At 35.9% G+C, this 288,358-nt stretch overlaps 2 protein-coding genes across 9 annotated transcripts in view; one reads left to right on the top strand and one right to left on the bottom strand.

Annotated features, from left to right (window-relative positions):
* Positions 1-2,028: 2,028 nt before the first annotated feature.
* LOC6042529 (receptor-type guanylate cyclase Gyc76C) lies at positions 2,029-154,989 on the top strand. Of its 3 annotated transcripts, none has more exons than XM_038258300.1 (14): positions 2,029-3,035; positions 50,024-50,955; positions 129,337-130,016; positions 130,088-130,156; positions 133,936-134,145; positions 134,506-134,660; positions 140,071-140,287; positions 140,702-140,879; positions 141,015-141,238; positions 145,536-145,829; positions 148,990-149,322; positions 149,383-149,548; positions 149,604-149,913; positions 149,977-154,989. In XM_038258300.1, the coding sequence occupies exons 3-14, from the start codon at positions 129,387-129,389 to the stop codon at positions 151,793-151,795; spliced, it is 4,605 nt and encodes a 1,534-aa protein (XP_038114228.1). In that variant the 5' UTR covers positions 2,029-3,035; positions 50,024-50,955; positions 129,337-129,386; the 3' UTR covers positions 151,796-154,989. The 3 variants fall into 3 exon arrangements, with proteins under 3 accessions (XP_038114228.1, XP_038114229.1, XP_038114230.1); XM_038258301.1 differs by having other exon boundaries at positions 2,029-2,186; positions 50,579-50,955; positions 149,977-151,795; XM_038258302.1 differs by having other exon boundaries at positions 2,029-2,169; positions 50,579-50,955; positions 149,977-151,795.
* Positions 154,990-169,471: 14,482 nt separating this feature from the next.
* The window catches only part of LOC6042530 (fat-like cadherin-related tumor suppressor homolog), a 660,890-nt gene continuing 542,003 nt past the window's right edge, over positions 169,472-288,358 (bottom strand). For 2 of the 6 annotated variants that reach the window (XM_038257355.1, XM_038257352.1), the window contains 12 exons: positions 240,637-242,406; positions 239,247-240,230; positions 229,671-229,854; positions 214,999-215,022; positions 202,130-202,366; positions 197,228-197,829; positions 183,709-184,162; positions 178,099-183,645; positions 177,856-178,041; positions 177,746-177,766; positions 177,404-177,670; positions 169,472-170,264 (listed from right to left, as the gene is read on the bottom strand). In XM_038257355.1, the coding sequence (XP_038113283.1) occupies positions 169,948-170,264; positions 177,404-177,670; positions 177,746-177,766; positions 177,856-178,041; positions 178,099-183,645; positions 183,709-184,162; positions 197,228-197,829; positions 202,130-202,366; positions 214,999-215,022; positions 229,671-229,854; positions 239,247-240,230; positions 240,637-242,406 (10,593 nt within the window). In that variant the 3' untranslated portion in view covers positions 169,472-169,947. The remainder of the gene's footprint in view (positions 170,265-177,403; positions 177,671-177,745; positions 177,767-177,855; positions 178,042-178,098; positions 183,646-183,708; positions 184,163-197,227; positions 197,830-202,129; positions 202,367-214,998; positions 215,023-229,670; positions 229,855-239,246; positions 240,231-240,636; positions 242,407-288,358) is intronic. The other 4 variants (XM_038257356.1, XM_038257354.1, XM_038257353.1 and 1 more) reach the window with 3 other exon arrangements.

Genomic DNA, 288,358 nt, shown 5'->3' on the forward strand with positions numbered 1-288,358 from the left:
TTTTATTTTGTGTTCCTTTATCTAGGTGAAATTTTTACCATGCATTTCCTTTGTCAAAAGAAACATTTTGCATCATCATTTTTTTTCCATACAAGGCTCCATACAATTTTGCAGGCTGGTCATGACATGACCAGCATGACGTGACATTTTGCATGAATACAAAATGGGCATGTCATAATTCAAAAGTCTGAATCTTGAGAAGGGATTTTCTTATCGATTTGGTGTAGGATATTTGACCCTATTTTGGGTCTACCAAACTTAATTCAATGAAATTGAGCATTTCACCAAAACTGGCAGAAATCTGCCACTTAATAATGATTCGTGCAATCATTATCTTCATTTTGGTGGGCTAGAATAATTTACTTTTTTCTCCTAAATTAGAAATAAAGCAATAAAAGTAGCACTCTTCCCTTTTTTCTTGGCAAATCGCTAGTTGCCCATTAGTTCGAAAATTTTCACCACTTTTGCTTACCGCTTGTTGACGCTCAGCGTCACGGCTTTCATCGCTCAGCAGGTGGGTTGCACAGTCCCGTTGCAAAAACAATTACTGAACTGCCACCTGTGGCAGGGATGCCACTTGGTTTTTGAAAATGTCTGTAAAAAAGTCTGTGTATGTCTGTGCATTTGTCTAAAATTCAAATATATCAATTCACGGTCATTTAAATCCATCAGAAACTGCGTTTTTAAGCATTTGAAGTCTAACGAAATAAGTTTCGACAAAAAAGATTACAAAATATTAATTTAATGAAGTTTTTTAAAAGTCTTATACCTCAAAAAATGTCTGACACAAGCTCAAAAGTCTGTGAAACACAGACAAATCTGTGTATCTGGCATCCCTGACCTGTGGGATATATTGTTATTATTTAACTATATATCCCACACCACCAAATCAATAAAATAACTGATTAAAGTTACTTCGTCCATTTCGGAGAGAATGGCTCTATATTCAGTCCATTTGACACTTCTACAAATTGTGACAGTGTGTGTGCGCTTTTCACAAGTGACAGTCTTTCTTGCATATTACGGGCTTGTTGTTTTGTTAAAAACAAAATGTTTAATTATGTTCAAAACTCGTAAAGAATGATATAAAAATCATGTCCAAGCTAATTATGCACGTAATGCAATCGTTCTAATGTTGATTTGTGGCTTAAAACAGCACAATGATTGAGCATGTTTAACGACAGAATTTGTGCGGCTGTACTGTTCGAGCTGGGGCTGAACCGTACGTCAAAAAAGTTCGCCACGTGCTTCGAGATTTCAACCAATCAGAAGGTAGGCCGACAATATGCACAAAGAAGGTCGCAATATCCCCAAAATAGGGACAATAAATGTTTTAGTTTCTTGGGCTTATACAGAAATATAAAGTATTTTCGTAAAAAATGTGATTAAGTAAGAGCATTAGCATTAAAAAACCAACTTATTCATGTAATACATGCAAGGCTGCCTATAGCAGCCTTTGAGAACACATCAAATTAAAAGTGCGCTCGACTTAGTAGGCCCAAAATAGGAACAAATACCCTATTTGACAAAGTAATAGTTATAACTATTATATAATGACTTTTCAGAAAAAATAAAAATAATGAAAATATTTTTTTCTCGATTTTTATTTGGCTTTTAGTTGAAAATGATCGTATAGTGTCATTTAATTTTTGAAATTTGTTGATATTTATTAGGGGACTAGGCATTTTTTGCGCTTGAGTTTAGGATTGAGCAATATCTGGCACTTGAGTTAGGCATTTTCAATGAACGAATTTTTTTTTGAAATCGAAAATATTGTGTAAATAATATTTCAAAAATCATATTGGATATAAAATGTTGAGGCTTGTAGCTTGACAACGATTAACGAATTTTACAAATGTTACTGATTTGAACGAAAACACTGAGTCTGGCAACTCTTCTCACTCAGTGGCGTATCCGATCATCATCGTCATAACCATCATCAACGCTGACTGTTGGTGAGAGTATTGTACATTCAGCACACACACCATCATTAACCAACATCAGCCCAGAACAGCCAACTCGGAGTTCGCGTTGGTCAGCCGTCGTCAGTCTGGATCGACACTCGGTACGAGGCGAACGCGTTTTCTAGGAAGCAGCAGCCACAGCAGCCGGAGCCGGAGCAGCAGTTGGATCCCTCTCTCTCCTCCCCCCGGAAGTGTGTGCGTGTGGGTGCGTGTACTGATTTGGTTGGTTGTTCCTTCTTGGTGGATTGTTCATTGTGGGTTGGCGAGGATCTTCTCCGTCTCTCTCTCGCTCCCATACCTTGCCGTGTTAGTGTTCTTTTTGTGGATGTTAGTGGATTTTTTTTGGGATTGGAACAGTGCTCTAAGAGCAAGAGAGTGCGATCAGTCAGTAGTTGGGCAGAGTTGGAGCCAGAAGTTGCCAGAAGAACAACCGTGTAGACAAGAGGATTTTTTTTGGGGAGGACGAAGCCATAGTGAACTTGGCGAAGACGACGACGACAGAGAAGAGAACAACGAGAAGTGTTCGTGAATCAGGAGTTTAAGTTATCAGTAGTGTACATCAGTAGCAGCGCCGTTGCAGCTATCGAAGACAAGGAAGACGACGGTGCAGTAGTCGAAGAAACGAGAGCAGTGAGAGTGTTTGAACAAGTGTGGTGATCGTGGCTGTTAATTTGTTGAGCAAACAATATTATGCATTTAAGAGTAATACACGCAAATTAATACTGAAAAACGTGCCAGTTACGAAAGTGTTTGGCGACGTGAAGAACCTGTGCAGCAGCAACAGCAAGTGCAAAACAAGTCAAAAAAATTCTACAGGAAAATTATTAAAAAAAAAAAAAAACAAGTGCGATAATCGACACTGCTGATCAAACAGAATCAAAGTCAAAGTCCGGATCAATGAACCACCTCAAAACGGCCTCAACTTTGCTGGACCCTGAGTCTAATCAACTTTGAGCAGCAGCAGCAGCGACCTAATCAACTTTTGAAGGTTCTACAAATCATCGTCGAGATTCATGCAAAACGGCACCACGAAAATACACAGAGAGCGATATTCCACGCACCACCAGCAGGGTTAGTACTTATTTTGACCAAATCTTCGTCCGAACCCCGTCGTCTGTATTGGTGAGCTAGCCCCAGCAGTCAAAACGTGTCGTTCGCATGTGATCGCCGCCTCTGTATGTGATCGTGATCGACCCCCGCACCCTCTCTCTCACTCTGGCCACTTGTCAGCAATTTCTCCGATTTGCATGATCGTCAACGCCGAGAGCTTTCGAAATAGGTTGCCCAAAAAGATCCGAGTCAGGTCACATATTCTGACCACCATCGGCCGATCCGCCAAGATTGTGGCAACTCACACTTTGAAGCGAGATCGCGATCGCACCACTACACCCGTGATCTCTTTCCCTCTCAGATTTGGAGGAGAGCGCACCCACAGTGAAGAGAGAGTGTGATCTTTGGTCAGAGTTGCCAGCGCGCGTGCGGTGGGTGAATGAAATGTTTCTCTTCCTGAATCATTGGGCCAGAGGCAGGTTGATTTGGAGGGATCGGACACGATCGTGGTTGTTGAGGATCTTCGTGCGTCATCGGAATCGTGCTAATGGGATTGAATTATGGTTTTGGGTTTGGGGTTTGCTGCACAAGACGTTGCAGATCAAAAGCAAGTTTCCAATAAGTTCCTCGTTCAGTTTTTCGAAGCGAAGTTTCGAAGCGTTTTCAATTTGTGTCTTATCTAGTTTGCTTGTTTGTGATAGGCTAATACGTCCTTAATTTTTTTTGAAAACTAATTGCAATTGATTGCAATATATTGCATCTTCCATGCCTTTTGCAATGAAATGTTGGAATTTTGGCATGTTATTTATTTTTTTATATTTTTCTGCCCCTCTTCGCCGAGATAAAGAGTCAAAAACTTTGAAAAATATTTAAATCGGCCTACAGTGATTTCTGTAAAATGGACGAAAAATACCCCTAAAATATAGTTTTAAAACCTTTCTCGTTCCAAAACTGTAAATCCATAAAAACATGTTCATTCTTCGGCCACTAACAAAATGAGTTTGGCGAGTGGTTTTCAAATGATGGAAGCTACAAATTCCAAAAAGTTGGCGTAGACATCTCCCAAGTACTTTGGCAAAATAGCATTGAAAAAAAGAACGCATCAAAACATACAAAAATGTTATTTTAAGACGATTCCTAACCCGTGCACGTAAAGCGTTTTCCAAAAAGTAAATTTAAAAGTTCTTTCATTTGTAAAAAAGGTTTAACAAAATATTCGATGTGCTTATAAGATTTCCTACAGTTTTTTGTTTGGATTGTGAAAATCGGAGCAATACTCTGAGACTTCTAAAAACGGTTAATAAAGTATTTTTGATTTAACCAAACATTTGTTCAAACTTATTTGGCAGCGTTGACAATTTTTTGAAAGAAAGTAAAAACATAAATACAGGAAAATTGTACAAACCTAAGATCTTTTAGCACCCTTCGACAAAGTTATAGGGAATTTACTTTCCTACAAGGAGCTCAAAATTGGTACACATAATTTTGCATTTTTTAATTTGGCTCAAACTTTGTGGGGGCCTTCCCTATGACTAATGAAGCTATTTTGTGTCATACAAGTCATCATACAATTTCGGCTGTTGTCCATACAAAAATGGTACGTAGATATTCAAACAGCTGTTACTTAAAAAAAGTGAGTGAATTTTTTGATCAAGGACTATTGAGAAAAAATAAGTTCACGAAATACTGCCGTTTTTTATTAATTTTTTTTTTACAACAACTTTCTTTCCCAAAGTATGTGTTTTTTGATTTTCGATATTTTTTGATATATTTTAGAGAACAAAACCCCTAAACTTTTGAGCCAGAGAGATGTATGGTCATAAAATCTGCCGTAGAGTTATATTTTTTTTAAAAAATAGTGATTTTTGGAAAAAAAAAATCGAAATTTAATGCAAAAACACAAAAAAATCATGTAAAATAGAATTTGCAATCTAAAAGTACTTTACAAATTTTCAATGTTAAAGCATGAAACATTTGTGAAATTTTCTGATCTTCTCGGAAGCAATTTATTGTTTTTTTTATCAAGACTAACATTTCAAAAGGGCGTAATATTGAATGTTTGGCGCTTTGAAAATGTTAGTCTTGATTCAAATTCTTTTAAAGTATTGTTTTCGAAAAGATCGAAAAATTTCACGAATGTTTCATGTTTAAACATTAAAAATCGGACCATTAGCTGCTGAGATATCGACATTAGAAAATGGTGGGTTGTTTGGGTGAGACTTAGAAAACTTCAATTTTCCTGTTTCTTTTTCTTTAAGCCACTGTATCTCAGGAACCAGAGGTCCAATCTTCAATGTGTATTAGACAATTTTATAGATTTTTTTTTAACTTTTCAAAAATAAATTTCAGAGATGGTAACTCATGGTCACTCTTTTTAAAAATCGATAAATTGCAAAATTTCGCTGAAATCAAACTTCCAGTGGATATATCTTGAAGTCGGAGCCCATTATCAAAAAATCTGTAAAGTACTTTTCGATTGCAAATTCAATTTTACATAGAGGTGGGCAAAAAAAAGAGCGAGCCGCTCAAAGAGCCGGTTCACTAAAAAGAGCAAACGAACCGTGGCTCAGAAAAAAGAACCGCGGTTCTTTTTAAATTTCGGTCTTTAGAAAGAACCGTTTCAATATGGCATGACTTTTGTTATAAATATAATTTATTGAATTTCCAATGAAAATATTTTTAATTTTTTTTTGAGAATTGAAAATGAAATTTCAATATTTCAATGCTGCTAATAAAATTTATCTCAAAAGAAAATGATTGTCTAAACAAAATGAAAAAAAAAAATCATTGTACATCTGATTGTACACTAAAGTTTTACCAGAATACGAAACTTTGAAAAAGAGCGAAAGAGCCGTTCAAAAGAGCGGTTCTTTTTAATGAGCGAACGGAACTGAGCGGCTCCTAAAGAAGAGCGGTTTTGCCCAACTCTAATTTTACATCAAAAATTGGCATCTATTTTTTCTCAATAGTATAAGCATGAGCATGAGTATGAGCATGAGAGACAATTTTTTCTCAATAGTATAAAAACACAAAATAGCTTCTTTGGTCATAGGGAAGGCCCCCACAAAGTTTGAACCAATTCAAAAATACAAATAAAATCCATTTCCGGTTTTGGTAGAAATTTGCTCAGTAATCAAATCTGGAGTTTTTTTTAAAAGGTCCAATAAACCAAATTTTAAATTTTTGCTTTTTGGTTGTTTTTTATCACCCCTGACTCAAGGCGGTTTCAAAAACACACAAAAAGCAAAAACTCGAAATTTGGTTTATTGGACCTTTAAAAAAAAAACTCCAGAAATGGTATTTTCAGGATGGTAAAAAAGGTATTCACCTTATATTTTTCAGCACTTGTCGTTTTAATCCAACTCTGTTGTCCAACGCGACAACGAATGTTGCTCAAAATAAGAATAAAACTTTTTCTATTTTTAGAGGATAATTGCTCAAAAATTGTAAAAAATATGCGCCCCATTTTAAATATATTCGCACAGGAAGCACACAAAGTGTACAGCTTTATTTGGGTTTTCAGAATTCGATCAAACAAGCAAAACCTGGCTGTTGAAACCGGCACCGACTCCAAATCAAAGCAGGTTGATTCTCTTTTTTCAGCCGGGTAATCTCTTAATTTGTTTTAAAATGCTCAATTGCTCGAAAACGAATTTATCGAATCGCAATTGCGTTAATTTTCAGGGGATTTCTCTTCTCATTGCTATGAATAATGCATTTCCGTTCGATTAAAATCCCGACTTTACGTTGTTAAGTTCAACAGTGGAAACGCATGGTTGCAAAAAATGTTTACCATCGAATGTCCGTCCATAATTTCCCGGAATTCTCCGTTTCAATCACGCTGCTCATTTTTCCAGGAAATTTCGCAGGTAGTTCCACGGCACTTTCGACGAGCTTCAGACTAGTTCGTGTAGTTTGCTGTGCGAGATGTTTCTGGGCCCGATGCAGCGCGCTGATAACACCACTTCGGCTTCAGAATACACACCATCTTATCTGGCAACTTCGGGTGTTTGTACGTCGCGGAGTCTTCTCTTGCGTTGACTAAGGTTCCCCCCGCTGAGTTCAGTCTGAGCTGTGGTTGTTGTATTGGTGTTGATGTTTGAAACTATTGTTGATTTGGAATGTTTTTTTTTTCTAAATTAGAACAAGAATTATTTTTAGATCAATATTCCACTTGTTTCATAAAACAGTCTAATGTTTCTCATTTTCAACAAATTAAACTGTAATTTTGCCTGATAATGACACCGCGATGATGATCGCCGTCGGTCGTGCAATCATGAGTTTTATCGAGCACATTTACACACACATAAATGCAGTGCAATATGGCACGGAGAGTTTTGTTTGGATTCCCGATTAGCAGGTCTTTTTTTTGCTTCTCAATGTTGATTTTATTGTTGTCGTACACATGTGCGGTCGATCGCGCGCTCTCTCTCTCTCGCTGTTTTTTTAGCGTGTGGCCATGAATGTCGGGGGTGGTGTGAGTGTATGTGTTTGTTTGTGGTGGCATTTTCGGGCTCAGATTTGGCCGTTTTTCGTCGGTTATTCTTGTTAAATGGATTTAAATTATACGTGGATAATCGTGCTTTGTTTGGTTAAGGTTAAAATTCTGTGGGAATTGAACGGATGTTCTTATTTTGAATCAATTTGAATATTATTTCATTAGTTCATGCTTTTAAAAGGAAAAATGCTGGATAATGTTCAGTCTAACAAGATAAAGACAGTTTTAAGTCATTACCAAGCATTAAACGTCTCCATCAGACAGAGTTCAACATAATTCAATTTTGAGCACCAAATTGTGCACCTCAAAATTGAATATTTATAGCATTGCTTATCCATGGATAAAACGATGCAAATGTTTGTGCTTCCCCAACTTTGTAAGGCAAAACTCGTTAAAATATTCTTGCAGAAATTGAAATGGCTCCCGCATCAAAGTTGTCAGAACTCACCAGCTGTTTGTTTGATTTGCAAACTTGCCGTCGGGAAATAATAGCCAGAAAATGAAAAAGCTGTGTAACCTCAATACCAAGCTCAGTTGTTTTTGCATCGAGAAAAGCGACCAATAAATACAATGGTTTGGTTAGAATACAAAAGACATTTTTTATGCGCTGGATTAAAAAAAATACAAAGAAATAATTAAAAGTGTTTTTGTTAACTAGTTTGATGAATGTTATATTTTTTTAACTTTAAAGTAAATACTTAAAATATGAAAAAAAAATCAAATCAAATTATTCGCTATACAGCATTGCCTTGGCGTTCTCGATTAGAGCAATTCTCTAAAATTTCGGTCATTCGATTTTTTTTTGTATTTTTCAATCCGGCTGGCAGCTGTGCATACAAAAATGGTGTATGAAAATTCTGTATCTTTTGAAGGAATTTTTTGATCGATTTGGTGTTTTCGGCAAATTTGTAGGTATGGATATGGACTACAATGAAAAAAATTATACGCGAAAAAAAATTTGTGATTTTTAATTTCACTTTTTGTCATTTAAACTTGATTTGCAAAAAAACACAATCTTATTTTTTTATTTTATTTTTTACATGTTTTAGAGGACATCAAATGCCAACTTTTCAGAAATTTACAGGTTGTGCAAAAAATCTTTTTTTTATTTTTTCAAAAAATCGAAATATTTGTCCAAAAATTTTTCAACTTCATTTTTCGATGTAAAATTGAATTTGCAATGCCATGCAAAAATCCACTACAGTATTTTTTATTGCAAATTCAATTTTACATCGAAAACTGGAGTTGAAAAATTTTCGCGACCAATATTTTGATTTTTTGAAAAATAAATCTGAATTGATTCACCAAATCATAACTCGGTCAAAGATTTTATGCCCATTCTGGAAATTTCTGAAAAGTTGGCATTTGATGTTCTCTAAAACGTATCAAAAAAAAAAAAAAAATTAAAATAGTGTTTTTTTTTTTTGCAAATCAAGATCAAGTGACAAAAAATGATATTGAAAATCACCCATTTTTTACCGTGTATCATTTTTTTCAGTGGCAAAATTTGAAAAAGTGAAATTTAATAAAAACTGATGAAAATTTCACCAGATCCTGATGTAAAATTACTTTTTTTAAGCGCATGATCCACTCCCATTTTTTTCTGTGTAAACAAAAAAAATATTGCTTATCAATTTACTTTACTGCAAAAACTATTTCTTTTTCTACTTTTCTTTTTTTTTCGTTGACAAGTTCATGCCTGTCATATTCCGTTTAAGGACGGAATTTTATTTCAATCATCATCATGCTCTGCATTTCTTTGAGTAATAATTGTCAAAAGCTATTTAAGGAGTCATCTATAAACTATGATACTATTTTTGAAACCATTTCTAATTTTAAATGAAACAATACTTCAATTATGAAAGAATTTAATTGAATTGTTAACTGTTATTGCTATACAGATATCTCATGATTTTAGAACAGTGACGGATCCGATGTTTAAAACATCTTGGAAAACGGAAAATTTGAACAAAATGATTCACTTTGACTAGGGCGTTCAAATTTCCCGGGTTTTGAATTTCCCGGGAAACAGGAAAAATATTTTTGAAATCCCGGGAATTCCCGAGATCCCGGGAAATTTTTGAAGCAGTCATAAAATCTATGTTTTCATAATATTTGATACGTTTATTGACGACAGTCTACACTTCAATCTAAACAAGGACGACAGTTTTTAAATAAAAGTTGTTTTTTTTTGTGCTGTGCTTTGGATTAAAAAAAAACTACAAATTTCAATTTTAATGTGATTCAAATTAAATAACTGTTTTATAAATATATTTCATTTAGTTATTTTTTATATGCCATTACTAGAAAAGCTTGATTTTTTTTTTAAACGTAAAAAACGAGAAGCGACAACAAAACCAGAGTTTTTTTTTTAAAAAAAAGGTCCTATAAGTTTTTTTATATGTATTTACTGTTCCTGATCGCATAAATGTCCCATATGCATTTTCATCGTTTTTGAGTTATTGATGCAGTTTTGCTCAGAATCGCGAGATCTTTCAGAAAAGCCTATCCAGTACTTTGTTCTAGAAATCAGGAGGAAATCCAGTTTTTTAGTGAAAACTTAACACGTTACCTTATGTGTGGGACAAACTTCAAATGCGTTTTTCTCTGCTTGCTTTTTTGCATATGGGACATTTATGCGAACATGGGCAGTATAGGACCTTTTAAAACAAAAACTCTAGAAATAAAATGATACCAGTCAATGTAAAATTTCAAATATGTTTGATTGTCTTATTTTACATAAAACATATTTTACTAATAATCTTTAAGTTACTACCGCCAACTTGGAAAAATCAGGACTACAGGCTGAAAAGGTACAAGTGATTCCAAAGCAATAAACTTGGAAATCGGACTTAAATAGCTGTCTTAATTCGTTAAATTTTTCGTGATTTGCCTCAGATTCCGGTGTTTGATGAAAAATAATTTAAGATGATATTTTTTTTCAAATTTAAAATCCTAAATAAAAATATAATACCCAGTCTTAAAAAAAAACATAAAATTAAATAGAAAATATTAAAAGCGCCAGGCATTTTGGGGAACTGTGAAATAAAAATAATGCAATTTTCCCTAATAAGCCAAATCAATGCTGATATATGCCGAAAACGAATTTTAATGCTTTAAAATTCGTATCGATTACTATGTATTCAACTGTTCATCTATTTCTACAACCAAATCTGAATTTCCAGACGATAATTAGATTTTTTTTCAATTTCGGGGATTCCCGGGACAAATTATGAAAATTCCCGGGATTCAGGAATTCCCGGTTTTGGAAAAATCCCGGGATTTTTGTCCCGGGAATTCCCGGGATAGACGCACTAACATAAACCATCTTTTAGGATCTTTTCTGGCATGGTTGAAAATAAATCTGTTCCAGCGAATAAAGGCCCTCCTCTCCGTTGTTCCGAATTTTATGAGATGATTGTAATCTTGCGTTACCTGAATACTGACAGTAGAACTTTTTTTGCACTGTTAAAATAATTAAATGTGTAGCATTTTATAAAGATGCTTAAAAAACAAGCTTTAAATTATATTAGTTTCAAATTGAAAAGCGTAGTGTAAACTATTCGAAAAATATACATTAAAAACAAAACTGTTAAACCATTTACTGAGCAATGATTGCTTTGAATACTTAAATGTCGTAAATAAGAACCAGGCAAAAAAAGCAAATTGGAATCATCAATTTATCTCAAAATTCCAAGGTAGGATTGCAGAAGTTTTTCTTTTACTAACATAAGTCAAATTTTATGTATTTTTGGCTTTACATTTGTTGAATTTTATGCATATTTTTTATCTCAATGTTCATTTTATGATTTTAAAGTTTTTCAATCAAACCTTTTTTAAGTGAAAATCTTGCTAAACTCATTTTAAATAAATTTATTTTTTTTATCGAATAAAAATCCTGGTAAAAGTTACTTTTAGTAAATACAAAAACCTTGGTTGGAAGAAGCAATTAGGAGATAGAATAAAATTGTATGGGATAATTCTCTACCAACTCACACGAAATCGGGAAAAGTTGCCCCGACTCCTCTTCGATTTGCGGTAGTCTAACTTGTACGTGCGTCAAACGCGTTCTGACCTGAAATCCCTTTGGCCAGTTGTCGCACTTACATAAATTTTTGGAGAGTTACAAGATAGCACGACAAGATTTAAACTACTTTCATATGTTAAGTAACAAAAATGCACGTAGTTTTTTCGGATTTCGTTGAATATCTCAGGGGACCATCCACAAACCACGTAGACACTTTTTTTGGAAATGTCAAACCCCCATTGTGGACAATTTCCATACAAATAAAATCTTTTTGTATGGAGCGTGGACAATGGCCAACCCCACCCCCACTCCCAAGCTGTCCACGTGGTTTATGGATGGTCCCCAGGATTTAAATCGATTTTTTGGGATCTGTGAAGGTCAAAAGGTGAGGCATGGTGAGCTGCACAAAATGGCGTTTTTAACTAAATTTGGAAAAAAATGCACGTACGACAAGTTAGCACGACGGCGACGATTTGCAAACGCATGGTACGTTCATGTGTTCAAGTGTTCAAGTGTTAGGTAGCAAACAACGAATGCAAAACAGAGAGAGCAAAAGAAGAAGCAAAAACAGCTTAAACTGTAAAATTGCTGTGAAATAACGTCCGCGTGAACGTAAATCTGGTTTTTCCATCGAGCAGCGCGCGTCCATTCGAACTTGTTGTTTTTCTCGAGAGTGAGAGAGAGGCTAAATGTGGTCAAAAGCTGCTCGAATGTGTAAACAACAATAATAAAGTGTACGAAAAACGTGCTCGAAAAATGTTCCCATCGCCGTCGGGGTTTGTCCTTCTTGTGTTGGGTTTTTGCCAAAAATAAAACTTTCGCTCAAAATTTGGCGGAAACTACTGCTACAGAGTCATGAAAACAATCAACGAGAGAGAAAGAGAGAAAACTTGCACAGAATCACATTCGAAATGCATACAAAGTGCACACATGAGTGTTTTAAAAACGCCCACGCACACGCTCGAATCTAAAAGTGTGTGTGTCTTCTTGAGAGTGTTTGAATTTTTGCGAGACGAAGATGATTAGCGCCGGCGGCCACCGCCAAAACCGGATGCGTGCCTGCCGACGACGACGACGCCGACGAATGACGAATGACGAACGATGTCAAATATTTTGGCACTTGCACGAAGGTTGACGACCATTTAGTGGCGATTCGATTTGTTTGTTTGGTTTCAGTTTGCTCACGTTCGGTATTTGACTACATGGTGTAGGATTTGTTTTTTTAGTTTTAATTTTGTTTGTTCGGGCAATAGGGTCCCAAATCCCAATGTTTATATTTATGTATAATGCTAAACAATGGTTTTAAACTATTTCTGATCACTTTTTTTTTCTTCATTTTAATGCAAAATTGACAAAACGCCATTAAATGTTAAATTATTTTTCGCTGTAAATTAAAAAAAAAAACTTTTTGTCAAGAAGCTATCACCAACTCACACAGCAGTTGTCCCGACCCCTCTTCGATTTGCGTCAAACTTAGTTCTATGGGGTAACTTTTTTTCATGATCACGAATCCGAAGTCCGTTTTGTGAAATCTTGTGACGGAGGGGCGGTACGACCCCTTCCATTTTTGAACATGCGAAAAAAGAGGTGTTTTTCAATAATTTGCAGCCTGAAACGGCGATGAGATAGAAATTTGGTGTCAAAGGGTCTTTTATGTAAAATTAGACGCCCGGTTTGATGGCGTACTCAGAATTCCGAAAAAAAACGTATTTTTAATCGAAAAAAAGTTTTTTTTTGGAACATGTCATTTTAAGGGAAATTTAATGTTCCTTCATTTAGAACAAAAATTTTCATTTTGAAATTTCGTATTATTCTTACTTTGCAGGGTTATTTTTTTAGAGTGTAACAATGTTCTACAAAGTTGTACAGCAGACAATAACAAAAAAAATGATATCGAAACATAAGGGGTTTGCTCGTAACCATCACGAGTTATCGCGATTTTACGAAACAAAGTTTTGAAAAAGTTATTTTTTGCTTATAAAATCACGACAACTAGTTAACACATAATTTTATTTGTTATTGTCTGTCCTACAACATTGCAGAACATTATTACACTCTTAAAAATAACCCTGCAAAGTTAGGAAAAAAAGGAAATTTTAAAATGATAAAATTTGTTCTAAATGAAAAAAAATGAAAAAAAAAACATTTAATTTGGCTATCAAAAATGTATATTTTTAGACAGAATTTTCAATATTTTGGAAAAAAATATACCTCTTAAAATTAATTTTTACGTACTTTTTACCTTCCACACTGAGGAAAGGCTATAAAATTACTCGGTTAATGAAATTTTTAATTTGACCTCCTAGACCCACCATCATTTATACTTATCGACTCAGAATCAAATTTTGAAACATGGCTGTGCGTGTGCGAGGATGTTGATCAAAAATATGCACTTGATTTTCTCGGCTTGGGCTGAATAAATTGTGTACGGATGTGGTCCATTCGGTTCACTGAAAATTGTACAGTTTCATTTAGTCGTTTAAAAGTTATGATAAAAAGCTATTTAGACGACTATAATCAACAAGACAAATTTTTATCACTCTCAAAAAAAAAAAAAAAAAAAGATAAAAAAAAATCTTTAGTAAGTATTTTACCTACTCAAATTGTATCAATCTGAAATTGATTCTCAACTCAACTCAAATGCGACAACGATTAGCTCCTCATGACAAATTCACCGATCATCATAGTCATCAACACACATCCAAAGTGGCGCCACCAACCACAGAAAGTGTGTTTGTGCGAGCTCCGATTTGGCATGCAAAAACAAAAATCACATAAAAGTTGTTGGAAAATCGGCAGTGAAACCAATTTCAACCGTGCTTCACACAAACAGACACACACACCACTTCAATTAGAATTAATTTGCACCTCTCCGGCGAATCAAAACAAACTGTGGGGGGGAGGGGATGAAAATAATAAAATAAGTTAAATTTCCACAGCAAAAGAAACAGTGTGTCAAGCAACAATCAATCCGCGGCACGGTTTTACGACTTGCTACCAAATCGGTTGATCCTCAAATGGAGAGGACATTTTTAATTTCGTTGGTGTTGTACGAATTTTGCACAATTTGTTCATATTTTTGATTGCTTATTTTTTCCAAAGAAACGCAAAGGCGTACGATCACGACGAACAGATAATAAAAAATATTTTAAATACAAAGAGAGGAGTTGTTCCTTTTAATTCCACTTTATATGTTGATATCTTGACTCTACTACTTCGACGCCGTCGTGCTATAATGTTGTACGTCGCTTTTAAAAGTTCCAGGAAAAACGCGTTTTAATGCTTGATGTTGAATAGACAAAAACGAGAGCACACAATATAAACAATAACAAACACGTTTTGTTTGGTTGGCCATTCTGTGCGTTTCCCTGAAGTTTGGCTGAATTTGGTTGGTGGAGTCCCGAGTTATAATTGAAAATGTTTACGGTAGTCGAGCTCGTATTTGTGTCAAACGCGTTCTAACCTGAAATCCCTTTGGCCAATTGTCGCACTAACTTCAATTTTCAGGCATAGATTGCAAGATAGCACGACCAGATTGAAACTTCTTTCATATGAAAAGTGACAAAAATGCACGGATTTTTTTCGGTTTTTATGGAATATCTCAGGATTGAACTCGAATTTTGGGGATCCGTGAAGGTCAAACTCTTAACTCAATTTGGCCCAAAATGCACGTACGACGAGTTAGCACGACGGCGACGACTTGTAGACTTCATTAGTGTTCTGTTCTCGACTATCTGTCGAGATATTAAAATATATAGCGGAATTAAAAGAAACAAATCGTCTCTTCGTATTCATAGTAATGCATTCTGCTAAAACGCTCAACCAAACCACAATAAAATAATTGTCTACTGGAACATTTACTGCATAAGATATCCATATTTTCGCTGGAAATGGATGAAACTTTTGTCGTTTGCATATTTTAAGAGAAGGTTAGAAGTAAATTCTTTAGAATTTCAAAGCCGCACCCTTTGCAGATTCATGGAAACCTTCAAACAGTTGCATCGTAGAATTTCGAGAATGAACTTCACCTTAATTTTATGTTGAACACATCCGAGCTGTATGGCACGTATGGCACTTTTTCACTTGAGCTAAACAAAACGTGAACAAAACGGACATGCTTGCCCCAATGAAAGACGATTAAACTTGCTCCGTATACCGCAAGAAAAGCCCTTAAGCTATCCGGATTTTTTTGTTCCTTAACTTTTCTAAGTAAAATGGCAAACATAATTCTCTCGTAGGCAACATTCTTCAACTTTACACTTTATTACAACCTCAGATCTTAGCCTTTTGTTCGGAAGGTCGTTGGGTTGTTCAAAGGACGCTGTCACTGTTTCTTGTAAGTCAGTTTTGGATAGCACGTGGGTTTACTGGTAGTATAAAGCTCGTGTGGCCACCGGTGCTTCCACGAAGACGATGGGAAACTATTTCAATATTGCTGCTGGCTTGCCCACAGTTATGGCTGAGGATTATTATCACTTCACCCCGATTTGAGCCTGCGTACAAATTTTGTTATCAGACTATTTACAAAACTAAAATTTGACCTTGGATTTTGATTATTTTAGTGCTTGTAGTCATTATTTTGTTGGAAATATGCACTTCTGGAGATAACCAAAGTTTGTTTACATCTGTAAAAAACAGGATTTGTGGATTGATTAGTGCGCTGACCACAGGGACGCGCTGTCTTGTTTTTGTATGCTTATTTTCATTTCTTTTGTGTCGCTGTTTGTGTGCTTGGGTGAGTGGTTATTATAATTAAATAATGGCATCATAAGTGCAGTGCTTCTGGGAACGCGCAGTCCTGTTTTTTCGCGAAAATTTTTGTCGTAAATGATCGTAATAATTTATTCCAATTGGCAGTTTTAGTATTAACTCATCAAACTATCGATTTTATGAAGAGTAAAGCGTCATTTATTTACTATTTTTGAAATTTGCTCGCGTTATCTAAATTGTTAAAAAAGCAAAAATATACTGATAAGTCCAGCCCATAGCAATACCGCTTGGTTGGCACGCGTTCGATAAAAAAAAACTTTTTAAATAATCAATTATCTATCTTTCCGCAGCCGGCTGCCTAAGATTTAAAATTTTCAACCGATAAACAAAATGCTCATGGTCACATCACTGCCACTCGTGAATCCTGACCTCATACCCATCTACTAACCCCCTCAAAACTCATGTGATACTTTGTCGGAGATGCAGTCGATTGGGCGGTCTCTGTCACTCAAGTATCGGACTAGCTTTCCCATCCACTTCCCCGTGACCCTACCACTGGTCGTGGCCGGCGCCGGTATTGATCAGCATGATAGGGGCCTTTGAGAAGTTGCGAAGCGAGGAAAGATAGCACCCACTTATCTTCCACGGCTCGTGGATCTAACTTCTGGAGGTCCTGGTCAATAACGGAGTAGCAACTGCGGGTGGGCACCTATGCTTATGCTTATGCTTGTGCTTATCTGTAAAACAACAGGATTTGTGGATTTCATGGTTCAAAATATTTGAAAAAGATTTTTACATTAAACATTTACAATTGCCTTAAAATTGAGGAAATTTCCTCAAACTTTCCCTGAGTATGGTGCTACTTGCACCTGTCAAAATATACAGCGTGAACAATACTGTGCACCATTTTTTTAATTCTTATCAAGCCTTTGAACATAGTTTTCACATTAAAATTCCTCAAATTTCGAAAATATTTTGAATTATTTCACTCGGCTGTTAGAAAAACGAATATTCGGAAGCTGATGTTAAAATCAACGCAAAAATCGCAATTTTTTATCTGAGCAATTCTTTACCAAAACCGGAAATGGATTTTATTTGTATTTTTTTTATTTGACTCAAACTTTGTGGGGGCCTTACCTATGACCAAATAAGCTATTTTGTGTCATTGGTTCACCCATACCAGTCTCCATACATTTTTGGCTGCTGTCCATACAAAAATGGTATGTAAATATTCAAACAGCTTTAGCTTTTGACTGAATTTTCTGATCAATTTGGTGTCTTCCGCAAAGTTGTAGGTATTGTTGAGGACCATTGAGAAAAAAATGGTACACGGAAAAAAATGGTTTTTAATCAACCTTTTTTTTCACAAAAACTCAATTTCCCAAAATATGTATTTTTTGATTTTCGATATTTTTTGATATGTTTTAGGGGACAAAAACTCGCAACTTTTGAGATAAAAAGAAGTATGGTCAAAAAATCTGCCACCAAGCCATGATTTTTTTGAAAAAATAGTGATTTTTGTAAAAAAAATCGAAATTTCATGCAAAAACAAACTTGTCTTAATTTTTTTAATGTAAAATTGAATTTTCAATCAAAAAGTTCTTTACAATTTTTTTGATAAAGGGCTCCGTTTTCAAGATATAGCCACTGAAAGTTTGATTTTAGCGAAATATTTGCAATTTTCGATTTTAAAAAATAGCGACCATGAGTGACTATTTCCAAAAACATATTTTTGAAAAGTTCAGAAAATTTGCTATAAAATTGTCTAAAAGACATTGAAGATTGGACCTCTGATTGCTAAGATACAGCCGCTTTGAAAAAAACGAAAATTGAAATTTTCTAAGTCTTATCAAAACAACCCACCATTTTCTAAAATCGATATCTCAGCAACTTATGGTCCGATTTTCGGGTCTAGCTCATTTTCCCGAATGACATTTCCCCGAATGCCATTTTCCCGAAAATCATTTCCCCTAATTGGCCACATCCCCGAATACCACTTCCCCTCATCAGCCACATCCCCGAATGCCATTTCTCCGAATATCATTTCCCCTAATCGGCTTTATCCCCGAATGCCATTTCCCCTAATCGGCCATTTCCCCGAATGACATTTCCCCGATGTGACACTTACGCTAATTGCCGTTTATTTAAATTTTCCCGAATTTCATATTCCCTAATCTTTATTTTCGCTAAAGCCTTTTTCCATGACTAACAGTTATTTTCTCTCTCAATTTTACCGAACAAACAGCTTTTTCGGGTATTCTGTTGATAAAATGTTGTAAATTGGGTAGTAAAGCCCTTCGTAAATTTTGTTGAGCAACGGTAAGAAACAGGAACAGGATGTCTGCCTGTGTGGATCAATCGGACCGCGCACTGGACTCACAATCCAGAGGTCGCTGGTTCGAATCCCGAGGCGGACGCAAAAATTCTAAGTGTAAATATAGGTATTCGGTGCCCTCTCCCCGTGCCATACTTTCACACTTAGGAGACCCGGGAGGCGGAGTCTTGTCGCAAAAAGAACGATACACACCTGTGGAACCGTTGACGAAACCGCAAGGTTTAAGAGGGGCACATTATAAGGTGTTACGTCGATTCCGTTCCAAGAAACAGGATTAAAAATCATTTCTGAAGACGTTTTTTTATTTATGCAAAAAAAAAAAGTTATTAACAAGACAACATTTTTTCGATGGATCAACTATGGTCCCCTTGGAACGATCTGTCAAGCAGGAGCTTTTCTGCCAAGAAGGGCCGGGAAGTGAATTTTTAAAAATTGAATTAAAAATCCATGTTAAATCTTTTGTGGTCGTTAAAAGGGTCATTGTTCTTTAAAAATAAGCTTTATCATTGTGAACAGTAATATCAGCTTAATTTTAGGACCCAATTACAGTCCAGACTCGATTATCCGAAGCCTCGATTATCCGAAGTTTCGATTATCCGAAGTTCGATTATCCGAAGTGAAATTTTTCCGAGGCCTTCGGATAATCGAGTTGTTGTGTGTTCAAGAACCCAAAAATCTAACAAATAGGTTCAGGCTGGTACAAATTTTATTTAATGTTTTTGTTGATTATACTTTTCGCCAAATCCAAAACTAGCAATGTGAATAAAATGATCAGTGTGAACGGGGTTCTGTACTACGGAAATCGCACGTTATGTTTTCTGAATCATAAAAAATAACAAAACTTCTATTGCATTATTATTATCATGTCTATAAGTAAAAAGTATTTGGTTTGAGAATATATAACAAAAAGTCTGTAACAATATTCATTGTATATGAATGAATAGTACCAATCCTTTCAACACTCTTTCCCCCCTAAAATGCTACGTCTGTTCTGAGTGAATTCAAAAAGAAAGTTGATCATTCAAGGCCAATACGAACCTTTCAAGAAATATTGTATGTGGTTTGATGTGATAAAAATTGTTATCATTTTTTTTCTTATAATATGCTATTTCCCCGAACGCGGTCAAGCGGAAATGCCCGGTGCCCAGGAGCGCGCGCGCTCCAGGGCACCGGGCATTTCCGCTTGACCGCGTTCGGGGAAATGGCATTCAGAAATGGCATTCAGGAAATGACTATTCAGGGATATGACTAATCGGGTAAGTGGCATTCGGGATTGTGGCCTATTCGGGAAAATGACTTTCGGGGATGTGGACGATTAGGGGAAATGGGAAATTCGGGTAAATGGAATTCGGGGAAATGACTATTAGGGGAAGTGTCTTTTCGGGGAAGTGGCATTCGGGGAAATGTCCCTTCGGTAATATGGGTTTCGGGGAAATGTCATAGATTCCCGATTTTCAATGTTAAAACATGAAACATTCGTAAAATTTTCCGATCTCTTCGAAAAAAATATTTTGAAAAAAAAATAAATCAAGACTACCATTTTAAATGCGCGTACTGTTCAATGTTTTTTATGTTATTTTTCAAATTTGTTGAATTTACCTTTTTTATATCATTGAAAAATGAATATAAAATTTTATAATACATAGAATAATACAAACAAATATAAAAATCAAGTTTATTTGCAGAATCATGAAGCGAAAATAACCTAAATTGGCTTTTAAATTTTAATTTATAAAAAGTTTGTTTTGATCAAAATCAGAATTCATTATTTTTAATCTTCAGAAATTCAATGGAATCTGATTTGCAATAACCTGAAAACTATGTAAAATTCATTCTACCGCGTTGTTATTTACTTTGAACATTGAATCAATTAAAAATATTTTGATTTTTTGGGAAAGTTCGTTGTATAGTACTGTAAAAAAATCATTTTACAAAACTAATGACTTTAAATCAACTGTTCTGGTATATAATGCATTAAACAACACTTTTTTCATTGAAATGTTAAAACCATGAAAAGTAATTCAATGTTATCTTTGTTTCCCCCTTGACGTTTTTGTTTTGAGAAATATTTAAATTTGTTCTCATTTTTCAAATCTCGGAAACTATTTGTTGTATTTTCAAAATATAACCATGAAACTTTTGTAAAATTTTCTACTCTTTTGAGCATGAGCATGAGCATGAGCATGGTTGACTGCCAATGAGCTGCTATTCCGTTATTGACAGATCAGCTGAAGTTAAACAATGAATGAAAAATGATCAGTGGGAGCCAACCATCCGTTCACTGTTTAACCTCTGAAGATCCCTACTTTATTAGTCAATACCGGCGCCCTCCCAAGAAGCCTGCAGTTCAACGAAAGGGAGGAATGTTAGTCCGATAGTTGAAGTTGCAGACTCATCAAGCACACAGTTTTTCGCTATATACTTGTTGATACCGCTTGAGACCGTTGAATCCACAGCTTCTCCTTCAAGCATCACGTGATTATTATTTTTTTGGGTTAGTAGGATAAGGTATTGGCTTTTCGATGCCTCCTGAGCTACGATGCTATGGGGAGGACTTTCATAACAGACCCGTCGGCGAGCCTTCCGAGCAACGATGCTATGGGAAGGTCTTTTTGGTTAACACACAAAGTCACTCACACACAATTATTTCACTCCACTATAAATTAATCCAAAATGTCAGTGCGTCTTTCGATCATTATATAGAAATGGCTTTTTCACCATTAAAAATAAAACCTTATTCAAAACATTATACACAATTTACCCGCCGCCGTGCCTTCCGATCAACAATGATATAGGAAGGGCTTTTAAAATCACAAAACAGTTAATTAGAATCTCAAAAAAATCACAAAAAAATCACAAAAAACACCAGTTACTCAACGAAAATTACGCTCAAGACACAAATAATTCAGTAAGTCATGCTATTATTCGATCACCACAATCACTCACCCCTAACGAACAGCGACACAAAAGCACACAAAAAAAAAAAATAACCTGCATAATCACGATTTCGCGTCCCCACTTCCAGTGCACCAATGATGCTATTATTCGATTACCACAATCACTCACTCCATACGAATCACAGCGACACAAAAGAAATGAAAATGAGCATGCAAAAACAAGACAACGCGTCCCCGTGGTCAGCGCACTAATCTTTTGTAAAATTTTCTACTCTTTTGACTAGAAAAACAAACCATTTCAATTTAAATATTTGCCCAATAATAAATACTGTCAGCCCGTCTTTAGATTTCTTGTGATTTTTTATAATTTTATTCCCAAATGAGATATCAGGTGAGCAATTTTAAAATAATTTCAGTGTTGCAATTTGCAATTTATTTACTTTAATTTTTTTTACTGAAGTGAAAAGAAATTTAAGTTATTAATCTTTTTGACCCAGTAATTTAAGTAATAAACTGGCAGACTGGCAAGTAATACATGCTTCTAGAAACCCTTGGCTATTGTTTTGATTGAAAAACTAAGTTTAAAATAAAAAACTACAAAAATAAAAATACAGAAAAGTAGATTTTCTCATAATATTGCAGAACAAAATTAACCAATATCATTTAAACGCTCATATCTACAGACAGAGTTGCCAGGTCTTCAAACTTTTAGGCTCGTTGAAAAGCCTTCTAATAACCTTCCGGACATAGTTTTTATATAGATAAGTGTGATCTGGCTTCAAAAAATGTACATAAATATCACTTAAGTGGTCATAACTTGAGACAGGGTTGCCAGATCTTCAAAATTTTAGACTAATTAGAAAGGAATTTTGATAAAGTAATTCAAGAAGAGTCAAATAGTGGATTTGGATCTTATTTTCATCGTGCTTTTTTGCTAAATTGAGTTAAGTCAATTTGTGCAGCCCCTAATGCCTCTCATTCTGACCAAGGGTCCTGATTGCTCCAAAACGACTCATTCACTCGCGACCACAAATGGAGCACCCGCAGTCGAGCAGTTTTTGACAGTTCGCTCCATAAGAAATACATTGTAGAAAAAAGCTAAAACTGCTCGAATTGAAGTGCTCCATTGAAAGTGGCAAAGAACTGCTCTGACCGTTTCCTACCGTTTGTCACTTCTACACCAATCGTTACAAAATACTCTCTCTTTGCTCTCCCTCTCACTTCAATCAGGTAGTACAGCGAATGGTTCAGAGAGACCGATTGCGTTTTGTTACTCAGTCGCTGAGTCGAAATAGTTTGCGATCGGCTTTGTTTACTCAGTAATTAAACTGCTTAAAATCCATGTTATCAATTTTTTTTTTTGCGATTTTGTGGATAACACGACATCAAAGACACATTTACAAGCATTTCCATCATGTCAAATACATAATTATTTTCGGCAAACTGTGGACGGAGTGGGCAAATAAATTCACAAAGTATTTGTGTCAGTGTCTTGCGAACCTTCGTGGTGAACGGACACTAGAGCTGCGGTATTTTTTACTACCTAAGCTCAGAGTTATTTCAAAACAAAATTCACAGTCTTTTTAAAGACTACCTGAGTTATTTTCCAAAATTCTAAACAGTCTTTTCAAGACTAACCCCACTACGTCGGTGAAGCGTTTGAACGCTAAACCGGCTAACGGAAACAGAAAAAGAAAACAGCCTCTTCTGAGGTCTGATTCTGATTCTGAATGTGAGGTAAATCCTCCAATTCCATTGACAAACAGTTTCGGTGTTTTATCCGAAACTGATGACAAGGAACCTTCTCCTCGTACTGAGCCTTCTGCCGTCGAGAAACGAGTAAAGGCTCCGCCAATTGTTGTGACTTCCGTCTCCGATTTGGCCAGCTTTCGAACGCAACTGAAGAATTGCAAGGAAACTTGCAATTTGAAGGTTTCGTTCCAGCTTGGTCGAAGAGGAGAATGTCGCTTGTTGACGGAATCTTTACAAGATCACCAAACTTTTGTTGGTTATTTGAAAAGCCACAAACACAATTTCTACACGTATGAGACCAAGAATGCTCGGCCATTCAAGGCGGTCTTGAAAGGTCTCTCCAACGACTTGTCGGTGGATGAGATCAAAAACGAACTTAAGGTGTTGCTTGGCTTTGCCCCATCCCAAGTAATACCAATGAAGAAAAAATCAAACGGGAATATTTCTCGCTTTGGTTTGACTTCACAATTTTATCTGATTCATTTCAACAGAAATGAAATCAACAATTTGAAACTTTTGGACAAAGTTCAGTTTTTGTTCTATGTACGGGTAAAGTGGGAGCATTTTAAGAAACATGGCGGCAATGGCCAGAATCTGACCCAGTGCCGGCGTTGCCAGGCATTCGGTCACGGTACTGATCATTGCGCCATGGTTCCAAAATGCATGGTTTGCGGGGATTCTTCTCACGACAAGGAAAATTGTCCCGTGAAAGAAGTCACCCAATTTAAATGTGCAAATTGTGGTGGAAATCACAAATCAAATTTCTGGGATTGCCCCATCAGAAAAAAGGTTTTGGATTCTCGTGCTAAGCATCAGCCGAAATCCAAACCGAAATTTTCTCAAAGTCAGGTTGTACCTGCATCTTTAAATCAAACGTTCGTGCTGTCTCACTCGAACAATTCTAGAAATACCCCTACCTTGGAAAAGTTAGGTAACAACAATGGCATTTCTTATGCTAACGTCGTTTCGGGTTCATCCACGAATTTTAAATCCTCTACCAATCTTTCTGAAATTGGGCAGGTACCTCAAATCTCATTTGAAAATTTTTCTGCTGGCAACCTTTGGGATCTTCTGATCTCGGCGATGTTACGTTTGAAAAATGACTTTTTGCAAAACTCACTGTTTGGTTTGATTCAAACAATGAGTAATGCTACATCCATGATGGAAGCAATCCAGATTGGATTAAAATTTGCGAATGATGTTGTTCTTACCCTGAAGTTTAATCATGGATCTAAGTAATTCCATCAATATTATGAATTTTAATGCTCGCTCTTTAAAAGCGAAAGAAAATGAATTTTTCAACTTTTACGAGTTCATAACGTGCATGTTGCTGTTATAACCGAAACATTTTTAAAAACTGGCACTTATTTGAAAAGTGATCCAGATTATAAAGTTATAACTAATAACCGAATGAATCGAAATGGCGGTGGAGTTGCAATAGTTATCCACCGTAGTATGACTTATAGCACGTTACGTGACTTTAAGTTAAAAGTTATTGAAAGTTTGGGCATTGAACTTGAAACTTCTTTTGGGAAAATTATGATTGCAGCTGCATATTTGCCATTCCAATGCACTGGGGAAAATAAAAATTATTTCAAAGGGGATTTGAATAAACTAACTCGGCATAGATCTCGATTTTTGATCATCGGTGATTTTAATGCCAAACACCAATCTTGGAATAATTCAAAAGTAAATTCCAACGGTAAAATTCTATTCAGAGATTGCACTTCTGGTCTTTATTCGGTTTTATACCCGAATGGGCCAACTTGCTTTTCTTCTGTTAGAAATCCATCAACAATTGATTTGGTGTTGACAAATCAAAGTCAGTATTGTGGTCCTTTAGTGACTCATGCTGATTTTGATTCTGATCATCTTCCAGTAACTTTTTCACTTTCTCATGAAGCAGTTACCAGACCCAATAGTTCTGTGTTTAATTACCACAAAGCTAATTGGGACAGGTATCAGCATCATATTGAGAATAATTTAAATCATGATTTTGTTTTAGAAACCAAAGCTGATATTGATTCAGCCTTGGAATCTTTAACTAATGCAATTTTGGATGCTAGGAATATTTCTATTCCTAAAGTCCAAGTCAAATTTGATTCTCCCATTATTGATGACGATCTTCAGCTTCTGATTCGTCTGAAAAATGTTCGCCGAAGACAGTATCAACGTTCTCGTGATCCTGCACTGAAGCGAATTCAAAAAGATTTGCAAAAGGTTATTGACCACAGATTCACTCTCCTGCGAAATGAAAAGTTTGCAAGAGATGTCGAACAAATTAAACCTTATTCCAAACCTTTTTGGAAACTTTCAAAGGTTCTTAAGAAACCTCAAAAACCCATCCCTTCTTTAAAAGATGGTGATAATATTCTATTAACTAATGGGGAAAAAGCTCAAAAACTTGCTCAGCAGTTTGAGAGTGCTCATAATTTCAACTTGAATGTTTTGAGTCCTATTGAAAATCAAATTTCAATAGAATTTCAGAATATTGTTGAACAAGAATTTTCATCAGATGAAGTTTTTAATACGGATCTGAATGAAATAAAATCTATTATCAAAAATTTAAAAATATGAAAGCCCCTGGTGAGGATGGCATTTTTACATTTTAATTAAAAATTACCAGAAGCAACTTTAAGTTGCTTGGTCAAAATTTTCAACAAATGTTTTGATTTGGCATATTTTCCCAGTAGTTGGAAAAATGCCAAAGTAATTCCGATTTTGAAACCGGATAAAAATCCTGCTGAAGCCTCAAGCTATCGGCCCATTAGTTTGCTTTCATCTATTAGTAAATTATTCGAAAGAATAATTCTTAATAGAATGATGACGCACATTAATGAAAATTCAATTTTCGCTGATGAGCAGTTTGGATTTCGCCTTGGGCATTCAACTACTCATCAGTTGTTGAGAGTTTCAAATTTAATTCGAAGCAACAAATCTGAGGGCTATTCTACTGGCGCTGCTCTTCTAGACATAGAAAAAGCATTTGACAGTGTTTGGCATAAAGGTTTGATTGCGAAATTGAAAAGGTTTAATTTTCCGATTTATATCGTGAAAATTATTCAAAATTATTTGACGGATCGTACTCTGCAGGTATGTTATCAGAATAGCAAATCTGATCAACTACCTGTACGTGCTGGCGTCCCTCAAGGAAGCATTTTGGGTCCAATTTTATACAATATTTTTACTTCTGACTTGCCTGATTTGCCCCAGGATGTCAGAAATCACTTTTGCTGATGACACAAGCATCTCCGCCAAAGGCAGAAGCCTTCGTGTCATCACAAGAAGATTACAAAAGCTTGGATATTTTCAATTCTTATTTGAAAGAATGGAAAATTACTCCAAATGCTGCAAAACTCAACTTATTATTTTCCCTCACAAACCAAGGGCTGATTTTCTTAAACCAAAAAGTCATCACATTATAAAGATGAATGAGGTAAATTTAAAGTGGGAGGATCAAGTGAAATATCTTGGACTTGGTTTTGACAAAACCTTACTTACAAGGATCACATTGAAAGTATCCAGGTTAAATGTAACAAATATATTAAATGTTTGTATCCACTTATAAACAGGAATTCTAGACTTTGTCTCAAGAATAAACTGTTAATTTATAAACAAATTTTCAGACCTGCCATGCTTTATGCTGTGCCGATCTGGACAAGCTGTTGCTTAACCAGGAAGAAAAAACTTCAGAGGATTCAGAACAAAATTCTGAAAATGATTCTGAAACTTCCTCCTGGTTCAGCACCAGTGAACTTCATCAATTAGCCGAAGTTGACACTTTGGATGTTATGTCCAATAAGATAATTGATGCATTTCGACAAAAATCATTGCAGTCTTCAGCTGCATTGATCCGCTCTTTATATAGTTTATAAGTTAGTTTTAAGGTATCCCTTTTCCCTTTTGTACATGTAGGACCTCCTACATTTGAAATCACTGAATAGCGAAAGCTACAATATTTCATGAATAAATGAAAGTTGCTAGTATTTAAAATTGAGGTGAAAAGTCATCGTTTGTGATTGGACACTCAATAATATTTTAACTGAATGAATGTACATGGAAAAGAAATTTGAATAAATATAAATTAAAAAAAAAAAAAGTATTTGTGTCGCTGGGAGAAGCGATTGAGCAAGTCGCTGGCAGCCTGAGTGTAGTGTTCGCTAGCGACTGGTTGCGAGCTCCAGTTGGTATAGAATCGCTCGGCAAAGGGTGAGTGGTTATTGATCTTTGAACCGAAAATCAGGACCCTTGCTTCTGACCTTCACAGATGCCAAATTCCGTGCATTTTTGCCATTCTTTATATGAAAGAAGTTTCAATCTTGTCGTGCTTTCTTGACCCAGAAAATTAGTGTAAGGCGACAACTAGCCAAAGGGATTTCAGGTTAGAACGCGTTTGACACACGTACATGCCCGAAAACATTTGTAAATATAACTCGGGACATCGGCAACCAAACTTAACCCAACTTCGGGACAATACACAGAATGGTAAGCCAAATGTAACGTGTTTGTTATTGTTAACATTGCGTCCTCTAGTTTTTGTTTATTCATGGTCAAACATTTAAACGCGTTTTTCTCGGAACGTCAAAAAGTGACGTGCGACATGTTAGCAGCATTCATGTTTTGCAATTAAACAGAAAAATTCTAATTGTTATCGAAGTATTTGAAATTAACAAAACTGTTAAAAATTAATTCGATTGATTTTTAAACAATCATATAATATATTACAACTATTGTTTATCCTTATTTTTAATATTTCTCTGCAAAAATCTGAAAGTGTTATTCCTTAGACAAGCTATTTTGCTATATTTGCAAAATATCGTTGTTGCTAATTTCAAGATCATAAAAAAATGAAAAGAACATATTGTTGTTAGAACAATTTTCCATTTTTTAGTTCTTAAATCGGCTAGAGTTACACTATTCCGGTACCAGATTTTGCAACACCCTTTAATCGTATCCTAATGTATTTTGAGATTTTATTTACGCTGGAATTTATGTCTTCATCAGGGTTGTTAAAATATCAAAATATCAGCTCTCAACAACTACAATTATCCCGCCTGAATATTCATGCCTCAAATACAACTGCTCTTCTCTCTTCATTGAAACTCTCAGCGCCGAACATCGCCGAACACGTTTTCGTGTTTACCCACTCGCGATTGACATTTTCCTTTTCTCTCTCATTCCCGCTTCCACGATCATCCTACCGCAACAGCGTTTAACCACAAAAGCCGCCACAAAACCAATTTCGCGAACGCAGTTTGACGGGACGTCATGCGTGGTCGGCTCCTAATCGCCATCCCGCGTTCTCTCATTGGAGTTTTTGGAGAAATTGAGAGACTCAGCGGTGAGAGCGCATAGTCAAGGAAAAGGGGAAGAGTGATAGAGAGAGAATGACATCGCTGGGAATCACGAGACACAAGAAGAGATCTCACAAGTTATAGTAACGGCCACTATACTCTCGGATATTTTTGGTGCAGAGATAATCTATTGATAGCTTTTTTATCACTCATTTGCAACACTGGTCTTCATATACCTTATTCAAATATTTCAAATATCAACTACTGATTACTTCGAATCCTGTTCTTCTATTAATTCACAGTACTGATAGTGCATGGGTGGGCACAAATTAAATAGAATATTCGCAGAAAACCACCACCACTCGTTCATTGACAATACTCCACTCTCATGTGTGTGTGTGTTTGTGTGTGGGCGGACATTGAATGCGCGAGGGACAGCCCAATGAAGCCAATTCGAACGGTTAGTGAATCAAATTGGGATCCTTCGCTCAACGAAACACTAGACCGCTTGGCAGAGTATCCCCATCTATTGGAGAGCGCAACCGGTAAATGGACACATTCATGTTCTGGTCCAGTCGACGAGGTCGGTCAAATGAAATTGATGGACAGCAAGAGGAAAAGCTCGGCCAAAATTGAATTTAAAGCTCCAGTCAAGCACTCTATTGAGGGAAAGCCTTAAAAGGGGGAGGGGGGACCCATTTTGCGGGGATCAGTGCCGTAGCTGGAATTTCAGGTCCCACAGAGAGTGGGACGCAAAAAGGACTCTGAGATATTTTTACTCAAAATTCCTGAAAGCGGAGAGTAGCTAATCTTCGTTGCAAGCTATCCTTTTCTTTGCTGCACTGCTGTTCGACGTTGTTTCCTTGAAATGAGCTGAGTAAAAATTTCAAAATGATAAAAGACATCGACTTCAATTGGATTCCTGGCTAATCTGAGCTCGGAGAAGAAAGGGTTAAGTTTTTTGAAAAGGATTTTGGAAATTGCTAACAATTTAACTCAAACCAGGTTTTGTTGTATTAAAAGACAAAAAATTTCTAAGTGTTGATGACTAGCTTTGTACAACATCATATCATCAAATCAATCATAGCTTCAGTTTCGTCAAGGTATGATACATTTGTGGGCTTCCTGAACACGCACCAATCGACAGAATTGAATATTAGTGGATTGCCTCCTTCTTCTTCTTCTTTACGAATAAGCATCAGGGCGAATAAAATTAAAATTTTATTTTTTGGCAGGGAATTTACTAAACTTCAATTCTGCCCATTCGAAATCAAAGCATTTACTGACATCATCTTCAAACATTTCGAGTTGCGTAGTTCACCCCTGATAACATCAATGGCTACGGTAATTTCACCCACCAGAGCGTTGACATTGACATGGATGCTGGCTCAATTTGCTTGAATAACCTTCCCCTGAGAGGGTTGCTAATGAATCGAAATTTCTGCCTCGACACCTCCACACGTGACATTGGTGTGTGCTGGATGTCTCCTTATAATTGCACTGTTGTGTTATCTTGTCTCATTTAAAAAAAAAGAGTAAATGTGGCATTGCAGCATCACATCAACGATCAAGATATTTTAGAAAATGAAAATGTATTTTTTACCCCAAAAATCATCGTCAATTCATCGCAACCTTGTGTTCGTACAAATACCTCGCTCTAGAATGCCAGATTCCTCCGAAACGTCACCCCGGAGCGCGTGAGCCATTCCCATTAGCATAGATTAGTACTGGTGTGCGAAATGGTTGGATTTTTCCAATAAATCAAACTGCGCTGCTTGGAGCTATTTTTGGACCGTTTCACACCTTTAATGCATCCACCTCCCCTTGAATGGTGGCGTTTCCGTTAAGTGTTATTCGACTTGCCAGTTTTGCAGGATCTGGAGAGAAGGATAATCTCGCTGGTGTAACTTGGTTTAATCTTGTTTTCAAATTTTCATAACTTTATCCACTTGTTCCGATTGACAAATAGTGCCGATGCTGTTGCACTTCGCGATGCAACCCTCCACGCTTTGAACATTGTTTCAAGATGAACTGTTGGGTTCCAACTTGACATCAAAGGATGTGCACATTGCATTGCCATGTTTTATGGGAGGAAGGCACGTCCCCTCCGTAGGGTAGCTGGATCCGGTTTCGACTCTTGACCTTGATATGTACCATTTCTCAAAAGTTGGATACAGTGTCTGTCGAAACCTTTGCTCTTGTTGAAATTGATATTGTTGAACATTGCCAGCATCAACTGAAACAAGGTGATGTTGCATGAAACTCAATAGATTCTTGTGAGTCGCAAAACAAAAATCCAGAAATGCGACTATTGCTCGATTTGATTTCTCGACAAACAGAAGACGAAGTCATTTTTACGAACTATTCCAGCTGCTCTGATGTTGAACTTCCTCTCAACCTTGGGCAACCAGCATCGTTTGTCCTTTACCCGTTTTCCTGTTACCCTGAGATGTAACTTCCGGATACGGAACGTCATCGGGGGAAAGTTTTCCCATTTCGGGCTCATCCTCTGGCGAGTGTCACAACTTGTGGAGTGTACAGAAATAGAATTCATTGACACGTTTTTGAAGCCTTTTGAACTGCGTGGGATTTTACAAATACGAATCCTAAATGGATTGATTGCGCGGAATAAAATTAGTTCTGGCGCCTAAAAATAATTCGGAGAATCGGTGATCAAAGAGCGCGCCACTGCAACTGACTTTATTTAATCAGTTTCGTTGAATTTCATCGGAAATCATGCTGCGAATTTGTTTGCAATGTTCATGCTACTAAACGGTATGCTAATGAATGTTCCAGTGCAGAAAATACGTAGAAATTGTGTAAGTTTGATTTCGGTAGAATTTGGGTTCACTAAATCCAACAAAATGCAACATTTGACCTTAATCTATGAGCCTTCATGGAAAATAATGCTTCGAAATGTTGAAAGCACTTCAGTTGTAGAACATTATATAATATAGGAGTAATTCTCCACCAACGGACACAGCAGTTGCCTCGACCTCTTTTGATTTGCGTGAAGCTTTGTCCTAAGGATTACATTCAGGATTGCATCCGACCTTGAGTGGGTTATTACAAACATTATGAGCAAGTTAGCCGGGAACCGTGGTGTAGGGGTAAGCGTGATTGCCTCTCACCCAGTCGGCCTGGGTTCGATCCCAGAAGGTCCCGGTGGCATTTTTCGAGACGAGATTTGTCTGATCACGCCTTCCGTCGGACAGGGAAGTAAATGTTGGCCCCGGTCTAACCTAGAGGTTAGGTCGATAGCTCAGTCCAGGTGTAGGAGTCGTCTCCCTGGGTCCTGTCTCGGTGGAGTCGTTGGTAGGCAGTTGGACTAACAATCCAAAGGTAGTCAGTTCGAATCCCGGGGGATGATGGAAGCTTAGGTGTCAAAAGAGGTTTGCAATTGCCTCAACAATCAAGCCTTCGAACACCTAGTTTCGAGTAGGAAGGAGTAGGAGTCTCGTAAGCGAGAGTGCCAAGGCAATGCTGTAGGCAGTGTAGAGCGAATAATTTGATTTTTTTGATGAGCAAGTTAAGTTGTTAATGATTGAATTTGATTTATTATAATGAACAAATCTCTACGAAATCGGCAGATTTCGAACATTTTTATTTTTTGTATTTTTTTATTTTGCTCATACTTTGTGGGGCCTTCCCTATGACCAAAGAAGCTATTTTGTGTCATTGCTTCTACCATACAAGTCTCGATACAATTTTGGTGGCTATCCAAACAAAAAATGCAAAAAATCATACAAATATTCAAACAGCTGCAGCTTTTGAGTGAATTTTCTAATCAATTTTTTGTCTTCGGTAAAGTTGAGGACCATTGAGAAAAAGTAGATACACGGAAAAAAATTCAGATTTTTAATTAGCTTAAAAAAATCTCAATTTCCCAACGTATTTCTGAGTGACCATTTCTGAAAATATTTTTTTTGAAAAGTTCAGAAAATTTTATATGAAATTGTCTAAGAGACATTGAAGATTGAACCTCGGGTTGCTGAGATAAAGCCGCTTTAAGAAAAAGATCACGAAAATTGAAGTTAAGTCTCACCAAAACAACCCACAATTTTCTAATGTCGATATCTCAGCAACCAATGGTCCGATTTTCAATGTTAAAATATGAAACATTCGTAAAATTTTCCGATCTTTTCGAAAAAAATATTTTGAAAAAAAAAATTAAATCCAGAATAGCATTTTAAATGGACGTAATATTCAATGTTTGGCCTCTTTAAAATGTTAGTCTCGACTTAAAAATTTTCAAAATATTTTTTTCAAAAAGATCGGAAAATTTCACGAATGTTTCATTTTTTAACATTGAAAATCGGACCATTAGTTGCTGAGATATCGACATTAGAAAATGGTGAGTTGCTTGGGTGAGACTTAGAAAATTTAAATTTTCGTGTTTCTTTTTCTTAAAGCGGCTGTATCTCAGCAACCCGAGGTCCAATCTTCAATGTCTCTTAGACAATTTTATAGCAAATTTTCTGAACTTCTAAAAAAAAAATATTTTCAGAAATGGTCACTCATGGTCACTATTTTTAAAAATCAAAAAACTGCAAATATTTCGCTAAACTGAAACTTTCAGTGGCTATATCTTGAAAACGGAGCACTTTATCAAAAAATCTGTAAAGTAGTTTTCGGAGTGGTGCGGTGCCTGTGTGGACGCTCAGTCCTGTTTTTTCGTGTTATTTTCCGTCTCTTTTGTGTCGCTGTTCGAGTGCATGGGGTGATTGGTCATTATAATTAAATAATGGCATCAGTGGTGCGGTGCCTGTGTGGACGCGCAGTCCTGTTTTTTCGTGTTATTTTCCGTCTCTTTTGTGTCGCTGTTCGAGTGCATGGGGTGATTGGTCATTATAATTAAATAATGGCATCAGTGGTGCGGTGCCTGTGTGGACGCTCAGTCCTGTTTTTTCGTGTTATTTTCCGTCTCTTTTGTGTCGCTGTTCGAGTGCATGGGGTGATTGGTCATTATAATTAAATAATGGCATCAGTGGTGCGGTGCCTGTGTGGACGCGCAGTCCTGTTTTTTCGTGTTATTTTCCGTCTCTTTTGTGTCGCTGTTCGAGTGCATGGGGTGATTGGTCATTATAATTAAATAATGGCATCAGTGGTGCGGTGCCTGTGTGGACGCGCAGTCCTGTTTTTTCGTGTTATTTTCCGTCTCTTTTGTGTCGCTGTTCGAGTGCATGGGGTGATTGGTCATTATAATTAAATAATGGCATCAGTGGTGCGGTGCCTGTGTGGACGCTCAGTCCTGTTTTTTCGTGTTATTTTCCGTCTCTTTTGTGTCGCTGTTCGAGTGCATGGGGTGATTGGTCATTATAATTAAATAATGGCATCAGTGGTGCGGTGCCTGTGTGGACGCTCAGTCCTGTTTTTTCGTGTTATTTTCCGTCTCTTTTGTGTCGCTGTTCGAGTGCATGGGGTGATTGGTCATTATAATTAAATAATGGCATCAGTGGTGCGGTGCCTGTGTGGACGCTCAGTCCTGTTTTTTCGTGTTATTTTCCGTCTCTTTTGTGTCGCTGTTCGAGTGCATGGGGTGATTGGTCATTATAATTAAATAATGGCATCAGTGGTGCGGTGCCTGTGTGGACGCTCAGTCCTGTTTTTCGTGTTATTTTCCGTCTCTTTTGTGTCGCTGTTCGAGTGCATGGGGTGATTGGTCATTATAATTAAATAATGGCATCAGTGGTGCGGTGCCTGTGTGGACGCGCAGTCCTGTTTTTCGTGTTATTTTCCGTCTCTTTTGTGTCGCTGTTCGAGTGCATGGGGTGATTGGTCATTATAATTAAATAATGGCATCAGTAGTGCGGTGCCTGTGTGGACGCGCAGTCCTGTTTTTCGTGTTATTTTCCGTCTCTTTTGTGTCGCTGTTCGAGTGCATGGGGTGATTGGTCATTATAATTAAATAATGGCATCAGTGGTGCGGTGCCTGTGTGGACGCGCAGTCCTGTTTTTCGTGTTATTTTCCGTCTCTTTTGTGTCGCTGTTCGAGTGCATGGGGTGATTGGTCATTATAATTAAATAATGGCATCAGTGGTGCGGTGCCTGTGTGGACGCGCAGTCCTGTTTTTTCGTGTTATTTTCCGTCTCTTTTGTGTCGCTGTTCGAGTGCATGGGGTGATTGGTCATTATAATTAAATAATGGCATCAGTAGTGCGGTGCCTGTGTGGACGCGCAGTCCTGTTTTTTCGTGCTATTTTCCGTCTCTTTTGTGTCGCTGTTCGAGTGCATGGGGTGATTGGTCATTATAATTAAATAATGGCATCAGTAGTGCGGTGCCTGTGTGGACGCGCAGTCCTGTTTTTTCGTGCTATTTTCCGTCTCTTTTGTGTCGCTGTTCGAGTGCATGGGGTGATTGGTCATTATAATTAAATAATGGCATCAGTGGTGCGGTGCCTGTGTGGACGCGCAGTCCTGTTTTTTCGTGTTATTTTCCGTCTCTTTTGTGTCGCTGTTCGAGTGCATGGGGTGATTGGTCATTATAATTAAATAATGGCATCAGTGGTGCGGTGCCTGTGTGGACGCTCAGTCCTGTTTTTTCGTGTTATTTTCCGTCTTTTGTGTCGCTGTTCGAGTGCATGGGGTGATTGGTCATTATAATTAAATAATGGCATCAGTGGTGCGGTGCCTGTGTGGACGCTCAGTCCTGTTTTTTCGTGTTATTTTCCGTCTCTTTTGTGTCGCTGTTCGAGTGCATGGGGTGATTGGTCATTATAATTAAATAATGGCATCAGTGGTGCGGTGCCTGTGTGGACGCGCAGTCCTGTTTTTTTTCGCGTTATTTTCCATCTCTTTGTGTCGCTATTTGTGTACTTGGGGTGATTGGATTTCTTCTTCTTCTTTTTCATTTATTTTTTGTTCGCGCGTTCGTTGGCCGATGAATTTTATTTTTGTTCTCTTTTATAGTTTTCGATAGAAACGATCCGATTTTGTTTTTTGAGACAAGCAAGTCGTATTGCTGGATTAAGTCCTTTCCATATCATCGAGGATCGGAAGGCACGTCGACGGATATGTTTTAAGGCTTATGATATAAAATAATTTTAATGAATGAAGCCCTTCCTACATCACCGTTGATCGGAAGGCACGCCGACGGAGAATTTCTGGAGAATCGCGGTCGAATTAATACTATATTTAAATCTCTAGATAGGTATCTTTCCGCAGCCGGCTGCCTAAGATTTTTAAAATTTCAACCGATAAACAAATTGCTCATGGTCGCATCACCTACCACAGTGAATCCTGACCTCATACCCATCTTACTAACCCTCAAAACTCATGTGATACTTTGTCGGAGACGCAGTCGATTTGGCGGTCCCATCACTCAAGTATCGGCTAACATTCCCATCCACTTCCCGTGTCTTACCACTGGTCGTGGCCGGCGTCGGTATTGATCAGCACGATAGGGACCTTTGAAAATTGCGAAGGGGTGATGATTGGTTCCTACTTTTCATCTGTGGTCCACGGAGCAATGTTTGGGGGTCCTGGTCAATAACGAAGTAGCAGCTACGGGTAGACACCAATGCTATGCTATGCTATGCTAAATCTGTAAAGTAGTTTTCGATTGCAAATTCAATTTTGCATTAAAAAATATCGTCAAGTTTTTCCAAAAATCACTATTTTTTCAAAAATTCATAACTCGGTGGCAGATTTTTTGACCATGTTTCTCTATGCTCCAAAGTTGCGGATTTTTGTCCCCTAAAACATATCAAAAAATCTCGGAAATCAAAAAATACGTATTTTGGGAAATTGAGATTTAGTGAAAAAAAAAGCTGATAAAAAAATCTGCAAAAAAAAATTCCGTGTACTTATTTTTTTTCAATAGTCCTACAACTTTGCCGAAGACACCAAATTGATCAGAAAATCCACTCAAAAGTTACAACTGTTTGAATATTTACATACCATTTTTGTATGGACAGTAGCCAAAATTGTATGGAGACTTGTATGGGTGAACTAATGACACAAAATAGCTTATTTGGTCATAGGGAAGGTCCCCACAAAGTTTGAGCGAAATCAAAAAATACAAATAAAATCCATTTCCGGTTTTGGTAGAGAATTGCTCAGCTGCCAAATTTGTATGGAAAATTATATGGGCAAACTAATAAATTGCATTAATGCAAATTGGCTTCTTTGGGTAAACCGAAGGCACCAAAAAAGTTTCAGAGAGATTAAAAAATATAAAAAGTCGAATGACCGAAATCTTAGATAATTGTTTTAGTGTTATTTGATATTTTTGAGTACAATTATCTAAAAATGTTGAAAATAATTCAATAAAAAAGTTAGTAACACAAAACAAAAAGATTCACTAATTTGTTATTTAAAACGTTACTTAATCCACCTTTAGGTGGTTGGTGCCTTCCACGCATTCATAAAGTGAATACACTACACAGCCTCATAAAAGTGTATAAATATCACTTATTGTTATCAAAATATCTCAAAAAATTGTATTAAAAACACTAAAGTACTTATAACTGTTAACAGATCTTCAATCTATTGGGCTCGTTGGAAAGGTCTTTAAATAACCTACCTCACGATGGGTCGCATTACAGATCCAAACAAATTTTTCATCAAAATATTTGAGATCCGGCCTAAAAAAAGTGCATAAATAACACTTAAGTGCTCATAACTTTTGATGGGGTTGACATATGTTCAATCTTTGGAACGCGTTGGAAAGGTCTTTCAAATACCTTTCTAACAATATATAGCATGACGGGTTTTCTTACAAAAACCCCCCTTTTTACAATCTTCCGAAGTTAAGCTAAAATCGTTTTTTAGCATAACTTATGAAGTACTTTTCTAAACTTAATAATATTAACTAGGGTCTTGTGGGACTCCAAGACGGATCGAATGAGGCCAGAACGGTCCAATTCGGTTCAGCCAGTCCGGAGATAATCGTGTGCATATTTTTCGGTGCACGGACTTACAGACATACACACGCACAGACATTTGTTCAGAATTTGATTCTAAGTCGATAGGTATACGTGTAGGTGGGTGTACGAGGTCGAATAAAGAAGTTCATTTTTCAAGTGATTTTATAGTTATGTTCAAAAATATGTTTTTCAATAAAATAAATTGTGTTTCAATTACAATCTATTTTTAAATTTAATGCAATTCATTTTTCAACATTGTTCTTGTATTCTTATCTTTGGTAAAATAAGTATGAAAAGATAAACTTGGTACAGCAAAAATCTTAAACTGGATGAAAAATTCGTCTAGTTGTCAGATAAAAATCAACAGTTTAATTTTTACAATTTTTTAATATTGCATTTTTTTTTAAGATTGCTGATGTAATTAATTTTTTTCTTATTCTCTCGGGACCATCTATAAACCACGTGGACACTTTTTTAAATCTTATACCACCCCTCCCCTCCTCGAGGACAATTTCCATACAAAACTTTTTTTTGTATGGAGCATGGACAATCGCTGAAACCCCCCCCCCTCTCAAAGTGTCCACGTAAATTATGGATGGTCCCCTCACTGATGACTCGATAAAAATGAAACTGGACTAATTCATATACGGAACAAAATGTTCTCCTTAATAAGAAACCAATCCTCTTGCACCCTTAAACAAAGTTGTAGAAAATTGAATTTCCTACAAGAATCTCACACTTCTGGAGTTTTTTTTTTAAAAGGTCCAAAAAACCAAATTTCCAGTTTTTGCGTTTTGGGTGTTTTTGAAACCGCCTTGAGTCAGGGGTATTTAAAACACCCAAAAAGCAAAAAACTAAATATTTGGTTTATTGGACCTTTTCGAATCGAAAAGGTACGCATGGATATTAGTTTTCATCACTTTGTTTAAAATTTTCAATGAAATAAAAATGTTTTTATTTTTTTGTGAAATATTTGTTTTTTTTTTTATGATTTTTATGATTACAAAACTATCAATCCAAATCTAAATTTTACTTTATGCCTCAGTCTGGAATGGAAAATTTGCACAATTTTGATCACACGAGTTGTCCAGGAAATTAATGCAATCAATTTTCTGCAACTGCAATTGAACGTACCCCACAAATGTCGATCATCCATTGAATGGGAAATACGCGTGAATAAAATCACCGTTCGCTTGAAAACTTTTCTGCCATTGTGTGAATGAAATTTTCTCCCGCTAAAACAAGTTAATTGCTGTCAGTTCGTAGCCCAACCGCAAACAAAAACAGCCAGCTGTTAAAAATCGTATTACCTGTTTCGTAATATCAGTTTTCGGTAAAAACCCACATTTTTCGTATGCTTGCTCCTGTTCTCGAGTGTGTGCTTGTGTGTGGTTATTTGCAGTTCACTTCTCGTTAGCTCTGACACTCCAAGTGGGAATCAATTGACAGGTGAAATTGGGTTAAAATGGGGTTACGGGAACTGCGTACATAACTTTAATAATTGAATTGTTCATAAGGACCTTCAAACTTGTCCGAAATGTAAAGAGAAGCATTAATTCTATAGGCTCAAAATAGGAACATTCCCTCTATAACTACTGTTGGTAATTAAAACTTTGCAAAGTGTTTAAAAGTTTCACCAAATTCAAACACACAGTTTGCCGCTCTTGGCCAGGCCCCGGGGGTAACTTTACGACGATGGTCAGATTAGAGTGAACGGTATATTTGAGCAGAGGTTTTGCTGGGGACAAAACTGTAGTATTGTTCAGTTCACACACAATTTCTGTAGTGACGCGCGTATGCAAACTAGTTGAAGGCCACTTTATCGCTAGTCGCATCACGTTATCCTATGTGTATACCTTTAAGTTCAAAGCGGTTAAGATATTCGAAAGCAGATTGACGGGGCAAAACACTTTGTTGTTTTGTTTGTTTGCTGATCGCTTTTCCAGGAAGCAGTTTGGTGGGGCTTGGAAATAGTTGTAGTAAAACGGCTAAATTCCCACATTTTTCTGAAACCATTTTTATTGCTTTAAATTGTACGTAAATGAATCTATTTGGAAGAAATTTATGGTGAAGACTAACCGGGACCCGCGGTGTAGGGGTAAGCGTGGTTGCCTCTCACCCAGTCGGCCTGGGTTCGATCCTAGAAGGTCCCGGTGGCATTTTTCGAGACGAGATTTGTCTGATCACGCCTTCCGTCGGACGAGGAAGTAAATGTTGGCCCCGGTCTAACCTAAAGGGTTAGGTTGTTAGCTCAATCCAGGTGTAGGAGTCGTCTCCCTGGGTCTTGTCTCGGTGGAGTCGCTGGTAGGCAGTTGGACTCACAATCCAAAAGGTCGTCAGTTCAAATCCCGGGGTGGATAAACACTTAAGTGTAAAAAGAGGTTTGCAATTGCCTCAGCAATCAATCTTTCGGACACTTAGGGGAAATATACCCTTTCTTATCAAACACCTATCTGTGAAGAGTTTGATTCTCGATTAAAGCTCCAAAAATACTATTTAGGCTACACAGCTAAAAAAGTAGTAATCCAGCTGCGTGTAAAAGGCCTGGGTGTAAAATATATTTTGCATTATTTTATGCAATTTTATGTGATTGTACACCCTGAAATATGTAGCCCATCAGTATGGGAAACCTACTTGACCGAAATGTCAAGCTCATATATGCGTTTATCCTTAGAGCTATTTATCGGTCTGATGGCCGAGTGGGCTAAGGTGCCAGTAATTACTGTTGGTGCTGGGTTTGAATCCTGTTGGTTGCAACTTTTTTTTTGTGTTTGCAAAAAATGTACATGCAGTGTGTAATATTAAGTGTTTATTTTGACGAAGGTGATGTGCATGCTTTTGCATGCGATTTTACCATCGGATTTTTTGCTGTGTATAAACTTATCAGCAACAGCACCGCTTCAAGTAAGCACGCAAATTTATGCCATTTACTGGCCAAAAAAATCAAATTGAATGCACTTTTGATCATAATTTATATTTAGCGCTACCATTTCTCATCATTTTGGTGGCACACATCCACACGCAAGATGAGAGGTTAACTACTTAACGAAAGTCGCCATCAATATCTTTCACTTGCGCTAACGATTTCAAAGCGCTTAAGATATAAAATTGCTTCCAACTACCGGCAACATGTTCTTTTGCACATTAGTTTGTCACTCACTTGAAAAATAATCCCGAAACGTGCAAATAATTAGCAAGCGGCAGTGTTGAAAATCTGGCGACTATGAATAATTTTGCGATTAATCGCTGCCCACGAATAAGACTGCTGAGAATAGTCTTTATTCTCAAATTGCCACGACTAGCTGTCATTCGTCAAGAGTGCTGTCGATGATTGTAACAACCCATGACTGCTGGCAGTAAAGGGGCAAGATTGGATCTTGATCGCAGCAAGTTGATGACTAAACCCAATCATTCAAATTTTTATTCGTCTCTGCCACACCCAGCGATCAAGTGGCAGTCAGGAAAAACGAGATCAAAGCATATTCAGAGGGCCTTTCTTCAGGCAATCATTATTCGCTCGAAGAGATTTTTTTTCAACCTTGGCAAGCGCCATTAAAAAAACAAACGCCCAGTCATTTGACGTTTGACGGTTCTCGACCCATTCCAATCGAAGGTTGAAGAAAACCGAGCGAAAAGCGAAGGCAAATAAAGAACAAAGGGTGGCCACCAACACCACCAGCAACGCCTGTTGGAGTGAGCCAGTGATGCCAGCAAACTTTCTCTATAAATGCTACTTTTCGTGAGTGTTCGCTTAAAATTTCATCAATTTTCGTAGCATTTCAAGCAAAATACGCTTGAATTTAGGCGTATTTCGCTTGAATTTGCAGTTCGCGGAAAATTGTTCAGCACTCATATTTACAGTTGGGATTTGATAGCTTCCTAGAACCTCGCTAATTTATGATGTGGTCGAATTAAATCAGTATCACACACGGTCCAGAATTCACAGTTTTTGGTGCACATTGGTAAACATTATACCATCCAGTGCAGTGGCTCAGTTAGTGCCGTCAGTTTCGTTCTGAGCTATTCGAGACTTGCTGATAGCATGTGCGTAATAAATCTTCCCGACTGCTACCGATTTCAGTACGGACTGCCTGTCCGCTTATCTATCGCGGGTGGTGTCCATTATAATTAGTGATTAAATTGCAATTAAGAATCATCCATCGGAGAGGTCCAGTCGTCAGACGAATCGTTGGCAATTTGATAGGTTAGTTCCGTGTCAAGTTTGCCGCACACGTTTATATCAGAGATAAGCCATCTCTCACCTATTAACTCGTTGACCAAATTAGTGACTTCGATTTGGCCTATAGTCTCTCCAGCACCTATCAAAAGGCGACAGCTATGGTGATAAAACTCGCGCTGCAGAGTTCGTACGGCACGTTGATCAATCGCTAATTGAAATGTGAGAGCAACCGCACAGCTCGTGAGTCGTCATTCGCGGAGCCCATTTGTTGTTGATTCAGCGAGCTGTTGAACGCGGCTTAGCGAGGAGAAGCGTTTTCTTCCCCTTATCAGCCCCATAAACTGACATTGGTGGAATAAATAAGCAGCCGGAGGAGTCTATTTTTAGCCGCCGGGCAACCGCCATAGCAGGAGGAGAAAAAAAAAACACCGCAGAACACTCACAGAATGTGGTGGTGGTGTTCCGCAACAGTTTACACATTTGAATGCTAACTAGCCTCGGACAAGTCACATCGCGCTGTCGTAAATTTGAAAAGCAACTAAATTTAGTGGCAACGGTTAGGCGGAGATCGTCGTGTGGAGCTTTACTGGAGCTGCTGGAGCACGTATAGTTTTTCTTTTCGGGTATTGACGTCTTTGACCTGGACAGGGTTTGAATACGCTAGTTTGGATACCTGGTTCAAGATCCCGGCTGGGCCGTGTCCAGGCGATATTTGTGAATTAGGAAATGGCGTTGCTTTTACATTTTAGTGGCTAACCACAGAAATGGTCTACCTGAAAGTTCATATCTCGATTTGTTAACAGGTCGAATATAGTTTTTGTTAGCTTTTAAGATTTTTTGGGTAGGGGCGTTTTAAAAAAACCGCAAGGTTTAAGAGGGCCACATTATAATGTGTTACGTCGATTCCGTTTTTTTTTCCACGTTTTCAAAAACTCCCAAAATTTCACAAAACTTCGATTTTATAGAATTTTAAGTCGAACCAATAGTTTCCGAAATATCGGAGTTGTAAAATATGGGCTGATAAGTTGACATTTAGGAATACAAATTTCTCACAAAATTTTGACTTTTATCTTTGAAAAGCCTTCGAAAGATGAACTTTGAACCAGGGCTGTGGAGTCGGGTCATATTTCAAACGACTCTGACTCTGACTCCGACTCTGGCCTACCAACTCTAGCCGACTCCGGTTCCGACTTCAGCTTTCAACTAATTGTTGGCTCCAACTCCACATATTTTTAATTGCGACTTGAAAACAAATAAAAACATAAGAAGTTTTGTGAATTACCCTGCATCAGAACAAGGATCTGGTACATTTCGGCGAATTTCGTTTCGCCGACGGTCATTTCGCCGAATGTTGTTTCGTCGGATTGTAAGAATTAAAAAACTCACAGAAATAATACATATGAAACGAAGTTGAAATAATACATATAATTTGCTTAAAAAATAAAGAACGCAAAAACTAACTCAATCCAAATGATTTGTTCAACATTAAAAGAACTGCTCTGGTTTGGAAGTATGTTAAAACTCACAGAAACAAAAGAAATTATTTACTTAAAAACGAATGCAAAAACTCACAGAAACTATTCTGAACTGCGCATGTTTCAAAGAATGCATAAAAATACAGAAATAATTCAAACAATATTCATGAAAAAACATAGAATGTAAAAACAAACAGAAATAATCAAAATTATAAGCAGAAAATAAAAAGAACTGCTCATGTTTGAAAGAATGCAAAAAATCACAGAAATAATTGAAAAAATATGCTCAAAAAACAAAAAATGCAAAAACTATGTGATATTAATCAAAATTAAAACTCAAAGAAATGATTTTAAATTGTATGCAGAAATTAAATAAGTGCTTATGTGCGAAAGAATGCAAAAACTCACAAAATTGTTTTTAACTCGATTATTTTTTAAACAATTGTTTATACATGTAATAATGTATAAACTAATAAAAATAACAAACTTACAAACAAAAACTTACAAATTTTTAAAAATAATTAAAAAACTCCCTAAAAGGTTTATACATTATATTTTTTACAAAATAATTTGAATATAATTTGTGTCCTTTTTATGTAGTTTTTTTACGATTTTTTTTCAATTCGGCGAAACGACTTTCTGCGAAATGTCTTGCACCCTATAACAAATACAGAACAAGAAAAAAATATTTTTTGTTAAAATTTAGATAATTCCGACTCCGACTCCGGGTTATCAAAAATATTCGGATCCGACTCCGACTCCAACTCCAGCTCATAAAATTTAGCCGACTCCAACTCCGACTCCGGTAGCAGGCTCGGCCGAATGTTTTTTTTTGACTCCGACACCGACTCCAGTTGTTCGAGTTTTGACGACTCTGACTCCGACTCCAGGTCCCCAAAAAGACTCGACTCCACCAACTCCAGCTCCGATTCCACAGCCCTTCTTTAAACATATTAGAAAATAATAGGTTTGGTGAAAAAAAAATAATAGGAAAATGGTTTCTAAAATTCTGCCATATTTCGTCACTTGACTGACGACCGATGATTTTGTTTTGAACATGTTATTTCATGGAAAATTTTGTGTAATTTTCAAAATTGAAATATCCCAGAAATGCATTTTTTTCTTTTAGAACATATTTTTTTTTATTTTGCGTTTTTCCAACTTTGCAGGGTCATTTTTTAGAGTGTGACAATTTTTTACCCAATTTTCAGAGCAGACAATTACAAAAATTTTGATGAGCAAACATAAGGGGGTTGCTTGTAACCATCACGAGTTATTGCGATTTAACGAATAAAAAAAAAGTTTTTAAATAGTAACTTTCATTTCAAGCGAAACAATGCCAAAGGGCCGTTGTGGGTTTGTAAACAAAGAGTGTGTCCTGTTCATGCTAAAGGATGTTTACATCTGGCATGAAAGGGATACACTCTTTGTTTACAAACCCACAACGGCCCTTTGGCATTGTTTTGCTAGATTTTTTCTATTTGTTTCGTGATCAGGGACAAAAAGTACTAATTAGTACAAAGTTTCACGGAAATCGAATTGAGTTTTGAGCAACTTTTCTGAATTCATAATTCCCATAATTAAATGTATGGATAACATTCTTTACATCAGTAAGTCTATCCTTTTTTTTTGCTGGAAATCACTACCAAGAATTTGCCAAACAATTTTCATCATGAATCCTTACAAATACAAAACAAAATTAATTCACATTTTGCCCACACTCTCTCGTGCTCGGCAAACAGTGTACAAATTGCGACGATAAAGCGCCGTGAAAAATAAACAAATTTAAATTTCCCAAATCATCAACCCAAATCGTCTCAAGAGAGCAGTTCGGCTGAGTGTGTGTGTGTTTTGTGTTTGCTTACGGCGCTACGCGAACAAGTGAATTCAACTCGTGGGCAAAGGCTTTTCTCGTCGTTTTTATTATATTCCTACTTTATTTCTTGTGTTTGCACGGTGAGCTAAAGCTAAAACGAAAGAAGAAAAAAAAAACCAAGGCGACCGCGCTTAACATTGACCTTAGGCAGAATGCTGCCGAAATGCCGAAACGCCACTCCTCCTCCTCCTCGTCTGTGCGAGCAGAGGCCGAAGATCACACTCCCAGATGTGGATGAAAAGTGCAAAGACAATAGTCCCGCAACGACTCCCGGAGTATCTCTCGCTCTCTCTCTCTCTGTAGCTGAGAGATGTGTATGGGTTGGGCAAATAAGTCAAAACGCGCAAACGAGTTGATCACGACATTGGTCGGATCAGCCAGCGAACGTTGCGAACGGTTAGTCGAAACTTGAAAATTTGGACACTACACAGGAAGAGGCGTTTTTTTTTGGTTGATTAGCGAACGAGACGGGACATGGGGCTGAAGTTTCGGCGGATCATTAGGGATTTGGAGCGAAGTTGGGATCGCAATTTCTGAAGAACAAAACTTGGTTCTTTTTAAATTTCAAGATTCGTTTGCCTTTTTATTTGCTTTATACTTTATTTTTCAAAATAGCAGCTTACCATTCCACAACAAAACTAACTATCCGTTTGAAAAGAAAAGTCGTAAAATTCGCATAAAATAGTTTGTTTGGTTTCATGTGAGTTTACATCGCCGTCATCGCGTTATCTTGTCGCTCGAGCATTTTGGGCCAAATTTAGTTAGGAACGCCATTTTGAGCAGCCTTCACAGGTCCCCAAAATTCGATTTCAATCCTGAGATATTCAATAAAAACCGAAAAGAAGCCTCCGTCTGTTGTTGTCACTCTAAATTTGAAACAAGTTTCGATCTGACCGTGCTTTCTTGACACACTCTGCTGTAAGTGTGACAAATGGCCAAAGGGAATTAAGTCAGAAGCAGTTTGACAAACGTACTTGCCTGACTACTGTCATTTTATGGAAAATTTAATGTTCTTTTCAAATCTTCATTGGGTCATTTTTTTCATTTAGAACAAAATATTTAATTTTAAAATTTCATGTTTTTTCTAACTTTGCAGTGTTATTTTTTAGATTGTAACAATGTTCTACAAAGTTGTAGAGCAATTACAACAATTACAAAAATTTTGATGTACAAACATAAGGGGTTTGCTCAAAAACATCACGAGTTATACGCCATCAAATCGGGCGTCTAAAGGTGTATTCACATTATACCGCATCCGCAGCCGCAGCCGCATCCGTATAAAATTTGACAGTACGGACGCACAGTGCAGAAGCGATTCCTCCAATGCATTTCAAATGTTCCCATTCACACTGTTTCGCATCCGTATACGGATCCGTACTGCGGATACGGATGCGGAACAGTGTGAATAGCTGCATATGAAATGCATTGGAGAAATCGCGTCCGCACTGTGCGTCCGTACTGTCAAATTTTGTGCGGATGCGGCTGCGGATGCGGTATAATGTGAATACACCTTAATTTTACATAAAAATCCCTTTGACACCAAATTTCTATCTCATCACCGTTTCAGGCTTCAAATTATTGAAAAACACCTCTTTTTTCGCATGCACAAAAATGAAAGGGGTCGTATCGCCCCTCCGTCACGAGATATCAATAAACGGACCTCGGATTCGTGAACAGGGACAAAAGTTACCCCTTAGGACAAAGTTTCACTTAAATCGAAGAGGGGTCGGGACAACTTTTTCCGATTTCGTGTGAGTTGGTAGAGAATTACCCAAATATACTCTAAGTTTGGCGTTGATTCCGTAATTCTTCATACAATTTTGGCTTTTGTTCATACAAAAATGCTATGAAAATATTCAAAAATATGTTTCTTGAGTACAGATTTTCTGATCAATTTGCTGTCTTCGGCAAACTTGAAGATATTGCTTAGGCTTTCGAGAAAAAAATACGTTGCACTCTGAAAAATTACCCGTTTTTATTTAATTCGACTTTTTACACCAAAACTTTAACTGCACAATATAAGCTTTTTTTGCTTCACAACTTATTTTTATTAGGTCGTTTTAGATGCTGCGATTAGGTTTGGACCGAGGATATAAACAATTTAAAAAAATCTATTTTTTGTAAATGGCACGCTTTTAGCTATGGCATAAGTTGGTGAAAATCAATTTGGCCGTGCATTTTTTTTTAAATCTTTGGTTTTGAAAAAACATAATTTTTTTTTTAGAAGTCCTTTTTTTAAATTTGATATCGTGCACCATTTTCATGTTGCAGCCACCTATTATTCATTTTTTGATTTAAACTTTTTTTTTCCTGTCAGTAAAAGTCATTTGGTAGGTTGAAGATTACCTATTTTTCTGAGTAATATTACATAAAAAAATGTGTAAAAATGTGAACCTGATGAAAATTCATCAAAAACTGATGAAAATTCATCATTTTCTGGGGTAAAATTAATATTTTTTTTGCCACAAAATCTGTCACCATTTCCTGATGAATATTACCATCATTTTATTCTGTGCAGTTGAAAAAAAATGTTCTCGAAAAGATCACCAAATTTTCTACAAATTTGCTTCAAAGACATTGAAGATTACACAGCGGTTGCTTATATACAGCCTCTGATCGAAATATGTGTTTTAGAGCCTTTGCAGAACAATTTCTGGTTTATTTCTGCAAATTTGAAACAAAAAACTTGGCTTGATACACAGAAAAAAAAAATTATTGTAATATTCATCAGGAAATGGTGACAGATTTGGTGGCAAAAAAATGAATAATTTCACCCCAGAAAATGATGAATTTTCATCAGTTTTTGATCAGATTCACAGTTTTACACATTTTTTATGTAATATTACTCAAAAAAGAGGTAATATTCAACCTACCAAATTTTCAACATTCCTAAATTCAACTTTTTTTCTGTATGGGTACACTAATATTACATTATTTTTGACACAAATTCTGTCACAATTTCCTGATAAATATTACCATCTTTTTTTCTGTGAGGAATATCTTATGAACGAATTTCCTCTGTTTGTTTTTAAAAAGTTTTTTTTTCTCTCTGTATGTTTGAAAAAGAATGTAAATAACCATTATCTGATAAAATTTATGATTTTTCAAATCCCATTTTTGTAAAATAATTTAGTCGCTTGCAATTTTTCTTTAATATATTTTTTCATCAATTGTTAATATACAGCGACGGAACAATCGCAAAGTTTATTTTTTGTTTGTTAACTGTCGAAACATTGTGGATCGTGAAATATATAAAATATTTTCGGGGCAAAGAAGGAAATTAAAAAAAGACATTTCAAACAGTTTTTCGCATTCAAGACTTAAACATCTCCAAAATATGTTTTTCGAGGAGATCAGAAAATTTCAAATATTTAATTTGTTGACCACTAAAAATTGGAGCATTAGTTGCTGAGGTTTTTGCAAAAGTCAGCAAATTTATTTTCTTGTGTATTTTGCCTTCCTCACTGAGGTAAGGCTATAATCCTGCTCTAAAAATGAACTTTGTATAAAAACATCGTAGACCCACCTTCATGTATACATATCGACTCAGAATCGAAAACTGAACAAATGTCTGTGTGTATGTGTGTGTGTGTATGTGTGTGTGTGTATGTGTGTGTGTATGTGTGTGTGTATGTGTGTGTGTATGTGTGTGTGTATGTATGTATGTGACCAACAAACTAGCTCATGTTTCTCGGCACTGGCTGAACCGATTTGACCCGAACTTGTTGCATTCGACTTGGTTTAGGGTCCCATAGATCGAGTTTTATACAGATTGAAGTTTCAATAAGTAGTTCAAAAGTTATGTATAAAAATGTGTTTTCATATATATCCGGATCTCACTAAAATGTATTTAAACTATGTCCGGATCCAATATCCGACCCATCGTTGGTTAGGTTATCAAAAGACCTTTCCAACGAGTCCAAAACATTGAAGATCTGGCAACCCTGACTCGTGATATGGCCATTAAGTGATATTTATGTACTTTTTTGAAGCCGGATCTCACTTAAATGTATGTAAACTATGTCCGGATCCACCATCCGACCCATTGTTGGTTAGGTTATCAAAAGACATTTCCAACGAGTCCAAAACATTGAAGATCTGGCAATCCTGACTCGAGATATGGCCACTTAAGTGTTATTTATGTACTTTTTTGAAGTCGGATCTCACTTAAATGTATGTAAACTATGTCCGGATCCACCATCCGACCCATTGTTGGTTAGGTTATCAAAAGACCTTTCCAACGAGTCCAAAACATTGAAGATCTGGCAATCCTGACTCGAGATATGGCCACTTAAGTGATATTTATGTACTTTTTTGAAGCCGGATCTCACTTAAATGTATGTAAACTATGTCCGGATCCACCATCCGACCCATTGTTGGTTAGGTTATCAAAAGACCTTTCCAACGAGTCTAAAACATTGAAGATCTGGCAATCCTGACTCGAGATATGGCCACTTAAGTGATATTTATGTTCTTTTTTAATCCAGATCTAAAAAATAGATGAAATTTGTGTACAGCCATTGATGGTAATGAGTGAGGAAGGCTTCAACCACATAGGTGGATTAAGTTAGTTTTTTTTTAAATAGTCCTATTCAAAACCTTTAATTTTCCTGTTTTCCATTTTTTGAACTAATATTTACAAAAATGGACACTCAGGGACACTGAGTTTAATTAGTTGAAACAATCCTATCTTTAATATGGCACACTTTACTAATACATCTTAGTTCTTTTTAATTGCAAATTTAATTTTATTATTATTATATTATTTTATTATACAGTAGTAATTTGACCTATGATGTTTATAATCAATTTTGAACCAAAAAAAGGTACAGTTTGCTTTTAACTGTAGTTTTCCAGAACATCTTCCAAAACATGTACAACAAATCAGTTCCTCCACTCCATTCCTGCAAAATCTGACCTCAACTGGTGGCTAGGCACTTCCCAACTCTTTTATCTGAAGCAAATAAATTTTCATATAAAATATGCGTGCATGCAGCAAGAAATCCCCGTCCACTTCATTCGTTTGCTCTCTGTCTCGAACCGCACCGTATTTCTTCCTTCTCATATCTCTGTTTATTTTTTTTTCCTTTTTTTTCAGCGATTTATTTTTAGCGCTCTTCCCCAAGCAGTCCTAAGCCGCAGTTTGCGGCAGTTGCGGTTATACGAACCTGACCGTTTCGAGTCGCTAGAACCGATCCTCCGAGCTCCGTCTGATCCTGTGCTGGAAGAGCGCGAGGCCTGAGCGTTATGCAACCGGCCGGATAGATGAGAGAGGTGAAGTTCGTCGCGTCTCAAGCCGTCGAAGAAGACACTCGTGAACGCTGCGTGATATCGCGACGGCAACACCGGTAATTCCAGTCCTGCTGCTGTGGGTTCCGGACTGGTTTCCAGACAAACCGTACGGGGTGCGATTGCCGGGCGGTTCGTGTGTTTGATTTCGAGGAAGATTACGTTGAGGGAAGGAAGAAAGAAAGAAGAAGAAGTGTAATCCGTTTGAGGGGGTGAGGTTTGGCTGAATGAAATTGAATAACCCTGTCCCGACGAAGTGACGAACAGTCCGCACTTGTCTCAGGGGCAAGTGTTTTGTGAGTGTGTGTTTGTTTTCTTAAAATACTTGTTTTATTTTGATGACGTGCTGGGGGAAAATAAACAGCTTGTTTAAAATAGTGCCGATCTCCGTGGTGGGTGCATGTCGTGAATAAGAGTCGGTCGAGGTGTATTTTGCATAGTCGTCAGCCGAAGGGGGGAAGCAAATCAATCAAAAGTGAGCAAGGTGAAAGAATCGTTGAATGATTGAATGAGTGTTCAAGCGTGAGCGTTTTTCAAGCTAAACGAAGAAAACGAAGAAGCAGATGTGCAACTAGGCTTGAAAGCTGAAGAAGTCAAGGAGGTTGCAAAGTTTGCCACTTTTCCGGGCCGGGAAAAGTTTTGATTTTCCTGCTACTACTCTGCTGGATGGAGACATCAGAACCGATGCAGTGAGACAGCGAACGGTGCCACCACTTCCCACGGAAGGTCTTGAAGCACATGGTGAGTGGAACACGACGCGGGAAATTGAAAGAGCCTCGAGCTGTGTGTGATGCTGTGGGTGGGTGGCAAACTGAATAGCTCAGACTGCCGCTGTCGAAGGTCAATCATTGCAGAACGGCTCGACGGCGCAAAGGTCGACCCATCAATGAATGGGCAATGAATGAAACGCACGGTGCGCGTTCCAATTTTCTCATGTTAATGGGACGTGATGGTCCGGGTAACATTTGAAAGGTCAGGCAAATATTAATTGGGGCTTGGCAATGACATCAAAAGATTTTTTGGGATAATTCATTTTGGGCCAAAATTTAAGAAATATCATTACTTTTCAGGGACCTTTAGCTCAAATCGTTTTTTTAGCATAACGTTTTAAAAGTGTGAACTAAACATCACAATTTTCTAAATCGACTAACGTCATGATTCGAATTCCCGGACGCTTCGAAACCCGGACACTTCAACTTGTTTTATCATTTATTTGGATATAAGTTCGCATTATGAATGTCAAAACTGTGTTATTTGATGAATTCTAACATCAACTTTCATTTAAAATTTGTTTGAACGATGTAGTTAATGCCAAAAAAATAAAATAAAATAAAATTATAAGTTTACCAAAAATGTGAAACATTTCAACGGAAATATTTCATAGGCGTCCGAAGCACCGGGAAGGCAAAGCAGAAATTTATGTTTTTGATTTCCTTAAATTCTAGCAAATTTTTATATAAACTATCGATTGTTTTGATGTTAACAGCTTATTTGTGACCTAAAGAATGCCATTCACTAACATTTCAGTCCAAATTTGTGAGATTCATAAACAAAATCGAGTGTCCGGAATTCGGAGCAAAAGTGTCCGGATTTCGAATCAGCTTTTAACAGTGTCCGGGATTCGAAGCACAACAAGTCATTTTAATTTTCAAATTCTAATGAAAAATTGCTAGAAAAGACATATTTTGCATGCATTCTCTTAAAACTGACTGTTTATACTAAATTCTGATGATATTTCTACATTTCCAATTCATTACCTGATTTTTTGCCAGCTATAACAAAAATATTATGGTACTAAGTGTCCGGATTTCGAATCATGACGTTAGTGGGACCCCAAGACGGATCAAATACGACCAAAAAGGACAAAATCGAAAAGAATGTGGCTCTTGCAAAAAAGAGAAGAATATTTTCAAACAAAAAATTACGCCTTTTTTAAGTTGGACAGTTATTATTGATTATAAAAATAAAAGTTTATGTTTGGCCCGAAAACCAGGGAGTTGTTTTTTTTTCAAAAATATTTTATATGTCAATGGATTACAACTTGCAATAATCAGAAACCTTTATAAAACTTACTTTACTATGAAACTATTGGTGAACTTTTGTGTAATTTTCTGCTCTTTTTCAATGAAAATAATAGTTGAAATTCACGATCCATATTTGCATAACAAAATTAAGCTTACACAATTTAAAACTAAGAACTAAAATTAATAACTTCAGTCCTTCTTTTGATATTCAGTGATTTTTTTTAAATGTTTTGTTCATAGTTTAATCTTGACCAATTCTCTACGAAAACAATATTTTTTAAGTTTTGATATTAAGCATGCAATATTACGCCCTTTTGAAATGTTAGTTTTGATTTCAAAAATATAGTTTTTAAAATTATCGAAAAGTTTTACATTTCAAATTTCAGCATTGAAAATCGGACCAGTAGTTGCTGAGATATCGACATTAGAAAATGGCGGGTTGTTTGGGTGAGACTTGGCAAACATCAATATTCCTGTTTTCAAATTTGTGCATGGCAATATCTCAGCAACTAATGATCGTATCAATAAAGTTCAAAAAAGCAAAATATAGAGAATTTACTCAGATTTTCAAAAAAAAAATTCTGAAGTGAGTAAACATGGGCACTTAATTTAAACAATGAATAACTGCGACTATTTTCAAAAAAGTTACCTAAAATGGCTATAACTTGAAAATATCGTACTTTTTCAAAATTTCACTGTAGAACTTTTTTATTGCAAGTTTGATTTTATATCGAAAAAAGAAGTTGAACATTTTTGAGAACAATATTTCGATTTTTTTGAGTAATTCGGTATTGATTAAAAAATTCATAACTCGGTCAAAGATTTTGTGCCTATTCAGAACATTTCTGAAAAGTTGACATTTAGTTCCCACTAAAACACATCAGAAAATAAAAAATAAATAAAAAAAAAATTATCAAATTTTTTCAGTAAAGCCCTTATCCATAACTACAACTTTGTCCAAGGCACGAAATAAATGGCTGAAAGCTATAAAGTCAACCTCGTTTTTTGGATCTTTCAATGGATAAATATATTTAGTAAGGGATGTCTTAAAGAACAATTCTAGACTGTTTTTTAAAAGGTCCTATTAACATATGAAAAAAATAATAAAATAAATAATCAATTTTGAATTGAGAAAAACCCGGAAAACTCTCCCTGTTTAAATCAAACTCACAGTTAAATTAAAATGTCTTATTATCAAAAGCTTTGAAAAAATCAAAAAAACAGTTCAATGTTCAAAAATTGTTAAAATTCCATACAAATCCGTATTATGCGTGAAATTCCCTACACAAATTCCGGCCTGTTAAAAATCCGCGAAGTGGGTCGAAAATCCGTATGGTAAGAAAAAAATTAGTTGGTAGCCTTATTAAGAGATGTGGATGACAGTATAGTTTGATTGGCTTTTTCTTACTCAATTTTTTTTAGTGTTATCAATTGTATATGCACAGCAAACACAAAAAAAAAAGTTGCAACCGACGGGATTCAAACCTAGCACCAACAGTAAGGACTGGCGCCTTAGCCCACTCGGCTATCAGACAGATGGAAAGCTGAGAGGATAAACGCGTATATAGACTTTTCATTTCGATCAAGTAGGTGTCCCATACTGATGGGCTACATATTTCAGGGTGTAAAATCACATAAATTTGCATAAAATAATGCAAAATATATTTTACACCCAGGCCTTTTACACGCAGCTGGATTACTACTTTTTTAGCTGCACAGCAAAAAATCCGATGGTAAAATCGCATGCAAAAGCATGCACATCGCCTTCGTCAAAATAAACACTTTAAACACACTGCATGTACAATTTTTGCAATCACAAAAAAAAAGTTGCAACCGACGGGATTCAAACCCAGCACCAACGGTAAGGACTGGCGCCTTAGCCCACTCGGCCATCAGACCGATGAAAAGCTGTAAGGATAATCGCATATATGAGCTTGACATTTCGGTCAAGTAGGTTTTCCATACTGATGGGCTACATATTTCATGGTGTAAAATCACATAAAATTGCATAAAATAATGCAATATTTATTTTACACCCAGGTCTTTTACACGCAGCTGGATTACTACTTTTTTAGCTGTGTGTGTGAGAGCTTTCAATATTTTGAATCATTGCTTATTGGCCATAGTCAATTAGTTAATATAACTTTAATAGTAGTTTATGCAACACGGTGCAAAAATATTATTTTTTCAGCACGAGTCGTACATTTATGATGAAAAAAACAAGTTTTGCAACGATTTCCATACAACGTTTTTTTTGCAATTCCGATAAACACCCTTTGATCAGAATTCTAAGACAAATGCCTATGCAGTCAATGAATCGTTTAAATCAAAAAATGGTGAAAAGTATAACTTTTCCTAACAAGTGCTGAAAAGTTTAACTTTTCAGCATCCATTTCAGTGCTGAAAAGTAGAACTTTTCAGCATTTGTTTTAAAAAGGGTCACTATTCGATTCAGTGATTTTTGGTACAGAAAAGTAGGCTATTTCGTCGTTCAAGAATTACAGGAAAAGGAATTAGTTTCACGACGGAATTGTAAAACATAATTTTATATAGCTTGAAAATATGTAAAACTCCGCTACTGCTGTTGAAAAATTAACAATTTATGATCTGACAATTTTATCATGATTTATCGTACCACAAAAGGGACATTTCAGACCTAATGTGAATGAAATGGGAAGTCTTTTGAAAGATCTTGAATATTGAAGATCTTGCAACCTGGTACTGAGATATCGCTTTTTGGCAGGATTTAAGAAATTGCAGACCTCTTGTCGTGAATTTTGATTAATGTGACGGAGGCAATACCCGAATAGAGCTGTAGGTTACTAGATAATAATGCACTGTTATTTGGAATTTCTCTATTTTAATTAATTTTAATTGAAACTCGTCATGCAACGAGTCAACTTTGATTTAGAAGGACACAGGTTGCTCAGAAAAACAATCTTCATTGCAGTAAAGTTGAGGCAATGATAGTAATTAATTCCTTTGAAAGTGAATCCAAATGAACTATGTCTATTTCCAAGAGATAAATCCTCTAATGACAACTCACCTGGCACTACCTTTCTACATAATTTCCCTGTCACGTTTCGTTAGATAGTTCAAAGGGAAATTTGAGACGGGAAGTATCCACCTCTAGTGCGTTGTTAAGTTGTTGTCTCAGAGGTTGAACACAGATAATCAGAAGCTGCTCGCAATTTCAGTTTTCATGAAAACGATTTCACTAAAATTAATCTAAATCAGAATCTTCAGAAATTTTCCATCCGTTCTAGCAACTAATCTTTGACGATAATATCTGCATCTAGATTTCACAAAGTGCTTCATAAACCATACCCACCGCTTCTGTGGGATCGGTTGTAAGTTTGTTTGCATGCAAGTGTCACATTTCTCCTTTCACTTGGAATATGTCCTAGCAAAGGGAGAGGGAGATGGGAGTTGGGAATGCGTCCACAAAGCACATTCCGTCCGTGCAGATCCCAGCAAAAAAAAGTCAAAAGAACAATGAGCGCGAACGGACACCCGCACTTTGAGCTCCGTCATCATGGCCAAGAAGCTTTCAAGCGCGTGCTCTTTTGTGCCTTCCAGCTGATGTTGGCAGCACTGGAAAAAAAGCTCTTCTGGTTGCGATTAGGAAGTTGAGGGAACAATGGAAACCGTTTTCTGCAGCGGAAGGTCACGACGACGATTTGCTCACTCCAAGGGGAATTAACATGTTGTTAGCTTTATGGCTTGCCCAGGTGATTCTAAGGGAAAACGTCCCTTGCATTTTCCGGATGAATGTAAAACATAACTGTAACTTGCGTGCTCAAGTGCTGATGTTTAAAAAGCATCAACGACTGTTCAAATGATTCTTTGTGCGAAACGCTGTACACCGGGTTATGCAGATCTATTGGTTTTCAATGATTTTCAATGATTTTTAATAGAGTTTTACTTTGACTATGATTATAATTTTTTTTCCTTTAATTTTTGAGCAGTTATCTTCACCAACTTAACCCAAATATGGCTTATTTGAACTAAGATTCGGAGTTAAACTTCCCCAAAACAGCTCCCACTGTGCGTAACCGGAGATTAAAAGTTGAATTTTGCCGCATACTACTGCTGAAGCCAGACTTTCCAGGCTTGTGCCACCCGCATAAAATTATATGATGATTTGCACTGTTAAAATCATGCAGTTACAATAGATGTTATAATATCTATGGTAAGTTTATTGTTGACTTTTTCGAACTTTATTGGAATGACGATAGAGCTACCTTAAAATTCATGGTTACAGCAAATATTATGGTTCTGTTATTGGAAATCTCATAATGCATTTTTTCCAATTTTTTTTTACAGTAAGTTTCATTGTAATGTTATAGTTACGTAGTGTAACTTTTTTTAATATTGCGAATCTTGTAAATAAAGTATTGAAAACCGAGTTATATTTTGAATACAAAACATTACAAACGATTTTGACAAGCTCAAATCAAATAAAATCAAATTATTAAAATATTAAAGTGCTTAAATATTAAAATTTTAAACTATTTTCATATGAAAAGTATTGAAATACTAGAAAAATAAACTATTTTCTTATAAAATATATTGAAAAATTAAGATGTTAAAATATTAAAACATTGAAATATTAAAAAAAAAATATTAAAATATCAAAAGAGTCGAAAATAGAAATATTTCAGTAATAAAATATTCGTAAAATAATACTAAATATATGTCAACATAAAAAATATTAGATTTTTTCGAAATTTTTACATTTAAGAATTAAATGTTGTTTGATTGCTGATACTCTGAACTTTATATTGCTGATACTCTGAAACTTTATATTTTTTGATTTTATTACACTCAAACTCCGACGGTTTGATACCAACTGTTGTCAAACCAATGGGGTCACTTTTTAGTTTGACACCCCTTTTACATGGAGTTCACATACACTACCAAACATTCGTTTTGATAGTGTGCGTGAGCGTCGTGTAAAAAGTGACAATTTATCACTTTTTAGTTTGTTTTTTTTTTTCAAACGAAAAAGTGACCAACCACCGGGGGTTGAGTGTATTGAAACATTCAAACATTTGAACATTTAAACATTTAAACATTTAAACATTTAAACATTTAAACATTTAAACATTTAAACATTTAAACATTTAAACATTTAAACATTTAAACATTTAAACATTTAAACATTTAATCATTTAAACATTTAAACATTTAAACATTTAAACATTTAAACATTTAAACATTTAAACATTTAAACATTTAAACATTTAAACATTTAAACATTTAAACATTTAAACATTTAAACATTTAAATATTTAAACATTTAAACATTTAAACATTTAAACATTTAAACATTTAAACATTTAAACATTTAAACATTTAAAAATTTAAACTTTTTTTCGAAAAATAAATAATAAGGATCAACAAACGAACCTAACATGACACTTAATCTGTGCAGCCGACGCTCTTGCAACGGACACACCATTACACTGAACCCGTGCGACGCTCCTGAAACGAACGCACCATAGTTGAGCTGTCAAAGTTTTTCAATCGCGCGTGCTCGATCCTGTCAGATCCTGTCTAGTGTCTGTATTCGGTCGCAGTGTTAACCGAAATTTTCAACGGTAAATCGCGTGTGCTCGTGAAAAAGGAACATCCAGCGGTTGGCCTCAGGATTCTGAATGCGTTCCTGGTGTTGGACACATCCGCCGGGTGTTTGCTGTAAAACAACGAAAGTTTCAGGTGCGTTATATTTGCGGAGGGCGGAATCCCGTCCAACGGCATACATTTTCCTTTGCCTGCTTGAGCTGCTTGGATATTGGCTGATGCATGGAGTGATTTGTTCATCTTTTTGCGCACTCAGCAAACGTCAAATAAATTGCTGCCGGATCTTTCCGGGAGAGATCGGAAAAAGATCCGGCAGCAATTTTACTGATTTGACATTTGCTGAGGATGCCGAAAAGATTTTTTGTGTTACTCTCGCAAATACAATTAGGTTTCACAGCTTGACATCACGAGCGCACACGCACACACATTTTTAATGACACACGTGTAAAAAATGAAAACAGTACAGGCAAGCTGTCAAATTTCTAACCTAAAACTCGAGTCGGCGTAAAACCTAATTGGCTGATGCAAGAAGTGATTTGCCTTCATTTTTCGACTCTCCCAACCAACGTAAACCACACAAAATTGCTGTCGGATCTTTTCCGGAAGAGATCCGGCAGCATGTTTGTACTGATTTACGTTTGCTGAGGGTGCCGAAAAGTTTGGTTATGTTGCTGTATGCAAAAACAATACGATCATTTTGTGTTTCTATTCAACAGGGAACATTTTGCCTAAGGGGTGAACTTCACGCTCGATTTGGACGAGGAAAGCCGCAACAGAATCACTCGACAAGATCGCCAAGAAGTTGGCTTTTCTACATGGACGATCGTGGATGGCGTGTGGCCCAATTTGTCCTGCCGGGGAGTACCAGTCCGGCCGCAATCATCAGATAATAGAGGAACATCATCGCACATGGGTCAGATGATCACCAAGGGAACATTCCCAACACAACCGGGTAAGCAGGAACGAAAAAGAACAGATCGTGAAGTACAAAAAAATCGTGTAGTACCTATTTATCAATGTTTTTGTTGAATAAATTAAACAATTTGAATGCAATTGAAAATAACAAACGTTTCAGTAATGTTGTAATTAATGTTGTGTTTCATTTGTTTTTTTTTTGCACATTGTTTTATTGCAATTAAGAAATTAATAAATTAAGAAATTAAGAAATTAAGAAATTAAGAAATTAAGAAATTAAGAAATTAAGAAATTAAGAAATTAAGAAATTAAGAAAATAAGAAATTAAGAAATTAAGAAATTAAGAAATTAAGAAATTAAGAAATTAAGAAATTAAGAAATTAACAAATTAACAAATTAACAAATTAACAAATTAACAAATTAACAAATTAAGAAATTAAGAAATTAAGAAATTAAGAAATTAAGAAATTAAGAAATTAAGAAATTAAGAAATTAAGAAATTTAGAAATTTAGAAATTTAGAAATTTAGAAATTTAGAAATTTAGAAATTTAGAAATTTAGAAATTTAGAAATTTAGAAATTTAGAAATTAAGAAATTAAGAAATTTAGAAATTAATAAATCATGAAATTATGAAATTATGAAATTATGAAATTATGAAATTATGAAATTATGAAATTATGAAATTATGAAATTATGAAATTATGAAATTATGAAATTAATAAATTAAGAAATTAAGAAATTAAGAAATTAAGAAATTACGAAATTAAGAAATTATGAAATTATGAAATTATGAAATTATGAAATTATGAAATTATGAAATTATGAAATTATGAAATTATGAAATTATGAAATTATGAAATTATGAAATTATGAAATTATGAAATTAATAAATTAAGAAACTAAGAAATTAAGAAATTAAGAATTTAAGAAATTAAGAAATTAAGAAATTAAGAAATTAAGAAATTCAGAAATTAAGAAATTAGGAAATTAAGAAATTAAGAAATTAAGAAATTAAGAAATTTAGAAATTTAGAAATTAAGAAATTTAGAAATTTAGAAATTTAGAAATTTAGAAATTAAAAAATTTAGAAATTTAGAAATTTAGAAATTTAAAAATTTAGAAATTTTGAAATTTTGAAATTTTGAAATTAGGAAATTTAGAAATTTAGAAATATAGAAATTTAGAAATTTAGAAATTTAGAAATTTAGAAATTTTGAAATTTTGTAATTTAGAAATTTAGAAATTTAGAAATTTAGAAATTTAGAAATTTAGAAATTTAGAACTTTAGAATTTTTGAATTTTTGAATTTTTGAATTTTTGAATTTTAGAATTTTAGAATTTTAGAATTTTAGAATTTTAGAATTTTAGAATTTTAGAATTTTAGAATTTTAGAATTTTAGAATTTTAGAATTTTAGAATTTTAGAATTTTAGAATTTTAGAATTTTAGAATTTTAGAATTTTAGAATTTTAGAATTTTAGAATTTTAGAATTTTAGAATTTAGAATTTTAGAATTTAGAATTTTAGAATTTAGAATTTTAGAATTTTAGAATTTTAGAATTTTAGAATTTTAGAACTTAGAACTTAGAATTTAGAATCTTAGAATTTTAGAATTTTAGAATTTAGAATTTTAGAATTTTAGAACCTTAGAATTTTAGAATTTTAGAATTTTAGAATTTTAGAATCTTAGAATTTTAGAATTTTAGAATTTTAGAATTTTAGAATTTTAGAATTTTAGAATTTTAGAATTTTAGAATTTTAGAATTTTAGAATTTTAGAATTTTAGAATTTTAGAATTTTAGAATTTTAGAATTTTAGAATTTTAGAATTTTAGAATTTTAGAAATTTTGAATTTTAGAATTTTAGAATTTTAGAATTTTAGAATTTTAGAATTTTAGAATTTTAGAATTTTAGAATTTTAGAATTTTAGAATTTTAGAATTTTAGAATTTTAGAATTTTAGAATTTTAGAATTTTAGAATTTTAGAATTTTAGAATTTTAGAATTTTAGAATTTTAGAATTTTAGAATTTTAGAATTTTAGAATTTTAGAATTTTAGAATTTTAGAATTTAAGAATTTAAGATTTAAGAATTAATTAATTAATTAATCTTAGAAAAATAATTTGGAAATTCAGATTTTTTTAAAATGTCTTGAATTAATTATAATTTTTTAATATAATAATATTGGAATCTAATAACTTAATTATTTTTAGAATTTAAGAATCAAATAACACCGACCTACGAAGTTTTTGTGCAGGTTCAACTCGAGCGGGAGCATAAAACTTGCGCAACTTTTTTTTACCGCGTTCGTTCTGAGCTTTGTACAGTCATCCCACATATTCGGAACGGTTTCCAGATCGGCCAATGTTCAAAAAATCATAGCAAATCGATAATTGAACTTAATGACTCGCTTTTACCTTCATTTGAAAGCTTTTCTTGCGATCTTTCGAATGCTGTATCGAACATCTGCAAATTTAAAATTTTATATGAAGTTTTTGAAGAATTACTTTGACCCTTGAAATCCACAAATTCGGAACACTTTTTTCTTACGAATGTAAACAAACTTTGGATCTCTCCAGGAGTACATATTTATTACCAAATAATGACTTCACACATTGAAACCAATGAAACTCAAGCTTGGTGATGTATTATACGTGGTTTGATAACTTTTTTTGTGAAAATATCAGTTAAATGCAGGTGTTCCACAATTGTGGGAGGCACAATAACATCCCACAATTATGAAACAGGCCATTTGAAGGCAGTGTTTTGCTGCTCTGAACAAAATAGTCTTGGAATGAAGTTTTTGTTCAAAAAGTACTACTTTTACTTGTGAAATAGCAAGATAATGTCCAAATGAAGGTTCTAAAAATAGTAAGGTCGACAGAAAAGCTACTTTAGGCATGCTATTGACAAATTATCATAAAAGTGTTCCGAATTTGTGGGTGTTCCGAATATGTGGGATGACTGTACTCAGCATTATGAAAAATGTTTGATTTTATCCTTTACTTAATTGTCTTCTCATTTTAAGCACTAACGAAACCAGCAAATCAATCCGGAGTCTCCAGTCGACAAAAAGGAACCGGTGGTCAGTTTAAACGCACCATGACATCATCCATCCGAGTAGAAACAAGAATCGGTCGCGATCGAGATCGAAAGCGAAAGAAAGCGGCTTCGTGTTGGTGTTTGCTAAACTCTGGAGGAGACATTATCAGTTAACAATTGAAAAAAAAACCAAAGTGATTCAATGTTGAATGTAAATAAATTACAATGTATATTATAAAAGTACTTTAAACATACTGTATTTACTTTTTATTTTAATGTCCGAATATTGTTGTCACAGTACAATTTAGTAGGGAACAAACCATGAAAAACAATAATTTTACTGTGTAATTCATTGTAATGCTTATTAGTTTTATTGTCCGCATATAGTTTCTACCGCATCATTTAGTAGATAAAAAACCATGAAGAACTGTAAATTGACTGTGCAATGCATTGTAATGCTTGCTGTTTTTATTATTAATGTATGATGTTTTCTATAGTCAGGACGAGTTTTTGGATGAAAATGCAACATTAGATTAACAGTAAAATGCGTCGTATTTGGAAAAATGTATGGAAAAATTTCGAAATTTTTATGGTACCGGTGCATAACAACCCCCCTTTTTTATGGTAAAATCCCAAAATACGACGCAAATTATCTTAAAAAACGATGCTGTCTACTGTTAAAACACTGTCAAAATGACAATATATTTTATCGTTTTGTAACGTTAAAATTTACTGTAAGTTCATCAGAGCGAAAACCCACATCCTCACCCATGTTCGTACCGTGCCCCGTATCTGCTCGGAAAATATCGAGCTTGCTTTCGCGCGACGGGAGAAAATTTAATTTCGCGCGTGTAAACAAACTTTGCGCGAATCCCCACACGCCTCGATCTCTGGGGCGTTGTGCGATCAAAGAGCGAAATAAGCCGAGGCGAACTGGATGATGATGGGTAGTTAAATGACTTCCCACGCGCAATATTTGCGGCGTTTTTCGACTGCTGATGACGGTGTCGGGAGCGATGCGTGTTGTTATGGAAATAATGTAATTATTGTGACTTGCGGTGGACTCGGTGGAGTTGCATTCGCAGGAGTTATATTTCTTTATATTATATTTCTTTAAGCAGTCCGACAACAAAACCAAAGCATGTACTTCCTGGTGGATGAGTGGTAAGGATGGGCCAGAGAAAAACGTCAAGACCACCTTCCCAATAAACCACCCAACTACAAGCGAAACTTTCTTGAGGACACGGTAGAGATTTTCCCTCATCCTGTTAAAAAACAAGTCAAGCATCAACAATTTACGTCTTCCAAATTCCTTATCCTTTGGCGGTTGTCATGGTGTTAGTTCTGGATCAGGCTGGAGTTGAGTTTTTAGAATGTTTTTTTCGCTCAATTTCAATTGAAATGATATCGCAGAGAGATGAAAAACAGTAAATCATGAACTATTCGTACGTTCCGGATCCTGAATCGGTAGATAACCTGGTCCTTACATAAGTATTTGTGGAAAAAGTAGGGGATAGTGGGAGACTTGAGTCCCGGGGACACCTAATCCCTAGCCATCAATATCAACAGTTTAAACGATGAAGATTTTTTTTCTTATTTTTCTAAAAGAAATTCAGAGTTTTTAATTTTAAGGGGTGGAGATCATTGATTCTTATGTAAAATCGCCCGGGGAACACGATGGTGATAAAATAAAATAAATATTAGACTGGCTCGTAGATACATGACAAAATAATAAAAATGATTGAATCAAATTAGAACAAACTGTTTTTGATACCTTTTTGGCCTCAAAACAACCCCCTGAAATTTGGGAGCGATTGGTTGCGTCCATACTTTACACATTGCATTTCAATTTGTATGGGAATTAGTATGGAAAACCCTCTTTTTTACATTTAGATTTTTATCAATAACAATATGGTTCAAAGTTATAAAATTCTCTAAAACTTTCTCGAAGAAAGTACAGCGTGCTCAAAACTAGTCTAAAATGTGTTTTTTGCTCGGAAATCACGTTTTAGACCAGGTTTGAGCACGCTGTATCTTTTGAAAGGAGCAAGATAGCACAATGCTTTCTTCGGGAAAGTTTTAGAGAATTTTCTCAATTTTAACGCTGTTGTGCTGGTTTAAAAAATTAGTGGAAAAAATGATAAAAATTAAAATGTAAACAGATGGTTTCTTTTCCATTCTAGGCTATTTGTCCCTATTTTGGGCCTACTAAGCCGAGCGCACTTTTAATTTGATGTATTCTCAAAGGCTGCTATAGGCAGCCTTGCTTGTATTACATGAATAAGTTGGTTTTTTATGCTAATGCTATTAAACACATTTTTGACGAAAATACCTAATATTTCTGTATAAGCCCGAGAAACTAAAACATTTTTTGTCCCTATTTTGGGGATATTGCTTCTAGCATACGACCTTCTTTGTGCATATTTTCGGCCAACCTTCTGTTTGGTTGAAATCTCGAAGCACGTGGCGAACTTTTTTGACGTACGGTTCAGCCCCAGCTCGTACAGTACAGCCGTACAAATTCGGTCGACAAAAATGCTAAATCATTGTGATGTTTTAAGCCACAAATCAACATTAGAATGATTGATTCCACTTGCATTTGGCTTGTACATGATGTAAATAATTTTTAACGAGTTTTAAACATAATTAAACATTTGTTGCGTAGCCAAACAACAAGCCCGTAATATGCAAGAAAGACTGTAACTTGTGAAAAGCGCACCCACACTGTCACAATTTGTAGAAGTGTCAAATGGACTGAATATAGAGTAATTCTCTACGAAATGGGCGAAGTAACTTTAATCAGTTATTTTATTGATTTGGTGGCAGTTTAGTGATTGTTTTTGCAACGGGATTGTGCAAACCACCAAAAAATCATATTGCCGGTGGTTGGAGATTCGGGGAACGGCTCTCATTCGTGTGCTGAGCGATGAAAGCCGTGACGCTGAGCGTCAACAAGCGGTAAGAAAAAGTGGTGAAAGTTTTCGAACTGATGGGCAACTAGCGATTCGCCAAGAAAAAAGTGAAGAGTGCTATTTTTATTGCTTTATATCTAATTTAGGAGGAAAAAGTGAATTATTCTTGTCCACCAAAATGAAGATAATGACTGCAAGTAACATTCTCAAGTGGCAGATTCCTGCCAGATTTGGTGAAATGCTCAATTTCGCTGAATTAAGCAAAATAGGTACTAGGCCCAAAATAGGGACAAATACCCTAAATCCCATACAAAATTGAAATGCAATGCGCAAAGTGTGGACGCAACCAATCGCTCCCAGATTTCGGGGAGTTGTTTAGGAGCCTAAAAGTAATCAAAAAAACAAGCTCTGAAAAATCGAACATCTCGAACCATCCTAATATATAAATATAAGGAATGGGTGAAAATCACGTTAATCCATAAAATGTAAAGAAACAATATTGGAAGGCATTTTATTATTTATATTTTGGGTTGATATTTTATTTTAATGAATTCCATGGACATTTTCCTGTAAAATACAATCAAAAGAAAATCTTTCGGTGTAGTAGTTAGAAAGTTAATATAAAAAGTTTTTTAGAAAATCGTCAAAAAAGAGGGCGGTGCCAAAACAAGAGGGATGGTCCAATCAGTACCAAACTTGGGATTTCTGTTAACTTTCAATAGATGAACGTTCCCTCCAAGTTTAATCCAAATCGGTGAAGGTCAAATCCAAAAGTGTACAGTGTTAACACGGAATGACCAATTGGTGAAGTCAGGGATAATCAAAATTAGTTATGAAAACTTTAATATTCGTTTTTATTGGTGATGACTGATCACCAATCAAAATCCCTCAGAAAATTCCTTAGATTGATCAAATATTCAGATTCACAAATTAATGTTGATCAATAGCTTTAAAAATTGTAAGAAAAATGCTATCGATGAGTATTATAACGTTTGAAATCGTTAAAAAGCTCAAAAGTTTAAAATTCATACAATTCAATTCATTAAAATTAATAAAACAATTCAATTCATGTTTATTTTTTGCACTAAGCAACTAGAACCTTTCATCTATCGCTTTTTCAGAAATCATTGGATTACATAATTTTGTCACACAAGTTGGGATTTGACGAGAGCAGAAAAAAACAATAAAAAACTGCTAAAATTGATATCAGGTGAAAAGAGAGAAGAGAAAAAAATGCATATATAAACGTTAAAAAGTATTCTTAACCGTTTTCAACCGACTTTATTAGTGTTTTTGAAGGAAATATTAAATTTTGAGCATTTTCTAAGCCGTGAACTAAACAATTTACCCAAAAAAATGAGAGTAAAAAGAAAAACTTATTCATAACAGAACTTGCACTGAAAAAATAACAAACTCTCTCGTTTTATTATTAACTCCTTGGTGCAGAATAGTGGTTTGGAAAGCGGCCACAAATCGGAACATTCAAGGCGGAACCAATCTACTGTTCGCAAAATGATACCAAGAAGTGGCAAGTATTGTTATCGATCTATATGTAATATTTTGTTAGGAATAAAAAAGTCGATGGCGTCGAGCTTTTGATGTAATCGAAGTCAACAAATCTTAAGAAGAGGGTTGAAATCAGGGATGCCACAATGTATGCACAATGCCACACAATGCATTGCCACATGTCTGTAAAAAAGTCTGAATATGTCTGTGCATTTGTTTAACGTTCAAATATATTTATTTTAAATAAATATATTTGAACGTTAAACAAATGCACAGACATACTCAGACTTTTTTACAGACATGTGGCAATGCATTGTGTGGCATTGTGCATACATTGTGGCATCCCTGATTTCAACCCAATAAAATGCTAACCAACGTAGAATCAACAACACCTTTCTCCGCCTTCTTCTCCTTTACTTTTCCAGAGAGTCAAAAATGCAGTCATGCAAATTGATCACAAATTGCGTTTTTAAGCATTTGAGGTTTAGCGAAATAAGTCTCGGTTAATATTTTTTTCAACATATTATTTTAATGGTACACCTAAAGGAAAAATATATCTCAAAATCTGCAACATTGGATTTGCTGCAGAAAATGACATATTTTATAACATTTTTTGCAGCAAGCCCGTAGATCATTTTTGCCCGCGTGTAAAAAATTCAGCGATCTGCAGTTCTCACCAACACATATAAAGCTGGCCCGTCCCCGAGCAACACTCCAAAGAGAAGCATATGTTGGTACTCTTTCACTCACTTTTCAGCAAGCGTCCATGGCGCGGTGGTAGCGTGTCGGATCAATAACCAAGAAGTTGGTGGTTCAATCCTCGTTCTGCTAAGTGTTTTTTTATGTGAAATACAACCAAAAATCCGTCGGTAATGTCGATAATTGTCGGTAACGGGCAAAAATGTCATACTCCTATATCGCAAAAAATGCATGAGGACAGATTTCATGCAGATTCTGATATACTTTCATGCCGCCATGCATCACAATCATGCGACTGCCAGTTGGGTGAAGCGGAACCAAAATGTTTCAAAACAAGTTACTTCAGCGACAAAAAAATTGTCATGCTTGAGCTTGAATCTTCTTTTTGTGTATGTTTACAAATGTAGTGCAGTTGTAGTTGTGGTAAATCACGTTACGCATTCTGTTTTTTCAGCACTCGAGCTAACACTAAGCAGTGCACTACAAAAAAGTCCCGTTTCAATCATAAGGATCACTTTTAAGTTACTGGAAATGAATACTGGAACCACAGATTGCAAATGACTCGAAGACCCACCTTCATATATACATATCGACTCAGAATCGAAAACTGAACAAATGTCTGTGTGTGTGTGTATGTGTGTGTGTGTGTATGTATGTATGTGTTCAAAAATCTTGCCAAGTTTTCTCAGCACTGGCTGAACCGATTTTGATCGAACTAGTTGCATTCGACTTGGTTTAGGGTCCCATACATCGCTATTGAATTGTTTGAAGTTTCGATAAGTAGTTCAAAAGTTATGTATAAAAATGTGTTTTCACATATATCCGGATCTCAATTATATGCATGTAAACGATGTCCGGATCCATCATACGATCCATCGTTGGTTAGGTAATCAAGAGACCTTTCCAACGAGTCCACAACATCGAAGATCTGGCAACCCTGTCTCGAGTTATGACCACTTAAGTGATATTTATGTACTTTTTTGAAGCCGGATCTCACTTAAATGTATGTAAACGATGTCCGGATCCATTACCCGTTCCATCGTTGGTTAGGTAATCAAGAGACTTTTCCAACGAGTCCACAACATCGAAGATCTGGCAACCCTGTCTCGAGTTATGACCACTTATGTGATATTTATATACTTTTTTGAAGCCGGATCTCACTTAAATGTATGTAAACGATGTCCGGAACCATCATCCGACCCATCGTTGGTTAGGTAATCAAGAGACCTTTCCAACGAGTCCACATAATAGAAAATCTGGCAACCCTGTCTCGAGTTATGACAACTTAAGTTATATCTGTGTACTTATTTTTCTGGACCTAAAAAAATAGCTGAAATATGTGTCCAAACCACTCATATTACCCATGTTTGGTAAAAAGTGAGGAAGGCAGGAAGGATTTAGTTAGTTTTTTTTTGTAAATTCGTATATTTTGTTGCAAATTCATTCGATTTTAAAGCATTAAGTTGATTATGTTCGAAAGTTAGTCACTCAAACAATTCCAAAAATTTGGCAATTTATTGGTTTTATGGCTTTCTCAATCAAATAAATAATTACATAATTATTTAATAAATAAGATGATAATTTTAAAACAACTTTTTTCAAAATGATATTGAGTAAAACTTTTTATAAATTTAAAATTTGATTTAGGATGCCTGTTTTTTTTCAATTTGAAAGTAAAAATTAATTAAAAAATATATTGCAATGATAGCACCTCAAAAAAGTGTACCCAAAACAACTCCAGCCCTTTGGCGAAGCCACCTTTTGACAACCGGCATCAGGCAGTTCATATCCGTTGCGTCGAAGGACACTTTCGCGCTCCAACAACCCGATTCAGTTCGCGGAAGACCGCCAGCCCTGGAGAACAGGCTACCACCACTAAGCAGTGCCAATGCTGTGGTCAACCTGGATTAGGGTGGTTCATGTTGGCGTGAAAACCGTTTTTTCTGAATTTAAATTGGAGTTTAGATCATCAATGAGAACTAGTTTACGACCTTGCAAAAGTTATTGTACTACAATTGATCAAAAACCAAAACAAAACGTTTCAAACGTACCACCCTAGCCGTGGATGCGCCAATGAACATTCAGCCCAACGACCAACCCGGTGTCGATTCCCGGTGGGACATTTCTTGACATAGGCTTGGCCCTAGAGCACACACCATAACTGTCAATTTGTGGCGTCATAAATTACGGCTAATTACCATGTAGACTAGCTCTATCTCGGGAGGAGCAGGAGGAGCTGTTTGCACTTCTGTAGTCAACCCTTGGAGTCTTGCCAGCGCAGAAGAAGAAGACGAACAAGAGCAAGAACAAGTCAGGACGGAACGGAAGACACTTCAACCGGTGGCGGCAACCTGTTCCAAACAGGACTCATATCCTGTCCGTGCTAGGGCGCCTTGGGGGAGAGTTCTACGCCGACGGTGGAAAACAGGTTCAGCACCACTCGAAGGCCTCGGTGTCGAACCATTTACGAGCTAATGTGATAATTTGTATTTTGCACGGGCTTTACCTTTAATTTTGCTCCGGTGGTAGTTTTCTTGATGTTTTTTTTTTGCATGAAAGGAACAATCCTGTCCAAGGCCGCCCACCAAACTTGGGGCTGGTAACATTGACGGGATAATAACACAACTCGACATTTTTGAAGTTGATGTCAGTTTCGAAAAGTTCGATGTTTTTCTGCATACATTTTTGCGATTTTCCTTATATAAACTTCAACGATAAAAAACGATTTAGCTCAAAATTGGCACAGATACTTTTGCCTAAGGAATCGAGTCAAAGGGTATTCCTGATGTCGATTTTTTTATTGTCACCCTAATAGCCAAACAATAAATACCGGTCCTAGTTAAAAAATTAAAAAGATAAAACCAAGCTTTAGTTAGAAAAAGAAAAAAAAATCATTTCAAGCCCATTTGCAAATAGCTTCTTCGGATATAAGAAATCCATGAGCAAAATTAGGATCCAGTTGAAAATAACTCAACATTTCAATATCGAAAGAATGTTCTGCAACAAGCTGACGGCGTACAAACTTGCAGTTCACAATAGTGACCCATTTCAGTGGAGTATTTCCATCGGAAAGAAATACTGGCCATATTGTCACGCCGGGGGAAGTGCAAACATTTGCCACGTTCATCACCAGATATGGTTCAATATTTGCCCACAACTAGTGCGCATTTCCAGACGCGCCAAACAAAATTGTTGTTGAACAGGAAAATAACTCGCCGATCAATTCAGCTATCGTGATGTGTTAAAGCTTTTTTTTTATAAATTTTAATCTTGTTTGTTTTTCAGCAAATAAAGAAAAATTATTTGATCATTTAGATTAGAAAACAAAAAATCTTAAAATGTTGTAGATTTTGACGACACTTCAGATAACCATTCAACCTACAAGTGTCCCATTATCGTGACAGAAGCGGGCAGATCCCGGACGGATGCCCGCTGTTGACAGGTTCAATTTGCGAGGGAGGATGAAATTGCAAATTCTCACCGGATCCAGTCTTCGATATGAGCTCTGGTGGTGGTTGCAATCAGCAATCAGCTCGTTCCTTGTTGCCGCTATTTGTATTCACCAGCAGGAGAAAAAATCGTTGCCGGCTTATCGATAAGAGGATGAGAGATGGGGAAAAGATTTTTGCTAAGGTCAACTGGTTTTTGTGATAGGTTGAACAATGGCCAGAAAAAATATTACAATTTTTAGATCACTTTTTTTGCTTATAAAATCAAATGATCTGTTTTATCTTTATTTGATTTTCTTGTCAGTATTTTATAGCACTATACTATTATTACTGTCTTCTTTACATATTTTCTTCTAATCTCTCTCTTCTGAAATCACGTTTTAAATCACAAAAAAAATCAAACACCTCCAAGAGAAAAAGGTTCCTTGAACTCCTTTCTTCCCCCAGCCAACAAAAAGGTGGGAAACTACCTGGTGGCTCTGGCAAATGATCTCACCCCGGGTTGGGATTTTAAAAATAGACCCGGTGACTAACCGTCCATCGGAGTCCTCTCACTCTTCCCTAGTGGTGCGTGTGGAGAGGTCCCAAGGCAGGAAAAAAAAAAGTGCCAATTGACTGCGGTTGACGCGGAATGGTGTAACCGGTTCCAGCCATGGGCGGCGGCGGCTTCACGATGAATTGAGTCATTAAGATATGTTGGGGCTGATTTGAGGTTGTCTATCGTGAGTTTAGGCTGTTGTTAAATAACATTTAAATTTGTTTTATTTCTTCCGATTTGATTACAATCCAGATTTGAAGCTGATCATTTTTGGATCTCAATTTTCTTTTTGAACATTGTTGATTTAGCCTTTACTTTTAAAGGCTTAACGCTGTCGTGCTAACTTGTCGCACGTAGCTTTTTGACGATCCGAGAAAAATGCATTTTAATGTTTGACCTTGAATGAACAAAAACTAGAGCACACAATGTAAACAATAACAAACACGTTTTGTTTGGTTGACCCTTCTGTGCATTGTCCTGAAGTTTGGTTGAATTTGGTTGCTGGAGTCTCGAAATATAATTGAAAATGTTTACGGTAATCGAGTTCGTACTTGTGTCAAACGCGTTCTGACCTGAATTCCCTTTGGCCAGTTGTCGCAATTACATCTTTTTTCAGGATGTGTCAAGATAGCACGACAAGATTGAAACTTCTTTCATATGAAAAACGACAACAATGCACGGAGTTTTTTTTGGTTTTTATTGAATATCTCAGGGTTGAAATCGAATATTGGGGATCTGTGAAGGTTAAATGGTGAGGCATCGAGAGCTGCTCAAAATGGCGATCTTAACTCAATTTGGCCCAAAATGCACGTACGACAAATTTGCGCGAGAGCAACGATATGGCTTTTTAAAGAATGAAAAATGAAGCATATGACACATTCTGCCGTAACGTAATGGTTTGAAGATCCTTTTCAAGTTTCTTTTTTTTGCTGTAACTAGAAAATTTCGTAGAATACTCATCAATATATTTTTAACAGAATATCAACGTAATTCAGTTTGCCATAAAAATCAACTTCGGGTTTTGGATTTGACATTTTGGTTTCTGTTTTATTAGCGAATGTATAGCGTTGCGTTGCAACGGTGGAGATTTTTTTTTATTTTTTTTTCAAAGGGCTATGGCTCTGTAAATCAACATAAATTGGACTTTGAATGTTTTTTTACTTTAAATTTTTCTGCTGAATCGAATGCCATAATTTTTTATTATAGATGTTTTTCTGATAGAGTTGTTTGAAGCATGATGTATCGTTTTTTTTAAGTTATTGCTCCACTTGCGTTAAAATGGAGTTTATATTTTTTTTAATCTGTAAAAGTTGGTTTTAGAAGTGTTTAACTATATGAAATCCAATTACAGCAGGGTTGTTAGAATATCAAAATATCAGCTCTCAGCAACTACAATCTTCTCACCTTATTGAAACACTCAGTGCCGAAAATAACCGAACGTGTTTTCGTGTTAACACACTCGCGATTGACATTTTCCTTTTCTCTCTCATTCTCACTTCCACGATCATCCTACCGCAACAGCGTTTAACCACAAAAGCCGCCACAACACCAATTTCGCATACGCAGTTTAAAGGGACGTCATGCGTGGTCGGCTCCTAAGCGCTATCTCGCTTTCTTTCATTGCAGTTTTCGGAGAAGTTGAGAGACTCAGCGGTGAGAGCGCATAGTTGAGGAAAAGGGGAGGAGTGATAGAGAGAGAATGTCATCGCTGGGAATCACGAGACACAAGAAGAGATCTAACAAGCTCTAAAGGTTTTTGGTAATTTGATTTGGTTATCCGCGGTGGATTTTCTTGAAATAATTCGAACTGTCAAAAATCCACCAAAGCATCTACCACATTGATCGCACAAAAATCTGTGGTAGAAAAGTATCCACCGGTAGATGCTTTGATGGATTTTTGACAGTTCGAATTATTTCAAGAAAATGCGCCGCAGTTAACCAAATCAAATTAACAAAAGCCCTCTAGTGACGGCCGCTATACTCTCTGATGGTTTTGGTACAGAGATAATCAAAAGATAGTTTTTCTATCATTTTTTCATTTGTATTCATTTTGCGATTAATTTAAGTCCAAAAATTTGCGTTCCAGTATAACAGCCTGGATAATGCGTCACATACATAAACATATATTTTTTAATTACTGCCCTATTATCTCTTATTTTTGAATTGACGATATCTTAGCATTAAAAAAAATGAACCGTTAAGAAAATTTAACAACTCTCTTAAAAAATCTATCAAAATTGAATGATAAAAAATAGAAAAATTTGCATTTTTTTTGTATTTTTTTCTGAAAACTCTGAATTATAATTATAATTTTGCGAATGTATCAAATCGATCACAAACTATTTTCTGAAGAAACACTTAAACCCCCGTTTACACGCATGCGTTACGCTTTTTTTAGATTAATTACTTGAATATAGTGCAATGTTTTTACATTCTTTTGATAACGATGTGTAGATCTGCACGAAACTTATAAATTGCTTTAAAAAGATAACAAAAATGTTGCGTCGTTCCAGAGAACTCGACGAAATACAAAGCATGAGAGCAACCCTCTACGAAATCAGCCGATTTCTACCATTTTTATGTTTTGTATTTGACTCAAACTTTGTGGGAGCCTTCCATATGACCAAATAAGCTATTTTGCGTTATTGATTCACCCATACAAGTCACCATACAATTTTGGCTGCTGACCATACAAAAATGGTACGTAAATATTCAAACAGCTGTAACTTTTGAGTGAATTTTCTGATCAATTTGGTATCTTCGGCAAAGTTGTAGGTATTGTTGAGGACTTTTGAGAAAAAAATAGGTACACGGAAAAAAGTTGCAGATTTTTTTATCAACTTTTTTTTCACTAAAACTCAATTTCACAAAATACGTATTTTTTGATTTTCGAGATTTTTTGATATGTTTTAGGGGACAAAAATCCGCCACTTTTGAGCTATAGAGAAACATGGTCAAAAAATCTGCTTCCGAGTTAAACATTTTGGAAAAAAACAGTGATTTTTGGAAACAATCGAAATTTTATACCAAAAAAAATGACTTTAATTTTATTTGCAGTTTTTTTATTTTAAATAATAGTGACCATTTCTAAAAATATTTTGTGAAAGGTTCAGAAAATTTGTTCTTAAGAGTGAGTTTTTCACCAATGTGTAACAGGTCGTATCGAGGTGCTCCGATTTGGATGAAACTTTCAGCGTTTGTTTGTCTATACATGAGATGAACTCATGCCAAATATGAGCCCTCTACGACAACGGGAAGTGGGGTAAAACGGGCTTTGAAGTTTGAGGTCGAAAAAACATAAAAAATCTTAAAATTGCTCGCATTTCCGCAAAAAATCATCAATTCCAACTCTCTTAGATGCATTCAAAAGGTCTTTTGAAGCACTTCTAAATGTGCCATAGACATCCAGGATTGGTTGGACTTTTTCTCTTAGCTTTTGCAAATTGCTGTCAAAAATGGATTTTTTTAAAACCTTAATATCTTTTTCCAACAGCCTCAAGCACCCATACTCTTATAGGTCAAAAGATAGGTAATTTCATGGACTATAAGCCTACGGTATTAACTTTTTGGCCAATTGCAGTTTTTCTCATAGTTTTTTGATTTTTCTATAACAAATATTTTACAACGTTAGTTTTTCCCCTGTAGGTCGCCATAGCGTCATTTTTTGGTCTCAATTTTGTCATATTCGGAATCCGCGGACAATTTTACGTAAATTAGAAGTATTGGAGTTGTAAATTTGATTGGAAAAATTGCCATTTAGAATGAATTTAAATATTTTTAACAATTTGTTAGATAAGGGGTAAAACAGGGTTTCGCCTACTTGATACAGCATTTGACGTATTGACCACATAGTATATAAGATCTATTTCTTTTTTCAAAAATGTTTTATTTAATTATTTTTTAAATCAAAATTACAACTCCAATACTTCTAACTTACGTGAAATTGTCCGAGGATTCCGAATATGATAAAATTGAGACCAAAAAGTGCCGCTATGGAAGCCTACAAGGCAAAAACTAACGTTGTAAATTGTTTGTTCTAGAAAAATTGAAAAACTATGAGAAAAACTGCGATTGGCCAAAAAGTTAATACCAAAGGGTTATAGTGCATGAAATTACCTATCTTTTGACCTGTGGGAGTATGGGTGTTGGAGGCTGTTGGAAAAAGATATTAAGGTTTTAAAAAAATCAATTTTTGACAGTAATTTGCAAAAGCTAAGAGAAAAAGTCAAACCAATCCTGGATGTCTAAGGCACATTTTGAAGTGCTTCAAAAGACCTTTCGAATGCATCTAAGAGAAGTGGAATTGATGAAGTTTTACGGAAATGCGAGCAATTTTAAGATTTTTTTAGGTTTTTTCGACCTCAAAATTCGAAGCCCGTTTTACCCCACTTCCCTTTGTCGTAGAGGGCTCATATTTGGCATGAGTTCATCTCATGCATAGACAAACAAACGCTGAAAGTTTCATCCAAATCGGAGCACCTCGATACGACCTCTAGAACAAACCGAGCAATATTTACAAATACTGCCTCTTAAATTATCAAGGAGACATTGAAGATTGCACCTCTGGTTGCTGGGAAAAAAAGAAAAGAAACATGTTTTAATGTTAAAGCATGAAACATTCGTGAAATTTTTCGATCTTTTCGAAAAAAATATTTTGATTTTTTTTAATTAGGACAAGCATTTTAAATGGGCGTAATATTCAATGTTTGACTGTTTTAAAATGTTAGTCTTGATTAATTTTTTTGCATGAAATTTTGTGTTCCAAAAATCACTATTTTTCAAAAAATCATAACTCGGTGGCAGATTTTTTGACCGTGTTTCTTTATAGCTCAAAAGTTGCGGATTTTTGTCCCCTAAAACATATCATAAAACCTCTAAAATCAAAAAAATACGTAGGTATTTTGGGAAATTGAGGTTTTGTGAAAAAAATTGATTAAAAAATCAGCATTTTTTTCCGTGTACCTATTTTTTCTCAGTACTCAACAATACCTACAACTTTGCCGAAGACACCAAATTGATCAGAAAATTCACTCAAAAGTTACAGCTGTTTGAATATTTCCGTACCATTTTTGTATGGACAGCAGCCAAAATTGTATGGAGACTTGTATGGGTGAACCAATGACACAAAATAGCTTTTTTGGTCATAGGGAAGGCCCCCACAAAGTTTGAGCCAAATCAAAAAATACAAATAAAATCCATTTCCGGTTTTGATAGGGAATTGCTCATGAGCGTAATCGAGAGTTTTAGTGTACAAATTTTGCAACGTTTGCATTACACTCAGATCCCGATGGTTTGACACCAACTGCTGTCAAACGAACGGGGTCACGTTTTAGTTTGACACCCCTTTTACACGGAGTTCACACACACTACCAAACTTTTGTTTTGATAGTATGCGTGAGCGCCGTGTAAAAAGTGACAGTTCGTCACTTTTTAGTTTGACTTTGACCAACCAACGGGGTACAAACTAAAAAAAAGTGTCAAACGAAAATGTGACCAACCTCCGGGGGTTGAGTGATCACACTTAGTCTTATTTTTAGCATATTCAGTACCGTCATCTGGGGTGAATCGGGACTACAGTCTGAATAGGGACAGTAGTGTTTAGAGCACTTAAAGGTTTTAAATTTAGAAATGGATGTACAAATTTTGTTGGTCTGAGTCTGTTCTATCCGAAATCAACCAGAAAAATTAAAATATTATGCTTTAACATGGTTAAAACTGCTGTCCCAATTCGTCCCATGCGTCCCAATTCGCCCCAGTTGACGGTAGGTAATTTTTACCTAATTTTATGAAATGTTTTTCTAGTTCTAATTTGGATTTATCTTGTTTTTTTTTTCGATCGGATAATCTTTTGTCAATTTGTGTTTTCATGTTTGTCTATTTATGCATTGTTTCACATAGCTAGAAAACTTAAGAATAAGGTTCTAACACTGACGAACTGACGTGCCACGAGCAAACCACTTTTGACCGCAGTTGTCTTCGCCTTGTTCAGCGTTTTTGCTTCTAGCGAACAATCTGTCAACCGATTTTCCTCTCTTCCCTCTCTTCACTGGCTCTCTTCTCTTGTTTCGCGCCAATGTTTACATGCAATGTATTGTTGAAGTCAGCCTAAACTGAAACACGCATTCAGCGAATCGATTAGTGCGCTCCAAAATCGTTCTGAGCACAGATTCTATTGAAATGACGCAGATTAAAAATTGAAGCACATTCGCTGGATCGAAAACACGTGCGGTCAGAAATAAACTACAATTTTACAAACATAAACAAAATCACAAAATATACAAGTCTATACTAAAAACTTTCATTTTTTTAAAACAAGGTCAACTTTGCAAAATAATGTCCAGTGATTCACTGCTAGACGAAAGCGATTTTCGCGTTACCCATCCTTGAAAAGTTGGATCAATCGGTCTTAAGTGATAAAAATTTCTCTACAGAGCTGCCAAAATTTTCAATGCATATGATTTGTCGAATGGTTCTTCCAAATACTTATCCATCAACGGACCCTAAATCAGTTTCAGAACGAATTTTTCTCATGGTGTTCGAAGCGGACTGTATTTTTACTTCAAACTTCCGGCGGACTTGGGGAACCAGCTTGGGAGGGTCGGAATTATCGCAGGCAAACAGAAAACACTAGAATTTCTTTGCACTAATTCTATTTAACTAAATTTACTTTAGCGATTAGTTTGTGTTTCCTTCCGACGATCGCGACGCGCTCGACTTGACGTCCGACCGGTTCGTCTGCTTGCGATGAACTTAAATCTTCACTTGTTCCGACGCACAGGCTCGTCCTCGTCGTCCTCTTTCGTTGCGCGCCAAAACTCCTCCACGAACATCTTCGTGCGCCGTTCGTTCTCCCTTTCTCTCTCTCGCTCAGGCCGTCGTCAACGGCGCGTTTTTGCCGCGCACGTCGTTTCGCGCGATCCCTTCACGGCGTCGTCGTCGACGCGCTGTTGCCAGCTCTGTCTCGCTTGCTGCCGAGCACACGTCGTTGCGCGCGTCTTTTCGCTGTTGACAACGACGCAGGCTGGGTTGCCACCTTCGTGGCAGCCCTGTTTGAAAAATGTCGCACGTCGTACGAGTTGTCGCACGGTTGTGATTTTACCGTTTTGATATCGATTGGTCGAAAGGACGACAAACGGACGACAAACACTCGACATGCTCGACATGGTTTTTTCAATCGATTTACCTTCAATTCGACGTCGATTATCGTCGACGCAAACAGTTTGACAGTTCTCTTCTGTTGATCTTGTTCGGACTTGATTGCAACCGAGTCGAACCAGTTGTTGTTGCTTTTAGGCTTTTGGAGGATTTTGGACAGTTAATAGGTAAGTTGTTTACTAGGTTCAATTACTTTTTCTGCCGGAAAGTTCCGGCTGGAGTGGGCGAGCGACCGAATCAAAGTGTCTTGTATTCCAGATTTCGGTCTTCGTGGCGGAGGAGGAGGAGGACGGGAAATATGGTTTACTCGGCGGGCCATTCCGGAAGACGGGACGGGAAGGAACCAGTTTGCGATCGTGGAAGCGGTTGGTGTTTGGTGTTTAGTGTTTTACCTTCCGCGGGAGGTTGCGACGCATACCTTATGGAACTGGTGAGTCATGTTTGAGAAACGATGGAAGTGTGCTGGAAGTGCGATTGGACAATCGAAATTAAAAATAGGATGAATGGAACATAACAAATTCTCAACTTTTCAATCCAATAATTCCAAACTGAAAAATAAAAATCAAAAATACTAAAATTTTTAAAAACTTAAACGCTGAAATTGTAAAGTTGTAAAATTCTAGCATTTTAGAACATAAAAATGTAAGAATTCGAAAATTCTAAATTTATTTAATTTCTTGATATTGTGCAAATTGTTAGTATTCTTTTCTTAAATTCAAGAATTTTTCTTCAAATTCTCAAAGTCTTCAAATATTTTTGAAAAAATTGAAATTCAAAAATAAGAAAAAAAATTAATTGACGAAAACTTAAACACTAAAATTCCTTAATTCTTAAGTACTAAAATTCATCAATTTATAAATACAAAAAATCTAACATTATAAAGTTCTTAAATTCCCAAAACGTTGGACGCACGAGTTGGAATTTTGAATTCTAATATTCTAAAAATTATTGAGTATTCTAAAATTGAAATAATTTATATTTTTGAATTCTAAAATTTCAAAGATTATAATTTTTTAATTTTACGCATTTGAAAACTTAATAAGTTTCTTAAAATTTTAAAAATAAAAAAAAACTGATTTTTTAGATCATTTTTTTTAATTTTTAATAAAATACAAATTTAAAAAAATTTAACAAACTAAAATTTAAAAAAATATATTACAAAATTAAAAAAAAATACAAATTCAAGTTTTGTTTTAAGTTTAAAAAATTGTTTTTTTTTATATTTAAAAGTTTTAAAAATTCAAAAAAAAATTCGACAAATTCTTAAATTTTTAAATAGTAAGAAAATCTATTAACTTTTGAAAATATTCAAGGATTTTACAAGGTCAAAATTTTAAAAATATCACGAATTGAAATAAATGATTTTGGTATTGAGGCACCCTAAAATTCAAAAATTTTATAATTCAGTAAATTTTCATTTTTAAAAATTTCTAATTTCCGAACTTAAATTTTTTCAGAATTTTCGAATTTTAGAATTTTAGAACTTTAGAATTTTAGAATTTTAGAATTTTAGAATTTTAGAATCTTAGAATCTTAGAATTTTAGAATTTTAGAATTTTAGAATTTTAGAATTTTAGAATTTTAGAATTTTAGAATTTTAGAATTTTAGAATTTTAGAATTTTAGAATTTTAGAATTTTAGAATTTTAAATTTTAGAATTTTAAATTTTAGAATTTTAGAATTTTAGAATTTTAGAATTTTAAATTTTAGAATTTTAGAATTTTAAATTTTAAATTTTAAATTTTAGAATTTTAGAATTTTAAATTTTAGAATTTTAGAATTTTAAATTTTAGAATTTTAGAATTTTAGAATTTTAGAATTTTAGAATTTTAAATTTTAGAATTTTAGAATTTTAGAATTTTAGAATTTTAAATTTTAGAATTTTAGAATTTTAGAATTTTAGAATTTTAGAATTTTAGAATTTTAGAATTTTAAATTTTAGAATTTTAGAATTTTAGAATTTTAGAATTTTAGAATTTTAGAATTTTAAATTTTAGAATTTTAGAATTTTAAATTTTAGAATTTTAGAATTTTAAATTTTAAATTTTAGAATTTTAGAATTTTAGAATTTTAAAATTTTAAATTTTAGAATTTTAGAATTTTAGAATTTTAGAATTTTAGAATTTTAGAATTTTAGAATTTTAGAATTTTAGAATTTTAGAATTTTAGAATTTTAGAATTTTAGAATTTTAGAATTTTAGAATTTTAGAATTTTAGAATTTTAGAATTTTAAATTTTAGAATTTTAGAATTTTAGAATTTTAGAATTTTAGAATTTTAGAATTTTAGAATTTTAGAATTTTAGAATTTTAAATTTTAGAATTTTAAATTTTAAATTTTAGAATTTTAGAATTTTAGAATTTTAGAATTTTAGAATTTTAAATTTTAGAATTTTAGAATTTTAAATTTTAAATTTTAGAATTTTAAATTTTAAATTTTAGAATTTTAAATTTTAGAATTTTAAATTTTAAATTTTAAATTTTAGAATTTTAGAATTTTAGAATTTTAGAATTTTAAATTTTAAATTTTAGAATTTTAAATTTTAGAATTTTAGAATTTTAGAATTTTAGAATTTTAGAATTTTAGAATTTTAGAATTTTAAATTTTAAATTTTAGAATTTTAGAATTTTAGAATTTTAGAATTTTAGAATTTTAAATTTTAGAATTTTAGAATTTTAAATTTTAAATTTTAGAATTTTAGAATTTTAGAATTTTAGAATTTTAGAATTTTAGAATTTTAGAATTTTAGAATTTTAGAATTTTAAATTTTAGAATTTTAAATTTTAAATTTTAAATTTTAGAATTTTAAATTTTAGAATTTTAAATTTTAGAATTTTAGAATTTTAAATTTTAGAATTTTAGAATTTTAAATTTTAGAATTTTAAATTTTAAATTTTAGAATTTTAGAATTTTAGAATTTTAGAATTTTAGAATTTTAGAATTTTAGAATTTTAGAATTTTAGAATTTTAGAATTTTAAATTTTAGAATTTTAGAATTTTAGAATTTTAGAATTTTAGAATTTTAGAATTTTAGAATTTTAGAATTTTAGAATTTGAATTTTAGAATTTTAGAATTTTAGAATTTTAGAATTTTAAATTTTAGAATTTTAAATTTTAGAATTTTAAATTTTAGAATTTTAGAATTTTAGAATTTTAAATTTTAGAATTTTAAATTTTAGAATTTTAGAATTTTAGAATTTTAGAATTTGAATTTTAGAATTTTAAATTTTAGAATTTTAAATTTTAGAATTTTAGAATTTTAAATTTTAGAATTTTAGAATTTTAGAATTTTAGAATTTTAGAATTTTAGAATTTTAAATTTTAGAATTTTAGAATTTTAGAATTTTAGAATTTTAGAATTTTAAATTTTAAATTTTAGAATTTTAGAATTTTAGAATTTTAAATTTTAGAATTTTAGAATTTTAGAATTTTAGAATTTTAGAATTTTAGAATTTTAGAATTTTAGAATTTTAGAATTTTAGAATTTTAGAATTTTAGAATTTTAGAATTTTAAATTTTAGAAAATTTTAGAATTTTAGAATTTTAGAATTTTAGAATTTTAGAATTTTAGAATTTTAAATTTTAGAATTTTAAATTTTAGAATTTTAAATTTTAGAATTTTAGAATTTTAGAATTTTAGAATTTTAGAATTTTAGAATTTTAGAATTTTAAATTTTAAGAATTTTAGAATTTTAGAATTTTAGAATTTTAGAATTTAGAATTTTAGAATTTTAAATTTTAAATTTTAGAATTTTAGAATTTTAGAATTTTAGAATTTTAGAATTTTAAATTTTAGAATTTTAAATTTTAGAATTTTAGAATTTTAGAATTTTAGAATTTTAGAATTTTAGAATTTTAGAATTTTAGAATTTTAGAATTTTAGAATTTTAAATTTTAAATTTTAGAATTTTAGAATTTTAGAATTTTAGAATTTTAGAATTTTAGAATTTTAGAATTTTAGAATTTTAGAATTTTAGAATTTTAAATTTTAGAATTTTAAATTTTAGAATTTTAGAATTTTAGAATTTTAAATTTTAAATTTTAGAATTTTAGAATTTTAGAATTTTAAATTTTAGAATTTTAGAATTTTAAATTTTAGAATTTTAGAATTTTAAATTTTAAATTTTAAATTTTAGAATTTTAGAATTTTAGAATTTTAAATTTTAGAATTTTAGAATTTTAGAATTTTAGAATTTTAAATTTTAGAATTTTAAATTTTAAATTTTAAATTTTAAATTTTAGAATTTTAAATTTTAAATTTTAGAATTTTAGAATTTTAGAATTTTAGAATTTTAGAATTTTAGAATTTTAGAATTTTAAATTTTAGAATTTTAGAATTTTAGAATTTTAGAATTTTAGAATTTTAGAATTTTAAATTTTAGAATTTTAGAATTTTAAATTTTAGAATTTTAAATTTTAGAATTTTAAATTTTAAATTTTAAATTTTAGAATTTTAAATTTTAGAATTTTAGAATTTTAGAATTTTAGAATTTTAGAATTTTAAATTTTAGAATTTTAGAATTTTAAATTTTAGAATTTTAGAATTTTAGAATTTTAAATTTTAGAATTTTAGAATTTTAGAATTTTAGAATTTTAGAATTTTAAATTTTAAATTTTAGAATTTTAAATTTTAGAATTTTAAATTTTAAATTTTAGAATTTTAGAATTTTAGAATTTTAAATTTTAAATTTTAAATTTTAGAATTTTAAATTTTAGAATTTTAAATTTTAAATTTTAGAATTTTAGAATTTTAAATTTTAGAATTTTAAATTTTAGAATTTTAAATTTTAAATTTTAGAATTTTAGAATTTTAGAATTTTAAATTTTAGAATTTTAGAATTTTAGAATTTTAGAATTTTAAATTTTAGAATTTTAGAATTTTAGAATTTTAGAATTTTAGAATTTTAAATTTTAGAATTTTAGAATTTTAGAATTTTAGAATTTTAGAATTTTAGAATTTTAGAATTTTAGAATTTTAGAATTTTAGAATTTTAGAATTTTAGAATTTTAGAATTTTAGAATTTTAAAATTTTAGAATTTTAGAATTTTAGAATTTTAGAATTTTAGAATTTTAGAATTTTAGAATTTTAGAATTTTAGAATTTTAGAATTTTAGAATTTTAGAATTTTAGAATTTTAGAATTTTAGAATTTTAGAATTTTAGAATTTTAGAATTTTAGAATTTTAGAATTTTAGAATTTTAAATTTTAGAATTTTAGAATTTTAGAATTTTAAAATTTTAGAATTTTAGAATTTTAGAATTTTAGAATTTTAGAATTTTAGAATTTTAGAATTTTAAATTTTAGAATTTTAGAATTTTAGAATTTTAAATTTTAGAATTTTAGAATTTTAGAATTTTAAATTTTAAATTTTAGAATTTTAGAATTTTAGAATTTTAGAATTTTAGAATTTTAGAATTTTAGAATTTTAGAATTTTAGAATTTTAGAATTTTAGAATTTTAGAATTTTAAATTTTAGAATTTTAAATTTTAGAATTTTAGAATTTTAGAATTTTAGAATTTTAGAATTTTAAATTTTAGAATTTTAGAATTTTAAATTTTAGAATTTTAGAATTTTAGAATTTTAGAATTTTAGAATTTTAGAATTTTAGAATTTTAGAATTTTAGAATTTTAGAATTTTAGAATTTTAGAATTTTAGAATTTTAGAATTTTAGAATTTTAGAATTTTAGAATTTTAAGATTTTAGAATTTTAGAATTTTAGAATTTTAGAATTTTAGAATTTTAGAATTTTAGAATTTTAGAATTTTAGAATTTTAGAATTTTAGAATTTTAGAATTTTAGAATTTTAGAATTTTAGAATTTTAGAATTTTAGAATTTTAGAATTTTAGAATTTTAGAATTTTAGAATTTTAAATTTTAGAATTTTAAATTTTAAATTTTAGAATTTTAGAATTTTAGAATTTTAAATTTTAGAATTTTAAATTTTAGAATTTTAGAATTTTAGAATTTTGAATTTTAGAATTTTAGAATTTTAAATTTTAGAATTTTGAATTTTAGAATTTTAAATTTTAGAATTTTAGAATTTTAGAATTTTAGAATTTTAGAATTTTAGAATTTTAGAATTTTAATTTTTTAGAATTTTAAATTTTAGAATTTTAGAATTTTAGAATTTTAGAATTTTAGAATTTTAGAATTTTAGAATTTTAGAATTTTAGAATTTTAGAATTTTAGAATTTTAGAATTTTAGAATTTTAGAATTTTAGAATTTTAGAATTTTAGAATTTTAGAATTTTAAATTTTAGAATTTTAGAATTTTAGAATTTTAGAATTTTAGAATTTTAGAATTTTAGAATTTTAGAATTTTAGAATTTTAGAATTTTAGAATTTTAGAATTTTAGAATTTTAGTATTTTAGAATTTTTAATTTTAGAATTTTAGAATTTTAGAATTTTAGAATTTTAGAATTTTAGGATTTTAGAATTTCAGAATTTTAGAATTTTAGAATTTTAGAATTTTAGAATTTTAGAATTTTAGAATTTTAGAATTTTAGAATTTTAGAATTTTAGAATTTTAGAATTTTAGAATTTTAGAATTTTAGAATTTTAGAATTTTAGAATTTTAGAATTTTAGAATTTTAGAATTTTAGAATTTTAGAATTTTAGAATTTCAGAATTTTAGAATTTTAGAATTTTAGAATTTGAGATTTTTTTAGCATTCTTAAATCAGGTACAATTTTCAAATAATAATATTCTCGGATTTCAAAACTAATTGCAATAATTTTAAATTTAAATCTATCATCTATCTAGACATCTATTATTTATAATTATTTTTTAAATGTTTAAATTTTGAAAGTTCACAACATATTTGAAATTTTATTGAATTGAAATTTTTATAATTATTATTATTATTGAAATCTGAATTTAATTTATAAATTCTTGCCAATTGTTGATTGATGATATATTTTTTTCAGGCAACAAACATATTCTAATCTGAATCTGCCGGAAACCGGAATGCGTTCCCGTGTGGTCACTCGTGGCTTCCGTAGAATCCACGGAAGCAGCCCCGTTTTTTTCGTACTCGTACTCCACAAAACCCACGTTTCCTCGTACTCCGGTAAACATCAATCCGTCGGAGATCCAAGATCGTCGCCAAGGCGTCGCATCCGGGTTTTGATCAGCCCGTCGAGGAACAAAAGTCCAACACGACCAAGATGCTGCCACGGCCGCCTCAGAAGAACACCAACACCCAAGCCGGAAGCTGCGGTCAAGGCAAATCCAGAAGGAACCCAAGTTGGGGAAGAATCGGCGATACGCAAGTGAAATTAAGTGTACAATAAATATTTTTGTGAAATTTTGACAGCTGGAATAAAAAAAAAATCAATAAAAACAAAACAACAGTTTTTTCAACTGCAACATAACCCAAAAATCTAAAATGACAGCACACGACAATAGCACGACATTCTAAATAACAAAACCGTGCGACGTCGGTCGAATGTCGTACGACAATGTCGTACAATTTCGATTATCGATCGCACGACAAATACGACATTTTGGTGCAAAAACGTTTGACATTCGTGCGATAGTCGTGCGACATTGTCATGCGACGTCGTACGATTGCACGGACGACAAACGACGGACGTCCGACGGACTTTTCAGTCAGGGAGTTGTCATCACAGCAAGCGCAGTGCTGCCAAAACCAAACCAACATTTTCTTCGAGCTGACAGGTTCAGGCTCGAACATCCTCCACCCGCGAAGAACTGCAAGTGACCTCCATGCAATCCAGAGGTCACACTTCCGCCTTCTAGTCATTCCAGCTCCCGTCTGTTGTCCAAAAGTATCAGGCAAGTCTTTAGTTGTTTCTTCGGGGGGCTTCTTTGGCTTCGACCAGCTGCGAACTTGTATCATCCCGTTGCTTAACTTCGTGTAGTACTTACAGGTCGTGTTGTTTCGTACAGGCGCAGGTGACAATCGCAGGGGCTGCCAAAAGGACTGGACGACTTGAAGGATGAACTTCAGTGCTTCCTGTTGCTTGCCGATTGTCGGAAACCGGCATCTTGTTTCGCTTCCACTTGGACCATCTCCAGTGTTCCCAGTTGTCCTCTTCGTCAGTGGGTCGGCGCACACCGACCGCTGGTGTGGGTGGGTTCTTCCAGAGCCACTCTTTGTCTTCTTCATAATCACTGGTGCTGCAGTTGCTCGATGCTTTGAACGCTCATCAAACCTCAGCTGTGTGCCAACTGCAGCAGCCTTGTGCGGCGTACTTGTACGAGCCGCCGTCAAGAGCGTTGATTGCAGCCGGGCGCTGCACCTTGTCTCTCCTCCTTGGAAACGCTCGGCTTGGAAAGCCAGCGTTGTCTTCGATGTGTGTAGCATCGCCTGGAACAGCAGGTAAAACCTTCCTTGTGCTGTTTGATCACTCACTAAACTTGTTTCCTTGTAGGTTTCACCAACTTCTCGTGCGCAGGCTTCGGTGTGCTGCTCCAAGTTGGGTCGATCCTCAAACTCCGTGCCTTGAATCAGGACCGCTTCTTCGTGTGCTGCGCCACTTCCAATCGTGCCGTCCAAGACCTGGCTGAAGCTCGTCTCGCGCAGAGCCAGACGAGTTGAACTCCAGCAGGAATCGCCAAGGTGTTGGAACGTGACTGCTCTTCGATGTCAGCCAACTCGTTCGCGTGGTGTCTGTCCAGTTCATGTTGTGTAGTTATTAATAAACAACTGCAGGGGTGTGGGCTGCAGGGTTTATTCCGAGAGTCCGCGACGGCTGACAGCGCGTCGGGCGCTAGTTGTCCTTGTCCAGAGGAGCTGGCTTCTGGCGTCACTGGACTCGTGTCGGCTTGTTGTGGAGCAACAGGTTGCTCCACCTTCGTTTGTTTTGTCGGTTGCTTTGGGTTTCTCCGGTACTCGGCGTGCAGCAGGGTGTGGTGCCACTCCTCGCACGTCGCGCACGCTCCGGTGGACACACACTGCGCCGAGGTATGTCCCGTCCGGAGGCAATTGAAGCAGAGCTTCTCCTTTGTCTTGATCAGCCACTGGGGGGCTGTCATCGCTAGGAACTGCGGACACTTCCAGCTCTTGTGCTGGCCTAGTCCGCACACGTCGCACGTCTGTGCCGGCTCTCTTCCGGCGGTCATGGCCATTTGCTGCTGACCCGGGTTGTCCGTTACGGTTTGTCCGGGTGGCTCCTTGGCAGGTTGTGACGTGTCCTCCACGTCAGCTATCTTGTTCGTCTCGATGACCTTGGGCTGCTCAGCCTTGGCGTTCTCGGACCGTTCACCATGCTGGATGGTAAACTCCGGTTGATCACTGTCCAGCAGCTCTTCCAGCTGCTTCCAGGAACTCTTCGGGGTTTCGTCGATGGCCATCACGTTGGTGCATCTTACGATCTTTGTGGTTGTTAGGTTCGTTTTCTCGTCCAGTCGTTGTGTTACACCAAGCGTGTACGCGTTTCTCCTTCGTGTGGACTGGCTCACTTCAAGCAACCCTGCTTCGATGACCGTTAGGACCTCCGTGTGCAGGTCATCGAAGGCGTCGTAAAGCTCATCATGCTCGTCCCGTGAGGTTGACGGAACCATGCCAAGGATTTGCCCGTACGCCGTGTGGTACGCGTCGTACGCGGCTTCTACCTTCTTCTGGTACGTCTTCAACGCTGCCCATGTGAGCGTCGTGGCATCTCTCAAGCTGTCAAGAATAGATACGAGCTTACCTTGAGCCAGCTCACGCTGGTGGACGATCTCGCTGAACCGCTCCATCTTCTTCGCAAATGCTGCTCCGCTGGGGATCACGCAGTGCTCGTTGTTACCGGACTTGCCGCCGGTCTTCTACGATGTGGCCGCCTCCTCCGATTTCACCAGCCTCTCCGGTGGCTTCTTCGGGCAAAGCGCTTTGGCCACCGATGCTACAGTGGCAGGGCACTGAGCTCGGAACGGCTGCTGGAACCGTTCACTTTGTCACTTTGGGGTTCTTCTTCCCGCTTCACTCGTACTTTGCGCAGAACTTCCAGAACCAGTTTCCAGAACGTTCTGCGCACCTTTTCCGGAACCACTTTCGCGGAAGTCTTTTAGCGTTCACTGTCGGGACCAGTTCCCGAAAGCGTCTTCTCTCACTTTTTGAGCTTCTTCGCTTCTGGACCACTTCGCGGAAGGTTTCTGCTCCTCTTCTTTGGAGTTCACTTCAAGGACCACTTCCCGAAAGCTTCTTCCGACTCTGCCTGCTACCTCCGCTTCTTCTTCTCTGGAGTCGACGCGTCCTTACTCAGCGCCGCTCCCGGGAGTTGTTGCAGGCGCCTTAGGGCAGTTTCCGGCACAAGAGGGACACCAACGATCGGACCCAGTGTCCGAACCAAGCACGGAAAACAGCCAAGTCTGTAATCGCGGTACTTGGGGGAACTTTGTGTCCTCTTGGCCGGAACTTCACTTCACTTGAACCTTCTTTCCGGAACCTTTTTCCGGCTTCAGAAGGTTCTGGACGCATCCAAGATGGCGTCGCTTAGCACTTTTTACACTTGCTCTTCGGACGCATTCTGGTCGATTCCAAAATGGCGTCGCCTTTTTCACTCTGAGCACTTTTTTCCAGTCACCACGCTTTAGCCAAGATGGCGTCCGTTTTCACTCTTCTTCGCGGCGACTTTTTCCACGTTGTGGGCCTTGTGCCCACTTGCCGCGATAGAATCGACCCTCCGCCTTTTCTCCTCCACTTTCCCCGCAAATCCCGGCACTTCTAGTTCAATTTATCCGGGTCGTTCGGACCATGTTCGAAGCGGACTGTATTTTTACTTCAAACTTCCGGCGGACTTGGGGAACCAGCTTGGGAGGGTCGGAATTATCGCAGGCAAACAGAAAACACTAGAATTTCTTTGCACTAATTCTATTTAACTAAATTTACTTTAGCGATTAGTTTGTGTTTCCTTCCGACGATCGCGACGCGCTCGACTTGACGTCCGACCGGTTCGTCTGCTTGCGATGAACTTAAATCTTCACTTGTTCCGACGCACAGGCTCGTCCTCGTCGTCCTCTTTCGTTGCGCGCCAAAACTCCTCCACGAACATCTTCGTGCGCCGTTCGTTCTCCCTTTCTCTCTCGCTCAGGCCGTCGTCAACGGCGCGTTTTTGCCGCGCACGTCGTTTCGCGCGATCCCTTCACGGCGTCGTCGTCGACGCGCTGTTGCCAGCTCTGTCTCGCTTGCTGCCGAGCACACGTCGTTGCGCGCGTCTTTTCGCTGTTGACAACGACGCAGGCTGGGTTGCCACCTTCGTGGCAGTTGTCATCACAGCAAGCGCAGTGCTGCCAAAACCAAACCAACATTTTCTTCGAGCTGACAGGTTCAGGCTCGAACACATGGTTTTATGTTTTGCAAAAGTGGCAGCACTGTTGAATGTTTCAGGCACTTGTAGTGGATTTTTAGAACAGTTCAAAGCAAGATCACGATAATTTTGACAAAAATAATTTCTTGAACCAACTTTCATAACACCGTTAGACTGGTTACGACTTTTGACTAGTTTGACGATCTGGTATCACCGTGTGATATCAATAACTCAGAATAATCATTAAATTAGAAAAGGATTTAATCTTCTAATCATTAGATTACAAAAGTATACTCTACTCATACTGTAGAAACGCCACTGAAAAGTCAGTGGGAAATAAACCCCGGGATAAAGGATGCAATCTGCATGATGGAACCGCAGCTGGAACTACTTACATCTGGCCACCGCCATCGGCAACCGGTTACCCCTGAGCTCGTGGTCAGCCGCAACCCGTTCGCGGGGACATTTTCTTATATTAATTACAATTATGATAAAATTTATAGCTCCAGTTGCGCTGCGTTGCTTTTCTAAAAAAAATGTTTTTTTTTGTCTTTTTATTTACACCATAATTTATGGCGCTGGGAAGCGCGACTTTTCTGCGGTCGGACCTTCGTGGTTGACTCTACTGCTCTGGTCTGTTAATATAAAATGTTTAAAAATAGAAAAAAAGCAAAAAAAAAGTGATAAGCTTTTATATTTATGCGCGCAACACCACCGCCGACTGATCGCAAGTAAAACTGCGCGCCAAGTCCGGTTCTTCTGCCTACTCTGCGAGATGGCCCAGGAGCGCAACCCCGGGAAGAAGTTGACGAGGCTGTGGTTGAGTCCATGACCACTTGCAGGTAGAGTACAACGGGCGCGGACGTTTTACGCGCAAAATTTATCCACTTTAATAATTTATTTTATTTTTATTTATATTATCCTAGGCCCCAATTAACATTAATATTCAGCGTGAATGTGTGAAACACAGCCGCACGCAATCTGCTCCGGTTTGTTAAGAGTATGTGAGTCTGTCTTTGAATGAACTTAAGGTACACCACCTTGATACCATGATTTCTTGATGCAATAGATTTCTGTCCTGGAAACGTCACTTAATCATTCTTTCTAAAACTTATTTTAAATTGTTACGAAAACCATGCTGCAGTGTTGCCAAAGCATCAAACTTTGTAGTGAACTTCAAATAACAATACAATTATATTTAAAAAAAAGTTTTGGAATTCAGTTTCTTGAAATTTTGCAAAACAATGCAATAGCTGATTTTTTTTTAAATCGACAAATAATGTTAACATCTTCCTCTAGCTTATTTGTTAAATAATGGTGGATGTGGACTCAAAAGAAGGTTAATTGTATAGTATTTAGGCATTCTCATAATTTGCACAAAAAGATGGATATTTGTATTTTTTTTTGCAAAGAAATCAAACCTACTTTTCTTCAAAATTGTTTTCTGACACAATTTAAAAGTCAGGATTTTAATTTAAATATTGTGTAAAGAGTATCACACTTTATTCATCAAACAGGGTATGCTCAATCAATTTCAACCGCTTGAATCGATTATCTTTTTGAAACAAATCGTTCAACCGACAGCAGCAGTGACCAATGCCAAGTGAAGCCACCAGCCTGCCGGCAAATTGAGCATGGTGTCAATTCCTTTGCAAAAATTTTATTTTTATTTTTTTAGAGTCATCGTTTATTTGAATTTTAATTGATAAATCTAGCAAAACCATCATACAAATATTTTCTTCACAAGGTTTCTGATTTGTACAAGTCCCCACCATCAACTATCCCCCAGATGCAACATTGTATCGAACCTGCCAGCGAGAGATAAATTATCCGACTGTTGCGCGGCCCATCGACGGCGGCGATCGACCGCATAAACTGTGTCGGTCGGTTGGGTGTCCTCTCCTGGGGAAAGCAGCTCCCCCTGTCACGTTGATTGGAAGCAACGCCGATGTTAATCGGACGAGAGTGTTCCGCCGTAATTTCTTTTTTCCTGATACACTTAGCGCCCGTTTTGTCCCGTGAAACTGGTTTGGTGGTTGACGCATTGGGAAAATAATCGGAATATTTAATTTTATTGTTGATGAGAAGTGAAGAAGATTTTTGATTTTTTTTTTCCTGAAACTTGAACATTTCGAATCTTTGAAAGTTTCAGAAAAATGCGATTTTTAAATAATTTCATAAAATAATCATTGGACAAATCTTAACATTTTTTAAATTACAAATCTCATTTTTACAAATCTTTCAGAAATTACTGTTCGAATTTAATTTAGATTTTAAACTTTCGCGCAAGGCTATTAAAAACCGTCGAGAGTAGTTTACGTGGGTGGGAGCAATTGTTTTGGGATTTCTCCAAAACATTCTTCAATGTTAAAAAACAGCCAGCAAATCCAAGCATAACGGGATAGTTGTTGTTGTTGTTGTTGTTGTTGTTAAGTACTTTAGAATGTGTACTTTCTGATGCTTCCAAGCGCGAGGACCAACTTGATCACCTTAGACTAGATTTTGGAAACTTCTTATCACCTTTCATTTCGACGTCGTCGTGCTATCTTGTCGCACCCGCCATTTTGACGTTCCGAGAAAAACGCGTTTTAATGTTTGACCTTGAATATTCAAAAACGAGAGCACGCAATTTAAACAATAACAAACACGTTTTGTTTGGCTCACCATTCTGTGCATTGTCCCAAAGTTTGGTTGAAGTTGGTTGCTGGAGTCCCGAGTTATAATTACAAATGTTTACGGTAGTCTAGCTTGTACGTGCGACAAACGCATCCTGACTTTCCTGGCCTGAAATCCCTTTGGCCTTTTGTCGCACTTACATCAATTTTCATCGAGTGACAAGATAGCACGACAAGATTGAAACTACTTTCATATGTAAAGTGACAAAAATGCACGGAGTTTTTTCGGTTTTTGTTGAATATCTCAGGATTGAAATCGAATTTTGGGGATCTGTGAAGGTCAAAAGGTGAGGCATTGTGAGCTGCACAAAATGGCGTTCTTAACTCAATTTGGCCCAAAATGCACGTACGACAAGTTAGCACGATGGCGACGATTTGTGTATAAGACAGCTAAAATCGGTTGAAATGTCGGGGAGTTATGATTTTTTTAAAAACTGTGGTTTTTGCGAAAATCGACGAAAATGGAAAATCTTCGGACCACCCTAACACGGCGTAGGTCACCCTAAAGACCAAACAAAAAAATACGGGTCTTTTGTTTTTTTCCATGCTGTTTTCGTGGGGAATTTCTGTATTATAAAATGTTGAACAGTTCTCTACGGAATCGGTCTTTTTTCTTTAATTTTAATTTTTGTATTTTTTAATCTTGCTGAAACTTTTTTGGTGCCTTCGGTATGCCCAAAGAAGCCAATTTGCATCATTAGTTTGTCCATATAATTTTCCATACAAATTTGGCAGCTGTCCATACAAAAATGATATGTGAAAATTCAAAAATCTGTATCTTTTGAAGGAATTTTTTGATCGAGTTGGTGTCTTCGACAAAGTTGTAGGTATGGATATGGACTACACTGAAAAAAATGATAGACGGTAAAAACAATTTTGGTGATTTTTTATTTAACTTTTTGTCACTAAAACTTGATTTGCTAAAAAACACTATTTTTAATTTTTTTTATTTTTTGATATGTTTTAGAGGACATAAAATGCCAACTTTTCAGAAATTTCCAGAATGGGCAAAAAATCTTTGACCGAGTTATGATTTTTTGAATCAATACTGATTTTTTCAAAAAATCGAAATATCGGTCGCAAAAATTTTTCAACTTTATTTTTCGATGTAAAATCGAATTTGCAATCAAAAAGTACTTTAGTGAATTTTTGATAAAGTGCACCGTTTTCAAGTTATAGCTATTTTTAGGTAACTTTTTTGAAAATAGTCGCAGTTTTTCATTATCATTTTTGTATGGACAGCTGCCAAATTTGTATGGAAAATTATATGGACAAACTAATGATGCAAATTGGCTTCTTTGGGCATACCGAAGGCACCAAAAAAGTTTCAGCCGGATTAAAAAATACAAAAAAAAATAGAATGACCGAAAACTCAGAGAATTGCTCTGTTACTTTTCGATAGTAGTGCTGAAAAGTCCAACTTTTCACAAAAAAAATTATAGAATACAATATATTTAACAATATATCTTTGTGTTACTACGCCACTTGGGGAAAATAGAGAATACAGTCTGAATAGGTAAGCAGATTTTAGAGCAATATATTTGGAAATTTGCGTAGGGTAGAGTAGTCATTAATGAGACATGGGAAAAGTAAATTATGGACAAAAATAACTTTTTCGCTCGTAGGCTGCCACTGACACCAAAACTAACTTTTCTTCAAATTTTTTTCGACGTTCCGTTGGGAATGAGTTGGGCTACAATGTCCTTTCATTAGGTTTGACCAAACTTAGGAATATATCCAGGCTGTCTCATTGTTCCCCACTCTTTTCAGCCCATGGGTAACAATGAGACACTTTGATTTTTGATTTGAACTTTTCAAAATCTATGAAAATGTTTCAAAACATGAATTGAATGTTATTTTTGGCATATTCATTGAGTTTTAACTCTATTTAACCAAAAATATAACGCAATTTAGTATAAATAAATGGTTTTGACAAAATTGAAATACTTTTTAGGATAACTTTTGTTAATTTAAGTTTCAAGTTGACAAAATTGCTTTAAAATGTTCAAGACAAGTTACCTGCAATGGAACAATGCAAAAACATGATGTTTCATTAGAAAAGTATTGATTTTCATAGAGTGTCTAATTGTTCCCCAGCTGTCTCATTGTTCCTGCCAAGTGCGTCTACAATGAGACAGTTGGAAAACTCGGGCTGTAGACGCCAGATCAATCTCATATTTTAGTCATTGTTAGAACATATTAAATGAAAGAAAATACAACAAATACTCATTGAAATATGCTGATGAAAAAATACATAAATCGCAGAAAGTTGAAAACCAAAAGTGTCTCATTGATGACTACCCTACCCTACTAATGGTTTTGTTCTCTTGGTTTAAATCGTGAATTCCCGGGACAAATTATAAAAAATCCCGGTATTCGGGAATTCCCGGTTTTGTAAAAATTTTGGGAATTTTGTCCTGGAAATTCCCGGGGTGGATGAACTGTTCATTTCTAATGAAAGAATTTATGGTCAGATTACGCCTCAAATTCTTTCTTGTCATTATTAACGATTACAGAACTTTTAAGAACTCCCCAAATGAAAAAAAAAACTAGATAAGCTATGACAGGAGGTGGTTAAACAAGCCTAATAGGGGGAGAGGGGGTAATATGCACCCCCTAAGGGGAAACTGTGATTTCTTAACAATTACAGCATTACTGTGGAAGAATGTTGTTCGATGTTCTAAAACAACTATTATTCTTCTTCATCCATGTAAAAAAATTCTTTCAAAATCTCATAATTGTTCGAAAATATCAAATTTCTAAAAACATTTTTGATTCATTTCAAACAACCTTGCGGGGCAATATGCACCGCAACATTGGGGCAAAATGCACTACAACAACGGGGCAAAATGCACCGGGTAAAACCAGTTTTCACTAGTCACCACTAGATCACACCGCTGTTTTTACAAAGGAGCTTCACAGCTGTGCATTTTGCCCCGACCACGATTTTTGCAGAAAATTTAATAAAAAATGCATTTTTTTGATGTTTTTGGACTTATCTATCTACAGAATAATAAAGATTAGGGCAAAAACTATTTACCTCAACACTTACAATAACAATAAATGCTTTTTATATTGTCAAAAAATCATAATGAAAGTTCAATGAAAGTTAGATGAAAACACAACATTTTAAAGTTTCGCAAATAACTTAACCTGTTTTTATACCACGATGCTCAAATTTTCCCAGCATGGTTTAGCAATGTTAAGCTTCCAATTTTTTTAATTTTTTCCCCGGAAAATTCTTCCAAATACCGAGTAAAGCAGGGGGTACATATTACCCCTCTCCCCCTACTATCAAAAACAAACATAAACTAAACATGATAAATGCAAAAAATACTAAAAATGAAACAAGAAAAACTAAAAACAAGAGAAGTAATGTTTTTCGTAGAACAAAATGACCTAGGAGGAACACAGGAAAACACAGGAAAAATAAAATTTATAGGAAAACATTTGGTCAGTAGAGGATTATTTTTTTTAGTAACCAAATGCATTTCTTCAATACAGGAGAAAATCATGACGTCAGAAATGAACTCAAATCACTCAAAGTTCATTTTGTGAGTGACTTTAACAGCTTGGCCTAGTTTGACAGCTACATTGTCCGCAGTTTTCTGTGGGAGAGAAAAGGAGGCGAATACTTTATGAAAATCATACCTGTCAAAATTCCTAGCCTCAAAATTTTGTCTCGAGTTGCTTTTCTCCTCTTATAGGTATGTACTTTATCGAAGCATTCTTGGATCCAATTTTTTTAATCACTTTGAATCAGTTTAGGGGCCATACTTAATATTAAAAGTCAAAAATATGGCATAGAAAAAAATTGTGATCCGTTTATCCGAAGATTCGACTATACGAAGTGATTTTTTTCCAAGATGAAAAATGATTCCCGATACAGATTTCTGTATCTTTTATTTGTATTTTGGATCTTGTAGAATACTAGAATATAGGATTATATTGAAATTCTTTCCAGACATTAAAATCAATTTGTTCCTGTTAAATCTTTGACATTTTCAATACAAATTCTTTTAACCAGGATTATCAGAATACGCCACTACCGGATTTTCATTTTATTTTAGAATTCCTACTCTTACAAATTTTTGAAACTAATCCGAGTAGTTCAAATAGTTTTTGCCTTCCTCACTGAGGTAAGGCTATAATCCTGCTCTAAAAATGAACTTTCTATTAAAAGCTCCTAGACCCACCTTCATGTATACATATCTACTCAGAATCGAAAACTGAACAAATGTCTGTGTGTGTGTATGTGTGTGTATGTATGTATGTGACCAAAATTGTCACTGAGTTTTCTCAGCACTGGCTGAACCGATTCTGATCGAACCAGTTGCATTCGACTTGGTTTAGGGTCCCATACATCGCTATTGAATTGTTTGAAGTTTCGATAAGTAGTTCAAAAGTTATGCATAAAAATGTGTTTTCACAAATACCCGGATCTCAATTATATGCATGTAAACGATGTCCGGATCCATCATCCGACCCATCGTTGATTAGGTAATTGAAAGGCCTTTCCAATGAGTCCAAGACATTGAAGATCTGGCAACCCTGTCTCGAGTTATGACCACTTAAGTGATATTTATGTACTTTTTTGAAGCCGGATCTCACTTAAATGTATGTAAACTATGTCCGGATCCATCATCCGACCCATCATTGGTAAGATAATTGAAAGGCCTTTCCAATGAGTCTAAAACATTGAAGATCTGGCAACCCTGTCTCGAGTTATGATCACTTAAGTGATATTTATGTACTTTTTTGAAGCCGGATCTCACTTAAATGTATGTAAACTATGTCCGGATCCATCATCCGACCCATCGTTGGTTAGGTAATTGAAAGGCCTTTCCAATGAGTCCAAAACAGTGAAGATCTGGCAACCCTGTCTCGAGTTATGACCACTTAAGTGATATTTATGTACTTTTTTGAAGCCGGATCTCACTTAAATGTATGTAAACTATGTCCGGATCCATCATCCGACCCATCGTTGGTTAGGTAATTGAAAGGCCTTTCCAATGAGTCCAAAACATTGAAGATCTGGCAACCCTGCCTCGAGTTATGACCACTTAAGTGATATTTATGTACTTTTTTGAAGCCGGATCTCACTTAAATGTATGTAAACTATGTCCGGATCCATCATCCGACCCATCGTTGGTTAGGTAATTGAAAGGCCTTTCCAATGAGTCCAAAACATTGAAGATTTGGGAACCCTGTCTCGAGTTATGACCACTTAAGTGATATTTATGTACTTTTTTGAAGCCGGATCTCACTTAAATGTATGTAAACTATGTCCGGATCCATCATCCAACCCATCGTTGGTTAGGTAATTGAAAGGCCTTTCCAATGAGTCAAAAAAATTGAAGTTCTGGGAACCCTGTCTCGAGTTATGACCACTTAAGTGATATTTATGTACTTTTTTGAAGCCGGATCTCACTTAAATGTATGTAAACTATGTCCGGATCCATCATCCGACCCATCGTTGGTTAGGTAATTAAAAGGCCTTTCCAATGAGTCCAAAACAGTGAAGATCTGGCAACCCTGTCTCGAGTTATGACCACTTAAGTGATATTTATGTACTTTTTTGAAGCCGGATCTCACTTGAATGTATGTAAACTATGTCCGGATCCATCATCCGACCCATCGTTGGTTAGGTAATTGAAAGTCCTTTCCAATGAGTCCAAAACATTGAAGTTCTGGCAACCCTGCCTCGAGTTATGACCACTTAAGTGATATTTATGTACTTTTTTGAAGCCGGATCTCACTTAAATGTATGTAAACTATGTCCGGATCCATCATCCGACCCATCGTTGGTTAGGTAATTGAAAGGCCTTTCCAATGAGTCCAAAACATTGAAGTTCTGGCAACCCTGCCTCGATTTATGACCACTTAAGTGATATTTATGTACTTTTTTGAAGCCGGATCTCACTTAAATGTATGTAAACTATGTCCGGATCCATCATCCGACCCATCGTTGGTTAGGTAATTGAAAGGCCTTTCCAATGAGTCCAAAACATTGAAGATTTGGGAACCCTGCCTCGAGTTATGACCACTTAAGTGATATTTATGTACTTTTTTGAAGCCGGATCTCACTTAAATGTATGTAAACTATGTCCGGATCCATCATCCAACCCATCGTTGGTTAGGTAATTGAAAGGCCTTTCCAATGAGTCAAAAAAATTGAAGTTCTGGGAACCCTGTCTCGAGTTATGACCACTTAAGTGATATTTATGTACTTTTTTGAAGCCGGATCTCACTTAAATGTATGTAAACTATGTCCGGATCCATCATCCGACCCATCGTTGGTTAGGTAATTAAAAGGACTTTCCAATGAGTCCAAAACATTGAAGATCTGGCAACCCTGTCTCGAGTTATGACCACTTAAGTGATATTTATGTACTTTTTTGAAGCCGAATCTCACTTAAATGTATGTAAACTATGTCTGGATCCATCATCCGACCCATCGTTGGTTAGGTAATTGAAAGGCCTTTCCAAAGAGTTCAAAACATTGAATATCTGGCAACCCTGTCTCGAGTTATGACCACTTAAGTGATATTTATGTGCTTTTTTGAAGCCGGATCTCACTTAAATGTATGTAAACTATGTCCGGATCCATCATCCGACCCATCGTTGGTTAGGTAATTGAAAGAACTTTCCAATGAGTCCAAAACATTGAAGATCTGGCCACCCTGTCTCGAGTTATGACCACATAAGTTATACACTGTGTTCTTTTTTACTGGATCTAAAAAAATGATGAAACCACTCATATACCCATTTTTGGTAAAAAGTGAGGAAGGCATCAACCACATAGGTGGATTAAGTTAGTTTTTTTAATCTGTTTGATATTAGAATTTAACTAGATATGGACAACCTTTGAAATGCTTAATTCATACAATAGTGGCAAAAAATAATCGATTCCATGAAAAAAACTGCAAAATATGTAACGATTTCTGGTTTGTGTAATCTTTAAAACCATACAAATCCACCATACGTTCCAAACCTTAAAATAAACTTCAATTTAAACACAGAGCTCGAATGCTATTTTTTACCAAATGACACTATCAATGGCCAACACGTGGCCCATCAACCTTGTCGGGTGCGAACCTAGCCACCCCACCGGAGCTCTGCGCCGTAATCACCATTCCCGGCGTCGGCTCACTTAATCGGCGTCGTTAGTGGTTAGATAAATTTAATTAGGAACTACTGTTATCATCCAGTTATCTCTACCCCACAGGGAGCGATATACAGGGTGAGTGAGGGTCTAGTGCCCTCCACACGTAACGATACAGTTTGGACGGTGCAAATTTGGCTGAAAATATCTGCCAACCCCCCTGCCAGGAATCCCGTTGACGACGACGACCAACCCGCGTGTCAGTGTCAATCAGGGTTAAGCTTCCGCGTAGTAGACTCGAGGTCTGGCTGGAGCGCTAGGCGTTCATATGGGACGCGTGTGTGACACATTTCCCTCCCCCTCAATTATACCGTTGAAAGCTCCGGCCGCGCGAGTTCGCTAATTAAGAGACATTGGCTGCTCCTCCTCCAGGTCGCTATCTCTGCACTGAACTGTAATTGGAATCGATTGAACCATAGATCGGCGCAGTTGAAGTCGCTGATTGATTTATTGATTTTCAATTGGCGCCAATATCGCCTTGCCTTGCGCGCGGTTCAATTCCAGTTAAAGTGAGCTGTTGATATTGTTGATTGATGCGAATCGCATATCTCAGTCAATTTGTTTAATTTTGTTTGTCTACTTTCATTTATAGATGTGCGCTTATGACTAATAGAGTTTTCTCTCTCTCTCTTCTTTTTTCAGGTGAGAAATTGTTGTTTTGGGATTCACTGTAAGTACGGCTACAGCAACAACACGCGAATGCAACAATTCAAATCAAATTTGATCAACAGAGGCAGCACTTGTTGCAACCTAGTTATTGATATTCATATTTTGAGCAGCGGAACATCATGAATCCCTCGTCTCCACTTTTGCATATGAATCTATTAGTTTTATGTTTTGTTGACGTTCCACGTCAAAGTCTTGCCACCCAACTGGCTGCTCTCACGTATGCTGATTTATGCTAATAACAGCGCATCATAGATGTGATGTCGAGCGCCCCCCCTCTGGTTTTCGAATAGTTGCAAAGCTGAGACTAACTTTTCGGTTCGCACTATAAATTATCATCTGAATTTTGAGGCAGCTGGTTTACCGGTTTGTGTTCGCTTTGTTAGCTAAATATAGATTTCAAGTTTACCATTTGCGGACCGCTCGGAGGTTCCAGTTTTCGGTGGGTGTTTTCATGGTTGGAAAACTATTTTTGTAGCGATAATAAATCAAATAAAGTTTGCATAGAACATGTTTTCGTTGCGCATGTAACTTGGTGATACCTTCTGATGTTGCTATCATTATTCTAAATGATATGTAATTAAAGGATTGTTCGGGCACTTTTCTAAGTTATATGTTTTTGATGTCTTTTATACTAAAGAAATGTGTTGATGAGAGTTCTACCCTGTGAGAATTCTTATTCATTTAATGTTTATTTTCAACTATTTTTCAATTGCATTCTAAACCAGTTGAAAAGATGTAACTCAAATCTTTTCACAAAAGCAAATTAGCACTGTATTTTCCTCGGGTAAGTTTGAAAACATAGATTATATTTAGAACTGATGCTCATGTTCAGATTCTACAAATCTGATTTAAAAAAAAAAGTTTTTTTTAAGGTAGATGCAAATAGCAAAAATAAATAGTAATTGGAATGATAAACTTACAAAATGTCTTAAGTAAAATTAAAATTCGACAAAATTCTAGTAAAAACATTAATTTTGATTTATTTTTCTCATCGAGATTCTTATAACTCAAATTTAAAAAATTATTAAAGCTGTGTTTGACACTGCGTAATAAACTCAAGCTACTGGGCTTTGGTTTTTGGTGGCGTTTTGTTTAATTTTTATATAAATATGTAATGAAATGCCAGTTTTCCCTTCAAAAATGCGTATTGTTCAATAGAGCAACTCTCTACAAAATCGGCCAATTTCGATCATTTTAATTTTTTGTATTTTTTGATTTGGCTCATCTATGACCAAAGAAGCTTTTTGTGTCATTGGTTCACCCATACAAGTCTCCGTACAATTTTGGCTGCTGTCCATACAAAAATGGTACGTAAATATTCAAACAACCGTAACTTTTGAGTGAATTTTCTGATCAATTTGGTGTCTTCGGCAAAGTTGTAGGTATTGTTGAGGACTATTGAGAAAAATAGGGACATACACGGGGTAAAAAAAATGCAGATTTTTTAATCAACTTTTTTCCACAAAAACTCAATTTCCCAAAATACGTATTTTTTGCGCACGCAAAAGGATCAGATTGTAGATTTGTATCAGTTCACTTAGATCTAGTACCACAGAATAATTCAAAGCATCTTCAAATGAGTTCTTGACATTGTTATAGAATTTCCCGCTAGAACTACTAGCTTTGGTCACAAGAATATTCTCTAGAAGTGGCCATTGCTCCGCGAGACACAGTACAGAACAGAACCGCCATGTTCTGAAATATAGCTCAAGATGTAGAAAGCTACAGTTTTCTTGTCTAATTATCGTCTAGTACAGTTTAATAAACCTACAAAAACCAGGAGCAATAAAGTTTCTGTTTGCAATTACAATGCATTAGTTAAACCCGCGAGTTTCAGTTCTGTCCAGATCCGAGTATGCCACGAACGAAGCAACAGACGCACTTATGTGCGTTTGATATGTTTTAGGGGACAAAAACCCGCAACTTTTGAGCCACAGAGAAACATAGTCAAAAAATCTGTCGTTGAGTTATGAATTTTTGAAAAAGTAGTGATTTTTGGAAAAATCAAATTTTCATGCAAAAACAAATTTGACGTTTTTTAAATGTAAAATTGAATTTCCAATCGAAAAGTACTTTACAGATTTTTTGATAAAGGGCTCTGTTTGCAAGATATAGCCACATAGCCACATTTGCAGTTTTTCGAGTTTAAAAAATAGTGACCTTGAGCGACCATTTCTAAAAATATTTTTTTTTGAAGTTCAGAAAATTTTCTATCAAATTGTCTAAGAGATATTGAAGATTGAACCTCGGGTTGCTGAGATACAGCCGCTTTAAAAAAAAGAAACAAAGAAATGAAAGAAATTTTTAATGTTAAAAAGGCTTGTAAAATTGATTGGAATACCGTCATCAGGGGTGACAATGGGTCTGGGGGTGAGATTGGGTCACACAAAACTTATCCCCCAGACCCAATGTCATCCTTTAATCCTTTTAATCCGTTTTGGAATGTCAGGATCGATTTTTTTTTAAATTTCGCCTTTTAATAACGAAAATTTTGGTATCTAATTATTAGGGCTAGTGATTTTACGTGGCGTTGTGTTGTCATCACTTTCTCTCTCTAGCAAGCTCTCATAACAAAAAGAGGGACGGGTTGCTGAGACCGCGTAAAATCAATAGCCCTACTAATTATGTAGAGGTCATTGCTTAAATTTCAAGCTTATCGCAGCTTTAGTGAAAAAGTATTTTTTGATTTTTAAAAAAAAAAGTGGTTTTTGCAAAAATCGACGAAAATTGCAATTTTTCGAACCACCTTAACACGGCGTAGGTCACCCTAATGGCCAAAAAAAAAAACTACGGGTCTAATTATTTCGGCCAGGGAACCCCCAGAATTTATTTTAACCCGATAGGAAAACTTTGTTTTCGAATCATGCTGTTTTCATGGGGAACTGCTCTGCCCATGTTCGCATAAATGTCCCATATGCAAAAACAGCAAGCTGAGAAAAACGCATTTGAAGTTTGTCCCACACATAAGGCTACGTGTGAAATTTTCACAAAAAAGCTGGATTTCCTCCTGATTTCTAGGACAAAGTACTGGATATTATAGGCTTTTCTGAAAGATCACACGATTTAAAACAAAACTGCATCAATAACTCAAAAACGATGAAAATGCATATGAGCAACTCTCTACGAAATCGGCCAATTTCGGCCATTTTAATTTTTTGTATTTTTTGATTTGACTTAAACTTTGTGGGGGCCTTCCGTATGACCAAATAAGCTATTTTGCGTCATTGGTTCACCCATACAAGTCTCCATACAATTTTGGCTGCTGTCCATACAAAAACGGTATGTAAATATTCAAACAGCTGTAACTTTTGAGTGAATTTTCTGATCAATTTGGTGTCTTCGGCAAAGTTGTAGGTATTGTTGAGAACTTTTGAGAAAAAAATAGGTACACGGAAAAAAAATTGCAGATTTTTTTTATCATTTTTTTTTCACTAAAACTCAATTTCCCAAAATACGTATTTTTTTATTTTCGAGATTTTTTGATATGTTTTAGGGGACAAAAATCTACAACTTTTGAGCCATAGAGAAACATGGTCAAAAAATCTGCCGCTGAATTATAATTTTTTGATATAGTGATTTTTGATATTTTTTATAATAGTGTTTTTTGGAAAAAATCGAAGTTTCATGCAAAAACAAGTTTGACATTATTTTTTAATGCAAAATTGAATTTGCAATCGATAAGTACTTGATAGATTTTTTGATAAAGGGCTCCGTTTTCAAGATATAGCCACCGAAAGTTTGATTTTAGCGAAATATTTGCAGTTTTTCAATTTTTAAAAATAGTGACCATAAGTGTTTTTTTTTCCGTGTACCTATTTTTTCTCAAAAGTCCTCAACAATACCTACAACTTTGCCGAAGACACCAAATTGATCAGAAAATTCACTCAAAAGTTACAGCTGTTTGAATATTTACATACCATTTTTGTATGGACAGCAGCCAAAATTGTATGGAGACTTGTATGGGTGAACCAATGACGCGAAATAGCTTATTTGGTCATAGGGAAGGCCCCCACAAAGTTTGAGCCAAATCAAAAAATACAAAAAAAAACCATTTCCGGTTTTGGTAGAGAATTGCTCATATGGGACATTTATGCGATCAGGGGCAGTGCTGTAGCTTTGCAGAATGTCCCTAACTGTTCACAAGAGGTGATAACGTCATGATTCGAAATCCGGACACTTAGTACCATATTATTTTTGTTATAGCTGGCAAAAAATCATGTAATAAGTTGGAAATGTAGAAATATCATCAGGATTTAGTATAAACAGTCAGTTTTAAGAGAATGCATGCAAAATATGACTTTTCTAACAATTTTTCATCAGAATTTGAAAATTAAAATGACTTGTTGTGCTTCGAATCCCGGACACTGTTAAAAGCTGATTCGAAATCCGGACACTTTTGCTTCGAATTCCGGACACTCGATTTTGCTTATGAATCGCACAAATTTGGACTGAAATGTTAGTGAATGGCATTCTTTAGGTCTTAAATAAGCTGTTAACATTAAAACAATCGATAGTTTATATAAAAATTTGCCTGAATTTAAGGAAATCAAAAACGTAAATTTCTGCTTTGTCTTCCCGGTGCTTCGGACGCCTATGAAATATTTCCGTTGAAATGTTTCGTATTTTTGGTAAACTCATAATTTTATTTTATTTAATTGTTTTGGCATTAACTACAGCGTTCAAACAAACTTTAAATGAAAGTTGATGTTAGAATTCATCTAATAACACAGTTTTGACATTCATAATGCGAACTTATTTCCAAACAATTGATAAAACAAGTTGAAGTGTCCGGGTTTCGAAGCGTCCGGGAATTCGAATCATGACGTTATGAGTGACGCATGGTCATTCTGAAAACAAAAACCAGTCCCGTTATCGAATTAATACGCCAAACCAAACAAAGTTGAGTCGCTTATGAATAAATCAAATGAAGCACAATCCATTCAGACAAAACGAGGCAGAAGAAACACAAAACTGCTTGAACCTTGTACCCTCGCTTGACCGGCATCATCATCCATCACACACAGCGCATCGCACCGCGTTCGATCTTCCTCAACCCGAATCGAATTAGTGTCAAGCACTGCTCCAGCTCGGACTCCCCACCCCCGACGTCAATTTGGCCGTACGCAACCTCAAAAATGTATGTCTTTAACCAAACGCGTGTGAACAACACACAATAAGTAAATAAATATCAGTTCAGTTCAGGTTCTAAAAATAGCCTCATCCTCATCTTCTGCAAGAGAAAGAAGGAGAAGATCGCTACAATAACGGCCCGATTGAGTGAGCGAGTGAGTGAGTGAGTGGCTGAACCGGTTCAAGTGTAGACCCAGACAGGCAGTATTGTATGGGGAGATGAATTCTTTGCGAAATCGACATTTCTATCAAAATTTATTGGTTTCATTGATCAATTTGATGTTTTAATGTTCAGAATAGGTAGTTAGATTTTAAGATTATTTACCAAAAACTTCAGCTTAGTTTGTTGAAATGAAATATTTTAATGACAATCGATCTGAGCAATTCTCTACCAAAACCGGAAATGGATTTTAATTGTATTTTTTTATATGACTCAAACTTTGTGGGGACCTTTCCTATGACCAAATAAGCTATTTTGCGTCATTGGTTCACCCATACAAGTCTCCATACAATTTTGGCTGCTGTCCATACAAAAATGGTATGTAAATATTCAAACAGCTGTAACTTTTGAGTTAATTTTCTGATCAATTTGGTGTCTTCGGCAAAGTTGTAGGTATTGTTGAGGACACGGAATAAAATTTGCAGAATTTTTAATCGACTTTTTTCAGTAAAACTCAATTTCCCAAAATAAGTATTTTTTAATTTTCGAGATTTTTTGACATGTTTTTCGTTTTTTAAAAATAGTAACAATGAGTGAATATTTTTTTCGAAAAAATCGGAAATTTCACGAATGTTTCATGTATTAACATTGAAAATCGGACCATTAGCTGCTGAGATATCGTCATTAGAAAATGGTGGGTTGTTTTGGTGAGATTTAAAAAAAATCAATTTTCGTGTTTCTTATTCTTAAAGCGGTTCTATCACAGCAACCCGAGGTTCAATCTAAAATGTCTCTTAGACATTTGTTTAGCAAATTTTATGAACTTTGGTCACTTATAGTCACTATTTTTAAAAATCGAAAAACTGAAAAAATTTCGCTAAAATCAAACTTTTGGTGGTTATATCTTGAAAGCGGAACCCTTTATCAAAAAATCTGTAAAGTACTTTTCAATTGCAAATTCAATTTTGCATTAAATAATAATGTCAAACTTGTTTTTGCATAAAACTTCGAATTTCCAAAAAATCACTATTTTAAAAAAAAAAATCATAACTCGGCGGCAGATTTTTTGACCATGTTTCTCTATGGCTCAAAAGTTGCGGATTTTTGTGCCCTGAAACATATGAGCAATTCTCTACGAAATCGGTCTTTTTTCTTCAATTTTAATTTTTGTATTTTTTAATCCGGCTGAAACTTTTTTGGTGCCTTCGGTATGCCCAAAGAAGCCATTTTGCATCATTAGTTTGTCCATATAATTTTCCATACAAATTCGGCGGCTGTCCATACAAAAATGATGTATGAAAATTCAAAATCTGTATCTTTTGAAGGAATTTTTGATCGATTTGGTGTCTTCGGCAAAGTTGTAGGTATGGATACGGACTACACTGGAAAAAATAATACGGTAAAAAAATTTGGTGATTTTTTATTTAACTTTTATCACTAAAACTTGATTTACAAAAAACACTATTTTTTTTTTTTTTTTTGATATGTTTTAGAAGACATAAAATGCCAACTTTTCAGAAATTTCCAGGTTGTGCAAAAATCACTGACCGAGTTATGAATTTTTAATCAATACTGATTTTTCAAAAATCGAAATTTTGGTCGTAAAATTTTTCAACTTCATTTTTCGATGTAAAATCAAATTTGCAATCAAAAAGTACTTTACTAAAATTTTGATAAAGTGCACCTTTTTCAAGTTATAGCCATATTTAAGTGACTTTTTTGAAAATAGTCGCAGTTTTTCATTTTTTTAAATTAGTGCACATGTTTGCCCAGTTTTGAAAAAAATATTTTTGAAAAGCTGAGAAAATTCTCTATATTTTGCTTATTCGGACTATGTTGATACGACCTTTAGTTGCTGAGATATTGCAATGCAAAGGTTTAAAAACAGGAAAATTGATGTTTTCTAAGTTTCACCCAAACAACCCACCATTTTCTATCGTCAATATCTCAGCAACTAATGGTCCGATTTTCAATGTTAATATATGAAACAATTGTGAAATTTTCCGATCTTTTCGAAAAAAATATTTTTGGAATTTTCAAATCAAGACAAACATTTTAAAAGGGCGTAATATTGAATGTTTGGCCTTTGTGAAATGTTAGATATAGAGAATTTTCTCAGCTTTTCAAAAATATTTTTTTCAAAACTGGGCAAACATGTGCACTAATTTAAAAAAATGAAAAACTGCGACTATTTTCAAAAAAGACACTTAAATATGGCTATAACTTGAAAACGGTGCACTTTATCAAAATTTCAGTAAAGTACTTTTTGATTGCAAATTTGATTTTACATTGAAAAATGAAGTTGAAAAATTTTTACGACCAAAATTTCGATTTTTTGAAAAATCAGTATTGATTAAAAATTCATAACTCGGTCAGTGATTTTTGCACAACCTGAAATTTCTGAAAAGTTGGCATTTTATGTCCTCTAAAACATATCAAAAAATAAAAAAAAAAATAAAAATAGTGTTTTTTGCAAATCAAATTTTAGTGATAAAAAGTTAAAAAAAAATCACCAATTTTTTTTTACCGTGTATTATTTTTTCCAGTGTAGTCCGTATCCATACCTACAACTTTGCCGAAGACACCAAATCGATCAAAAAATTCCTTCAAAAGATACAGATTTTTGAATTTTCATACATCATTTTTGTATGGACAGCTGCCGAATTTGTATGGAAAATTATATGGACAAACTAATGATGCAAAATGGCTTCTTTGGGCATACCGAAGGCACCAAAAAAGTTTCAGTCGGATTAAAAAATACAAAAAAAAATCGAATGACCGAAATCCTAGAGAACTGCTCATATCAAAAAATCTCGAGAATCAAAAAAATATGTATTTTGGGAAATTGAGTTTTAGTGAAAAAAAAGTCGATTAAAAAATCTGCAAAAAAAAATTCCGTGTACCTATTTTTTCTCAAAAGTCCTCAACAATACCTAAAACTTTGCCGAAGACACCAAATTGATCAGAAAATTAATTCAAAAGTTACAGATATTCGACTATTTACGTACCTTTTTTGTATGGACAGCTGTCAAAATTGTATGGAGACTTGTATGGGTGAACCAATGACACAAAATAGCCTCTTTGGTCATAGAGAAGGACCCCATAAAGTTTGAGTCAAATTAAAAAAAAAAACACAAAAAATAAAAATGGTCAAAATCGGCCGATTTCGTAGAGAGTTGCTCATCTTTAACACATTATAGAATATTTAACACATTATAGAATATTTAATTTAATGTTATCATCTTCAAAAAATAAGAAGGAAAAGAATTCTTTAATTTTTCAAAATAATTTATTCTAGTTTCTGTAATATGTGTGGGAATTTTTCAATTCTCTCAAACATGATTAAAAGGTTGAATTCTATCAATTTTCAAACAGTTTAAAAAATAAATATCGTGATTCATTTTTTTTGTTTTTGAATCCTTAAACGTAGAGTTTTTTTTATAAATGCTAATTTTAGATTTTTTATTCTTATAAACATATTTTTAGAACTTTTTTGTTCTTGTTTCTAGTTCATTTTTGCATCAGATTTTTTGTGTCTTTTTCCATTCTTTGAACGTAAATAGAATAGTTGTTTGTATAGATTTTTGTGGTTTTTTAATTCAATTTGTGAATTTTTATCTTTTTACAATCGAGAATAGTCCTTTCAAAAAATATATGAGCAAAAGTCTGAATTATAACATACTTGAAGAGTTGTTTGTTCTTTAAAATTAATGTATTCTTGTTTTTTATGTTTATGCAAGAAATTATGATGATATGATTCAAGCATGAACATTAGGGTGGGTACGTTTTTCGAAAAGTTCTCGGATCAAGTTTTAGTATGGTTCCCCGTGGTAGCTGCCTGACGTATGGCGTCGCGGTGTTCATCAAGCTTTCATAGCATGCTAAGGAAAATTTGATGCTTTTTGAGGGAAAACCGTTGATTCCGGAGACATTGTATTGTTTGCCGATGCGCCAGGTCTAGGGATGACGAATCCATATGCTCTCTTCGGGAAAAGTGTTCTCCAGACCATTTCCCATAGGCCTGACCATACCAGAAGTTGGCGCGTGATTTTCCCAGACCTGTAGGAGCGTTTGAACAAAAAGTTCCAATTTCCCATAATAATTCCCATGTAAACTTTAACCCTGATGCGCGCAGCCAGTTTACAACCAAATGAGCTGATATTTGGCATGAAAGTCCCTATGGGCATACCCTACTAACGGAACCATACTAAAACTTGATCTGAGAACTTTTTGAAAAACGTACCCACCCTAATGAACATTTATTTAAATTGTTTTTTTTTAGGTTTTATTTGATTGAAAAATATATTTTTTTCAATACGCATTTTCTTTTACACTTTTTGGTGCGTTTTTGGATGAATCTTCAAAAAGGTTCAAATAAACAGAAATAATCAAATTACTGATGTAATTTTTTTCATTCTTGCAAATCGATTTTTTCTTGACTCAGTTTTTATGTTTTTTTTTCATTTAAGAATACAGTTCTAAAATAATGTATTAGAAAGAATCTGAACCAAAACGCTGTTTTAAGAATTGGTGTTTTTTTTTCTCTAAATAATTTTTGCTTGTTTTGTAATATTTTTGACAGTTTTTCATTGTATCAAAGATTAAATTCGGGACGAGACTTTCTGCGTCGAATTTTATGAAATTTTTATTAAACTTTAAACTTTTCGCAGAGAACCACCAACCGCATTGTGCGTCCAAAACTTTATCAAACGTTGGACCAAGGCGGGGTAGGAACCGCTCAAAAGTTCTGCCGGGCCGCCGCGTGCCTCGGGGCCTGGTCAATACGTCTTCGTGGCAGCAGCCGAGACTTAACTCTGGTTAACCATCAAACGGCCCCAAGTCAAACGGTTCTCGACTGACTTAAGCCGGCCCAAGTTAAAAAAGAGCGAAAAGAAGAACAAGAAGGCAAAAGTAGATAATTTATTATAAGTGAGTCTATTTTTAGAACCGTGCTATCGTATAAATAACTGGCCTTGGCCGGGGCACGCGGAGGAATGTCCGGAGGTTGGATTGGGTTCGGTTCAAAGATAAGTGGAAGGGGGGGTGTGGGGCCACCACATATGCTAGAGAGAGAAAGAGGGAGAGAGAGCGCGTGCGGTGAGGTGCATGCATAAATGTAAGTCGTCTGTGTGTGTCACTTTCGAGAGTTTATTCATTTCTACATTCTTGTCCATTCCGCGGCGCGACCGTGTGTGTGTGTGTGTGTGTGTGTCCCGGCGTGCATTTCCAGCAGGGTGCCGCCGTGCCATGCATTTTGTGGTCACCCGATGCCGCGGCGGCAAGAAATTCTGTGCTTGAGAACGCTCGCTGGAGTGTCGTTGCTGTTGTCGTAGACTAGGGTGGTTCCAAGGTTGGTAACGTGGTACTCATATTTTAATATAGGAAAAAAATCAAAGTACACGTGTTTCTGAGGACCCCAAATTTCATTTATCAAAGGCACATGCAGATTTTTTTTGGTGCTAAAATTCGGATAATTCGAGTCTTGAATGTTTTATTTAATTGTACTTATTTACTACAGTGAACATGGTGTATATTTTTTTATTATTATTTTAAGCTGACAAATCGGCCCACGGTGAATTCAAGTACGCATAAAAAGACTCCAAATTACACATTTTGTTAATATTTGAACAGCAAAGTTCCCCTAGTTCCCTGAACCAAAATTTGTAGTTTTTTTTTACTAAAAACACGGTTAACCCCACTTCTGATCACTTTTTTATCCCAATGAAAAAAAAAAAAATAAAAGACAACATTTTTTGATGGATTAACTATGGTCCCCACGAAGGGCCACGAAGCTAAATTTTAAAAATGGGTTAAAAACTCTTTTTAAATTGTTTGTGGTGGTACAAAGGAAAAATACTCAAAAAAATAAGCTTAATCGTTGTGTACAATAATATCACCAATTTAAGCTTAATGTTAGGACCCAATTCACCGTTGATATCAATGTTACTATTACAAGTGCTGAAAAGTCCAATTGAAAAGTCGATTTATTAGCTCAGATTCGAAAAGTATAACTTTTTGATTCTGATACTTTTGGTGAAGAAAAATAGGCCTGTCGTCTTTCCAAAGATTTTTTCAATACGTTACCACAGCACTGCACTGCGATCTGGACGGAAAATTAGGCGGAAAATGAACGTTCCAATAAAATGTGTTGATTTGGTTTTGTTAAAATAAGGGAGATTCACGTTGGGGATGATTTTCAAAATCTTACTTTTCAACAGTTTTTTTTGGGATTTTTTGTTTCTAGACAGTTGCAAGGTAAATTTTAAGCGTTAGGTTGCATTCAAAAGAGGAAAACTTGTTCTACAAATGTTGAAAAAATCTCAGCGTTGTTTTTCTTTGAACTTGAGATATCTTCACTGAAAATGTCTAACTTCAAGGGAAAAGTGTATGAGACCACTCTACTGAGATTTTTCCATGTATTTTTGCTCGCTGAATCTGAATCAGCCCTCAGATCGATTGTTGGCCATATTTTGGGGTTCTATGTACATTGATGTAAAAATGATAAAAAGTGTTAAATTTTGTTAGCTTTATAAAACTGTAGTGAAGTCTCAGTTGGTTAACCTTGGAGGGTTTCACCTTCTTAAAATATAGTACAAATAAAAGGAGAACAGGAGCTTACAGATATAAGCTAATTACATTGTAGTATAGTAACCTGGATAGTAAATTATCTTATATCTGTAAGCCCATACATCCAATTGAAATGTGGTCAAAGACAAACTTATGGGAAACTGAATGAGCTTTCCGGTAAAAATATTTTCGAGAGTGAAAAATCAAGTTTGTCATATAGAAATTGCCAAAAACCATAAAAAAAACCTATTTTTTCAACTTTTTTATTTTTAAAACCGCTGTAACTTTACAAGGATTGGACTCAGGACAGTAGTCAATATGGAGACTTTTATGTAAAATTGTCTGGAGAATCGATTCCCTTATTCGGGTTTTGAAAATTTTGACGTTTAGAGCACTTAAAAAAAAACAGTTTCAGTAAATGATTTTTGTATTTTTTTAGGTGAGTTGCTCCATCCTGCATTTTTCGTGAGTCTTTTTGTAACATCTTAGGCTATCTTCACAAAAATTTTGAACGAAAAAAAAAATCGTGGTCTCCCCCTCAAATTTGGCTTTTAAACTTTAAAATTTAAAAAAATCATTAAAGTTGATTGTTTTTTTCTTTCAGTGTATTTTTATCGAAAAGCCCGTCAAATTTCCTACAAGTTTGTCTTCGAACACTTTTTGATACGATGCAACGGCTTCGAATTACAGAAATATTTAAATTCCGAATTACAAAAATATTTAAAATACTTACGCCTTTCTCAAATGTCATTATCGAGTGGAACTGGCTCCATATACACAAAAATGGCTTATATAAGCGTAGGATAACATGTCTATAAAGTTTCATTGAAATCGGAGTGGGTCGGGTACAACCGATTCCCTATTTGGCATTAAATTGCTCTCAAGTGGAATGAAACATGCACTGCACATGTACCTGGTGCATTCTTGAGAACATATTTTTCCCTTCTTTCCTGTTTCCGTCACCTTTTGTTTTCTGTTCCACTACGTCTTCCCAGAAAAAAAAATCCAGGTTAAATGAGAGAAAGAATTTCCTTTCAGTTTCTTTCAGACTCTACTCCATCATTCTGCCACCGACCAGTTCCCAATCCTTTTGAAGATGAAAATCCTCGTAGAATTCTAGCTCATTATGCAGTGCAATGATTATTAGCTGAGTGGCTTTCTTTCAAGCTGCGTTGGTTACTCCTGATGAAGGGAACGCTACAAAGCTTTCATGCTTTGATTTCTTTGATTTCATCAGTTTGAAAACCTTTTGTTTAAAATTTTTACCAAAACCGTGTTCTCTAATAAACAAATAATTGAAAATGGTCAGGACCACCCCACCTCAAAAATGCATTGTGAGAACCGGCTTTGGCCGACTTCATTCAGATTGGCTAAGATTCAGAGAAAGACAGACAGAGAGAGAGAACTAGAATACTCACTGGTCAGCGGTTCGTGAGAGACTGATTAAGTGAATTTGAAATTGATGTAATTGTGCAAATTGCTCCGATCGTTTAGAACAATCTTGATAGTGATCCCCCTCGCGCGTCAGTGATCACCACTCTGTTCAAGGGGTTGTACTACACGATGTAGCAGTTAGTGCTAGCACGTTTTGTGCTGTCATAGCAGGGGGTGATGTGCTCGATATGAATTAGCTGGACAAAAATAGACTATTTATCAGACTCATTTGCATGTGGCAATCCATGCTTCCTCTTTTGGGACTTTTTCCCAAGGGATTTTTTTTAACATTAAACTGAGTTTACCTAAAGAAAAACAAATTTGGTCTATCGAATCAATTGGCACTTAGCTGTCAAATAATTGTTCTTCAATTTTCAAACACAAACAGACAGTTCATCAAGTGTAAATTGACACACAACACTTCATCAATTTCGTAATCAGAAGCTCATTGAAACCATTCTTTCATTTCCAGCCGGCGGAGCATTTCGATTAGCCCGATCACTGGAGCAAATTTAATGAACAAGCACAGATGACTCAATCTGTTACTTATTGACAACTCAAAGCTTCCTCTATTCACCAAACGTTTCCTGTGCCCACTGGGGCACATGGATAATAAATTCAAACACATGCCAATCTCTGGGGACTGCTCAGAGATTGCCCCCGGAGAAGGATATTTATTTCCCAGTCCCTGCCGCAGAAGCAGCCGGCACTGTTGATACCGGAAGCTACACAACGATACTATGACACAGAGATGACCTATCCGTAGAGATGGGTGTGGGAGGGGGGGGTCTGCACTTGTTGACCGACAGCTGGCCGGCATCACACTTCGGGTCATAAAATTTTATTGGCGACTTTTATTGGACGGAAGATGTATCACACAACACCTCAGTTCACATCACTGACAATCGAGTTGCTCGATGTGGATACGGTTCGAGCGAGATTGACAGCAGTGAACAGTAAAGCTGTTTTGTAGCTCTTGGTTCCGGTGATTTTGGCACACATCTATATTTTATTGGTGGAAATTAGAAGCGTGTGAAATTACAGTAAAGGTAAACATAATCAAACCTGAGCAATTTTAGCATTTTACGCAAAATGATTTTTCTTTGTTTCTATTTGAAAGAAATTTTGTCCATCGATCATTTATGTCTTAGTCGCCATATAAATATGAGAGAGAAGTCCATACAAAATTTCTATGAAATTATTTAAAATTTTAATGGATTTGGTGTCCTCCGCAAAGAAGGTTTAATGAGAACTCTACAAAAAAATTAAAAAAGACTTCTAGATTCAATTTTCAAAAGGTCCTATCTGCCCTATGCCATGTCGGATAGTTTGCTTTGAACATTAAATCTAGAATTACTCAAATTCCACTTTTTTTCAATGTGGGTATCAAATGTTAAAGAAAATCTCATAAATTCACTACAAATCATCTATCAAAAAAACAATCCCCTTTATTGAAAATAGGTCCAAAAAATCATTTTTTTTATGAAATAACACATGGGTAATTCTCTACCAACTCACACGAAATCGGGAAAAGTTGCCCCGACCCCTCTTCGATTTGCGTGAAACTTTGTCCTAAGGGGTAACTTTTGTCCCTGATCACGAATCTGAGATCCGTTTTTTGATACCTCGTGACGTTTTAAAAACTCTGCCATTTTCCGTTAATCGACTGTTAATTTTTTTGGAACATGTCATTTTATGGGAAATTTAATGTAATTTTCGAATCTACATTAACCCAGAAGGGAGGGGTAATTTTTTTCATTTAGAACAATTTTTTTCATTTTACAATTTCGTGTTTTTTCTAACATTGCAGGGTTACTTTTTAGAGTATAACAATGTTCTACAAAGTTGTAGAACAGACAATAACAAAAGTGTTGATATATAAACATAAGGGGTTTACTTATAAACATCACGAGTTATCACGATTTTACAAAATAAAAGTTTTGAAAAAAATAATTTTTGAGATTTTCTTTGTTTCGTCGTCCGTGTCTGTCGCGGATGGCGATGAACGGCCTTGATCAATGACGACCCACTTTTTCAAAACTTTTTTTTCGTAAAACCGCGTTAATTTGTATATAGTTGATAGAAACAGTATTCCTGATTCGAAACATAGTTCACCAAGCCGTAATGGCCTAGTGGTTAGCATTTTTGCTTACCGATCCAAAGGACGGGGGATCGAACCCCGACTCGAGCGACTTCGATTTTTCATTCATGTTCAGTGTTTTCAAGATTTATATTTCCTATACTTTCTCGTTGGTAGCAGATGGGAATCGAACCCAGGACAATTCGCTTACATAGCGAACGCCGTAACCAGTCGGCCACGGCCACTCCCGGATAATTAAGTTATTATTTTTTGACCGAAAATTATGAATTATAAGGGGGTCTAAGTTAAATTTGGGTGTTTGAATGCCTGTAACACAACATTTCACCATATATGCTTGGGGTCATAACCCACGACCTAAAATGAGACAAAAATTTTTTTTCGATATTCGATATTTTGAAGTGATTTTTTTTAAGGACTTTGGATAATCGAGTCTGCTTATAGGGGGATGGCGTCGCTATTTTTAGACCACATATTCCACTTTTTCTCATCGAAACCGACTTCTTTATCGACTTCATTTTGCTGGGCGAGATAGGACGCCGTCTATTTTTAGACGATGACTCAGCACTTTTACACTCTTGCGCTTAAAAAAACCAGGTGGCAGCACGATGTAACGCCACGTCCCTATTGCTTATTGCATTAGTCGAGGTGTAGGAGTCGTCTCCCTGGGTCTTGTCCTGGTGGAGTCGCTGGTAGGCAATCCAAAGTTCGTCAGTTCGAATCCCGGGGTGGATGGAAGCTTAGGTGTATAAAAAGAGGTTTGCAATTGCCTCAACAATCAAGCCTTCGGACACCTAGTTTCGAGTAGGAATCTCGCAATCGAGAACGCCAGGGCAATGCTGTAGAGCGAATAATTAGTTTTTTTTTGGGTGAGAGTGAGAAAACATCAATTTTCCTACTTTGTAAGCCTTTGCATGGTAATATCTCAGCAAATAAAGGTCATACAAACAAATGTTAAAAAAAGCAGAATATAGAGAATTTTCTCAGCTCTTCAAAATTTTTTTTTTCAAATGTGGGCAAACATGTGCACTTGTTTTAAAAAAAATGGAAAACTGCGACTATTTTTAAAAAAGTTACAAACAAAGGGCTTGAAAACGGTGCACTTTATGAAAATTTCACTACAGTACTTTTTGATTGAAAATTTGATTTTACATCGAAAAATTAAATTGACAAATTTTTGTGACCAACATTTTGATTTTTTGAAAAAAGTCAGTATTGATGAAAACATTCATATCTCGGTCAAAGATTTTTGGTACAACCTGGAAATTTATGAAAAGTTATTTAATGTCCCCTAAAACATATCAAAAAAATAAAATAGGTTTTTTTTTGAAAATCAAGTTTTAATGACAAAAAAAACTTTTCGTGGTACTGTACATTGGTATTCCATGACAATTTAAAATGTTTTCAAAGGAGTTCAAATATGCTGAATATGATATTTTAAACGCGGGAAAATGCATTTTCACTGGTTTTCTGTTGTTTAAACTTTAATTTTCATTAAAATTTTGAAGTTTTTCGAAAAAATATATTTTTTGCCCCCTGATTATTCAGGCCAACTATGAAGAGGGGGGGGGGGTACATAAACTTTGAAATATTTTTGCAACGGACTTAATTAAAAATCACCAAATTTTTGTATCATTTTTTTTCAGTGTTGTCCTTATCCATATTTAGAACTTTGCTGAAGACACCAAATCGATAAAAGGTTCCATAAAAAAAAGATACAGATTATTGATTTTTCACATATCCTTTTTGTATGGAAAATTGCCAAATTTTTATGAAAATTTATATGGACAAACTAATGATGCAAAATGGCTTCTTTGGGCATACCAAAGGCACCAAAAAAGTTTCAGTCGAATTAAAAAATACAAAAAAAAATCGAATGACCGAAATCTGAGAGAATTGCTCAAATCAAGTTTTAGTGGCGAAATGTGAAATTAAAAATCACCACATTTTTTGTTACCGTGTACCATGTTTTTCAGTGTAGTTCTTATCCATACCTACATTTTTGTCGAAAACTCCAAATCGATCAGAATATTCCTTCAAAAGATTTAGATTTTTGAATTTTCATGTATCATTTTTGTATGGACAATTGCCAAATTTGTATGGAAAATTATATGAACGAATTAATGATGCAAAATGGCTTCTTTGGGCATACCGAAGGCACCAAAAAAGTTTCAGCCGGATTAAAGAATACAAAAATTAAAATTAAAAAAAGATATTTCGTAGAGAATGGCTCTTTTGTATAAAAGGCTCGAAGCTGAATTCTTAAATTCACGACTCATAGGTTGTTTTGAAAATTTCTTGTGGCATTAATGTTATACATGTCTTTAAAAAATATTATAGTTTCAAGCATCACTTTTGTTTAGAGATTCTATAGACTCAGCTATTGATGGCTTAGCGATTTGTGTTTATTTTCCAATCATAAAATTTATGAATCAACTCCATACTTCCTGCAAAAACTTCATAAATTTCCAACGGTTCCAAATATATTTGTTCCAGTTCAAGCAGACTACTTCCAGCCAATGACGTCAATGAACGGTTTACGCAAAGATGATGACTCTTAAAATAAGAGTGCCCTGTTCATGTCTGAAGATTAGCCCCTTGACGTTCGTTAGGAGTGATCGTCCAGACGGTTTTTTTTTATTTTTTGCTAAGTTGTTGATGATCCATACCGATGGCGTGATAACCGATTAACTTCGCTAATAGTTGAAGCAAAACAGAAAATTTATCCGGTTGAAACTGATATGATCCTGTTTAGCTTTAGACCAAATTGAAATTGCTCCAATCAATTCGCGTATCTAATCGGTAAAAACCTTCCATTTTCCCCGGTATAATTTGATATAATTGAACAAGAGAGATGAAATCGTCGTGATCGTGCTATCTTTTCGCAAGTCGACTTTGACCCAAATTGAGATAGGAACGCTATTTTGTGCTGTTTTCGTTCAGACATCCCCAAAACTCGATTTCCGTGCAATTAACGATGCAATATAAAACGAGACTATGGCAACCAAATTCAACCAACGCGTTTTTCTCTTAACGTCAAGATCACGCCGAAATAAAATGTTTCATTTGCTGTTCAAAGACATTAAAAATTTTAATTTTATTTTTCCCAAGACTTGTCCCTCCTCCGGCCACATTAATCCTGCAAAAACACTCAATTTTCGGTTTTGTTTGAGCAGCTTCCACCAGATCAACTCTCTTTCGCTAGCTGCACTGTCGAAGAAAAACAAAGCTCGCCCCATGCAATAACAATGAAAATTCTTGTTCTAACCTGGGTTTGCTTTTCCACCGCCCGGCGATCGTCAGTGCCGTTGGCCACGATGGTTGCGATTGGCGCTGATGCTGGTGTGAGTGAGGGAGAGAAAGTGAGAGAGTGCGATGGAGCTGATAAAGAGCAATCAACTTGTTAGCAGTGTGCATAAAAAAAGAAAATAAAAAGGAAAAATGCGCGCGCGGATTCTATTTTTATAATTCCGGTTCTTTTCTTCTTTCTCCCGAAGTGAGTTTGTTTACTTTTTGGTCTGTCTGTGTTTTCGTTCTGGAGCCGTTTCTTCTCTGTTTTTAACCCGTATCGCTCTTTTGATTGTGATTTTGTGATCAAGTGTGTGTGTGTGATTAGTTATTTGTCGTTTGTGATTTTTTGCTTCTTTTTGTCCTTTTTGATCCGAATTATTTTTTGTTCCTATGTTAGTGGGAAACTATTCCGCATCTTATAAATTTTGCACTCTCATTCATGCGACTGGGACTGCTTTTGATAGCTTTATAGATTTGTCGATGCTGGGATGACGGCTTAGGGTGTCTCTAAAAAATAAATTCATAAGGATGAAAGAATTGATCATTTTAAAGTTTAAATATTGGAAATTTCCTCAATAAGTAGAAGCGAGAGATATAAAGGGAGAGACAATCACTCGCTTCTCTCTAACCAAATTTTAGTTAAAACGAAATTGTCAATCCCTCCCACAGGGCAATCTGGCCCAATCACAAATCTTAAAATTTTTTTTACTGAGTTCGGTAAATTTTACTGATTTTCCAACTGCTGAATATTTCGATAAACTGAAAAATACTGAATTTTGTAAATAATGGCAGTTTTTGTGTCAAAAAAAAAAAATGATGAATTTTCATCAGTTTTTGATGAATATTCATCAGGTTCACATTTTTACACATTTTTTATGTAATATTACTCAAAAAAAGGAGGTAATATTCAACCTAACAAATTTTCATCATCACAAAATTCAACTTTTTTTTCTGTGAAAGTACATAACAATTGATTAAAAACAATAAAAATAAATGTTCATACAACATATAGTGACGTTATGAATAATATTTTATTTATATGAATTTTTCATATTAAAGATTTTTGAAAAAAGGTACTGAGCAATTCCATGCCAAATAGGGAATCGGTTGTACCCGACCCTCTCCGATTTCAATGAAACTTTATAGACATGTTATCCTACGCTTATATAAGCCATTTTTGTGTATATGGAGCCAGTTCCACTCGATAATGACATTTGAGAAGGGCGTAAGTGTTTTAAATATTTTTGTAATTCGGAATTTAAATATTTCTGTATTTCGAAGCCGTTGCATCGTATCAAAAAGTGGTCAAAGACAAACTTTTAGGAAATTTGACGGGCTTTTCGATAAAAATACACTGAAAGAAAAAAACACTCAACTTTTATAAGATTTTTTGATTTTTAAGTTTAAAAGTCAAATCTGAGGGGGAGCCCACGATTTTTTTTCGTTCAAAATTTTTGTGAACCTAAGATGTTACAAAAAGACTCACGAAAAATGCAGGATGGAGCAACTCACCTAAAAAAATACAAAAATCATTTACTGAAACTGTTTTTTCGTAAAGTGCTCTAAACGTCAAAATTTTCAAAAGCCGAATACGGGAATCGATTCTCCAGACAATTTTACATAAAAGTCTCCATATTGACTACTGTCCTGAGTCCAATCCTTGTGAAGTTACAGCGGTTTTAAAAATAAAAATGTTGAAAAAATAGGTTTTTTTATGGTTTTTGGCAATTTCTATATGACAGACTTGATTTTTCAGTCTCGTAAATATTTTTACCGAAAAGCTCGTCCAATTTCCCATAAGTTTGTCTTTGACCACATTTCAATTGGATGTATGGGCTTACAGATATAAGCTAATTTACTATCCAGGTTACACTGAAAAAATATTATGTTTTCAGTTATGAGCAATGTAATTTGCTTATATGTATCTGTACTGAAAACTCAATTTAAGCGAAAATATGTACAGATCACCATTCCCATTTTAGAAACTATAAAATTTTGAGTATTTCAGAAAAATAGTGTTTTTGTTAAACGTTGAGTATTTTTACGTTATTTGCTGCCTCTAAATTTATTGTTGTTTTAAGCACGACATTTTGTGCAAATTTGAGTTTATTTCACCAAAAAATCAAATGAGTTAAAATCATAATTAAACGTAATTTGATACACACCTGACAAATAACTTTATCTTAAATATCTTAAAATCAAGCCGAATTTTGTAATAATTAAAGTATTTTTAAATAAAAACTCTGGTGCAGTGATAATCCGTTTTATTTATTTTTTTTTGATGTTTGATACCCATTTTACAGCGTTTATAAAAGTATGGTATTTTGTAAAAATCTGAATATTTTACACTGAAAACTCAAATGCACACCAATATATATTAAAAAAAGAAGCTTTGAGTTATTTTTTAAATACGGAATATTTTGGATTTTCACGTCATGTGATACCCATTGGAAAATTATGATATTTGGAGTATTTTCAAAAATACTGTATTTTGTGAAAATTTAAGTAATTGGAACGAAAATCGAAAAAATACAGTATTTTGTGAAAATATTATTGTTAAACACTTAAAACTCAAATTTAGTGAAATCTGCACAGAAAATTTGGTACCCTGAAAAAAAAACAACACTCAATATTAAACTTTAAAGAGAATCAAAACGGAATTTCGCGTTATTTGCAAACCAAGCCACCGCAAAAAAATCCCCCTTCAATTTTTTTTCAAAAATCAGTAGTAAAAAAAATATTTTTGACTGATAATGACGACCAACTTGTTTAAAACATTTTTTTTCGTGAAATCGCGCTAACGGGTTTTGGTTAGAAGCAAATTTATTATGTTTTCAATCATTTTTTTGTCATTTTCTGCTTCACAATTTTGTAGAACATTGTTACACTGTGAAAAATAAACCTGCAAAGTTACAAAAAAACGAAACTTTAAAATAAAAATTTTTGTTCCAAGCGAAAAACTGATCCTTCTGAGTTGTTGCAGATTCTGAAAGAACGTAAAGTTTCCTATAAAATGACGTGTCCCATAAAATGTTACAGTCAAATAACGAAAATTGGAAGATTTTATGTAACTATTTTTTAGTTTTTCGATGAATAATATGTTTTTTTTTATTTTGAGTACGCAATCCAATCGGGCGTCCAATTTACATAACAGTTGACACCAAATTATCATATCCATTTCTATTGCAGGCTGCAAATTATATTGAAAAAATGCGAATGATTTTTCGAATGATCAAATATTTAATTCGTACAGCTCCTCCGTCACGAGATACCGTACAATGAAACTCAGATTCGTGATCAGGGACAAAAGTTACTTCTTTGGGTAAAGTTTTACGCAAATCGAAGAGGGGTCGGGACAGTGGGAAATCCCTCATAATAAATCAAAATTTCTCGAAGAGTATGAAAAAAAATCTAAAAACAAGAAATAAACATCAATCAAAGCACCACCCCACCCGCGATCCGCGATCGACCTGCAAATATAAATCAAGTTCAAAAATAACTCGTTTTACATTAATACCTACCGCACGACGCAGATCTCGGACTTCGGTGGCGGCGTCCTGTGCCAGAAATAGTGGGATGTTCCGTGACGGCGTGGCCAGCAACACACACAAAAAAAAACTTGTTTCTTGTTCTTAGTTAGTCACTCTCCGCCGCGGTAGATGAGGTTCGCTTAATTTAGCAAGTTTTTTTCTTTCTTTTTGGTTTATTTTTAGGGGCGTTCGACAGCGGAAGAAAGGGACAGACGATCAGAAGTTGATGATCGTCGATCGGGTGGTTTGTTCGTTTTGAGGTTAATTTTCGTTTCGGTTCGTGTTATTTTTTTTAGATTGGCGGCGTCGTTTTGTTTGTTTATTTACGTACCTCGCGCCGTGTGAGAGGTGAAGGTTATGTTTGTTGTTTCGCGATTTTGGGGTAGCCGGTGAAACGATTTGTCTGTTTTGTTGAGTTTTAGATTGTTTTTATTGGAATCCTTCACAATTTTCACATTAGTTTTTATACTGTTGATTTTTACTCAAAAGATTTTGAGAGCCTATTTTGAATTAAATTTATATTTATCCAGACTTTATCTTATTATTTTGTCGCCTGTCGCTGTTTGACGTTGTAAAATGTAAATAATTTAACTTTTGTTTATATAAAAATAATTGAAACACGAAAAAACATGAAACTTTAAAATTAAAATTTTTGTTCTGGAATGACCGGTTTGGGTTAATGTAGATTCGTAAAGTACATAAAATTAACCTTAAAATGACAAGTTACAATTTAAGAAACACAACTATGGTAGAGTTTAAAAAATTGTGTTTTTTCGATTTATAAAAATACTTTTTTTAAAGGAATTTTGAGCACGCCACGCTGTCACATGTGCAAATTGCAGAGGGGTTGGGGCATTTTTTCCGATTTCGGGTGAGTTGGTAAAGAATTATCCAATAGAGAATGCCAAGGAAATGCTGTAGAGCGAACAATTTGATTTTAAATTTAGGGTTATTCACAATCTATTCCAAGCTTTTTCGAAATCATTTCGTTGTTATTTTTATCGTGGTATACATAAAAAGCTGAAATAACAAATCGCTTGAAAAAGCCGAATTTTTAACTTCGGTTTACATTCATACTTATAGGGAATCGAGGATTACCAAAAATTTTATTTTTTTGGAAAATACTATTTGAGTTCTGAAAGTACTTTCTGTTTCTATGGAGTTTAGGAAAAAATAGAAATCGAAGAAAATCAGTATTTTTTTTAATCTTTTAGTTTTATTTTAACACTATATTGCCTATCCAATGAAAGAAAGGTACTAGGAAGAATGCTGAGCCTAGTTAAACGATGTTGTTTCTTGAAAAAAAAGAGAAAATATAAAAACTTAGCAAAGCGATTTTAAATATAACTACATAAGAGCTGACCAAATTTGTTCCTGAACGAGGCAAAAGAGTTTGTTTAAATTGCAACCTAGAATAAAGAAAAAGTTCCAACAGAAAGCATAATCATCATGTCACGTGTTTCACGTCGTGTTCAGTGCCAAGTCTCAGGAAGGTAAAAAAAATACATCAGAATTAAATCGTTGGCAACCTTCCTGCCTAGTTGTCTGGCAACGCTCCAGATGAATCCAGGCCGACGACGTAAGTTTGTACACGCGGCAATTACTCGCGTGTCACGAAGCGTGCTGCTCAAGGTGTGATCCACGTAACGAGGCACGTGTCGTGCTAGAGTAACATCTGAACAAGTGGATTTAAAGGCGTGATAAGCTCGCATAAAGAGTTGAATAACTGAAATTGAGCAAATTTCCGAAAAGTTATACATGATAAATTTTCAAATTTTACAAAATGAAACAAATGTTGCCATCCTTACTCTACATTATCCATAATCTAATGAGATGTTCACCACGCAGAATTTGAAACTCGCACCTTCCCGGACGGGAAAGTGGCCACGTGCTCGTCGAGCAATTATCCCCCTTCGTTCACATCTCGGCGGCGCGCAACTTGTTCCTGCGGGCCACGGCCACCTGTCTCTCGTCCCATTTGGCAAGTTGGTCGGCGGCTGTGGCGGTTCACTTGTCAGGTTGGAAAGTCCAATTTGTAAAGTGACTACAGCAGACACGATGGCACCGTCCCACTGACTCTGGCTCAGTCCTGCACGCGCTTGGAACTGCAGTAATTTCAGGTGGGAAAATCCAATTCGGAGCGCAGAATCTGCAGTTGTTTGGGTGCAAAACTTTTGAGACAGTTTTGAAATAAGTTTCCCAATTTGATAAATGAAAAAATGTACCAGGGTACATAAGTGCTTAAGAAGGGTTTTATATTTAACGAAGATTCAAATTTCCTGCGTTATTGAGGTCTTTTGAAGACTTCCCCTTTTGTTTGGTGGTTTGGTGTGCTGTAATTTTGTAATAATTCATTTGGAATCGATCGTGGGAAGTATGGCCGCGCGGATGCTGCACAGGATTATTTGTGTTTCGATATTATTTTGTTGAGTGATCAGTATAAATTATGTTCCTGCAATGATCAGTGAGTTCAATTTGCACAGTAGGCAGCGAGCGGTTGATGATCAACATTGTGTGTAAAAAGAAAAAAAATTGAAGGGACTTTTTCATTAATTTGGTGTCCTCTCAGTGTAAGGTAGGTAAGGACAAGGACTACACTGAAAAAAAGGATGATACACAGTTAAAAACATCTTTGGTGATTTTTAAATTCACTTTTTGTCACTAAAACTTGATTTGCAAAAATCACAATTTTTATATTTTTTCATTTTCTGATATTTTTTAGGGAACATCAAATATCAACTTTTCAATACTATATTTTTTCAAATACAATCCAGACTTGATTATCCAAAGCCTCCATTATCTTAAGTTTCACTATCACAAGTTTCGATTATCCAAAGTGAAATGTTGCCAAGGCCTTCGGATAATCGAGTCTGGACTGCACTGAAAATTTTCGCAAAACTACGTATTTTCGAAAAAAAAAATACTAAAATTTTCACTTTTTTTACAATATGGGTATCAAATGATCCGAAACATTTCGAATGTAAAATATTGTAGCTTTCGAAATTTATTAAAATATTTCGATCATTTGATACCCATATTGTAAAAATCTTATCTTGCGAGCATTTTTTTTTTTTCAAAAATACGCAGTTTTATGAAAAATATGAGTATTTTCAAAAAAAATGTGTAACAACTTTCGAAATGTATGGAAAATCCCAGTTGTTTGATATCCATATTGTAAAAATCTGAAATTTTGAGAGTTTTTGTTTCGAAAAAATGTAGTTTCGTAAAAAATTTTAGTATTTAAAAAATTGATACTGTATGCAAAATGTATGAAAAAATCCCAATCATATGATACCCATATTGAAAAAAAACTTAAACTTTGAGTATTTTTTCTAAAATACGTAGTTTTGTGATTTTTTTTGTATTTTCAAAAAAAAAAGTTATTACCTTCGAAATGTATAAAAATTCCGATAATTTGATACCAATATTGAGAAAAAAAAACAAATTTTGATGTAGTTTTTTTTTTCAAAAATACGTAGTTTTGTGAAAAAATAGTATTTCCAAAATGTTGTGCTATAACTTGCGAAATGTATGAAGAAATCCCGATCGTTTGATACCCATATTGTAAAAAACTAAAATTTGAGTACTTTTTAAAAAAAATACGTAGTTTTGAAATGTTTTAGTATTTTCACAAAAAAATATCCTTGAGGCAGCTGAACGAATCAAAACCGTGGCAGTTTAAAACCGAGGCTTGCAAAACCGGGGCATGACTGTATACCCCTGATATGCTTTCAAGTATATAAGCAAATTTCTATTAATCGCATTGCTACACACTAAGAAAAAAACGTGTAAATTTACGTTTTATTTGATGCACATAACTGGAGCGTCAAATAAAACGTATAGTTACATCTAATTACACGCGTAATATTACACGCTTATTTTGGAATTGGTCGTGTAATATTACACGATTTGTTTTGGGAACGTGCGCTCATTGTGACTGGGAAATCTTATTGGATTATTCGGTTTTCTCATTGTGCACAAAGAAAGGATCTTGTTTACGATAATGATGATAATGAGTATCATTAGACACAGATAAATTCCACCAAGCTTGCCTTGTTTATCCGTTTATAATTACTTTGGTCGCCAGATTTGGCGAAAAATCCGGGTTTAACCGGGCCGTGGTACGGTAAATTTTCGAAAAAAAACTTCTCAAGAACAATTTTCTACACGTTGTTTAATATGGCGCACGGTGCTCAAAATACCGTTATTATGAAAAAAAATATGCACTCCGAGATTTTGGGGTCTATCGATTCCTTACACCATAGCGCATCTCTGTGCAAAAAATAAAAACATTCGCTGATGTAGTTTTCGAGATACAGCCCTTTTAATATGTTACATCCGATTTTTAATAAGAAAACCAAAACAATCAATACAATTTCAGCACTTTAAAGAATATGCATTTCGAGATAAAGGTGTGTTTTGCTTCATATGATTGTCAAGTATCTCTGGGCCAAGTTTCAGAATGTTTGCTGATGTAGTTCTGGAGATACAGCCATTTTAAAATGTTATTTCCGATTTTTTCAAAGAAAATCCATAAAATCAATACAATTTCAGCATTTTAAAGAATATGCATTTCGAGATAATGATGTTTTTTGCTTCATATGACTGTCAAGTATCTCTGGGCCAAGTTTCAGAAGGTTTGCTGATGCAGTTCTCGAGATACAGCCATTTTAAAATGTTATTTCCGATTTTTTCAAAGAAAATCCATGAAATCAATTTAATTTCAGCATTTTAAAGAATATGCATTTCGAGATAATGATGTTTTTTGCTTCATATGACTGTCAAGTAACTCTGGGCCAAGTTTCAGAAGGTTTGCTGATGTAGTTCTCGAGATACAGCCATTTTAAAATGTTATTTCCGATTTTTTCAAAGAAAATCCATAAAATCAATACAATTTCAGCATTTTAAAGAATATGCATTTCGAGATAATGATGTTTTTTGCTTCATATGACTGTCAAGTATCTCTGGGCCAAGTTTCAGAAGGTTTGCTGATGCAGTTCTCGAGATACAGCCATTTTAAAATGCTACTTCCGATTTTTTCAAAGAAAATCCATAAAATCAATACAATTTCAGCATTTTAAAGAATATGCATTTCGAGATAATGATGTTTTTTGCTTCATATGACTGTCAAGTATCTCTGGGCCAAGTTTCAGAAGGTTTGCTGATGTAGTTCTCGAGATACAGCCATTTGAAAATGTTATTTCCGATTTTTTCAAAGAAAATCCATAAAATCAAAACAATTTCAGCATTTTAAAGAATATGCATTTCGAGATAATGATGTTTTTTGCTTCATATGACTGTCAAGTAACGCTGGGCCAAGTTTCAGAAGGTTTGCTGATGTAGTTCTCGAGATACAGCCATTTTAAAATGTTATTTAACGACCGGGGATCAAATCCCGGCTCGGACCAACACAACTGGTGATCTTTTCCCTTCTGGAATCGATTACTTGGTTAAGGGAAGGTAGTGTATCGTCACAAACTGGACCTTATCACGACACCTTAGGGAGGCGACCTATGGAATGTTAACATTAACCCTAACATGTTAACATTAAGTTGAGAATGAAACTGCCACTGAATCCGCTTTGTAAATGCCGGCCCCGATACTCTTCAAGGGTGTTCCCCTCAGGAACTGGGAAAGATTTACTTTTACTTACTAATGATATTTACTCTTTTTTAAGTACAAATAAATAGAATGCATAAAAATGAGCAACCTAGTACAAAAAAATCGGTCATCGCTTTTCTAGACATTTGAACCTAAACCAGTAAGTCCACATTAAATAAAAAAATTAAGGGTTTGTATTGGAGTGCTCTAAAAAACACTTTTTTTCTCAAACCTAACTCTGAAATGCTACCTTAAAAAAAAGCTGTTTGAGGGTTTGCTCTGATACTATTGGTAAACTTGGTCGTTGAGAAAGAAAATATCATAAATTGGTCCTTTTTTTTAAAAGGACCAATAAATCATTTTTTCAGTTTTTGCTTTTTGGGTGTTTTTGAAACCGCCTTGAGTCAGGGGTATTAAAAACACCCAAAAAGCAAAAACTGAAAATTTGGTTTATTGGACCTTTTCAAAAAAAAAAAAACTCCAGAAATATTCCAAGGGTAAGATTTTTTGAAACCCTTCAATTGTTAATCACCCTAATTTTCAGCCAAGCTCAAATTTGTCTATTTCCATTTTAGAATTTTACAATTTTACGATCTGGACCACTGTGGACATTGTGTCCAACTAAACACTCATTCACAATTAAAGTACTGATAGAATCAGATGCAAATTTGTTACGGCCATTATTTAATTAGCGGGCGCGATTAAGTTGCATCGGTGCGCATCAAAAGTGCCAACCCACAATTGATTAACCGGTGGCTGGTGATACGGCTGGTGGAACGACAAGCCACAGCCACTTTTCACCGGAAACCGCAATTATCACATCGGATGACGGTGCCGGACAACTGACAGTGGTTTTGATACTTTTTAATCGTTCGTTACGTTTTGCCAGTTGATTTAAAGCCACTTGAAATTTCATAACAAGTAATTTAAAATAAATTATGTTTCCCATTAAAAATTCTAGGAAATATTATTGTGTCGAGACTCTGTTTGGCGATTCTGTATATGTGATAAATATTATTGTTGTTGTTCAATTATGATATTTAATTTGATCAATTACGATGCATCTGCTGAACCTATTACCGACACGACGAGAGAAAGCAAAGTGCTCTGTAAATAAAGTAACTTTCCATTCTAAATATACAAACACTGCCAGTAAAGGCCGTCAACGGCAGTGGAATTAGAATGCCCGGTTGTCTCTAACTGTGATTTCAATTTACATTCCGTTGACGGTTTGTGGTGAGATATAATAAACATATCGGATGGAGAAATTCTCTGGGACTTGGAACATTAGATTTATGTTTTTTTTTGTATTTTAAAATTTATCGTGATTTATTCTTTTTATTTTTCTAGAGGTTCAAAATCATCACAGATATTTTTTCAAAGATTGAAATTCAGAAATTAAAATTTCAAATTTCTAGAGATTTCACATTGGAACCGTGTTCATGACTCTTGATAGAGTTATCCTTCTCTTCACAATTAATCCATAATTGAGTTGTTTAATTCTAATCCTTGCAATTATGTAATTATATGCGGTCGCATGAACTAGTTATGCAGTTGTTTACGTGCAAACTACATTGACATTGATTATTGATACGTTTTGATAAATCGAGGAAAGTGCAATATCTTTGGTACTATATTTGACAGAAAGTTAATAATCTACCCCCTGCAACCGATGCGAAACTAAATTCCACATTTCCCTTCTCGTCCCTTTTTCCGCAGGTGTCTTCCATCGCCTGGAGTCGCGCCGATCGGCCCCGCTCAAAGGGGCCATGACGCGTTGGCCCGTTCTATTGCTCGCACTGCTGTTGCTGCTGCCCTCGGCAGTGTTCGCCAGCATCCCGACGACGATCGACGATGGAACGTCCGCCCAGCCGTCACAGTCCACCGGGGCGTCCAGCTTGTCGTCCCTATCGCTGCCTTCGGGGTTCTCCTCCCTGGGGGCAGCAGCAGCAGCAGCAGGTCAGTCAACTCTACTCAGCAACAACCCGTCGATGGGCGGAACTCAAGCTCTGGCACAGCCCCAGTTCTCGTACGCCTCGGGGGCGACCTACGTGCCAAAGCTAGCGCCGAACGCGACCGGCCAAAAGTTCAAGAACAACCGGACGCAGCTCACGCTAGGCTACCTGACGGCCCTGAAGGGCAACATGAAGGACAAGCAGGGTCTCACCATCTCCGGTGCGTTGACGATCGCCCTCGAGGAGATCAACAATGATCCGGACCTGCTGCCGAACGTGACGCTGGCCCTGCGGTGGTACGACACCCGCGGCGAAACGGTGACCGCCACCCGGCACATCACCGAGATGATCTGCGACGGCGTTTCGGCCATCTTTGGGCCCGAGGGAACGTGCAAGACGGAGGCAATCGTGTCGCAGAGCCGGGACATCCCGATGATCTCATACGTAAGTGGGAGTCGTTTAGGGGCATGTGAAGATGAGAGAGGATTAATCGGATTTTTTTTCTTCTTTCGCAGAGATGTTCCGAACTTCATCGCAACACACCGATTCCAACGTTTGCCAGAACGGAACCTCCGGACACACAGGTAAAGTCACAATTATAATATGACTATCATTTGAGAAGGGCGTAAGTGTTTTAAATATGTTTGTATTTCGTAATTTAAATATTGCTGTATCTCGAAGCCGTTGCATCGTATCAAAAAGTGGTCAGAGACAAACTTGTAGGAAATCTGACGAGCTTTCCGAAAAAAATGCACTGAAAGAAAAAAATACTCCACTTTTATGAGATTTTGTGATTTTCAAGTTAAAAAGTCAAATTTGGAGGTAAGCCCACGGTTTTTTTCGTTCAATATTTTTATGAAAATAGCCTAAGATATTACAAAAAGACTCACAAAGAATGCAAGATGCAGCAACTCACCTAAAAAAGAAACAAAAATCATTCAGTTTTTAAAAATTTTGATGTTTACAGCACTTTTGAAAAAAAAGATTCAGTAAATGATTTTTATATTTTTTTAAGATGAGTTGCTCCATCCTGCATTTTTCATGAGTCTTTTTGAAAAATCTTAGGCTATTTCTACAAAAAATTTTAACAAAAAAAAAAATCGTGGGCTCACTTTCAAATTTGACTTTTAAATTCAAAAATATCATAAAAGTGGAGTGTTTTTTCTTTCAGTGTATTTTTTTGTAAATCCCGGAGTAGTGCGGTCCCGGTTTCGTGTTATTTTCCGTCTCTTTTGTGTCGCTGTTCGAGTGTATGGGGTGATTGGTTATAATAATTAAATAATGGCATCAGTAGTGCGGTGCCTGTGGGGACGCGAAGTCCTGTTTTTTCGTGTTATTTTCCATCTCTTTTGTGTCGCTGTTCGAGTGCAGAGTGCATAATTGGCAAAGGGAGCGCGTGGTCGTAAAAAATATGCGGAGTGAAAAGTGATTTCTTTTGTGATTTTCAAAGCCCTTCCTATGTCATCGTTGATCGGAAGGCACGGCGTCGGGTGGATTGTGTTTAAATTTTTCGAATAAGGTTTAATTTTTTTGCGGTGAAAAATTCAATTCTATATAATGAACGAAAGACGCACTGACAATTTGGATCGTTGAGTTAATAGTGGAGCAAAATAACTGTGTGTGAGTGATTTTGTGTGTTAACCAGAAAGACCTTCCCATAGCATCGTTGCTCGGAAGGCTCGCCGACGGGTCTGTTATGAAAGTCCTCCCCATAGCGTCGTAGCTCGGGAGGCATCGAAAAGCCAATACCTTATCCCACTAACCCAAAAAAAAAAATTATCGAGTAAAACTGGCTTCATATACACAAAAATGGCTTATATAAACGTAGGATAACATTTCTACAAAGTTTTATAGAAATCGAAGAGGGTCGGGTTCAACCGATTCTCTATTTGACATGGAATTGCTCATAAACCGAACAAAAAGTTCTCCGATCGGGCTCAACGTTTTACCATAACGACCATAACTGTCTTGGACACAAATAAAAGGTGATTACTTTGCCTTTCGAGGAAAAATATATTGAAATCCGAAAACCCAGGCCAAAACTTTGAAAAAGTCGTATGAAAACTTAAAATGGTATTTGACCGTGTCTGGGCCAAAAAGCCTATCTCGGAAAATATTTTTATCGGATTCCTCGGAAAATTTCACAGAAAACATACAAAATTTGTTCTCGAGACATGATGTTTTTTAAACTAAGTTTTTGGACACGCCACGCGAAAAGAAGGAGAAATTACGAAAATGAGGAAAAACTATTTTTTTAAGCTAAAACTGCCTTTTATTAGGATTAATGTGACTTTTTGAAAAAATGAGTTTCACCGGCCTCAGGAAATAAAATTGATTTGTGAACCACAGAAAATATCGGACATCATTTCTCAAGAAAGAGCAAACGGCAATGTAAATTGATTCAATTGCACACAATCTTACAAAAAAAAGTGAGAAACGCAGTCCTAAATCACCCATCCTCACCTGCCCAGCAGAACGAACACCTTCTGCTGAGTCCAGCCCACATCGTTAAAAACGTCAACCCAGGCAAAAATGGGCACGTGGTTGACCAAACCGGACACCCAGGGCTGCGGCAGCAAAAACTGTCCACCCTTCCGGCTAAATGTCAACAGATGGCATCAAATTGCATTTCAATCGTCAGCGGTTTTTTTTTTCGTTCGCAAATTCGAAGATTTTCCCTTCCGGTGTGTGGACGGAAATGGAATGTTTGAGGCGTTGAGTTTATTTTTATTTTTATTTTCGTGTTACTCAGCAAAAACAGACCTGTGCGATGACGTGATTCAGTTAAAAGTCAGTATCACATTGCTTAGATTTTCATTTTAATGATGTTCTTTTGATAAATTTGGTTTTGGTCGGGCTTGATTTGGGGTAACGGAACGAAAAGTTATAAGTTGAACCCACTTGTTAAAAGTTTTTAACCTTTCAATGGAACTTTTTAGGAATGTTTGCCTCTGCCCGAAAATAACTAAGAAACTTGAACAGGCTTGCATTTCTAAGCAGATATATACAAGCGGGTATGAAGTATTTTATCAGATGTAAAGTAAAGATAGACATAAAATAATCAATTAAAATCTTTGGAAGATATAGAAGAACTCTAGACCACTTTTTCAAAACAACCAATGCGCCAAAAGTTTCCTATGTAGGTAAAACCTTTCGAAAAAGTAAGCAAGAATTCTACCCTGCAGAGTTCAAAGTGCTGTGGTGACGGCGCTTCCAACAAGTTTTCTTTTCCTCATTTTCCAGCTACTGTCCAATGCAATGATGGTCGTATAACCACTTGGTTGAACATCGAAAAAAAAACGCTGACCGGAAGCAACAAGTAGAATGAAATTTAATTAATAGCGATATAAAAGTTCCTCTGAAGGGCTTCTTTTTTCTGACAGATAATGCGATAAATTCTGTAGTAAAACAAATAATTATATTACTTTTGATACAGATATCCTACCAATTCAAATTAGTTAAATATTATACAATAATATAAAAATACAAAAATACAAAAATACAAAAATACAAAAAATACAAAAATACAAAAAAATACAAAAATACAAAAATACAAAAATACAAAAATGCAAAAATACAAAAATACAAAAATACAAAAATACAAAAATACAAAAATACAAAAATACAAAAATACAAAAATACAAAAATACAAAAATACAAAAATACAAAAATACAAAAATGCAAAAATACAAAAATACAAAAATACAAAAATACAAAATACAAAAATACAAAATACAAAAATACAAAAATACAAAAATACAAAAATACAAAAATACAAAATACAAAAATACAAAAATACAAAATACAAAAATACAAAAATACAAAAATACAAAAATACAAAAATACAAAAATACAAAAATACAAAAATACAAAAATACAAAAATACAAAAATACAAAAATACAAAAATACAAAAATACAAAAATACAAAAATACAAAAATACAAAAATACAAAAATACAAAAATACAAAAATACAAAAATACAAAAATACAATAATACAAAAATACAAAAATACAAAAATACAAAAATACAAAAATACAAAAATACAAAAATACAAAAATACAAAAATACAAAAATACAAAAATACAAAAATACAAAAATACAAAATACAAAAATACAAAAATACAAAATACAAAATACAAAAATACAAAAATACAAAAATACAAAAATACAAAAATACAAAAATACAAAAATACAAAAATACAAAAATACAAAAATACAAAAATACAAAAATACAAAAATACAAAAATACAAAAATACAAAAAAAAAACAAAAATTCAAAAATACAAACCAAAGTTTCAATCAAGCTAAAATCTTCATTAAACATTCCTAATTATTATTTTCATCTTCTTGCTTTTTTCCAGGTCACCAAATCCATCATCTCACTCCTAATGTACTACGGCTGGAAGAAGTTCACGATCGTGCACGAGGAGCAGTGGAAGAACGTGGCCGTCTCGCTCGAGAGCCAGGCCGGCCGGAACAACCTGACGGTGAACCGCGTCGAGGAGGTCATCGACAACCACAAGTGCTGCGAAAATAGTCTGGATTGTTGTCGTAGTGGATATTGGTATACGGTATTATGTTATTACATAAATAATTAAACGTAATCAGCTTACGCGACGGGGGCTTGAGTCACTAGATTTTGTGTTGTAGTACGCGGTAGCGAATTTGATTTAAGCGGATTTCATTTTTTTTTGTTTCGTTTCACGTTCAGTCACTCTCTGAAGACTTCGTTATTCACGGTTATAGCTTGTTAGTAGTTTCGTTTGCCAAAAGGCTTAACTCAGTTTTTTTTTATTTCGTTGTTAGTTACAGAAACAAAAAGCCATCCCAACAAAGACCTTTTAGTAAAACTTTTGTTTTTAATTCTTTATCCTTCTCTCTCTCTCTCTCTCTTTCTCTCTCACTCTCTCTGTCCACGTAACCAAACACAGATAATCCAGAATACGATGAACCGCACCCGGATCTACGTGTTCCTCGGTAATCCGAACGCCCTCGTCGACATGATGACCCAGATGGACGCGATGCAGCTGTTTGCGAAAGGTGAATATCTGGTGATATTCGTTGACATGATGACTTATTCGCTGAAGTAAGTATCTGTTGGAAGAAGAAGCGGGGTGGGAACATTTAGTAAGAGGGTACTTGTTTCGGTTTCCCGAGCGAGGTTTATTGCGAAAGTTTGTTTCTGTCAATTGTGAGGAAGTAATTCAGAACATCATCCAGAGTGGAGACTCTCTTCATTTTAAGAGTAAAACTTTGTTCATTTCTTGTCGAATCGAATTAAATGCAATTGTTGTGAAAAAGGACACTGTGTGTCGCTTAGAAGAAATTTTAAAATCAACTCGTACTTGTGTCAAACGCGTTCTGACCTGAAATCCCTTCACCCTTTGTCGCACTTAAATTAATTTTCTGGGTGTATTCGACAAGATAACAACTTTTTTGATAAGAAAAGTGACAAAAATGCACGGTGTTTTTCGGGTTTTATTGAGTATCTTATGGTTGAAATCGAATTTTGGGGGTCTGTGAAGGTAAAAAGGTGAGACATTGTGAGTTGCACAAAATGGTGTTCTTTACTCAATTTGACCCTAAATGCATGTGCAACAAGTTAGCACGAAAACGAAGACTGTTTTTCTTTCTCATGAACATGCACACTAGGAGGGCCTCGGGGCGCGGGTTCGATTCCCGCCTTATCCACCTGGTCTTCTATCGGATGGGGAAGTAAAACGTCGGTCCATTTGCGTAAAAGAGGTTTTGGGTGACTCACTACACATAATCTTCGGACGCCTAGAAATGAGCAGAAACTTGCAACAGAAGCCCACAAAAGACCCGGGGGTCGTTAAAGTGGATTGCTTTGCTTTTTATGCACACTAGGGTGGTCCAAATCCGGGCTATCTCGGGGCTACCCTCTGAAATCAAAGATTGACCCATCAATAGGCTTAATTCCAAGTTTGAGCTCATTCTGATCACGGGAACCCCTCCCTCTAATCGCTTGAAATTTGTATGGAAAAAAAAAATCGTCAAGATGTATGGAGATTTGGAGCACTCTAAACGTTAATAAAAAAATTATTAGTATGAATATTTTGTTAGATACTTTACCATCATTTTTTTTTTGAAAAAATGTTGAAGAGACAAATTCTGTCTGGGCAGAAAAAAATATAAATTTTAAAGGATGATTGAAATGCTTTTCCTGTTTTTCCTGGTCTAATTAGGCATATTTGAGATGGATTGAAAAAATATTTGGATTCAATTCGAATATACAATACCACATTATTTTTTCGTCGGTACATAGATATTTTGAAAACTAATCATTGCAAAACATTTTCTGCCCATATTTTTCAATTAACATTTCATGTATGAGATATTGCAAATCTCACAATAAATAACAAAAAAAATCTTTGAAAATCTGGTAAAAATCAAAGGCATGCATAACAATCAAAAAAATATTTGAATAACTTTTTTGATTTTTGACCTTTTCAAATGATAGTTTCTTTGTTTAAAATGTTGATGATATTTTTACCGAAAAGGTGAAAATCGTGTTAATAGTGGCTGAGATATCGACATTTCAAATCTAATTGCTATTTGTGTGATTCCAACATTATTGTTTTCCTGTACACTGGCTATGTTGGAACAAATAAAACAAAAAAAGATTTATTTTTCGCACAGATCAAACTTCAGGTTGACTTACCTTGAGTGCACATGATCAACGTTTCTATTGTAAGGTATTACAGTCACAGGCGCTGCCCCGGTTTTGTTAATGTTAACAAAATTTGTTATTGGTCTGATATTGGTTGGAAGCCAAAACAATTTGGAAATAACATTTTTTGTTATGGATGAATACCTCCAACTGTTATTGGGTTGATCGGATTAGTTGTTAAAATAACGAAAAATAATAACAAAGATTAGCTCGAAGAATTACTAAAAACGTTATAAGTCTATTATTACAATAACCATCCAATAACAAAAAAATCATAGCGACGAATAACATATCTTGTTATAATTAACACAAAATGTTATTGACATAGTTTTTTTCAAATATCAAAAAATGTTATTCCAAAGTTATTTCCGTCTGCTCGGGCAATGCTTAACTGAAGCACAGAGTTTATAGAATTTTGGCTATGCGGGAGACATAGGCACTAATCGTGTGAAAAATCATACTAACATAAAAAAAATATCGAAATTATTATGAAAATTTTCATAAAAAATACGTTTTTTTCTGTGTTTTAAAAAGCAATTTTTCTCGAAAAAAAATACTCAAAATTATTTTTATTGCACTATGGGTATCAAATGATCGAGATTTTTCATACATTTCAAAGGTAATATTTTTTTTATGAAAATACAAGAAATGTTCACAAAACTACATATTTTTGAAAAAAAAAACTCAAAATTTTAATACTTATAATTTAATCAAACGATCGGGATGTTTTCATACATTTCGTGAGTTGTAACACAATTTTTTGAAAAAACTCAAAAATTTCACAATACTACGTACTTTCCAGTCACTCCTCAGCATCTGAGGGGATCGGATCGTTTGCTTTGCTATCGTTTGCATCATTGTTACAATATGGAAACAAAAGAACCACAATTCGCGTAAGTGAAACCTGCTCAACGTGCTAGCTGGGTACGCCAGTATCCCAAATCCGCAAATGGCCCATTTGTCGTTTTGATACGGCAACTCGACATCCCGATTAAATTTGTAAGCTTGGCTGCTACTATCAACCGTTATTACCCGACGCGTCTCGTTTCGAAATATCGTGGCACCCGTAAATCAACTTGGTGTTCAGAGAAAAACGCTCAGAAAGTTAGACAGTTGGCTTTGCGCATGGCAAAATTCTGAGCTTAAATCGTCTCTAACTCAGTTAAATCATGAATTACCTTTATGAAACTTTCAGGAGTGATTGAAAATCATCTTTTAAGAGGATTTAATGAATTTTCTGTTATATGAAATTTTGTGATTTTCTACATGTATGTAACCCCTTAAATTGATTGAGCCCTAATAAATAAACGAAGTGAAAAAATACGTTATTTCCAAAAAAATACCCAAAATTTCAAAGTTTCAAAATTTATTACATTCGAAATATTTGAAAAAAAATCTGATCATTTGTTACCAAACTGAAATATTGAGTTTTTTTTCTAAAATACGTAGTTCTGTGAAAATTTTGAACATTTTCAAAAAAGGTTGATATTACATTCCAATTGTATGAAAAAGTCCTGATCATTTGATACCAATATTGAAAAAAAACATTTTTTTCAAAATTTTTAAACCAAGACTAACATTTTGAAAGGGCGTTATATTGAATGTTTGGCCTTTTTAAAATGTTAGTCTTGATTTGAAAATTTTGAAAATATTGTTTTCGAAAAGATCGGAAAATTTCACAAATGTTTCATATATTAACATTGAAAAACGGACCATTACTTGCTGAGATATCGACAATAAAAAATGGTGGGTTGTTTGGGTGAGACTTAGAAAACATCAATTTTCCTGTTTTTAAACCTTTGCATTGCAATATCTCAGCAACGAAAGGTTGTTTCAACAAAGTCCGAGAAAGCAAAATATAGAGAGCTTTTCAAAAATATTTTTTTCAAAAGTGTGCAAACATGTGCACTATTTAAAAAAATGAAAATTGCGACTATTTTCAAAAAAGTTACCTAAAAATGGCTATAACTTGAAAACGGTGCACTTTATCAAAAATTTTTTTGCGACCAATATTTCGATTTTTTGAAAAAATCAGTATTGATTAAAAAATTCATAACTCGGTTAAAGATTTTTTGCACAACCTGGAAATTTCTGAAAAGTTGGCATTTTATGTCCTCTAAAACATATCAAAAATAAAAAAAAATTAAAAATAGTGTTTTTTTGCAAATCAACTTTTAGTGATAAAGAGTTAAATAAAAAAATCACCAAACTTTTTTTACAGTGTATCATTTTTTTCTAGTGTAGTCTGTATCCATACCTACAACTTTGCCGAAGACACCAAATCGATCAAAAAATTCCTTCAAAAGATACAGATTTTTGAATTTTCATACCACTTTTTTTTATGGACAGCTGCCAAATTTGTATGGAAAATTATATGGACAAACTAATGATGCAAAATGGCTTCTTTGGGCATACCGAAGGCACCAAAAAAGTTTCAGTCGGATTAAAAAATACAAAAAAAATCGAATGACCGAAATCCTAGAGAATATGCGCCATATGCGGTGCTAAACCGAGGCAAGACTGTATTGTTTTGAAATCCGATTGCACCTTTAAAAATTAAAAGACATTTTTTCCCAAGTTTTCTAACAATGATGATCAAAAAATGGCAACTCTATTAAAATTTTTTTGCCCTTTTACAGCAATTCCCCACGAAAACAGCATGTTTCGAAAAAAAAGTTCTCCGATCGGGCTCATAATTTTTCGGGGGAATCCTTGGCAAAAATAATTAGACTAGTATTTTTTTTTTGTTTGGCCACTAGGGTGACCTACGCCGTGTTAGAGTGGTCCCAAAAATGGCCATTTTCGCCGATTTTCGCAAAAACTACATTTATTCAAAAAATCATAACTCCGCACTAATTCAACTGATTTTAGCTGTCTTGGGCGCAAACGAAAGGGTATTAGATAGGCCTTCAAGGAAAAATAGTTCAAAGTTTCATATATTTAGTCTAACAATTGAAAAGCTCAAATGAAAACTTAAAATGCTCTTTTGAGGGTCTCGGGACCAAAGAATTTATGTGTGAAAATATTTTTTATTGGATTCCTCATAAAATTTTACATAATATATCCAAAAAAATTGTCTTTGGCTCTTACGGTTCTTTTTTATGCACAGAAAAAAAAAGAAAATGTAGCTTTTTTTGTTGAAATTTAATCTTTTATATTAAGTTAGACCTATAAAAAACCTTTAAAATGCTCAAACTAAAGATAACAGATTAAATTTCTTCAAAAATAGCATTTATCAAACCAAGAAGATTCATAAGTTTAATAAATTATCAATCACAAATGAATTAAAAATTTAAAGAGTAAACTTCAATCTTCAAGTTATGATATTACCTAAAACAAAGTTAAGGATGTGGAATAGTTTTTTTTTATTAAGGGTGCACAGAAACCAGGGGAGTGTCCCTTGTTATTCAAAACATGGTCGAACTTACGGACGCAATTCTGCAACAATCTGATAGTCGATAGTTCTCGTTGTTCTGAAGTACTAAAATGTATTTAACAAAAATCTCGGTGCAGAATTTTGATTGATGTGTAGTTCAATTTTCAGTTTGGTTTTCGTTAAATCATTTCACCAGAGCATTTTTTTATTTAGAAGATTTTTAAAATACATCATGCGCACACTTCCCAATTAACTCTGTTGTGAAGCATGAAATTGTGAAATCCAATCCAGATTTCAGTCTTTGAAATTGTGATTCAATTTGCTCATTCCCAAACAACAACGTTTGATCTAATCCCACGCCCAATAAAATGCTAACCAACGTAGAATCAACAACACCTTTCTCCGCCTTCTTCTCCTTTCATTTTCCAGAGAGTCAAAAAAGTACCTGTGGCGGGCGGACCGCGTTTCGCACATTAAAAACTGCAACGAAACGGGCCAGTTCGAGATGCGGGGCCGCAGCCTGCTGGTGGTGGTTGCGTCCGAGCCCCAGCCCGAGTTCGAGCAGTTCACGGCCAAGGTGCGGGCGTACAACCAGCAGAAGCCGTTCATGTTCAAGATGCCCACGCTGTTCAAGGAGTTCCCGAAGGTAGGCTGAGAGTAAATTGACACCTTTGTGTTTTGGACGGGGCGTATTAAACTTTGGAAAATCTTTAAGAGTTAGCGTGGATTTGATGAATGAGCTTAAAACACCATGCGTTTCCAGCAAAATTAAATGGAAAGTGACTTTTTGAAGAGACCGCGGTGCTTAAAGGTTGATTTATGTTACAAGATCTGTTTTATATCATCTGAAAAATAATCTCAAAAAATATTCCTAGTTCACTATCAAATCTGCTCCTAAAACTTTTCAACCAATTCGACACAAAGTTCACCACGGCTCGTGTTTCGTACGTGACTTTGGCTCAATTTCACTCGCCTAGTTCTAATCGCTTTGTGTCTTTGAAAGAAACGAACAAAAAATAATAAATATCCGCTCTCTTCTCTGTCCCCACCCCCTCAACAGTACGTGTCAATCTACGCGGCCTATCTGTACGATTCCGTGAAACTGTACGCCTGGGCGCTGGACAAACTGCTGAAGGCCGAGCAGCAGCACCGGCCCCTCACCGACGAGGTCATCCACGAGGTGGCCAGCAACGGAACTCGCATCATCGAAACCATCATCCAGAACCGAACCTATAAAAGTGAGTACAAAGTGCCCGCCCGGAACAAGACCTCCCGCTCGGTGTCCCCATTTGCCCCGACGATCCTAACGACCTAAAGGTATCCTTCTTCTTCTTTTCCCTCTCTCTCCTGCTCTGCTGCTTCATCTTCGAAAGGTATCGCCGGTGCGATGATCCGGATCGACGAGTTCGGTGACTCCGAGGGTAACTTTTCGGTGCTGGCCTTCAAGCGGGAACCGTACACGGAGGGAAACTTTTCCTGCGACTTCCAGATGATGCCGGTGGCGCACTTTCAGATGCGGACCGTCCCGCTGCATGGAGGTGGAGCTGGAGCTGGCGGCAGCAACGATTCCAGCCTGAAGCGAATCGATGAAATCCCAGTGAGTGAGTCGTCATTATTTTAGTTTGTTTTCTTGCCATTTTTTATCGTCTTTAGTCTTTTTTTTTGTTCTGGGGGGTTTTTTAGCCATGACAGAGATGCATAACAGAACCGATGGTAGAAGTCCATATTACGTTAGTCTGTTTGAATAATTTAAGAAGATTTTCTGTAAGTTTTTAGAAAACATTTTCTTACTCTTGTCTATTCCATAGTTAAAAGCAATTATTTTTCAATTGAATTATGATGTAAAACACAGCTGAAAGGAACACCAAAACTCTGTTATGTACCTAAATGAACTCATTGTAACTTGATTATTCACAAATAAAACCGAATTGAAATTGAAAATTGAAATTTAAGAAGATAAGGCCAATGAGTTATTCTCTAGGTTTTTGAAAAAAAATACTTTGTTTAGTACCTTTATCAGGGGTGACATTAGGTCTGAGGGGTGAGATAGGATCATACAAAAGAGCTGAAATTTTTATGGCTCAATATCACACCTGATGACGGTATCTTTTTTATATTTAAAATTGTACTTTGAGTAGGGCTTATCTCATTTAGTGTATTGGGCAAAGTTTCATGTTATGATTAGGACTTTTCAGAAACATAGGATAATCGGAAAATTAATCTGATTTTTTTATTTGGCTATTATCTGCCACTCGAAACAAGCCCGCTCCATATGTAATTTTGTCAATTTTGAGATAATGCTGCCGTTTGGTTCTAATGAAGTGAACTATTTTTACAGTAAAGTTGTTTTTTTGAAGTGCTCCAAAAGTTTTTTTTTTCAAATAGCTAGAACGGGAATCGATTCTCTTGAAAATTTTACATGAAACATGAAACATTTACATGAATCCTTGTTAATAAATATACAGCGGGTTTGAAAATAAAATGGTTGAGGGGCTTTTGGTCTTTTTGTGGTTTTTGGTCATTTCCATAGCACCTGTCTCCATGTACACTAGGCCGTCCCAAAAAAATGAAAAGTTGTCAAATCTTTGGTGCTCACCCCTAGAATGATAGATTAGGATGTCAGGAACAATGTTTTCATATAACAAAAAATCCCAAAAATGGTTTACAACTCGCGCGCGGTGCTTGAATGAAAAAAAAAAAGCATTTTTCGAGTATTTTTCAGAAATGCGCGTAACAATCATACTAAAGTTATTCAAATTTGGTAGCCTTGGGCTTCAAGTTGTAGTCCCCTGAACAAATTCCTGTACAGACATAAAAGCTTGTGTTTGGGCATGGCAGGGTGTTTTAGGGAGAAAAATTCTATTTTTTAGTTGAAAAATTTCAAAAATCACTCCCAAAGCGAGCCAAAAAACTAATGCATTCAGCTTATAGAAAATTTGACGGAGATGATTTTGATTTTTTTAACATTCAATTTTTGTCCACGCATAGCTGAGATATTTGCCTTTTAGTGAACAAAAAGTGTCGAATTTTCAAAATCCTTAGTATATAAACGTTTTTAGCATAAAACATTGGCTCCTATGATTACAAACGGGAAAGCACATATTTTTGATATTTTTATTTTGCACGCTTAAAAACAATATTTGTTTATAATATATCATGAAAAACGTGAGATTTTCCCACAATTTTTTTTGTATGAAAACATTTGTCCTGGCATCCTAATCTATCATTCTAGGGGTGAGCACTAAAGATTTGACAACTTTTCATTTTTTTGGGACGCCCTAATGTACACAAAATTGGCTTATATAAGCTTATGATAATATGTCTCCAAAATTAAGCATGTAAAAAAATCTGTTTTGAGCTGGAATTGCTCATTTATGCTTTTTTAATAGTTTCGTATGATTTTTATTAATATTTTAAACTTTTTATAAATTAAACATCAAATTTATATAATATGAATAAATATTTTTTGAAGTTTATGTCCCTTGACTCGAAGGAAGGGGAGATATGATTTTTTTAAAAAGTGATTTCAAAATTGCACAGTTTTCAAGTTATGTTCATTGAAAAAAAATTTCGAAAAAAGTTCAATTATTTGCAAATAAATAATACTTCCAACCAATTCTTTGAGATTTCAGTCATTCGATTTTTTTTGTATTTTTTAATCCGGCTGAATCTTTTTTGGTGCCTTCGGTATGCCCAAAGAATGCATCATTAGTTCGTTCATATAATTTTCCATACAAATTTGGCAGCTGTCCATAAAAAAAAGTGGTATGAAAATTCAAAAATCTGTATCTTTTGAAGGAATTTTTTGATCGATTTGGTGTCTTCGGCAAAGTTGTAGGTATGAATATGGACTACACTGAAAAAAAAAATGATGCGCGGTAAAAAATTTTTTGGTGATTTTTTATTTAACTTTTTGTCACTGAAACTTGATTTGCAAAAAAACACTTTTTTTATTTTTTTTTTATATGTTTTAGAGGACATCAAATGCCAACTTTTCAGAAATTTCCAGGTTGTGCAAAAAATCATTGAGCGAGTTATGAATTTTTGAATCAATACTGAATTTTTTAAATAATCGAAAAATTGGTCGCAAACTTTTTTTAGCTTCATTTTTCGATGTAAAATCAAATTTGCAATCAAAAAGTACTGTAATAAAATTTTGATAAAGTGCACCGTTTTCAAGTTAAATCCATATTTAGGTGACTTTTTTGAAAATAGTCGCAGTTTTTCATTTTTTAAATTAGTGTACATGTTTGCCCACATTTGAAATAAATATTTTTGAAAAGCTGAGAAAATTCTCTATACTTTGCATTTTTGAATTTTGTTGATACGACCCTTATTTGCTGAGATACTGCCATGCAAAGGTTTAAAAACAGGAAAATTGATGTTTTCTAAGTCCCACCCAAACAACACACCATTTTCAAATGTCGATATCTCAGCAACTAATGGTCCGATTTTCAATGTTAAAATATGAAACATTCGTGAAATTTTCCGATCTTTTCGAAAAAAATGTTTTCAAAATTTTTAAACCAAGACATACATTTCAAAAGGGCCAAACATTCAATATTACGCAAAACATAAATTATCCTGTTTTTAAACCTTTGCATGGCAATATCTCAGCAACTAAGGGTCGTATCAACAAAATTCAAAAATGCAAAATTTAGAAAATTTTCTCAGTTTTTCAAAAATATTTTTTTCAAAATTGGGCAAACATGTGCACTAATTTAAAAAAAAAAATGAAAAACTGCGACTATTTTCAAAAAAGTCACCTAAAAATGGATTTAACTTGAAAACGGTGCACTTTGCAATTTTGATTTTACATCAAAAAATGAAGTTGAAAATTTTTTGCGACCAAATTTTCGATTTTTTTTTAAAATCAGTATTGATTCAAAAATTCATAACTCGCTCAAAGATTTTTTGCACAACCTGGAAATTTTTGAAAAAATGGCATTTAATGTCCTCTAAATCATATCAAAAAATAAAAAAAATTAAAAATTGTGTTTTTTTTTTTGCAAATTAAGTTTTAGTGACAAAAAGTGAAATTACAAATCACCAAAAAAATATTTTGCTGTGTATAATTTTCTTCAGTGTAGTCCATATCCATACCTACAACTTTGCCCAAGACACCAAATCGATCAAAAAAATCCTTCAAAAGATACAGATTTTTGAATTTTCACAAATCATTTTTGTATGGCCAGCTGCCAAATTTGTATGGAAAATTATATGAACGAACTAATGATGCAAAATGGCTTCTTTGGGCAAATAATTGATCTTTTTCGAAAAAAAAGAAAGAAAAAAAAAAATGAAAAAAGAAATGAAAATAAAACTCTTAAATTAATTTATAAATACAAAATGAATGTGAGGAAGGCACCAACCACCTTTAAGGTGGATTAAGTAACGTTTATCGTGAAAAATCACTAAGTCTTGTTATTGCCTGTTGAATTACTAAGTGTATTTTCCCAATTTGGATTTAAAAATCTTAATCCTACTTCCACGACAATCAAAAATCAGACAACGAAAAAAAGGCCTTCGGATTATCTAGTCCAGGCTGTAATTTAATTTTATCAGGAAATTCAACGCTTTACACAGTCAGCTAAATTCTTGGAACGATTTTCACATTTTTGGCATGCCGTAATTTTGGCTTTATGAAACGACCATTAAGCCAAACAACTCATTCGGTCAAATATTTGCTCTCCAGATTCCTCCAGAGCCATGTAATGGCGACGCTCGATGCATGAAAAACTCTTTTTTTCTCCGAACTTCACCGGGAAAGCAAACAAAAGATCCTAAAGAGCACGGCGGGCTTTCAGGAATCACCGGCACAATCCCCCCCGATATTGAAGATTATGCGCTTATTAACCCTCCCCTTCCACTTTTTTCTCGCCCCCCTTTCCCAGGAGTTCAAGCTGTCCAAGGGTGGCATCACCATCGACTGGGCCGGCTCGGAGCGGCCGATGGACGAGCCGGCCTGTGGCTTCATGAACGAGCACTGCACCAAGGACGAGTCGCACATCACGTCGATGGTGACGGCCATCGTGCTGGCGATGGTGCTGTTCTGCGCCAGCGTCATCACGATGAGCATCTACCGCAAGTGGAAGATCGAGCTGGAAATCGAGGGCCTGCTGTGGAAGATTGACCCCGGCGAAATTAAGGGCTACTTCAACACGGAAATCGTGTCGTCACCGAGCAAGGTGAGGTGATTTTTAGAATTGACTGATTGAGGCCAAGTTCCCATGAGAAAATTAATTGTTGACTCCATCCCAAGTCAATCATAAACCTATAGGAATGAAAGCTTTATTTTAGACGAGTGCAACCAAGTACATGCTATTTCTGTGGGATTGTTTGCACCCGCTTTCTCTGCTATTATCCTGAAGAAAACTACAGTTAAACCTCGTATAAGAGCGCCTCGCATATGCAACTTTGCATATACGAGTCATTCCACCTGATTCGGTTTTGTCGCAAGAGTTGCATATGCGAGGTACAGGGCTTATGGGATTTTGGCTATATGGGAGACATGGGCTATATTTTTATAAAAAATCAACTAAACTATACAAATTTAAAGTGTTTTGGAATCGTTATGAAGTCAGCTTTACAGCTACACCAAATTTACATGGTTTACGATGTTCTAGGTCATCCGAAACTTCGTCAAGTTAAGGCCTATGTGTTCAACGCCGTACAAGTATGAGGTAGGCGATTTGACTGTGGTTTTTGACCACAGATCATATCCGGTTAGCCTCAGGGAGGTTCAGGGACTAGTCTACCGATATGTGGTGATATTCTGGGTCTTCTGTAGAGTCCCGGGAGGTACGTCCGATGGGTCTACCGCCGTAACACGGCAGAGGTCGGTAGTTTTAGACCTCAGATCATATCCGGATAGCCTCAGGGAGGTTCAGGGACTAGTCTACCGGTATGTGGTGATGTTCTGGGTCTTCTGTAGAGTCCCGGGAGGTACGACCGATGGGTCTACCGCCGTAACACGGCAGAGGTCGGTGTTTTTTGACCTCAGATCATATCCAGATAGCCTCAGGGAGGTTCAGGGACTATTCTACCGATATGTGGAAATGTTCTGGGTCTTCTGTGGAGTCCCGAGAGCTACGCCTGAAGGGTCTACCGCCGTAATAAGGCAGAGGTCGATGGTTGTTGGCCTTAGATTATATCCAGATAGACTCAGGGAGGTTTAGGGACTAGTCTACCGATATGTGGTGATGTTTTGGGTCTCCTGTAAAGTCCCGGGAGTTACGGCCGATGGGTCTACCACCGTAACAAGATAGAGGTCAGAAGTTTTCGACCTCAGATCATATTCAGATAGCCTCAGGGTGGTTCAGGGACTAGTCTACCGATGTGTGGTAATATTCTGGGTCTTCTGTAGAGTCCCGGAAGTAACGGTCAGTGGGTCTACAGCCGTAACTAGTCTACCGATATGTGGTGATGTTCTGGGTGTTTTGTAAGATTTCGAGAGCTACGGCCGTTGGGTCTACCACCGTAACAAGATAGAGGTCGGAGGTTTTTGACCTCAGATCATATCCGGATAGCCTCAGGGAGGTTCTGGGGCTAGTCTACCAATGTGATAGGTCTTTTGTAAGATCTCGGGAGTTACGGCCGATGGGTCTACCGCCGTAACAAGATATAGGTCTGTGGTTTTTGATCTCAGATCATATCCGAATAGCCTCAGAGCCGTTACTTCCGGGACTCTACAGAAGACCCAAAAGATCATAACACATCGGTAGACTAGTCCCTGAACCGTCCTGAGGGTATCCGGATATGATCTAAGATAAAAATCCTCTGCCTTATTTCGGTGGTAGACCCATGGACCGTAACTCTTGGGACTCTTAAGAAGACCCAGAACATCACCACACATCGGTACCCAAGTAACATTTTTCCCAGGAGTTCTACAAGAGTTCTTCAAGATAGCTTCAGCATAGCCGTTTGGACCGCGGTAGGATAAAATTCTCTTCAAGTACTCTTCCAAACTCCTGAAGAAGTTTTGAAGAGAATTTTATCCTACCGCGGTCCAAACTGCTATGCTGTAGCTATCTTGAAGAGCTCTTGTAGAACTCCTGGGAAAAATGTTACTTGGGTAGACTAGTCCCTTAATCTCCCTGAGGCTATCTGGATATGAACTTAGGTCAAAATCCACCGACCTCTGCCATGCTACGGCGGTAGACCCATTGACCGTAATTCCCGGGACTCTACAAAAGACCCAGAACATCACCACATATCGGTAGACTAGTCCATGAACCTTCCTGAGGCTATCCGGATATGATCTGAGGTCAAAATCCACCGACTTCTGCCTTGTTACGGCGGTAGACCCATTGACCGTAGCTTCCGGGACTTTACAGAAGACCCAGCACATTACCAGAAGTCGGTAGACTAGTCCCTGAACCACCCTGAGGTTATCTGGATATGATCTGAAGTCAAAAACCTCCGACCTCTATCTTGTAACGGAGGTAGACCCATCGGCCGTAATTCGCGGGACTCTACGGGAGACCCGCAACATCACCACATATCTGTAGACTAGTCCCTCGAACCTCCCTGAGGCTATCCGTATATGATATGAGGTCAAAATCCACCGACCTCTGCCATGCTACGGCGGTAGACCCATTGGTCGTACCTCCCGGGACTCTACAGAAGACCCAGAACATCACCACATACCGGTAGACTAGTCCCTGAACCTCCCTGAGGCTATCCGGATATGATCTGTGGTCTAAAACTACCGACCTCTGCCGTGTTACGGCGGTAGACCCATCGGACGTACCTTCAGGGACTCTACAGAAGACCCAGAACATCACCACATATCGGTAGACTAGTCCCTGAACCTCCCAGAGGTTATCCGGATATGACCTGTGGTCAAAAACCACAGTCAAATCGCCTACCTCATACTTGTACGGCGTTGAACACATAGGCCTTAACTTGACGAAGTTTCGGATGACCTAGAACATCGTAAACCATGTAAATTTGGTGTAGCTGTAAAGCTGACTTCATAACGATTCCAAAACGCTATAAATTTGTATAGTTTAGTTGATTTTTTATAAAAATATAGCCCATGTCTCCCATATAGCCAAAATCCCATAAGCCCTGTACCTCGCATATGCGTGCTTCGCATAAGAAACCCCCATATGAGGTGCATATGCGAGGTTTAACTGTATTCAACCTGCAGGAATATTGTGGATTTGAATGTAATATGAGCATATACCTGCAACCGGCATATTTCACCCTTCGATTGCGATGAATTCGAATGTAAATTAGAATTTTCGATTCTCGATTTTCACTCTCTACGCTCCGTTTGTTCAGAAAAGGGTAGAAATTTGCATTCATTGTGTAATCAACTATTCTTCTTCGTGCACTTTCCAGCTGAGTCTGGCCAGTGCTCAGTCGTTCGGGTCCCGCTGCTCGAACCAGGTGTTCACGCCGACGGCCGGCTTCCGGGGCGTGGTGGTGCGCATCAAAGAACTGAAATTCTCCCGCCGCAAGGACATCTCGCGCGAAATCATGAAGGAGATGCGGCTGCTGCGCGAACTCCGCCACGACAACATCAACAGCTTCATCGGGGCGTGCGTCGAACCGATGCGGATCCTTCTAGTCACGGATTACTGCGCCAAGGGCAGCCTGTACGACATCGTCGAGAACGAGGACATCAAGCTGGACGACCTGTTCATCGCGTCGCTCGTGCACGACCTCGTAAAGGTGAGTTTGTTTGGGGCTGAAAAACTAGGAAAAGCTAACTTACCAATCAATTTCCCCCAGGCCATGATCTACATCCACAGTTCAGCTTTAAACTACCACGGGAATCTCAAGTCCTCAAACTGCGTGGTCACCTCCCGCTGGATGCTCCAGGTGACCGATTTTGGTCTGCACGACCTGCGGCACTGCGCCGAAAACGAGTCGATCGGCGAGCATCAGCACTACAGAAGTAAGTCCGAAAACAATTAGCACAAATTCAAGATACTAACAACTCCCTCTCGCAGATCTTTTCTGGAAGTCTCCGGAGCTGCTCCGTCAGCCAAACCTGTACGGCAGTCAGAAAGGGGACGTGTACGCGTTCGCCATCATCCTGTTCGAGATCATTGGGCGGCGGGGTCCGTTCGGCTACAGTGATCTGGAGCCGATCTCGATCGTGGAGCTGGTGCGGTCCTATCCGGAACCGGGGCAGGAGCCGTTCAGGCCGGACATCGAAAGCGTTATCGACAGCGATACCGTGCCGGACTATGTGATCAACTGCATCCGGGAGTGCTGGGACGAGAACCCGGAGAGCAGGCCGGAGTTTCCACAGATAAGGTAGGTTGTGGAGTTGGGATCATTGGTCAATGCTATAATCGTTGCTTCTTTTTTCTCTCGCAGAGCAAAGCTGAAGCGGATGCGCGGCGGCAAGTCCAAGAACATCATGGACCAGATGATGGAGATGATGGAAAAGTACGCCAACAACCTGGAGGAGATCGTGCAGGACCGAACGCGGCTGCTGTGCGAGGAGAAGCGCAAAACGGAAGACCTGCTGCACCGGATGCTGCCCCAGCCGGTGGCGGAGAAGCTTACGATGGGTCTCGGGGTGGAACCGGTGTCGTACGACTCGGTGACGATCTACTTTAGCGACATTGTTGGTTTTACAGCGATGTCGGCGGAGAGTACGCCGCTGCAGGTGGTCAACTTTTTGAACGATCTTTACACGGTGTTTGATCGGATCATTAAGGGGTACGACGTTTACAAGGTGGAGACGATCGGGGACGCTTACATGGTGGTGTCGGGGCTACCGATCTCAAACGGAAACCGACACGTGGGTGAAATCGCGTCGATGTCGCTGGAACTGTTGCAGGCGGTTCGGACGCACCGGATCTCGCACCGTCCGAACGAAACACTTAAGCTGCGGATCGGGATTCATACGGGGCCGGTGGTGGCCGGCGTGGTGGGACTTACGATGCCCCGGTACTGCCTGTTTGGGGACACGGTCAATACGGCCTCGCGAATGGAGTCGAACGGGGAAGCGCTGAAGATTCACATTTCGCCGCAGTGCCGGGACGCGCTAGAGGAACTTGGGGGCTACGTGATGGTCGAACGGGGCCTGATTGCGCTCAAGGGCAAAGGGGACGTGATGACGTACTGGCTAGAGGGCGCCACCGATGATGCGATCCAAAAGCAACCGGTGAACGTGGGAGATCTACCGCCGCCGTTGTTCTGCCGACCGCGACGATCTCCAAAGTTGACGTACGACTCACGCCACCCCAGCATGACCGGAATAGGCTACGCTGGAAGTCGACGCCAGTCGTACGTCGCCCAGCGCGATCTCGAAAGCAATTACAGCCTGCAGGGTTCGGTGTTTGGACCGTCCGCGGGAACCCAACGGGACTCGCCGCGGATCTACCAACGGCACGGCGCCCCACTGTACATCAACGACGACTCCCAAAGTACTTTAGAGCAGCAACGAACTGCAATAGACAAAACCGAATCTAGTGATAGTCTAGTGAAGAAAGTCATCATCAACAGTAGCACTAAGAAGTTTAGAGATAAGCTCCGCTCGATCGCCTCGACCGACGGCTCCCCATCCGCCTCCTCGTCGTTCCTCCGCGAAAGCCGCTCGCTCGATCCCTTCCCGAGCGACGTCCGCCGGCGGTTGGAAAGTATTAGAAGTGATCGCAAACCTCGCAGCACCTGGGGCACCACGCACCGGGGATCGCACTCGATGGACGCGGGCGTGGCCACCATCAGCAACGAGTCGATCGACACGGAACCCAACGCCGGACGACCTGCGCCAACCTTCACCACCGTTCCGGAGGACCACTCGCCGGCGGCCTACAAGTACCTCAACAACAACTGCAACGGCTCCATCGGCGGCGGCCAGGAAGAATCGCACTGTCCCCTCCTGACGCGCCAAACGTCGCTCGTCACCCCGGGTCAGGACGGGGACTCCCTGAGCACCCACAAGCGGTGGTACTCGCTGGAGAACGTCGTCGGAGGCAACTCGCCGCTCGATGACGACAGCTGCAGCAAAAAGTCCACCACGCGGAACTCGATCAAGTCGTGGATTGTGGGCATTTTCCACGGCAACGGGTTCAAAACCAGCGATTCTAGTCTGCGTAAGGTCGGGGTGGTGCCGGTCGGGGTAGGGACGGGCGTGACCGGGTTCGGGGAGTTGCAGTCGACGCCCGAGAAGGAGAGCATGGTTTGATGATGAAGAGGAGGAGAAGCGGGAGGAATGGGTTTTATCCACTGTACCATATTAGTCACAAATGGGTTCTAAGTGTATGCGTGTTCGTGTATTTGTTTGTATGTATGTATTTGTGTGTAAGTAACGAGATCGCGCAGTGATGGTAAAGATTTGGCTTTTCGCGACTTAGTTGCTTAACTTGAAAGAGTGATTGATTTGAAATTTAGTTTGGTTTCATTCTTTTAAATTTTAAATTCGGTTTTTTAATTGTTATGCATATTTTTGTTAGGTCTAGTCGGCAATTTATTTATTTTTTTAAATCCCTTCTATCGTTTACGCTTTGGTGGGGTTGTTGGTTTGTCTTCTTCGTCCTTCTCCACCACCGGTATTTGTTGAGGGCAGGGCTGCCAGGTTGCCAGATAAATCTGGGAATGCCAGATTTTTAAAAAGTCAGCCAGAATAAAGATTCACCCTTCTCTGTGCCAGATATTGATAGATTTTGCCAAATTTATCACGTTATGCCCATTTTGAACAACTTTTTGTTTAGAATGAACGAATTTAATAGAAAATAAAAAAAGGAGATTTTCGTCTGAAAGATTTTCCAAATTTTGACCTGGTTACCCTGGTTGAGGGGGTAAGGGAGCATGTGACAGGAACTGCCAGGGGTCTAGTGCTCACCATGAGAGCCTTGAGATCTGGTAGCTATCGAAAACCAGATGGCAAGATGACCGGACAAGATTCGAGCCCTAACCGTTTGCTTGAATCGCAGATTTTTTAACTAGAAATTTAAGCCTTATTAACAGCAAAATTAAATTTAGTGTTGAAATTTGGTTTTCAAAGTAACCTCTTTAAAAATTTGCCCGATAATTGGAAAATGGTCCACTACACGCGAACATTTTTTGCCTCGACTTTTTATGGAAATTGTCATAACTCTGAATAGAAAACAGTTAGAGTCCCACTTTTTCTATTGGGTCCTGTAGAAATGTTATGCAAAGTTAACGAGACGTAAACTGATCTGATTGTTTCAATAGTTTCTTCAAAAAAGTGGACCAATTCAAATAAACTGTTTTCAAAAACATAAACGATAACATAAAAAAAATCAACCATCCTAAATTGATTTTGAATTATTTTGCAGGAAAAATAGAAAAGAAACAAAATAATGTTTAAGTAGTGCAGCTTTTCAAAAGGTAGTATGTATAAAAAATCGAAGTGCTTCAAAAAAGTACTCTTGAAATGTTTTTATAAACTTTTTTTTTTTTAATTTTGAATAAAACTGAGCTCATTTAAATTTTTTTCAAGCTGTTACTTCAATAAGGCTTGTAAATTCATTTTTTTGCTTTTGTGGTAATTAAAAGTAAGGTGTAAAGTCAATAATATTTTGTTTAATGTAAGGTCGATACATAGTGCATCCATCCCGGAAATTTCCGGGATTTTCCCTTAACCGGGAATTCCTCAAAAAATCCATTTTTTGTCTAGAAACTCAGATTTGATTTTGAAAATAAATGAACAGTTGAATACTTAAGCTGCCATTACATTACCGCAAACAAACAATCAAACTCGCACTTTTTCAAATTTGACAGTTTGCCGAACTCGCAAACAAGGCAAAATGACGTTTGTATAATCCACGCAAACAAACAAAGCAAAAGTCAAAAGGGCGAGTTTGTTTGTTTGTTTGCGGTAGTGTAATGGCTCTTTCAGTAATCAACAAGAATTTTAAAGCACTATCAAATTTGTATTTGGCATATATCTACATTTATTTGGTTTGTAAGGGAAAATGACTAAAATTTTAATTTACTGATCCGTAAAATGCCTAGCGCTTTAAATGATTGACATTAAATTTTATTTATTTTTTTAGAAACATTTTCGTTCCATGATAATTTTAAACTTGAAAAAAATCATATTTATTTATTTTTCATCAAACATCGGCCAATCAGGACAATAGTAACAAATTAAGACAGCTGTTTAAGCCAAAAATGTTGGCATAACGTTCTGATATTTTTTAACGAACAAACAATCAGTACACTGATTTTCAAATTTATTGCTCTAAAATATCCTTTACCTATTCAGACTGCAGTCCCGATTTCCCACAGTTGGCGGCAGTGGCTGAAATATAATTTGTAAAATATGTTTTTTATAAAACATGAAATTCTAAACATTTTTAAAGTTTTACATTGGATGGTTTCATTTTATTTGTTTTCGTTTCTTGTTTTTTTTACAGTTTCAATGATTTTTTTTAACTTTTGTAGTCATTTCATATAAAAAAATTAAAGAAATATATTATTAAGAATTGTATGATTATTAATATGAAATAATTTGAATACCATTGGATTAAAAATAAGGATTCATTAAAAATCCAAAGCGCAACAAAAAACAAAAAACAACAATTTTTAATGTTTTTAAAACTAACTTAAAACTGCTGTTCTTGTTCAAAATGTAGTATAGATTATCTAATTGTATAATTGTAAGCTTGAAAAACTTAACAAATATAATAAAAACGTAGATTTTTGGACTGTTTAGAAAATTTTCCGGGATCCCGGGAATTCCTAGGATCTGAGAAATATTTTTCCCGTTTCCCGGGAAAATTGGACGCCCTATCGATACATATTTTTTTTCAAATTTATATCTCTCCACTCTGATCAAGGTCGAAACGGAGGAAGGGGAAGGACAATTTACGAGTTTATTAATTTTTACATTCTAATAAATAAAAGTAATTCAAAGCAAACAGTTGTTTTGCAGTCATTAGTTTTCGAAATAAAACGGAACATATTGACAAAAAATTAAAAGATAGCTTCTTTCGATATGTACTTCAAAATTCTAAGTATTTCGAACAATCACGATTAATATGATTACCAACGCGGGAATTTGCTTTTTATTTTTTATTCCACGTCTTTTTCATTGAAATTTTAGTTATTTTTGAATTCAAATTTGCCCTTTTATTTTTAAAGCCAGTATTTGAAATGGGGACATAAACTAATACGTGAAAATGTTGCAATTTCAACCGAATTCTGAATGCATAATTTTGGAAAAAAAAGTCAAATTAAATTATTTTAGTTTTCAACAAATATTTGGTAAAATGACACAAAGAAGAGGTAAAACGGTGAAAAAGTAACATTTTAGAAGCTTTTATAAACTAAACTGATTTTTAATGTTTTAATTTTTTTTGCCTTTGTTGAGTTATGGTTTTTGAAACTATTGAAATTGTGATTTCCTGCAATATTCTTATTTTAAAATGTTCGAATGTTGTTTTTTTTAACAAAATGTTAGGCCGATTCTCATTTTATTTAATGTTTTTATCAAAAGAAATGAGTAATTAATAATACATTTTTTTTATGCCGGATCTACGAAATTTTGATGAAAATTATGACTTATCGATTGAATGACCTTTTTGATGAGACAGTGATTTTGAAGATGGGTAAATTCGATCCATAGATGAATAATGAACCTTGATTTCAAAAAAATGTAGAGGATGAAAGATAAACATAAATCTTGTATTTTGTTTTTGCGGTGATCTGAATTTGGAAGCATTTTTTTATATTTGTTGAAAAATGATGGGCAGATCTGCAGAAAGATTGTTTTGCATCAAAATATTAATTTTTAAAGTGTAGATCTTTTGAACAAAATTTATTTCAAATCAATGGCATATTTTTCATGTGTTTTGTTTACAATTTTAAATTTGTTGGTGTAAATTCATTTTTTTTCACTCTCACGGTCAGCGTAGAAAGACAAATGTAAAGATATTTGCAATGGCTTTATTTGTAATAACAAGCTAACCAAGTCAATAAGAAGCATAATATCCAAAACCAGTCTAAAATCAAAAGATATCATCTAAAAGTTTGCCGATTTTTTTAGAGTTTACGTTACGGAAGTTTGATTGATTATCAAAATAGTTTTGATTACAGTGTTGCAAATGTAATGTTTTCAATCATTTTGTTTTAGTTGAAATAACCGTTTAAACATTTAACTTCTTAGTTTTTTTTCCAAGTAATTCTTAAAACGCAACACTCTTTCGTTAGCAACTAGCTTTCAGTAAACTGAGTAGTATGGATTGGTTTGGTATCTTAAACGGTAGTTATCTTTGGCAATCAAAAAATAAATTATTGTACATAAACACATCCTGTACCACAATAATCACTGTGGCGCAATCTCGTTACTTCTTAGTGTTTTCTTAGGCAACCAATTGAGTGTATAGTACAACCCCCTTCTTGTTTGATTCTACTTCCTACCCAAACCCACACACACACACACACATCAAAAACCACCACAACCAAACGATCTGGAAGATTTAAAAGTAGCAACAAAACTGAACAGCGCAGATTTTAAGTTTTGTTTGTTTGTTCTTTCGCGTGCCACACAACGTGTTTTCACCGTAGGTGAACTCAACGATACAAATTGTTGTAGGGAAAATAATAGTTAAAAAAGTGTAAACAACAGCTCCTAGCCTTAAGAAGAGTTTTAAAAAAATGTAAGGAATGAAGTGCCATCGTAACACACAAAAAAAAACACAAAAGAAATAAATCAAACAGCAATCAATCAAAGAGTTAGAAAAAAATGGTGAAACAAACTGCAAAATGGATTGATGTCTTAGACCTAATCGAGCTTTTGAGGGGAGTAAACGTCGATTTCGTTTTGATTTCAGCTAAACCAAGCACACACACACACACACAAACGCAAATGCAAACGCAAAAAAACAACAAATCAGGACTCTATCTATTCGTTCGTTACACACAAATTTTACGTAGTTTAAACAAATCATAGGCTGTGAAGTAGGATAAAACTGTATGCTATTATAAATATTAAAACTATATATTTACTAAACTAGGGTTCATATCAGAGCGAGAGCAAGAGTCAGAGAAAGTGAGAGGTTTATCACACACTCAAGTTGTGAAAGAGAGAGTTGAGTTTCAAACACACAAAAACACAGAAATACCGGTTCCAACACGCTTAAGTATGGTTTTTAAATTGTAGACTCTAAGTCATTGTGTAACGCCGCAGTTTCTAAACGAGATTCATTACAAAATAGTCAATCGTTGCTCTGAATTCTTAATCTGGTTTTAGAGAACAAGAAAATTCGTAATGTGTCAAAGTAAAATTATCTGTAAATAGAAAAAAAACGATGTTTCAAACCTTAAACGTGTGTGTTTCAAGCAAGTGATCTAAATTTTAATAAAAAAAAAGTAGCAACACTTAATGTAATTGTGGCCATCAAAAATATGGATGTTTCCTAGAATTATATGTGTGTGTTTGCGTGTACTTCAAGCATATAGAAACACTGTGATCACAAAACTGGGTAACGTTTGAAAATGTTAACAAATCCAAACATCTTACACAAACAGAGCTGCTCGAAAATTTAGTTTGTCAAATCCACCGGAAGATTTACAGAATCTCGTCCGTTTCTCCTTCATCCTGCAAGCAAATCCACTCAATTTTTGGTTAGTTAGGCAATTTGGATTCGGCACACACACCCACACACACACACCCACAACAGACGTAGTTTTGGAAGCAATGAAAAAAACACACGAAATTTTGCAAACATCTCTTAATTTGTGAGTTCATGCGGAACTGCTGCAATGGACGTTGTACATTGAGTGGAGGAAAAGCAAATAGTGTTACTGTAAGAAAAATGTATATTTATTACCTAAAACAAAATAAAGAAATAAGATAATCAAACTGCGAGCGAGTTTTAGTTTACGATTTGAAAGAAAGTCAGCGCAATCTTAAAACATAAGGCGTCCCCATTTGAGCATTTAAAGCTTCTTCGCTGTGATTGGAAACGAACCTCTTTGGGAAGTGTGCTCTGTGAGAAATATTTCACGAGATGTAATCGGTGAAATATTTCACGGGATGTAATCGGTGATATATTTCACGGGAAGGATTTTAAAAGCTTTCTTGAAGCAATCTGTGCGGGAAGCTTTCGTTTTGATTAATTCCAGTGAAATTTACAGAAAACTAAACATTCATTAACACTCAAACGCTCGGGTAGTCATTTGACCCTTATTTTTTTTTTCTAAAAAAAATCATAACTTTTGGTAAAATTGACCAATTTGGATGCTTCCGGTTGCAAAAGGTCCAGATTTGTCTATATTGACAAATCTGGATCTTTTGCAACCGGAAGCATCCAAATTGGTCAATTGGGTACTAAAGCCCTATCTCAATTTTTATGTACAACGGTAAAAAACACGATTAAAAACCATTTCAGATCACTTTTTTTTCATTTTAATGCAATTTTTTTTTTGACAAGACAACATTTTTTCGATGGATCAACTATGGTCTCCTTTGAACGAGCTGTCAAGTAGGAGCTTTTCTGTCAAGAAGGACCGCGAGGTTAATTTTTCAAAATTGATTTAAAAATCCATTTTAAATACTTTGTGGTTGTACAAAGGGTCATTGTACTCAGAAAAATAAGCTCTATCGCTGTAAACAATAATATCAGCAATCTAAGCTTCATTTTAGGACCCAATTGGGTACTAAAGCCCTATGTCAATTTTTATGTACAACGGTAAAAAACACGATTAAAAACCATTTCTCTTCACTTTTTTTCATTTTAATGCAAAAAAAAAATGACAAGACAACATTTTTTCGATGGATCAACTATGTTCCCCTTGGAACGAGCTGTCAAGTAGGAACTTTTCTGTCAAGAAGGACCGCGAGGTTAATTTTTCCAAATTGATTTAAAAATTCATTTTAAACTCTTTGGAATCGTACAAAGGGTCGTTGTACTCAGAAAAATAAGCTTTATCGCGGTGAACAATAATATCAGCAATCTAAGCTTCATTTTAGGACCCAATTCTACCAAAAGTTATGATTTTTTAAAGAAAAAATAAGGGTCAAATGACTACCCGAGCGTTTGAGTGTTAAAACAGTTTCCGTGGCCAGACAATTTTTCCAGTTTTCATTTCATAACACGGTGTATTTTTTTCGAGAACTTTAAAGGTAACAAATTCAGCAAGTCTGATATTTGGAACCATGAAGAAAGCCACAAATTCACAAATTTCCTGGCAAACGGGAAATATATTTTTTTCCGGGAAATCGCGGGATTTTTTTCCCTGGACGGGAAATTGGACGCTCTACCTCACAGTAATATACTCTTAATAGGGTTACCAAATCTTCAATCTATTAGGTTCAACGGAAAGGTCTTTTGATTACACATATTACGATGGGTCGCTTGATGGATCCGCATACCTTTTTTATTAAAATATCTGAGATCCGGCCTCAGAAAAGTGTATAAATAACACTTAAGTGCAAAAAACTTTTGATGGGGTTATCAAAAAGCTTTTAAATGTCTTTCTTAAAAATGTATAACATGACTGGATTTTTTTTACAAAAACCGCCCTTTTTACTATCTTCTGGACTTTCTTCAAAATGTTTTTTTTATGCATAACTTTTGAAGTAATCACTAGTCACTGAGCTTCATAATTTTCAATAGGGACTTATGGGACCCCAAGACGAATCGAATGAGACTAAAACGGTCCAAATCGGATCGGCCAATGCTTAGTTACTTGTGTGAGAATTTGTCGGTGCACATATCCACATCCAAACAAACACACACACATTTGTTCAGTTTTTGATTCTGAGTCGATTTGCATACGTAAAGGTGGGTTAGGAGCTCGTAATAAGAGGTTTATTTTTCGAGTAATTTTATAGCCTTTCCTCAGTAAGGTGAGGAGGGCAAAAAAGAGTAATTAATATTAATCTTAGTAGGTGGTATTCATTATTTGAAAGAAAATTTAGTACAGAAATTTTGGAGTTTTTGAAAGTTTCAAATATTATGGTCACAAGATTTATGCACCAGTTACTAAATTTTATGCATTTTACCTTTACACTCCACCGTGTGCATTGAAATACTTTTAAAAAGTATTTTAATGATGAACGGCGGTATTTGGTTTGTATCATTATTTCAGAAAAAAATCCACACATTCAAGCAATGCACGTGCCACAACAAACGTCCAAAGTGCCAATGTTTTGCTAAATTTACTACATAGAGACCATCCATAAACCACGTGGACACTTTTTTGGTAATCTCGAACCCCCCCCCCCCCTCGTGGACAATTGTCCATACAAAAAAATCTTTTTGTATGGAGCGTGGACAATCGCCATACCCCCTAAAGTGTCCACGTGGTTTATGGATGGTCCCATATCAAAATTATTGTTTTTGTCTGTTCTAAAACTTAGTAAATCATTGTAACACAAAAAAAGTAATCCTGCAAAATTACAAAAAATAAGAGTACTGAAAGGTACTGAAAAGTAAAATCCTACATCAATTATAGAGTTTTCTTTTTGAAAAGGTCATATAAACATGTGAAACACAAAAGCTTATAGGACCTTTTTTAAAAAAATACCCTAAAATTTGAGTGCTGCTTTTTATCACTTATAACGAGTAGCAATATTTTCCGAAACTGATTCAGAGTTTGACGCTTATCTTGCCGGCAAATAACATTTTATAATAAGTGTTTTTTCCAGAATAACAAACAAAAAGTTGTATTCAACTCATTACAAAATATAAAATATGCGACTCGTGTAGATTTGTTTTTTTTTTAAGCTAATTCAGGGGTTCACTGTTACCTTCACTGACGGTAACCTAAAAAGCTCAAAAAGCTTCCAAGTAAAGTGAAATATTTCTTCTGGTGATTATTCGAGGAGACGCTTGGTTGTTTAAATGATTGCAACCCAATCAAAAACATTCATTGGCATCAAGCACGGGATTGAAACTCGTCTGAGAAACCTGTATCATTTTCTAATTCGAAACAGTGGCGCCACGTGGTGGTAGCTGCCCTGTTTATTACACTGTGAAATTATCCATGGCCAATCCAAGGAACCAGAAGGTGACAACGGAAATGTCCGTCCAAAATGGGTGCTGCAAAAAAACTTATTATTTTTCACAAATTTTCGAACAAATCAGCAATGAATTACAAGTTTGACAGTCGAGCTTTACTTAATAGTTGGTTTTGTTATTTGTTTTTGCAAAACCGCATAGTTTTAACAAAAGTGTCAAAAATATTCGTAATCACCTTTTGCCTCTTGGTGGCGCTTTGTGTTAGTATGTGTGTGGTCTATGTTTGTGGACGTGCACGCAGAACACAGAACAGTAAGAACTAGCGAAAATGCTTCACTTTCTTCTGATACAAGTCGCCATATTGAAATTGCTTGAAGATTCATACCCGTGCATCAAGGCAGGGAAGAAAGGTGTTCACCAGGACTAACAGTATACACACAGAATGATCTATAGAAACTATATTTAGTATGTATAAAACTTTATTGTGATATCAATCGAGAAAAATATAGAACAATCAATTTTATAAAAGTTCATACTTCAGAATCGTTTATTTCTCTTCAATTTTTAAATAATGTTCCAGTTTTTATTTAAACAAATACATAAAAAAAGTTGTTTTCTTTTTCTCTATTCGCTACAATGATCAGTAAATGCATTGATTTGATCGATTGGTTATTCTCTTCACGCGCGATTTTTTCCTCTTGTTCCTCCAATGCTCGAGTTGTTTTTTTTTTCTTTGCTATTTCACAGTTTTAGAAATTAAACTATACTGATACATTTTTTTTCTTCTTTTTATTATTCGCTACCGCAGGAGAGAAAAAAGTCTCTCGCGATTTTTGTTTTTCTTAAACCTACCAACCGCAACAGAAAAGGAATTCGTTTCAATTAGACTAATTTCCGGCAACGCCGATCGCGCTTCTTCGTTTGAGTCCCCCTAAAAGATGTTTGTTTTTTACATGATAGTTTTTTCTTCATTTTTTTTTTGTGAATCAAAAATCCATGAATTACGAAAAAGTTAAAGTCGCTTAAACTTTTTCGTAATTAGCTATTTTTGTTTAGTTGATTTTGTCACGTAAAATTAAAGTTGTTACTTTTTGCTGAGTTTAGCTACCGGGGCAGGGCTAAGGATTAATGTGGTGGAAAAATAAACTTAAACTTAAAAGAAGCTGCTTGTCAGTTGGTTAACTTAACACTAACATTTTCCACTAAGTAATGTACACGAAATGGGATGTAATTTTAATGGTTTTTCAAAGGAAACGGTGTGAAAATAGATTAGTTTGTTACCATTTTGTTTTGTTGTCGTTTTTAAGTAGAGCACCATAGAATTAACAGAGTGTTTCTTTTGTTTGTGAACCAGTGTGTTTTGCATTTGTTGGCTTACAATTAGAGCTAAAACGTGGATTAAAATTCGAATGTAAAACAGGGCTTGTTAGAAGGTTTTAACCTTTAATAGAACGATTCGAGTTTGGGAGAGAAGAATGGTTTGAAAAAAGTTTGTGCCGATTTGACGTGGAATTTTGGAAATGTTGGTACGTTTCTTCTTAGATGAATACTGGAAGGTGTCTTGCTTTGATTTCTATGTGTTTTTTTTTTAATGGAAAACTAAGTTACGTTAGAATTAACTGAAATCTTCTTCTTCGCAGTGTGTGTGTGACGATATATTTTGCTGCATTTAATCCTAAAAAAATAGTCACTTATTCTTCCCACTTTCCCCTTCTCGACTCTCCCTCGTGTGATTCTACTAATCTTGTATGTTTACTTTTTTATTTGTTTGTGTGTGTATCAGTCATTGATTGTATTCTCGTTCGAACTGTGTTCTTCTCCGCAATAAAAAATCCTTACCGACTATAGACTTTTCAAATTTTCAATGAAAACATTAGACCTAGAGTGTGTGTGTTGTTTTATTACTAATTGCTAATGCGCTCTCTCTCTCATTTTCTCTCTTTCTAGCTCTTTTCTCATTTCGATACGTTCATTCCGTTTCCGTTTTACTCTATCTTACAACAATGTTTTCACTTCGTTCCTAAATTGCGATTTTGCCTTTCGGAGCTGCGCGGATTTGATAATGTTTGTTTCAATGTAAGTGTGTGGTTTTTTCTTCTATTTTTGCGATTTCTAATCTCTTCAGATTGTTCGCCGTTTCGAATCGGTTTCCTTTTTTTTATCTGGCTGCGATTTGATTCTTGTTTTGTTTACACGAGTTGTTTATTTATCTACTACAACTGTAGTGTCAGGGCAGAGTTGTTAGCGATGGAACTTTTGTCATCCCTGTTGGTAAACATGATGATATTTTCTGTGATTTATATTATTTTTTAAAAAAAGTTTTATGTTAAACAAAAATAATCAAAACATTGAACGTTCATTATTTTATAATTTGTTTGAATCTATTAATAGATTTGGAAAAATACTAATTTTAAGTTATTAACTATAGTTATTTTGTGAACTCAGCTCAGAAAGAATTCGTAATATTTTTTTGTACATTCCTAAAGTTTTTATTTATTCAGCACCAAATTCTCTGCCAAATGATCGAAAATTGGTGAATGTTTGACAGTTTGTAGACTACTGATTCAAAAAAGATACACTAAATTATCGATTTACCATCCATTGTTACAACCCCAAAAATACCCCTTTCTAATAAGTCACTTTTCTAAATGAAGCATCTCTGAACATGCTATTCCTCCGACTGAGTACTTCCTCGAATGGTTATTAGCCTGTCCCATTTTGAGGTCATGTTGAGGAATTTCAGTTGCTCACTTCTTAAATGGTAGATTATGATGTTAAGAACAATGTTTTCTTAGACAAGAAAAAATTATAAAATACTTTCTCGCACCCCCTAATCGATTTACTGAAAAAAGTCACTTTGTTTAACAAATTTTCTAAAATCGCTTGGAATCAATACAAAAACTGATTCGATCAGGTGTGTATTATCTTCAAACGATAGGTTTTTGTCCATAGATTAAGATGCACTATCAATATTGGACGAAAATTTAAGTTTTTGGACTCTTCCAGGTGGATTTGTGTCGAAAAAATCGCATTTTTTCGAAACTTTTTTCAGAAATGTTCATTTAATTCAGGGTAGCCTACTTTTCCCAGTGAAACCAATACGTGCAGCTTGTAGGAAATTTCATGGCGAACATTTTTCCTTCTGAGAAAATGCAATTTCGACACTCCAGAGCCGAGATATTTGAGTTTTAGTGAGGAAAAAAGTGCCAATTTTCAAAATTTCTCAGAATTCTGAAGCAAGGCCTACTAATTACACGATGTAGCAAGCATATGTCTCAAAGGTCAGGGTATGCTTTTATAGTAATTTTGGCCGCTGAATCCGAATCTGAAATCAAATTTCGTGCAAACAGTGATGTTTTGGAGCTACACCCTTTTGGAATGTTATTTGCGTGTTTAAGAGGCAGTTTTTGTAAATATTGCTCGGTTTGTTCTAAAGGTCGTATCGAGGTGCTCCGATTTGGATGAAACTTTCAGCGTTTGTTTGTCTATACATGAGATGAACTCATGCCAAATATGAGCCCTCTAAGACAAAGGGAAGTGGGGTAAAACGGGCATTGAAGATTGAGGTCCAAAAAACATAAAAAATCTTAAAATTGCTCGCATTTAAGTAAAACTTCATCAATTTCAACTATCTTAGATGCATTTGAATGGTCTTTTGAAGCACTTCAAAATGAGCCATAGACATCCAAGATTGGTTTAACTTTTCTCATAGCTTTTGCAAATTACTGTTAAAAATTGTTTTTTTAAACCTCAATACATTTTGCAACAGCCTCCAACACCCATACACTCAAACCCCGATGGTTTGACACCAACTGTTGTCAAACGAACGGGGTCACTTTTTAGTTTGACACCCCTTTTACATGGCGTTCACACACACTACCAAACGTTTGTTTTGATAGTTTGCGTAAGCGCCTTGTAAAAAGTGACAGTTCGTCACTTTTTAGTTTGACTTTGACCAACCAACGGGGTACAAACTAAAAAAGTGTCAAACGAAAAAGTGACCAACCACCGGGGGTTGAGTGTACTCTTTTAGTTCAAGTTAGGGAATTTCATGGACTATAAGCCTACGGTAATAACTTTTTTGGCCAATCGCAGTTTTTCTCATAGTTTTTCGATTTTTCTATAACAAACATTTTACAACGTTAGTTATTGTCCTGTTTTTTAGTCTCACTTTTGTCATATTCGAAATCCTCGGAAAATTCAAACTCCAATGCCCGTTTTACCCCACTTCCCTTTGTCTTAGAGGGCTCATATTTGGCATGAGTTCATCTCATGTATAGACAAACAAACGCTGAAAGTTTCATCCAAATCGGAGCACCTCGATACGACCTTTAGAACAAACCGAGCAATATTTACAAAAACTGCCTCTTAAACACGCAAATAACATTCCAAAAGGGTGTAGCTCCAAAACATCACTGTTTGCACGAAATTTGATTTCAGATTCGGATTTAGCGGCCAAAATTACTATAAAAAGCATACCCTGACCTTTGAGACATATGCTTGCTACATCGTGTAATTAGTAGGCCTTGCTTCAGAATTCTGAGAAATTTTGAAAATTGGCACTTTTTTCCTCACTAAAACTCAAATATCTCGGCTCTGGAGTGTCGAAATTGCATTTTCTCAGAAGGAAAAATGTTCGCCATGAAATTTCCTACAAGCTGCACGTATTGGTTTTACTGGAAAAAATAGGCTACCCTAAATTAAAAAAACATTTCTGAAAAAAGTTTCGAAAAAATGCGATTTTTTCGACACAAATCCGCCTGGGAGAGTCCAAAAACTTAAATTTTCGTCCAATACTAATAGTGCATCTTAATCTATGGACAAAAACCTATCGTTTGAAGATAATACACACCTGATCGAATCAGTTTTTGTATTGATTCCAAGCGATTTTAGAAAATTTGTTCAAAAAAGTGACTTTTTTCAGTAAATCGATTAGGGGGTGCGAGAAAGTATTTTATTATTTTTTCTTGTCTAAGAAAACATTGTTCCTAACATCATAATCTACCATTTAAGAAGTGAGCAACTGAAATTCCTCAACGTGACCTCAAAATGGGACAGGCTAATGGTTATGTCTCTTCATAGTCGTTGCTCAGGTTCCTGAACTCATCATGATATCGAAAAAATATTTAACGAATGCTAGGGTTAATCAGGAAAAAAGGAAACCGGAACCAAACAACTTTAATGAAAATTTAACATTCAAGATTTCATATCGTCTCAGAAAAAAGAATCGGATTTTGCTTTTTCATCTCGTTAATTTTCATTGAATAATCTTCTAGAACTGCGTTACACAGTAAAAAAGTTTAATTTTGGATGGTTGGAAATTTGGTTGGCTGTAAATTACCTCTTTCTTATTTTTTATTTTTTTAATGTGTAAAAATGTGAACCTGGTGAAATTTACCAGTTTTTTAATTTGACGCAAAATCCATTCCTTGATGAATATTATCATCATTTTCTTTACTGATCAGTTTAAATTTAATTTATAAGTTTACACAAATTAAAACTTTTAAAATTATTTCGTCGTTATGCGTTGGAACTTTTTTCATGAAAATTAAGAACGAAAAATAATTATTCAAAATGAGGTTAGTGGGATTATTTCTGTAGACATTATCCGTAGATTGATTTCTCAAAAAAGAACAAATAAATTACCAATGATTACTAAAACTATGGGGAACTGGCCGTAATATTTAATGATTTTAAAATCAAATTCTAATAAATTTGGAACAGAGTAAAAAAAGGATATTTCCCGACTGGGTTTTCAGCTTATCAATGTTGAAGGATAAGTGAAAAGAAGTATTTTTATCATTAAAACTTATAACAATCGGACTACAACAAGCTTTATACTGTAAACTTACAAAACTGCATTTTCACATAAACAAATAGCCTGATTTTTTGTAAAATTTATCCAATTAAAGATAAGAATACTGGAATGCAAATTCATAATCAAGAACAAAAAAACTTAAACTTAAATGTCAATGGGTGCCGTTAAGTTTTCAATGCTTTCACTAAGAATATATTTTTCGAAAATGTAGTTAATTTCAAAGTATAAAAATGCACTCAAAATTGTTCACGAAAAAACGTATTCTTCGAAAATAATCAAATTTTCATCATTGACAATATGGATATCAAACGAAGCGCAATTTTGTATTTTGTTTTCACTTAGGCTGGTACAAATTTTATTTTAAGTTTTTGTCCCCCCCCCCCCTTCAAAGTTGGCTCAAAAAATCAGGGGGCAAAAAAAAATATTTTTTTTAAAAGCTCTAATATTTCAATGAAAATTTAAGTGCAATCAGTTGAAATTAATTTTGAATGCATTCCCCGGCGCTTAGAATCATTTTTAGCATGTTTAGGTTGATTTAAAAATCATTTGAATTTTTGAAAATTTTCGATGTTTATTATCGCAAAAAGTTTTTTTTCGCAAAAATTTTGGTTTTCGTCAAATTTTACATTTTTTGAAAACTAATGATTGCAAAACAACTGAACTAGTGTAAAATGCATTTTAAAACAACTTTTCCGGGCAAATGTTGAAACTATGGCTTGTTATTTCAATATTATTATTTTTTTATTTTTTTGCCCCCCCCTCGAACCCGGCCCGAGCCGAGGGACAAAAACTTTGAAAAATATTTGCATCGGCCTTATTTTTTTGTAAAATACTAAAATTTTCATAATTGCAAATATTGGTATCAAACGAATTGAAATTTGGTATGCTTTTGCAGTTTATTAGAGATTTTTTCTGAAAATAAAAAAAATCATAAATTACCGTATTTTTTCGAAAATACTAAAATGTACAAAATTTGCAATAAAGATATCAAACAAATTGAAATTTCGTATGCTTTTTAAGTTTATTTTTTCGACAGCTAAAATTTTCAAAATCTGAAAGATGTGTATTCATATTGTGCATGCTTTATACAAAATTTTGCGTTGTTTGATACCCATATTGCAAATTAAAAAAATATGAGTATTTTCGAAAAAAAAAACGGTATTTTGTGAAAATTTTCGTATTTTACAAAAAACTTTAAAAAACTGAAATAGCAATCAAAATTTCTTTTCGTTTGGTACCCATATTACAAATTATGAAAATTTGAGTACATTCGAAAAATACGATGTTTTGTGAAAATTTTATTATTTTCGAAAAAAAACTCAATTAATGTGAAAAAGCAAACAAAATTTCGCTTCGTTTGATACCCAAATGGCATATTTTGAAAATTTAAGAATTTTCGAAAAAGTACGAAAATTTGTGAAAATTTTAGTATTTCCCAAAAAAACTCTAATAAAGTGAAATATCATACACAATTTCACTTCGTTTGTAACCAATATTGCAAATTATGAATGATTTTCAAAAAATAAATTCATGATGACATGATATGGTTGAATTAAGTCGATTTTAGAAAGATTTTAAAATGAGTTTTTGTACATTATCGGCGATATGATTATTGCCGATAAAATTATTGAAATAACGATAACGATGACGATAGATTATCGTTATCGTTATCGAGCCACGATAATTTGATTGTTAACAACCTTGATTCATATTATTTTTTCGAATTAAAAAAAGCTTGAACCACAAAAGCAGTTTATAATCATTTAAAAAAATCGAAAAATGAAGGAGTTCGTATTATTTTTCTAATTAAAAAAAAGCTTGAACCTCAAAAGCAGTTAATAATCATTTAAAAAAATCGAAATATGAAGGAGTTCGTGTCAAACGTGTTTTTATTTAGTTTCCTTTTAAACCCTGAAGATTTTGATGTGCAATTTGAATATCAATGTCGATTTGTCAAGTTGTCAGTGTACAGTTTTATGATTTTTCAGTGTAAAAGCAGTTTAATTCTATAAACGTTATTGGTAATGCTTAAATGAAAATTATTTGATTTGTTTGTCATTTAAAACCAAGATATTTTATGTGAATATTTTGTCATTTAAAACAAGTTTTAAACTATAAATGTTTGGATTTCAATTGATATTATTTTTTTTCCAATGAACAAAATCATGCTTAATCTACATTTTTTTAACTCATGAAATAAGGTAACGGGAACCAAAAGTGTTGAAACCAAGTTTAGTTCCTTAATAAAATTCGTTGAACAAATTATTAATTTTGACTACAAAAAAATTAAGCAATTTGACAAAATGAAATAGAATCATGAATTTAAGTAAATTTTGTTATTAATTAAACTCTATTTTCAGATTGAGTTTTCAATAGATTTAACAAGCTAGAACAAGGATCGGTCCGCAATGGACGGCAGTAATGCTGTTGAGATCCTAGTTCAGGCGAAATTAGTTGTATTCTCAATCATGAATTCCTTCTTATTTTACTTAAATTACCGTCTCCAAGCGAAGCGAAATTATTTTTGCATTGAAAGTATAAAATGTTTTTTTTTTCTGTTTGGAAAAATTTCCATTCACTTAGAAAACTGCATCGAATTCAAATGTCAGTGGAATAGACAAGCTAGACAAACACTTCGTTTAGACAAGCTGACAAAAAAACCCTGCAGTAGAATGTAATTTGCCCTGATCCAAAATGCCCCTTTTGCACGACATAATTAGAAAAGCCCTTTTTATGACATCGCAGCTCGGAAGGGAAGTCAGTCAGAAGGAAATTTCTCGTTTGAACAAGTCCCCGTCACAATTATTAAGCTTTAGAGGCATCGCAGTATTCATTCAGATAATTTCAGTTTTTAATGGTTTAAAATATGAAAAAATTTAAATTTCATTCCAGCATTGCTAGTATTAAACTTTCAAAATGCATTTTAGTTCAAACAAAAGCATATTTTAATCTCAAATTTAATACACAGTTGTTTGCAAGTTGGATGCAACTAATTCACCGCTCAACAACCCTGCCCTGCTTTAGATTTCTCCCCCATTTTACCTCAATCTGTCCAAAGTTTCGCAGCCAAGTTAAATTTTAATATTCTACTTAGATATAAACGCACGACATTTCGCTTCGATCTCACATTCTCTCTTTTTCGCAACCACTTTTAATTTAGCTGCATTCTACGAATTTCGAAACACGTGTGACACGAGATATGGATGCGGTTACGCGCGATGACAGGTCGCCCGCGCGTTGGAGTCTCTACCGGAGATCATGTTGTAATTTCTTCTTAACTTTTGTCGTCTGTGTTAAAATTTTGATTCCTTGTTGTGATGAGGGTGTATAAAAAAATGACCTAACCGTTAATGGCAACTTAAGAACTAAAATTACGTAGACACAGAGCGACATTCGAACGCATGAAGACACAGGACACAAAGTTAATAGCTACGAAAGGCTCACGACGAAATAAATAAAATAAGTTAACCTAGAAAGTTGCATCAATAGTGCTCGGCTAATGCTGCTAGAGAAGTTACAAGTCTTGATGGTTGTGGTCTTGGCTGAGCTGCCTTCGCCGTCGGCTGGGTCGTCGTCGAGCTGCTGTCAGACCTCCGTCTGCTGGACGCTGTTGGCCCACTTGACCTTGTTTTGTTTGGGCCGCGATGGTTGGCCACTTCCGCCGGACGACGACAACGACGAGCTGGACTGGTGCTGCTGGGATGGTTGAAGCTGCTGCTGCGTTGGATGATGATGGTGGTGGTGATGATGGGGTGGCTGCTGCTGGTGGTGTTGCATCGCCGTCGGTAAGTCCTGCTCGAACTCGGAGTCGTCGATTTCGCACAGGTGCGTCGAAAGATCGCTGTTCGAGTGGTTCGAGCTGTTTAGGTTGCGCGAGTGGCTGAGCAGGGAGCTGCTCTCACCTGTGAAGGGGAGAAAGAGAAGGAGAGAAAAGTTTGAATTTGATGAAAAGTTGATTTGGTGGAGACCCATGGTGTGTTACTTCAGTTGAAGAACTATGCGTCTCCATTAATTGATAATGAATTTAAAGACAAGAGATATTGTTGGTAATAATACAGTACATACTTGTTCGGCAACTGGGCTGAGACCATGACGCAGTTACCGAATGCTGCTCGCTAACTGGGCTGATCGAAAAATGACGAGGGCAACGTCAATGCATAATATTTTATTTTTAAAATAGAATAACAAAAATAACTCAAAAACATTTCTAGAATTTACCCTCCAAATTTTCTGTAAATATCTTTAAAACTTAAAAAAGGGTTTTTTTATTTCTTAAAATAAATGTTTGCATGCGCTGATCCCTCGGACATCTTGATATGTTTTTGTTTTTTTTTTTTTTTACGTTTGACTGTTTTGTGTTACCACCCAGTTATCGGGCCAAGTCAATCAGTTAAAAGGCAGCCCAGCTAAACAACGCGCTGTTAACGAAAAAATACTGTACTTTACTTTAAGATATACTAAAATCACAGGCAGAAAATATTATGATATATTTTATGATTATGATTATGAATACAGTTAAACCTCGCATATGCACCTCATATGGGGGTTTCTTATGCGAAGCACGCATATGCGAGGTACAGGACTTATGGGATTTTGGCTATATGGGAGACATGGGCTATATTTCTATAAAAAATCAACTAAACTATACAAATTTATAGTGTTTTGGAATCGTTTTGAAGTCAGCTTTACATCTACACCAAATTTACATGGTTTACGATGTTCTAGGTCATCCGAAACTTCGTCAAGTTAAGGCCTATGTGTTCAACGCCGTACAAGTATGAGGTAGGCGATTTGACTGTGGTTTTTGACCACAGGTCATATCCGGATAACCTCAGGGAGGTTCAGGGACTAGTCTACCGATATGTGGTGATGTTCTGGGTCTTCTGTAGAGTCCCTGAAGGTACGTCCGATGGGTCTACCGCCGTGACACGGCAGAGGTCGGTAGTTTTAGACCTCAGATCATATCCGGATAGCCTCAGGGAGGTTCAGGGACTAGTCTACCGGTATGTGGTGATGTTCTGGGTCTTCTGTAGAGTCCCGGGAGGTACGACCGATGGGTCTACCGCCGTAACACGGCAGAGGTCGGTGTTTTTTGACCTCAGATCATATCCAGATAGCCTCAGGGAGGTTCAGGGACTAGTCTACCGGTATGTGGAAATGTTCTGGGTCTTCTGTGGAGTCCCGAGAGCTACGCCTGAAGGGTCTACCGCCGTAAAAAGGCAGAGGTCGGTGGTTTTTGACCTCAGATCACATCCGGATAGCCTCAGGGAGGTTCAGGGACTAGTCTACCGATATGTGGTGATATTCTGGGTCTCCTGTAGAGTCCCGGGAGCTACGGCCGATGGGTCTACCACCGTAAGAAGATAGAGGTCAGATTTTTTTGACCTCAGATTATATCCAGATAGCCTCAGGGAGGTTCAGGGACTAGTCTACCGATATTTGGAAATGTTCTGGGTCTTCCGTGGAGTCCCGGGAGCTACGCCTGAAGGGTCTACCGCCGTAAAAAGGCAGAGGTCGGTGGTTTTTGACCTCAGATCACATCCGGATAGCCTCAGGGAGGTTCAGGGACTAGTCTACCGATATGTGGTGATATTCTGGGTCTCCTGTAGAGTCCCGGGAGCTACGGCCGATGGGTCTACCACCGTAAGAAGATAGAGGTCAGATTTTTTTGACCTCAGATTATATCCAGATAGCCTCAGGGAGGTTCAGGGACTAGTCTACCGATATGTGGTGATGTTCTGGGTCTTCTGTAGAGTCCCGGGAGCTGCGTCCGATGGGTCTACTGACGTAACACGGCAGAGGTCGGTGGTTTTTGACCTCAGATCATATCCGGATATCCTCAGGGAGGTTCAAGGACTAGTCTACCGATATGTGGTGATGTTCTGGGTCTCCTGTAGAGTCCCGGGAGTAACGGCCGATGGGTCTACCACCGTAACAAGATACAGGTCAGAAGTTTTTGACCTCAGATCATATTCGGATAGCCTCAGGGTGGTTCAGGGACTAGTCTACCGATTTCTGGTAATGTGCTGGGTCTTCTGTAAAGTCCTTAGAGCTACGGTCAATGCCTCAGGGAGGTTCAGGGACTAGTCTACAGATATGTGGTGATGTTCTGGGTCTCCCGTAGAGTCCCGCGAATTACGGCCGATGGGTCTACCTCCGTAACAAGATAGAGGTCGGAGGTTTTTGACTTCAGATCATATCCAGATAACCTCAGGGTGGTTCAGGGACTAGTCTACCGACTTCTGGTAATGTGCTGGGTCTTCTGTAAAGTCCCGGGAGCTACGGTTAATGGGTCTACCGCCGTAACAAGGCAGAAGTCGGTGGATTTTGACCTCATATCATATCCGGATAGCCTCAGGAAGGTTCATGGACTAGTCTACCGATATGTGGTGATGTTCTGGGTCTTCTGTAGAGTCCCGGGAATTACGGTCAATGGGGCTTCCGCCGTAGCATGGCAGAGGTCGGTGGATTTTGACCTAAGATCGTATCCAGATAGACTCAGGGAGATTAAAGGACTAGTCTACCGATGTGATATGATCTTTTGGGTCTTCTGTAGAGTCCCGGAAGTAACGGCCCTGAGGCTATTCGGATATGATCTGAGGTCAAAAACCTCCGACCTCTATCTTGTTACGGTGGTAGACCCAACGGCCGTAGCTCCCGAAATCTTACAAAACACCCAGAACATCACCACATATCGGTAGACTAGTTACGGCTGTAGACCCATTTACCGTTACTCCCGGGACTCTACAGAAGACCCAGAATATTACCACACATCGGTAGACTAGTCCCTGAACCACCCTGAGGCTATCTGAATATGATCTGAGGTCGAAAACTTCCTACCTCTATCTTGTTACGGTGGTAGACCCATCGGCCGTAGCTCCCGGGACTTTACAGGAGACCCAAAACATCACCACATATCGGTAGACTAGTCCCTGAACCTCCCTGAGTCTACCTGGATATAATCTAAGGCCAAAAACCATCGACCTCTGCCTTATTACGGCGGTAGACCCTTCAGGCGTAGCTCTCGGGACTTCACAGAAGACCCAGAACATTTCAACATATCGGTAGACTAGTCCCTGAACCTCCCTGAGGCTATCTGGATATGACCTGAGGTCAAAAAACACCGACCTCTGCCGTGTTACGGCGGTAGACCCATCGGTCGTACCTCCCGGGACTCTACAGAAGACCCAGAACATCACCACATACCGGTAGACTAGTCCCTGAACCTCCCTGAGGCTATCCGGATATGATCTGAGGTCTAAAACTACCGACCTCTGCCGTGTTACGGCGGTAGACTCATCGGACGTACCTCCCGGGACTCTACAGAAGACCCAGAACATCACCACATATCGGTAGACTAGTCCCTGAACCTCTCTGAGGCTATCCGGATATGATCTGTGGTAAAAAACCACAGTCAAATCGCCTACCTCATACTTGTACGGCGTTGAACACATAGGCCTTAACTTGACGAAGTTTCGGATGATCTAGAACATCGTAAACCATGTAAATTTGGTGTAGCTGTATAGCTGACTTCATAACGATTCCAAAACACTATAAATTTGTATAGTTTAGTTGATTTTTTATAAAAATATAGCCCATGTCTCCCATATAGCCAAAATCCCATAAGCCCTGTACCTCGCATATGCAACTCTTGCGACAAAACCGAATCAGGTGGAATGACTCGTATATGCAAAGTTGCATATGCGAGGCGCTCTTATACGAGGTTTAACTGTATTAAGATTTCAACAGATTCTTAAACATTGATTCAGATGCGAGGAGGTCCATTTGATGCACTTTAAATTTTGTTTCATTTTTGGTTCCCCCTTCCTTAAAAAATACTCCAAAAATTCATGGAGCAAAAAAAAAAAAAATGAATAGCAAAAAAACATTTTTTTTCTCGAAAAAACTTGCGTTTTCAACCAAACAGGGCACATTTTCTGTTGTTACAAATTTTCAATGTTGGGCCATAGATTGAAAAAAGACGGAATAGTTGAGGGTAATACAAAATTATTGATATGTTACAATTTTTTAGAGAAACACAACTTTTATAACGTATAAGGCATAATACTTAGGAATTCAAAATAAATCAGCTGATATTTTTACTGAAAGCAAATTTTTATAATCTTGAAAGACGAAACTGTACTGAAAATAATTTCGTGTTGTTTAACTGGGCGCTCGATAACTGGGCCGTAGCCCAGTTAAAAAGCAGACAAACGTCATAAAACCAAACAAACCGAAATGACCGAGGGGTTGGTAGATGCAAATATCACGTTGAACAACTAAAAAAACTTTTTTTCCAGAATTTGACAAATTTTAAGTTACTTAAGTCAATATCGCGGAAACTATTGATTCAATTTTCAATTTAAAAAAAATCTTTCAGGATTTTTTCTAATCTTTTCAATAAAAATAAAATTTTGACATTTTGACAAAGGTCTACAAAAAAAATAAATTTGCTCGTTTGATAATTTGAACTAAATTTTAATATTTTGAAATTATTTCTATTGAAAAGATCAGAAACGCCGTAAATATTACTCAAAAAAAGTCATTCTTTTCCTAACATCAACTTGAACTCACTGCGCAAAATCTTCTCGTGTACCTTAACTACGTTATAAATTAGATTTTAAGCAGTCCTTGCAAATATTTTTCAAAGTTTATGTCGCCCCCCCTTCAAGGTCGGTTTGGGAGCAAAAAATATTCATCAAAAACTTCAAAATTTGAATGGAGATAGAAGTTAAATCATCTGAAAATAATTTAAAATGTATTTTCCTGGTTTAAAACCATATTTAAAATGTCTGGGATCGATCAAAAATATAATTCGTCAATACTTAGATAATTTGAAAACTAATGTTTGTAAAAAACTGATTTTTAAACTCTTTTGCATTTATATGTTAATACCATGGCTTGTTATTTCAGCCAGAGTCGAGGGACATAAACTTCAAATAATATTGTCTACGTTAAATTCCACTAAAAAATAATTCGAGCGTTTCAAATAAATGAGAAACTGAACGAATTCGATGATTTTATACCATCATTTTATCAATTAAAATCTTTCGAAAAATCTTGCAAAAAATAATCAAATATGCAAGATTGTTATTAAAAAAGTTTTTATGTTTACCCGGGCAGTCGGCAATAACAAAATTCATGCCATTTCAATAATAAATACTGTTAAAATAACAAAAAGTATTATGGAATATTCTTGCAAAATTCATTTTTGCATAAGAGTGTAATAACAGTTTATGTTATCATAACAAAATTTGTTATTGGTCGGATATTGATTGACAGCAAAAACAACTTGGGAATAACATTTTTTTTATGGAAAAATAACTCCAACTGTTATTGGGATGATCGGATTAGTTGTTAAAATAACAAAAAATAATAACTAAGATTTGTTCGAAGAATAACTCAAAATGTTATAAGTCTGTAATTACAATAACAATCCAATAACAAAAAAATCATAACGGCGAATAACAAATCTTGTTATAAATAACATAAAATGTTATTGACCTAGTATTTTCAAATATCAAAAAATGTTATTCTCACGTTATTTCCGTCTGCTCGGGTACACTCTCGCATTTCATTAGGGCACAAAACCAAAACGTAAACATTTGGGATTATTCCACTATTCCATTAATTAGTACACTCCCTACATGTCCTCCAAGAATCAGATTGATAGCAAACGATTTCCTATTGAAAAAATCAAAAACACAAAAGGGCACATAACAATGCTCAATCCAAACCTGAAAAAAAGTTTAATTGTGCCCTTTTTTTTCGTTAGTTTGTCGTGGTTAAGGAACTTTCTATATTATATAGTGAACTTTTCATAAATTCCTAACAATAATTCACTTCAAAACAAAGTTTGGTTTACGTTTCACCAAGGATTTCTGCATAAAAAAAACTTCGTCGAAATACAACATTTAATACAGTCCCGCGGCTGCTGTTCAGTACACTTTTGAAGAATTTTTATATTTCACATACCTTATCTACACCATTCGACCACAAAACTTCACCAATTATCAAAATTTTCGCTGGATTCCTCATTATTTCTAAATTACCAAAAGGGCCAATAAACATCATTCAAAACAACAATCGGGTGACAGCGCTTTAGTGCCCTTTTAGTTCTATTGTGAAAGCAGATAAAAATCAAAATACGAGCGCAACCTGTCAAAGCTGTTGCTGATGTACACGCTAACGACAAACCACTATTTTTTGTTCGGCGCAACAGATTTTTTCGCGCAACAGAAGTGTTGCGCACTTTGGTTTGGTGGTGCGAGGCTAATTTTCGAAATTGCGTTTAGAAAGGGCCCATTATAAACAACAGTTGGAAAGTTAAAAGGTTGGGCCCTTTTTTATTTTTTAAAATTATGAGTTTTATTGTGATAATCAACATAAATTAAGAAGCATTAAAGCAGAGTTGAGGATATGATGTTTTATCGTATCATCAGTAATTTTTTTTTGTCGATCCGAGTTCAGATGAGGAGTAGACTTTTTTTTTAATATTTTTTCAATCTAATTTTTAATTTCTGGAAAAAATAACGTAGAAATAATTTTACAAAATCATCGAAATCCAATGCGGTTCTTGTGAGCCGACACAATAATTTTTTTTTTCTAAGCTATAAATAATTAATTACTAAAAACTCCAAAAAGACCGTAAAACTAATCTACAACATGGATGATTTTTAAATTTTCCAGAAAAAATAATTATTTTTCATGGAATCCAATCCGATGATTTAAATGGGCGGACATTTTTTTCTGGTGTTTTGATCACCGTGAATTGGGTTACAAAATGAAGGATTAATCAATCGTACCATACAATTCTAGAGTTTATTTAAAGGACCTATAATCTATTGCGTTTTATATGTTTATAGGACCTATTAAAAAAAACACTAAAATTGAACAATAAACTTAGTTCATTTCTCAATTTTAAGAACGGATTTGTCGTAAAGAGAACAGCACACATGGAGACGCTTGGTAATCCACCCCCTCACTTGACTAACCCCACACCTCCACCACCTCAAAACCCATACGGGCCTCCCTTACTCACCGCCACTGTGCAGCACCATGTCGATATCACTGGGTTCGCGCCGGTTGCGTCGCTTCGTCACCGGGAAGCCGTACGCCTGGATGCCGTCCTCGTCCTCGTCGGACTCAACGAGCTGGTGAGGTCCCACCTCGAGCCCGTTCAGGGGCTTCCTACTTGCTCCTCCTGGTCCTCCTCCTCCCCCTGTTAGTGGGGCACATTCACCCTCGGTTTCGCTCTGGATGTTGTACTTGGGCAAGTAGCTGTTCGGGTGTCGTAGATAACTATCAGCTGGGGGTAGAAGAACGAGAATTTTGAGGTTAGGGATGACGTGATTTGGTGATGTTTTGGTCATGTATCACTTACGTGTATTTACTTTTAAAGGCACTGATTTGGGGTAGCATTTAGAGAGAGAGAGGGATACAAATTGGACTTGAGGACAAGTTTCGTCAAATATCGAATTAAAAGGCGCTCACCTGTATTGAATCTGTAGTCCTCGCTGCCGCTGTCGAGAGGATTCAGACATGGAATGGAAGTGTTCTGCTCGAAGCCCAGCGACAGCGGCTGCTCGCTCTGGTCGCACTCCGAGTCGTCCACGAACTCGGACTCGTTGTCCTCATTGAGCGTTTCGATGTCCCGCGCCGGGTCCACTGGGCCAAGGACTGAGGGAAATAATAAGTTAGTCATGTTCAAAGGTGGCTAGTGTCTTTAATACTCACTCGGAGGTAGCAGGTTGTTCTTCGGGTGTGACTCGTTGCTCTCGTTGCTGTGGAAGCTGGACGAGTCGGGGACTTCGCTGCCGGGCACCTCGGTGATGTTTGGCAGTGGATGGTGCCCCCGGCCGACCCAGTCCGAGCAGTCCCAATGGTAGGCGCCGTGCACGGACATCCCCGGGGACTCCTCGAAACTGCTGTGCTGCTGCATCTGCAGTTGTGGCGGTTGGAGCAGCGTTGGCGAATGGGGCATGTTCAGCAGACGACCCTGCAGGATTCCGGACTGCTGCTGCTTGTGCGATCGGTGGGAGTCCAGGGACGAGATGGGGCTGATCCGCTTGAGGTCGTTGTTGATTTTGGAGTCGGTGAAGGTTTGCATCTGCATCTGGTCGACCCATTTCTGTTTGTGCAGGGACTCGGTGTCGCTCGAGGCGTTACCGCTGTTGATGTTGACCAGTTGTTGGTTGGGTCGGACCGAGGCTTTTCGGTATTCTGGCGGGACGTTTTCGAGTTCGTCACCTGCGGAGCCGTAACTTCGCAGGGTGTCCAGGTTGTTGTACTGTAGCATTGCGTTGCACGTGTACGGATGATCGTTGTTGCTGCTAGGAGTGTACGAGACCGGCCGTTGCTGCATGTCGCGCTGGATGATCTCCAGGTTGCTCATCTTGGACGATCGCTTGTACTGCGAGTTGTCCGATACCGAGTTCAGGACCATGGCTTTCGGGTCGTTGTTGATCTTCTCGTGGCGATGAACGCGTCGCTTCTTCCTGCAGACAACCACGATGCCGTAGATCAGCAAGCTCAGTATGACGAGACCTCCCAAGGCGATCGCAAACAGCACCCACTGCTCGGAGGTTACCGAATTGAACGGGATCCTCAGCGGGAAGGTGTACAGCGGATCGCCACAGCTAGCTCCGGTCATCTCAGGTGGGCAGACACACCGGAAGCTACCCGCTTCATTGATACAGGTCGCTCCGTTACCACAAGGTTGCTGCTCGCACTCATCTATGTCGATCTCACAGGTCGTTCCCGTGTAACCACGACACATACAAAGCGGACCATCGTCCCCTTCCTCACAAACTCCACCGTTCCGGCACGGATTTGGAGTGCAGAACCTTCCGTAGTCGCACCGCTTGCCGCTCATCCTCGCCGGGCAGTCGCACGTGTAGTTTCCAGGACTCAACTTCGAACACTTCCCCCCATACAAGCAAGGTGACGAAGCGCACGGATCCAGATCTTCCTTGCAGAACAGTCCTGAGAATCTCGAGTGGCACAAACACTCAAAGTTGCCACCTCCAATATCCGTACAGGTGCCTCCGTTCCAGCACGGCTGCGTCCCACAAACTCCCAGCGGAACCAGGATCGCGGAAGCATCACAACTGAACTCCACGTTGGCGAATCGTCGCAAACTCGCGACGGAGCTAGCTCCGTTCATGTGCAGCGGAACCGGGATCTTCGACAGCTTAATATCGTCCATGCAGCCCATGTAACCACGCTGAATGTCCTCAAACCCGAGCACCGTCGGATGCTGCTTGACCTCCGCTCCAAAGTAGATATCGTCCGACTGGAGGTTCAACACTCCGTTCACTCCCGGGGCGTTCCCACTAGCTACGTGCTTGTTATCCACAATCACCCGAGCGCTGTTACCTTCACGCTCCAACCGTACCTCGTGCCACAACCCGTCCGATACGAAGATGCTCGTAACACTGACCATTCCCTCTCCAGAACCCAAGTCGAACCTGTACTGAATCACCCCATTCACAATCTCCAGTATATTGTAGTCCACCTTCCCCGAAGAGTACATAATGTTCCCCGTCGGCTGCACCGTCCTGATCCTCAAGCTCAACATCAGCTGATCCTCCAGGTTCTTCTTCGCGATCTCCTTCTCAATCCTGTAGTGCGCATAGCTCTTCCCGCTGAACGACACCGGATTCCTCGGCGTGTAGCACGTCTCGTCGTTGCACTTACTGATATCCCGATCGCACTTTGGCCCCGCGAAACCCTCCGGACAGATGCAGTGATAGCCCTGATCCGACGAGTCCGGCACGCAGTTCTTGTAGTTCGGACAAGGCGCCTTCGAGCACTCGTTCACCGCGTGCTGGCACTTGTCCCCGCCGTAACCCTCCTTGCAGTTGCACTCCATCTTGTGGATGTGCCGCGCCGACACGAAGCTCGTCACGTCCGTCGAGATGGGGTTCACGATCTTCGGATCCAGCACCAGCTTGTCCTCGCACTCGCCGTGCGTGCAAAAGTTGGGCAAACACTTGGACTTGACGACCTCGTCGATTTGCAGCTTAGTCGCGTCCTCGATCTCCTCCAGATTGTCGTCGATCGCCTTGCGGATCTCGTACGCCGAGTAGTACCCGGTCGGGCCTTTTCGTACGGTGAACAACACGTCAAGATCGTTGATAGTGCCGCGTCGGTGACGCGGACTCTCGAGCAAGTGCGTCACGTTGCTCAAATCCCGTCGGAAGCGGTGGTGAATCAGGTTGATGTCGTCGGTTGACTTCTGCACCGAAATGATTATGATGTCCTTGATCTTGCAACCCATCGAGTTCCGGACGGACCTTATGAAACCCTTTCTGTGACTCAGTATGAACGACTCCGGACTGACCTTGGTAAACCGAATCACGATCGAGTTGGTCAGCATGTCATCGGTTACCAACTCAACCGCTACCTTCACGATCGTGTACGACGAGAACTTCCCGTCCGAAACCGTCACATTTACCCGGTAATCTCCAACGTCCAACCGTGGAAAAGCATACAACACTCCGTCATTCCGTGAGATGTTAAACAGATTTGTTGGCGAGTACAACACCCCGGCGGTCGGTGCCAACCCAAATGTCAACGTATCGTACTGATCTTGATCCGTAGCGAACACCTTCCCGATCACCCCACCCGGGTATTCGTCCAGGAACGAGTTGATCGAGATGTCCAGCGGGGTGATCACCGGCGGGTACTGCGACTCCTCGATCACCTTCACCGAGACCCACGTGTCCGAGTACAGTGGCGGTGCTCCGTTGTCAAACACCCGGATCTGCAGCTGGTACGAGTCCTTAATCTTGCTGTTGAAGCGTGTTGCTGTGCGTAGAATGCCGTCCTGCTCGATGCGGAACGCTCCCCCGTCGTTTCCAGACCGGAAGTCGAACGTGTACGGTGCGGCGTTCGGCGCGGAATCCGCGTCCGTTACCTCAAACTTTAGCAGTGTATACCCGATCTGCTTGTCCTCCTGCACCACAGCCGTGTAGTTCTGAATGGTAAAGATCGGCGGATTGTCGTTCGCGTCGGATATCTCAATGTTGACCAGCACGTACGCGGTCAGCGTAGGCAGTCCGTTATCCCGCGCCTGAACTTCGAGCACGTAGTTCGAGATCGACTCCCGATCGAGCGTTCCCGCCACCGAGATGTACCCCGTCTCCGGCTCGATCGCAAACTGACCCATCCGATCGCCGCGCTCGATCTTGTAACTAACCCGTCCGTTCTCCTCCGCGTCCATGTCGTTCGCTCGCACCTGCAGTATCTTGTCCCCCTTCTGGGCGTCCTCTCGGATGCGTGCCGTGTACGAGTTCTGCGTAAATTGAGGCGGATTGTCGTTGCTGTCCGTCACGGAGATGTTCACCGTAGCGAGGTTGCTCAACGGAGGCGTTCCTCCATCGACCGCTTGTATTGTCAGGAAGTAATCCTTGGCGCGTTCGTAGTCCAGCGTGTCCGCCAGCGACAGGATTCCCGTCCTGTTGTTCATGGCGAACTTGCGGTGCTCGTTTCCTCCGATGATCGAGTAGTTGATCTCGGCGTTTATGCCGGTGTCCTTGGAGGTGGCGAGCACCTTCAGGATCTCCGATCCAACCGAGTTGATCTCGGGGACTGACGCGAAGTAGTGCTTGGAGGTGAACTCTGGTGGGTTGTCGTTGATGTCCTGCACGTTAACGATCAGGAAGGCGCTGTTGAAGAGCGATGGTTTGCCCTGGTCGGTTGCCCGCACGGTTAGGTTGTACAGGGCCTTGACCTCACGATCGAGTGGTTTCGAGAGCGTTACGATGCCGCTGTCCGGAGCGATTCGGAAGTGATCGCGGTACGAGTCGATGAACGAGTACTTGATCTTGCGGTTGACGCCGATGTCGGCGTCCGTGGCGTGGATCTTGGTGACGAGCGTGCCAACTTCCGCGTCCTCCGGTAGCGTTACGCTGTACGGATTGAGCGAGAACTCCGGCGGGTTGTCGTTGAGATCGGTGACGACGATCACGATCTGGGAGGAGCACTCCCAGCCGGGATGATCACGATCCTGGACGTGTGCCGTTAGTTGGTACTTGGATTGGGTTTCGCGATCGAGTTGGCGAGCGGTCTTCAGCTGGCCGGAATCCTTGTCCAGGTTAAAGTCCTCGGCTCCGTTGCCGGTCAGGTAGAAGCGCAACCGACTATTTGCGGGTTCATCGATGTCGTTCGCCTGGATCTGCAGCACAAACGTGCCCGGGTGAACTCCTTCGCTTAACTGCTCGCGATATCGATACTTCAAGCAGTAAGGAGGATTGTCGTTGGCGTCCAGCACGGTGATCGAGATGTTGGTGGTCGAGGTGTATTTGCCGTCGGTGACGATCACGCCCAGCTCGTAGCGGGAGATGCTTTCGCGATCGAGCGCCTTTACGACGAACACCTCGCCGGTGTTCTTGATCTGGAACTGGGACAGCGGATCGCCGGAGATTATGTAGTACTCAATGGGCGTTTTGAGATCGACGTCTTTGTCGGTGGTGGAGATCTGGAGAACTACCGTTCCAGGTAGTGCGTCTTCGCTGACGCTCGAGTTGTATCGCGATTCCTTGAACGTTGGAGGACAGTCGTTGTAGTCTTTAAGCCGTATGATCACCGTAGTCCTCGTAGCATGTTTAGGCTGACCGTTATCGGTCGCGATCACCTGGAACTTGTAGTCCTCTCGCTTTTCCTTATCCAACGGAACCAGCGTAGTGATCCACCCCGTGTAAGCGTCAACATCGAAGATGTTTACGATATCTCCAACGTCAGCCGACAACGAGTACCGAATATCCCCATTCGATCCACTATCCGAATCCCGTGCCGTCAACTTCATGATCGAACTTCCCTTCTCGATGTTCTCCGCCAGCACGAACGAGTAGGGATTGCTTTCGAAGATCGGTGTATTATCGTTCTCGTCCTGCACGTGCAGGATCACCTCGGTAACCGCCGTCAACGGTGGACTCGGATCAGTTTCAGCTAGGATCGCGATCAGATGGACATCTTTCAACTCACGATCAAGCGTCTTCGCAAGCCTTAGCTCTCCGGCATTGTTGATCGAGAACTGCGGTTCTTCCAGCTCGTCTGAGAGGATGCGATACGACGCCGTTACGTTGCCGGACAGCTTGAGCCGGGTGATCACCGTTCCAGGGAGGGAACTCTCCGACAGGAAGAGTAACTTTTCTTTCTTTTCGAAGACGGGCGGGTTGTCCGCTGAACTCATGATGTAGATATCGATCGGGACGTCGGTGTACAGTGACGGAGTTCCACCATCATTCGCGCGAATGAAGAACTGGAACAGTTGGTTTTCTGTGTGGATGATCAAGGCATGTTAGAACAGTTACCCTGTACGACCCTCGCCCAAGAACTTACCCCATTGTGTTGCGCTTTTCTTCAGATAAATCCCGCCCGTGTTCTCGTCGATCCCGAACAGATCCTTCACCCCGCTGTTCTGCGAGTCAAAGATCGAGTACTTCACCACCGCGTTCTGGTTGTCATCCTCGTCAATCGCCTTCACCCGGAAGAACGTCGTATTGACCGTCAGGTTACCCTGGATCAGCGCCTTATACTCCCGGTACAAAAACACCGGCGCGTTGTCGTTCTCGTCGCCGACCTTGACGCGAACCGTCGCGAACCCGGCGCGACCTCCGGCGTCCACCGCCATGATCGGCACCTCGTACAGCTTCTTCTGCTCGCGGTCGAGCCGCTTCTTCGTCACGATCTCGCCCTTTTCCTTGTCGATCGAGAAGTACTCCTGAATCTCGTCCGAGATGATGCTGTACGAGAGCCGACCGTACTCGCCAAAGTCCTTGTCGGTGGCTTTGACCTGGAACGAGAATAATCCGAGTTGAAAAAATCATGCAAAGAGCTCCGAATCAAATCTCAATGAACATTAAATTTTGTTAAAGTGTTTTATTTTGAATGACCTTGTATTGAATGTGAGAACTCCAATCACTATTCATAGCGCACGTTACAAAAATCGCTTCGTTTTGAATAAATAGTGATGGAAAACTGTTTATTTCGCTCACAAATCGAAATGCCAAATACCTTGCATAACCCAGTGTTTCATTGGAAGTGCGAAAATTTAATATCACTTTACACCGAGAGAGATAGAGAGAATGTTAGCTCTGCGTAGGATATTCCAGGAATCGCGCAAACAAGTACACACACACACACGGTGCCGGTGGCGGCACCAGGACTAATTTATTTTCTCCCGTATCGTAAAATTTAATTATTCTCGCGGGGCGGCAGCTGATTGGCGCCAAAACTCCGGGGTCATGGACGGAAGTGGTCCGTTCGAAGGTCGCACTTAACCCGAATCGTTGCGTCAGGTGAGCTGATTTGAGTCTCACTTTTGCGGTACCTATTTCTTTAACATGCTGCTCGTAATCTAGGGATGACCCCTCCCGGGGTACAGGTGTTAACCTCAATAATGGACTTCCGACAGGCGGATGATAATAGAAACACGTTAGTACCTACGAGTGGTTTCCGGTTGTCACCGGATACAATTCCAGTTAGTACATTCACAATTAGGTAAATTAATGATTCAGAAAGGGGTTTCTGCGGCGGTTGAGTACTAGGGTGGTCCAAATCCGGACTTTTTTGGGGCTACCCCCTGAAATCAGTGATTGACCCATCACTAGGCTAAATTCCAAATTTGAGCTCATTCTGACCACGGGAACCCCTCCCTCCAATCGCTTAAAGTTTGTATGGGAAAAATCGTCAAAATGTATTGAGAAAAGTAACTGTTTTACTTTTTTACCTGTGGAAGGCGCCATAATTATCCGATTCTTACCATTTCTCAAATGTAGAACCTTCATTAAATTTAGAACAACTTTCCCGAAGACACCATATTTTTAGAATTTTTTCCCGCCCAAAACTGACCATTTTTGCGCGGCGCAAAACGAAAAAAACACAACAATAGATATCATAATATAAGAGCGTGTGAGAGAGAATACAAATTTGATGAATTAGTTCATCCATGAATCGTCATCTGTTCTGATCCAAACCTAATTGCAAACGTTTTGGATTTTAATTTATCTGCTTTTGTTACAAGAAATACCATCCAGTTTTTTTAGATAAAAAAGGAAGGAATTTTCTTTAGATTTTTTTTTTAAAGCTGAATCCAAATGAGTATCTTAACGAGTTGTTAACGATTGTGCAGAAGAGAATCGAAAAATTTACAGGTAAATTGACAAAAAATGATAAACAGTTGCAATATTTGTTGCATTTGTTAATCTTAGAAATTGTTCATCCCTTCCTCAAAATTGTTACTTAATCCTGGTTGGTGCCTTCCTCATATCAATCTAAATTTTTATTTGATAATTGAAAATGTGTTCAAATTAGAGGTGGGCAAAATCGCTCTTTTTTAGGAGCCGCTCATTTTCGTTCGCTCATTAAAAAGAGCCGCTCTTTTGAACGGCTCTTTCGCTCTTTTTCAAAATTTTGATGAAAAGGTTTTTTTTAAGAATCGTGTGATTTTATAAGTTTTTTTTTCTCATTGGACTTTTATAAATTATTTGATGAAAAAAAAAAACTGAAAACGAGAAGATGCCCTTGAAAACCATAGGTCTTGGTGGTCTCCATGTCAAGATTTCTACTCGAACCTAAACATTCGAGTAATAGAATGGCATCCAAACTTAAATCTAGGATGCCAGACATATTTCTATTAATTTTAAAATTGTATTTATTTCTACTTGATGTGAAATAATGCTAATATTTTATTTGGAGAAAATATTCTGTGATTTTTTTCTACATTCTGATTTAATCGATAAAATCTCTAAACTATGCAGTAGATTTTTGGTAATATTTTAACAAATCATTAACTTTTGGTATTAATTTTTAAAAGCATCGAAAACAAATTTAATACTATTTTTTTAAAATTCAATAAATTAAATTTATGTCAAAAATAATGCCATCTTGAAACGGTTCTTTCAAAAGACCGGAGTTTAAAAAAGAACCGTGGTTCTTTTTTTTTGTGAGCCACGGTTCGTTCGCTCTTTTTAATGAACCGGCTCTTTGAGCGGCTCGCTCTTTTTTTGCCCACCTCTAGTTCATATGATACAAATAACTTGACATTTTTTCAAACAGTTTGAAACGGAAGCTTCTTTTTGTTTTTTTGTGCTTAAGTAATATTTTATTTTTGTTTAAATATATAAAAAATATTGTGATGATATTTAAAATATTGTGATTGGAAAACACTCGAACTTGATTGGTACATTTAACCCTCAACTGCCCAATTTTTTTCGAAAATTTTTATTTTTCCCGTGTTCAGGAGGTCATTTTGAGCAATTTTTGTTCTACGAAAAACTTAACTTCTCTTGTTTTATGTTTTTTCTTGTGTAATTTTGAATATTTTAATTTGCATTTATCTTGTTTAGTTTATGTTTGTTTTTGGTAGTATTTTGCCTATTCTACCACTTCCTTTCATTTCATTTTGCCTATCCATTTTTTTCATGTTTTTACAGTCACTTTTTCATTTTTTTTTTGCTTGGTTTTCACATTTTCTGCTGTAAAATGGCACCATTATCATTTAAATTGTAAAAAAACGCGTAGAGGCATAGTCTGGGACACTAAAAAATTTACTGCATACTTCTTTTTACTTAAAATATAATAAATGTTAATAAAAAAACACAGCCAAAGTTCGCCTCTAAAAAAATACATTTTCAAAAACAATGGCAAAGTCACATTTTAGTGTCTATTTAAAATGTTAAAATGTCTTACCCAAAGCGTTCTCAGTCTCAGATGGTAGTCCCAGATGTCCCCTTCAAGCTGCAGGTCGACCCGAGTTGATATCGGGATGGAACATTTTGCCTTCCTCACCTTCATGTATACATATCGACTCAGAGTCGAAAACTGAACAAATGTCTGTGTGTGTGTATGTGTGTGTGTGTATGTGTGTGTGTATGTATGTATGTGACCGAAATTCTCACTGAGTTTTCCAGTGAGTTCCAGTTGGTATCGACTTGGTATAGGGTCCCATACATCGCTATTGAATTGTTTGAAGTTTTGATAACAAGTTCAAAAGTTATGTATAAAAATGTGTTTTCACATATATCCAGATCTCATTTATATGCATGTAAACGATGTTCGGATCCATCATCTGACCCATCGTTGGTTAGGTAATTGAGAGACCTTTTCAACGAGTCCACAACATTGAAGATCTGGCAACCCTGTCTCGAATTATGACTACTTAAGTGATATTTATGTACTTTTTTGAAGCCGGATCTCAATTAAATGTATGCAAACGATATCCGGATCCATCACCCGATCCATCGTTGGTTAGGTAATTGAGAGACCTTTCCAACGAGTCCACAACATTGAAGATCTGGCAACCCTGTCTCGAGTTATGACCACTTAAGTGATATTTATGTACTTTTTTGAAGCCGCATCTCAAATAAATGTATGCAAACGATGTCCGGATCCATCACCGACCCATCGTTGGTTAGGTAATTAAGAGACCTTTCCAACAAGTCCACAACATTGAAGATCTGGCAACCCTGTCTCGAGTTATGACCACTTAAGTGATATTTATGTACTTTTTTGCAGCCGCATCCCAAATAAATGTATGCACACGATGTCCGGATCCATCACCCGACCCATCGTTGATAAGTTAATCGAGAGACATTTTCAACGAGTCCACAACAATGAAGATCTGGTAACCCTGTCTCGAGTTATGACTACTTAAGTGATATTTATGTACTTTTTTGTAGCCGGATCTCAATTAAATGTATGCAAACGATTGCCGGATCCATCATCCGACCCATCGTTGATAATGTAATCGAGAGACATTTTCAACGAGTCCACAACAATGAAGATCTGGCAACCCTGTCTCGAGTTATGACCACTTAAGTAATATTTATGTACTTTTTTGTAGCCGGATCTCAATTAAATATATGCAAACGATGGCCGGATCCATCATCTGACCCATCGTTGGTTAGGTAATCGAAAACCCTTTCCAACGAGTCCACAACATTGATAATCTGGCAACCCTGTCTCGATTTATGACCAGTTTAGTTATATCTGTGTACTTATTTTTCTGGATCTAAAAAAAAAAATAGCTGGAGTATGTGTCCAAACCACTCATTTTACCCATTGTTGGTAAAAAGTGAGGAAGGCATCAACCACATAGGTGGATTAAATTAGTTTTTTATTTGAGTTTGAAAATTATGCTATTTTTTCACTAAAATGCCAATAACTCCCTTTTGATTTAACCAATTGGGATGCTGCTCCCTGCATTTTGTTGCATTTTTTAAGCCCTTTCAGGTGTATTTTGAATTTTGAAATTAAATTGAATTTCGCCTAAGTCAGTGTTTATTTCAAGCTGTCATTAGCTCGATGAAGGGATTTTTTTAAAAATGCATATTTCTAAACATGGATTCATTTTGAATTTCCAGAAACTCATTCAACTAATGTTATTAAAATTCAACTCACATTGTTCGTATGTAGCAAGCCTAATTAAAAAGCTGCAAATTGCATCTTTAGTCAAAACATGCACTTATTGCTAAATTTAAGAGCGTAACATTCGACACATCCACGCAAAACTCCTCCTCCCTTCGAGAGTACGAACGAGCTGCACATAAACCACAAAGCCAGGCGCTTCCCATTAATGTTAAGTGCCAACATACTCAAAAACACCCACCCACCCACACACACACACACACACACACACACACACACACACACACACACACACACACACACACACACACACACACACACACACACACACACACACACACACACACACACACACACACACACACACACACACACACACACACACACACACTCGACTCATCGTTTTAGTCGCAGTTTTTGAAGTGCATTGTCCTCATTATCACTTTTGAAGACGCGCGCGCCCCGCCGTTGGTGACAACAACAAAAACAACGACAAACGCCTCTTTTCTCTCGCGCGGGCACACCACAACACTACGACACACACACACACACACACGACACTTTTATTCACGCGCGCGCGCCCCACAAACGAGACTTAATTCGCCGTTGCTGAGTGTGTGTGTAGAAAAGCCACAAACACAGCACTCTAGAGCAACGGCAAACGACTTGGGGAAGGATGCAACCCACCAACCCATCCACCCACGAGCCGCCCTTTTTTGGGGCGCTGCACGCGAAAACACACTCATTATGCTTTAATTTATGCTGAAAGCAGCACAAACACACACACACACTTTTAAAATTAGCGAAGCAACAAAGGCAAGAGTACCGCAAAATGATGAAAACAGTGTGTGTGTGTGTGTGTGTGAGGGGGAGGTCGTTTGCGGGCGTTGAAAATGATTGAAGGATCTCAAAGCTAGAACGTATCATTTTATTCGTGCATATTTTAGAACATCCTTGCAGGGAGTAACAAAAATATGTGCAGACACCAATTTGGATTTAATTCTGATTTTTGAGTTTTAATAATTGTTTTCAAAATGGTACCATAAACTTTGCAGAGCTTTTTTGTAATTTATTTTATTATTATTATGAAAATTGCACTAGTGTTACAAAATTAAAGCACAAAAATCTTGTTATTAGAAATTATTAAAGTAAACATTATTACATTTGTAATTATTGCTTCAATATTATTCAATAAGGATCAGAAGGCAACATCGTTTTTCATGATCCAGCTCCAGCTCGAAAAATTTTTAACGTAATTTTTTAACGAAAATGTTTTAGATAGTTTACTAACATTTTCCCAAAATATTGTGGAATTTGATAAACTCTAACTTAAATGCTTATCGTTTGAAAATTGGCCCAATCTCACCGCTTAGAGGGTGTTACATTGGGTCGAATGAAACTAACTGCTCAACACCAAAGATATGGTAAAAACAAGTCATCTAACAGTGTTTCTTGTTCGAGGGAATCGTATTGACATGCTACAATGTTTGAAGTAAATATTTTCAAACATCGAGAGGTCATTTTCGGCCAAAAACTTACCTCACTTAAGACAGCTGCAGCTAAGTCAGCTTAAAGCGTCCCCTACACAGCCCTTTTAACAGAATTTAGTTTTTAATTGAGAAGAACTTGAGAAATGGTAAAATCCGTAAAAAATCACTTTGACCCAATCTCACCCCCCAGACCCAATGTCACCCCACTGACGGTATTCATTCTGTACCAATACCGGAAAAATAATTTACTTGTACTTTTTTTATATGGCTCAAACTTTGTGGGGACCTTTTCTATGACCAAAGAAGCTATTTTGTGTCATTGGTTCACCCATACAAGTTTCTATAAAATTTTGGCAGTTGTCCACACGAAAATGGTACTTAAATTTTAGAAAATCTGTAACTTTTGAATGGATTTTCTGATCAATTTGGTGTTTTCGGCAAAGTCATCTGCTCCCAACGAGAAAGTTCTGGACTCATTAAATTTGGAATTAATGAAAAAAACTTCAAGCTCACGGCGGGGTTCGATCCCCTGTCCTTAGGATTGGTAAGCAAAATGCTTTCCACTTAACCGTGGAGCATTGGTAGCTTGAGGAGGAATCAGACTGGTATAGTTGAATCCAAGAATCGGACTTAGAATCGCATTGAATGCAAGTTGAACATCAGAACTCAAACAAGATTGCATGCAAGATTTGCAAGCGCAGTTGAAATTGAATCTAAAAATACCTCGCTATAAATAGCCTGGACGACTGATAGAATTCATCCAATAAGAGATGAGAAGAATTGAAAGCATTCCCATTAGAAATGAGAACACACGAAGAATTCGAACAACAATGCAAAACGGTCGTTACCACTCGCCTAGGGTGGCTCCTCAGACCATTCACCTTCCCAAAAACCGTCCAACTCCAAGCGAAACTTACTTGAGGATACCGTGGAGATTTTCCCTTAATACTCTTAAAAAAGTGGAGCATCAACACTTCCCGTCTTCCAATTCCCTTTCCTTGTCCCTGGTGCGCGGTGGAGATGGGAGCGGCCGGCAATGGACGGCTGCCATGGTGGTGAGAATCTGGTTCAGGTGGAATTGGTTCTATTCCCAATTATCGATTCCTAGGCAACTTGGGCTTAGACAATCATCACATCACATGGCGAAAATCCAGTCTGCAATCCGCTAAAATCACCGTCTCCTAGCGAAGCGAAGCGAAGCGAATTTGGTGTTTTCGGCAAAGTTGTAGGCATTGTTGAGAAATATTCCGAAAACATAGGTGTACGGAAATTTGTTTTTTTTTTGCGATTTTTGAATTCACTTTTTTTCACAAAAGCTCAATTTTGCAAAATATGTATTTTTAGATCTGCGAAATTTTTTGATATGTTTTAGAGGACAAAAACCCGCAACGTTTGAGCCTTTGAGAAGTGTTGTAAAAAACTCTGCCGCCGAGTTATGAAAAAATAGTGTTTTTTATAATTCGAAATTTCTTGCAAAGAAATATGTTTGACCTTATTTTTAATGTAAAATTGAATTTGCAATCGAAAAGTTATTCACAGATTTTTTATATAGGGACCCGTTTTCAAATTATTGCCACCGAAAGTTTGATTTCAACGAAACATTTGTAGTTTATCATTTTAAAAAAATAGTGACCATGAGTGACCACCTCAGATTTTTTTAAAGTTCAAAAAAATATGCTATAAAATTGTCTAAGAGACACTGAAGATTAATCCTCTGGTTGCTTAGATCAGCCATGCCAGATATACAAATAAATCTGTATTATACAGATTTTTTAAGTCCAAAAACACAAAAATCTGTAAGTAAAGATTTTTTAAAATGATTCAATTTGAAAATTTCAATAATTTAGTAATTGAATTATGCTTTAATATGATTAAAAAGCTTAAATCTGATGTGAAAAGTCTAAAAAAACTTCTATGGCTTCGAATTTGACATGATACAGATAAAATACAGATTTATTTTTAAAGAAAATACTAAGATACATCGTTCTGAAGAAAAAAAATAACAAAAAAATCTGGAAAATTGATGAATTTTAAGTCTTATCCTACCATATTCTTATGTCGGTATCTCGGCAACTAATGGTCCGAATATCAATGTTAGAATTGAAACATTCGTGAAATTTTCCTGTCTTTTCAAAAACAATATTAAAAAAATATTCAAGCTAACATTTCACAAGGGCGTTGTATTGAATGTTTGACCCTTTTGAAATGTTAGTCTTGATAAAAAAATAAAAATATTGTTTTCGGAAAGACCGGAAAATTTCACGAATGATTTATCTTTTAACATTGAAAATTAGACCATTAGTTGTTGAGATATTTACATTAGAAATTGAGAGTTGTTTGGGTGAGGGGGTGCTCAAAGATTTTGGAGGCTGGACTAAAATCAAAGCTCTAATGAGTTTGCCAAATTAACAAAAGGTTATTTAAAAAAATACGTTATCTTTATTTAAAATACTTAAAAAATACAACTAACAGTTGATGTTTTTTTTAATTTTTGTTTTTTTTTTCTTAAAAGAGCACTCCCTGTAAAGGCTTATAAAATGATCTCAGTTGAAAGGTTTTTCAAAATCTCTGAACTTGGAAAAATGTAACATTCTGGAGCAGTTAGCTGTTAAATTCTAATAAAACACAAATTGGATTGAATTGAAATTTCTGTTATTTTTTAAACATTTTTTTTAGATGAAAAACACAAAAATATTTTTAGCTTTTTTGCCTTCCTCACTGAGGTAAGGCTATAATCCTGCTCTAAAATTGAACTTTGTATAAAAACGTCGTAGACCCACCTTCATGTATACATATCGACTCAGAATCGAAAACTGAACAAATGTCTGTGTGTATGTGTGTGTGTATGTGTGTGTATGTGTGTGTGTATGTATGTATGTGACCAACAAACTAGCTCATGTTTCTCGGCACTGGCTGAACCGATTTGACCCGAACCTGTTGCATTCGACTTGGTTTAGGGTCCCATGGATCGAGTTTTATACAGATTGAAGTTTCGATAAGTAGTTCAAAAGTTATGTATAAAAATGTGTTTTCACATATATCCGGATCTCACTTAAATGTATGTAAACTATGTCCGGATCCACCATCCAACCCATCCTTGGTTAGGTTATCAAATGACCTTTCCAACGAGTTCAAAACATTGAAGATCTGGCAACCCTGTCTCGAGATATCCCGACTTAAGTAATATTGATGTACTTTTTTATTCCGGATATTAAAAATAGATTAAATTTTTTTACAATTCCATCATATCAGCCATTGTTGGTAATAAGTGAGGAAGGCTCCAACCACATAGGTGGATTAAGTTAGTTTTTTTAAATAAACTTTTTGAAAATCGGTCTTCGTCATGCACACAGAATCGGCTTAACGAGTCTTCACCAAAATTTTGAGCCAATTTAGTCAAGACAGTGTTGAGATATCGTGGCACGCGAAACTTTATATCTATATTAGGGTGTTTCATCCAAAACCAAATGTTCTCAGAATCAGGCAAACCGAGGTTCCCCTAGTAGAGGATACCTATAAGGACTCTCATGCCAAATATCAGCCCATTTGGTTGAGAATTGGCCTGTCCCCAGCGGTTCAAAGTTTACATGTAAATTACTATGGGATTTTTGTGCTTTTCGTTCAATCGTTCCTACAGGTCTGGGGACAACATGGATTCACTCGGAATAAAGACAGGTGTGTAGGGGATGGTCCAATGAACACATTCCAAAAGGAATTAGGCTTGTCCATTCTGTCCCCAAGGTGCGCATTGGATCGACGTCCGGTGTCTCCAAAACCAACAATTCATCCTTCAAAAGCATCGCATTTCCTTAGTATGCTATGACGGCTAGGTGGAAACCACGACGCCCCTTATGAGACGGTGAACACGTGGAGAGGCATCGATTGCATTATTAACACAAAATTATCATTTTACTTTGTTTAGAATAGTTGAAATTCTTCCAGGATTCCAATTCCAATTATAATTTTAGTACTTTAAAAAATGTTTCTGTGCCAAAACTCGAGTAGATGCTCTGCCACGTGTTTACCGTCTGACATGGGGCGTCGTAATTTTCAGCTAGCCGTCATAGCATACTAAGAACAATGCGTACATTTGAAGGGTGAATCGTTGATTCTGGAGACACCGGACGTCGATCCAATGCGCACCTTGGGGACAGAATGGACAAGCCTAATTCCTTTTGGAATGTGTTCATTGGACCATCCTCTACACACCTGTCTTTATTCCGAGTGAATCCATGTTGTCCCCAGACCTGTAGGAACGATTGAACGAAAAGCACAAAAATCCCATAGTAATTTACATGTAAACTTTGAACCGCTGGGGACAGGCCAATTCTCAAGCTTCCCTGCACCGTGCGGTACACGCGGTTCACTTGCACCTCGGGTTTGCTTTGCGCCTGCTTTGTTCGGTTTACACCCGTACCCGACTCACACGAACCGAGGGTATTTTGGTTCGTCGTACCAGCGCACCACGACACTCTCGGTTCGCCGCGTCGGTTTTGTGTCTGGCACTCACCCATGGCATGAACCCGGTATATGAGCCATGGTGCTTCACTCGTTACGAGCCGAGGTACGTGCCGTGGTACGCGCTGGCGGTACAAAACGGGTTCAATACCACGACACGTACCACGGCACGCTGTGTTCATGCCATGGGTGAGTGCCAGACACAAAACCGATGGGGCGAGCCGAGAGTGTCGTGGTGCGCTGGTACGATGTACCAAGATACCAATACAAAAATGGGTTCAGGCACGTACCGAAGCTAGAAAACCAAACCCGCGGTGTGCGTTGGCACTGGCGCATGGGAAGCTTGCCAATTCTCAACCAAATGGGCTGATATTTGGCATGAGAGTCCCTATGGGTATCCTCTACTAGGGGAACCTCGGTTTGCCTGATTCTGAGAACTTTTTTGTTCGGCTGAAACACCCTAATCTATATCTCTATATCTCGGCAATGATGCAACCAAATATTATCAAATTTGTTTTGTTAGTAGGTGAAAATGTATATTTAAATGCCCTGAAAAAATAATTAAATAAAGTTGAAGTGTGTGTAAGTACTAACCTCTGACTTTTTTGCCATTATACATGTATGTAAAAAAACGAAACTATTGGCACTACGCCCCCCGGGGCATGGCCTTCCTCTAACGTGGGATTTCTGCTCCAGCGCCTCTGACGAGACAGGAGAAACCGGGACCGACGTTTTACTTCACCATCCGATAGAAGCTCAGTGGATAAGGCGGGAATCGAACCCGCGTCTCATAGCATCATCGGGATCGGCAGCCGAAGCCGCTACCCCTGCGCCACGAGACCCACGATATATGTATGACCCACATGTATGTAACCCATTTTATATTTCGAAAATGGTGACATGTAATCTGATCAATTTAAGTAATTTATGAGGGGAGTGATGGTCGACAAAAACTTTGATAAATATTTGCAACAGCCTTATTCCCTCAAATTAACATTTTGTTTTCCTGAAAGTCTGAATCAGACGGTAGTCAATCAGATTCGTTATCCAACTGTCATAAATTCGAATCCCGAGGGAAGATTTCTAAGCGCAAAGTATGTTTGATTAACAAAAAATAAAAATTGATTAGCATAAAAATTATACCTTAATATTGAAAAAGTATAAAATCACTTAACAAATAGTCAACGGGCCTTATACATGATCATTCAAAATACATGATCATCGAGGGCCATAAAAAAATCACCTTGCCAGCCACGTTTGGCCAGCGGGCCATACTTTGTTCAACCCCTGCTTTAGCCGCTGTATCTCAGCAACCAGAGGTCCAATCGTCAATGTCTCTTAGACAATTTTACAGCAAATTTTCTGAACTTTAAGTACTAGATTTCAGTTTTTTTTTTACAAAAAATACTATTGTTGAAAAAAATCATGACTCGTCGGCAAATTACTGGTCTATACCTGGGTACTGAAAAGACAGAATGCGTAACGTGATTTCCGAATGATCCCCACTGCTCCTCACTAATACAACTGCACAACAGCTGTAAACATAAACAAAGTAGAAGGCCATGTTCAAGCTCAAGCGTGACATATTTTTTGCTGCTGAATCGACTCGTTTTGAAACCTTTTGGATCTGATGATATTAAAGTTTACGATGAAAAATTAAGTTCTTCGTGCTTTTTTTGTTTAAAGACTAAACAATGGGTGGCCAAAAGAGTCCTTCTTTGTTTTCAATGTGATGAAAAATTGCGTCAGAAGTGGGGGAATTTTGTGAATCAGAAGAGCAACCGGATGGAAGTTATGAGATTATGGATCTTTGAAGCGCAGTGGTAATACAGGCAGGTGTCATTCACAGTTACTGATAATTCGTCGTAAACAATTCGTAAACATAGGTTTTGCGTGAGACATAGCGCTTATTGATATGTTAGCGACGAATTATGACAATCTCGATTTCATCCCTTTTCTAAAGATTTGTTGACTTTGAATACCTCAAAAGCTTAACGCCCTCGACTTTTTTGACAAAATAAACTATAGATCGATTACAATACTTGCCACTTCTTGGCATCATTTTTCAAACAGTAAATTGGTTCCGCTTTGACAGTTCTAAATTGAGGCCGCTTTGCGGACAACTATTCTGCACCCATGTCTATACTTCTGAATTGCGTAAAAGATGCGGGGTTTTGTCCCCTAAAACATATGAAAAAAAAATCAAAAATAAAAAAAATATGGATTTTGGGAGATTGATTTTTGTGGAAAAAGGTTATAAAAAGCACATTTTTTTCGCTCTACTATTTTATGTCTGAATAGTCCTCATCAATACCAACAACTTTGCCGAAGACATCAAATCAAACAAAAAATTCCTTGAAAAGTTACAGATTTTCGAATATTTACGTAACATTTTTGTATGAACAGCTGCCAAAATTGTATGGAAATTTGTATGGGTGAACCAATGACATAAAATGGCACCTTTGGTTAAAAAAATACAAAAAATAAAAATGTTCGACATCGCCCGATTTCGTAGAGTGTTGCTCTAGTAGAAATGTACTCACCGTCGTAACCAGCCGTCCCGCCAGCTGATTCTCGTTGACCTTCACGTCGTAGAACATGTGCTCGAACGCCGGATTGTGCAGATTCGCCGGTAGGATCGTTATCTTAACCCTGGTGAAGCTCGTGTAAACCCCGTCCGTGACCGAAACGTTCAGCACGCTCTGGTGCTTCTCGGCAAAGTTCTGCATGTTGACCAGCGTGATGATGCCCGAAATCGGATCGATGTCGTACGTCTGCAGCTCGTTGCCCTGGGCTATTGTGTACGTGAGTCGATCGTGGTCGATGTAATCCGGATCGGACGCCGAAACGACCGTCACGAACTGGCCGCGGGCCGCGTGTTCCGACAGGACGCACGTGTACGACGGTTGCTCGAACTTGGGCGGGTTGTCGTTCATGTCCAGGACGGAGACCCAGACGTGGGCCGTCGAGCTGAGACTTGGCACGCCCCGATCGCTGGCGATGACGGTGAAGTGATGGTGGCTGAGCGTTTCGTGGTCGAGGGACTTTTTCAGGTAGATTACGCCGTCCGTGGCGTCCATGTGGAAATACTCGGAGGTGTTCTTGGAGTCGGTTTGCAGGGCATACGTGACGACTTGGTTGATGCCTAGAGAGGTGGGTGAGATGCAAGTGGTTAGTTAGAATGGTATTTAGGAATTTTCTGTTTTGTTAACAAAATGATGGTTGGTTTCTGGATCAGATACAATTCACTTAATAAAAGTTAGTTTAGAGCTAACAAATGGTCTAAACCTAGTCAATTAGTTTGGTTTTCGAAAAATAATCAACTTGTCAACATTTTAATCAGTGAAAGCTGCAGCTCAGTGAACACACAAAAACATCAAATCATTGATGCTATCAGTGCTCAGTTCTTTTTAGTAGCAAAACAAACCCCACCCCCTATTTCCAATGAAGCATCAATTCCCAACCCCAACCCACAACCAGCTCGATTGTGTCACCAACTGCTCGATTATTTGCAACGATACGCTTTCGTTGCGATGCCACAAATTATCTGCCATTCAGCAACAGCGAACCGTTTTGCGCCAGAAAGTGCAACTCAGCTGTGTGTCGGCGAAATCAAACACGACAACAATGTAATGCAATTTGCAGGATCCACCCTGACCATATGCAACACCACCACCAGGGCAGTTGACTGCACAAAAACAATTTCCATCGCCGGGGAAAAACTTTTTCTGCGAGAAAAGCTGACGGTCAGACATTTGCGCCCTTTTTCCCGAGTCAGGCCAGCAGACTAACGCCAACGCAGCTTAATAGGTGGCGAGTTTTCCGCTTTTCCAGTACGATTACATTTAGCTTTTGAGACACTTTGACAAAAAATTCTGAAAGTTCACAATGTATGGCTTGATTATGAAACATATTTTTTTTTTGCAAATTATTGCCTGTTGTAATAATTTCTACCTAAATTTTCACTGAAGTTTGTGTCTGAATTTGTTTTACAAAACTGTTTCAGTATACGAATAAACCAATATATTTTCAATATTTCTCACAGTGCCCAACAAAGCCGGGGATGTTGTTTACCGATTCCGGGAAACTCTTTCCAGCCAATCCAAAAAGGGGCCAGGTGGAGATGACTCCATTATCAGCAATTAGAAGCGATTTCAAGCTTCCTGCTTTCCCCTAGACCATTGTTTCTCCACCAGACTTGCGCTGACTTGGGGTGACTTGGCAAGGGAAGAAGCTGTTGAAGCTGTTGTTGTTGTTGTTGTTGTTGTGCGCAGACTTCCTTCCGGGCGACGCGGTGGTGGCCAACTGGAATGAGTTTCATTACGCTTGGAAGTTTGCCCGTTTTCTGGCGAAACATGTTCCATTGCATCTGTTGTTTGGTTTCATCAGGTTAGTTAAAGGTACGTGATGTTTTCAATTGTGACCCCGCACTCTCTTCGGGTGAAATGGCTTTGTTTTCAAATAGCCCGGTAATGATGGGTGTTTTGGGATTACACGTGAGCCGAGTTGGCAAAATCACAACGCATCTGATCCGCCCGGGGGAGCATAAACACGTGTGTGCATGGTTGAACCATAAATTTACGGATTATCAACATTTTCAACAGCGGGGTGATAATCTGCTATTAGCATTGAATGACCGGAGGTATTTACTCTATTTAGCTTATTGTATCTGATTTGTTGAAATCAGAATGCTTAAAGAGCTAATTTGTATCATAAAATCATAAAATCATAAAATCATAAAATCATAAAATCATAAAATCATAAAATCATAAAATCATAAAATCATAAAATCATAAAATCATAAAATCATAAAATCATAAAATCATAAAATCATTAAATCATAAAATCATTCAATTTAAAGAAAAGGTCAGCCCCTTGCAAAATTTCCACAAAAAATCAGAGCCAAAAAAAATCCTCAAAAAATCAGGGTCAAACAAATTATTGATAATATTGAATTTTTCAAAAAAGTTGTGTTTTTTATTGCAAACTTTTTGCAATATTTAATCTTGTATTTTAAATCAAATAGGATATTTATTGGCTTTGAAAAATTAAAGATTTTGGCACCAAAGGTCAAAAAAAAAAAAAATAAAAACGTAAGAAAAAGTTTGTCTCTAAAATTTATTAAAATTTTGTTTTTGAGTGCATAGGGGAAATTCTCGTATGTTTGGCAGGTTAAGCACTCGCTCCTAATTCCGTCCAATTTGCTGGTTTTCACTATTTAAACAACTAATTTTGCAAAACTTTTGATAGAAACTTACTTGTTCACTTCTTATTGAACTATATATCATTCGACTACAGTTTAAAACGCTTTTAATTAGCGTTAATTGACTGTCAAAGTTCTGACCTGCCAATATAGAGGCACGCTGGAATTAGATGCTGTTCCCCTAATTGGCAAAGAGAGCGCGTGGTCGTAAAAAATATTCGGAGTGAAAAGTGATTTTTTGTGATTTTCAAAGCCCTTCCTATATCATCGTTGATCGGAAGGCACGGCGTCGGGTGGATTGTGTTTAAATTTTTCGAATAAGGTTTTATTTTTTATGGTGAAAATGCTATTTCTATATAATGATCGAAAGACGCACTGACATTTTGGATCGTCGAGTATAGTGGAGCAAAATAATTTTGTGTGAGTGATTTTGTATGTTAACCAGAAAGACCTTCCCATAGCATCGTTGCTCGGAAGGCTCGCCGAAGGGTCTGTTATGAAAGTCCTCCCCATAGCATCGTAGCTCGGGAGGCATCGAAAAGCCAAAACCTTATCCTACTAACCCAAAAAAATAATAATCACGTTATGCTTGAAGGAGATGCTGTAGATTCAACGGTCTCAAGCGGTATTAACAAGTATATAGCGAAAAACTATGTGCTTGATGAGTCTGCAACTTCAACTATCGGACTAACATTCCTCCCTTTCGTTGAACTGCAGGCTTCTTAGGAGGGCGCCGGTGTTGACTAATAAAGTAGAGATCTTCAGAGGTTAAACAGTGAACGGATGGTTGGCTCCCACTGATCATTTTTGATTCATTGTTTAACTTCAGCTGATCTGTCAATAACGGAGTAGCAGCTCATTGGCAGTCAACCATGCTCATGCTCATGCTAAAAATTTATTAAAATTTGTTTTTTTTTGTTGTTGAAATTTTGACAATTATTATGCTTTAAAGTCAAGCACACAGATATTTTGTTTTAGAAGAGTAAAATGTTCATTTTAACATATGCAATTTCTTTTAACAATTTAAAGATAAGATAATCTAAAAATTCTAAGTGTAAATATGGGTATCCGGCGCCGTCGCTCCGTGCCGTACTCAGACACTTAGGAGTCCAGGGCGGCGAAGTCCTTGTAGTTAAAAGAAAGACACTAGTGAATGGTACTAGCAATGGTGGCCGACAGCTATAAAAGTCAACTTCGTTTTTTTTTAATTTTAAATCTAAAGATTCAAAGACATGAAGATTTGAAGATTTGAAGATTTAAAGATTTAAAGATTTAAAGATTTGAAGATTTGAAGATTTGAAGATTTGAAGATTTGAAGATTTGAAGATTTGAAGATTTGAAGATTTGAAGATTTGAAGATTTGAAGATTTGAAGATTTGAAGATTTGAAGATTTGAAGATTTGAAGATTTGAAGATTTGAAGATTTGAAGATTTGAAGATTTGAAGATTTGAAGATTTGAAGATTTGAAGATTTGAAGATTTGAAGATTTGAAGATTTGAAGATTTGAAGATTTGAAGATTTGAAGATTTGAAGATTTGAAGATTTGAAGATTTGAAGATTTGAAGATTTGAAGATTTGAGTATTTAATGAATTGAAAATTTGAAGATTTAGCCATTGAAGATTGAGAAAATCATAGAAATATTTAATTATTTATAAATTACAAATTTCAAAAAACTGTATGAGTTCAAAGAATTTATTTTTTTAAAGGGCCATCCATAAACTACATCGTATTTGGAGGGGGAAAGTACTTTATACTGAATGATCTATTTTAAGCTTTTAGTTATCTGTTTTTTTTTTATATTCTGTTTTCAGTTTTCAATGTTCAGTTTTAATTTTTCAGTTTTATCGGTGATTGTCTTTTATTGTGATACTTCAATTGATTTTACAGTTTCATCCCAATTCATTTCCTCGTAATTAGTTCTTCAAGTCATTTCTCCAAGTTTGTTTTTACTGACTCCATGAATTGGAATGAAGATAAATCGCTCGCTTTCCCGGAATGCTTTTTCTGCTCATTTTTTGCTCTTCACCAGCTCGGTGCCCCGAAGGTGAAGATGTCATCTGTTTAAATTAGACAACAACAGGAACCAGAACAATAACGACGCCAGTCACCCTGCTGTCACCCAAGAAGAAGAAGAAGAACAATCCCTGTCGTCGTCGTCGTCGGTTCCCTGTCAGCTTCACCATCACCAGGCCCCGGAAGTGCAGACACAAAAACCATCATCATCTGGCCCCGAGACTTACCGGTGTCGTTATCCTTGGCCTGCACTTTGAGGATGGCCGTCCCGAACTGGGCCCGCTCGGACACGGTGATGTTGTAGCTGTCCTGCTCGATCTCCGGCGGGCAGTCGTTGACGTCCTGGACCAGCACCGAGACGGGCACTTCCGCCGACACGCCGGAAACGCTGTCCGTGGCTCTAATTAAAAGTTCGTAGCTCTGGCGCTGCTCGTAGTCCAGCTCGTCCACCACGTAGATCGCACCTGGAAAATCGTCGTTGTGGTGTGGAGAAAAAGAGAGAGAAAGTGAAAAATATGTAAGGATTAACAATTTATGCTTTAATGAAAGTATTAAGCCGCTGCCGCGGAAGCATGCAAAGTGTGTGCACGCCAATTTTATGATATTTTTTTTTGCTATGCTGAAGGTGCGAATAATATGTTAGCAACAACAACAACAACAACAACAACGGTGTGCATAAAATGCAATGTTTCATTTTGTGCAACGTGGGGGGAGGCCACTATTAATTATGATTGAAACAGAGCAGCCGAGCGTGGATTAATCCTTGGATGCAGTAGTTTATATTACACACCTGGAAGGGCTAGAAAAATTGTTCATGCAAATTAGTATGACACAAAGTAACTTAATAATAATTGATTGTTTTCGGCACAATGGCGTCAATGAGACTGATTTGATGAAATTACATGCTGTTTTGAAAGAAAATAATTAATAATGAAACCGAACAAAGCACATATCTCCTGAAATGTTCACGACTCAACTGAAATTGCAGCAATTTAAATTACAAAATACTTCGAGGACCATCGAGTTCAATCGACAAAACCCTCTCGAAGGTGCGCACACGTGGTATTGGTTTTTGCGGTTATTCACGAAACAAAAAACCAATCGTATGTAATCAAAATCCTAATTACGCAAAGTTTTACGCACATTCGCACAAATTTGTGGTTTTCCATGCGTGGTTGGTTCTCTCTCTGGTGTGTGTGTTATCACCCGATTAAATAAGTTCTGTGCGCGGCCGTAATTGGAAATTGCGGTGCCAGACTAATAATAATGAAGCCCAACCCCTTGTAGCCCTCCAAAAACCAACCCTCGATACTATAGTGTCAAACCGTTTACGTGATTACGATTTGGTTTCGGGCGCCGGCGTGGGTGAATTTGCGTGGGAAAGGGTCAATGTGTGGGTTGGTGTGTTACCCAAAAATGGGCCCCAAATCACGTTTCGCAATTATACGCCCAACAAGTCGGACATCGAATACATACTGGCAAAAATAGGCTCGCGGTTTGATGGAACTAAAACCGGATCGAATTTGGGTAAATTTAGAAATATTTTTTCACGTTTGAATAGTGAGATTTGAGCTAGTTTTTTTGTATCGTAGAGATGAGTTTTTTTTTAGCAAAACCCAATCTAAATTTCGAACGAACTTTTAACAGTTCAGAATGTATTAAAAAATGATTCCAATTCAACGTTAATTCAATATCATTTTTTTTATTTATGCAAATTGATGAAAATAGAAGTATTCTGCTTTTTAGGCATTTATAGCATAATTTATCTAGTTTGAACTTATTTTTAATAAAAATAAAATTTGAATTTCGTTTTAATATCACAAGATGTTTTAAAGGTACTAAGATAATTCCATTGATTTTTAAGGAATTATTTTATAAAATATAGCCATTTTATTTAATTATTAATGAAAACAAAAATTCATAAGATAGAAACCCTTATCAAAGAATTTAGAAAATCGAAGAATTACAACAAAAAAAAAAAATAGACGAATTTCAAAGAATTTGAAATCACGTCAAAGAATGTCCAATTCAATTCAATTCTTTATTAATACATGTAGAGTAAAGACTGCTCCTTTTCAATAACTACAATCAGAATGTTAACGAATTTCCAAGAATTTCAAAGATTCAAAAATTGAAAGATTGTTTATGCAATTAATTTAAGAAAAACAAACAAATTAAGATTAAATAGTTTGAATTGAATCACAAATCAATTTTTTGGTAAAAATTAAAATGAATTTGAATGAATTCAAATTTTGATTATATTTAAACTATTTTAAGAAATTTAAGTCCTAACGAGATATTGCAATATCTTAAAAAATAATTTAATGAATTTTTAAGAATTTATTTATTTTGGAAATTTTTAAAAACATGTTATATAAAGCTTTGGAAAATTTCGAACAATTTCTGAAAAATACGAAAAATTTAAAAAAAAAATTCGAAAAAAATATTCAAAATACCGAAGAAAGAATTGAAAAAGTCAATGCATTTCAAGATTATCAACAAATAAACAAAAGATTTTTAAAGAATTTAAAAAAAATCATAGAATTTCAAAAGATTTCGAAGAATTTCAAAAAATTTCAAAGAATTTCAAAGACTTTCAAGAATTTCAAAGAATTTCAAAGATTTTCAAAGAATTTCAAAGAATTTCAAAGAATTTCAAAGAATTCCAAAGAATTTCAAAGAATTTCAAAGAACTTCAAAGAATTTCAAAGAATTTCAAAGAATTTCAAAGAATTTCAAAGAATTTCAAAGAATTTCAAAGAATTTCAAAGAATTTCAAAAAATTTCAAAGAATTTCAAAGAATTTCTAAGAATTTTAAATTTTTTTAAAGAATTTTAAAAAATTTAAAAAAATTTTGAAGAATTTTAAAGAATTTTAAAGAATTTTAAAGAATTTTAAAGAATTTTAAAGAATTTTAAAGAATTTTAAAGAATTTTAAAGAATTTTAAAGAATTTTAAAAAATTTTAAAGAATTTTAGAGAATTTTAAAGAATTTTAAAGAATTTTAAAGATTTTTAAAGAATTTTAAAGAATTTTAAAGAATTTTAAATATTTTTAAAGAATTTTAATGAATTTTAAAGAATTTTAAAGAATTTTAAATTTTTTAAAAGAATTTTAAAGAATTTTAAAGAATTTTAAAGAATTTTAAAGAATTTTAAAGAATTTTAAGGAATTTTAAAGAATTTTAAAAATTTTTAAAGAGTTTTAAAGAATTTGAAAGAATTTTAATGAATTTTAAAGAATTTTAAAAATTTTTAGAGAATTTTAAAGAATTTTAAAGAATTTTAAAGAATTTTAAAGAATTTTAAAGAATTTTAAAGAATTTTAAAGAATTTTAAAGAATTTTAAAGAATTTTAAAGAATTTTAAAGAATTTTAAAAAATTTTAAAGAATTTTAAAGAATTTTAAAGAATTTTAAAGAATTTTAAAGAATTTAAAAGAATGTAAAAAATTTAAAAGAATTTAAAAGAATGTTAATAGTAGTTTATGCAACAAGTTGCAAAAAGAGGATTTTTTCAGCACGAGTCGTACATTTATCCAACGAGGTTCACCGAGTGCTGAAAAAATCAAGTTTTGCAACGAGTTCCATACAACATTTTTTGCAATTTCAAAAAACACACACTTAGTGAAATTTTATGTCAAATTTTAATTTTTTTGTCAATAAATCGTTTAAATAAAAAAAATGTTGAAAAGTGTTACTTTTCGAAACAAGTGCTGAAAAGTTCAACTTTTCAGCACCCATTTGAGTGCTGAAAAGTAGAACTTTTCAGCATTTATTTTGAAAAGTGTTGCTATTCGATTCTGTTATTTTTGGTACAGAAAAGTAGGCTATTTTGTCGTTCAAGAATGACAGGAAAAGTAAGTAGTTTCACGACGGAATTGCAAAAAGAATTTTAAAGAATTTTAAAGAATTTTCAAGAATTTTAAAGAATTTTAAATACTTAAAAAAAAAACTTTAAAGAATTTTATAAAATTTTAAAGAATTTTAAAGAATTTCAAAGAATTAAAAAAAATGTTTAAATAATTTTGACAAATTTTAAAAAAATTAAAGATCTTTACAGAATTTGGAAGAATTTCAAATTTTTTTTTAAAGAATTTAAAAAAAAATTAAAGAATTTCAAAGAATTTTTAAGAATTTTAATCAGTTTTGAAAAATTCTAATAAAATTAAAAAAATTTAAGGTATTATAAAATTTTTTGAAGAATTTTACAGAATTTTTAAGAATTTTAAGGTATTATAAAGAATTTTAAAGAGTTTTAATTTTTTTTAAGAATTTAAAGAAATGTTAAAGAACTTTAAAGAATTAAAATTTTTTTTTTAAAGAATGTTGACAAATTTTAAAAATTTTAAAGAATTTTTAAGAGTTTGGAATAATTTCAAAAAAGAATTTTAAAGAATTAAAATGAATGTAATTTTTTTTGCCAAAATTCAAAGAAATTCAATGATTTAAAAAAAAAGTAAAAAAAATCAGAAATTTAAAAAAAAATAAAAAAGTGTCGAAGAACTTCAAAGAATTTCGAAGCATTTCTAAAAATTCCCCAGAATTTCAAAGGATTTAAAATAATGTAAAAATACAAAGAATTAAAAAAAAACAAAGAATTCCAAACAATTTCTGAAAATTCAACAAAATTCATATAATGTCGAAGAATTAAAAAAAATAAAAGAATTAATGGAATTATTGGAATTTTGAACTAATATTCAACGAGGCATTAAAATTTTTCTATTGAGATTACGAAAAAAAAAGAATTTTATTTTAAAATGAATTTAAAAAATTCATTAAAATTTATAGAATTTCATAGAACTTAAAAAGAATTTTGAAAAAAATTCAACTGATTTCCAAGTACTATTAATTAGATTTAAATTGACTTTTTTCCCCAAAATCTGCCACTGTGATGACACCTGCTGGTTGTTTTCCGGGAAACCGATTACAACATGGGCGCGAAACGCCGGAAATTGAGGGTCGATTTCTGGTGCATAATTCAAAATCGACCAACCTAACTGGGCTTGGTGGATATGCTGATGGGCTAAAACAATAACATTTAAATCTGATTCCGAGCGCCACACACACACAATTCTACACACAATTTCACTGCATAAATGAGTAATGTTGATGGCGATTTGAAATTACAGCCGCCAGCCAGGGACGGAAATTGTGTGCCACACTACATGTATAGTCATTTTGTGGAGGATAAACGGTTTCGATGCTGTCAAACCGACTGGAAAATGGATGGAACATTTGGCAATCCACTGCGGGGTTGTAGTTGGTGGATATCGAGTTGATTCCGGGGTGACCTGATATGTGTAATGTGGCGGTCTAATGAAACGTGTATTAATTAATGAGTTCAACCGGCCGATCGATTCCGTGCTGGCAAATTTACATTGTATAATTGGTTTCGATTGTGTGTGTTTGAAACTGGAGTAGGTTGAAATTGATGTTGATTGAACAGGACTGGATTACAAAAGCTATCATTTAACCTTTGAAAATCCACAAACTCCAAATTTTAACATCTTCACCGGAGCAATTTTCGTTACAAAAAGCTATCAGCTTTGCAATTTGTTACCCCCCTCCAAAAAAATCCAACGACGACAAATTCTTCCCTCTCAACATCACCCAAAATAGGTGTTACACTAAATAGTAGCACATCAGTAAATAGTTTCCTTCTACGCCTTCTTCATCGCGCTGCTGGAGACCATGTCCAGGTTAATTGCACCGAGACGAGGCTTCCCACCCCTCACTCCTGGTGGAAACATGCCACAAATACCCTGCTGTTTCGTGTTTCGAAAGGAGTTTAGTTTCCTTCCTGGAAGCACCTCAGAACACGAAGCACCTTCAGCTTGGCTCGGTTGTTGATGTTGTTGATGCCTCTGGACGGTCCTGACAGAGTATTGGAAGCTGCACTTGGGTAAAATACAGATCGATGGCCGCACGTGTATGCGGAGAAAAGCAGGGTGGTTGTTTGTGTAAAATATGGTTTGAAATTATTTAAAATATTTTTGAATGATGACCCGGAATTTTTGAAAAAGTTTATTCTTTCGAGGTGGAAAAGTTATAAATTTGATTTTACGCAAAAAATCTTTTCTTTGTTTAAAAAAAATCATCGAAGAACATTATCAATCGAGACACAGATAAATTCGTGTTTAAAATATTCATGACTTATTTGAAATTAACTTAAACTCTTAAATTATTATTACTTTAAAATTGTAGCCAAATCAGTTTTTGCTCTAGACTGATTATTTTAAAATGGGCACCAATTTCAAGATTAAACCACTTAAAGTTTATTTTGAATAACTAATTTCAGTGTTTAAATTTTTTGAAATAGTGTCTATGATTTACCATTCCTAATTTTTTTTTTTCAAATAGTTTGAAATTAATACAGTCATCCCTCATATTCGGAACAGTTTATAGATCGGCCAATGTTCAACAAATCATATAAAATCGATAATTGAACATAATGATTTGCTTTTACCTTCATTTGAAAGCTTTTCTTGCGATCTTTCGATTGATGTATAGACCGGCTGTACATTTTTACGTTTTATATCAAGTTTTCAAAGAAAAACATTGACCCTTGAAATCCACAAATTCGGAACACTTTTTTCTTACGATGTAAACTAACTTTTTTTTCTCTCCAGGAGTACATATTTTTTTACAAAATAATGACTTTGCACTCTGAAACCAATAAAACTCATGCTTAGTTATGTTTTATGAATGGTCTACTAACTTTTTTGTGAAAATATCAGTTGAATTCAGGTGTTCCAAAATTGTGGGAGACACAATAACATCCCACAATCATGGAACAGGCAATTTGAAGGCAGTGGGCAAACATGGGCACTAATTTAAAAAAAAGAGAAACAGCAACTATTTTCAAACAATTTACCCTAAAAATAGCTACAACTTGAAAACGGAGCACTTTATCAAAATTTTACTAGAGTACTTTTTGATCGCAAATTCGATTTTACATCGAAAAATGAAGTTGAAAAACTGTTGCGACCAATGTTTCAATTTTTTGAAAAAAGTCAGTATTGATTCAAAAATTCTCAACTCGGTCGAAGACTTTTTGCACATTCTGGCAATTCCTGAAAGGTTGGCATTTGATGCCCCCTAAAACATATTTATAAAAAAAGTGTTTTTTTTTTTTGCAAATCCTTACCCATACCTACAACTTTCTCGAAGACACCAAATCCATCTTAAAAATTCTTTAAAAGAAACAGATTTTTGAATTTTCATATACGATTTTTTTTATGGACAGCTGCCAAATTTGTAAGGAAAAATGTATGGACAAAATAATGATGCAAAATGGCTTCTTTGGACATACCAAAGGCACCAAAAAAGTTTCAGCCGGATCAAAAAATACAAAAAAATTCAAATTACCGAAATTTAAGAGAATTGCAGCAACAAAAATTAAAGAATTCAACTCTGATATTTTGATATATTACAAACTGAAATCGAATCAGCTCTAACATTTCAAAAAGGTGAAAAATTCAATATCACTCCCCTTTGAAGTATTACAGTTGTTATCAAAATTCTACAAATATTTTTTCGAAAAGATCAGAAAATTTGAAAATGTATCATTCTTTAGACAAATTAAAAAATTAAGGAGAATACAATATTTTTTGACTTTTGAGCAACTCTCTACCAAACCCGGAAATGGATTTTATTTGTATTTCTTGATTTGGCTCAAACTTTGTGGCCTATGACCAAATAAACTATTTTGTGTGTGGCGTAATATTCAATGTTTTGCCCTTTTAAAATGTTAGTCTTGATTTAAAAATTTTCAAAATATGTTTTGCTTGCTGTTGCTGAGATATCGTCATTAGAAAATGATAGGATGTTTTGGTGAGATTAAGAAAACTTCAATTTTCGTGTTTCTTTTTCTTAACGCTGCTGTATCTCAGCAACCCGAGGTCCAATCTTCAATGTCTCTAGGACAATTTTATAGCAAATTTTCTAAACTTCTCAAAAAAAAAAAAAATTTAGAAATGGTCACTTATGGTCACTATTTTTAAAAATTGAAAAACTGCAAATATGTCGCTAAAATCAAACTTTCGGTGGCTATATCTTGAAAACGGAGCCCATTATCAAAAATCTGTAAAGTACTTTTCGATTGCAAATTCAATTTTGCATTAAAAAATAATGTCAAACTTGTTTTTGCATGAAACTTCGATTTTTTTTCCAAAAATCACTGTTTTTTTTTTTAAATTCATAACTCGGCAGCAGATTTTTTGACCATGTTTCTCTATGGCTCAAAAGTTGCGGATTTTTGTCCCCAAAAACGTATCAAAAAATCTCGAAAATCAAAAAAATACGTATTTTGGGAAATTAAGTTAAAGTGAAAAAAAAGTTGATAAAAAAATCTGCAATTTTTTTTCCGTGTACCTATTTTTTTCTCATAAGTCCTCAACTATACCTACAACTTTGCCGAAGACACCACATTGATCAGGAAATTCACTCAAAAGTTTCAGCTGTTTGAATATTTACATACCATTTTTGTATGGACAGCAGCCAAAATTGTATGGAGACTTGTATGGGTGAACCAATGACGCAAAATAGCTTATTTGGTCTTAGGGAAGGCCCCCCAAAGTTTAAGTCAAATAAAAAAATACAAAGAATAAAAATGGTCGAAATCGGCCGATTTCGTAGAGAGTTGCTCTTTTTTGTTATCTTATTCCCCTTTCCCTCTCTCATCAAAATCGGTTGGAAAAATAAGGGGTAAAAAAAAATTGGTTATGTGTATCTGACGCTTTCAAAACAACTTAATGAATTATTATTTGATCTTAAATTTTACATAAAAATCATAAATTTAATTTTCATCTTCAAGGTTGATCGAAAGTGCAATTCACTAATCCATCTACGTGTTATCGTGATTGCTCCAAAACGACTCATTCACTCGCTACAATCAATCGAAAGCGACAAAAGCCTGCTCTGACCGTTTCCTACAGTTTGTCGCTTCCAAACCAATCGCTACAGAATACTCCCCAAGTAACCACAAGCATTTAATCAAAACTCTATATTCACTCTTAATAAACATTCTCAATGCTATGACACTTTAAACAGACTTTCCAAATGTTTTGAAACATTTGTAGCTTGAAACATTATTACCTACTGTATAATGACATATAGAACAGCCAATTAAAGTTTCAAAGCATTTAGCACAATAATGTTTTGAAGCATTAATGGTAAGCTTTATATATCACTGTAAAGTAAGCCATTAATGTTACATCACACTTTGACATTTCTTAAATGTCTCAAAACACTAACTCAACTCTAGTGAGGGCAATAAAAGTTTGGCAGTATTTCGAGGTATTTTTATGTTTATGGTTGGAAAAGTCGATCCGCGTCTATAAAAAAGGTGAGTTTATTACATTAAATTTAACTAGGTTTTGTTTAAAATTATTCTTATTTCTAGCTGCGATGGCAAAAACAAAATCCGGAAAGGAGGAGGTCCAGGTTTTGCTGTGTGCTGGAACTGTAGGTCCGCGAGGGCGAGCCGTTTCGTTGGCCGCTCAGAGCGTCGCTCAGAATCACCACGGCGCGCACACCGGCGGAAGCTGCATGCCATCGGCAGAAACCGCTCCAAGACCCCAGGACCGGGTGCCTAGTCGGCACTCTGAGCCCTGGCCGCATCGAAGACGTGATGCCGATCCCGTCCGATTTGCCTCGCCGAAAGGGAGGTCGCCGCGAGAGAGAGTGCTGACATTTTTGTGGTGGCTTTTTTGTGACGCTGTGCATGTTTCCTTTTACAAACTCAGGAAATGTAATTAATGAGTAATAAAGGATGAAAAAAGTAAATATACAAGTGCGTTATATCGTGATTAACCTTTGTAGCTAAGTGAAGAATAAATGCTCCTATTTAACCTGCCAGGTGTTTTTATTTTCCTGAGTAAAATAAAGTTGTTCTGACTGACTGTATTGAAAAACATCAACTGTTCATACATATTTCAGAACGGACGAGACGGTTGGCGCAGCGCATCAAGGAGAAACATCTCATAAAAATTCAATTCAACACGCCGTTTAAAATCTCCAATCTAGAGGAACTCAACAAAAAAATCACAAATAAGCTTTCAAAAACATAATCTCAGCGTGAAAAGCACTCTCCCCAGAAAGAGAGAGCTGCGCAAAACTTTTTTGAATGTTTCTATTTTTAATACTGTCGGTAAAGCAGTATTTTGACATTTTACCACGGTATAACTTTATATCAACTCTACCCGTCGCCACTCAATTTTACCTCTATGCGTATAAAGTGAATATAAAGTTTTGAGACCCTATTGGAATACTTTATATGTTGATATAGAGGGGACTTAAAGCTACCTTATACAGTCCCGCGGTTACTTGGGTCTCTTTCCGCTCTCCCTCTCACTTCAATCAAGTAGTACAGCGAATGGTTCAAAGAGACCGTTTGCGTTATGTCGCTCAGTCGCTGAGTCGAAATCTTTTGCGATCGGCTTTGTTTTACTCATTTATAAAACTGATTAAAATCTATGTTATCAAAAGTGTTTTGTAATTTTGTTGATAACACGACATCAAAGACACATTTACAAGCAATTTCCATCATGCCAAATACAAATAAACGGCAAACTGTGGTAGTGCAGGCCAAAAGAGCGCCGAGCTGATATGTTGTTAGGATCTCTCCTCTCTGAACGTATTCGTGTGTGACTCGGGAACAACGGACGAGGTGGGCAAAGAAATTCATGAAGTATTTGTGTCGCTGGGAGAAGCGATTAAGCAAATCGCAGGCAGCCTGAGTGTAGTGTTCACTTGCGAATGGTTGCGAGCCCTAGTCGGCAAAGATTCGCTCGGCGATGAGTGAATAATTTCTGATCTTTGAACCGAAAATCTGGACCCTTGGTTTACATTGATTTGGATGGATGGAAACTTGTTTGAAGATTTTTTAAATGAAGAAGAAGTGAGTTTGGCTGACTGACAACTTTTTGCTATATATCATACACATTGAGTTTTGATAGCAATTGCATTGACTCCGCTTTGTAAATGCGGCCCCGATACACTTCATGGGTCATGAGAAAAAAAAAAACTTTACTATTGATAACAGGTAACCACAGAACCATTTTTAATGCAAATAATCTCTCAATCTTAAAGTTCAATAAATAAAGTCTGATCGTTTCTGCAGTCTTCACAAGACAATAAAAGCATTAGTGTAAATATTAGATTCCCGGAAGGCATATCAATCTGATTAAGTCTTTTTTATCAGCATTGCCAGCTTTCGCTTCGAAGCACATGTTTTCCATCAATCAGCTTAATTTAAAAGGGGATTTACTGTAGGCAAAATCCTCATCGATTTCAATCGAACACAAAACATTTTCCACACTTTGCAGCAGGTATTAGGTGCCACCCTCTCGGCCACACAACACAAGATGCACCTGGTCCAATCAGAAGCCCCACTCCCACACAGCATAAAGTCCCTTCCTTGCACGAAGATGCTGACGACGAGGACGACGGACTCCGGTGGTATCGATTCCACTTGAGATGTTGTTGATTTTGTTGTTGTTGTTGTTGTTATTGTTGCTGTTGGAGTGTTGTTTTATTGAAGGAAGCCCTCGCCAGCAGGAGGTTAGATGGGGTTAGAAGACTCTTAAACGAAAAACAACTTAATTTAGCTGCTTTGCAAAACAGCAGTGACCACAAAATAACAGCAGGGAGCAAAGTAACAATTTCAACGAAAATGGGCTTAATTACAGGCTAGCATGAAAGTGATGTACGGTTTGATAATGCCAAGTTTTGAGTGTGATTTTTACAAATTTAAAAAAGAAGGTTGTTATACTGTTACTTGGCTGCAGAGAGAAGACTCATTTAGCTTATACAGTAGTTGTTCGGTAACTAAGCGTTGTTTAACTGGGCGCTCGATAACTGGGTCGTAGCCCAGTTAAAAAGCAGACAAACGTCAAAAAACCAAAACAAACCAAAATGACCGAGGGGTTAATGGGTGCAAAAATCATATTCAATACATAAAAAAACTTTTTTCAAACTTTTGCTTAATTTCATGTTACAATTAAAGAAATATGAAAAGTAAACATTGTAATTAAATTTGAGTAACTTTTATTTTTACATTTCAGCTGGAAAATATCATGCATCGGTGGTCCCCTCGTTATTTTTGGTTCAGCCTAGTTAACGAGTAACATTCGGTGACTGGGCTACGTTCTCAGCCCAGTTACCGAACAACTACTGTACTGTCATCGAAATAATTTGTTAACAAAGAATTAAATGAACTAGATATTGTTTTGTACCCGCAAGCAGAAAATGTCCTAGAAACTTTTGTCCCACTAGAAAAAAAAACAGTTATTCATAAAAATTGCTTAATTTAGAAGAACACCAAACATTTCACTCAATATTTATGACTGGATGGGGCTCATGCAGATTTTTCCCCCAGCAGTAAATAAAATTTTAGCTTCGCAAACACGATCAAGCAAAACACATTTGCAGCGAATGTGTGTGTGTTGTTTTGTATTAGTACAAGTTTGTGTATGTGTGCCCAAAGTGGAAATTTTTTGGAAGCTTCATTTTCCGAAGTACCGCCGTTGCAGCCAGGTTTTTCAAATGTTTGCATAACGAGCAATAGTTACAGAATAAAATGGCCTCGGGTGGCGAAAAAATCCCACTTGTTTTCCAGTGCATTTTTTTTATATTGTAAACTTTTGTTGTTGCTTAGTTTAGTGCGTTTGCCGATAGAACATGCTAATTCTGTACAGGGGGAAGTGCGATGAAAGGTGAACACATACATTCAAAAAACTACACGGTTATTGATCAACTTCAACTAAATTGCACAACTTTGTTGTTGCAGGCGAAATAAATGAAATACATAAAAATTCGTGATGACCGCGAAATTTTTTTGAAAAAATATAATGAAAACATAAAAATGAAACAACGGGCGCGTGCAAATATGAACAACAAAAAAAAGCCGCCAACATGACTTTTGAAAAGGGGTCGAGCAGGTGACAACGTCAAACAACAGTAGGCGCAGCAAAAAAATAAAAAATAAAATGAAATGAATATAGTCACACAAACATCAAAACAAGTTGGCAAACAATGTTGCAGCAGGCTGAACACAAACACAGTAACACACACGCGCGTCGTAATATACTCACATGGGCCGTTTGTGCTGTCCGGGGCTGTGTTTGTTTGTTGATTGATTTTAGGGCAATTTTTTGACGCGTTTTTATTTGTTTGACAAGGACGAAGGACGAAAGGCGAAGTTTTGAAAGCGTGGAGAAGAGAAACAGAGAAAACGGTTATGAGATATTTAAAAACAAACACACTTTTATTTCAGGATGGATGTTCTAACGACTGTTGAAAGCTTGAAATTATTTTTTAAGGTTTCCTTTTATCCAGAATAACATTTCCCAAATTGTATTTCTCTAATTTTTTGATCTTTTCGAATCAATATTTTATTTTTTTAAACCAAGACTAACATTGCAAAAGGGTCAAACATTCAATATTACGCCTTTTTGAAATGTGAGTCTTGATTAAAAAAAAATATTGTTTTCGAAATGATCGGAAAATTTTAAAATTTGAAAATCGGACCATTAGTTGCTGAGATATCGACATTAGAAACTGGTGGGTTGTTTGAGTAAGCCACTGAAGTACTTTTTGATTGCAAATTCAATTTAACATAGTTTTTTTCAATCAGTTTTGACCCAAAAATTCATAACACGGTCAAAGATTTTTTTGCACATTCTGGAAATTTCTGAAAAGTTGGCATTTGATGTCCCCTAAAACCAGCGATGGAATAATCATCATCAAAAGAAAATCTTTGTTTCACCAAGAGAAAAATCCGAAGGGAGCATGGCTCTCCTCTCTCGCGCACGAAAGATCGGTAAAAAGAATTAAAAAAAACATCATCTTGATAATTCGGCGGAACATCTTTTCACTACTACACTTGCAAGTGTAACGTCACACGTCGAAAAATGACCTGTCACATTTTGTAAATGGACAATGTGTGTAACCAAAGTGAAATAAATATTTTTGAGTGGTGCTGACAACGAAATTCACAAAAAATCATCAGCAGATTGATTTTCTTGGAGAATTTCGGGAGCGATTTTCTTTTGCGTGATTTGCCTCCTCTCTCTTTCGAGGGTCAAGCAAGTTGGCAAGCGAAGTTGATATTTTCGCGATTATTCCATCACTGCCTAAAACATATCAGAAAATAAAATAAAATTATTAATTTTGTTTTTTTTTGCAAATAAGGTTTTACAAACAAAAATTGAAATTGGAAATCTAAAAAAAATCACCGTTTATCTTTTTTTATCAGTGTAGTCCTTATCCATACCTACAACTTTGTCGAAGACATCGAATCGATCAAAAAATTCCTTCAAAAGATACAGGTTTTGTAATTTCCATAAATCATTTTTGTATGGAGAGCTGCCAAATTTGTATGGAAAATTACATGGCAAAATGGTTACTTTGGGCATACCGAAGGCGCCAAAAAAGTTTCAGCCGGATTAAAAAAAGGCTAAAATTTAAAAAAGGGCGTTTCGTAGAGAATTGCTTAATTTTAATTGTTCTGCCAATTTTAAATACTCTATACCTATTATTTTATTATTTTAATAAACAGTGCCATGTTCCAGGCAAAAGATTCAGGGTGCTCAAAACTGGTCATCTTTTGCCAGGAACAAAATAGCACCATACTTTTTTGAGAAAATATTACAAAATTTTCTCAATAGTAGTTTAAAATTGGCAGAAAAATAAAAATAATAAAAATCCAATAGCAAAACTGAATACTCAAAATAGGAAAAAGAATCAAAGAATAAAGATGCAGCGAAGATCAACAAACAAATAACAATTTTTTTTCGTGCAATTTCCCACACAAAATAGAAATGTTTTGCGGAAAGCCGGGCTTGCACCAATGGCTCTAAAAATTTTTGACAATTTTTGAAGATTTTTCATACAACTGTCAAGCCACCCCTATAATTATGTTTAAGGGGTTACATACATGTAAACCGTAAAAAATGTCAGAGGTTGGTATGAGCACACATTCTAACTTTTTTTCGAATCTTTTTGCAGGGCATTAAAATTTACATTTTTATCTATTAACAAAATAAATATGGCAAAATTGTGAACTTAAATCGTATCTTACTCAGTTTATTCACGAAAAATCTTCATGTAATTTTCAGGAGTTATTGAAAATCATCTTTTTAGTAAATTTAGTGAATTTTCAGTAATCTGAAATTTTGTGATTTTCTTCATGTATGTAACCCCTTAATGTGACAGAGACAAATCATAATGACAACAATTTTGAGCATTGTCGTTTGAAATGGATGATATTTTTGATAGAAAATAAAAAAAAACAAATACAAAAGTCGTTAACTTTGTTGAAATCAAACAATTTGTCCCGCTCACTCTAGTAAAGTTGATAGAGGAAGTGGTTTATGGTGCATTTTTAGGTCCAAGCTTCCTTTTAACTGAAGTGTGATGCATCAGCATATTTTTAATACAGTCTAGACGGGATTACCCGAAGATGGAAAAGTATTTTGACAGCCAGAACTACTGTGCAAATTCTGTGACAATAGAGGAGAAAAGCATCTCGCCACAAAATTTTGAGGCTTGGAATTTTGACAGGTATGATTTTCATAAAGTATTCGCCTCCTTTACTCTCCCACAGAAAACTGGGGACAATGTAGCTGTCAAACTAGGCCATTAATGACGTCACGATTTTCCCCTCTATAAGTCTCTTTTTTCACAAAAAATAAACTATCTTAATCCACCTTTGTGGTTGATGCCTTCCTCACTATTTCCTATAAATTGATCCGGTAATATGTTTTGTCAGAATTATTAACTCTTTAAAAATCACATCATAACTTCATTAAGGTTGCCAGATTCTGACTCGTTTGGAAGGTCTCTCGATTAGCTTTCTAACAAAAGGTCGGTTGATTGATCCGGAAATTGTTTACAAACAATTATGCGAGATCCGACATAAAAAAAGTACATAAATATCACTTAAGTGGTCATAACTTGACACAGTGCTGCCAGATCTTCAATGTTTTGGACTCGTTGGATAGTTATTTCGATTACCTAACCAACAATGAGTCGAATGAGATCTTCAATGTTAGACTTGTTGGAAAGGTTGTGAATTTTCCCATACAAACATCAACGATAAAAAGCGACCTTTCAACCGATATGGCTCAAAATTGACGCAGTTACTTGTTTTTGCCTCAAAAATCAAACCAGGGATTTTCCAAAATTTCCAATTTTTCTTGTGACCCTATTATGCACCCTTTTAAAATATTGCTCCAAATATATGACCACACTCAAAATTCAGAGTCGAGAGAATCGTTCCCTCAAATTTTGTCGGGGTCTCAGTGCCAAAATCGAAAGAAAAATGCTGCCAACTCACACCACCATGACAAATGTGTTAATTCGCTCATCCATCGGCATCTGACCCACCAAGCTGTGGTGGCCGATGCAGTTAAGTCGTTGAGTTGGTCTGTCAAAGGTCTCTGGTTCGATTCCCGTATTCGACACATTTGGGTTTTTGTTTTGACGGATGAACTTTTTTTTTGCAAATGAACCTCGTGGGAATAAATCTCTCGCCCATCTCGAGCTGTGTTCTCTATGCCTGTGAACGGTACCACTATTCACTCGACTCAAGGCCGTGCAAAATATTGCTCCAAAGTCATAAGGAAAATTGTTATCCAAGATGGTGGTGATGGACTATAGAGAAGAAAATCGTGACGTCAGAAATGAACTCAAATCACTCAAAATTCATTTTGTGAGTGACTTTAACATTTTGGCCTAGTTTGACAGCTACATTGTCCGCAGTTTTCTGTGGGAGAGAAAAGGAGGCGAATACTTTATGAAAGTCATACCTGTCAAAATTCCTAGCCTCAAAATTTTGTCGCGAGTTGCTTTTCTCCTCTATTGAGAACTATACATTCGACTTATTTGGGGTCGTTGAACTCGTTTTTGACTGTAGAAATGAGAAAACCAACTCGTCGTTGTTGGTGGTTTCTAGTCGCATACTGATTTTGGAACAGATTGATTTGTTTAGCATTCAATTTCTCACTATTTGACCTATCCAGACCTCTCAAATCGATTACAAACTTTCGAAAATGGAGAATTACTATCTAATAAGTGAAATAAATCATGTTTTAAACTTCCATATTAAGTATTCCATCTGTACTAACTTCCTTCAACAATAAGCTTCCACTAGTAACCAACTTAATCAAGATAAATAAGTTCTTCAAACTTCAATTAGGCCACTTTTCCTAAATTGGCCTCTTTGCGGTTGTGGTAAATTGACACCTGAAATAATTAGTAGACACCAAAATGTACCATCAACCTCTCCAAAACGAGCCAGTTGACAGCATAAAGAGCGTGTGAATTTTTCAGCAGTTTGTTGTAATTTCAACCATAAGGTGTGTCTCCTCTGGTCGACCTGCTGCCGGTACAAGACTGGTGCATTGCTGTAAATTATGGCGATAACAGCATGGCGGTTTTTCCGACATCACACTGAAAAACTAATCGTGAATTTTGTAAATATTTAGCAAATTCGTGTATACTAGTTGTAATTCCTGCCATAAACAATTTTTTTATGAAATAATTTGATTTTTTACTGTAACCTTTCACTGCATCTCTAGCAATGTCCTGAACTCAGGATGGGAAAATAAACTCGGGGAAACTCGACACCGGACAGGGGTTGACCCGAAACTCTGGGGTTTCCTCGGGAAAATGCTAGCAGTGTAGCAGTGAAACTTGCCCGGGTGGTTTATGGAACTGTTTGCACTTGACAAATTTCACTGCTGCTGATGCTGGTTTGAACTAGGTTTTTTTTTTTTGTTGAAAATTCATTGGTTACATACACGCTCTTGGAGGTCGCCTGACCTGCACAGCCAGGGAAGCTCTAAAATGTAATCATTTGTGCAGAATTTGTTGGCCAATTCGCGCCGGGTGTGCCGTGTGTTACGGACTTTCATGGGATGGAATTTATTTTATAAAAGGTTTCTCGGAACTGCAATAGCACACGGATTTGTAGCTTATTTAAAGTAGTTTGAGAATGGTTTTATTCTGAATGATTCATATAATTTAATTACAACACAGTTGTTTTTTGTTAAACGTGACTTTTTATTATTAACAAGCTCTTCCCGGCAATCTTCGTCCTGCCCTTTTTTGGTTCCTGACGTTTCTTGCTTGTTTGTTAATTCAGCCTCCTGTGATCAAAATTTGATTTTATGCAGCTTTTCCCATACAATTTGCAGATTTTCTGGAATCGGTTCCAGAGTGTCCACAGTTGTCATTTTTTGGCGTAAAAACCTTCCTTGGACTTTAACGAACCCAACGCAACAAAAAGCACCTCGATACGACGCTCCGTATTGAACTGATTCGCGTTCGAACAAAACCGTCGAAATTTTTTATATATATAGATAGATAAAATCGATAGCATCATGAAATATTTTCCCTTAAAAATCTCCATGTCGATCGACCTGTTAGCATCCCCAGCAAACATTCTTTAAAATCCACCTCCAGACAGAACACGCAGAGCGAAGGAGAGGTCGCTTGTTTTCCAATCAAGCCAACATCAGTGTAAACAAACAATCCCTCCAGGGCCAGAACACAGAGGATGAGAGCACACCTGGCTTTTGTCTACCTTTGTGTACGATTGTGTGTAGAGAAGGGCAATTCTTGCACGTTTCCCCCAAACAACACAGAAAGTCGCAGAAAAGGAGCCTCTTTAGCAGGTTCACACAGACTCAGCAGCGGAACTTGAACGCTCTCTCCGCACCTTAAACCCAGTTCCCGGGGGGAAAATTCAGGCCAGATGCAAAACTATTCTCGCTGAATCCCCTGGAGCAGCAGGGGGAGCTTCAAAGGTCGCCACCCGGAAGTGTGGGGGTGGGAGTGGTCTCCAAACCCACCCCCCCCCACCACTACCAGATGCAAAGAATTCAAAGCTCTGCCTCTGAACACTGTTCTAACTGTTCCGGTTGTTTTCATTCTTTTTCATTTTGCTTCAGCCGACATTTTTGGGCATTGTTAGCATTTGTTTTTTTTTGTTTTGTATATTTTTTTCTATTTTCACCGCCACCCCCTCTTCAACAATAAGCATTCACAGTTTTCAAAGCCGGAGGCGAAAAAACGAAACAATCCTGGAACAAAAAAAAAACCCGGCTGCAGTGATGTCCGGTGAGAATTGTAGATGTTTTTTTTTTCCATGTTCAAATTTAAAAATCGATAACATTCAAAATAAATATGATTGAGATTCCTCATGTACTATGATGATTTTATTTTCTTCAGAAAGTGTACAAACCAAGTTTGTCGAAGACAGCAAATCGATAGGATGTAACTCTTTTAAGAAACAGCCCCTGCAAAAAAAATCCACTTTTAAGGAGCAATACTAAGTTGGATCCACTAAGCATCCTGTCATATGTATTATTCGTTCTGTTAGAAATAGATGAGTTTATAGAAATGTTTTTACCTGTTCAACGTTAGCTTTTTTCTTCATAAAAATAGAGGTAAACATATTCAGATGATCATTTAACCCCGAAACAAATTGCTTCTTAAATATGAACAGGAGTAGAATTTGGTCAGATAATGCCGAATCGATTTCCTGTCTTCAACAAGGTAGTTGGGCGTCATCCTTAAAGTATGTCACGCTCTAGGAGGGGGGGGGTCCAACCAAGCGATAAATTGCATGTTCTAAGTATAGGAATAGCGAGACAAAGGGGGGGGGACTTTGGGTGATTTTAGCGTGACGTACTTTATGGATGAAGCCTTGCGTGGATTTCTGAGACAGAAACCATATGCTTAAATTTTAATTGAAAGAAGATGCATTTTTTTCAGTGCACATTTTTCAATTGCAGTTGATTCCACTTTCTTTTGAAAAAACTTGAATAAAAGTTGCTAAGTTGCTAAGTTACTAAGTAAGTTAGTAAAGTTCGAATAAAAATAAAAAAAACTTGTACATAAAAGTATAGGCAATTCTAATTTCTTATTTTACGAATCAATTCAGTTCGATTCGATTTATTTTATAAGTAAATAATTAATTTACAATTCCGTATTTCTTATAACGTAATACAGTTTTGGAGTTCCTTTTAACTATGATTTATTTGTACTTCAATTTATTTTGATGTAATTGAATATTCTTTCAATGAATTTGGCAAGAGAAAGAAAAATTAAAAAAAAAAACTAACTTAATCCACCTATGTGGTTGATGCCTTCCTCATTTTTTACCAACCATGGGTAATATGAGAGGTTTGGACACATATTTCAGCTATTTTTTTAGGTCCAGAAAAATAAATACACAGATATAACTTAAGTTGTCATAACTCGAGACAGGGTAGCCAGATCTTCAATGTTGTGGACTCGTTGGAAAGGTCTCTCGATTATCTAACCAACGATGGGTCGGATGATGGATCCGGACATCGTTTACATACATTTAAGTGAGATCCGGCTTCAAAAAAGTACATAAATATCACTTAAGTGGTCATAACTCGAGACAGGGTTGCCAGATCTTCAATGTTGTGGACTCGTTGGAAAGGTCTCTCGATTATCTAACCAACGATGGGTCGGATGATGGATCCGGACATCGTTTACATACATTTAAGTGAGATCCGGCTTCAAAAAAGTACATAAATATCACTTAAGTGGTCATAACTCGAGACAGGGTTGCCAGATCTTCAATATTGTGGACTCGTTGGAAAGGTCTCTCGATTATCTAACCAACGATGAGTCGGATGATGGATCCGGACATCGTTTACATACATTTAAGTGAGATCCGGCTTCAAAAAAGTACATAAATATCACTTAAGTGGTCATAACTCGAGACAGGGTAGCCAGATCTTCAATGTTGTGGACTCGTTGGAAAGGTCTCTCAATTATCTAACCAACGATGGGTCGGATGATGGATCCGGACATCGTTTACATACATTTAAGTGAGATCCGGCTTCAAAAAAGTACATAAATATCACTTAAGTGGTCATAACTCGAGACAGGGTTGCCAGATCTTCAATGATGTGGACTCGTTGGAAAGGTCTCTCGATTACCTAACCAATGACGGGTCGGATGATGGATCCGGACATCGTTTACATACATTTAAGTGAGATCCGGCTTCAAAAAAGTACATAAATATCACTTAAGTGGTCATAACTCGAGACAGGGTAGCCAGATCTTCAATGTTGTGGACTCGTTGGAAAGGTCTCTCAATTATCTAACTAACGATGGGTCGGATGATGGATCCGGACATCGTTTACATACATTTAAGTGAGATCCGGCTTCAAAAAAGTACATAAATATCACTTAAGTGGTCATAACTCGAGACAGGGTTGCCAGATCTTCAATGATGTGGACTCGTTGGAAAGGTCTCTCAATTATCTAACCAACGATGGGTCGGATGATAGATCCGGACATCGTTTACATACATTTAAGTGAGATCCGGCTTCAAAAAAGTACATAAATATCACTTAAGTGGTCATAACTCGAGACAGGGTAGCCAGATCTTCAATGTTGTGGACTCGTTGGAAAGGTCTCTCAATTATCTAACCAACGATGGGTCGGATGATAGATCCGGACATCGTTTACATACATTTAAGTGAGATCCGGCTTCAAAAAAGTACATAAATATCACTTAAGTGGTCATAACTCGAGACAGGGTTGCCAGATCTTCAATGTTGTGGACTCGTTGGAAAGGTCTCTCGATTATCTAACCAACGATGGGTCGGATGATGGATCCGGACATCGTTTACATGCATATAATTGAGATCCGGATATATGTGAAAACACATTTTTATACATAACTTTTGAACTACTTATCGAAACTTTAAACAATTCAATAGCGATGTATGGGACCCTAAACCAAGTCGAATGCAACTGGTTCGATCAAAATCGGTTCAGCCAGTGCTGAGAAAACTTGGCAAGATTTTTGAACACATACATACATACACACACACACACATACACACACACAGACATTTGTTCAGTTTTCGATTCTGAGTCGATATGTATATATGAAGGTGGGTCTTCGAGCTTTTAATAAAAAGTTCATTTTTAGAGCAGGATTATAGCCTTACCTCAGTGAGGAAGGCAAAAACCTTCTAGATTATTTTACGAATCAACATTAAAAAGAGATACATTTTTGGTAAATCTAGTTTGCTTCAGTAAATCATGTTTACTAAAAGCTAATGACATCTATACAGCAATTCCATTTGAAAAGAGCCTAAACCAAAAAAAAAGTTCTCCGATCGGGCTCAAAATTTTTCTGGGGGTTCCTTGGCCAAAATAATTAGACCCGTATTTTTTTGTTTGGCCATTAGGGTGGCCTACATCGTGCTAGGGTGGTTCAAAAAATGGCAATTTTCGTCATTTTCGCAAAAACCACTTTTTCTAAAATCATATCTCCGCGCCATTTCATCCGATTTTAGCTGTCTTAGACGCAAAGAAAGGTGATGAGTTTGGCTATTTGGGAAAAATAGTAAAGTTCCAAAAATCTAGCTTAACTATTGAAAAAGTCGTATGAAAACTTAAAATGGCGTTTTGACCGTGTCTGGACCAAAGAGCCTATGTCTGAAAATATTTTTATCGGATTCCTCGGAAAATTTCACATAACATATCAAAAATTGGCGATGTCGAACCGTACGTTTTGGAGATACGATTTTTTGAAAATAAAAACTGCGTTTTTCGACGCGCCACGCGCAAAAACGGGAAAATGACGAAATCGGCAAAAAATCAACTTTTTTCACTAAAACTGCGATAACTTTAAAATTTCAGCGATGACCTATAGATGTTATGGTACCAAAATTTTCGTAATTCAGAGACGCAACTTTTGGTACCATAACATCTATAGGTCATCGCTGAAATTTTAAAGTTATCGCAGTTTTAGTGGAAAAAGTTGATTTTTTGCCGATTTCGTCATTTTCCCGTTTTTGCGCGTGGCGCGTCGAAAAACGCAGTTTTTTTTTCAAAAAATCATATCTCCAAAACGTACGGTTCGACATCGCCAATTTTGATATGTTATGTGAAATTTTCCGAGGAATCCGATAAAATATTTTCAGACATAGGCTCTTTGGTCCAGACACGGTCAAAACGCCATTTTAAGTTTTCATACGACTTTTCAATAGTTAAGCTAGATTTTGGAACTTTACTATTTTTCCCAAATAGCCAAACTCATCACCTTTCTTTGCGTCTAAGACAGCTAAAATCGGATGAAATGGCGCGAGATATGATTTTAGAAAAAGTGGTTTTTGCGAAAATGACGAAAATTGCCATTTGAACCACTAGCACGATGTAGGCCACCCTAATGGCCAAACAAAAAAATACGGGTCTAATTATTTTGGCCAAGGAACCCCCAGAAAAATTTTGAGCCCGATCGGAGAACTTTTTTTTTGGTTTAGGCTCTTTTCAAATGGAATTGCTGTATATATGTATATAAAAAAATCGACGGTTTTGTTCGAACGCGAATCAATTCAACACGGAACGTCGAATCGAGGTTCTCTTTGTTGCATTGGGTTCGTATAAGCGGAAGGAAGGTTCTTACGCTAACTAATTGGCACTTTGGCCTCTCTAGAACCGATTCTGGAGCATCGGCAAATTGTATGGAGAATGCTACGTAAAATCATATTTTGATCACAGGAGGCTGAATAAGCAAAAATTCAAAAAACGACAACAAACGAAAAAAAAGGGGCAGAACGAAGTTTGCCGAGTGAGGCTTATTTTCCATAAAAAATATAAAATTTCAGTCTTAATTGAGGTAATAGTAAATCATTAAAGTCATCAACCTTCCAATTTTACACCTTGTAAATTTACATATTTTTACTGCACATCACCCCATTCGCACGAGCAACTTATAGTTGGTTTTAAATGTAAACAAGGTTTTAACTAAGTCAACTTTGACAGATAAGGTTGAAAAAATATCTTCTTATGAAAATATTTTAAAATTAGATTAGACAAGCGTCAAACATTGAATTTCAAAAAAAAAAAAAAAAAATAACGTGGTATGTGGACCAAATGGCAAAAAATAAAATGTTGTGTATTGGACAATTGAACACAAACTCCGGAATTAAAAAAAACTTAGAACAAAGTTTCACAAAACTTAAAGAAAGGTAAAACAGCTTTTTATTACTCAAACCCATGGGAAATTTGAACTTTTTATCGTTTTTAGAAATGATTGCAAAACTCAATTAAATGATGTAATTCTCAAGATTCTTGCTACTAATTTAAACTCATTTTTTTTAAATCTACACATTTGAGCTTGCTGGTAGGATTTCAAGATAAAAACAGATTAGTAGATCATTGAAATGCCCTGCCGAGGAACTTTAAAGTTTTGTAAATAACATTAAGGTAAAACGGGACCCTAACCTACCTTTCAAATCACTTTTTTAATGCAATCCTTGATAGTACAGCTCAGACTCGATGTTTCCAAGCATCGATTTTCTGAAGTTTCAATTATCCAAAGTATTTTTTAGTAGGTAAAATAGGTATGTATATTACTTCAGATAATCGAGTTTCATGAACAAAAAAAAAGTTATGTTATTTTTAATTTTCATACTTTTAACATCTTATTCAAGTTCAGCGATCCCATTTTATTAAAACTTAGAGGGTTGATGGCTAAATAAATTACAAACATATTTTGTATAAATTTAATCACCTCCATGTTGGCCACCATCATGGATTTTAAAAATCTGAATTACTTAGGAGTACACGGAAAAAAATTCTGTATTCAAATCCGGTAACTCTGTGTCGTCGAATTTGACAACATTGAAATGGTTCCAAAATCGTCTACATTTTTTTTTCGAATTTGAACTATAGTATAGTCCAGCCTCCATTATTCGAAAACCTTGAAAAAAAAAATCTGTTTATTGAATTATCGAATAATAATTTTTATTTTGGAGTCTTAATTTTGATTGCCTGTATGATTCCTTTACTACACGTATAGAAATCCTGTAAGCAAATCCGGTAACTCTGTGTCGTTGAATTTTACAAAATTGAAATGTTTCCAAAATTGTCAAATTTATTTTCGATTTCGTTGTAAATGTTTTCAAAATCGACAACATTGTTGTTCAAATTCGAAAAAAATGTAGGCGATTTTGGAACCATTTCAATGTTGTCAAATTCGACGACACAGAGCTACCGGATTTGAATACAGAATTTTTATCCGTAATTATATTTGTAATTTATTTAGCCACCAACCCTCTAAGTTTTAATAAAATGGGATCGCTGAACTCGAATAAGATGTTAAAAATATGAAAATTAAAAATAACATAACTTTTTTTTTGTTCATAATTCGATTACCTGAAGTCCTATACAAACCTTCTTTACGTACAAACCAATACTTTGGATAATTGAAACTTTAAGAAAATCGAGGCTTGGGAACATCGAGTCTGAGCTGTACTATCAAGAATTGCATTAAAAAAAGTGATTTGAAAAGTAGGTTTGGGTCCCGTTTTACCTTAATATTATTTACAAAGCTTTAAAATTCCATTTCAATGGCAGGGCATTTCAATGATCTAAAAGCTGTTTTTATCTTGAAATCCTGCAAGCAGACGTGCATCCGCTATAACTTCTCTTTTAGAAGAACTTGTTTGGCATTTTGCGTAGATGATTTCCAGCATGTTGTGCCACATGTTGTGTTGAGAGAAGACCACGAGACGCTATATTATAAACCAAGAGAGATAAGGGTAAGAACCGTTCTTATAGAGCTTTTAAAAAGTTCTTCTTGAGAGCTTATGAGAACAGTCGCTTGAAGATAAACCTGAAGTCGGAATATCCAATTAACCAATATTTTTACCATTATTCATGCTAAAACAAGACGTTTTTAACTGGCGACAGGCATAAAATAACTTTAAACGTAAATGCCAACTAGAAAAAGCTGAGTGTTGTTAGGCAGAGCTGTTAGTGGCGATGCATGACTGCCTGCAAGATACCTGAGAGCAGACATGCATCGGCACTAAGAGCTCTTCTAAAAGGCCCTCAGCATGTTTCAGATGACATTTTCGTGTAAAGTCATGTTATGCTTATTGCCAGTGATAAACCTTGTTTTAAACATGAATAATGTGTAACAAACATTGGAAAACCCCGAATTTAGCTTTATTTTCGTGAGACTGTTAGGCCCTCGAGGAGAACTTCTTAAAAGATCTTTGAGAGTTCTTCTGAAAGAGAATTTGGAGCAGATACATATCTGCCTGAGAGTTTTATCATGTTTCACATAGCAGTGAACCACACTAAATTTTAACATTAAGATAGTTTTCAACGTCTTCAACGTCCCCGGTTAAGGATCATTTCGGAAGTGCACTCTCAGCCATCACCTTGCGCGCCCAAAGTGTTCGACAAAGTGCCACAACGCCGATATAAATTAGGGCTAGTCCTTTTCTTCCACCTCAAAAAGTATTCCTCTTCTTTTCCACAGATTTGTGCAGGAAAGAGAGCGGATTTTCGTCGTCCCTCCAAAACAAGGGAGGAAGCACTTTTGCCTTAAGTGGAGACTAAAATTGCTCTGCCTCGACGACCCCCTTCTAGACTGCTACTAGTCTGTTGTGGACGACCGGCAGCGGCAAAAAATCAGGCAAAATATTATTTGCTTCACAGATTTCATAACAATGTCTTATTTTCCGGTTTAGTTATAATTTTCAGCAAAACGGAAAATAATAAAATTGCGATGAAAAGATGCGAAAAGCAGCAACAGCAGCAGCTTCTCCTTCTTCTTTTGCTTTGTGAACGAGTTGAACATTGTACATGCTCACAAACGCGTGTTATGCTGATGCCGTTGGAATGGGGAGGGAGGGTGGAAAAAGCTTGGGAAAATAGAGCCCGATCCGGCAGAAAGGAAAAGCATTTCCTGCAGCGATGCAACCTTAAATGCAGGCGGACGCCAACTGTGCCGTTGTGGACGATGGTGGTGGTGGCCATTTTCGGTTCTATGTTCGCTTTTCACTTTGGCAAGTGGATTTTGGATTACGTTTCGAGATTATTTTGCTTTCCTTTGTGTGAAAATTGGGTAAAAGATAAAGGAAATGTTGTGTTTTTCGTTAACCCACTTAATGTTGACAGAAAATTGGGAGAGACCTGGTTGAAATGATTGTATTTTTTGAAATTATTGTCTTCTAAAAAATAGAGTTTCACGCCTAATTATGTGATCTTGAAGATTTGAGTTTTGTGCAATTTAATTTGATAGATTGTAAAAATTATTATACAATAGAGTCAATTTTTTTTAAGGTTTCTTACAAAGATAAAAACTCATTTTCCTTCAGCATTGCGTAGCTCAACGAGCTGCTAGTATTAAATTTCAATCAGAGCAAAGATGAGAACTAAGCCAACAAAGTGCAAAGCTAGGATTTCCGCTGCAATCTTGAGCTTTGAGCTGTGCTAGTTCACGGTGACTTGTCGTCAAAGGAGTGTGTTTTATATTGTATTGCCAGGACAAAAGATGGGAAGGTCATCCAAAGCAGAGCTCCTTTGGTACCAAGGATATCCGAGAAAGTCAATTTAGGACTGAGATTGAGTGCCAATATTGTGTTGAGAGATGCTTTTTTTCTGAGTCTTTGTAGAACAAATTATCGTTTGAATCTAGTTAAATGCTTGTTTTTATGATGAGAAAGTTAAGTTGATTAAATTGCTAGAAAATATTTGTTACGCCAAACCAGTACAGGACCCAATTCCCAGAAGCAATTTCCCGCAACCAGTCATTCTTCCGGCCAGCTAGACTCTTAATTACATTACGCAGGGATTTCAAATCTAACGACCTGAAAAATTAAAAAAAAGAAGGGAAAGCCTTTTCCATTACGAAAAAGGGTCACGGGAGCCACCTGGGGGGTTTCTCTTGTCAGGGACGACTCACCTGTGTTGAAGTCGACGGCAAACTCCTCCAGCTCGTTGCCCTTGACGATGCTGTAGATGAGCTTCCGGCCGAGCGGACTTTCCGCCTGGATGGCCACCGAGAGGGGCGAGTGCAGCTCGATGTTCTCCGCGACCGTGTCCGAGTAGAACTGCTTGCTGAACACCGGCATCGATTTGTCAATCACCTGGGGTGGGAAGAAAAAGGGAAAATGCGTGAGATGCATTAATCAACTGTGTGAGGAAGTCTAGAAGATTGCATCTAATCGTTGTCGTGCTATCTTGTCGAACGTGCATTTTGGACCAAGTTGAGGTAAGATCGCCATTTTGTGGAGCAATGCCAAAATCTTCACAGATCTCCAAAATTCGATTTCAATTTTGAGATTTTCAGTACAAATCGAAAAAACTTCGTGCATAAAAGAAGTTCCTACCTTATCGTGATGTCTTGACACACTCTGATAATTGCTGTAAGTGCAACAACTGGTTAAAGAGATTTCAGGTCAGAACACGTTTGACACATGTACAAGCCCGACTACCGTAAACATGTTTTATTATAACTCGGGACCTCGGCAACCAAACTCAGCCAAACTTCGGGGCAATGCACAGAATGGTCAACAAAACAAAACGTGTATGCTATTGTTTATATTGAGTGCTTTTTTGTTTATTCAGGGTCTTTTATTAAAATCCGTTTTTCTCGGAACGTCAAAAAGTGCCGTACGACAAGAAATCATATTTTGAAGTTTTTGCCAAAACCAGAACAAAAAAATACGGAAATGTAATAAATTCTGAACAATTGTTTAAAAAAGACTAATTGCTTCGCAGTCTTTGGTAAAATTGTGTTCTGGTACACCTTAAGCTCGTGAGAATTGAAAATAATGGAAAAGTTACAAAAGATGAAGAAACCAACAAGCAGGATTTGGGCTCAAACAGTGAGTACTTTCCATACAGGCTTTCATTTGTTCTTATACAAATCCTTATTTTGATAATCAAAACTTGCAAAATAGTAGTTTATGCAACAAGTTGCAAAAAGAGGATTTTTTCAGCATGAGTTGTAAATTTATCCAACGAGGTTCACCGAGTTGGATAAATACGAAGAGTGCTGAAAAAATCAAGTTTTGCAACGAGTTCCATACAACATTTTTTGCAATTCCAAAAAACACACACTGAGTGAAATTTTATGTAAAATTTTCTCGTATTTTGTCAATAAATCGTTTAAATAAAAAAAATGTTGAAAAGTGTTACTTTTCGAAACAAGTGCTGAAAAGTGTAACTTTTCGAAACTAGTGCTGAAAAGTTCAACTTTTCAGCACCCATTTGAGTGCTGAAGAGTAGAACTTTTCAGCATTTATTTTAAAAAGTGTTGTTATTCGATTCTGTTATTTTTGGTACAGAAAAGTAGGCTATTTCGTCGTTCAAGAATGACAGGAAAAGTAAGTAGTTTAACGACGGAATTGCAAAAATTGATATTTTTAGAACAGATTTGCTGATCGACCCGTTTTTTTGTGTTTTTAAAATTCTGGAAAAATAATGACACACCTATAAACACATTTGTTTTTAAAAAGACCAAAACAAAAATTTTTCAAAATAATTATTTTTGATTGCTTTCTTTTTTAAAGATGCAGTCTTTTTAGCTAAAATACAAAATGATTGGATTCCATGTGGCAATGTTGTTACATATATTAAATAATTATTTTCAGGAAACATCGAAAACATCGTCGATAACAAATACTTTTCAATGAAGTTCATTGTTTGCAAGTTAAATCCACCTTTAAGCGAATTTATGTATAAATTGTGGCTTTTGTTACCTAAGAGTTCAATTTGTTGGGAGGTGACGCGCGGTCAATTATGTGGCATTGTGTGTGAAAAGAAGAGAATTTTGCTTCGTGTTTCATCCTGATTGGCTTGCTCAAGTCCTTCCTATATCATCGTTGATCGGGAGGCACGACGTCGTGTGAATTGTTGCATTAAAATAAGTTTAAGTATTACTGTAAATGACTGTAAAAAAGTCCTTCCTATATCATCAATGTCGTCTGGGTAATCGTGATGAAAAAATACATTTATTCAGTGTTTAAATACCTGTGCGTGAGTGTTTTGGTGTGCTAATTAGAAAGACCTTCCCATAGCATCGTTTTTTTCTGTCTGAGTAATCTACCACTGAAACCTGATTATAGGTCTATTGTAGGAGCATCGTTGCTCGGAAGGCTCACCGATGGGTCTGTTATGAAAGTCCTCCCCATAGCGTCGTAGCTCGGGAGGCATCTAAAAGCCAATACCTTATCCTACTAACCCAAAAAAATAATAATCACGTTATGCTTGAAGGAGATGCTGTGGATTCAACGGTCTCAAGCGGTATCAACAAGTATATAGCGAAAAACTATGTGCTTGATGAGTCTGCAACTTCAACTATCGGACTAACATTCCTCCCTTTTGTTGAACTGCAGGCTTCTTGGGAGGGCGCCGGTATTGACTAATAAAGTCGGGGTCTTCAGGGGTTAAACAGTGAACGGATGGTTGGCTCCCACTGATCATTTTTGATTCATTGTTTAACTTCAGCTGATCTGTCAATAACGGAGTAGCAGCTCATTGGCAGTCAACCATGCTCATGCTCATGCTCATGCTCAAATTGTGGCTTTTGTTACCTAAAGAAGTCATGATCAAGCTTGAGCATTTCTTTTTTCGCAAGGATCGGAAAAGTTAAACTTACTTTGCATATAAAAAAATAAGATTGGTCTTACGGGTTTTGAGGTACAATCTCTGAGGAAAAAACGGAAGAAAAATTTAGATTTTTGATTTTGAACCGATATCAATGTCAATAAATTCAATACTAGTGAAATTTTCTGCTGTTTTTAAAAGTAATTTGTAAAGTTCAAAAAGAAGTATTTTTTTTAATTCTGCAATTTGAAATACGAGTTTTGATTTTAATATTTGTACTTTTTTTTATTCTGAAAAAATCAGGAAATTTCACAACAACTTAAATGTCGATTATTATCAACAATTTATTTATTTTTTGTCTTTTTTTGTCATCAACCACGGGTTCAATTTTTTAAGTTTTTTGAACAAATTTATCAAACATTTTTCGAACTTGAAAACATGCAATACGTGAGCAACAATGAACGCTAATAAAAATTAAGACCACATCCACTTCCAGTATCATAGAAGAAATTTCGCATATTTAGTTTTGCCATACAAGGCTCCATACAATGGTTATCAAATAAAATGAACATTCGGTTTAGGATGGTGCATAATATGAAACCGGTGATACCGTTTTTTAAATAGTTTTGTTTTTTTTGGAAAAATCGAAATTTTTGATAAACAAAAAAATATGTTTAAAATCAAAATAAAACTTCAATTGTGTGTTAACAATTTTTTTTTATATTTTTGAAAAGCTGTGCAAACTTTCTGTAATTTTATTTTGTAAGCATAAAAAAACATTTTTCAAATTGAAATTCGAACGAATAGTGTTTTAAAAGACAGTAAAAAACAATTTTGTAACAAAAATTAAAATCGTCAGTTGATGTTTAATTTAGGAGCGAGCAGAATAGACTCTTTGTTATCATTTTGACATTAGCCCAATTACATTGTTTTGCTTGAAATATTGTATGACAAAATTTGATAAATCATTTTAAAAAGCAAAATCAAATTTTTTATCGAAAGGACTGAACTCTTGCTTTAAGTTACGAGCATCTTTAATCATTTAAAAAAATCAAATTTTTTTTGATAGCTGTTAGCAGGGCTGCCAAAAGTTAGTAACCCACTGTTCACATGAATCAAACAACGATTTCAGTTCTCTAACAGTTTGTTGCTGTGAGCCTACTGCGTCAGTGCGACCTCTGCCGCCTCTCTCGTGTCGGTCAGTCAAAGGAGAACGAGGGAATGAAAAAATGAGCTATACTCATACAATTCGTGTCATATGACAGACTCGTTAAAACATCATTGAACACTATTTTGACTATTTTTTAACAATAGAAAGTTTCAAGACGGCGCAAATCACTTAAAATAATTATTATGAATGTATAAAAATTTATTTCCACTCATAAACACAAACTTTTTGTGTAAAAACATGTTTCTTTATGTGTGTGCGTGCAACGTCGTATGAGCGTTGATCGACTACTGCCTTGCGGTGGCAGCTGCTCGGTGAGCTAGGAGACTCACGACTGCACCGGGTTTGTTTATGTCCCGGTTTTGCGGGACAGTGAATCGAGCTGAAAAACTCGTGTCAGCGTCGGCGATTTTCGCGTCATGACCCTTGACATTTTCAGCACTGGCTGTAAGTTTAAAAATGTTTACTAGGGTAGCTTGATCTGTTTTGCAAAAAAAAAAAAATGCTCAGATCGATCTAAACATAAAGTGGTCCATTCTATATGGCAAAATAGGCCGATGGCCGAAACCTGAGCAAAATCCTATAGGCCTAAACATTTTTAGATTTAGGCCATGTATGAAAATCGATAAACATTTTTTTTCGAGTTTTTAGTTTTCAATCCAAATAGACTTCTTTTTGGGTCGAAATATGAAAGGAAGGAAGTCAACTAGGATTGAAAACTAAAAACTCAAACAAGTATTTATATCGATTTTCATTCATGGCCAAAAACTAAAAACTCCAGGCCAAAAGGTTCACTTGCATGGATTTTGCTCAAATTTCGAACATCGTTCTTCTGCCTATAGAATAGACCACTTAATGTTCGGATCGATCCTAGAAATAGAAAGTAGGAAAAATTTTCAACTACCGGAAATATTTTTTGCATGAGTGTTATTTTTGAATTGCACAAAAATGTATTTTTTTTTTTCAAAAAATAAAAATAAATAAAAAGCTTGATTTTCGAAAGTTGGTTATTGAATATTTCAAGCAAAGAAGTACGTCTTTTTGGAATATAAATTTTAGTTATAAAAATTCCAATTTCAAAGTTGATTTTTTCCGTGTACTTTTTTTTCAAAAAAATCCTTATTATAATCTACAAATTTGCCCAAGATACCAAATCGATCAGAAGATCCCTTCAAGATACAGATTTTCGATACCAGCTATGGAAAAAAAAAACTAATGAAGTAGAGTGGCTTCTTTTGGCATAAGGTATGAATGTAACTGAAAGAAAAGAGCGAACCATGGGACAAATTGCAAAAACGAGGGATTCTTGCATATTTGTATAATATCAACATCTTACAAAATTTCAGTTTGATCCGAGAAGGTCGATTTTGAGTGGTGTACTGCTTTACATAAAATGACCCAAATTTGAATAAATCATAGAAATTTAGCATAATTTAGCTACATTTGTAAATATTGAGATACTTTAAAGTTAATATAAAATCTTAAAAAAAAAATGCTAAAATGTTAAAGCTGTTTTCGACACGTCATGTAGTAACCCATTAGAACGAGAGTAACATCAGCCCTGACAAATGTACGACCATAAACGGTCCGTAATTACTGTGAAAAAAGGGTGCCTGGTGCTCCAACAGCTCCGATGCTCCCAAGCCAAATCTCGGTAATGTCATCATTTTTCACCGGGAATACCCCGATCAGATTTTCGGCAAAGCATGCATACCATCCACGTGCAAATGTTCGTGTACGTTCTTTGCTCCGGACGATGGCTTGCTCCTCTTTTCTGGTGGTGAGTCCATTCAGTGACAAAATTCAATTGGAATTGAGCCGGTGTAATTTGAGCTCGAACGAGACTAAGCGCCCTCTGGTCGCAGGCAGCGTTCGGTAACACGGCGGACCTAGGTTTCACCGGTTCCGGTGACGGTACCCGAGATCCGAGACTGATACTGTGTGTTGGTGAGTTAGGAGGGGGGGTCGGTGTTCTGAATGAATTTGCATGAAACAAAGGACATTTCCAGTCCGGTCCAGGCTGTGCTGACGAAAAATTCAAATAACTTTTATTTTCCGGATTCGACATTTTTGGCACTCTTTCTTCCAACTCTAGTGAAAGCGGCTGCAAGTTTGATCACAGCGGGTCAAACTATTGCAAAATTTCATCGATGAAAAGAACTCCAAATATTGTCGGAAATGTAGGATTGGCCCACTGTAACCACTGATGCCGCTGGCCCCTCCGGGGCCAGACGACACACCAAAGCGGATAAAAATGTAATAAAAACCATGCCTAGATTGGATTATTTTTCATCCGTTCGACGATTTAGTTTTTCCACCCTCCTTCCGGAGGAAGGGAGACTCAATTTTTCCCTGCTACAAATACAGAACGTAGAATATAGTGGAAATCGAGTTTCCTTTTTTTGCTGAATTTGATCCTTTTTTGCGACCTCTATATTGCATGCTGCACAACTGCTCAACTCTGGGATTCGTGGTGTCGTGATTTTTGACGATATTCGGTGCTGAACCGTTACTATGTTCCGTGTAGTAATCACGACAGGAGTTTTCAAATCCTGAAGGTTTATTGAATTTTAGGATCATGGTAGGCTTTGGTTGTCAAAAGATGACGCGGCTAGTTTCAATTTAATTTTTAATGATTATTGATTTTGCAACCAAATCTAAGATTGCGATATTTCTATCGTTATCGGCGAGATGATAACGGTAATCTATCATTATCGTTATTTCGATGACTCTATCAGCGATAATTTTATCGCCAATAATGAGCGATAACTCATTTTTAAATCTATCTGAAATCGACTTAATTCAACCAAATCATGTTAAATTTTCAATGCTTTCATTAAGAATATATTTTTTAAAAATGTAGTATGTTTCAAAGTAAAAATACTCAAAATTAATCACAAAATACCGTGTTTTCTAAGAAATTCAAATTTTCAAAGCTTGCAATATGGGTATCAAACGAAGAGAAATTTTGTATGCCTTTTCACTTCATTTTAGTTTTCTTCAAATATTTTTTTTAAATTTTCACAAAATACCGTTTTTTTTCTAAAAAAACTCAGATTTTCAAACTTTAAAATATGGGTAATAAACGAAGGGAAATTTTGCATGCTTTTTTACTTTCTAAGAGTGTTTTTTGTTAAAAACTAAAAATTTCACAAAATAATGTTTTTTTTTCGAAAATACAAAAAAAAAAATAAAAATTTGCAATGTGGTTATCAAACGAAGCGAAATTTTGTATTCCGTTTTATTCATTGAAGTGTTTTTGTTAAAAATTTTTTTTCGAAAAATATCGTATTTTTCGAAAATACTGAAATATTGATCAAACTAAGCGAAATTTAAAATGCATTTTTAGTTTATTAGTTTCAAATTTCCACAAAATGCAGTATTTTTCTAAAATACTTAAGTTTCCAAAATTTGCAAAAAAAAAGCAAAATTTAGAAAGATTTTATACCTATTATTTTTGGTAAGTCACCAATATTTTTACAAAATATCGCTATTTTTTTAAAATACTTAAATTTCTTTAATTTGTTATAGGTATGGGTATCAAACAGAGCAACATTTTATATGAAGCATACATAACATGAATGTATGTTTGGAACATGCAAAATACAGCTTCGTTTCAAACCCGTATTGCAATTTTTTTATAATTTGAGTATTTTCGAAAAAACGGTCTTTTTGTGAAAATTTCAGTATTTTAAAAAAACTCTAATGAAGTGAAAAAGCATACAAAATTTCGCTTCGTTTGATACCAATATGGAGCAATTCCAGCTCAGATCAGGATTTTTTCTGGTACTTTTGTACTCGACCCTCTCCGATTTCAATGAAACTTTGTAGACATGTTATCCTAGGCCTATATAAGCCATTTTTGTGCATATGGAGCAAATAGTACTCGAGAATAACATTTGAGAAGGGCATAAGGTATTTAAATATTTTTGTATTCTGTAATTTAAAAAATTCTGTATCTCGAAGCCGTTGCGTCGTATCAAAAAGTGGTCAAAGACAAACTTGTAGGAAATTGGACGGGCTTTCTGAAAAAAATACACTGAAACAAAAATACATGCCACATCTATGAGATTTTTTGATTTTTAAGTTTAAAAGTTAAATTTGAAGGTGATGTCACGATTTTTTTTCGCTCAAAATTTTTGAGGAATCACCCTAAGATGTTACCAAAAGATTGACAAAAAATGCAGGATGGTATGTCTCTCCTAAAAAAAAAAATACAAAAATCATTTACTAAAACTGTTTTTTTTGAAAAGTGGTCTAAACGTCAAAATGTTTAAAAACCGGTAGTGGGAATCGATTCCCCAGATAATTTTACATAAAAGTCTCCATATTGACCATTATCCTATGTCCAATCCTTGGGAAGATACAGCGGTTTTAAAAATAAAAATGTTGAAAAAACGGGATTTTTGGTGGTTTTTGACAATTTCTTTATGACAGACTTGGTTTTTCAGTCTCGTAAATATTTTTAACGGAAAGCTCGTCCAATTTCCCATAAGTTTGCCTTTGACAGCATTTCAATTGGATGTAAGGGCTTACAGATATAAGCTTAATTACATTGCTTATAACTGAAAATAGAATATTTTTTTCAGTGTGGTAGAAACCAGGATAGTAAATTTGATTACGTAAATATAAAAACAATATAAATCAAAAAGCTGTCAAAGGCAAACTTATGGGAAATTGAACGAGCTTTCCGGTAAATTTTTTTACGAAACTGAAAAACCAAGTCTGTCATATAGAAAATGCCAAAAACCACAAAAAATCCCGTTTTTTCAACATTTTTATTTTTAAAACCGCTGTATCTTCCCAAGGATTGGACATAGGACAATGGTCAATATGGAGACTTTTATGCAAAATTGTCTGGAAAATCAATTCTCACTATCGGTTTTTGAAAATTTTGATGTTTAGAGCACTTTTGAAAAAAAAAAAAAAACAGTTTCAGTAAATGATTTTTGAATTTTTTAGGAGAGACATACCATCCTGCATGTTTCGTAAGTCTTTTGATTATATTTTAGGCTATTTTCTCAAAAAATTTGAACGAGAAAAAATCGTGACATCACCTTTAAATTTAAGATTTAGACATAAAAATGAAAAAATCTCATAGATATGGCGTGTATTTTTGCTTCAGTGTATTTTTTTCAGAAAGCCCGTCCAATTTGCTACAAGTTTGTCTTTGACCACTTTTTGATACGACGCAACGGCTTCGAGATACAGTAATTTTTAAATTACAAAATACAAAAATATTTAAATACCTTATGCCCTTCTCAAATGTTTTTTCGAGTACTATTGGCTCCATATACACAAAAATGGCTTATATAGGCCTAGGATAACATGTCTACAAAGTTTCATTGAAATCGGAGAGGGTCGGGTACAAAAGTATTAGAAAAATTCCTGATTTGAGCTGGAATTGCTCTATGGCAGATTTTGAAAATTTGAGTACTTTCAAAAATGACGGTAATTTGTGAACAATTTGGAGTATTTATACTTTGAAACTACTACATTTTCAAAAAATGTATTTTTAGTGAAAGCATGAAAATATAACATGATTAAGTTGATTTATGTCGATTTAAGAAAGATTTTTAAAATGAGTTTAAGTCCATTATCGGCGATAGAATTATCGAAATAACGATAACGACAGATTATCGTTATCTTTAGACGATAATATTATCGACGATATTTTTATCGATTAAAAACCTTGGTCAATATGTAATAGTAACAGAAGACTTCATATTTCAAACAAGAAAAACAAATAAATTCACTCACCTTCACATGCACCGTAACATCCGTCGAGCACGGCGTAATTCCACCGTCATACGCCGAAATCAGTAGCTCGTAGTCCCGGTTGTGACCCTCGAGCGTTTGCTTCAGCGTAACTTCCCCGGTCTTGCGGTCCACCTTGAACAACTCCCCGTGGCCACGCTTCATCTCGTACCGCACCTCTCCGTTTTCGAAGCTGTCCAGATCGAGGGCGTGCACCTTCGTGATGACCGATCCCCGCGGGTCGTCCACGGAGACTACCGCGTAGTACGGCAGATTCACGAACATCGGGCAGTTGTCGTTGATGTCCAGGATGGTGACGTTCACGATGACGTGCGCTACGCGCGGTTTCTCTCGATCCGGAAGTTGCGAGCGGGCTTCGACGATCAGCTCGTAGTTGTCGCGGACTTCACGGTCGAATTTCTTTCCTGTCGTTTGGATCGCTCCGGAGGTCAGTCCGATCTTGAACATGTCAGTAGGGTTAAGGATTCCAAACTCGATGTGCTCGTTCAGGTTCGACCCCAGCACGTTGACGACCGTTACCGTCGTGATCTTCGTACTGTTCTCCAAGATCGACCCCTCGTAGATCGACTTCTGGAAGATCAGCCCGGAATTTTCCGACGTCTCAACCTGGATGTTCACGTAGGCGACCTTCGAGAACTTCCCGTCCGACACCCTCACGCCCAGCTTGTACTGCGACCCGATGCTTTCGACGTCCCGCGTCGTAATGATGCCACTTCCGGCGTCGATCACAAACACCCCGTCGCGATTGCCTTCGATGATGTCGTATCGCAGAGTTGAGTTTTCCGAGCTGTCCTCGTCGGTGGCGTTCACCTGTATTACGGCCACGTTTTCGTACGTTGGCAGCAGCAGTGTCACGTTGTACTCCTTCTGGGTGAAGGCCGGCGCGCAGTCATTGACGTCGTTGACCGCGATCCGAACCTCGGCCGTGGTCTCCGATGTGAGGCGCGGTTTGCCGAGATCAGTTACCTGGAAAAGGGAAGTGTTTTTGTTGTTGTTATTTTCCAAGGATAACGATAATAACATCATCGATAGCACAACTCAACATTTTTGAAGTTGATGTCAGTAAACGCTTCAGTTTTGTCATGGTATGATAGATTTGGGCTCCCTGAACACGCTCCAATCGGCAGAATTGAATTTTGGTGAATTTCCTCCGAAAGAATAATGTTGTAAATTTAAGGTACAAATGCTATGGAATCATTCTAAGAAACCAAGCGCCTCCATTGAATTTCTCTTTTACAGAACGAAACCATGGAGGCACCTAAATTCAATTCTGTGGATTGGAGCGTATCCAGAAAGCCAAAATCTATCATACCTTGACTAAACTAAAGCGTTTACTGTAACAAAATCTATAATAACCATTAGGACTTCTTACCTTAACATGAAAACTGAAGAACGGTATCTTCTCGTGGTCCAGGTGCATAATGGTCTTGATCGCCCCCGTGCTCGAGTCGATGTGGAAGTACCTCCTCGGCATAACCTCCAGTATGTCGTAGTGCAACAGCGCGTTCAACCCCGAGTCCGCATCCTTGGCCTTGATCACCAACGGAAGCGATACATTGACCAACAGTTGGCTGACATTCGGCGGAAGTTCGTTCAGCGTCAGCACTAGCGAGCCTATTGGTGCCGCTTCCGACACTTCTCCCTTGTAGACCTGCTGCTCAAAGTACGGCACGTTGTCATTGCGATCGAGCACGTTGATGATCACGGCGCAGGTCGCGTTGGCCGAGGCCATGTTTGTAGCGAGCACGGTGAGGTTGTAGAACTTGTTCGTTTCGTAGTCGAGGATGTCCTTGGTAGTGATGACACCGGTCGAGGGGTTGATGAAGAACATGTCGTTCACGTTGCCGCTGATGATCTCGAACTGAAGGGAGGAGGTGCTGCGCGCTTCGATGTGGATGACAAAGGTTCCAATGGGGAGGTTTTCGTAGATCTCGGCGGCTGGGTCGACGGAGGTGAAGCGTGGTGGGGCATTGTCCGCCATGTTGATCATTACATGGACGGGAATTTGCGAGGAAAGTGAGGGTTTGCCACCGTCGGAAGCCTTCACCTGGAGCATGTACTCGGAGAGGGCGCTAATATCCAGGTCTTTCGCAACGCTGATGACGCCCATGGTCGGATCGATGTTGAACACATTGCCAATGTTGCCGCTGACGATCGAGTAAGTTATCCTGGCGTTGTCACCAATATCCCGATCGATGGCGTACACTTGCACGACCCGCGTTCCAACGGTAGCCGTTTCGTACACCTTGCCTTGAACGATCTTGCTCGTGAACTCAGGCGCGTGATCGTTGTGATCGTGCACAGTGATGATGACCTTGGCGTAGTTGCGCTTCGCTGGAGTTCCTTGATCTTTCACAATAACGATCAACACGTGCTCAGCCAACGCTTCACGGTCCAACTTGTGCGCCGTAATGATACTCCCGCTCACCGAGTCCACGCGAAACAGTTTCAACGAAACGGGGTCACGTGCCGCGTGCAAGCTGTAAAACAGCTTCTTATCTTCGTCGGCATCAGTCGCATGCAGCTGAAGCACCTCCGTACCCTCCTCAATGCTCTCCGAAATGTCCACCCGGTACAACGACTCGGTAAACTCCGGCCGGTGGTCGTTTATATCAATTACCGAAACGTACAGCTGGGTGTAAACTACGTGCACCCCGTCCGAGATGCTAATCGTCAAATTGTACTCCTTCTGCGTCTCCCAGTCCAAGTACTTCGCCAACAGCACGTTTCCATTATCCCGTCCAATATAGAACTCATTCCGCTCGTCCCCACCCACAATATCAAACCACAACTGCTCCCCGTCATAATCCATCGCCTGTATCAACGCCACCAAGAACCCGGGCGTGTCACTCTCCGTCACCTCAACATGCTGGTCAATCGTTTTCAACACCGGTGCGTTCTCCGACTTGGCCGGAACGTCCACGACGGCGATGCTGACCCGTGCCTGTTGGGACTTTTTCGGCACTCCGCTGTCCTCCGCTTTCACGAGCAGGTCGTACTCGGTGTCCACCTCGAACGATTTGGCCGCGTAGATTATGCCGGTGTCCGGGTCGATGCGGAACTTTTTCGCCTTGCCGCGGCCCGACTTGATCGAGTACGTGACGCGTCCGTTCTCGCCCATGTCCTGGTCCGTGGCGAGTACCTGTCAGGAAGAGGGATAAAAAGAGGCAAGGTGTTAGAAAAAATGTCTAGATGTATTTTCTTGGTTCGAACTATAATTTAATGTCATGCTTCTAGAATATTGTTCAGCTCTTCTGTTGGCTGGCTTGTTTTCAAAAATGTAAGAAAAACTTTTCAAAAGGGCGTAACCTAGATTTTTTGCTTAAGGTTATGCCCTATTGAAAAGCTAATGTGAAATGATCAATCTTGGAGCAATTATAGAAACAGAAAGTACATTCATCTGGGGTGAATCGCCATTTTTTTTACGATATTTTTATATTTTTAAATGGTTTCGTTTTGAATCGATACAGAACATCAAAATTAGTCAAATCAATTTTCAAATTTTAAGATTCGGAAAGCTCTAAAAACTATAAATTTGCCCCAGTTGACGATAAATTCAAATGAGAAATGTGAAATGTCCATTCAAACAACGTGTAGAAACCTTTGATACCTTCATCACTAAATTGATTGCAAAAGCTTCCTGCTTATATTTGATTGAGCCTGAATGCAAAAAAATCTTATCAATAAAAGCTTTTAAAAAGTAGTTTCCAAATATTTCCGCTGAAGGTTAAAAGACATAGCGTTTTTCATCCATCCAAATTGTTGGTTTCCATTATTGAACAACTAAATAAAACTTTACAATTGTATTACACTCAACCCCCGGTGGTTGGTCACTTTTTCGTTTGACACTTTTTTAGTTTGTACCCCGTTGGTTGGTCAAAGTCAAACTAAAAAGTGACGAACTGTCACTTTTTACACGGCGCTCAAGCACACTATCAAAACAAACGTTTGGTAGTGTGTGTGAACTCCGTGTAAAAGGGGTGTCAAACTAAAAAGAGACCCCGTTCGTTTGACAACAGTTGGTGTCAAACCACCGGGGTTTGAGTGTAATTAACTATAGAAATAGAAACTGGACAAAATTCGTAACGTCACATTTATAAAAAAAACATATAAAGTGAATTTGGCGAAATTTTTAAAGTCTAAAAGGAGTTTTTTTTTTCGAAATGAGCAATTCTCTACGAAATCGGTCTTTTTTCTTCAATTTTAATTTTTGTATTTTTTAATCCGACTGAAACTTTTTTGGTGCCTTCGGTATGCCCAAAGAAGCCATTTTGCATCATTAGTTTGTCCATATAATTTTCCATACAAATTTGGCAGCTGTCAATACAAAAATGATGTATGAAAATTCAAAAATCTGTATCTTTTGAAGGAATTTTTGATCGATTTGGTGTCTTCGGCAAAGTTGTATGTATGGATACGGACTACACTGGAAAAAAATAATACACGGTAAAAAAAATTTGGTGTTTTTATTTAACTTTTATCACTAAAACTTGATTTACAAAAAACACTATTTTTATTTTTTTATTTTTGATATGTTTTAGAGGACATAAAATGCCAACTTTTCAGAAATTTCAGGTTGTGCAAAAATCATTGACCGAGTTATGAATTTTTAATCAATACTGATTTTTCAAAAATCGAAATTTTGGTCGTAAAAATTTTTCAACTTAATTTTTCGATGTAAAATCAAATTTGCAATAAAAAATTACTTTAGTGAAATTTTGATAAAGTGCACCGTTTTCAAGTTATAGCCATATTTAAGTGACTTTTTTGAAAATAGTCGCAGTTTTTCATTTTTTTAAATTAGTGCACATGTTTGCCCAGTTTTGAAAAAAATATTTTTGAAAAGCTGACAAAATTCTCTATATTTTGCTTATTCGGACTTTGTTGATACGACCTTTATTTGCTGAGATATTGCAATGCAAAGGTTTTAAAACAGGAAAATTGATGTTTTCTAAGTTTCAGCCAAACAACCCATCATTTTTTATCGACAATATCTCAGCAATTAATGGTCCGATTTTCAATGTTAATATATGAAACAATTGTGAAATTCCGATTTTTCCGATCTTTTCGAAAAAAATATTTTCGGAATTTTCAAATCAAGACTAACATTTTAAAAGGGCGTAATATTGAATGTTTGGCCTTTTTGAAATGTTAGTCTTGATTTGAAAATTTTGAAAATAATGTTTTCGAAAAGATCGGAAAATTTCACAATTGTTTCATATATTAACATTGAAAATCGGACCATTAGTTGCTGAGATATCGACGTTAGCAAATGATGGGTTGTTTGGGTGAGACTTAGAAAACATCAATTTTCCTGCTTTTTAAACCTTTGCATGGCAATATCTCAGCAACTATAGGTCGTATCAACAAAGTTCAAAAAAGCAAAATATAGAGAATTTTCTCAGCCTTTTAAAAATATATTTTTCAGAGGTGGGCAAACATGGGCACTAATTTTAAAAAATGAAAAACTGCGACTATTTTGAAAAAAGTTACCTAAATATGGATTTAACTTGAAAACGGTGCACTTTATCAAAATTTCACTAAAGTACTTTTTGATTGCAAATTTGATTTTACATCGAAAAATGAAGTTGAAAAGTTTTGCGACCAATATTTCGATTTTTTGAAAAAATAAGTATTGATTAAAAAATTCATAACTCGGTCAATGATTTTTTGCACAACCTGGAAATTTCTGAAAAGTTGGCATTTTATGTCCTCTAAAACATATCAAAAAATAAAAAAAAAATAAAAATAGTGTTTTTTTGTAAATCAAGTTTCAGTGATAAAAAGGTAAATAAAAAAATCACCAATTTTTTTTACCGTGTATTGTTTTTTTTCAAGCGTAGTCCGTATCTATACATACAACTTTGCCGAAGACACCAAATCGATCAAAAAATTCCTTCAAAAGATACAGATTTTTGAATTTTCATACATCATTTTTGTATGGACAGCTGCCAAATTTGTATGGAAAATTATATGGACAAACTAATGATGCAAAATGGCTTCTTTGGGCATACCGAAGGCACCAAAAAAGTTTCAGTCGGATTAAAAAATACAAAAAAAATCGAATGACCGAAATCCTAGAGAACTGCTCAAATAAAGCTCGTAATGTTGCATCTTATTTAAAAAAAATATGTCTGATCCGGGGAGCATATTCATGATTTGACAATTAAACCTAAAGTTACGAACACTTAAGAAAAAAATAAATGTAAAACAAAAAATCAAAAGACACAAGGGCCAATGAACAAAACACAAAAAAACTAAAGGTCGATTTTTTATCAGTAATATTTTAGATGCAATTTTAAGATATTTTAAGGCAATTATGTGGTGTAACAAATGCTTTGGAAAATATTTGCAATGGGCTTATCATTGACCTTTTCATTTATTTATTTATTTATGTTAATTTTTTCTCAAATTTAAATAAATGAAAAAAATCTCACAAAAATATTGAAAGAATGGAAAAAAGTCACAAAACTATTACAGCAAGCAAGAATAGTTTGTTTTTCAAAAATAGAAAACGGCCTCAATATTTAGGGGAAGGTGGGGCAAGACGACCATATGGGGCAAGAGGAACAATTGCTTGTACGGCAGTAATTTTTACAATTTTGATTATTTCCAGTATGAGGAATTGTTGCTAGCAATGCAATTAGCTGATTCTATTACCACATAACCGCCAAAACGACGTAAACGCCATAGGGCATAAGATTTAGTGAAGTTTTTTCAAAACCTTTGTTGTCTTATAATATTTGGAATGTACAAAATAAGGCTGAGGGTTCGTTTTAAGGCTCATTTTATCAAAATGCAATTTTTCCTAGATCAGTAGTGTCCCTACCAATGACATGCACCTATTACAAAGTATGATTTAACTTTTGGTTATTTTTGCTGAGAGCTTTTAAAAAATCTTGTTAAGGTGGGGCTAGTGTACCATATGGATTTTTAGTATGGAAAAAATTACGATTTGCTGCAACAACATATTTTATTGGGAAATAAATACATGATAGTACTTAAAAATTGATAAACAATTTTTTTAAAAAAATTCCATACAAAATATAGGGATATTATGAAAATTTACTATTTATCATCTAAGTAATATTTTATTTTCGTAAAAACGATAAAATTTTTAGTAAAATATTATTTTTTAATCTAAAAATGATTAGTGCGCTGACCACGGGGACGCGTTGTTTTGTTTTTGCATGCTCATTTTCATTTCTTTTGTGTCGCTGTTTGTGTGCTTGGGTGCGTGGTTATTATAATTAAATAATGGCATCATTTGTGCGCTGACCACGGTGACGCGCTGTCTTGTTTTTGCATGCTCATTTTCATTTCTTTTGTGTCGCTGTGATTCGTATGGAGTGAGTGATTGTGGTAATCGAATAATAGCATCATTGGTGCGCTGGAAGTGGGGACGCGAAATCGTGATTATGCAGGTTATTTTATTTGTTTGCTTTTGTGTCGCTGTTCGTTAGGGGTGAGTGATTGTGGTGATCGAATAATAGCATGACTTACTGGATTATTTGTGTCTTGAGCGTAATTTTCGTTGAGTAATTGGTGTTTTTTTGTGATTTTTTTTTGTGATTTTTTTTGAGATCTTAATTAATTGTTTTGTCATTTTCAAAGCCCTTCCTATATCATCGTTGATCGGAAGGCACGGCGTCGGGTAAATTATGTATAATGTTTTGAATAAGGTTTTATTTTTAATGGTGAAAAAGCCATTTCTATATAATGATCGAAAGACGCACTGACATTTTGGATTAATTAATAGTGTAGTGAAATAATTGTGAGTGAGTGATTTTATGTGTTAACCAGAAAGACCTTCCCATAGCATCGTTGCTCGGAAGGCTCGCCGACGGGTCTGTTATGAAAGTCCTCCCCATAGCATCGTAGCTCGGGAGGCATCGAAAAGCCAATACCTTATCCTACTAACCCAAAAAATAATAATCACGTGATGCTTGAAGGAGATGCTGTGGATTCAACGGTCTCAAGCGGTATCAACAAGTATATAGCGAAAAACTGTGTGCTTGATGAGTCTGCAACTTCAACTATCGGACTAACATTCCTCCCTTTCGTTGAACTGCAGGCTTCTTGGGAGGGCGCCGGTATTGACTAATAAAGTAGGGATCTTCAGAGGTTAAACAGTGAACGGATGGTTGGCTCCCACTGATCATTTTTAATTCATTGTTTAACTTCAGCTGATCTGTCAATAACGGAGTAGCAGCTCATTGGCAGTCAACCATGCTCATGCTCATGCTCAAAATATTATTTTTTAATCTAAAAATGGAATAAATCTTTCAAATACATTCTAATCTGATGTATCTAAGTGATAACAGTTCAATAGTTAGCATATTAACATGTTTTTTCATGCATTGTTTCTCTTGCCCCAACGGGTTGTTCGTCTTGCCCCACTAGCTGAGTAGAACGTACGGTAAATCAAAATTTTTAAAATCAATTTTTTACATTAAAAAACTGGATTTTTGAAAAACTTTTTCTAACAAAGTCTTAGTTAAGACCTAGAAAAAGATGATTATAATAAAATCCGACAGATTTTTTTAACTTTTTAATGGGTTATAACGAGCATTTCCTTAGCTTGTTACACTTGCCCCACATTCCCCTATTTGAAAGTCAGACTTTATTCAAATACCTATAGCTTATGTTTGTAAGAATGATTTGTTTTTTTTTTTATTTTAATTTTGATCGAAAAACCCGTTTGAATGAAAAGCTTACCAAGGGGTTCTTCTCAAATAGACACAACACATTTTAATTGATTCTATTATTAACAGATTTGTTCTGAATTACATTTGTTTTAAATGGAAAATAATTACATATGTTTTAAAAAATAAAAATAACTCAGAATTACAGATCTGCTTGTCTTTGGAACAGAATAACTCGCACAATTATCACAAATTCTTTGTTCTAAGGAAGGAAAAAATCTTACAAATTAGTTTGGCAGTTATGCTATTTATTTTCAAAGAGTTGGTAATTATTGAAAAAAAAAAATGGATAAGAAAATCTTTTAGAAAATAAAAATTTATTGGCATGAAAATAAATTTTACAAAAATATTTTCAAAGTTTGTCTACGTCAGCACCTATTTAAATAAATGTATTGAGCTAGTTTTTAAAAGTACACAAGAGCCATTATGGAGTCCTCTTAAAAATGACAAATTTCTGTGTTTTTTTTTCAGTACAGAGCATGTTAAGGACTAGAAAATGAAAAATTAGAAGCATTTTTGAGATAAATTTATCGCAAATATATCAAACTGAAAGGTTTTATTTACAAATCGCTCTTACGTCCTTTTGAAAAATTAACCCGAGATTTTTTCAATGATGGAAAATTTCTCAAAAATATATCAGATAGACAGATTTTGTTATTTTTTAGTAAATTATAGTTTAGTTTTTGTTAATAATTTTTAAGTAAGTTTTTTAAATTTTGTTTCCAAGAAATTTTGATTTGGACTGAATAGTTGTTGAAGCAGCAGGCTTGGCCGAGATTTCCAAAAAAAGTGGATTAATACATTCTTGATGCATTTGTCCGACCAAAAATGCTTATAAGAATGATTTTATTGAGACAGTATTATACTTAAGCTGTTCACAAGATCCTCTGTAATTATTAAGTCAAATGTAATTACATAAGCCGACTCGGTCCTAACCAGGTCCCAGTACCGAAAAGGACCTAATAAAAATAATTTCATGAAAAAAAAAAATACTTTAGCTGTTTTGAACAATATGGTGATTTGGTGTTTAACAATTCGTCGCCGTCGTGCTAACTTGCCGTACGTGCATTTTGGGTCAAATTGAGTTAAGAACGCCATTTTGTGCAGCAATGCCAAAATCTTCACAGATCTCCAAAATTCGATTTTAATCCTGAGATATTCAACGAAATCCGAAAAAACTCCGTGCATTTTTGTCACTTTACATATGAAAGTAGTTTCAATCTTGTCGTGCTATCTTGTCACTCCCAGAGAATTGATATAAGTGCGACAACGTACCAAAGGGATTTCAGGTCAGAACGCGTTTGACGCACGTACAAGTTAGACTACCGTAAACATTTGTAATTATAACTCGGGACTCCAGCAACCAACTTCAAATAAACTTCGGGACAATGCACATAATGGTCAGCCAAACAAAACGTGTTTGTTATTGTTTATATTGCGTGCTTTCGTTTTTGTTTATTCAAGGTCAAACATTAAAACGCGTTTTTCTCGGAACGTCGAATTATTTACATTGAGAATTAAACAAGTTATAAGATCATTGCAGACAAAACTCAAAATAAACTGTAAGCTCTCGAAAGTACCGTCAAACCATATCGACTCCTCGCAGTCACGTCCCGTGAGCAAAGTTAAACTGGAAACAAAGCTCGTTACGGACTATCACCCACTATCACACGTCCAAAAGCTCGCCCCCTCGTAGAGCTGTCATCGTCACCAGTATAGTTGTTGTTTCTTCATCGAACCAAATAAACTTCGTGTGTGTTTGTGTGTCGACTGAGACCCATCTCAACATAATAAAATTTATGATTCTGTTTGAACTTTGTAGCGTCTTCCCCCCGTTTCACACATTCGTACACAGAGTGTGACACTCTGTTTCGACTTGAAGTTTTGTGACACACATACAGGTTCAATTGGCGCTTTGCATGTATGTATGAGCGAACAGTTTTCCGCCAAAAGCCCCGGAGTATCATATTCCGGACCTTCGGGTTCCTTTACTGATGCTACTTGGCAAAAGAGTCTCCCGAGGATCAATGTTTACTGCCGCTACTTTAAACTGGTGACACCAGGGTGATCATTTTTTGTGAAAAATTTGTATTCAAAGATCATTTAAAATAGATCAATAAAAAACAATATTAAAGAGAAAAAAAACTTGGTATCACCCTATTGGGCCACCATTTCCCGTTCCCAGAACCGGCGATTTGAAGATGTTTGCCCAAGAAGTTCAAGACTCGATGGCCAGCCAGCTCGTATATGTGTTCGGCACTGCTCACAGCGGTACTAGTAACACTGTTTGTTTGTGTATTTTGTGTGTGTGTGTGAGTAAGGCGCTTTGCGCTATCCTGTTCAAACTTAACGAGATCGTATGCACTTTGCATAAGTTTTCAATTCCATGTGGGGCGTTCGGAATCTTCCCGGCGCTTCCGTCAGCTGGTAACGGAAACTGTTTTTCTTAGGGTCGATTGGGATGTAAATTTTTGTGTAAAGTGGAATAAATTTAAAGTGGCTTATTCACGTGTGACGAATATCTTTACTATCTTTATCTTTACTTTTTCAACGAAGACTTCTTTAGAAGCGTACTTATTATACTGGACTCAATGTCTGTAATCCATTCTTCACATTTCCATACAATAATGGACCAAAAGGTATCCATCAACTGATTTATTCTAATCTGACTTAAATTGATTAGCCCCCGACCATATCAGGTTCGTTCAAATTGAAACTGGGTCATATTTTGCATACATCTTCGTCACCTGCGAATGACATATATTATACAGCAAATCTCTGATGTGAGTATGACAACCCAGGAAGAAAAAGCAGCAAAAAACCTCAACCCAACCTGTGAACAAAAGTGGAAGAAAAAAAAAAAGAGGGGAGGGGGAATGAGTACGATCTAACCGACAACATCAGCATAAAGATTTATAAGCTGCGATGTGAAAAGCTCATTTGCTGCCGACAAAGCATCATCACAAACCGCCCCTCCCCCACCTCTCTTCAAAGCCATTCACCTAAAATGCAGAATACGCGAACACTTCCTGGTGGCATCAGTCGACCAACCATCATTCATCGTGCTGGAGTTGATGTTGGTCACCAGCAGCGTGTCCTTCTCCCCACCCACTCACTTTTGAGAGGAAAAATTTGACCTGGTTGGGTCACCATAAAAAGGAAAAGGCGGTAAGTGAGAGGGGAGGAGGGACGAATCTGGATGTCAATTTCAAAGGAAACAAATGTGGCACGGTGGGTCAGATTATTTACTTTCCGAAAAATAAGTAATTATGTAAAATTGCTATCCGACTCCACAAAACATTGGTAAATAATTCGATAAAAATAAAGAATGTTAAAAAAAACTATTCAGAAGAATCTTATTAATATTTCTTATTACATATCTACTTCTACATTCAGGACACGGCGTGTTTTCTAGAACAACCTTTTTAGGAAAAAATAGTCATCGCCACTTTCAAATGTGTCTTATAGGAAATTTTCTCAGCTTTCCAATGCTTCTAAAAGCGAAATGTTTCATCGGGAAATTTCTGAGATATCTCTATTTTAAGTTTTTTGGTTTTAAATTCCTTTATTATTTATTGGAAACTTTATACTAACAGTTCAGAAAACTTATCAAATGATGTGTTTCATGAGTCATTTACTCATCAAAATGTTTGCACATTTTGATGAGTAAGACAAGAAACAACTTTGTATAAGGTTGAAAACCGCTAAACATTTTGAAAATTATGTTTTGCCTAAGTTTTTGAATTTATGGGATTTATTCAGAAATTAAAATCATAAAACAGTGTAAAAATGTATTTTTTACAAGAATTATTTGATAATTACATATTTTTTGTGTACAAATATCACGTGTCTACTCTGATTTAGCTTGTTCAACCGAAACTTTGGCAGGTTTGTGATTGTTAATGGTATTATTGAATTTTATTGAAAAAATTTGATATTTTCTTAAGCAAACGTTAACCAGGAACATAAATACAAATATGATTTGAAATCGAAAATGTACTACATATTCCTGCACAGCAAAAAATCCGATGGTAAAATCGCATACAAAAGCGTGCACATCACCTTCGTCAAAATAAACACTTAATATTACACACTGCATGTACAATTTTTGCAAACACAAAAAAAGTTGCAACCGACGGGATTCAAACCCGGCACCAACAGTAAGGACTGGCGCTTTAGCCCACTCGGCCATCAGACCGATGAAAAGCTGTTAGGATAAACGCATATATGAGCTTGATATTTCGATCAAGTAGGTTTCCCATACTGATGGGCTACATTTCAGGGTGTAAAATCACATAAAATTGCATAAAATAATGCAATATACATTTTACACCCAGGCCTTTTACACGCAGTTGGATTACTACTTTTTTAGCTGTGTGTAGAAAGCTTCAAAAGTCATATTTTCATGAGTATAAAATAAAGATAAAATTTTATAAAATGTTTTCGCTTCGCTTCGCTTCGCTTCGCTAGGAGACGGTGATTTTAGCGGATTGCAGACTGGATTTTCGCCATGTGATGTGATGATTATCTAAGCCCAAGTTGCCTAGGAATCGATAATTGGGAATAGAACCAATTCCACCTGAACCAGATTCTCACCGTCCATTGCCGGCCGCTCCCATCTCCACCGCGCACCAGGGACAAGGAAAGGGAATTGGAAGACGGGAAGTGTTGATGCTCCACTTTTTTAAGAGTATTAAGGGAAAATCTCCACGGTATCCTCAAGTAAGTTTCGCTTGGAGTTGGACGGTTTTTTTTTGGGAAGGTGAATGGTCTGAGGAGCCACCCTAGGCGAGTGGTAACGACCGTTGGCATTGTTGTTCGAATTCTTCGTGTGTTCTCATTTCTAATGGGAATGCTTTCAATTCTTCTCATCTCTTATTGGATGAATTCTAGCAGTCGCCCAGGCTATTTATAGCGAGGTAATGTAGGTTCATTTCAAATGCGCCTGCATGCATGCAATGCAATGCATTCTTGTATGTTCTGATATTCAACTTGCATTCAATTTTATTCTCGTCCGTTTCTTAGATTCAACTATATCAGTCTAAGTCCTACTAAAGCTACTAATGCTCCACGGTAAAGTGGAAAGCATTTTGCTTGCCAATCCTAAGGACAGGGGATCGAACCCCACCGTGAGCTGAAGTTTTTTCATTAATTCCAAATTCAATGAGTCCAGAACTTTCTCGTTGGGAGCAGATGGGTATCAAACCCAGAACCATTCGCTTATAAAGCGAACATCGTAACCATTCAGCCACGACCGCTCCTGATAAAATTTTATAAAATGTTTTCTGTAGAAAATGCTCTTAAAAGTAGCAATAAAACTCGAGTCTTTCAATTCAGAATTCTGAAAACACCGTGACAAACATTTATTTTTGTTTGCACAAAAATTAAATAGAATTTTAACAAAAAAAAATCTATCACAAACATTCTTTCCAAACTATTTGAACAAAAATCATGACATATATATATATATATATATTTTTAAGATGAAATTGAAGATGGGAGTCTTATAAACTTCTAAAATATTGCTAATTCCTTGATCATTTAATACAAAAAAACTGAAACAATCATTTCATACTAATGAAAAGTATTTCTCCTAAAGCTAGCAACAGTAATTTGCAGTACAATTTCGAGTATAAAACATGTTTTGTGTCCATGCAACTAGTTAGTGTTTGATTAAGGAAATATGATATTTATTCATAAAAATCTTGTAATACCCTCTTAATCTCAAACCTGTAGAAATTTTGGTTGTATCAGCTAATTCCAAGCTGAATCAGAGCAGACCGGTGTTATTTGTACACAACAATTATGTAATAATCTATTTGTTCTTGTAAAAATAATATTTCAATACGGTTTTATTATTTTATTATTTGAATAAATCCCACATATTCAAAAATTCGGTTAAAACTTAATTTTCAAAATGTTTAGCGGTTTGCAACCTTCTACAAAGTTGTTTCTTGTCTTATTTTGCACATTTTGGTCAGTAAAATACACATAAAACACATCATTTGACAAGTTTCCTGGACTGTTAGTATAAAGTTTCCAATAAATGATCAAGGATTTTAAAAGAAAAAACTTAAAATTGAGATATCTCAGGAATTTCCCGATGAAACATTTCGCTCTTAGAAGCATTGGAAAGCTGAGAAAATTTCCTATAAGACACTTTTGAAAGTAACGATGACTATTTTTTCTCCTTTAGGTTGCCCAGAAAATACGCCGTGAGGACCTTCATTTCTTCGATTTAATCAACAATCAAAAGTAAAGAGCCTGAATTCCCTGAACAAATTTGACACATTCTTTCATGCATTGCAAACTGGAATCTTCTTAAAGTGCACATCAATTATAGCTTTTGCACCCAGATTTTTGTTACAGACATTTTAATATCTTTAAAACTACGGGCACTATCGATATATTTTTTTCATCCCCTGAAGTCCACAAAATAATTTACAATAACAATTACTTTGTTGCAGGATTGTGTCCGTGAGTTTGACAATTTTGAAATAACAAGAAAACTACTTCCTTCGATACAAATACCCAAAAAACAGTGTTATACCCACTCCAAAATGTTTATTTAGCAATTTAGTTGAATTAAAAGTTTGCAAAATTATGTTTAGATAAGTTTTATATAGAATTTCCAGAGTTATATAAACTATTATACTAAGTAGTTAGTAAACTTTATTTTCAATCCAAATTATTTTTTTAATCAGTCAAGGATGCCTATTTAGAGTTGGGAGACTGGATTTATGGTGATTTGTCAACAAATAACATATTTTTTGTTAATTTTTCGATAGGTGTACAAACTTTTTTTGCACCTTTTTTTCGTAATAGTATTTGTTATATAACTTTTTATAGAAATCATCTTTTCATGAGCTTTTTGTGGCAAAATTTTTGGCATGAGTTTCTGAACAAAACGTAGTACTAGGTTCCATTCAAACTTTAAATTTTTCACATGTTTCATCACCAAATGTGTATAGTGCCCAAGGGGTGTAAATACTTTTTTTAAATACTGTATATATAATGGTAGAAGTACTAAACCTTAACCAAATGCACTCAAAATTTCAGGCTGGGGCTGTTCTAGGGCTATCTTACGTCAAAATTCCGGTCAAGGCGTTCGAAATTGAACACTTTTGTTTTTTTTTCGTATATCCGTGAGCTACGCTACGAAATTGAACACTTTTGTTTTTTTTTTTTTCGTATATCCGTGAGCCACGCTACAGGAGCGGCCGTGGCTGACTGGTTACGGTGTTCGCTTTATAAGCGAATGGTTCTGGGTTCGATGCCCATCTGCTTCCAACGAGAAAGATTAGAACACAGGAATTAGAAATGATAAATATGAACGAAAAATCAAAGTCGCTCGAGGCGGGGTTCGAACCCCCGTCCTTTGGATTGGTAAGCAAAAATGCTAACCACTAGGCCATGGCGGCTTGGTGAACTTGGACTGGAATTAGGAATACTGTTACAGAGAGCGAGTTGTGGCGCTATAACCATGGCAAATAGTGTCCAGGGCATTCGTGGAAATACAATGTCCCATCCCAGAGGGTCCCGGAGTACCAAACCTTCTTAGCATGGTGCTCCCAACGAATATAACCAAAATCTCGGAGCGTATGGTGGTGTGTCCCCACGCTTCTTCCTCCCCTGTCGATTCAGAATTGTGTTGTTGTTCGAACACTCAGTGCTCAAACTCAACCCAATTACGAGTCATCTCTGCGATACGGCTTTACGCAGTAGGCCTGGCCGCTTTAACGCTTGTGTTGCTTCAATGCATTCTAATGCAATGGCGCACTACAAATGTTAATAAATGACAAGAAGAGTGCTAGGCGTCATCTAACCTAAGGCACTCTCCAGGATCCCTTCGAAAGATTGGCTGCGCTAGGGTCTGATTAGATTAGATTAGATTAGATTAGTATATCCGTGAGCCACGCTACTGTGTACCCTTAAGGTTGAACTAAATTCAATTTTTTTGCAAAAAATGTCGATTAGCATTCAAATTAAAATTTCAAATTAAATTGTCAACCGACAACACTATGAAACTTAAAATTTTCAACAAAAATGGAACATACAAAAGTGACAAATGTTAACAGAAATAGTTTCAGTTAGCTTTAACTATTAACTAATTGATTGGAAATGATTTTAAAGTGACAATTCAAAACATTTTCAACTTAACAAAATCCTTTCATAGAAAAAATATTTTCCAAATATAATAAACATAATTTAACATCAAAACAACTATTTTTAAATTTTTTATCTCCTCTAAAATTTAATTTTCTAAAGTAAAACAATGTAACTTTAAAAAATTTTAACTGGAAATCTTGGGATTTCGGGGTATTTTATTTTCCTGATTTCGAAATAGTACACTTTAAATCAGAGGTTCACAAAGGTCCTTTTGTTCAAGGTTCATGAAACACTGAGAGTGTTTCTAATCCAAAATAGGCATGAGATCGGATTTCTCGACTAGTTATTATGTAAAGTGAATACATATATTATGCTAAGAACAAGAACATAAAAAAATATGAAAAATTATCTGTCAGCAAATTAAATATTTTAGGAAAAAATACCACACTGAAAAAAAGGAAACAATTCTCGTAATCGTGAATTATGTTCACAAATGTGAGGTGGTTCTCGCATTAATGAATTTAATTTACGATTTCGAGAATTGATTTTTTTCCGTGCAGTGCAAATATTTTCATAGTTATTTTTTTTTTAAATGCACAATATTTTAGTTACTTTAATTTCAACTTTTAATTTATTAAATATTTTGCACTTCTTTTTTCATCCTATTTTTTGATGCATTTTTCAAGAAGGTGGTAATGAATGGTGCAAAAATTGAGAAAAAATCGTGAAATTCAAATACACTAAATCAAGACTTTTGAAATTTGATCATATTTCCATGTTGAAGAAGCTGTTTGCATTTTGTTTTAAATCCTCAACATTCAAAATCAATCCATTTTTCAAGCTTATTGTTGATTTTTTTTCAATATTTTCCAGCAGTTTCATTAAAAAAAAATCATTTAAAAAATTTGTCGTCACTTGTACGGCAATTCCATACAATTTCTAGACTAAATGTTTATCATTTCATAATAGGATGTATTTTTTTCGAAAAATCTTTATGTTATTTCACATTTTATTAAAGAAATTAAAAAAATTGAGATTTTAAATAGTGAAATAAAAGATTATCTGACAATCCTGACTTGGTTAATCATGGATGTCATTCTGAATGATTTTTTATCAATTGAAGACCTGTAGTACAGTCAAGTGAAAAACAACTTTTTGATAGTTGGACTCATCCTCGCTCGACAGTATTCAAAGGCATTTTTGATCTATCTCACACTTCAAAGATCTAACAATACTATTTTTTGAAAAACATTCTGGCATCACATCCACAACAAATTATTTTCTAATAAGATGGTACTACATATATAATTGTGAGGGATTCTTTTGCCTTCCTTATCTTACTGAGGAAAGGATACAAAATCACTCGAAAATTGGACTGCTTACTCTGACGTCCTAGACCCACCTTCACGTATACATATCGACTTAGAATCAAATTCAGAGCAAATGTCTGTGCGTATGTCTGGATGTAAGTCCGTGCACCGAAAAATATGCACTCGGTTAACTCCGGACTGGCTGAACCGATTTTAAACTGAAATAACGATTTTGGCTTTTGAAAGTCCGAAAGGTTGTAAATATGGTGGTTTTTGTAAGAAAATCCGTCTTGTTATATATTTTTCGAAAGGTATTTGATGACCCTATCAAAATTATGAGCACTTAAGTGATATTTTAGTACCTTTTGGAGGGCGGATCTTAGATATTTTGATGAAAATGATGACCGGATCCATCATGCAACCCATCATTAGTTGAATAATTAAAAGTCCTTTCAAATGAGCCTAAAACATCTAAGACCTGGTAACCCTTTCAAAAGTTATGAACACTTAAGTGATTTTTGTACACTTTATGAAGGCTGGATCTCAGATATTTCGATGAAAATGACGGCCAGCTCTATTATGCAACTCGTCGTTAGTCATATAATTGAAAGGCTTTTCAAATGAGCCTGTTGATCTGATAACCCTATCAAAAGTTATGAACACTTAAGTGATATGTTAGTAGTATCAATAAGGCAACCCATCGTTGGATGAGTAATCAAAACATCTTTTTGTTGTAGGGTGTAAAGTGATTTTCTTTAATAAAGTAAAACCAATTATTCTCAAACGTTGGAGAGTTGTTTAAAAAATGAGTTAAGATCTGCCGTTCTGGTTAAAAAAATTATAGATACAACTAAATATACTATATAAATGTGAGGAAGGCACTAACCACCTAAAGGTGGATCAAGTAACGTTTTTAAATTTAGTCTTAGTTTAGTCTTTTTTCAGGTTACAAAATAAAATAAAAGAAATGACTGCAAATTTCCCACCATGAAACCATGTGATGAAGGTTCAACGGAAAGGAGGAAGAGAGTTTGAGGGATGCCTCCTGCTTTTTCCCCGGGAAAAAGCTCAGCTGCACAAAGAATCAAGAGATGAATAATGATGATAATGAATTTTATGACACTCCGTCGACGTTGTCCGTGGGGCGAGGGTGGACGGAAATGGAGGGTCGTACGGACGACGACGATGATGATGATGCAAATGATAATGAAATCGTTTGATAGCTTAGTGCAGCAGTTTTACCCAACGTCCAGTACTGCGGCGGGGAGGAGGTAACCCTCAACTAGTTTACTTTTGTTCTATTGATTTTTTTAATCTGAAACGAAATTTCTTTTTTCTTATGAAAAAAAAGTTCAAATTCAGGAAATCTTGAGAAAATGAAATATTATAAAAAAATTCAAATTCGAGGGTTAAAACAGGAAACCACCACCACAAACTTTTCTCCCTTCAAAAGATAGTGAAACAGCATCAAAAGTCGAGGTCCAGAAAGTTTTGACGGGCTTGACGGCCGCGCGGTGGTGGCCGCTTTAGTTCAAGTGTTTTAGCAAATCACTCGGACAACAGACGGGGCGCGCCGCAATGAGTTTCACTTATCTGGGATGGAAAATCTGGCTTCGCCTTCATGTCACACAGAGTTCACGAGAAAGGATGACGGTGATGCACCCGCTAGAACGGAATTGTTGGCTTAATAACAACAACCGCAGGAAGGGGGGGGGGGATTTTGAGGGAGTAATCCACTTAGAAGGGTGATTGAAAAGACCAAATCTCGATTCTTAGATTTATTTTTATATTATGGGTTTTTGAACTTTATGCATTATGTTTTAATAAGGAACTTTATGTTTCATATTGAGCTATGGGAATGTTCTTCATTTTTAAAGTGTATTTTCATGCCAAGACTTCATCTTTCACCACGAGTGATCCTCATCATGATAAGCAATCTCGTACAGGAGAAAGCCATTATGGTTCGACGAGGAAGAGGACAAGGTAGGAGAGGCAAAATATTGTTATTAAATATTCAAATTTTGCGTTTAATAAATGCATACAACTGGTACTGAAGCTGAATCTGACGTTAAGAACGATGACAAAGCGGCAGCTGAAGAGGAAGAAGAAGAAGAAACACCACCAGAATAATGTTTATTTATTCCTGGTGCCTGATGAATGACTGCACTTTGCTAATGAATTGGAAAAATATGCAATGCGCTCGAAGCTTTCGGAGCCCGTCTCTCTTTTACAGCGGACAAGGAACGAAACGAGCTCAAATTTGTTCTCGAGCTGAAGCAGATTTATATCAAGCTCTGGAGTTTTCTTTACGTTTCATTACTCGGAATGCTCGAGGGGAAGCAAGGTAAGGAAGCTCATCTCCGGATTCATAGACTTACGAGAGACTGATACTTGAGGCTTCTTTGCTAGAAGTTTTCCGTAGAAAATCAATATGATTTTCCTGTGCGAGATATTGATATATTACCCAGAAGTGATCGTTTGTAACAAGTTTTTAGAGCTTGTTTACTTTTATGAATTCTGAAAACATATTGTTTGTACTGGCAACTTCACTCCCAAAAAATTATTCATCACTTTAGTCAACACTTCCCTTCAGCTTCCCCGAAGATCAACGCTGCCAACCAATTTTATGCACCCACATCAACCAAAAAGCAGTAGCCAAATGTTGGCTCTCGAAACAATTTTCCCCTGTTGACTGACCCTGCTCCTCCACCACCCCCATTCACCGGAAAACAAAAAAGCTCCACGTGGCCAAACCCCGCCTCCAAGTTCATGGAAAATGTCGCACTTAAGTGATTCAACGCTGAGCCACCCTCACCATCACCCACCAGAACCACGCGCACGAGCTGCCATAATTTGGCAGGTCGTAATTTAAACATTTGTTATTAGACGACGATGGGGATGATGCTGCGAGGGGGCTTTCACTGTTGTCACTTTTACGCCCGGTAATTTCACCGGCGCAAAACAGCATCGTTCCAGTTTTTGAAGGCTGGTAAAAGTGTTCGCAGAACGTTTTTACACATTTTGGTGGTAGAAAATATGGTTGTCTGTGTCGCAAATTTGAGAAGCAGGTAAGGATTTTGTTTGAAAATATGAAGATAATATTATGTTATGTCTTTGAAGCATAAATTGAACGACCCACTTGAAATACTCATAATAAAGCCTTGAATGCAACTTTTCTGAAGATGTCAAATCGATAAAATATTATTTCGATTTTTTTACAGATAATTCTTTCACACAGAATACACGAAGACTCGCTGAACTTTGTTATTCTGGTCATGTCTGTAACATAACCACATACGTTATTTTTGTTGTATCCTAGATAATGTTTCAAAGAATTTTCGCAACTTATTTTTTTTATTTTTATTTTTGTTATAATTTAATTTGTATTTTTTTTTGTATTCTTGTATTTTTGTATTTTTGTATTTTTGTATTTTTGTATTTTTGTATTTTTGTATTTTTGTATTTTTGTATTTTTGTATTTTTGTATTTTTGTATTTTTGTATTTTTGTATTTTTGTATTTTTGTATTTTTGTATTTTTGTATTTTTGTATTTTTGTATTTTGTATTTTTGTATTTTTGTATTTTGTATTTTTGTATTTTGTATTTTTGTATTTTTGTATTTTGTATTTTGTATTTTTGTATTTTTGTATTTTTGTATTTTTGTATTTTTGTATTTTTGTATTTTTGTATTTTTGTATTTTTGTATTTTGTATTTTTGTATTTTGTATTTTTGTATTTTTGTATTTTGTATTTTTGTATTTTGTATTTTATTTTTGTATTTTTGTATTTTGTATTTTTGTATTTTTGTATTTTTGTATTTTTGTATTTTTGTATTTTTGTATTTTGTATTTTGTATTTTTGTATTTTTGTATTTTGTATTTTGTATTTTTGTATTTTGTATTTTTGTATTTTTGTATTTTTGTATTTTTGTATTTTTGTATTTTTGTATTTTGTATTTTTGTATTTTGTATTTTTGTATTTTTGTATTTTTGTATTTTTGTATTTTTGTATTTTTGTATTTTGTATTTTGTATTTTTGTATTTTGTATTTTTGTATTTTTGTATTTTGTATTTTTGTATTTTGTATTTTGTATTTTTGTATTTTGTATTTTTGTATTTTGTATTTTTGTATTTTGTATTTTTGTATTTTGTATTTTTGTATTTTTGTATTTTTGTATATTTTTGTATTTTGTATTTTTGTATTTTTGTATTTTGTATTTTTGTATTTTTGTATTTTTGTATTTTGTATTTTTGTATTTTTGTATTTTTGTATTTTGTATTTTGTATTTTTGTATTTTTGTATTTTTGTATTTTGTATTTTTGTATTTTTGTATTTTTGTATTTTGTATTTTGTATTTTGTATTTTTGTATTTTTGTATTTTGTATTTTTGTATTTTGTATTTTTGTATTTTTGTATTTTGTATTTTTGTATTTTGTATTTTTGTATTTTGTATTTTTGTATTTTTGTATTTTTGTATTTTGTATTTTGTATTTTTGTATTTTGTATTTTTGTATTTTGTATTTTGTATTTTTGTATTTTTGTATTTTTGTATTTTTGTATTTTTGTATTTTGTATTTTGTATTTTTGTATTTTTGTATTTTGTATTTTGTATTTTTGTATTTTTGTATTTTTGTATTTTTGTATTTTGTATTTTGTATTTTTGTATTTTTGTATTTTGTATTTTTGTATTTTGTATTTTTGTATTTTTGTATTTTGTATTTTTGTATTTTTGTATTTTTGTATTTTTGTATTTTTGTATTTTTGTATTTTTGTATTTTGTATTTTGTATTTTTGTATTTTGTATTTTTGTATTTTGTATTTTTGTATTTTTGTATTTTTGTATTTTTGTATTTTGTATTTTTGTATTTTGTATTTTGTATTTTGTATTTTTGTATTTTGTATTTTGTATTTTGTATTTTTGTATTTTGTATTTTGTATTTTTGTATTTTTGTATTTTTGTATTTTTGTATTTTGTATTTTTGTATTTTGTATTTTTGTATTTTGTATTTTTGTATTTTTGTATTTTTGTATTTTGTATTTTTGTATTTTGTATTTTTGTATTTTTGTATTTTGTATTTTTGTATTTTGTATTTTTGTATTTTTGTATTTTTGTATTTTGTATTTTGTATTTTGTATTTTTGTATTTTTGTATTTTTGTATTTTTGTATTTTGTATTTTGTATTTTTGTATTTTTGTATTTTTGTATTTTTGTATTTTGTATTTTTGTATTTTTGTATTTTTGTATTTTTGTATTTTTGTATTTTTGTATTTTTGTATTTTGTATTTTTGTATTTTTGTATTTTGTATTTTTGTATTTTTGTATTTTGTATTTTTGTATTTTGTATTTTTGTATTTTGTATTTTTGTATTTTGTATTTTTGTATTTTTGTATTTTTGTATTTTTGTATTTTTGTATTTTTGTATTTTGTATTTTGTATTTTTGTATTTTTGTATTTTGTATTTTGTATTTTTGTATTTTGTATTTTTGTATTTTGTATTTTGTATTTTGTATTTTGTATTTTTGTATTTTTGTATTTTTGTATTTTTGTATTTTTGTATTTTGTATTTTGTATTTTTGTATTTTTGTATTTTTGTATTTTTGTATTTTTGTATTTTGTATTTTGTATTTTGTATTTTTGTATTTTTGTATTTTGTATTTTGTATTTTTGTATTTTTGTATTTTGTATTTTTGTATTTTTGTATTTTTGTATTTTTGTATTTTGTATTTTTGTATTTTTGTATTTTTGTATTTTTGTATTTTTGTATTTTGTATTTTTGTATTTTTGTATTTTTGTATTTTTGTATTTTGTATTTTTGTATTTTTGTATTTTTGTATTTTGTATTTTGTATTTTGTATTTTTGTATTTTTGTATTTTTGTATTTTTGTATTTTGTATTTTTGTATTTTTGTATTTTGTATTTTTGTATTTTTGTATTTTGTATTTTTGTATTTTTGTATTTTTGTATTTTGTATTTTGTATTTTGTATTTTTGTATTTTGTATTTTTGTATTTTTGTATTTTGTATTTTTGTATTTTGTATTTTTGTATTTTTATTTTTGTATTTTGTATTTTTGTATTTTGTATTTTTGTATTTTTGTATTTTTGTATTTTGTATTTTTGTATTTTGTATTTTTGTATTTTGTATTTTTGTATTTTGTATTTTTGTATTTTTGTATTTTGTATTTTGTATTTTTGTATTTTGTATTTTTGTATTTTTGTATTTTGTATTTTGTATTTTTGTATTTTTGTATTTTTGTATTTTGTATTTTGTATTTTTGTATTTTTGTATTTTTGTATTTTGTATTTTTGTATTTTTGTATTTTTGTATTTTGTATTTTTGTATTTTTGTATTTTGTATTTTTGTATTTTGTATTTTTGTATTTTTGTATTTTGTATTTTGTATTTTTGTATTTTTGTATTTTGTATTTTTGTATTTTTGTATTTTTGTATTTTTGTATTTTTGTATTTTTGTATTTTTGTATTTTTGTATTTTGTATTTTGTATTTTTGTATTTTTGTATTTTGTATTTTTGTATTTTGTATTTTTGTATTTTGTATTTTTGTATTTTTGTATTTTTGTATTTTTGTATTTTTGTATTTTTGTATTTTGTATTTTGTATTTTTGTATTTTTGTATTTTTGTATTTTTGTATTTTTGTATTTTTGTATTTTTGTATTTTTGTATTTTTGTATTTTTGTATTTTTGTATTTTTGTATTTTTGTATTTTTGTATTTTTGTATTTTTGTATTTTTGTATTTTTGTATTTTAGCATTGTTCCTTATTGTTTCAGGGATCTTTGATTTGTAAATTATAGGTATCATGTGCAACATAGGCTCTCTAGAGTAGAGACAATTTTTAAAATCGCATCCAAACTGGAAAAGTCACAAAATGATACGAACTTCTGTACTTATCCAACCAAGGTTCCCCATTTTGTGCTAATTTAAAATAGAAATGTCCTCATTTGTTCTTGCCCCTACCTCCTCCCATTAAGTACGAATACGTGCCATATTTCTTGGATCAACTTTTTTTCCGGTACAAATGTGCCGTTTGTTCCCGAAAAGCCAAGGTCCTCGCCGTCCAACCTAGGCCTATTGACACGCCTTGGATAGTTGCACTTTAGAGCTCGCTTTGTACTTTCCAGAAGAGTATCCATTTCTTTATGGAAATTGTGGGTTTCGTTATGCTTCAGGGGTCAGGATGTCCTTCTCGTGGTCGTGTGTTCTTGGCTGTCTATGGGTAGGCCTTTACAATTTAATGGTTTAATTTCCTTTTTGTCTTATCTGTGCAGGCTAGTTTTCCCGACACCACCTCCTCGAACTCTTAGGGACTGGTTTTTTGGGAGGAAAAATTTCCTGGTCCGAGAAGATCCACGCCACGTGCTAGCTAGCCGAGGCTTCTTCGGTGAGCGATGATACAACAAGTTCTAGGGCCAGATTAGTGTTCAGAGGGAGGGAAGGTCAGGGGGTGGAAATTTCCTGATTACGTGTCCTTTTAATCTTGGCAGGGTGGTGTTTCTTTGCAAACATGAGCCCCAGACAACAAGAGTGCCTTTACCGCATGAACATACCGAAAAATCCGGTTTCTGGAGGAGAGGTTATTGAGGGTAAGAGTGAAGCAAGAAAGGAAGGAAGGATTATGCTCTGTGGGTTTAGGGATGGCTGCGCATAATCTAGTGTGTGGATAAATTGGGGTATTATCTGCAGATATGAGAATTGATCCAGTTGAGCTGGTGCTGCTGGAGCTGCTACTAGTTCTAGTAGAGAGAGATATTTTCTAGAGTGGCATATTTGGGGCTAAGGCTGGGGATCAATCAGATACTTGGAAGAACGTTTTTCCCTTAGACTCCAAGTTATGATCGAAAAAGAGAGTACGTTTCCATTACTGGTAATCTGAAGACACTTGCCAGGTGCATAAATTTCCAAGCTTATTGGAAGAGATTACGCTTATCGGATGCTTTGTGCAGATTACATTTATCCAGAACTTAGCAATTGATTGACTCTTGGAAACTTTTTGGTAGACTTAAAACTTTCGAATTTCTTGGGATTTTAGTTCAGAGCAGGCATATTTTTTTGCAGATTTACTGATTTTCTAGTCTAGTCTTGTTTGATATTTTAACAAATGTAAGAAGAATTATAAAAGAACAAAATAGGGACAAAATCACTACTTCTTCAAATGTCAACAACGTTGTTTTAAATATTTAACGACATCCCTAACTCCGAACTTCAAAAACTGAACGATGACGCCCATATCCTCCCCCCAAGAATCGATGAACGATCGTTTTCAGCTGGTGCTCCGTCCGTATAACACCTTCTCTGAATGGTGGCACATCCACCAGTTTTCGGAACGTTTTCAGCAAAAGCTCGTTTCGAGGGTGGGGTGTCCTACTATCAAAAGGTGTGGAGTGGATAATATTGGATGTGCTGCTGCTGCTGCCGAGCTATCCGGTATCGGTTTAATAGTTATTAATGTTCGATCCATTCTTCTCGTCTGTGGGCCTCTTTTATGAAAATGGGTACGCCACATGCTGGTATTGTAGGTCAATATTTTCCTACCGATTGGAGCATGAATCGATAGCCTTCTCTTATCTTGGAATCTTTTGGAGTCACGTTCATCGATAAATTGAAGACCGTTAATTATTTCTGCAATTATCCTAATGTGAGCCCATAATGAAACAGGGCTTATGGAACAACTACACGTTGGAACGTACAAATAGTTTCAAGTAGTGAGCTAATTACTTTCATCACGAACATATATGATTCATGGTGATTTATGACAAACAACCAGGAACCGAGGTTCAAAAAAGCTCGACATTTTTCCTTGTTCAAGCTGTTTACTTCAGCTCCACGCGGGAGAGTTCCTCACGAAACGGTGGAAAACTTTTTCTTCCCACTCCCCGACCTTCTTCTCGAAATGCAAATGGAGCAGCATTTTTCAACTAATATTACACCAATTTAGTGAACCGCAGTGCTTTACGCCAGCCACCAGCGTTTTGCGAGCTTTTTCGCCAAGGTTGCGGTCTGGCAGCAAATTTTAAACTTTTTTCTCCGTTCGCCTAAATGTGCTCCACCATCACCACACACACACACACATACACACCCAAACTGGGGCAAATTAATTGAGAATGTTGTGCAAACTTGCGAATCAAGAAGTCGTGGCTAGGGCTAGGATTGCGGTTCAAGATTGTTTGTGGGGGTGGGAAGGGTGGGAAATATGAGGTTGAAGTTTTCTACTTTCTCCTAACCCTTCAAGAGACAGGGTGATTGCAATTTGTTTTTTATAAGGGATATTTTTTCTTAAGTCCTTTTTTTAGTTTTGTTAATTAATTTATTGGTTCCAATTTAATGATCAAATAGCAGTGTATTCAACTCAATTAATTTTTCAAAGTTGATAATAAGTCGAATTTCTTTCAAAATATTAGAGTATTGATGTTCCTTTGAACTATGGTTTACATTATGATTCTTTACGGTGATGTTGGACATCCTAACAATCGAATTTGAAAATTTTCGTTTTTATTTTTATCTTAAATGATTATTTGAATTTCGTTGACTGCGTTCACAAGTTAATGTTAACATATTAAAACATTTGATATGTAGAATCATTTAATCATCTGGGTGATGAATAGAGAGAATTCGTAACGTGATTTTCGAACGATCCCACTTTGTTTACATCTACAAAGAAGGAGGCTGTTCAAGCACAAGAATGACTTTTTTCTTTTAGCTTTTTTACATTTTTTGCTGGAGAATTGTGTGTGTTTTCAAGTTTTGATCAGTCAGAAAAGGTGTTTCTTTTTTACTTGCGACAAAGAACTGTGGCGAGAGTGTCATTCTGCGATGTCGCAGATAAATTTCCTGGCAACTTTTAAAATCCTGCAGCTCTTCCTGGTCGATCGCTAATTCTAGCGAAGCTGATCCAACAAACAGAGAAGATTTTCACTAAACCAGTAGGTTTTCAAACGGAATTAAACAATAAAGACAGCTTCTGGATGGAGGTATCGACTCCATAAACATCTTCCATTCATAATCATAATAAGTGACGATTTCGCCTTCAACTTTCTTAAGATTTCTTGACTTCAACTACATGTCCTCTAAAGCCACACATTTTTCATTCTTGCAAAAAAAAATCTATTTTTAATGATCGATTACAATACTCTCTACTTTTGGTGAACAGTCAATTAGTTCCACTTTGACAGTTCAAGAATGCTAACCACTAATCAGCACCCAGGTTATTATTATGGAAAAAAAGGTTTAAACATTTGAGTGAAAAATAAATGTCTTAAAATGCATTGCACATGTTCTTTTATTTCGAAACCATTAGTTTAAAAAAATGGAAGATGTTACGAAAAAAAATATTAGCGGAAACAAAACACTTTTTGCGATATTTTGTCCATTGAAAATTCAATAAAATTCAACGGATTTTTGAAGAATCCCAAACATGCGGAAAATGATTCTTAATAAACAGGAATTATGAAAACAAATTTAAATCCAAATCAGTTTTGTTTCTGTCACAATTTTTTAAGAAAATATCGAAGAATTAAAGAAAAAAATCCTTCATATTTACGTCCTTTCCGAACTGTGGTCTGAAATCACAAAATTTGTAAAAAAAAATCCATTTATTTGATTTAGAATGCTAAAATAAACGTAATACAATGCACTTTTTAAATAAGAAATAGATTAAAAAGTTATTTAAATTAATAAATATAAGAAATTGAAACAAGATTTATTTTTCTTTGCTCCCTATTTTTTTGGGGTGATTGTTTAGGGATGCAGTAGACCGGAAATCATTATTTTTTAAATATTAAATATTCTTTAACATTGTTTTTTTATTTTCAGCCACATAAGAAAACACATGATTTGAAAAAATAAATCATTTTAACAACACTAACTGATTTTGAACCAACCAACGGTCCTGACTTTGTCGCAGCTCCTAATAATAACCTTTTTTCATAAAATTATTTTTATTAGGTCCTTTTCGGTACTGGGACCTGGTAAGGACCGAGTCGGCTTTTTGTAATTACATTTGACCTAATAACTAATAATAACTTTATAGTTATAAGTAATGAGTCCTAAATTAAAACATTTTTTACTGTTGCTGAGATAGGTACTTTCCAGAAATTTTCTTTACGTTCTCTTCAATATATTTCTGTTATTTATTTTATTTATTTTTTTTACGAAAATACCAACCGCTTTTAATTTTTAAAATTTAATTTTCTTTTTTTGATCGCTGAGTATTATAACTTTTCTTGCTTTAATTGATATTTTTTGGCGAATAAAGAACACAATTTCAAAAGGTTTTTTCTTACGTTTCAGCCAACTGCTGCTGGCTTGTTGACAAATTAGTATAAATCAAGCTTCCCTGAAAAGAAATTTTGGGAAGCTCAAAAACATTTCTTTCCGAAACTTTGAAAATTGGGCATTTTCTGGTGAACTGCCTCTTTAAGAATGCGAATCAATTAAAATGATTTTCTCTGATTAAAAATGAAACCGTCGAAAAAAAAATCGTTTGAATAAAAATATTTTAAAATTAAGTAATTAAGTAATATAAGATCAGGACAAAACTTTATTTTCATGTATTTTCAAAAATGGTGCTTGTTTTTAAAATTTTGATTTTTTTTGCAATTCCGTCGTAAAACTACTTACTTCCTGACATTTTTGAACGACGAAACAGCCTACTTTTCAGTACCAAAAATAACAGAATCGAATAGTTTCCCTTTTCAAAACAAATGCTTAAAAGTTAACTCAATGCATTGACATTTGTCCTGAAATTCTGTTCAAAGGGTGTTTTTTTTGCATTTCCAAAAAACGTTGTGAGGAACTCATTGCACAACTTGAATTTTGCATCACTCGTCGTATTTATTTAACTCGGTGCACCTCGTTGGATAAATGTAAAACTCGTGCTGAAAAAATCATCTTTTTGCAACTTGTTGCATAAACTACAGGGGACCGTGGTGTAGGGGTAAGCGCGGTTGCCTCTCACCCAGTCGGCCTGGGTTCGATCCCAGACGGTCCCGGTGGCATTTTTCGAGACGAGATTTGTCTGATCACGCCTTCCGTCGGACAGGGAAGTAAATGTTGACCCCGGACTAACCTAAAAAGGTTAGGTCGTTAGCTCAATCGAGGTGTAGGAGTCGTCTCTCTGCACGGAGAAAAATGAGTTCTCAAAATCGTGAACAAGCGTTCATGAAATTCGGAACCACGAACAAAGTGTTCAAATTTCATGGTACGTTTTTCAAAATCGTACCATGAAATTTGAACACTTTGCTCGTGGTTTCGAATTTCATGAACGCTTGTTCACGATTTTGAGAACTCATTTTTCTCCGTGTGGGTCCTGCCTCGGTGGAGTCTCTGGTCGGCAGTTGGACTCACAATCCAAAGGTCGTCAGTTCGAATCTCGAGGTGGATGGAAGCTGAGGTGTAAAAAGAGGTTTGCAATTGCCTTAACAATCAAGCTTTCGGACACCTAGTTTCGAGTAGGAATCTCGCAACCGAGAACGCCAAGGCAATGCTGTAGAGCGAATAATTTGATTTTTTTTAGATACTTTTCAGAAACTGCCTTTACGTTCTCTTCAAGATATTTCTATAATTTATTTTATTCTATTTTTAAACTAAAATAGCAAATTATTCACATTTTCAAACTGCTCTCAATTTTTTAAAATTTTATTTTCTATTTTTGATCGCTTAGTATTTTTACTTTTCTTGCTTTACTTGATATTTTTCAGCGAATAAAGAACACAATTTCAAAACGTTTTTTCTTACGTTTCAACCTACTTTCCTCTTTTCGGCCATCATCAGAATTTTAAAACCGTTTTCCAGCTGCTATTCCTGCAGCAGGGTTGTTTACAAATTAGTAAAAATCAAGCCTCTCTGAAAAAAATCTTTCCGAAACTTTGAAAATTGGGCATATTTCTGGTTAACAGCCTCTTTAAGAATGCGAATCAATGAAAATGATTTTCCCTGTTAATTAAATGAAACTGTTGAAAAAAAAATCTTTTCATTGCAATTATAAAATTATAAAAATTGCTCTAAAATATGAGATCGGGAAAATAATCTATTTTTGAGACTTTTTTAAAAATGATTTTAAAATGTTAAAACTATTTAATCAGATCCAGAATCAAAGTTTACGACGTACCGTCAGTCCAAAATTACAGGTTGTATGCCCAATTTTCAATGTTTCAGAGAGAAAATTATACGACAATTTCCCAGCTTCCATTTTTTTGAATGTGCTATTCTTTCAAGTAATATTTTTAAAATAGAGGTAATAGAAAAAAATCGAAAATAATGTCCAAAATTATCCACGTGATTTATGGATGGTCCCTTTAGGAAATTCAACTTTAAATTGACAAAAAGTTAAATTAAAATAAGGATTTTGTTTTTCATGTACTTTTTATCCGGTTTTCTCCTTAATTTTGGCCGATTTTTGCGTGACAAACTTAATGGATAACGTCTTATTCTGTTTTTTTATGATACATTGTTTAGCATCACATGGACTCGTTAGCTATTAAGTTGCTGAAAAATGCTATGAAAAATAGTTTGAAAAAACATAAAAATAAAGGGTTAAATTACCTTTTATATCATATCTATAACCTCAATTCAGACTGAAAAAGTGGCTTTATAACGAAAATGTAGTTAATTTACACATTTTTTCTGACAAAAAAGTATGTTATGACAAAGCAAGCGTGTGCACCAAGCATGTAAGATGCACAGATTTGTCTGTGTTTCACAGACTTTTGTGCTTGTACCAAACTTTTATCGAGGTGCACAGACTTTTTAAAAGCTTCATTGAATTAATATTTAGCCGAAACATATTTTGTTAGTCTTCAAATGCTTAAATGCGCATTTTCTGATGGATTTCCATGACTGTTAATTGATATATTTGAATTTCAGACAAATGCACAGTCATACACAGACTTTTTTACAGACATTTTGAAAAAAATAAATGGCATTCCTGGTGTGCACCTAACAAATATCGTACTGGTTTATGCTGAAAATGACTGAATTATCATTCAAATTTTAGAGTGTTGTTGAACGTTCTATTTCTAACATGAAATTTACTAAACAAAAAGGCCAAAAAATGAATTTTGCCTAAAAAAAAACAGTTTTCAAAATTTTTCCAAGAAAATTGAAAAAAAAAATCACGCCCAAATAGTTTACTAAAACTCTACTCATTCCCAGATGAAATATTACCACCAATTTGCTTTGTACTGTGTTGGTTAAATAGTGTTTTTCCAAACATTTGCTTTCTTTGATTAACCCTCTACAACCCAACCCCGCCTTTAAACGGGCTTCGATCTAAAAAATCGCCAAAAATCCATTTTTCAACCAATTTTTGATCTTTAAAATGCATTGGAAAGAAGAACTCTTAAAATTTAAGAAAATTTTAGGGTTGGAAGTTTAACTTATTTTATGTGACTTTGCCAATGTTTTAAAACATGTAATTTTTTAGGTGTATTTTTCACTAAAATTTTCTACATTTTAAGTAAAAAACAACAAGAAAAACATAGAACAAGAAAAGTAAAGTTTTTCGTAGAACAAAAGTTGCTCAAAATGACCTCCTAAACACGGGAAAGCAAAAAAAAATCGAAAGAAAAAAAGTGGGCAGTAGAGGGTTGAAGCAACATATTTTTTTATTATGAAAAGTTAAAGAACTTCTTTGTTAGTAATCAAACGCAAAAAAAAAATCGAGCAGCCACCCTGTCCTCACCTCCGTTTCCAATTATCCTCTTCACCTTGAAGGAAGGCAAAAGTTTGGGAGGAGGCAAGCTCGCAAACTTCTTGACTGCACCATTAGCATACATATTTGGTGTTGGGAAAGGCAAAAAAACTCCCCCCGAATTCACCCCAGGACAGCATAGATTCCTTCAAGAAAAAAACCTTGAAAAAAAAAAGAAAACGCTGCACCATCAGAAACGCCGGAAACTTTGCTTTGCCACGATGCTAATATGTGAGCTGTTCCTGCCGGTGGTTCTTCGGTAGAAGGGGGTCGGCCAAAACTTATGACACGACACGAATGGTAGCAGGGAGCAATTTTTCTTATCGAATTGTAAATTTGAGCGTGCAGAGGTTGGGGAAGAAAAAATGTTCCAGTTCACGAGCAGCAGCAGCATCAGCTTGGCGAAAGTTGGAGGTAAATTTTGGGAAAGTTTGACTTTTTCAACTTGATTTTGCTGCACTGAACTGAATTGGCTGGAAGTTTGCGGTGGAGGTAATATTTTGACTCTTTTTTGCTTGGGTTGAAATTTATAAACTGCTTGCCGTGTTGGCGTTTGGTTAGCTGCAAACATTCACCTTTGTAATGTTATTGAACCGTTTCACCATTCAACCATTTGAAAAATTACCAATAGACAAAAGTGATTACAAAAGGTAATCGAACGCTTTTGGTATTTTTTCTTATCCAGCAGGTGAATAATTCCCTTTCATAATTTTCACTCACTGTCAAGGGCGAAATTCAATCACGATCGTGTTTGGAAAATGTCTGTAAATTTATCAGAAGCCTAATTTTATTAGTTCCGAAAATCACCTGTTGCCATGCTCAATTTCCCCAAATCCGGGCGCTCATATATTGTTCATTATTTCCCATATTTTGCACCGGCAAAGCTTTTTAGAAGCCCAGTACCCTTTATTGCACCGGGGCTCATTCATCACCGATAGATTAAGGACTTCGCCGAAATGAACTCAGCATCAAATTCCCGGCCTCCACCTCCACACAAACTACCGAACAAATCAATTCAATTCAATTAAAATTTATGAGCCAAAATGCATAGAAAATGGTAAAATTTGGCAGCCATTTTGTTTGGGGGGAATTGTGCGAGCAAGGATTATTGAACTGAACACGAAATTTGGGGTAATTTGAAACTAGCCAGTCAGTCATGGCGATGATTGTGTGTGTGTGTGAGAGTGAGATATTTGATTATGCTATGATTAAATAACGAACGAAATTTGATTTCTAGTAGCAGGACTATCGCGTTAAGCCTTATTAGCTTTCCGGTGCACTGATTTGAAAGGGGGGTAATTAAATCGGAAGGTTTTGTCTAGTGAAGTATTATGCACTGATTTTAGGATTTCAATCAATTGAACAGAGTTCTAATATTGATGGAATTAATTTGAAATTCCTGAAATTCAAAAACTACCTCAATATTCATCACCATTAAGCCCAAGCCCACTCACTGTCGTTTCCCAATTGAAAAGATAAGTAAATTAGGACCCGTCCATACGCCGAGCTGTACGTTCCATCCATTTCAATTGAAGGCAGACCTCCCCCGTTGAATACACCAATTAGGTCGGAAGAGGCCCAGATCCTTCCCAACGGTGGTGGACGTGCTCAAAGAGCCTTACAAAAGCCTCGAAAGCAGCAGCAACAGGAAGGACGACCGTCCCGGACGAGGGTCGTCGTTTATTGCAACATATTCAACGCATTCAAGGCTACTGCTTTTGGACCGCACTCACCCGGAATACTGTACTCCGGTGGCCCCGTTGAGGGTAAAGTCAGGCTTCAGTTTTATTTTCGTGCCTGCTGGGGGTTTTGCTGGGAAAAGGTGCAAGGTTGACGGGACGGTGGGCTTGAAGTTTGTTCAAAATTTATTTCATAAAACATACAGGATTTATATTTTTAATCCAAAAACAACTAATGCCAGTGTTGCCAGAGTGTCGAATCTTTTCCGAAGAGACTCAGTAGATTTAGTTTTTGCTACTATTCTTCAACTCACTCAAAACTAGATTTCACTCGGTTTGAAAATAGGATCTCATGATTTTGCAAAACTCCAGAAATTGTCCACTTTATTTTATTGAAAATATCAATCTGGTTTTCGCAGTGGCTAATGAATTTCCAAAAAAAAAAAATGAGATTCCATAAATTGAGCTCATGAAATTAAAACAAAACTCAAATTATTCACTCTACAGCATTGCCTTGGCGTTCTCGATTGCGAGATTCCTACTCGAAAATAGGTGTCCGAAGGCTCAATTGTTAAGACAATTGCAAACCTCTTTTTACACCTAAGCATCCATTCACCCCGGGATTTGAACTGACAACCTTTGGATTGTGAGTCCAACTGCCTACCAGCGACTCCACCGAGACAGGGCCCAGGGAGACGCCTCATACACCGTGACTGAGCTACCGACCGAACCTCTAGGTTAGACCGGGGCCAACATTTACTTCCCCATCCGACGAAAGGCGTGATCAGACAAATCTCGTCTCGAAAAATGCCACCGGGAACTTCTGAGATCGAACCCAGGCCGACGGGGTTGGTGGGGTTTTGGTAGCAGAGAGTTGAACTTTCTCATGCCAATCAGTAGCAATTGAAAGAATTTTGGCTTTCACAAATATCGGCAAAACATCTGCAGCGGAAAAATGTCTAGAACGAATTTTAAATATCCGATAATTTGCAGACAAATCTGCAAATCTGGCATCCCTGGATTGTCCACAGAAAAGTGCTGTGAAAGCATTCGAAAATCTGTATCTCCAGCAGGAATTATCTGATCGATTTGGAGTCTCCGGCAAAGTGGTAGGTTATGATTAGGACTATTCATAAAAAAGCTGCACTCTTAATACAAATTCCACATTTTTTTAAAAAAATTTTTGCTTTAAAAACTCGATTTTCGGTAAACTTTACTCCCTCCGATTTTTTCCTTATCTAAATATGTCTTTTTAAATATAAAGTGCCAACTTTTAAGCTTTTGTTTTTGGACGTTTTGTTTTTGACCCAGTTTCGAATTTTGAAAAAAAACAGTGTGTTTTCGGAATCCCACTGAGAATTTTGGCTCGAGCATCGACTTGATTTCGGCTCGATCCCGAGCCAGATCGACTCAAGGGTTGAGCCAAAATTCTCAGTGGGATGTATCGAAAATACGCACACAAAAATTTTTTTTTTATTAAATCCTTAATCGAAAATTACTTTAGTTCAATTTTGAAAAAGTGTACCCATTTTAAGGTCAAATTATTGCAAAAATGATTTTTGTCATGAAAATTGTTGCTCAGTTTTTACAACTTCAGAAAAAATTTATTCGAAGAGCTACGTAAATTCTAAACAATTTGTGGTTCGGACATTATTTGTTGCTGAAATATGGCCTGGCAAAAAATTAAAATGACCAATAATAATCTTTTTTTAAAGTTCTATTCAATCGACCCTCTATTTTTAATTGAACCATTGGAAACCATTGATAACATTTTCAATTTAAAGAATTGAAACCTGTGTGAAATTTTCTTAACTTAATGTTTTTATAAAGATTTTGAAATCACGACTTTAATTAAAATAATCCCCATAATATGATTAAAGCCGTTTTTCATATAAGTCATAATTTTAAATTTATTTTATTTTGTATGGGTTCTAATATTTCCCTTTTTATATCAATCTTTGGGAACTTTTATGAAAATAGATTTAAATTCTATAATTACAATAACTTTCAGGTAATTTACAAAATTGAAAATAATTGCAACACATTTTTTTAATGTTAATGCGAAAATTCCTTTGAAATTTTCGGGATAACAGACTAAAAAAACACAAAAATATATGATCCAGCTGAAACTTTTTTGGTGCCTTTGATATGCCCAAAGAAGCCGTTTTGCATCATTTGTTTGTCCACATTATTTGTACATTCAAATTTGGCAGCTGTCCATACAAAAATGCTACGTAAAAATTCAAAAATCTGCATCTTTTGAAGGAAGTTTCTGATCGATTTGGTGTCTATGAATAAAGACTACACTTTAAAAAGTTTAACAGGGAAATATTTTTGGTAATTTTTAATTTCACTTTTTGTCACTTAACTTGATTTGCAAAAAACCACTATTTTTATTTGTTTTCTGTAAAAAATAAAAATATATATAAAATTTGAAACTACAAGCCTAGATAACAACATTTGGATGAAAAAAGTGGTATTTTACACGCGTCCAGTTGCTTTTCAATAATTAGTTTTTAAAATATCGATGTATTGACGGTCTTTTTTTGTGAAAAAAAAACTTTTCGTTGAACTGTACATTGGTATTTGATTGGTATATCATGAAAATTTTAAATTTCTTCTTAGAAACGCAGGAAAATGCATTTTAACTGAATTCGGTCGGTTGATTAAACGTTAATTTTTAATAAAATTTTGCAGTTTTTCGATTTTTTTGCTCCCTGATTATTCAGGCCGAAGGGTGGAAGGGAGCGACAAATCTTTGAAAAATATTTGCAACTGCCTACACGGAGAAAAAAGAGTTCCCAAAATCGTGAACAAGCGTTCATGAAAATGGGAACCACGAACAAAGTGTTCAAATCTCATGGTACGTTTTTGGAAATCGTACCATGGGATTTGAACACTTTGTTCGTGGTTCCCATTTTCATGAACGCTTGTTCACGATTTTGGGAACTCTTTTTTTTCTCCGTGTAATGTGCACTGTTTTCAAGTCAAAGCCGTTTTAGGTAAGTTTTTTGAACATAATAGCAGTTATTCATTTTTTTAAATTAGTGCCCATGTTTGCCCCTTAATCTAATCTAATCTAATCTAATCTTATCTTATCTAATCTAATCAGACCCTAGCGCAGCCAATCTTTCGAAGGGATCCTGGAGAGTGCCTTAGGTTAGATGACGCCTAGCACTCTTCTTGTCATTTATTAACATTTGTAGTGCGCCATTGCATCGGAATGCATTGAAACAACACAAGCGTTAAAGCGGCCAGGCCTACTGCGTAAAGCCGTATCGCAGAGATGACTCGTAATTGGGTTGAGTTTGAGCACTGAGTGTTCGAACAACAACACAATTCTGAATCGACAGGGGAGGAAGAAGCGCTCCTCATTGTTATCCGAGCATTCGTTGGTGAAGGTTGTCTGAATCAACATGACTCGTCGCGTCCCGGCGCAAAACGCCGGCAATATTGCCCTACCTGCGGCTCAAGCAGGCAAAAAAGTGGGAATTTCCAAAAGGAAGGTTGAGGCCTCAACTGATGGCCAAAAACCGGGGATTTCCAAAAGGAAGGTGCTTTTGGAAGTGACATCGAACAGCAAAAAGACGAAAAAGAGCGACGGTACTGTACCGATGGATGAGGAGGAGGAGAACTCTTCGTCGCACGAGGAGCAGCTATTGAAGAACAACAAGTTCGCTGGACTGCCTGACGAGGACCAGGTAGCGGAAGCAAAGGAGAATGAAGTGAAACAGCGAAAGGAGAAACTGCCTCCTTTTATGTGAGGCAATCAGCAGCAACGATCGACTTTCGAGCGGGGCTGGTTGAACTCATCAAGTCTGGGAAAGTCCTAGGCAACATTCGTCTGTGTCAGGACGGATTTAAGGTGCTGGTGCAATCCAGGCAGCACTATCAACTGGTCAAGGATTACTTGACCGAAAACGAGGCGGAGTACTTTACCCATGATGTCGTCATGGATAAGCCGTACAAAATCGTCGTCAGAGGTCTGTACGACATGCCAGTGGAGGAATTAGCTGCCGAGCTAAAAGTTTTGAAACTGGATGTGTTGGCCGTGCACAAAATGAGCCGACGCAACAAAGACATCAAGTACCGTGACCAGCTCTACCTGCTGCATTTGGCTAAGGGATCGACGACGCTTCCTGAGCTGAAGGCAATCCGAGCGGTTTTCAACATTATCGTGTCGTGGGAGCGATACCGACCAGTGCACCGTGACGTCACACAATGCTTCAACTGCCTGGGCTTCGGGCACGGAGGTAAGAACTGCCACCTGAAGCGTCGTTGCGCCAAATGTGGTACCGATGCGCACATCACATCCCAGTGCATCCAAGATTCGCTGGTGAAGTGCCTCAACTGCAACGGTGAGCACTCGTCAACCGACCGAAAGTGCCCCAAGAGAGCTGAGTTCGTGAAAATTCGGCAGCAAGCATCGACGAAGAATCAGCCTCAGCGTCGTAGAACTCCTCCAGCCCTGGTGGAGCAAAATTTCCACCTCTTCAACCGCGACGCCAGGTCCCGAACTTGGCACCGTTGCCGTTGGATCCCAGGAAGAGAGCTGAGATGAATCATCCACGGCCGGGTTCCAGCCAGGAGCCGAGACCGCCACCACCGGGCTTCAGCCAGGAGCCAAGACCAACCCAAGAACCAGCAGTTGAGGAAAATGGTAATGATCTTTACACCTCAACCGAACTCCTCAATATTTTCAAACAGATGTCCGCTGCACTGCGTGGATGCAAAACCAAGACCCAGCAGATTGAAGTGCTGACCTCGTTCGTCATCCAGTATGGATCGTAGGTCCCTCAAGCTGCTGAATTGGAACGCTTGCTCCATTAGGAGGAAGAACTTAGAGCTGGTGGATTTTCTTCGCGAGAAGGAGATCGACGTAGCTGCCATCACGGAAACTCATCTGAAGCCCGGTGAAAAAGTTTATCTGCAAAACTACAAGATCGCGACGCAGCTCGACAGGACCACGTCTGGAGGAGGAGGTGTGCTTGTCGCTGTTCATCGTGATCTCAAGCCACGCCGGCTGCCACACTTTAAGCTGGACATCATCGAGGCCGTTGGGTGGAAATTCCCACTTCGGTTGGCCCAGTACTCTTCATTGCTGCATACTGTCCACGTCAGGTGAATGCCAGAGATGGTTCAGCAGCAAAACTGAAGAGCGATATCCAGAAGCTGACACGGCGGAGCGCAAAGTACATCATCGCTGGTGACCTCAACGCGAAGCATGAAGTTTGGGGCAACAGCAGGAGGAATCGGAACGGAGTGATTCTGCACAACGATCTGCAAAACGGATACTACAACGTTGTGAGTCCGGATCGTCCAACGAGGGTGGCTCGGTCTGGGAATCACTCAATCATCGACTTCTTCATTACCAATATGGCTGAGAACGTGGCTCATCCTGAGGTGTTTGAAGAGTTGAGTTCTGATCACTATCCGGTGGTTGTGGAGGTTGGAGCTTCCGTTACTCCGCAGCGGCAACCAACCCGGAAAGATTACCACAACGTTGACTGGCAGCAGTTTCAGCAAGTGGTAGACAGCAACATCGACTATGATCAACACCCGGAAACTTCTGCCGATATTGATCGTTCGCTGGAGGTGATCCAGCAGGCTATCAACCAAGCAGAGGCTGCCAACGTTCGGGAGGTTCCTGTTAATTTTAAGGTAACTGATATTGACGTAGATACTAAACACTTGATTAGACTTAGGAATGTTTATAGGAGACAATATCAACGGACTGGGGACTATGACAAAAGATTTCAGTGAACAATTTGAACAAAATCATACAAGACCGACTTGACAATATCAGAAATCAAGAATTTTCAAAACATGTAAGCCAGCTTGGGAATTATTCAAAACCATTTTGGAAACTTTCAAAAGTTCTTAAAAACAAACCAAAGCCTATTCCTCCTCTTATTGTTGAGGATTCTCCTTTGATTACATCTGAGGAAAAGGCAAATGCACTTGGGCTTCATTTTGTTAGTTCTCATAATCTTGGCGCTTCCATGACCAGCCGTAAAGAAACATCAGTTGCCAATAGTATTTCAACAATTAATAACTCTACCTTTGAATTTCCAGCAGATTCCCATGTTTCTGGTGAGGAAGTCAAAGTTGCAGTAAAACAAATGAAAAATATGAAAGCTCCTGGCTTTGATAACATTTTTGCTGGGGTTCCCCAAGGAAGTATTCTTGGCCCACTTCTGTACAATATTTTTACATCTGATTTGCCTACTCTTCCTGGTAATGGTGTGTTGTCACTTTTTGCTGATGACACTGCCATTATTTATAAGGGTAAAATAACCAGATATTTAGTTGGCCGTCTTCAGAAGGGTCTTGACGTTCTTTCCGAATACTTTGGCGACTGGAAAATTCGCATAAATGCAGCCAAAACTCAAACCATCATTTTTCCACTTTCCAAATCGGCCAGATTTGCCCCAAAGGATGATGTTTTGATTAAAATGAATGATGTTTCGATACCCTGGTCAAAGGAAGTTGTCTATTTAGGTCTCATACTTGACTCGAAACTTTTGTTTCGGCAGCATGTAGACAAAATATTGAACAAGTGCAGCATTCTCATCAGGTGTTTGTATCCTTTAATTAACAGAAAATCAAAGCTTTCTTTGAAAAATAAGTTAGCTGTTTACAAACAAATAATTTACCCCGTTATTGAGTATGCAGTACCTGTTTGGGAGTGTTGCGCTAGAACTCATAAATTGAAGCTCCAGCGTGTCCAAAACAAGGTACTCAAAATGGTTTTGAATGTTCCTGGCTGGACAAGATCAAGTGAGGTTCATGAATTAGCAGAAGTAAAAACGTTGGATCAGAAGATTCAAGAGAAATGTTTGAAATTCAGGGAAAAATGTGCTATTTCTGAATACCCCTTGATTCAAGGATTGGTTTAGTTTATGATAAGTTTAAGTTAGTTTTAGGTTAGGTTATGTTTTCTTGACATTTTTTTTTCCTCATTGTACCTAGTGTTACAAAAATGATAAATCATATACTTTTAAAGTTATGAAAATAAACAGTGTTTAAATCACGAAAAGCAAACTAAAGCTGAAGAGCCACAGCTGACCACTTATTATGTAAACCAAATGTAATTATTATAAGAAAGATTCAATAAAGTATATTTAATTCAAAAAAAAAAAAGAAGCGCTCCGAGATTTTGGTTGTATTCGTTGGGAGCACCATGCTAAGAAGGTTTGGTACTCCGGGACCCTCTGGGATGGGACATTGTATTTCCACGAATGCCCTGGACACTATTCGCCGTGGTTATAGCGCCACAACTCGCTCTCTGTAACAGTATTCCTAATTCCAGTCCACGCTCACCAAGTCGACATGGCCTAGTGGTTAGCATTTTTGCTTACCAATCCAAAGGACGGGGGTTTGAACCCCGCCTCGAGCGACTTTGATTTTTCGTTCATATTCATCATTTCTAATTTCTGTGTTCTTTACTTTCTCGGGCATCGAACCCAGAACCATTCGCTTACAAAGCGAACACCGTAACCAGTCAGCCACGGCCGCTCCTTATAGTGCCCATGTTTGCCCCTTTTTGAAAAACATATTTCTGAAAAGCTGAAATTCTCTATATTTTGCTTTTTAGAACTTTATTGATCTTTTCGAAAACAATGATTTCAATTTTCCAATATTTCGACAACGCCAAGGGAATGTTGTGAATTGATTTATTTGATTTTGATTTTTGTATGTTGGTCAAAAGTTTGGTCGTAGATGACCAATAAATTTCAATTTCTCGAAACAATAACAAAATTACGGCGTTCATAGTGGACTACTATTATGTTACATTTTCATTCTTCTTTTCAATGCTTTTTTTTAATAATTTAACACTCTTTTTATAACTTAAATAAAAAAAATTTAAAATCATTTTTCAAGTTATTTCAATATAGAAGAATGATAAAAAATTATTTTGATGGTCATTCATGAAAATGACAAAAAAAGCCAAAATTTGTTGATAGTATTTATCTGATCAAAAACTGATTTGATGTAAAGCTACTAAAGAGCAAAGTTTGACAGTGAACACAGATTGTATTATGACTATCGAGGCTTTCAAAAATCATCGCATCATTTGGAGTTGGCAATTATAATGAATTGCTGACTGGATTTCGTCATGTATCCGCGACGATATTCTAGCCAAGTTTGTCTTTAAATTGATAATTGGTCAGCAATAATTAAAATACAAATTCAAAATACAAATGATTCAATTTCATTCAACATCACTTCCTCGTGTAACACCGTGTTCTGGCAAACGGAGCCTCCAGCCGGGCACACCGTATTAGTGTTAATACAAAACTCAGGTACTCGCCGTCGTCAGTGTTTAGGTCCTTCTAAATGTGACCTGAGCCGCCGTCAGAATGAACGGCGAAATGTGTCACTGATGGTGACGGAGGTAGGCGGATGACGAGGAGGGGGGGCGACCCAGAGAATCCAACTTGTTGATGATCTCTACGGCTCAAACTCTCATCAGTGGCAGCAGCCAGCACAAGTTGTAGCTTTTTACAGCAGAAATGTCCTTGCCCAGGGCGATGGGTGTCCTCATCACTTCTTTTTTTGTCTGCACTAATAAAAAGCTCTTTTCATCACATTTATGACCCCCGTTCATGTGCGGTGATCTCTTTTGGGGGGAGTCCAATCTGCATGTATTTGTTTGCAATGAAAGCAGATTTATTCTTGCTATGTAAATAGAGCATGTTGTGAGGTAAATGAAAAACTATTTTGAATTGAAAAAGTTGAACCTCAGTTAAAAATCATCTCTTTCACATTCACTTCGCGGTGGAGATTAGTTTGAAAGTTAGCTCTAAAAGCTTAAGTGACTTTTTAATCCACTAATCGTCGCTCCTCAACGGAAATTTCAGCATCGCAAACTTTGCCCCGCCGAAAACCCTAAACTCGTCGTTTAGGCTTACGCGAATTGTCATAAATTTGGCGAAATTCCCTCCCCGACATAAATTCATAATCCTTTGGCCCGGTTTTCGCCCGAATATGCTGTCAACGTTGTCAGCCCAACAGCGTGACAGCACAGTATTCCCTTGTCAACGAACGACGCGTACAGAAGGAAAGGGCAAATGAATGTTTTACTTTAAAGCGCAAACACACATTCGTAAGGGTAAGCCCGGGATGAGCTTTGCCGGCAGCCGATGGGGCAACGATTTGCGGAACGAAAATGTCTGAATTTGTGTGTTTTTCGGAGATTAGCAGATGAGGAACACGGCTTTTTTGGCATGGACTCGGAAACGGACCGAGGTCCGATTTGATGGCGTACTCAGAATTACAAAAAAAAAACGTATTTTTCATCAAAAAAAAAAACACTAAAAAAGTTTTAAAAATTCTCCCATTTTCCGTTACTCGACTGTAAAAATTTTTGGAACATGTCATTTTATGGGAAATTTAATGTACTTTTCGAATCTACATTGACCCAGAAGGGTCATTTTTCATTTAGAACTAAATTTTTCATTTTAAAATTTCGTATTTTTTCTAACATTGCAGGGTTATCTTTTAGAGTGTAACAATGTTCTACAAAGTTGTAAAGCAGACAATTACAAAAATGTTGATATATAGACATAAGGGTTTGCTTATAAACATCACGAGTTATCGCGATTTTACGAAAAAAAAGTTTTGAAAAAGTTACTTTTTGCATTTCTCTTTGTTCGTCGTCCGTGTCTGTCGCGGGTGACCATGAACGGCCATGATCGATGACGACCCCTTATGTCTATATATCAAAATTTTTGTAATTGTCTGCTCTACAACTTTGTAGAACATTGTTACACTCTAAAAAACAACCCTGCGAAGTTAGAAAAAACACGAAATTTTAAAATGAAAAATTTTGTTCTAAATGAAAAAAAGACCCTTCTGGGTCAAGGTAGATTAGAAAAGTGCATTAAATTTCCCATATAATGACATGTTCCAAAATTTATTACAGTCGAGTAACGGAAAATGGGAGGATTGTTAAAACTTTTTTAGTGTTTTTTTTTCGATGAAAAATACTTTTTTTTCGGAATTCTGAGAACGCCATCATATCGGGCGTCTAATTTTACATAAAAGTCCCTTTGACACCAAATTTCTATCTCATCACCGTTTCAGGCTGCAAATTATTGAAAAACACCTCTTTTTTCGCATGTTCAAAAATGGAAGGGGTCGTACCACCCCTCCGTCACGATATATCAAAAAACGGACCTCGGATTCGTGATCAGGGACAAAAGTTACCCTTAGGACAAAGAGTTAAAACAAAAAAAAAATTAAAAAATGTTCTAAATAAAAAAATTGCCTTTCTGAGTTAATGGAGATTTAAAAAGTACATTAAATTTCCCTTAAAATTATTTGTTCCAAAAAGTTTTACAATTCAGTAACGAGAAACGAGTTTTTAAAACAATTTGAGTGTTTTTTTCGATAAAAAAATCTTTTGCAATGATTTTTTTAATCAAGACAAACATTTTAAAAGAGCGTAAAATTAAATGTTTGGCCCTTTTGAAATGTTTGCCTTGATTCAAAAAAAAATTTAAAATTGTTTTCGAAAAGATCGGAAAATTTCACGAATGTTTCATGTTTTAACATTAAAAATCGGACCATTAGTTGCTGAGTTATCAACATTAGGAAATGGTGGGTTGTTTGGATGAGACTTAAAAACTTCAATTTTCGTGTTTCTTTTTCTTAAAGTCACTGTATCTCAGCAACCAGATGTTGAATCTTCAATGTCTCTTGGACATTTTTTAACAAACTTTCTGAACTTTTCAAAAAAAAAAACGTTTTTGGAAATGGTCACTCATGGCCACTATTTTTAAATAATCGAAAAACTGCAAATATTTCGATAAATTCATACATTCGGTTGCTTTTTGGACTATTTTACAGATAACACTGTCAAATTAAACGAATTCAGTTTCAAACAAAAAGTCATTCGAAAACATGCGCCATAAACTGTTTGGGCCCAAAATTTGAAGCTTTTCCAAAATGTATTTCCAGAGATATAGCGATTTTAGTGTTTTTCGTCTTATTTTTACCCTATTTTTTCCTATTAAATTTTTGGATTTATACAAAATCATATACTGAACATCAAAATTCGAAGTCCCGGCTCGTTCTCGCTCGAAAGTTCAACAAGTCGTCAAGTTGAAGCTTCAACGCAAGCGCTTTTACGCTTACGCGTTTTACGCTGCGCGTGAAAGTGTTCTTTCTGGCTTCTCATAATAGATCGACAAAGTGCAATAGCGATACATATTTTTTCAGTTAATCATAGACTAACATTGAAGACTGAGTACCCTTTTTTTAATAATGTCAATCCAATATGTTTTTCTTAATTAAATTTAAATATCTTGCGACAAATAATGTACCTCTGAAATAAAAAAAATGGCATTCGAGGTTTATCCTAAAAAGATTCGAAGCTTTAAGTAAAATTCTCACCGGGTGGTATCATTATGTTTCTGAAAAAATAATTGCACCAATATATTTTTCGGAGTTTCATCATATTGTAAGAAAGGCTCTATTTCACCTCTGGTGATATTAAATCGGGTTTTTTGACCATACTTCTCTATAGCTCAAAAGTTGCGGGTCCCCTAAAACACATAAAAAAATCTCGAAAATAAAAATACGTTTTATGATAAATTGAGTTTTTGTGAAAAAAATAATAAAAAATCAGCATTTTTTTCCCGTGTACCAATTTCAACAATACCTACAACTTTGACGACCCGAGCATGGGTAAATAACAAGGGAAATGGTTTGGTTTTCGCGAGCCCTTAAAAAAATGCCTAAAGTGTAAGTTAATACTAATCTGTGGTATTATACCAAATTTTGGTATTGTTTTGTTATTGGGCAAATTTTAATAAAATGTCGAATTTTGACATTCTGTTACTTACTTACATACTTAAAAACAATTTTTCCAAATTAAAGCCAACTACTTCATATTGGTCTAAAAAAGTCATTTAATTATCTTTATAAATTAGGAAATACCATACATTGGTATTGTAAAGGTATTTTATACATAAATATTTTAAATAAAGTTGATTCATAAAAAAACTATTTTAAATGCTGTTTACAGTCATCCCACATATTCGGAACACCCACAAATTCGGAACACTTTTATGATAATTTGTCAATAGCATGCCAAAAGTAGCTTTTCTGTCGACCTTACTATTTTTAGAACCTTCGATTGGACATTATCTTGCAATTTAACTACTAAAAGTAGTACTTTTTGAACAAAAAACTTCATTCCAAGACTATTCTGTCCAGAGCAGCAAAACACTGCCTCCAAATGGCCTGTTCCATAATTGTGGGATGTTATTGTGCCTCCCACAATTGTGGAACACCTGAATTTAACTGATATTTTCACATAAAAAGTTATCAGACCATTCATAAAACATCACTAAGCTTGAGTTTCATTGGTTTCAGTGTGAGAAGTCATTATTTGGTAATAAATATGTACTCCTGGAGAGATCCAAAGTTTGTTTACATTAGTAAGAAAAAAGTGTTCCGAATTTGTGGATTTCAAGGGTCAAAGTAATTCTTCAAAAACTTCATATAAAAGTTAAAATTTGCAGATGTTCGATACTGCATTCGAAAGATCGCAAGAAAAGCTTTCAAATGAAGGTAAAAGCGAATCATTAAGTTCAATTGTCGATTTGCTGTGATTTTTTGAACATTGGCCGATCTGGAAACCGTTCCGAATATGTGGGATGAGTGTAACATTGTTAAAAGTATGCTGATACATTTGAAAATGATAAGACAAACATTTATATATTTAGACGATTAACTTTACGACAACAATAGGTTTTACGTGAAAAATTTAAGATTTTAGAATGGATTTTATTTAACATTGTGTGCCTTTTTCGTCATAATCGATAAACTCAAAAAAAATAATGTCAATCTTTGTTAATTTGATAAAATAACTCTTTCAATACCAAAATGATGGTATGCATGTGGTATTGACCGATTCTTAGCAAAGCTACACCAAAATGTCACATTTTTCAATTTTCAATATGATTTTTAATATGAAAAAAAATCATTTTTATTAGGATGCAATAATTGCAATGTGCTTTAAATGCGTTTTCTTACCTTAAAAGCCAAGAACATTGACCAAAAGTGGTCTGCAAGCCATTGTACGGGAGAGGAGTTTTTTCATACATCTGCTCCTTTCGCTGTCCCGTCACGAAAAGAAATGGATGGCAAAAACTCAAATTTCATTCAATTCTCTCAGTTCATGGAGCAAAAGATTCGTTTTTTAATTTGTGTTAATGTTTAGAAGAGCAAAAGTTTTTAAAAATCAAACTGGCAAAACTGTAGCGATTTTTGTAGTGTGCCTTTTATAAGTCCAGTTTTACGATGTTGTCCCGTCACGCTACATTTTTATTTCAGGCGAAGCACAGGTACTATATGGTTCATTCTGCATGATATTTCTTTGTAGGAAAATCAATTATCTTTCCAAATATGTAATAACATTGGGGGGTTTCTTCTTTTATTTTGCCACTACAGCCAAAACGCTGAAAAAAACTTGGATTTTTTTTAAAAGGAGCCGAAGAATCGGTCTATTCGAACTTCGTTCTCAAATCCTTTCAATATTGGATTTGTGTTGAATCCTATTCTGTTGGAATCATGCATCATCGAAAATCCCACGAAAAATGCCACGCTGCCTGGGCTAAAGCCTTTCTCGTTCTGGTTTAGTTTGTTTCTCTTTCTTTGAATTTCCTGATATTTTTGCCTGCAGCTAAAACATGTTGATGCAGCAGCAATTCGTTTTTCAACAAGCGTTGATAGCTCAGTTGGTAAACGGGTAGCTAAAATGGTGTCTGCACCTTACCTGTCATGAGTTCGATTCCAGTATTCCTCTAGTTTTCTTTACCTGATATTTTTTGGCTCTCTAAAGCAACACTTCGTTTTCCTGCCTGTTCGAATGATTTAAATATAGCATCAAAATTCTACCCATTTCTCATTTAAATCCCATAAGCCAAATTGAATTCCCGTTGGTATCCTATAGAAAATTCTCACTTTTTTTTTGTCCAATGATATTTTTATTTACCCTGAAAGTTGTTATTGTCTGGTATTCATTTGCCCTTGGAATGGCACGTTGTGGTATTGCTTTGCAGTATTTTGGTATGATTTCATGGTATTATACCAACTATTACTGGGCAACTAAGGGCACATTTTGATATTTGTTATTATGCCAAGTAATACCAAAATATGGTATTCCCGTGTTATTTACCCCTGCTCGGGGAAGACACCAAAATGATCAGAAAATTCACTCAAAAGTTAAAGCTGTTTAAATATTTACGTACCATTTTCGTATGGACAGCTGCCAAAATTGTATGGAGACTTGTATGGGTGAACAAATGACACAAAAAAGCTTCTTTGGTCATAGGGAAGGCCTCCATAAAGTTTGAACCAAACCAAAAAATACAAATAAAATTAATTTACGGTTTTGGTAGAGAGTTGCTCAATGAGGCATTTTTAGGCAACAATTAATAAAAACGCCTCATTAGAACTTCAATATGACATTTGCGGACAATCACTTTCATTCCAATTCAAAATATAAAATTTTGTGTGTTTGATAATTAAAAATTATACAGAATTATATATATCTTCTCATAGTTTTCAAAGA

Source organism: Culex quinquefasciatus, chromosome 2, assembly GCF_015732765.1.
Source record: "Culex quinquefasciatus strain JHB chromosome 2, VPISU_Cqui_1.0_pri_paternal, whole genome shotgun sequence".
NCBI lineage: Eukaryota > Metazoa > Arthropoda > Insecta > Diptera > Culicidae > Culex > Culex quinquefasciatus.

Coding starts and splice junctions, on each gene's coding strand:
- LOC6042529 (XM_038258300.1), top strand. CDS start 129,387: ATGACGCGTTGGCCCGTTCTATTGCTCGCACTGCTGTTGCTGCTGCCC. Junction 141,239..145,535: donor AGCGAATCGATGAAATCCCA/GTGAGTGAGTCG, acceptor CCCCTTTCCCAG/GAGTTCAAGCTGTCCAAGGG. Junction 145,830..148,989: donor TCGTGTCGTCACCGAGCAAG/GTGAGGTGATTT, acceptor TGCACTTTCCAG/CTGAGTCTGGCCAGTGCTCA.